Consider the following 288358-nt stretch of genomic DNA (forward strand, 5'->3'; position numbering starts at 1 on the left):
GGAGCGAGAGAGGTGAGGAGGAGGAGATGACGGGGGGGTGACAGAGTAGAGAAGGAGCGATCGAGGGTGATGAGGGAGAGAGAAGAGACAGGAGGGGAAGGAGAAGGAGAGCGGTCAGAGCAGAGAGAGGCAGAGTGGGTGAGGAGAGCCCAGGTGATAACAGTGTTATGCTGTCGTATGTATTTACATTGTGTTAGAGGGCCACAGCGAGCATCAGAAGAGTGGAGTTACAATAGCACATTGGCTTTGACATTACCTGGAATAGTTCGTCTAGCATTACCTTAAAAGGCCTAGTGTAGTCAACATTCTGTTTTTCAGCTGATGAAACTAATCATTTAAAAGTGTGATTTTTAAAAAAATCGGTGTTATTTCCTGATAGTTTCTTGTTGAAATTACAACCTACACTGGGCATTCTAATCAGCAGGTTTGCATGGGCGGGAGTTTCGGCTTTCCATGGTGACGTCACCAGGCAGTCAATTGGTTAGCAGACAAAAAACAAAGAGAGTTCCAAACCTCTCTGCCAATAACAACTCATTTTCAGTTTTCCCCTTCCGACTCAGTCCACTCCCAGCAAAAGTCTGGCTTTTTTTTGCTTATTTTAATGGAAATACATTACAGTAGCTAGGTTTCCATCCAATTTGCGACTGATTTTTATGCAATTATTCTAAAATCTACATAAAACAATATGCGTATTTTCCCACCAAAGACATGTTTCCACCAGACTGACTTTTTGCTGATAAACGGCTGTGTGTGATGACGTAGTGCACATCCAAATAACGTTAAATTCCCATGTGCCGAATGAAAAATACAAGTTAAAGGGGTTTCCAGCACATTTTCAACTCAACCGATGGTTTGGTCACAAAAACGATTGCGTTATATAGAAAATGAGCCCACTCTGGTCTTGACAGATGCTCTCTAGCCAACAGCTCACAGATACAGTGCGGTAGACTACCTACAGTATATTATGAGATTATGGATAAGAGCCATAGTATTTGTGTTTGTCAAATGGCAGCCAAGCATCGATCAATTCGCCAGAATAAGACCCTCGATATTTATTGGAAAGCAACATCAACCTTGCATATTCACCACCCTGTGAAGTTCATCATAATTGATTTAATCTGTAGCCTAATGAACTGCATGGTTTCCCCGAGTCGTAGTGGGAGGACCACACACCATGTCTTCACGTGACTCCAAGTTTACTTCCATATGATGCAATACTATGTCAATATTTACATTTTACCGACACAAAAAGATACCCACCGTGTCGAAAGAGCAAATTGTCTGTTGGCATTTATAAAATTGTACCGGTATTTCATGTTTCAATCAGCCCGGTGGTGACTTTTTTCATGCGTCAGGTGTATAAAAACGGCTGCGTTGGGCCTTTAATATCTCTTAGTGGAGAGGCCACACACACTGCCATTAGTCTGAATAGGATAAAGAGAGGCTGGTAAGAGCAGGACAAAATGTCATCTCTCTAGTTTCCCATCTCTCTCTCTCTCTCTCTCTCTCTCTCTCTTTCTTCCCCTCTCTCTCAATTTAAATTTAAATCTATTAAATTCAATTTAAGGGCTTTATTGGCATGGAAACATATGTTTACATTGCCAAAGCAAGTGAAATAGATAATAAACAAACAGTAAAGAAATCTCTCTATGTCTAGTTCCTCTCTAACACATTATGGGTTTAATACGTGTTTGATGTTTTTTTCAAGTGTAGACAACTGTTTTATTGTGACTTGATCAGAGCTGGCAGATTGATCAGTTTGTCTCTGTGTGTGTGTGTGTGTGTGTGTGTCTACGTGAGTCTCATTGCTTTCTCTGGTGTGTGTGTCCTCTCTTTTAAGAAGTCTGCCCCCAGGACGAAGTGTGCAGCGTGTAAGATCGTAGTCCACACCGCCTGCATCGAGCAGCTCGATAAGGTAACACACACACACACATTGCATTTCTCCCTTTCAACAAGTCAATCTGACAAAGCACACGTGATGCTACGTCCTTAGCATCACTCACCGCCCCCACCCTGTCCTTCTCTCTCAGATTAACTTCCGCTGTAAACCAACGTTTAGAGAAGGAGGCTCTCGCTGCCTCCGAGATGTGAGTCAGCATCTGATGATGGTGTTTCTCTGATATGTGTGTGTGTGTGTGTGTGTGTGTGTGTGTGTGTGTGTGTGTGTGTGTGTGTGTGAACTACTGTATATGTCAGTCTCTGACTGCTCTCTTTCTTTCCCTCTCCCTCCTCCCTGTCTTCGGCAGAATATGTTGAGGCATCACTGGGTGCACCGGCGCCGCCAAGAGGGGAAATGCAGACAGTGTGGGAAGGTAAGACACACACCTACTGTACACTTTGAGAATATGCATCCTGTATATTGTGTATATCTGGATGAATAACATGATTCATCCTGTGTGTCTGGTAGAGCTTCCAGCAGAAGTTCTTCCACAGTAAAGAGATTGTGGCCATCAGCTGCTCCTGGTGCAAACAAGCTGTGAGTAGTGTCTTGTGTGTGTGTGTGTGTGTGTGTGTGTGTGTGTGTGTGTGTGTGTGTGTGTGTGTGTGTGTATTGGGGCTATGTGTGTGTGTGTTCTTCTCTATTAGAGTGTCTGTATGAGTTAGTAGTGGTACCTATAGACCCCTAACCCCCTCTCCGCTCCTCTCCTCTATATCTCCTCTCCTCTCCCTCAGTTCCATAACAAAGTGACGTGTTTCCAGCTACATCAGATTGAGGAGCCCTGTTCTCTGGGCGCTCACGCCGGGGTCATCGTCCCCCCCTCCTGGATCATCAAAGTTAGGAAGCCACAGGTGAGAACACAACACACGAACACTGACACAAATTCTCACACACACACACAGTACAACCACAGCCCAACAACAGCTCAACCACAGCTCAACCCTAGAGCACACACACAGTTCAACAAGCAGCCTTCACATCACATCACAGCCAGACAGCCAGGATTGGAGGAGACATTGCTTGGGCACACACTCCTTTACACACTCTTTTACGCACTGCTTTACGCACTCCTTTACAGACTCCTTTACACACTCCTTTACACACTCCTTTACACACTCCTTTACATACTCTTTTACATACTCCTTAATACACACTTTTACGCACTCCTTTACACACTCCTTTACAGACTCCTTTACACACTCCTTTACATACTCCTTTACATGCTCCTTTACACACTCCTTTACATACTCCTTTACATACTCCTTAATACACACTTTTACGCACTCCTTTACACACTCCTTTACAGACTCCTTTACACACTCCTTTACATACTCCTTTACATGCTCCTTTACACACTCCTTTACAGACTCCTTTACACACTCCTTTACATACTCCTTAACACACACTTTTACTCACTCCTTTACACACTCCTTTACAGAGTCCTTTACGCACACCTTTACACACTCCTTTACGCACTCCTTTACACACTCCTTTATACACTCCTTTACAGACTGATTTACTGACTCCTTTACACACTCATTTACACACTCCTTTACAGACTCCTTTACACACTCCTTTACAGACTCCTTTACACAACCTTTACACACTCCTTTACGCACACTTTTACATACTCCTTTACAGAGTCCTTTACAGAGTCCTTTACACACTCCTTTACAGACTCCTTTACACACCCCTTTAAACACTTCTTTACACACTCCTTTACATACTCCTTTACACACTCCTTTACAGACTCCTTTACACACTCCTTTACACACTCCTTTACATACTCCTTTACACACTTTTACACACTCCTTTACAGAGTCCTTTGCACACTCCTTTACACGCTCCTTTACACACTCCTTTACACACTCCTTTAGAGACTCCTTTACAGACTCCTTTACAGACTCCTTTACACACTCCTTTACAAACTCATTTACACACTCCTTTACACAGTCCTTTACACACTCCTTTACATACTCCTTTACAGACTACTTTACACACTCCTTTACGCATTCCTTTACAGAGTCTTTTACACACTCCTTTACAGACTCCTTTACATCTTCCTTTACACACCCCTTTACGGACTCCTTTACACACTCCTTTACAGAGTCCTTTACACACTATTTTATGCACCCCTTTACACACTCCTTTACAGAGTCCTTTACTCACTCCTTTACACACTCCGTTATACACTCCTTTACAGACTCCTTTACAGACTCCTTTACACACTCCTTTACACACTCCTTTACATACTCCTTTACACACTCCTTTACATAGTCCTTTACACACTCCTTTACACACTCCTCTACATACTCCTTTACACACTCCTTTACACACTTCTTTACTGACTCCTTTACACACTCCTTTACAGACTCCTTTACACAACCTTTACACACTCCTTTACGCACACTTTTACACACTCCTTTACAGAGTCCTTTACAGACTCCTTTACACACTCCTTTACAGACTCCTTTTCACACCCCTTTACACACTCCTTTACACACTCCTTTACAGACTCCTTTACACACTCCTTTACACACTCCTTTACACGCTCCTTTACACACTCCTTTAGAGACTCCTTTACACACTCCTTTACACACTCCTTTACATACTCCTTTACAGACTACTTTACACACTCCTTTACACACTCCTTTACATGCTCTTTTACACAGTCCTTTACACACTCCTTTACATACTCCTTTACATACTCCTTAATACACACTTTTACGCACTCCTTTACACACTCCTTTACAGACTCCTTTACACACTCCTTTACAGACTCCTTTACACACCCCTTTACACACTCCTTTACACACTCCTTTACATACTCCTTTACACACTCCTTTACAGACTCCTTTACAGAGTCCTTTACACACTCCTTTAGAGACTCCTTTACACACTCCTTTACACACTCCTTTACATACTCCTTTACAGACTACTTTACACACTCCTTTACACACTCCTTTACACGCTCTTTTACACAGTCCTTTACACACTCCTTTACATACTCCTTTGCATACTCCTTAATACACACTTTTACGCACTCCTTTACACACTCCTTTACATACTCCTTTACACACTCCTTTATACACTCCTTTACAGACTCCTTTACATACTCCTTTACACACTTTTACACACTCCTTTACAGCCTCCTTTACAGAGTCCTTTACACACTCCTTTACACGCTCCTTTACACACTCCTTTAGAGACTCCTTTACACACTCCTTTACATACTCCTTTACAGACTACTTTACACACTCCTTTACACACTCCTTTACATGCTCTTTTACACAGTCCTTTACACACTCCTTTACATACTCCTTTACATACTCCTTAATACACACTTTTACGCACTCCTTTACACACTCCTTTACAGACTCCTTTACACACTCCTTTACACACTCCTTTACACAGTCCTTTACATAGTCCTTTACACACTCCTTTGCACACTCCTCTACATACTCCTTTACACACTCCTTTACACACTTCTTTACAGACTCCTTTACACACTCCTTTACAGACTCCTTTACACAACCTTTACACACTCCTTTACGCACACTTTTACACACTCCTTTACAGAGTCCTTTACACACTCCTTTACAGACTCCTTTACACACCCCTTTACACACTCCTTTACACACTCCTTTACATACTCCTTTACACACTCCTTTACACACTCCTTTACAGACTCCTTTACACACTCCTTTACACACTCATTTAGAGACTCCTTTACACACTCCTTTACACACTCCTTTACATACTCCTTTACAGACTACTTTACACACTCCTTTACAGAGTCCTTTACAGAGTCCTTTACACACTCCTTTACACACCCCTTTACACACTCCTTTACACACTCCTTTACACAACCTTTACACACTCCTTTACAGAGTCCTTTACAGAGTCCTTTACAGAGTCCTTTACACACTCCTTTACAGACTCCTTTACACACCCCTTTACACACCCCTTTACACACTCCTTTACACACTCCTTTACATACTCCTTTACACACTCCTTTACACACTCCTTTACAGACTCCTTTACACACTCCTTTACACACTCCTTTAGAGACTCCTTTACACACTCCTTTACACACTCCTTTACATACTCCTTTACAGACTACTTTACACACTCCTTTACACACTCCTTTACACGCTCTTTTACACAGTCCTTTACACACTCCTTTACATACTCCTTTGCATACTCCTTAATACACACTTTTACGCACTCCTTTACACACTCCTTTACATACTCCTTTACACACTCCTTTATACACTCCTTTACAGACTCCTTTACACACTCCTTTACATACTCCTTTACACACTTTTACACACTCCTTAACAGCCTCCTTTACAGAGTCCTTTACACACTCCTTTACACGCTCCTTTACACACTCCTTTAGAGACTCCTTTACACACTCCTTTACATACTCCTTTACAGACTACTTTACACACTCCTTTACACACTCCTTTACATGCTCTTTTACACAGTCCTTTACACACTCCTTTACATACTCCTTTACATACTCCTTAATACACACTTTTACGCACTCCTTTACACACTCCTTTACAGACTCCTTTACACACTCCTTTACATACTCCTTTACACACTCCTTTACATAGTCCTTTACACACTCCTTTGCACACTCCTCTACATACTCCTTTACACACTCCTTTACACACTTCTTTACAGACTCCTTTACACACTCCTTTACAGACTCCTTTACACAACCTTTACACACTCCTTTACGCACACTTTTACACACTCCTTTACAGAGTCCTTTACACACTCCTTTACAGACTCCTTTACACACCCCTTTACACACTCCTTTACATACTCCTTTACACACTCCTTTACAGACTACTTTACACACTCCTTTACACTCTCCTTTACATGCTCTTTTACACAGTCCTTTACACACTCCTTTACATACTCCTTTACATACTCCTTAATACACACTTTTACGCACTCCTTTACACACTCCTTTACAGACTCCTTTACACACTCCTTTACATACTCCTTTACACACTCCTTTACAGACTCCTTTACACACTCCTTTACATACTCCTTTACACACTCCTTTACATAGTCCTTTACACACTCCTTTGCACACTCCTCTACATACTCCTTTACACACTCCTTTACACACTTCTTTACAGACTCCTTTACACACTCCTTTACAGACTCCTTTACACAACCTTTACACACTCCTTTACGCACACTTTTACACACTCCTTTACAGAGTCCTTTACACACTCCTTTACAGACTCCTTTACACACCCCTTTACACACTCCTTTACACACTCCTTTACATACTCCTTTACACACTCCTTTACAGACTACTTTACACACTCCTTTACACTCTCCTTTACACGCTCTTTTACACGCTCTTTTACACACTCCTTTACACACTCCTTTACATACTCCTTTACACACTTTTACACACTCCTTTACAGACTCCTTTACAGAGTCCTTTACACACTCCTTTACACGCTCCTTTACACGCTCCTTTACACACTCCTTTACACACTCCTTTAGAGACTCCTTTACACACTTCTTTACATACTCCTTTACAGACTACTTTACACACTCCTTTACACGTTCTTTTACACAGTCCTTTACACACTCCTTTACATACTCCTTTACAGACTACTTTACACACTCCTTTATGCATTCCTTTACAGAGTCCTTTACACACTCCTTTACAGACTCCTTTACACCTTCCTTTACACGCCCCTTTACAGACTCCTTTACACACTCCTTTACAAAGTCCTTTACACACTCCTTTAGAGACTCCTTTACACACTCCTTTCCACACTCCTTTACATACTCCTTTACAGACTACTTTACACACTCCTTTACACACTCCTTTACACGCTCTTTTACACAGTCCTTTACACAGTCCTTTACATACTCCTTTGCATACTCCTTAATACACACTTTTACGCACTCCTTTACACACTCCTTTACATACTCCTTTACACACTCCTTTATACACTCCTTTACAGACTCCTTTACACACTCCTTTACATACTCCTTTACACACTTTTACACACTCCTTTACAGACTCCTTTACAGAGTCCTTTACACACTCCTTTACACGCTCCTTTACACGCTCCTTTACACACTCCTTTAGAGACTCCTTTACACACTCCTTTACATACTCCTTTACAGACTACTTTACACACTCCTTTACACACTCCTTTACACGCTCTTTTACACAGTCCTTTACACACTCCTTTACATACTCCTTTACAGACTACTTTACACACTCCTTTACGCATTCCTTTACACAGTCCTTTACATAGTCCTTTACACACTCCTTTGCACACTCCTCTACATACTCCTTTACACACTCCTTTACACACTTCTTTACAGACTCCTTTACACACTCCTTTACAGACTCCTTTACACAACCTTTACACACTCCTTTACGCACACTTTTACACACTCCTTTACAGAGTCCTTTACACACTCCTTTACAGACTCCTTTACACACCCCTTTACACACTCCTTTACACACTCCTTTACATACTCCTTTACACACTCCTTTACACACTCCTTTACAGACTCCTTTACACACTCCTTTACACACTCATTTAGAGACTCCTTTACACACTCCTTTACACACTCCTTTACATACTCCTTTACAGACTACTTTACACACTCCTTTACAGAGTCCTTTACAGAGTCCTTTACACACTCCTTTACACACCCCTTTACACACTCCTTTACACACTCCTTTACACAACCTTTACACACTCCTTTACAGAGTCCTTTACAGAGTCCTTTACAGAGTCCTTTACACACTCCTTTACAGACTCCTTTACACACCCCTTTACACACCCCTTTACACACTCCTTTACACACTCCTTTACATACTCCTTTACACACTCCTTTACACACTCCTTTACAGACTCCTTTACACACTCCTTTACACACTCCTTTAGAGACTCCTTTACACACTCCTTTACACACTCCTTTACATACTCCTTTACAGACTACTTTACACACTCCTTTACACACTCCTTTACACGCTCTTTTACACAGTCCTTTACACACTCCTTTACATACTCCTTTGCATACTCCTTAATACACACTTTTACGCACTCCTTTACACACTCCTTTACATACTCCTTTACACACTCCTTTATACACTCCTTTACAGACTCCTTTACACACTCCTTTACATACTCCTTTACACACTTTTACACACTCCTTAACAGCCTCCTTTACAGAGTCCTTTACACACTCCTTTACACGCTCCTTTACACACTCCTTTAGAGACTCCTTTACACACTCCTTTACATACTCCTTTACAGACTACTTTACACACTCCTTTACACACTCCTTTACATGCTCTTTTACACAGTCCTTTACACACTCCTTTACATACTCCTTTACATACTCCTTAATACACACTTTTACGCACTCCTTTACACACTCCTTTACAGACTCCTTTACACACTCCTTTACATACTCCTTTACACACTCCTTTACATAGTCCTTTACACACTCCTTTGCACACTCCTCTACATACTCCTTTACACACTCCTTTACACACTTCTTTACAGACTCCTTTACACACTCCTTTACAGACTCCTTTACACAACCTTTACACACTCCTTTACGCACACTTTTACACACTCCTTTACAGAGTCCTTTACACACTCCTTTACAGACTCCTTTACACACCCCTTTACACACTCCTTTACACACTCCTTTACATACTCCTTTACACACTCCTTTACAGACTCCTTTACACACTCCTTTACACACTCCTTTAGAGACTCCTTTACACACTCCTTTACACACTCCTTTACACACTCCTTTACAGACTACTTTACACACTCCTTTACACGCTCCTTTACATGCTCTTTTACACGCTCTTTTACACACTCCTTTACACACTCCTTTACATACTCCTTTACACACTTTTACACACTCCTTTACAGACTCCTTTACAGAGTCCTTTACACACTCCTTTACACTCTCCTTTACACGCTCCTTTACACACTCCTTTACACACTCCTTTAGAGACTCCTTTACACACTTCTTTACATACTCCTTTACAGACTACTTTACACACTCCTTTACACGTTCTTTTACACAGTCCTTTACACACTCCTTTACATACTCCTTTACAGACTACTTTACACACTCCTTTATGCATTCCTTTACAGAGTCCTTTACACACTCCTTTACAGACTCCTTTACACCTTCCTTTACACGCCCCTTTACAGACTCCTTTACACACTCCTTTACAAAGTCCTTTACACACTCCTTTACACACTCCTTTACACACTCCTTTACACACTCCTTTAGAGACTCCTTTACACACTCCTTTCCACACTCCTTTACATACTCCTTTACAGACTACTTTACACACTCCTTTACACACTCCTTTACACGCTCTTTTACACAGTCCTTTACACAGTCCTTTACATACTCCTTTGCATACTCCTTAATACACACTTTTACGCACTCCTTTACACACTCCTTTACATACTCCTTTACACACTCCTTTATACACTCCTTTACAGACTCCTTTACACACTCCTTTACATACTCCTTTACACACTTTTACACACTCCTTTACAGACTCCTTTACAGAGTCCTTTACACACTCCTTTACACGCTCCTTTACACACTCCTTTAGAGACTCCTTTACACACTCCTTTACATACTCCTTTACAGACTACTTTACACACTCCTTTACACACTCCTTTACACGCTCTTTTACACAGTCCTTTACACACTCCTTTACATACTCCTTTACAGACTACTTTACACACTCCTTTACGCATTCCTTTACAGAGTCCTTTACACACTCCTTTACAGACTCCTTTACACCTTCCTTTACACGCCCCTTTACAGACTCCTTTACACACTCCTTTACATAGTCCTTAACACACTCCTTTACACACTCCTGTAAACACTCCTTTACAGAGTCCTTTACACACTCATGTACATACTTCTTTACATACTGCTTTATAGACTCCTTTTAGAGTCTGCTGTCTCTTATTACTGTAAACTTCAACTGACTTGTTGTGTTGTGTGTGCTCCAGGGTTAATCTGTGGAACATGCCTTAATGCTTTTCTCTCTCTCTCCTCTCACAGAGCTCGTTCAAAAATTCTACAAGGAGGAAAAAACGCACATCGTTTAAAAGAAGGACCAGTAAGAAAGGAACTGACGTGAGTACTGTTCTCTGTCCTTCTGTGGGGTGAGTACTGTTCTCTGTCCCTCTGTGGGGTGAGTACTGTTCTCTGTCCTTCTGTGGGGTGAGTACTGTTCTCTGTCCCTCTGTGGGGTGAGTACTGTTCTCTGTCCCTCTGTGGGGTGAGTACTGTTTTCTGTCCCTCTGTGGGGTGAGTACTGTTTTCTGTCCCTCTGTGGGGTGAGTACTGTTTTCTGTCCCTCTGTGGGGTGAGTACTGTTTTCTGTCCCTCTGTGGGGTGAGTACTGTTCTCTGTCCATCTGTGGGGTGTGTGTACAAACGTGTTCTATTTGCTGACAAGGGGTAGACTCTTGCTAATATAGTTTGCTCCCATTAGGAGTCAAAGTGGCGTCCGTTCATGCTGAAGCCCCTTCCCTCCCCTCTGATGAAACCTGTTCTAGTCTTCGTCAACCCCAAGAGTGGAGGCAACCAGGTAAGTTAAACCTATGATTCCTGACCTATAACCCTAACTGCTGGCCCACAAACCCCTAGCTACCTTCATCCCTGACCCTAACCTCCTTCTCTCTCTGTGTCTCAGGGTACTAAGGTGTTACAGATGTTTATGTGGATTCTGAACCCTCGCCAGGTGTTTGATCTCTCCCAGGGAGGGCTCAGAGAGGCGTGAGTACTACACCCTACATGCTACACCCTACATACCACACTACACCTTATACACTATTTCCTACACCCTAACCTCTGTACATCCTGTCTCCCAGGTTGGAGCTATACAGGAAAGTGCCAAACCTGCGTATCCTGGCGTGTGGAGGAGACGGGACGGTGAGAGAATGAACATGTTTTTACTGTTTTACTGCATTACCACTGCTATTACTAATGTTAGTCTGAGTCTGCCTGCCTGCCTGACTGTCTGTAGCGATGGCTCTGTATGATTGCAGTGCTACTGTCAGGGGTATTCTACTCTTACCCTACCTGATCATTAATTGGACACACCTGGTTTCCGAGGTCTAAATCAGTCCCTGATTAGAGGGGAACAATTTTTTAAAAAAGCAATGGAACTGGCTTCGAGGTCCAGAGTTGAGTTTGAGGGTGCTAGATGATAGACAGTGCAATATGTGTTACTGAGTGTGAACACAGCTCCCCCTGGTGGTAACACACACAGACATAGTTAACATGTATGAACATGTCCCAGGACCCTGTACATTATTCACAGCATTAGTGAACTTCATTAACAGAGCCTCTCCCCATCTCACTCTCTCTCCTCTCTCTCTCTCTCTCGCCTTCTCTCGCCTTTCTCGCCTTAGGTGGGGTGGATCCTGTCTGCTCTGGATGAGTTAGGAATGACCCCCCATCCGCCTGTAGCTGTACTTCCTCTGGGGACAGGAAATGACCTCGCCAGGACCCTCAACTGGGGAGGGGTAAGCTGCCCTTTGTGTGTGGATGTGCGTGTGTGTTTGTTTGCGGCATGTGTGCGCTGGTGTGTGCCCGCACATGGGTGTCATCCAGCCATTATTTTAGAGTGGGCACGAAGTACGTGAGGATGGGGGGGGTTGTCTGGAGAGGGGCTGGTCCCCCTCTGGAAGTCGGAGAATTTTGTACTTTTCAAACACCTTAAACACCTTTTCCCCGAACCAAATATTTTCATTGTATTTATTCATCAAGAAGGAATCAATTGGCTACATAGCTTGAATTTACAAACATACTGTACCTCCTGGGAGTCCTGCCCATCACCGGCAGCTCAAATCTAATCAAACACTGTGTGTGTCACTCTACACTTTTCTCTCCTCTTCCAATGACGATACTGTCTGCACGCGCTGGTGTATCTAGCGTCACGCCTCGCATATCTTTGCTCCGTGGTGCACCTTGGAAGCAACCACTTACTAGGGAGAATGGTGGGGGTGGGGTACTCTTTACCTGGTCCAGTCGGTGTGCCCCCTCCGCAAAATAATGCTGACAGATCTTTTTTATAAATATTTCAGATCAAACGTGGGCTTAAAATGGAGTTAAAGAGTTAAAAATTGTAATGCAGAGGCGGCACGTGCCATTGTGTCCTCTTTGCATGCGTGTGTCTCATTATGTTTGTACTGTATACATTGCCCTCTGTCTGACTCTGAGCCGACATAGTCATCTTACTAACTATAGCACAGTAGTCTGTTCCCCGGGCGCCGAAGACGTGGAATGTCGATTAAGGCAGCCCCTGGCACCTCTCTGATTCAGACACATTTCAGTTGAAGGCATTCTGTTGTACAACTGACTAGGTATTCCCCCTTTCCCTTTCAACACAGTGGACTCTATCTTACTGAAGTAACTCATGTTGTATTGCAGCAGTAATTAGTGTGGTTTATTGCAGGTATTGTCCTGGTCTCTTTGAGTGTGTGTCCTTTTAGACTGTCCTTTCATCGCTGCTGCTCTGTCTGTCTGTTCTGTTTTATCAGCATACAGCCTGTTCTCTCTGTTCTCCTGCACCTGCCACAGCGCCACTGTGTGTGTCGGTGTGAATTTGTATGTGTGTGTGTCCTGTTGGTGAGAGTGCTGCTGTCATCAGCACGTTCGCTGACACAGAAGCTAAGTTTGTGTGTATGGGACGTGAAACAGCCTTTGGCACTCTGATTGCCTGAGTCAGTGCAGACGTCTCTCTCTCTCTCTCTCTTTGTGTGTGTGTTGTGTGTGTGTTTGTGTGAGTGGGTGTTTGTGTATGTGTGTATCCTGTTGGTGAGAGTGCTACTTTCTCTGACACAAATTGCCTGAGTCAGTGCAGAGATGTTTGTGCGTGTGTGTGTGGGTGTGTGGGTGTGTATGTGTGTGTGTGTGGGTGTGTGTGCACTAAGGCTGATTAGCAGTAGCTCTAATGAGGGTTGCCTAAATATAAATGAGTTCTCTCTGAACCCCACAGAGGGAGAAAGAGGGAGAAAGATGGAGAGTGAGAGCGAGAGAGAGCGAGAGAGAGAGAGAGAAAGAGAGAGGAAACACTTCCAGGCTCTTGGGGAGGAGAGGAGGGATGTGTATATCAAGGATTATTAGCAGTGATTATAATTCATTACAGACAACAACATCAAATCTGCATGGAAATAACATTCAGATGCTTAGAGGAGAAGAGAAGAAAAAAGAGACGCTGGAGAGAGAGAGACAGTATGAGGGAGAGATTGTTTGTCTGCCTCTGTTCAGAAGATGCATTGAGAACATCTAAAGTCTAGAGCTGCCGCTTTCAAGGAGAGGGGCTCTAATTTGGACAATTACAAGAAATCCCGCTACGACCTCCGACGAGCCATCAAACAGGTAAACCATCAATATAGGACTAAGATCGAATCCTACTACGTTGGCTTTGACGCTCAACAGATGTGGCAGGGCTTGCCAACTATCATGGATTACAAAGGGAAATCCAGCCACGAGCTGCCTAGGGACGCGAGGCTACCAAACAAGCGAAATGCCTTCTATGCTCACTTCGAGGCAAGCAACACTAAACCATGCATGAGAGCACCAGCTGTTCTGGACGACTGTGCGATTTCGCTCTCCGTAGCCGATATGAGTAAGACCTTTAAACAGGTTAACATTCACAAGTCCACAGGGCCAGACGGAATACCAGGACGCGTACTCAGAGCATGCGCTGAACAGCTGGCAAGTGTCTTCACTGACATTACCAATCTTTTCCTGACCTGGTCTGTAATACCAACTTGTGCTCAATAACGCCAATGTAACCTGCCTTAATGACTATCGCCCGGTAGCACTCACATCTATAGCTATGAAATGCTTTGAAAGGCTGGTCATGGCTCACATCAACACCATCCTCCCAGACACCCTGGACCCACTCCAATTTACATACCACCCCTTAAAGATCCACAGATGACACAGTCTCTATTGCACTCCACATTGCCCTCACCCACCTGGACAAAATAAATACCTATGTAAGAATGCTGTTCATTGACTACAGCTCAACATTCAACACCATAGTCCCCTCCAAGCTCAGTACCCTGAAACTGAACACCTCCCTCTGCAAATGTATCCTAGACTTCCTGACAGGCCACCCTTAGGCGGTGAGGGTAGGCAACAACACATCCGCCATGCTGACCATCAACACGGGGGCCCCTCAGGGGTGTGTGCTAAGTCCCCCCTTGTACTCCCTGTTCACCCACGACTGTGTGGCCATGCACTACCCCAACAATGTCATCAAATTTGCTGACGACGCAATGGTGCTAGGACTGAACACTGAAGACGATGAGGCAGCCTATAGGGAGGAGGTCAGAGACCTGGGAGTGTGGTGCAAGGACAATAACCTCTTCCTCAATGTCAGCATGACAAAGGAGCTGATCGTGGGCTACAGGAAATGGAGGGGCGAGCACACCACCATCCAAATCGATGGGGCTGTAGTGGAGCGGGTCGAGAGCTTCAAGTTCATCGGTGTCCACGACACTGAGGAATTAACATGGTCCACACACACCTGTAACGTTGTGAAGAGGGCACGACAATGCCTCTTCCCTCTCAGGAGGCTTAAAAGATTTGGTATGGGCACTCAGTTCCTCTAAAAGTTATACGGCTGCACCATTGAGAGCATCTTGATTGGCTGCATCACTGCTTGGTATGGCAACTGCAAGGCACCCGACCGCTAGGCGGTACAGAGGGTGGTGAGTACGGCCCAGTACATAACTGGGGCCGAGCTCACTGGGGCCTGGACGTCTATACCAGGTGGTGTCAGAGGAAGGCCCAAACAATTGTCAAAGACTCCAGCCATCCAAGCCATAGACTGTTCTCTCTGCTACTGCATGGCAAGCGGTACCAGTGCACCAAGTCTGGAACCAACAGGACCCTGAACAGCTTCTACCCTCAAACCATAAGACTGCTAAACAAGATTGCTAAATAGCTAATCAAATGGCTACCCGGACTACCTGTACCTTTTTTTAACTAACTCTCTTGCACAGACTCTATGCACACACACTGGACTCTAACCACACACTCATGCATACTTACACACACATATGCACTACATACACCCACACACACATAACATGCACACACATGCACACTGACGGCACACACTCACACACGCACGCGCACGCACACACACACACTTTCACACTCACCACATACAGTCTTGGCCAAAAGTTTTGAGAATGACACAATTTGCATATACTCCAGAATGTTATGAATGTTATGAAGAGTGATCACATGAATTGCAATTAATTGCAAAGTCCCTCTTTGCCATGCAAATTAATTTTGCCTAAGAACACAGCCATGAATAAAGAATGGTACCAACACATCCTCTGAGAGCAACTTCTCCCAACCATCCAGGAACAGTTTGGTGATGAACAATGCCTTTTCCAGCATGATGGAGCACCTTGCCATAAGGCAAAAGTGATAACTAAGTGGCTCGGGGAACAAAACATCAATATTTTGGGTCCATGGCCAGGAAACTCCCCAGACCTTAGTCCCATTGAGAACTTGTGGTCAATCTTCGAGAGGCGGGTGGACAAACAAAAACCCACAAATTCTGACAATCTCCAAGCATTGATTATGCAAGAATGGGCTGCCATCAGTCAGGATGTGGCCCAGAAGTTAATTGACAGCATGCCAGGAAAGATTTCAGAGGTCTTGAAAAAGAAGGGTCAACACTGCAAATATTGACTCTGCATCAACTTCATGTAATTGTCAATAAAAGCATTTGACACTTATGAAATGCTTGTAATTATACTTCAGTATTCCATAACAACATCTGCCAAAAATATCTAAAGATACTGAAGCAGCAAAGTTTGTAGAAATTAATATTTGTGTCATTCTCAAAACTTTTGGTCACGACTGTACACTGCTGCTACTGCTCCACATACGCTGCTGCCCCAGCTAAGTCTATTATCTATCCTGTTGCCTAGTCACTTCACCCCTACCTATATGTACATACTGTAGCTACCTCAGTTACCTCGTAGCCCTGCACATTGACTCAGTACTGGTACTCCCTGTATAAAGCCATGTTATTGTTACACATTGTATTTATTCCTTATATCGCTATTTCTATTATTTATTGCATTGTTGGAAAAGGACCTGTAAGTCTACACCTGATGTTTACCAAGCATGTGACAAATAACATTTGATTTGCTCAGAGAAGAATCCACTGCAGCACATTTGTTAGGATTTTATTGTGTTACAGTTTTTTACAATTACTTTGGCACTAATTTCAGAACCTTGATGTAATTTTTCGAAACTTGACACAAAACTCACAACCAATGATCAAAATGTACGTTTTCCAAAACTCTTAACTCTTTTTCCAATTGCTTGGATACAATACACATAAAGCTAAGATCATTTGTTCGTTTAACTAAAATCACCTGTTCAAAATGACACAACTTAACATCGAAGTATTACCATTTCAAAATGCAATTCACACATTACATCTGAGATGACTGTCTATTCATTTCATTACAATGATCTAACTATCAATTGATACAACTGCTCAAAATGATAAGTAACTGTTGCAGTACTCTTAATGCATAGTTTTATGGAAACTGACACACAATATTCCATGTTTAGATCATGAAAGTTTCAGGATAACGAGATACATTGACACCAATACCGTGGAACATGAACCAATTGGACTACATTATCTATGGATGTAATATTTCATCATCATTCTTTATCACTTTTCCAGACCATGTTTTCAGATTTTACATTACTGTACACTCACTTTATTAGGTACCCCTATCTAGTGCTGGGTATTACCCCCTTTTGCCTCCACAACAGCCTGAATTATTCATAGTGTTGTACATTAAGAGATGCCCTTCTGCACACCACTGTTTTAAACGGCTGTCATTTGAGCATTTGTGGCCTTTCTGTTAGCTTGAAGGAGTCTGGACATTCTCCTCTGACCTCTCTCATTAACAAGGTGTTTTTGCCCACAGATCTGCCTCTCACTGAATGTGTTTTGTTTATCGCACCATTCTCTGTACTCTAGAGACTGTAGTGTGTAAAAATCCCAGGAGGGCAGCTGTTTCTGAGATGCTGGAACCACCATGTGTGGCACCAACAATCATACCACGGTCAAAGTTACACATCTTGCCTGTTCTAATGTTTGGTCGAACAACAACTAAAGCTCTCTACTCTATATACGCTGTTCAAAGGAGCAGGCTATTTGCATTAACACGCAGGTGTACCTAATAAAGTTGTAATTGCTTTTCCAATACTGTCAACTCGTTACTAATGATTGATTTCACATTGTGGTACTAGTATATAGTGAAATGAGTGGTATCCACCTACAACAACATAGAGATAACATGGAGCCGGCAGGTGATCCAGGTCACAATAGAGTTCAAGCAGTGGGAGGAGGAAGACGAGGAAGACGTGGTGGTCAAAGGAATTGCAGGGGACAAGCACTCCTTCTGAGAGGTGGTCGTGGGCCTCATTTGAGAGGTGTGGGGGAACGCGGTAGAGGACAAGGTCACGGACCAAGACAGCGGCAGCATTAGCAAAGTGTCCAATGAAATCCGAGCAATAGTTGTAGACCATGTCGTAAATCATGGCATGACAATGACTGAGGCAGCTACAATGATTCAACCAAACCTCAGAAGATCAACCGTGGCCTCAATCAGAACTTTCCGCAGTGAGAACCGGTAAGTCTTCAGCATGCACTAAACATTAGGCTACTCTCAATTGTCAAATGACTGTATACTGCATGCCAATGTGTACCACCGAGTAGGTGATGTGACTAAATGTGTTCTTACTGTCATTTTCTCTGCAGAATTGAGACTAGGCCAAATAGAGGAGGCAGAGGCAAAATTCTGACTGACCAACAAAAGCGGGCCGTGGTCAATTTGGTTCGGGCCAGAAATGATATTCGCCTTACAGAAATTCGGCAGCACATCTTGGACAATGACGACATGTTCAACAATGTGGAAGCCATAAGTTTGCCGACTATTGCACGCATGCTGAAAAGGCACCAGGTGTCTCTAAAACAGCTATACCGTGTGCCTTTTGAAAGAAATGAAGACAGAGTGAAGCAACAGAGGACTGAGTATGTTCAGGTATGTTCAGTTTCAAGATGCCTGTTGTGAAATTCCCCCCAAATTCTACATCATTGTAAACAGCAATTCTCTTTACAAAATTTATTTTTAGAGGGTGATGCAGCTGGATGCTGACGAAAACCATGACAAATTCCTTGTTTTGGATGAGGCAGGCTTCAACCTGGCCAAGACAAGGAGGAGAGGTCGGAATTTCATTGGCCAGTGGGAAACATCACCATGTGTGCAGCTATATCAAAAGATGGTGTGGTGGGACACAGACCTCGTATTGGATCATATAATGCAGCTCTCCTTGTAACCTTCCTTGATGAGCTAAATCAGGTCTGTAGAGATGATGGCATGACCTATGTCATTGTGTGGGATAATGTCAGGTTCCACCATGCTCAAATGGTGCAAGCATGGTTTCAGGCCCATTCACAATTTACCACCCCGTACTTACCCCCCATACTCTCCTTTCCTTAACCAGATTGAGGATTTTTTTCTCTCCATGGAGATGGGAGGTATATGACAGGCGCCCTCACGAACAAGCCACCCTTCTCCAGGCCATGGATGACCCATGCAATGACATCACGGCAGACCAGTGTCAGGCCTGGATTCGCCCGAAGATTCTTCCCAAGATGTTTGGCTAATGAAAACACCCATTGTGATGTGGATGAGAACCTGTGGCCAAATCCACAAGACAGAGTTGATGGGACTATAGAAGTACAGTAATCAAGCCTTTGTTTTGCTTTTTACAGTAAGCCAGGTGAGGAACACTGCAGTTGACCTTTAACTGTTTTCTTTTTTGTAGCTAATTATTTTTGCTTTGATTCAAAGGAACCTATGTTGTGATTTTATTGTAGTTCATCAATAAATTTCATATTTTGTTCAATGATTCCACTGTGTCTGTAGTGTTCTCTCTACTAGTCCTTTTACAGTGATATATTTACGTGTAGTAGCATAATGAAACATGTATCACATATTTTGTCCTACAATATTTAATGATTGTACGAACAACTACACAGTGAAACTATCGGTATCTTGTGTGTGGGTGATCTAAATGAATGTTCCTTTGGTATTTCATGGTAAATGAGTTATTTGAACCAATGATTCTGCAAGTGCAAGATTTCTTTAAAGATATGAATGCACAATGCATGTTTTGAACACTGGACTGCCAGGTGATGACCGTTTTGTGTCTAGAGTTTTGAAAAATGACCACCAGGTTCTGAAATTAGTGACTGTAAAAAACTAATGTCCATGGCTATTGAATACTGTATGTGATACCTCAGCTGTGTTGGGACTATACTGGTTGTTGCTGTGTCAGGTTAGACATAGGGACTTATTTCCTCTTTCTATCACTTGAAATGCTGCTATTGTCATATTCCCTTTGTCTCAGGCTTCAGTTTGAAGGAAGTGAAATTAGCTCAGTTTACCTGAAGTAACATGTCTCTATGTAGGGCTATAACATGTCTCTTTATGTAGAATTATTACCTGTCTCTCTGTGTAGGGTTATAACCCATCTCTCTCACTCACTCTATATAGGACTATAACCTGTCTCTTTGTGTAGAATTATTACCTGTCTCTTTCTGTGTAGGATTATAACCCATCTCTCTCACTCACTCTATATAGGGCTATATCCTGTCTCTTTGTGTAGAATTATTACCTGTCTCTGTATAGAATTATTACCTGTGTCTGTGTAGGGTTATAACATTTTGCTCTCTGTGTAGGTTTATAACCTGTCGCTCTCTGTGTAGGGTTATAGCCTGTCTCTGTGTAGGGTTATAACCTGTCTCTCTCTGTGTAGGGTTATACAGACGAGCCGGTTTCCAAGGTACTGTGTCAGGTGGAGGACGGCTCTGTGGTGCAGCTAGACAGATGGAACCTTCAGGTGGAGAGAAGCCCCGCCCAGCCGGAGGAGGGCACACAGAAGGTCTGTCTGGGGTCAGAGGTTAGGGGTCAGGGGGGAGGGTGAATGGTCAAGAGAGGGGTCAGTGGTATGGCTGTCTCGTGGTCTGAGTGATATGGACAGTGAGTGAAAGCATAGTTCAACCTTTAAACTGATTTTGTACCTCTTTTGTGTGCTCCCCTCTTTTTCACTCTACATCTCTCTGTATGTCTCCAGCTCCCACTGAATGTGTTCAACAACTACTTCAGCCTGGGCTTCGATGCCCACGTCACACTGGAGTTCCACGAATCCAGAGGTGAGCAGTACTGTCTCTCAGGATTAGAAGCATTGTTCCTTTAGCTGTCTGACTACAGTAGGACACAGACTGTTGTATCTCCTCCTCCCTGCAGAAGCCAACCCTGAGAAATTCAACAGCCGCTTCCGCAACAAGATGTTCTATGCAGGGGTGAGTACCAGACCGACTTAACACCACATTACTAAATGGGGCGAGGACGGAAAGGGATGAGGAGAGGGATGTGGAGGGAGGGTAGAGAGGAGGGAGGGAATAGAGAGAGAGAGAGGGAGAAAGGCGTGTATAGAATGTAATGAGTTGTCTCTGCTTCCTGTCAGGCTGCATTCTCTGACTTCCTCCAGAGGAGCTCCAGGGATTTGTCTAAACACGTCAGGGTGGTGGTGAGTTTTCTCACACGCACACACATGCACACACACACACATGCGCGCGCACACACACACACACACACACACACACACACACACATGCGCGCACACACACACACACAGAAACACACGCACACGCACGCACACACACACACACAAACATACACACACACGCACACACACACACACACACACACACACAAACAAACATACGCACACACACACATGCGCACACACACACACACACACACACACACACACACACACACACACACACACACACACACACATGCACAGTGTCACAGGCTGACAGTTTGGGATAGAGGGCCCTGGCAGCCTGATAATAAACCTGCCGCTGGTCAGGTCCCTCTTTCAGGAACTGCAATCTACATTCATTTACTGGGTTCCACGAACCTCTTTTTCTCTGTACCAGTGTGACGGGACGGATCTCACTCCTAAGATCCAGGAGCAGAAGTTTCAGTGCATCGTCTTCTTAAACATTCCCAGGTAGCTATTCAACCCACCCAATCCCCCACCCCATAACCTACCCATAGTTTTATACGCTCACCATACTGTGGATTTTTTGTGATGGAGTGTTTGAGGATTATGTGTGTTTTAAAAAAGTGTGTGTGTGTGTGTGTGTGTGTGCGCGCGCGTGTGTGTAGGTACTGTGCAGGCACCATGCCGTGGGGGAACACAGGAGACCACCGGGACTTTGAACCTCAGCGCCATGATGACGGCTGTATTGAAGTCATCGGCTTCACCCTGTCCTCCCTTGTGAGTGTGTGTGTGTGAGAGAGAGAGCAAGCGAGCGAGCGAGAGAGAGAGACTCTAAACAAAAGGGTGTATTTCCTCTTCCTGTCCCCTAGGCGGCACTGCAGGTAGGAGGTCATGGTGAGAGGCTGCACCAGTGTAGAGAGGTGACTCTGACCACCTTTAAGACCATCGCTGTACAGGTGAGTTTTCACACAGGCCAACACTAACTGGATACAACACAGACTCATACTACAGATATATAACACAGGCCCACACTAGCGATACAACCAATGATGTATATAAACCCTGGATTGCTGATACTATTTGGTAAGTATTTTCTTAACTCTTCTTGAACTGCACTGTTGGTTAAGAGCTTGTAAGTAAGCATTTCATGGTAAGGTCTACACTTCGGGGCATGTGACAAATAAAGTTTTATTTGATTTATTTGCCAGTGAGAGGCTTTGAAACCACCGGTCGGCCATATTGTCACTCCCCAGATGGATAGAAATGAATGTAATTCATGTAATTAGACAATTAAGTACATGTAATTACAAAACTGTTGAATATCCTAACTCTGGCTGAATTCCAATAGGAATTACACATCACTTTGCAAGCCGGCATAATGTGACTTGCAGGTAGGGTTGCAAAACTCTGGAAAAATGTCCAGGTTTTCAAGAAATCCCAGTTGGAAGATTCCTGGAAATCCTTCAATCAGGGTTTACATTTTTGGGGGAATTTGGTGAAAGTTACTGGAACTTTGCAACCCTATTTGCAGACCTGATGTGTTCTGTAAACCATGAGGCCACTGTATTAGGATAAAGCTTGGCCTCAAAATAAGGCCTTATGTGATGTACAAAGGGTTTCATTATAATGGTAACATTCAAGTATGAACTCACTTGGTGAAGGCCACAGGACTGAAAATGAACCAATTCAACAGCCATGTCTCTGTCACTAACAAATACAGTCATGGGTGGTAACTCTACAACTCACTCAAAGGCGAGGCACACTGCAAAATTATACTGGAGGTGTGGCTTGGTAAGAGTGTTACATATTTTTGTCAAGTTCATACAACTCAAATCTGGACCCTCTGGGGTCGTAGTGACTCTATCGGTTTGAGGAATGACTACAACATCACTTTAAGTAACTTTACTCAGATATATTAACTGCAACGGGTTTCCTCAAAGGTTTTGAGTAATGACAACACATTGAGGTTTACAGTGCATGCTACACATGCCAGTTCATTATGTACACCCCCCATTCACCAAAATGGATCGCTCCTACAGACAGACTGTAAGTCAAGTGTCTGTGGCTTGCTTTATAAAGCAGGCAGACAGGCATCGAGGCATTCAGTTACTGTTCAGTTATTGAACGTTAGAATGGGCAAAACCAGTGAGCATAGCGACTTTGAGCATGACATGATCGTCGGTGTCAGGCTCGCCGGATCCAGTATCCCAGAATCGGCCGCCCTCCTGGGCTTTTCAAGCACGACAGTGTCTAGGTTTTACCAAGAATGGTGTGACAAACACAACCATCCCGTCAGCAGCAGTCCTGATGGCGAAAACAGCTCGTTGATGAGAGAGGTCGAATGGGGATGGGAAGAATCGTGCAAGCTAACAGGTAGCCTGCAAACAGACAAATAACAGCGCAGAACTTGTGTGCAGAACGGCATCTCGGAACGCACAACTCGTCAGTCCTTGTCCTGGATGGGCTGTTGCAGCAGACGACCACACCGGGTTCCACTCCTTTCAGCTAAAAACAAGAAGAAGTGGCTCCAGTGGGAAAGCGATCACCAACACTGGACAATTGAGGAGTGGAAAAACATCTCCTGGAACATGACAGCGAGTTCAGTTTTCTTGAGCAGCCTGGTCAGTCCCCAGACCTCAACCCTATAGAGCATAATGGGATGAGATGGAATGAGCTGTTCACAGCATGAATGTACCGCTGTCCAATCTGCAGCAACTGCGTGCTAAGATCCCTGTGGAACATTTCCGACACGTTGTAGAATGCCCCAAATAATTCAGGCTGTTCTGGAGGCAAAGGGGGTCCAACCCGGTACTAGATGGGTGTAACCTAATAAACTTGATGTGTGTGTGTGTGTGTGTGTGTGTGGGTACGCTTGCGCGTGCATGTGTGTAGGTGGATGGAGAGCCTTGTCGCTTGGCCCCCTCAACCCTCCGCATCTCCCTACGCAACCAGGCCAACATGGTACAGAAGAGCAAGAGACGCACCTCAGTACCCCTGCTCAATGAGTGAGTCTCACACACACACACACACACACACACACACACACACACACACACACACACACACACACACACACACACACACACACACACACACTCCAAGGATATAGGCCAATATAGCACTAGGGATCAAGACCCCACTGCCCTCACTCAGCGAGGGAATCACACACACACTCTCTATAGAGAATGGCTGGTGTGTGGCAGGCAGCCTAGCGGTTAAGACCAGTAACCGAGCGGTCGCTGGTTTGGAATCCCCGAGCTGACTCAGTGAGTCACACACACATCCTCTATCCTTCTTCCTGTAGAACTAGGCCAGCGGTGTACAGAAGGTTAAAGACCTCAGAGTCCTGGCCTGGTGAGTGAGTCACCTAGCTCCCCAGGCTACAGAATGGACACTACCAATGGGTCTAAGTGTACGTTTACACCGATTACGAGGAAGAAAGCCAGTGGTAGTTTTGATGCCGTGGCTGCATTCTGTTGGAAAGAAGCGTACACCAAGGAAAACAGGGCCAAACTAGGTGCTGCCTTAGTGTAAAATCTCTCAAGGTGTAAACCCACTGCTGCCTTACACACACACACACACACACACACACACAGTTCAGTTTGTTGGTCTTATTCAGGGCTTTGTCTCATTATATTCCCTTCACACTGTTAGTTTCTCCTCTAACCATCTGTTCCACTTACTACCACCTGTTAGATCGTCCCAACAGCACTAATGCCTGTGTGTGTATCTAGCTTCCGGTGTGTGTGTGTTGCTCTTTACTCAGTGTGGTTCTACTCCGCTACAGCTAAAGCTGTGCCTGGTTGTTGTCTTAGTGTTCTGCAATAATACTCTAGTCTGTCATGGGCTTCCTCCATGTCTTCATCCTCCACTGTCTTTTTCGTATTTTCTTTCTTCCCTCTCTCCTCACCGTCATGTCTACTCCTCTGTCCCTCTCTCCTCACCTTCATGTCTACTCCTCTGTCCCTCTCTCCTCACCGTCATGTCTACTCCTCTGTCCCTCTCTCTTTCCTTGATGTTTACCTGACTCCCCTCTGGGCCTGTGTTTTCCCCGCACTCGCCCCGTTGTGTGTCTGTACGACTGCAGCATTCAGAAGGTGTGTGCCGCAGACCTGCGCCGCCTTTCCGCTCCCCCCGACTCCTTCTCTGTGTAAGTACTTCAACCCGGCGTGCGAGCGTGTTTCAGAGAGCGTCCGAGAGAGAGAAAGACGGAGAGAAACTGAGTGAGGAAAAAGAGAGCCAAGTTATTTGTTTGTGCCTGTGTCGACTGCCGTGTACAGTAAGTGGGTCTAACGTCTAAAGTATATGGTTGCTGCTGCATGCTGAACCCTTTCTAACCTGTCTGCGTGCTGTCTCCCAGTGTCTGTCTCTGTGGGAGTCCACCCTGTCCTGCTCTCTGCTCTGTACTGTTGTGGCTACAATTCATGTAGCACAGTACTCTATCCTGGCGTTGCTAGATCGCAATCAATGAAAAAAGAAAAAGAAACATCCCATTTGCTTCCGGTACTGAACAGAAACAAATGGAATGAAGCCGTGCGTAATGTTATGATATTTCAACGTGCTTGTGTTCCTCCAGCCCCCATGCTGTCCCCGAGCGCCTGCGCCTCAGGGTCAACCGTATCAGTCTGCAGGACTACGACAGACTGCAGTTCGACAGGGAACGACTCCGAGACATCTGTGAGTGTGTGTGTGTGTGTGTGTGTGTCTTTGCTGAAGTGTCCATCGAATCAAATTGTACTGGTCACTTACACGTGTTTAGCAGATGTTATTGCGGGTGTAGCGAAATGCTTGTGTTTCTAGCTCCGACAGTGCAGTAATATCTAACAAATTACACAACATATACACACAATACACACAAATCTAAATAAAGGACTGGAATTAAGAATATATAAATATATGGATGTCAGAGCATCATAGACTTAGATACAGTAGAATAGAATACAGTATAGACATATGAGATGAGTAATGCAAAATATGTAAACATTATAAAAGTGACTAGTGTTCCATTATTAAAATGGCCATGTATGTATAGGCAGCAGCCTCTAGTCCCCATGTGTGTGTCCTGCAGCCAGAAAATACTTTAATAAAGTGTGTGTGTGTGTGTGTGTGTGTGTGTGTGTGTGTGTGTTGCAGCGATCGCTGTGGGTATTGTGGTGGTGAGAGGGGACTGTGACCTGGAGACCTGCAGACTTTACATAGACAGGCTACAGGAGGTGAGAACACACACAGCCACGTGACACACTTGCATACACACATGTGCACACACTTTCACACCAACATGATTGGCTATGTTGATTGTTCTATTTTCTGAAACACTGCTGGGGTTTCCTGTTTCTAACAGGATCTTCATCAGGCTCCATCTGCTGGCCACCGAGTGCATTACCAGGTTCCTGTCTGTCTTTCTTTCAGTCTATTATGTCTGACTATGTTATCGGTGAGTCGTTATTGAACTGCCCATCCCTTCCCTCCCCTTTCTGTAGGATGAGTGTCGAGGTCTACCGCGACCTGGCTCCGCCCACAGACTGTCCCCCAACTGGAGCTTCCTGGACTGTGAGTGACATCACTCACCTAGGGTCAAAACGTGGTCAAAACACAAATTCAGCATTTCTGTAAATGTGCCAGAGCTTTAGCCTACTTGTAAACTCAGCAAAGTAAAGGCTTCATTGTACACTGCTTGTTCAATGAACCTTAAACAATGAATGAACATGCACCTGTGGAACGGTCGTTAAGACACTAACAGCTTACAGACGGTTGGCAATTAAGGTCACAATTATGAAAACTTAGGACACTAAAGAGGCCTTTCTACTGACTCTGAAAAACACCAAAAGAAAGATGCCCAGGGTCCCTGCTCATCTGCGTGAACGTGCCTTAGGCATACTGCAAGGAGGCATGAGAACTGCAGATGTGGCCAGGGCAATAAATTGCAATGTCCGTACTGTGAGAGGCCTAAGACAGCTCTACAGGGAGACAGGACGGACAGCTGATTGTCCTCGCAGTGGCAGACCACGTGCAACAACACCTGCACAGGATCGGTACATCCGAACATCACACATGCGGGACAGGTACAGGATGGCAACAACAACTGCCCGAGTTACACCAGGAACGTACAATCCATCCATCAGTGCTCAGACTGTCCGGAATAGGCTGAGAGAGGCTGGACTGAGGGCTTGTAGGCCTGTTGTAAGGCAGGTCCCCACCAGGCATCACTGGCAACAACATCGCCTATGGGCACAAGCCCACCGTCGCTGGACCAGACAGGACGGGTAAAAAGTGCTCTTTGACGAGTCGCGGTTTTGTCTCACCAGGGGTGATGGTCTGATTCGCGTTTATTGTCGAAGGAATGAGCGTTACACCGAGGCCTGTACTCTGGAGCGGGATCGATTTGGAGGTGGAGGGTCCGTCATGGTCTGGGGCAGGGTGTCACAGCATCGTCGGACTGAGCTTGTTGTCATTGCAAGCAATCTCAACGCTGTGCGTTACAGGGAAGACATCCTCCTCCCTCATGTGGTACCCTTCCTGCAGGCTCATCCTGACATGACCCTCCAGCATGACAATGCCACCTGCCATACTGCTCGTTCTGTGTGTGATTTCCTGCAAGACAGGAATGTCAGTGTTTTGCCATGGCCAGCGAAGAGCCCGGATCTCAATCCCATTGAGCACATCTGGGACCTGTTGGATCGGAGGGTGAGGGCTAGGGCCATTCCCCCCAGAAATGTCCGGGAACGTGCAGGTGCCTTGGTGGAAGAGTGGGGTAACATCTCACAGCAAGAACTGGCAAATCTGGTGCAGTCCATGAGGAGGAGATGCACTGCAGTACTTAATGCAGCTGGTGGCCACACCAGATACTGACTGTTACTTTTGATTTTGACCCCCCCCCCTTTGTTCAGGGACACATTATTCCATTTCTGTTAGTCACATGTCTGTGGAACTTGTTCAGTTTATGTCTCAGTTGTTGAATCTTATGTTCATACACATATTTACACATGTTAAGTTTGCTGAAAATAAACGCAGTTGACAGTGAGAGGACGTTTCTTTTTTTGCTGAGTTGATATACGTATATCTCCATCCGTTGTTCCTCATGTAAAGTGGGACTCTGAAGTCTCTACATAAGGTTTGGTAACTGTGACTGTAAGACATCGAGTGTGTGACAGTAAACTGTTCTCTCCTTTCACATCATCTCTCTAAACCAAGTCTCCTTTCCCCAGCTACATCTGCAGACCGTTTCTACCGTATTGACAAGGCCCAGGAGCACCTGCACTATGTGACAGAAATCTGCCAGGAAGAGGTGTTTATCCTGGACCACGGTGGACTAGCGGGGGGACCGGCCACAGGCATGCCTGACCTGGTGGTGGAGCCCAACTCTGGGTGAGAGACAGAGGAAGAGGGAGCGAGAGAGACACAGACACTCACATACACAGATGTGTAAACACATGCATACACACACAGACCCGCAAACGCTCACACGCACAGCTCTAACGTTATTTCATGTTGAGAGTCGCAGTCCTTTCATCTATTTGTCTCTCTGGTACAGGAGCCCGCTGACGTCTGAGGAACAAGGTGGGATGTTTTGCGTCTTTTGAAGGAACATTTGTAAACCCATGTTGTTCTTCTATAAAAACCCTGCCTTACAGTGGGAATGATTCCTGTTAACGCACGTGTAACCCTATAACATTGTCTAACTGATAGTGGTGTGTGTGTGTGTGTGTGTGTGTGTGTGTTCTTCAGCAATGCTGATGGCTGCCTCATCTGGGGACCTGACTACGGTTAGATACCTCGACCTTCTCCCTAGCAAACATCTGACTGTCTTACTAGAACTAGCTCAAAGCCATTCCTGACGTAATGCACTACTGAAGACGATACATATGTTTCTCTCATAACGGTGTTCTTCCCGTCTCTCTTTCAGTTGTCGGGCAGCTTCTTTCGCGGGACCAGCCTCCTGGTGAGGGATTCTACTGGTTGTAGTGCACTACACCTGGCCTCTCAGCACGGACACACTGAAGTGGTCCGCTTCATACTGGAGCACGGTGAGTGTGTGTGTGTCTGTGTGTGTGTGTGTGTCTGTGTGTGTGTGGGTCTGTGTCTGTGTCTGTGTGTGTGTGTGTGTGTTGCTTCTTATTGCATCCTTCAAATGAACTTGTTTGCAAACCTCTGATGTTTGCTAAAATGTTTGCTCTGTTTAATTTCTTTTAGGGTCAAAGGTGCTCCTGGATTTAACCAACAGAGAAACGTAAGTCACCCACTGCCCAATGGTTTTGTTGTCTATCTGAGGGTCTAACATTGAAGAATGTCTTGTTTCTGTGACTGAAGTAACTTTTCTATACCTCAAACTGATCAGGCAGCCTGCAGCTTGCGTGAAGTGTGTGCTCGTGTGTGTGTGTTTTCAGAGGAGACACTGCCTTGCACAAAGCGGCCTCTCAGAAGCATCACGCTGTGTGTCATCTTCTCATGGACTCCGGAGCTTCCCTCATCAAGACCAACTTCAAGGTTAGAACCTCACACACACAGATACTCATACTGCACCACACACACACACACACACACGAAGTACACACAGGCACACGCACACTTGTACCGCACCGCGCAAACACACACAGACACACATTTGCACACACAAAGGCAAGCTCGCACATAAGAGAGAGTTTGTTTAATGGAGTGGAAGTAACCACACACGTGTGTGGCTGTGTGTGTGTTCACAGGGCAAGACACCAGTGGAGCAAGCTCGTAACGCGGGGGACCAAGAGCTGGCCTCCTACCTGACCAGCAAACAGCTCCCTACCACTGTCTCCCACGAAGATCTGGAGACTGCTGTATGAGAGAGACTACACGCGGAGAGAGGGGAAGACAGGGAGAAGAGGATGAGAGATGGAGGAGAGAGGTTAGCCCCCTTCACCTCCATAGATTGACTGAGGGGTGGACAGACAGATGGACAGACAGGAGCGGCCTGACGCGCTTTAGACTCCATAATCAGCATGACTCTGTCCTATCCTGCACAGGAAAATGTTTCATCGAAATCATTATTTATTATTGCTTTTATTTATTCATTAATTTATTGATTGATTGTAAACGTATGGGAGTGTTGGGGTATGGAGTTGCCTGTTGTTCACTGAATGCCAGGGTCTGGGCTGGGGTTCAGGGGGTTAGGGGTCAGGGATCAGAGGTGAGGGTTCACCGACACACAGACCCTCAGTGCGGCCCTGCAGCCTTACATACTGTACCAGCGCGGTTCAACCACGGTTAAACCGCGTATTCAATTTACGTATTTTCCCAGAAGGCCTTTGTGAATCATTCAGACGTGTGCCAAAGACACACAGCACTGTGAGGCAGGGACAGTACCCAGCACCCTCCATACTACTACCACTGCTACACAAGGATACCACTACTGCTATCCCAACCACACTGCTAGGCTTGTAGACACCCAATTCTAAGCCCCCACAACCCCCCCCTGGAGGCCAGTGTGGGACCTGAGATGACAGACAGCTTAGGCAGACAACGAAAAGAGAGACGGACAGATTCTCCATGCAGCCCTGGGTATCCATTACACACCCAACCTAGAGCTCTACCAGAGCAGCATGTACACACCTACAGACTGTGTGTGTGTGTGTCTGTGTGTGTGGTGTGCTTGAGAGAGAATAGTTAAAAACAAATCTGAGCCATATTCAATGCAATATGAATGACGTTTGTGCATTTCTCTATTCATGTTTACATTACATTAATGTTTTAACAGTCCCTTATGGCACCAAGGAGTGTTGAATGTGCAATTTCTTACCGTGCTGGTGTGTGTGTGTGTGTGTGTGTGTGTGTGTGTGTGTGGGGTTGTGTTATTGTGAAGTGGGGTGGGTGGGGTGGGTTTGGTTGACATTATATGGTTAAAACACTAAAACTACTGTTAGGTGTTGTAAAAACAGCCGTGTTTAAGATGACCGTTCTGAAAAGAAAGGCCGATGGACTTTAGTACTTGACCTTGTTTTATTTATTCAGCGTCTATCAGTGGTCGAACATGACCAGGGAAATTGAAATGTTTTTATGTTGTTCTGCCTCCCTCCATCCCCCACTACCCTGCCTGGTCGTGTTGAGAGAGATAAATCATAGAGATAGATAGAGGAATCGAAATGAATATAACCCGTTTTAGCATGGAAATTGATATTACGTTTTCAACCATTTTCTTTTTGTCAACTGGGTGGGGATTCCTATGAGTTGGAAGAGATCAGCCAATGATCAGAACATTGTCTTCTACTTCAAATTGGGTTGCCTATGGTTTGTAAATGCCTTTAAGATATATTACCGCCATCTAGTGGCCACAATAAGTGACACAAGCTTTTGTTCAGGATTCTAGAACTGCAGCTGGTGGTAAATCACCAATACAAGCTTTTTGCTTTTTTTCAAATCCAAAATTGAGAAGAAAATTGACTACTCTAACATGGAGATGCCCGTGCAGTCACGTATGCCATTATGGCACAGATACAAAGATGAGTCCTCTGTCTATCTCTATGAAACAAACATCCGTTATTTATGATTATTATGAATAGATTGGATATGATTTTGTATTATTTTGTGTTCTTTATTATTCAACATTGTTGTGCATGCCATTTTTCTTACCTCCTTGGAAGTTGCTACCCCATAATAATGGCATCCCAAACTGGCATTGTTATTATAATTATTAAGATTTGAATTGTTTTATACCTAAGTAATATGGGTAAGGTTTGAAATGTTTAAGGGTTCTACATTTGATTTTGTATTTTTCAGATCATGGGATTACTTGAACGTTGTTGTTTATTTTGTATTCTCTAAAAGTCGTATAGTGCTGCCTCTGACAACGTTTCCTGTGTTTTGATTGGTCATTGACGTGATGACACGGTGAGGTCACGGTGATGAGGGCCTGTGAGGAGAGTCTCTTTAAGCCTCCCAACCGTCATAGTGTCTGCGAAGATGAATTTGAACACTGGCGTGGTTGAATATCAAGACAGCCTGCCCCTAACCCTAGGGAATACCCTAGGGAAGTCCCTTAGAGAATACCCTTAGAGAATACCCTTAGAGAATACCCTTAGAGAATACCCTTAGAGAATAGAATAGGTGGAGAAGGTAGTGGGAATGCTGTATATTCAGTCTACTGAGAGACTTTATCAGTAGTCAGTCAGTCTCCGCAGTGTGCCTGTTAGACAACCTGTATTTATAATGACTCAGACTTGTGTCTATGTTAAATACTGGAGGTGTGCTTTGCTTGTCTGGTACAATGGAACCAATAGAATAGTAGCAAAAGTGTAAACTCCGCCCAACCTGCGTGCTAGTCAAGCTAAATAAAGTGCACCTCAAGTATTTGAGGTATTGGACCTAGGTCTGACATTTACCCTCTTATAACCCAGTAATACCCAGTGCTACAGGGCATTGATAAGGCCCGTACAGACATGGAGGACAGTAGCTGCTGGTCATACTGGTGACTACTACTTCTAGATTTCTTTAGCTTCTTTTGAGTTTACACTGATTTCTCTCAATCCCATTTTTCCCACAGGGATTGGTTAGTGCCATGTTGAGTCATTCGATGTTACAGTAACAAAGACGTTACAGATATTACAAGGACTCTCTGAAATAATCTGACCTCAAACCAAAAACACCCTCCCACAGATATCTTCCAACAGGTCTTAAAAGGTTTTAATCCAAATTCACTGTTAAATGTCCTGCAAATTGTTTTGGGAAATAAATTGACAATTGAGAGGCATAGAAAGCATGCCGGGTTGTACAATTGTAACATCTGAATAATCGTATCATTTTTAGAAGAAGATTAAAGTTTTAATTGAAACATCTTGCTGCAGTGTCATAGTTTTGTTCATTTTAATCAACTGTTTATAAGGTTTTCAAAAAGAAAAGAGGACGTATAATTCGTATAATGAATTAAAATGCCTTTATTTGTATGGCATGTTCAAAGGAAACAAAGTTTAAAAACTCTGACGCGTTTCGGCTGCGTGGCCGTTCGTCAGGGAGTACGAAGACATGATAATACAATGTCCTCTTTTGAACAGCTTTTTCCAATCAAGCCTGATTTGAAGAGGGAGGGCTTACAGAATTCATTGGACAACATCTATTAAGCAATACTACAGACATTAAAAAGTGAAGTGATGTAGATATGCTTTCAAAAATGCAAATCAAGGCTAGAAGCATGAAAAGCCCTAGGAAGGTAGTTCTAACCTTGAATATGACTGGGAAAAGAATAAGAACAGGAGAGCCATCTATTTTATAGTACACTAGAACACAGAAAACATGGACCACAATAGTCTAGACATACAGTGGGGGAAAAAAGTATTTGATCCCCTGCTGATTTTGTACGTTTGCCCACTGACAAAGAAAGGATCAATCTATAATTTGAATGCTAGGTTTATTTGAACAGTGAGAGACAGAATAACAACAAAAATATCCAGAAAAACGCATGTCAAAAATGTTATAAATTGATTTGCATTTTAATGAGGGAAATAAGTATTTGACCCCCTCTCAATCAGAAAGATTTCTGGCTCCCAGGTGTCTTTTATACAGGTAACGAGCTGAGATTAGGAGCACACTCTTAAAGAGAGTGCTCCTAACCGTAGCTTGTTACCTGTAAAAAAGACACCTGTTCACAGAAGCAATCAATCAATCAGATTCCAAACTCTCCACCATGGCCAAGACCAAAGAGCTCTCCAAGGATGTCAGGGACAAGATTGTAGACCTACACAAGGCTGGAATGGGCTACAAGACCATTGCCAAGCAGCATGGTGAGAAGGTGACAACATTTGATGTGATTTTTCACAAACGGAAGAAATACAATAGAACTGTCAATATCCCTCGACCTGGGGCTCCATGCAAGATCTCACCTCGTGGAGTTGCGATGATCATGAGAACGGTGAGGAATCAGCCCAGAACTACACGGGAGGATCTTGTCAATGATCTCAAGGCAGCTGGGACCATAGTCACCAAGAAAACAATTGGTAACACACTACGCCGTGAAGGACTGAAATCCTGCAGCGCCCGCAAGGTCCCCCTGCTCAAGAATACATATACAGGCCCGTCTGAAGTCTGCCAATGAACATCTGAATAACTCAGAGGACAACTGGTGAAAGTGTTGTGGTCAGATGAGACCAAAATGGAGCTCTTTGACATCAACTCAACTCGCCGTGTTTGGAGGAGGAGGAATGCTGCCTATGACCGCAAGTACACCATCTCCACCGTCAAACATGGAGGTGGAAACATTATGCTTTGGGGGTGTTTTTCTGCTAAGGGGACAGGACAACTTCACCGCATTAAAGGGACGATGGACGGGGCCATGTACCGTCAAATCTTGGGTGAAAACCTCCTTCCCTCAGCCAGGGCATTGAAAATGGGTCATGGATGGGTATTCCAGCATGACAATGACCCAAAACACACGGCCAAGGCAACAAAGGAGTGGCTCAAGAAGAAGCACATTAAGGTCCTGGAGTGGCTTAGCCAGTCTCCAGACCTTAATCCCATAGAAAATCTGTGGAGGGAGCTGAAGGTTCGAGTTGCCAAACGTCAGCCTCGAAACCTTAATGACTTGGAGAAGATCTGCAAAGAGGAGTGGGACAAAATCCCTCCTGAGATGTGTGCAAACCTGGTGGCCAACTACAAGAAACGTCTGACCTCTGTGATTGCCAACAAGGGTTTTGCCACCAAGTACTAAGTCATGTTTTGCAGAGGGGTCAAATACTTATTTCCCTCATTAAAATGCAAATCATTTTAACATTTGTGAGATGTGTTTTTCTGGATTTTTTTGTTGTTATTCTGTCTCTCACTGTTCAAATAAACCTACTATTAAAATTATAGACTGATCATTTGTGACGGAATTCCAATTTGAGCAGCAGCAGCTGAAAAATGAGCTCCTACAAATATTGAAATGTACATGGTTTTTAGAGTGAAGTACATCGGAAAAAATCAAAAGAAAACTGCAAGACTGAATAGGAGAAAAAACAAGCAACAAACAAAGAAGATAGTAACTTTTTTCAAAAGCCTATTTTTCATAAAATTGTAGTTATCTTAGCTAGCTGAATTGTTTACCAGTTGCTAAGCAGTTGCTAGGGACTCTTTTGGAAGAAGCTAGCTAGCTAACGAAGAATAACAAAGAATATCTAGTTAACAGAAGAAAAGAAAGAGGATATCAAAGTGAAACAGTTCTCTAAAGACACAAGAGACAATAATACAAGAAACAACACTTCTGTAGCTTGTCAACTATGTGTCTGTCTATCCCTGTTCTCTCCCCTCTGCACAGGCCATACAAACGCTTCACACCGCGTGGCCGCTGCCACTCTAACCTGGTGGTCCCAGCGCGCACGACCCACGTGGAGTTCCAGGTCTCCGGCAGCCTCTGGAACTGCCGGTCTGCGGCCAACAAGGCTGAGTTCATCTCAGCCTATGCTACCCTCCAGTCCCTAGACTTCCTGGCGCTGACGGAAACATGGATTACCACAGATAACACTGCTACTCCTACTGCTCTCTCCTCGTCTGCCGACGTATTCTCGCATACCCCTAGAGCATCGAGCCAGCGGGGTGGTGGCACTGGAATCCTCATCTCTCCCAAGTGGACATTCTCGCTTTCTCCCCTGACCCATCTGTCTATCTCCTCATTTGAATTCCATGCTGTCACAGTTACCAGCCCTTTCAAGCTTAACATCCTTATCATTTATCGCCCTCCAGGTTCCCTTGGAGAGTTCATCAATGAGCTTGACGCCTTGATAAGTTCCTTTCCTGAGGATGGCTCACCTCTCACAGTTCTGGGTGACTTTAACCTCCCCACGTCTACCTTTGACTCATTCCTCTCTGCCTCCTTCTTTCCACTCCTCTCCTCTTTTGACCTCACCCTCTCACCTTCCCCCCCTACTCACAAGGCAGGCAATACGCTTGACCTCATCTTTACTAGATGCTGTTCTTCCACTAATCTCATTGCAACTCCCCTCCAAATCTCCGACCACTACCTTGTATCCTTTTCCCTCTCGCTCTCATCCAACACTTCTCACTCTGCCCCTACTCGGATGGTATTGCGCCGTCCCAACCTTCACTCTCTCTCTCCCGCTACTCTCTCCTCTTCCATCCTATCATCTCTTCCCTCTGCTCAAACCTTCTCCAACCTATCTCCTGATTCTGCCTCCTCAACCCTCCTCTCCTCCCTTTCTGCATCCTTTGATTTTCTCTGTCCCCTATCCTCCAGGCCGGCTCGGTCCTCCCCTCCTGCTCCGTGGCTCAACGACTCACTGCGAGCTCACAGAACAGGGCTCCGGGCAGCCGAGCGGAAATGGAGGAAAACTCGCCTCCCTGCGGACCTGGCATCCTTTCACTCCCTCCTCTCTACATTCTCCTCTTCTGTCTCTGCTGCTAAAGCCACTTTCTACCACTCTAAATTCCAAGCATCTGCCTCTAACCCTAGGAAGCTCTTTGCTACCTTCTCCTCCCTCCTGAATCCTCCTCCCCCTCCCCCCCCCTCCTCCCTCTCTGCGGATGACTTCGTCAACCATTTTGAAAAGAAGGTTGACGATATCCGATCCTCGTTTGCTAAGTCAAACGACACCGCTGGTCCTGCTCACACTGCCCTACCCTGTGCTTTGACCTCTTTCTCCCCTACCTCACCTCGCTCATCAACTCATCCTTGACCGCTGGCTACGTCCCTTCCGTCTTCAAGAGAGCGAGAGTTGCACCCCTTCTGAAAAAACCTACACTCGATCCCTCCCATGTCAACAACTACAGACCAGTATCCCTTCTTTCTTTTCTCTCCAAAACTCTTGAACGTGCCGTCCTTGGCCAGCTCTCCTGCTATCTCTCTCAGAATGACCTTCTTGATCCTAATCAGTCAGGTTTCAAGACTGGGCATTCAACTGAGACTGCTCTTCTCTGTGTCACGGAGGCTCTCCGCACTGCTAAAGCTAACTCTCTCTCCTCTGCTCTCATCCTTCTAGACCTATCTGCTGCCTTTGATACTGTGAACCATCAGATCCTCCTCTCCACCCTCTCCGAGTTGGGCATCTCCGGCGCGGCCCACGCTTGGATTGCGTCCTACCTGACAGGTCGCTCCTACCAGGTGGCGTGGCGAGAATCTGTCTCCGCACCACGCGCTCTCACCACTGGTGTCCCCCAGGGCTCTGTTCTAGGCCCTCTCCTATTCTCGCTATACACCAAGTCACTTGGCTCTGTCATATCCTCACATGGTCTCTCCAATCATTGCTATGCAGACGACACACAATTAATCTTCTCCTTTCCCCCTTCTGATAACCAGGCGGCGAATCGCATCTCTGCATGTCTGGCAGACATATCAGTGTGGATGACGGATCACCACCTCAAGCTGAACCTCGGCAAGACGGAGCTGCTCTTCCTCCCGGGGAAGGACTGCCCGTTCCATGATCTCGCCATCACGGTTGACAACTCCCATGTGTCCTCCTCCCAGAGTGCTAAGAACCTTGGCGTGATCCTGGACAACACCCTGTCGTTCTCCACTAACATCAAGGCGGTGACCCGATGCTGTAGGTTCATGCTCTACAACATTCGCAGAGTACGACCCTGCCTCACACAGGAAGCGACGCAGGTCCTAATCCAGGCACTTGTCATCTCCCGTCTGGATTACTGCAACTCGCTGTTGGCTGGGCTCCCTGCCTGTGCCATTAAACCCCTACAACTCATCCAGAACGCCGCAGCCCGTCTGGTGTTCAACCTTCCCAAGTTCTCTCACGTCACCCCGCTCCTCCGCTCTCTCCACTGGCTTCCAGTTGAAGCTTGCATCCGCTACAAGACCATGGTGCTTGCCTACGGAGCTGTGAGGGGAACGGCACCTCCATACCTTCAGGCTCTGATCAGGCCCTACACCCAAACAAGGGCACTGCGTTCATCCACCTCTGGCCTGCTGGCCCCCCTACCTCTGAGGAAGCACGGTTCCCGCTCAGCCCAGTCCAAACTGTTCGCTGCTCTGGCACCCCAATGGTGGAACAAGCTCCCTCACGACGCCAGGACAGCGGAGTCAATCACCACCTTCCGGAGACACCTGAAACCCCACCTCTTTAAGGAATACCTGGGATAGGATAAAGTAATCCTTCTACCCCCCCCCCCCCCCTTAAAAGATTTAGATGCACTATTGTAAAGTGGTTGTTCCACTGGATATCATAAGGTGAATGCACCAATTTGTAAGTCGCTCTGGATAAGAGCGTCTGCTAAATGACTTAAATGTAAATGTAAATGTAATTTCTTTGTAAGTGGGCAAACGTACAAAATCAGCAGGGGATCAAATACTTTTTTCCCCCACTGTAGCTGAGGGCAATAGAGCAATATGTCCACTAGATGACAGCAAAGGTTTATTGGGTTTGTGCAATTGTGCCACCTACTGGATTGGAGTGGAATGGGAGTAAATACATGTTCCAGCAGTCATACTCAAATGTACCATTAGATGGCATGATAACTATAGATATCATGCCCATCCCACTTACAGTAATGCATATTCTATCTATGGGGATGTGGAGTCTATGAGTAACATGTATAAGTTATTTGAATGAATGATAGATTCTTCCAAACACTCAAAGGATGGCGAGGGTATGTACAGGTCTCGAGTGATTTGATTGTTACTGTCTCTTCAAGGGTTGTAGTATGATGGAGGTGAGGTAGGTCCCTTGTGTGCAGTACCTGACCTCCATACAGAGTTGTACTGTGCTTGTCAAAGGTGTCACTTTGTTGTTTTATTTGGACTGACATTCTTGCACTGGCTCTATGCACACTCACTGGGTTCTACCCACACACTCACACACACTACAATGACACTCCAACACACACACACATGCACACACACGCATACGTTCGTGCACACAAAACACACACACATAGACACCCTTTCACACTCTTCACACGCTGCTGCTACTCGTGTTTATGATCTATCCTGATTCCCCAGTCACGTTTACCCCTACCTACATGCACATATTACCTCAATTACCTCAACTACCTCGTAACCCTGCCCATTGACTCGGTACCAGTACTCCTTGTATATAGCCCCTCGTTATTGTTAATTTACTGTGTTAGTATTTCCTTTAGTTTTTTTATTTGCTAATCTTTTCTTACTTTTTAACCCTGCATTGTTGGTTAAGGGCTTGTAAGGGAGCATTTCACAGTAAAGTCTACACCTGTTGTATTCAGCGGATTTGTGACAATTAACCTTTGATTTGATTTGATCTAGACTACCGTTTAATTCTTACACGATTTAAAGAGGCTTTTAACACTAGGGGGAGCCTTGATCCAATATTCAAATCACACTCCAAGATGCACCTGCAATTGAAATTCCCAGGGATATGAATTTGATTAATAATTTATTGAAGCAGTAAACTGCGTAGAATATTGTGCTGTGTGCTGCGCTTTAGAGACATTTAATGGACTTGGGGCACGCAAAGCAAGCCGAAGAGCATTAAATACATGAACCAGGTCAGGTAGCATAGTGGTCAAGAGCGGTGGGCCAGTGACTGAAAGGTTGCTTGTTTGAATCTCCAAGATTATTAGGAGAAAAATCTGTCAATGAGCAAGGCACTTAACTCTAATCGCCCTGGATAAGGGCGTCTGCTGAATGACCAAAATAGAACTGCACAAATCAGGGGGGTCATGGAATTCATTTTCTTGACAGGTGTGTACAATTATGAACTTGTGAAGTCTGCTTCAGGGATGTTTTGACCATTTTACTGTAGAATGATTGATTATAATTTAAAAAATTCTGCTTTATTTCTTTGTTCCAACAGCTTTAGCCACATCGAAGTTGCACTTGATCGCTGCTACTCTCTCTTGCTCTCAATTCCTACATCCGCCTCTCCCCAGTCCCCGATGTCTGTCTTCTCTTACCTGACCAGCCCCTGTGTGTGATCACCTGCTGGTAAGGTAGTGTGGAGGGCCAGGACAGAACAGAGGTCTCAGTGTGCCAGTCAAGGTATCAGTGTGCCAGTCACGTCCTCCTGTCAACGGATGCCAGCCTCACCAACCTCCCACCTCCATGCCACATGAATACAGATGATGACAGTGGGTGGGACGGACAGCGAGAGAGTAAAAAGGTCTGTATATTCATTAAATGTGCAAACACTACTGTATTTAATAATTCATATCACAGGGCCTGGAGCGATATACTTGAATGTGGGGTTTGGGGGGTGGGGGGTATTTACTATCAGAATCATAGAAGAGGTGGATGTTTCAAAGCATCTGATCAGTTGTTGTCACACTTGTGTTGTACTGGACCGCTCCGTTCTGTTCTACACATACGCAATAACTCCGACTTTACGGTAAACAGAAGGGATGATATGGCCCCTAAATCATCTGCTTCACTTTCAGATAGGCTACATACGGCAGGCACGAGATATATCATGAAAGCTCTTTTAAGTAAGGATTAATTCAGTGTGTTCACCGTAACGCCATGATTTAAATGGGGGGCCAAAATGGATGAGACGATTGATTAGTAGTGGCATTTCGTAACAGTAGAGTAGACTAACAACCCATTCCTTACATTGCCTTTACAATGACCTATCCACACTCCATCGCTCTTCAATACATTGTCTACAGGCAGAGAGACTTCACTCTCGATTCATTAACCTTTTCGTGTGTGCTGCCGAGTGGAGAGAGAGAGAGGGAGGTGGAAGGGAGAGAGAAAGAGAGACAGAGAGAGAACAAAAGAGAGAGAAAGGGAGTGAGAGAGATTAAAGGAGGTGTCTCCTCTCATGCGTTGGTATTCACAGGCCCACGCATCCCTGCAGATGCCTAACAGGGATTTTAATTGATCAAAAGAAAGAGGGGGAGGGAAGAGGGAGAGAGACCTAGGCACCCAACTCTGCTCCACACTTTCATCTCCTCACTTTAAACTCCATCAGACTCACCTGGGGCCACAAAGTGCCTTCGGAGAGTATTCATACCCCTTGACTTATTTCACATTTTGTTGTGCTACAGCCTGAATTCAAAATTGATTAAACTGATTTTTTCCTGACCCATCTACACACATAAGGACAATGTGAAAACATGTTTTCTACATTTTTGCAAATGTATTGAAAATTAAATACAGATATATCTAATTTACGTAAGTATTCACACCCCTAAGTCAATGCATGTTAGAATAACATTTGGCAGCGATTACAGCTGTGAGTTTTTCTGGGTAAGTCTCTAAGAGCTTTCCAAACCTGGATTGTACAACATTTGCATATTATTATTTTTCTAATTCTTCAAGCACAAATTGGTGGCTGAACATTGCTAGACAGCCATTTTCAAGTCTTGCCATAGATTTTCAAGCCAATTTAAGTCAAAACTATAACTAGCTCACTTAGGAACATTCAACATCATCTTGGTGAGCAACTCCAGTGTAAATTTGGCCTTGTGTTTTAGGTTATTGTCCTGTTGAAAGGTGAATCTGTTTCCCGGTGTCTGTTGGAAAGCAGACTGAACCAGGTTTTCCTCTAGGATTTTGCCTGTGCTTAGCTCTATTCCATTTATTTTTATCCCCCCAAAAACTCCCTAGTCCTTGCCGATGACAAGCATACCCATAACATGATGCAGCCACCACCATGCTTGAAAATATGAAGAGTGGTTCTCGGTGATGTGTTGTGTTGGATTTGACCCAAACATAACGCTTTGAATTCAGGACATAAGGTTAATTTCTTTGCCACATTTTTTACAGTTTAACTTTTTGCAGTGCCTTATTGCAAACAGGATGTATGTTTTGGAATATTTGTATTCTGTACAGGCTTCCTTCTTTTCACTCTGTCATTTAGGTTAGTATTGTGGAGTAACTACAATGTTGTTGATCCATCCTCAGTTTTCTCCTATCACAGCCATTAGACTCTGTGACTGTTTTATGTCACCATTGGCCTCATGGTGAAATCCCTGAGTGGTTTCCTTCCTCTCTGGCAACTGAGTTAGGAAGGAGGCCTGTATCTTTGTAGTGACTAGGTGTATTGATACACCATCCAAAGTATAATTAAGAACTTCACCATGCTTAAAGGGATATTCAACGTCTGCTTTTATTTTTTTTTACCCATCTTCCAATAGGAGCCCTTCTTTGCGAGGAATTGGAAAACCTCCCTGATCTTTGTGGGTGAATCTGTGTTTGAAATTCACTGCTCGACTGAGGGACCTTACAGACAATTGTGTGTGGGGTACAGAGATGAGGTAGTCTTTCAAACATCATGTTATTCACTATTATTGCACACAGAGTGAGTCCATGCAACATATTATGTGACTTGATATGCAAGTGTTTACTCCTGAACTTATTTAGGCTTGCCATAACAAAGGGGTTGAATACTTAGTGACTCAAGACATTTCAGATTTTCATTTTTCATTCATTTGTAAAAATGTTTAAAAACATAATTCTACTTTGACATGATGTGGTATTGTGTATAGGCCAGTGACACAAAATCGGAATTGAATCCGTTTTGAATCCAGGCTGTAACACAACAAAATGTGGAAAAGGTCAAGGGGTGTGAATACTTTCTGAAAGCACTGTAGCTCTTCCGTTAACTATGCACTGAATGATTCTGTCAAGACATCGTCATATTAAACACTGGGAAAGGAATCTGTTTTCCATTATTTGACCCATCGATATACTGTACAAAGTATCAAATGCTATGGCATACTAGTCCTACAATTTTAAAGGTTTAATACAGTGTTTACATGTCAAATGAATGAGATCGGAGCCCGGAACTCTATCCATTGGATACAGTGATATTCCTGCACTTCCAAATCTGACACTCTTCTGAAACCGACTATGCGCAATTGGTTGAAATCCAGCTCTAGAGCTCCATGTGGACTCCATACGCTACAATGGTAATAGTGTAAAGTCATTGTCATCTGGCCATGCCATTTAGTAGATTAAAAGGACATTTAGCAGCTCATTAGGTGTCAGATGGGTGTAGGGTAATGGCACTACTCTCTCTCACCTGTTCTGCTGTGCATTCCTCCTTATTGATGGGCATCAGTGGGCTCCTGAGGCAGCTGCCATTTTCCTAACCTGCTGTTACGCTGTTCCTCTGACACTAAGATCCACTATCTATCTCCACTAGAGATGGACCTGGGCCAGGACTCACTACGTACGACATTATGTCCTATGAACTCAGTGAAGAATTAGACCTAGAGCTCAAGTAGCTCAATGTTTTTATGTACAGGTCACTTTTCGTTCAATTCAGGTGATCTGATTGAGATAAAACATTTTATTTGACAGTTCAAGAGACCTATCTGTCTAGTACATGAGAGACATGCGAAGCAATTATCTCCTATTAGCAGCCCTCTTTGACTTCCTGAAGGGTATTTGTTAAGATACTTTAGAGCCTGTCCTACATGTGGTTGATGAAAAACAGAAATGTGCTCTGTGTCTGGCAGAGTAACAGATTGGTTGAATATATGTGCCCATTTTCCAGGTTTCTTTCCTCAGACAACTATTTCCTGGGCATGGAATCAATGGAGGGCTGAACTGTGGACAGGCTCAATGAATTTCACTTCCTCAAACCTCCTCTTCCCCATTATTGGAATTGCCTCCATCTTCTTTTCACAGGGGGCTAAAGCGGAAAACGTTGGCACAAGTGTATTTTAAAAGAGTTCAGACTTGCTACTATCAATAGGTTCATTTAGAAGGCAGCCAAACTTCAAACATGAGAGAGTGTATGCCTGCTAAGTGCCCTGTGCAGCAAGCAATACTGACTGGAAAATATCCTAAAAACTCAACCTATAGTTCTGAAATGAAGGTATTTTGTACCCTAACTGTTTAACTATCTCAGTAAATAAAGAGTCATATACTTTGATTCCAATTAGAGACGATCGTATTTCTACACCAGACCCATCATTACAAACATTGATACTGAGTCAGGATTTGTCAGTAACACTAGTTCAGGTCAGGGACAACAGCAATAGCAATTCTACACGCAAACCAATTATTTACCAATAGCTAAAGCAGAAAGCAGATATTACAGTATATTATAGCATCAGTGCCCATAAAAACTGTCTCTGTGAATGGGCCGCTCTCTGTTAAATCCAATCTGAAGTAGACGTCTTGCCCCAGGGCCTTGATAACATGGCCAGGACGGATAGTATGAATTTTGCTCCGATGGGTTGCGTGACTGCTGACGTCTGACGGAAACCGCACAGGGTCCTCTCTCTAGCCCTTCTCTCTCATCACTCTCTATTATATCTCTACCGACCCCCGATTCCTTTTTCTCTACCTCTCACTTCCTCTCAGAATCCTTCCTAAGCTCATACGGGAGATTATTGATCCACAAGTTTTTATTAGTTCCCCCTCAGGGTTGAGAAACATGCACAGATCTCATGCACCATGCACGGGCTACACCTTAAACAGACTGGAGGGATGTGAAACAGGGATCAAGTGTGTTTCCAACCCAGTTTTTCTACATGAGAAATCTACACCCGAAAAAAATATATACTATCGTGACTCTTGCTTAAAATTGCTCCAACAGTTCTCTGTGGGTGTGCCACAGTCACGTAATCATTTGGACAACAGTTGGGTTATACCAGAGACGGTTCTTCATACACACGGTCACACATCATTCTCAACCCTGACAGGACTGCAATCTCTCACCAAAATCTCTGTTTATCTTGTCAAACCAGGAGAGACTTAAAAAAAAAGATCTATGTATGACATTTTCTTTAAACGTGACAAGTCAACAAAGAACAAATTCTTATTTACAATGGCGGCCTGGCGTGAGACAAAAAAGGCCTCTTTGGAGACGGGGGCTGGGATTAAAAAGAAACAATGTAAGACAAAACGAACAACACAGACAGAAGACACTGGAAACAGCAACAATAGAACAGCAAACAAACAGTGGATGTGTGTGCGATATGTGTGCGTGCAGGCAGGTGTGTGGTGTGTGTGCTTCTGAGATATGACATAAATCGATAAGGGCCCTCTGTCTCCAATCCACTCCATAGGGTTCATGTCTCATGCACCTGTAGTGAGATATCGAGCCGTGGCACTCTGTATCTATTTTTGTATTAATGTATTTCTAATGGAGACAGTGGGGGGTATTGTTCCACTTCCCAATCCAGTTTCACAGTAATGCCGAGGGGAAATCACTGCTGTAATCGCAGCATAATAGATGTCTGATAAGAACGGCACACAGAGAAAACACTGGGCCATTCAGACTCCATCACAGTTAACACAATGCATGGACGAAATAGGAACGTTGTAGTTTTCTACTCTCGGGTTAGGAGATAGTTTTCCATTAAAGGGATACTTTTTTGCGGGCTAGCAGATACCCATAGACTTCCAGTCATTGCGCTAATGCTAGTTGGCTCACGAAACTACCTCAAACTTCCTTCATACTGGACACAGAGACATACACATATAACCATGAGTTCATCTGACTCTGGGGAAGTAGATGAACGGCCTCATCTCCAAAATCCCCAAGTATCCCTTTAGGGATGTACACATGAAGCAGCTGTACTGTACACCCTCATACATGTATGGTAAGCTTTGTATGTCCATATTTAGTACAACAGAGGCTATTTAGTGTCTATCAAATTGATGTATGTGACTGTAGATGGTTGTAGATTCATCAGTCACTTGAAGCAGAGCTCTAGAGGGAGAGACCTAGATGAACGGCTGTAGATTTCTCTAAACGCACAGACCTCCATCATCGTCACCATACTACCTCCCTCCCTCCCTCCACCTCTCTATCCCTGCCTCCCTCCATCCATCCCTCTCTCTGTACTCCACAAACCTCCATCATTGCCACCAGCATCTCTCTATCACATTTTCCCTCCACCTCTCTGTCTCTCCCTCCATACATCCCTCCCTCTTCCCTCCAGAGAATCTCAGTCATCGCCCATGAACTAATTGTCAGCATGTCAGACGTGATTTCTCTCTGATAGCAGGTCCACTGTTTCCCTAATGTTCATATTCCCAAGGCTCCCTCTCCCTAAAGCCAGGATAAACAGCCTCAGTATCAGGTCCAATCTGATATCGATGATGGTTAATGTATCCTGTGGTGGTAGCAGCAGATGTCAGTAGACAGGACCGGAAATCTTTGGTAGACTCCCTTTCTGGCAGTCTTGGAAAGCATAGGTCATCAGAGGAGAAAAGGACTCAGCCGTTCCTAGCAAAGAAAAAAAATGTTTTTTTTTTTTGTTTGTGCTTCAAAGTTTCAGTTCTGACTCATAGTGGTCAGAAGTTATCGTTGGCCGGATGATATCACTTCTCTGTCATGTTCCCTCTGCCTTTTCTGGAAGAGAAGAACTTGCTGTTGGGGACTTCGGCCGTGCCACTCAGGAACCTAGTCAACTCCATGCTGTGACAGGTTTCTGTTCTTCATGCCACTACTTCCCATTTGTGTCACACACATGGTTAAATAAACACATTCAACTTTTCTCACTGAAGAGAGACTGGTAAAAGAGAAGGAGTAGGTGGTGTCAGGTGATTTAAGAGATTCTATCCAGACACCTGTAGTCTGATGTTGTTTTCTGGGCACAAAAGGTTACAGACAGTGGGTTGCCTGGTGCTGTGAGTTGCCTAGCAACCCCTTTAGCCACATAGAAAGACTGGTTCTGATGAGGTTTAATATTACCACAATGATTTGCGTAAGAGAGAAGGAAATCATACTAGTTCCTCTTTCATAATTCATAGTAATACAATGCTTTGAAGCACTCTTTCTTATTGGGAACGTGATTAGCGCATGTCTTTATCACTATTGACTACAATAGCTATTATCACTCAACAACATTGCTTATCATTGACATCCTGAATAATGTTTCTGTTGAGAAGTTAAAAGGTGGTCTGTCTCTATCCTAAGCTACAATCCCTTGACGCTTTGAGGCATCACTCTGCATTGTCTCTCGAGTGGCACAGCGGTCTAAGACACTGCATCTCAGTCCAAGAGGCGTCACTACAGACCCTGGTTTGATTCCAGGCTGTATCACAACCGGGGTAGGCCATCATTGTAAATAAGAATTTGTTCTTAACTGGCTTACCCTAGTTAAATAAAAAAAACATTTATCATGAACACTGTATGTATTTACATGATTTGACTGATTAATTTTCTATTTATCATCAGCACCATCTGTGTGGTGTGTGTGATTTGATACCATCATCACTCATGGAGAATGGCTCTGGTGAACCTGCAGAGAGGCTTATCCCTTCAGAGAGCTTACAAACAGCCTGGGACAAACACCAGTCTCCCAGCATCCCGTAAACCCTTAAACTCATTGGCAGGGATCATCAACTAGATTCAGGCGCTGCCCGATTTCTTTCTTGAGTGGATGGTCAGAGGGCCGAAACCGAAAATAAACAAGTAGTTTGCAGACAGCAAACATATATAGTATTTGACTAAAACATAATTTCAAACATTGCTTACATTTGTAGACAATCACATATATCTCTCTATTATACATGGGAATACTTTGGAACAGATTACACTATATATACAAAAGTATGTGGACACCCCTTCAAATTAGTGGATTCGGCTATTTCAGCCACACCCATTACTGACAGGTGTATAAAATCGAGCACACAGCCATGCAATCTCCATAGACAAACATTGGCAGTAGAATGGCCTTACCTAAGAGCTCAGTTACTTTCAACGTGGCACCGTCTTTCCAACAAGTCAGTTCGTCAAATTTCTGCCCTGCTAGAGCTGCCCCGGTCAACTTTAAGTGTTGTTATTGTGAAGTGGAAATGTCTAGGAGCAACAACGGCTCAGCTTCGAAGTGGTAGGCCACACAAGCTCACAGAACGGGACCGGCGAGTACTGAAAATAGTCTGTCCGCGAATGCAACACTCACTACCGAGTTCCAAACTACCTCTCGAAGCAACGTCAGCACAAGAACTGTTCGTCGGGAGCTTCATGAAATGGGTTTCCATGGTCGGCAGCTGCACACAAGCCTAAGATCACCATGCGCAATAACAAGTGTTGGCTGGAGTTGTGTAAAGCTCGACGCTATTAGACTCTGGAGCAGTGGAAACGCGTTCTCTGGATTGATAAATCACTTCACCATCTGGCAGTCCGACGGATGAATCTGGGTTTGGCGGATGCCAGGATAACACTACCTGGCCCAATGCATAGTGGCAACTGTAAAGTTTGGTGGAGGAGGAATAATGGTCTGGGGCTGTTTTTCATGGTTCGGGCTAGGCCCCTTAGTTCCAGTGAAGAAAAATCTTAACGCTACAGCATACCATGACATTCTAGACAATTCTGTGCTTCCAACTTTGTGGCAACTGTTTGGAGAAGGCCCTTTCCTGTTTCAGCGTGAAATGATTTATTTATTCATTTCTTGCAACAACTCAAAACATGGGGGAGAGCCCAATAAAATCACCCGCGGTCCAAATTCGGCCAGCAGGTTGTCAGTTGGAGTATGGAGTAGCAGCTATGTTTGTGATTACAGGAGAGGGAGAGAGATGGGGGAGTAGAAGAGGAGAGAGAGAACTATAAAGCTGGGGGGAGAGAGAGAAGTTGGGAGCAACAGAAAGAGAGAGAGGGAGAGGGAGAAGCCCTCCTGGCTCCTCCTCCGCAGAGCAGAGATGGCACCCAGGGAACCAAACCAGGCTTGTGCTCCAAACCCAGCTGCTGCCCGCTTCCCTGCTTCTCCTCACCATCTGTGTTCTCTCCTCTGCTCTCTGGGTGATTCACTCCTCATTCACTAAGCCCCCCAACACCCCTCCATCCACAGGCTACATATACAGCACTCTACAAAATATATTATTCACACACTTGATGGAGGAGGGGGTGGATTGTAAGGATGGGCATTCCGGCTCTTTTCAGTGAGCCGGCTCGTTCGGCTCCCAAACGGCTCTTTAAGTCAAACAGTTTGCGATAGTTTAACTATGATTGGTGTTAAAACAATTCTAATTCAATTATTAAATGAAATCATACTCTACCTTAACATTAATGTATTTAAAAATGCATTAGTTTGTTATGAAAATAATGATATTAAACATGTGCATTTAAAGTATAACTTTTTAATGTATATAAACAAAGTGCATATAAATGTAACCATTCAAAACGAATACAATCTGAACAGCATAATAGAATATTGCTCCATATCAAAGAAAAATAAATAACAATGTGCAAAACTGCAGCATCCCACTTAAAACATTAAACTGGTCCCTCTTTTCTCTCTATTCTTTATTGCCATGTTATAACCAGCAGCACACAGCAATGCTGACCATATTTAGCTTTTAGGAGAGATTTTCATTCAGAAATACAAGCTGCCTCACTTTCAAGGGGCTGATGCGGTTTCTTCTCTCAGTGATTATTTGTCCTGTTTTCGAGAAGACCCTCTCAGAGGGAACGGACGTGGCCACTATGCAGAGTCTCCCTGTCATGACTTTAGTAAGCTGTGGGTAGACAGAGGCCTTGTTCTTTCACCAGCTCAGAGGATCTGCAGATCTTTGGAGGAGGGGCTCCTCCAAATAGGATCGGACCTCCATTATGGCATCTGCTGAGGGATTCCTTCGTGCTGCATCCCAAGTTGCTCGCTCGTCAAACAGCATCCAAACAGCAGACGCTTGTGGCACTACTGCTGGTGCTTCTGCTCCATCTGCTCCCTCTTCTTCCTGTTGCCCTGGTGCCTGAGCCAGCTGACTGCTGGGGCTGTCCCTCCCTGCTGCTGAGGTTATTATTTGAAGAGCCTCATCAATCGCTCTGGCATCACTGAATGCTAACTTCTTAAACCTGGGGTCAAGTGCAGCGGTTTCTGATAGCACGTGATAATATTCCATTCTGTGGAACTTTCTGTCCATTGATGAACATAGGGTGTCCATCAACCCTGTCACATGTCCTGTGGTTACATTTGCTTCTCTCTGGCAGCTGGCTGTGATTTGCTGCAGACCCTTACACAGGAGTATTATTTTTGAGGCTGCCACATAGCTGAAAAGAGAGAACAGTAATTTATTAGTTCAGGTTCATGTTTTGTCTACTGATACAACATTCTCATCTACTGCTCATATACATATAATACTGGATTAAATAATGATGTAGTAATAACTGCTTACTGTACCGCTCTCCACGGATCGCCACAGCTCCAGGACTCTGCACACCTCCTCCACCACCTCCCATTCCTCTTGGGTCAGAGCATCAACAGGTGCATTGACAATGGCCAGGGTAGAGATGATGGCATCCTTTGACTCAAGAAGCCGCTTCAACATATAAAATGTTGAATTCCACCTTGTAGTGCTGTCTTGTTTAGGCCTCAGCTGAGGCATCCCCATCTGGCGTTGTGTAGACTTTAGTTTTTCAGCACCTGCTGTGCTCCTGTGGAAGTATTCCACAGCTGCTTTCACTTTGTCCACAGTGGGCTTCATCACCTTCAGAGCATCTCTTACAATCAGGTTGATTGTGTGGGCAAGACATGGATGATGGGTCCATTTTAACATTTTTATGGCTTTGGTTATGTTAGCTGCATTGTCGCCAACACAACAGACCACTTTTCCATCTACTTGCCATTGTCTGGCCACTCTCAACAGTTATTCTGCCAAGTTCTCTGAGGTGTGTCTGTCGCTGAACTCAAAGCAGTCCAGAAGACAGCTAGACATCGAAAAATCTTCAATGTAAGAAGTGGTTACCCTTGATGCCCAGCAGTCAGTGGTAAAGCAAACCGCAGTAGCTTTTTGGACTCTTTCCCGCACTGAAGCCTTGTGTCCTCTCGTACAGTTGTGGAATAAGTGATTTTGAAAGTGTTTTCCTGCTTGGTATTGTGTACATTGGATTTAGACTGTTGCTATAATTTCTAAAACCTCTGTCCTCCACGAAAACGCCGGGAAATTGGTGACAATCATTTTATTTATTTTTTATTTATTTTATTTCACCTTTATTTAACCAGGTAGGCAAGTTGAGAACAAGTTCTCATTTACAATTGCGACCTGGCCAAGATAAAGCAAAGCAGTTCGACAACATACAAAAACACAGAGTTACACATGGAGTAAAACAACATACAATCAATGATGCAGTAGAAAAAAATAAGACTATATACAATGTGAGCAAATGATGTGAGATAATGGAGGTAAAGGCAAAAAAATGCCATGGTGGCAAAGTAAATAAAGTATGGCAAGAAAAAACACTGGAATGGTAGATTTGTAGTTTGAAGAAAGTTAAAAGTTAAAATATAAATAATATGGTGCAAAGGAGCAAAATAAATAAAATAAATAAATACAGTAGGGGAAAAGGTAGTAGTTTGGGCTCAATTAAAGATGGGCTATGTACAGGTGCAGAGATCTGTGAGCTGCTCTGACAGCTGGTGCTTAAAGCTAGTGAGGGAGATAAGTGTTTCCAGTTTTAGAGATTTTTGTAGTTCGTTCCAATCATTGGCAGCTGAGAACTGGAAGGAGAGACGACCAAAGGAGGAGTTGGCTTTAGGGGTGACCAGAGAGATATACCTGCTGGAGCGCGTGCTACAGGTGGGTGCTGCTATGGTGACCAGTGAGCGGAGATAAGGGGGGACTTTACCTAGCAGGGTCTTGTAGATGACCTGGAGCCAATGTGTTTGGCGACGATGATGAAGTGAAGGCCAGCCAACGAGAGCATACAGGTCGCAGTGGTGGGTTGTATATGGGGCTTTGGTGACAAAACGGATGGCACTGTGATAGACTGCATCCAGCTTGTTGAGTAGGGTATTGGAGGCTATTTTGTAAATGACATCGCCGAAGTCGAGGATTGGTAGGATGGTCAGTTTTACGAGGGTATGTTTGGCAGCATGAGTGAAGGATGCTTTGTTGCGAAATAGGAAGCCAATTCTAGATTTCACTTTGGATTGGAGATGATTGATGTGAGTCTGGAAGGAGAGTTTACAGTCTAACCAGACACCTAGGTAGTATAGAAGTATACAGAATGGTGTCGTCTGCGTAGAGGTGGATCAGAGATTCACCAGCAGCAAGAGCGACATCATTTATGTATACAGAGAAAAGAGTTGGCCCAAGAATTGAACCCTGTGGTACCCCCATAGAGACTGCCAGAGGTCCAGACAGTAGGCCCTCCGATTTGACACACTGAACTCTGTCAGAGAAGTAGTTGGTGAACCAGGCGACGCAATCGTTTGAGAAACCAAGGCTACTAAGTCTGCCGATGAGGATGTGGTGATTAACAGAGTCAAAAGCTTTGGCCAGGTCAATGAATACGGCAGCACAGTAATGTTTCTTATCGATGGCGGTTACGATGTCGTTTAGGACCTTGAGCGTGGCTGAGGTGCACCCATGACCAGCTCTGAAACCAGATTGCATAGCGGAGAGGGTGCGGTGGGATTCAAAATAGTCGGTAATCTGTTTGTTGACTTGGCTTTCGAAGACCTTAGAAAGGCAGGGTAGGATGGATATAGGTCTGTAGCAACTTGGGTCAAGAGTGTCACCTCCTTTGAAGAGGGGGATGACAGCAGCTGCTTTCCAATCTATGGGAATCTCAGACGACACGAAAGAGAGGTTGAACAGGCTAGTAATAGGGGTTGCAATAATTTCGGCAGATAATTTTAGAAAGAAAGGGTCCAGATTGTCAAGCCCAGCTGATTTGTAGGGGTCCAGATTTTGCAGCTCTTTCAGAACATCAGCTGAATGGATTTGGGAGAAGGAGAAATGGGGGAGGCTTGGGCGAGTAGCTGTGGGGGGTGCAGTGCTGTTGAATGCAGTAGGGGTAGTTAGGTGGAAAGCATGGCCAGCCGTAGAAAAATGCTTATTGAAATTCTCAATTATAGTGGGCTTATCGGTGGTGACAGAGTTTCCTATCCTCAGTGCAGTGGGCAGTTGGGAGGAGGTGTTCTTATTCTCCATGGACTTTACAATGTCCCAGAACTTTTTAGAGTTGGAGTTGCACGAAGCAAATTTCTGTTTGAAAAAGCTAGCCTTGGCGTTTCTAACTGCCTGTGTGTATTGGTTTCTAACTTCCCTAAAAAGTTGCATATCGCGGGGGCAGTTCGATGCTAATGCAGAACGCCACAGGATATTTTTGTGTTGGTTAAGGGCAGTCAGGTCTGGGGAGAACCAAGGGCTATATCTGTTCCTGGTTCTAAATTTCTTGAAAGGGGCATGCTTATTTAAGATGGAGAGGAAGGCATTTTTAAAAAATAACCAGGCATCCTCTACTGACGGGATGAGGTCAATATCCTTCCAGGATACCAGGGCCAGGTCGATTAGAAAGGCTTGCTCGTTGAAATGTTTCAGGGAGCGTTTGACAGTGATGAGTGGAGGTCGTTTGACCGCTGACCCATAACGGGTGCAGGCAATGAGGCAGTGATCGCTGAGATCTTGGTTGAAAACAGCAGAGGTGTAATTAGAGGGCACATTGGTTAGGATGATATCTATGAGGGTGCCAGTGTTTGCGGCTTTGGGGTTGTACCTGGTGGGTTCATTAATAATTTGTGTGAGATTGAGGGCATCAAGCTTGGATTGTAGAATGGCTGGGGTGTTAAGCATGTCCCAGTTTAGGTCGCCTAGTAGCACGAGCTCTGAAGATAGATGGGGGGCAATCAGTTCACATATGGTGTCCAGAGCACAGCTAGGGGCCGAGGGGGGTCTATAGCAGGCGGCAACGGTGAGAGACTTGTTTTTGGAGAGGTGGATTTTTAAAAGTAGAAGTTCAAATTGTTTGGGTACAGACCTGGATAGCAGGACAGAACTCTGCAAGCTATCTCTGCAGTAGATTGCAACACCGCCCCCTTTGGTCGTTCTATCTTGTCTGAAAACGTTGTAGTTAGGGATGAAGATTTCACAGTTTTTGGTGGACTTCCTAAGCCAAGATTCAGACACAGCTAGGACATCCGGGTTGGCAGAGTGTGCTAAAGCAGTGAATAAAACAAACTTAGGGAGGAGGCTTCTAATGTTAACATGCATGAAACCAAGGCTATTACGGTTACAGAAGTCATCAAAAGAGAGCGCCTGGGGAGTAGGTGTGGAGCCAGGCACTGAAGGGCCTGGATTCACCTCTACATCCCCAGCGGAGCAGAGAAGGATAAGTATGAGGGTACGGCTAAAAGCTATAAGAATTGGTCGTCTGTGACGTCCAGAATAGAGAGAAAAAGGAGCAGGTATCTGGGGGCGATAAAATAGCTTCAAGGTATAATGTACAGACAAAGGTATGGTGGGATGTGAGTACAGAGGAGGTAAACCTAGGCATTTAGTGATTATGAGAGAGATATTGTCTCTAGAAATATCATTGAAACCAGAAGATGTCATAGCATGTGTGGGTGGAGGAACTGAGAGGTTGGATAAGGTATAATGAGCAGGGCTAGAGACTCTACAGTGAAATAAGCCAATAAACACTAACCAGAACAGCAATGGACAAGGCATATTGACATTAAGGAGAGGCATGCTTAGCCGAGTGATCAGAGGGTCCAGTGAGAATCAGACAGCTAGCCGGGCCATAGGTAGCAAGCTGGTGGAAGATGGGAGGGAGGTCTGTTTTTAGCCGCCTCGTGCGTTTCCGTCTGTGGGTTAGTGGGGTTCCGTGTGGAAGGGGGGACCTGTCCAAGTTGGCAAAATAGTTAGTTATAGTGGCCCAAGAAAAGTGTCCGACAGACCTATTCAGATCGCAGCCGAAAAGACAGCTAACGATTAGCTGGCCGCAGATGGGCGATCAGGTTACGTCGCGACGGAGGGGCCAGTTGGACAACTCCCTCGGGCAGATAACGTCGGTGATCCAGTCGTGAAGACCCAATGGGGCTCCGCATCGGCAGTAAAACGGGTCAGGATAGGTGAGTTGTAGCCCAGGAGACACTTCAGCTGGCTAGCTCAGGAGTAGCCCACGAGTGGCTGACGGAATTCTTCAGCTGGCTAGCTAGCTAGCTCCGTAATAGTGTGTGTTAATTCCGAGACCGACGTTGCCAATAGTCACTCAGGTAGCAGCTAGTTAGCTGCAAGATCCAGGTGTAAATGTCCAGAGCCTGCGGTAGAAATCGAGGAAAGGAGAGAGAATAGGTCCGATATGCTCTGGTCTGAGTCGCGCTGTACAAAAACTGGCGATAGCTTTTCGAGCTAATGGATAGCTGAGGACAGCTAACCGTAGCTAGCTGAACTTCAACGTTAGCCAGTGAAAATTTTAGCCAATGCAATATCAATTTGTCCTTGTTTTGCTACAGACATAGACTTTGGCATAAACTGGTCCATAGAAGACTGCGTTGCTGTGGGTCGCGGACTAGGTCTACTTGACTGAGTGGATATATCTCCACGTGTGGAGGTGCTGGCTCCACCACTATCACTAGCAGCCCGCTAGTTTCTCGAAGCTCCGCTACAGCTAGCTTCACAGTTGGGTGCACAGTTCGCATATGCCGGTGTAGGTTGTGCGTAGAACCGGCTTTATATGAGATTTTGTTTTGGCAAATTCTACACTGTGTTCTAACATTGTCCATATTATTAAAATGCATCCAAATGCTACTGTGCTTCCGACTCCTTTTCCAGCTGTTGTTTTCACAGCTGTCCTTCCTCTCACAGCTGTCCTTCCTCTCTCTCCTCGGCTGCTAAGTGTGTGACAGTGAGTGAGTTGGCTCGACCCTCCCTCACGCATCTTTGGTTCATTGGTTGACACTGCGTGTCTGATTGACAGGAACAACAGGTTAGTCTGAGCAGACAGTCAGAACGAATGTGTGTGCGCTTGAGCATTAAGGCCTATATTCTTTTTTTGCTTTTTCTCATTCTTTGAATTAGTTAATTCTATTCATTTGAATCTTTTGATTATTCATATCTTAATTGTTTTCTATTTTTATGAATAGATTCGGCTCTTCTGAGCCGTCTCCCAACGTTCACCTACAAGAGCCGGCTCTTAGAGCCGACTCGTTCGCGAACGACCCATCACTAGTGGATTGAGCCACAGATATGTAGACACTAGCCAGCAGTGATGAGTGACGTTCAGGGGAGACAACATGCTCCTGATAAAGGTGCCCTTCCTAGGCGGATGATCTGCTGAGAATCAGTGTATTTGTACAGTTAATCAATAGAAGTTCATTCATTCATTCACTAGCCTATGATGAAACCTGAAGGAGTGGAATGTGTTTCTCCATAGAGATGCAGAGAGGAACTCTCCACCTCTCCTCTTCACTATTCGCTCTCTGTATCACCAGAGGACACAAACAAAGACTAACAAATCTGTGCTGCGTCGTATACCCCAAACTCACCCCTCGCTCTGGGGAATGGGGGGAGAAGGGAGACAGAGCGGGAAGAGGAGGAGAGAGGGAATGAGAGAAGGAGAAGCAGCAGAGCTGGGGAATGAGAGATATGGTGAGAGGGAGAGAGAGAGAGGGAGAGAAAGATACAGAGAAAGAGTAGGATAGAGAGAGAGAGAGAGAGAGAGAGAGAGAGAGAGAGAGAGAGAGAGAGAGAGATGGAGAGAGAGAGCAATAGAAAGAAAGAAATAGCTGTGGGCAGTATTTAAATAAGTCTGGTAGTCAAACACACAGCTGAGTGTGAATTAATACCACTGTGTGCTCTCTCCCTGTGCTCTACTGTAGCTGTTTCCCCACAGATCTCTGTCATCTAAAAAATACCAACATCAAGAAAGGAAAGTAGAAAAGGTGAGGTTAAAAAACAGGACCTGGTGGATCGGAGGAGAGGACTTCCCCTTTCTTTCTCCCTCAGTCTGCCTGGTTTCCTGACCCAGAGAGAGAGGGGCCCCGGCCTGGGGACAGATGGGCAGATCAAGGGCACCGGTAGGGTAGAACCAGGGAGCTGGGCCTCTCCTCTGTTCTACTACTACCTACTCCCTCCCTACTCCTTCTGGTGCAGCAGGGTGGCGTGATCCACATACTGTACTGTAGCAGCTGGCAGACACCGCAGGTCGTCACCAAATGTTCTGGGTCAGCTCTAGTCTGGTTTTAGAAGGCTGATGTGTGTGTGTGTTTGTGTATTTTGGTGTGTGTGTCGTACCTGCATGCCCCACAAATCGGCTGCAGTCACTGATGTTTCTTTCCTCCTGTTTTATACATTTACATTTAACTAGGCAAGTCAGCTAACAGCAAATTCTTATTTACAATGACTGGCTACCCTGGCCAAACCTGGACGACACTGGGCCAAATGTGCACCGCCCTCTGAAACTATCAATCACGGACGGATGTGATACAGCCTGGATTCAAACGAGGGACTGTAGTGACACATCTTGCACCGAGATGTGGTGCCTTAGACCGCTGCGCCACTCGGGAGCCTCAATTCATGTGGATTACAATGTCCATTTCATGTCCATTATTCAAGGCAGGAGCAGATGGCTTAGAGCACAGAGCAGGACACAATAGGAATACTTTAAGCATTTAGCTTGTTGAAAATTTACAACGCAATTTCTCTCTCAACCCTACTACCAGTATGCATTTACTTACTCAAATGTTTTCTCTTTTTTGTCATGGTGGGATGAAGGTTTGGCTTACAGAATAATAGATACATTCTGGGCGGTTCCAGAATGATTGTTTTGTATCATGATCTGACTAAGATAGAACCAGCCTCAGCAGACATGTTAAGACTGCAGCATATACAGTAACACATACAAAAAAGTGTTATTGGCTGAGCACCTGTATGGTACTTGTTATGAGGTAACCTGTTGTTGACTGAGCACCTGTATGTTTCTTGTTATGAGGTAACTTGATGTTGGCTGTGCACCTGTATGGTTCTTATTATGAGGTAACCTGTTATTGGCTGAGCACCTGTATGGTACTTGTAATGAGGTAACCTGTTGTTGACTGAGCACCTGTATGGTTGTTGTTATGAGGTAACCTGTTGTTGGCTGAGCACCTGTATGTTTCTTGTTATGAGGTAAGCTATTGTTGGCTGAGCACCTGTATGGTACTTGTTATGAAGAAACCTGTTGTTGGCTGAGCACCTGTTTGGTACTTGTAATGAGGTAACTTGTTGTTGGCTCTGCACCTGTATGGTTCTTATTATGAAGTAACTTGATGTTGGCTGAGCACCTCTATGGTTGTTGTTATGAGGTAACCCATTGTTTTTTAAATTTTGTAATTACAAAAAACACAAGGAAGGGGTAACATTAAAGTATTCGAACATGAAGGACAAACAATACAGCATCAAGACACTATCAAACATGTATCAGTCTTTCCGCAACAGAGCCATCCTTGTATGTGAGGGTGCGTGTGCATGACAGTGATATAACATATATGTCATAGTTTCCTTTTTCATGATCACAATCTTGTGAAGCCTGAACCCTCCAAGATCCCCCCACAGTTCCCTAATAGCTGTCCCCAACCATTCGAGACCCCTCCCACAGTCACCCCCCTCCCCCAGAAATAAAAAATAATAAAAAGTGAATTAAATCCATTCCCCACCCCCAAGAACCCCCAATGCACTAACAACAAAGACAATGAACTAAAGAGAAAAAAGGAAAATACAGATGAAAACAGCAAATTCTTCGATTAGCACCTGTATGGTACTTGTTATGAGGTAACTTGTTGTTGGCTGAGCACCTGTATGGTACTTGTTATGAGGTAATCTGTTGTTGGCTGAGCACCTGTATGGTACTTGTTATGAGGTAACTTGTTGTTGGCTGAGCACCTGTATGGTACTTGTTATGAGGTAACTTGTTGTTGGCTGAGCACCTGTATGGTACTTGTTATGAGGTAATCTGTCGTTGACTGAGCACCTGTATGGTTGTTGTTAGGAGGTAATCTGTTGTTGGCTTAGCACCTGTTTGGTACTTGTTATGAGGTAATCTGTTGTTGACTGAGCACCTGTATGGTTGTTGTTAGGAGGTAATCTGTTGTTGGCTTAGCACCTGTATGGTACTTGTTATGAGGTAACCTGTTGTTGGCTGAGCACCTGTATGGTTGTTGTTATGAGGTAACCTGTTGTTGGCTGAGCACCTGTTTGGTTCTTGCTATGAGTTAATCTGTTGTTGGCAGAGCACCTGTTTGGTTGTTGTTATGAGGTAAGCTGTTGTTGGCTGAGCACCTGCTTGGTTCTTGTTATGAGGTAACTTGTTCTTGGCTGAGCACCTGTATGGTTGTTGTTAGGAGGTAACTTGTTGTTGGCTGAGCACCTGTATGGTACTTGTTATGAGGTAACTTGTTGTTGGCTGAGCACCTGTATGGTTCTTATTATGAGGTAACTTGTTGTTGGCTGAGCACCTACATGGTTGTTGTTATGATATAACTTGTTGTTGGCTGAGCACCTATGTGGTACTTTTATGAGGTAACCTGCTTTTGGCTGAGCAGCTGTTTGGTACTTGTTATGAGGTAACTTGTTGTGGCTGAACACCTGTTTGGTACTTGTTATGAGGTAAGCTGTTGTTGGCTGAGCACCTGTTCGGTACTTGTAATGAGGTAACCTGTTGTTGGCTGAGCACCTGTTCGGTACTTGTAATGAGGTAACCTGTTGTTGACTGAGCACCTGTATGGTTGTTGTTATGAGGTAACCTGTTGTTGGCTGAGAACCTGTATGTTTCTTGTTATGAGGTAAGCTGTTGTTGGCTGAGCACCTGTTTGGTACTTGTTATGAAGAAACCTGTTGTTGGCTGAGCACCTGTATGTTACTTGTAATGAGGTAACTTGTTGTTGGCTGAGCACCTGTATGTTACTTGTAATGAGGTAACTTGTTGTTGGCTCTGCACCTGTATGGTTCTTATTATGAAGTAACTTGATGTTGGCTGAGCACCTCTATGGTTGTTGTTATGAGGTAACCCATTGTTTTTTAAATTTTGTAATTACAAAAAACACAAGGAAGGGGTAACATTAAAGTATTCGAACATGAAGGACAAACAATACAGCATCAAGACACTATCAAACATGTATCAGTCTTTCCGCAACAGAGCCATCCTTGTATGTGAGGGTGCGTGTGCATGACAGTGATATAACATATATGTCATAGTTTCCTTTTTCATGATCACAATCTTGTGAAGCCTGAACCCTCCAAGATCCCCCCACAGTTCCCTAATAGCTGTCCCCAACCATTCGAGACCCCTCCCACAGTCACCCCCCTCCCCCAGAAATAAAAACAATCAAAAAGTGAATTAAATCCATTCCCCACCCCCAAGAACCCCCAATGCACTAACAACAAAGAGAATGAACTAAAGAGAAAAAAGGAAAATACAGATGAAAACAGCAAATTCTTCGATTAGCACCTGTATGGTACTTGTTATGAGGTAACTTGTTGTTGGCTGAGCACCTGTTTGGTACTTGTTATGAGGTAACTTGTTGTTGGCTGAGCACCTGTATGGTACTTGTTATGAGGTAACTTGTTGTTGGCTGAGCACCTGTATGGTACTTGTTATGAGGAAACTTGTTGTTGGCTGAGCACCTGTATGGTACTTGTTATGAGGTAACTTGTTGTTGGCTGAGCACCTGTATGGTACTTGTTATGAGGTAACTTGTTGTTGGCTGAGCACTTGTATGGTTCTTATTATGAGGTTAGCTGTTGTCAGCTGAGCACCTGTATGGTTTTTGTTATGAGGTAACTTGTTGTTAGCTGAGCACCTGTTTGGTACTTGTTATGAAGTAACCTGTTGTTGGCTGAGCACCTGTATGTTACCTGTTATGAGGTAACTTGTTGTTGGCTGAGCACCTGTATGTTACCTGTTATGAGGTGACTTGTTGTTGACTGAGCACCTGTTTGGTACTTGTTATGAGGTAACCTGTTGTTGGCTGAGCACCTGTATGTTACCTGTTATGAGGTAACTTGTTGTTGGCTGAGCACCTGTTTGGTTGTTGGTATGAGGTAACTTGTTGTTGGCTGAGCACATGTATGGTTGTTGGTATGAGGTAACTTGTTGTTGGCTGAGCACCTGTATGGTACTTGTTATGAGGCAACTTGTTGTTGGCTGAGCACCTGTATGGTACTTGTTATGAGGCAACTTGTTGTTGGCTGAGCACCTGTAATGTACTTGCTATGAGGTAATCTGTTGTTTGCTGAGCACCTGTTTGTTTCTTGTTATGAGTTAAGCTGCTGTTGGTTGAACACCTTTTGGTACTTGTTATGAGGTAACCTGTTGTTGGCTGAGCACCTGTATGGTACTTGTAATGAGGTAACCTGTTGTTGGCTGAGCACCTGCATGGTTGTTGTTATGAGGTAACTTGTTGTTGGCTGAGCACCTGTATGGTACTTGTTATGAGGTAACTTGTTGTTGGCTGAGCACCTGTATGTAACTTGTTATGAGGTAACCTTTAGTTGGCTGAGGAGCTGTTTGTAACTTATGAGGTAACCTGTTGTTGGCTGAGCACCTGTTTGATACTTGTTGTGAGGTAACCTGTTGTTGTTGTGTTGAGTGATAAAGCTTTCAGGCTGAGAGGGCTTTGTCTGCTTTCTACCTGGCTGGTTTGGTCTGGAGGACACACACTTCACAGGAAGTTTCTGAGAGGAGGACGGCTCATAATAATAGCTGGAATGGCGTGAATGGAATGGAATTAACCGCATGGAACCCTTGTTTGATACCATTCTATTCCGTTCCAGCCGTTACTATGAGCCTGTCTTCCCCAATTAAGGTGTAACCAGCCACCTGTGACCCACACCGGATGGCTTGCACAGTGTCCACAGTGCTTCCTTGGAAGCTTTTTGTCTTCCTGTTCTCATTGTTTCTGTAGTCGGCTCCTGACACTAACACAATGTTACAGGGAGTCCCTCTTCCTGCTACTGCAGCTGTGTGTGTGTATGTGTGTGTGTGTGTGTGTGTGTGTGTGTGTGTGTGTGTGTGTGTGTGTGTGTGTGTGTGTGTGTGTGTGTGTGTGTGTGTGTGTGTGTGTGTGTGTGTGTGTGTGTGTGTGTGTGTGTGTGTGTGTGTGTGTGTGTGTGTGTGTGTGTGCGTGCGTGCGTCTGGCATCACTACCAGTAGTCTCTGACTCAATTTACAATCATAAAACCAATGCAAAAACGGCAGCCCAATTACCCCTCTATGACCCTCTCGATGTTTATCACACATCAATAATGTAGCGACAGTAGAGGAGAGGAGTAAGGATTCAAGAGACTAGGCTTTTATTATCAAATGAAACACCAATTGGAAACATTATTGCTAATACAGGGTGATCGTTTGGCTGTGGTGGCGGCAGGTAGCCTAATGGTTAAGAGCTTTGGGCCAGCAACCAAAAAGTAGCTTGTTTGAATCCCTGAGCCGACTACATGAAAAATCTGTCGATGTGCCCTTGAACAAGGCACTTAACCTTTAATGCTCCTGTAAGTCGCTCTGGATAACAGTGTCTGCTAAATGACTAAACTGATAAATAAGGTTTACGGATGTTTTTATGGTAAAACTGGGATTCCACCAGTTTCTTCTTTCAATCAAACATTTCATCCCCCACCACTTCATCTATAATTGAGTGTTCACACTCTCTTTTGAGGATTCCAGATTACTTTATGATTTTAAGCCCTTCACCTTCCTACACCTCTCAGAGGTAAAACTCCCACGATGCACTTTCCTAATCTATGATGTGACCAACATCTAGATTTTAAAAAGTATAGAAAAGACTGGAGGCTAGAGGTATGATACAAAACAACGTTATACTGGCCAGGCATTGAAAGACCAGAGGCTGTGAGGAGATAACTTTTGAAGTTCACATTAAGGACCTCATAACAACCTTAACAAACAACATTATAGAGGCAACGTGAGGTGATGTCAGATGCGAAATCGTAAAGCAGCGCCAATATCTGCTGACTGACCTTGAAATGGTTATAACTTCTATCAATAAAATGTATAACATAAAAAAGCCCTCGAGGTGCTGCCAACTGCCTTAACTACCTTCATGCATGCATAATCTGGAAAATAAACTTATTCAAAACACTATTAAATCTTCTGCATGACATTTTCTTAGTGGAACAGTGGAATTACTGCACAGTACAGTGATAGGGAAGGCAGTGCCAAGGTAAAAATAGAGCTGTGATGTAAGACATTAAGCCCAAAGGGCTCATAAAAGGTTATGGCACTGGAATGACAGTTTGAGGAAAAAGATAAGTTGAGCTGTATCACTACCAGGCCCTCTATATGGTCTGGTCTATAGTAGAGGGTAGTATCCTATGAGAGAGAGAGAAAGGATGAGAGAGAGAGATGGAAAAGATTTGAGAAAGAGGTGTATCGGGTGTACCGTGGTTTCAGAAAGTGTTCACACCCTTTGACTTTTTCCACTTTGTTGTGTTACAAAGTAGGATTAAGATCGATTTTTTTGTGTAGATCGTTGACAAAAAATGACGTAAAATGTTGTACAAATAATACAGTAATATACAGTATATTGATTAGATACAGTTGAAGTCGGAAGTTTACATACACCTTAGCCAAATACATTTAAACTCAGTTTTTCACAATTCCTGACATTTAATCCTAGTAAAAATTCCCTGATTTAGGTCAGTTAGGATCACCACATTATTTTAAGAATTTGAAATATTAGAATAATAGAAGAGAGAATATATTTCAGCTATTATTTCTTTCATCACATTCCCAGTGGGTCAGAAGTCTACATACACTCAATTAGTATTTGGTAGCATTGCCTTTAAATTGTTTAACTTGGGTCAAACGTTTCAGGTAGCCTTCCACAAGCTTCCCACAATAAGTTGGGTGAATTTTGGCCCATTCCTCCTTGCTCACACACGCTTTTCAGTTCTGCCCACAAATTTTCTATGGGATTGAGGTCAGGGCTTTGTGATGGCCACTCCAATACCTTGACTTTGTTGTCCTTAAGCCGTTTTGCCACATCTTTGGAAGTATGCTTGGGGTCATTGTCCATTTGGAAGACCCATTTGTGGCCAAGCTTTAACTTCCTGACTGATGTCTTGAGATGTTGCTTCAATATATCCACATAATTGTCCTCCTGATGATGCCATCTATTTTGTGAAGTGCACCAGTCCCTCCTGCAACAAAGCACCTCCACAACATGATGCTGCCACCCCTGTGCTTCACAGTTGCAATGGTGTTCTTCGGCTTGCAAGCCTCCCCCTTTTTCCTCCAAACATAACGATGGTCATTACGGCCAAACAGTTCTATTTTTGTTTCATCAGACCAGAGGACATTTCTCCAAAAACTATGATCCTTGTCCCCATGTGCAGTTGCAAAACGTAGTCTGGCTTTTTTATAAAGGTTTTGGAGCAGTGGCTTCTTCCTTGCTAAGCGGCCTTTCAGGTTATGTCAATATAGGACTCGTTTTACTGTGGATATAGAAACTGTTGTACCTGTTTCCTCCAGCATCTTCACAAGGTCCTTTGCTGTTGTTCTGGGATTGATTTGCATTTTTCGCACCAAAGTACGTTCATCTCTAGGAGACAGAACACGTCTTCTTCCTGAGCGGTATGACGGCCGCGTTGTCCCATGGTGTTTATACTTGCGCACTATTGTTTGTACAGATGAACGTGGTACCTTCAGGTGTTTGGAAATTCCTCCCAAGGATGAACCGGACTTGTGGAGGTCTACAATTTTTTTTCTTTTGATTTTCCCATGATGTCAAGCAAAGAGGCAGTGAGTTTGAAGGTAGGCCTTGAAATACATCCACAGGTACACCTCCAATTGACTCAAATGATGTCAATAAGCCTATCAGAAGCTTCTAAAGCCATGACATCATTTTCTGGAATTTTCCAAGCTGTTTAAAGGTGTATGTAAACTTCTGACCCACTGGAATTGTGATACAGTGAATTATAAGTGAAATAATCTGTCTGTAAACAATTGTTGGAAAAATTGCTTGTGTCATGCACAAAGTAGATGTCCTAAGCAACTTGCCACAACTATAGTTTGTTAACAAGAAATTTGTGGAGTGGTTGAAAAACGAGTTTTAATGACTCCAACCTAAGTGTATGTAAACTTCCGACTTCAACTGTAAGTATTCAACCCCCTGAGTCATTACATGTTAGAATCACATTTGGCAGCGATTACAACTGTGATTCTTTCTGGGCAAGTCTAAGAGCTTTTCACACCTGGATTGTACAACATTTTAAAATTCTTCAAGCTCTGTAAAATTGGTTGTTGATCAATGCTAGACAGCCATTTAAGTCGTTTTATTTTTGAAAACTCTGTTTATTCAGTTTTACACACATAAAACACCACAGTAAACAATATACTCAACTAGAAAAAAATTGAATAAAGAATAGCTGTAAAGATACTGTACTTTAGACAAGTTAAACACACTGGGCAGAAGGGTACAAAGGTTAAAGGGCAATCTGTAGTTAATACAGGGACCGAGTGGTCACCTCGCCATTGTTTCTGTAAACAGACGAGGGACAGTGGTGGAGAAATCCAATCACTCACAGACAGTCATGGCCACAGATCGAACATCCACTGGAGCAAAATTAAAGTTGTAAGAGTGAACAAAATAAAAACAGGGAAAAACAAGCTCATTGTTAGTCTCTAACAGGACAAGAGGAATAAAGCATCCGCAGTCACATTCCATAAGAATCAATAGGCACAGCAACAATGTTCTCTCAAAAAACCCACAACGAAGTGCTCCTGACAGGGGTGTCAAATACAGACTTCTTTTTGTTTTAATAAGAAGGCCATCAGAGGGTGGACTGTTCAAAGTAAGACCGGAAGGGAGCACAAGCATTATAGAACAGCCTCTCTGGCACCCCAATGGTGGAATAAGCTCCCTCACGACGCCAGGACAGCGGGGTCAATCACCACCTTCCGGAGACACCTGAAACCCCACCTCTTTAAGGAATACCTGGGATAGGATAAAGTAATCCTTCTAACCCCCCCCCCTTAAAAGATTTAGATGCACTATTGTAAAGTGGTTGTTCCACTGGATATCATAAGGTGAATGCACCAATTTGTAAGTCGCTCTGGATAAGAGCGTCTGCTAAATGACTTAAATGTAAATGTAAGAACAGTTTGGAGTTCCCACATGTAATGAATAAAAAAATATATAATTTCAGACTCAATATTTCCCACTCAATATTTATAAGATGGGGGAGCTGCCATCTTCCAGTTCTGGAGTATTAGCCGTCCAGCTAAAAGAGTTGTTTAAGTAACAGAGTACGACTGAATTCTTGACAGGCGGGTACCTATGGGCAGTACTCCAAAAAGGAGTTGGCGGATGTCAAAATAGCTAGCCGTGATTGCCGAGCTATTGTCACGTCCTGGCCAGTATAAGGGTTAATTAGTATTGTAGTTTGGTCAGGACGTGGCAGAGGGTATTTGTTTTATGTGGTTCAGGGTGGTGTGTTTGTTTAAAGGGTGTTTGATTTAGTATTTCCGGGGTTTTGGTTTATGGTCTAGCTTTATGTATGTCTATGTGGAATCTAGTGAGTGTATGTCTATGGGTGATTAATTGGGGTTGGGACTCTCAATTGAAGGCAGGTGTTTTCTCTTTGCCTTTGATTGAGAGTCCCATATATTGGGGTGTGTTTGTGATTCGTGGGTGATTGTTCTGTGTTTAGCCTTAGGCCTTACCAGACTGTTTTTGTTGTTCGTGGTTTCGTTTTTTTGTTATTTTTGTATGTTCATTTTGAATATAAATAAACGTCAAGATGAGCCTGCACGTACCTGCTGCGTTCTGGTCCTCCTTCACCGACGACAACCGTGACAGCTATTTTAAAATCGGACATAGCGATTGCATAAAGGAGTTCTGTATCTATAATTCTTTAAATAATTGTTATGTATTTTGTCAACGTTTATCATGAGTAATTTAGTAAATTCACCGTAAGTTTTCGGTTTTGTTCTGAACGTCACATGCTAATGTAAAAAGCTGGTTTTTGATATAAATATGAACTTGATTGAACAAAACATGCATGTATTGTATAACATAATGTCCTAGGAGTGTCATCTGATGAAGATCGTTAAAGGTTAGTGCTGCATTTAGCTGTGGTTTGGGTTTATGTGACATATATGCTTGCTTGGAAAATGGCTGTGTGATTATTTGTGTCTATGTACTCTCCTAACAAAATCTAATGTTTTGCTTTCACTGTAAAGGCTCTTGGAAATCGGACAACGTGGTTCGATTCAGGAGAAGTGTATCTATAAAACGGTGTAAAATAGTCCTATGTTTGAGAACTTTGAATTATGACATTTTGTGGTTTTAAATTTGGCGCTCTGATTTTTCACTGGCTGTTGAATAATGTGGGACAATTTCGTCCCACCTCCCCTAGAGAGGTTAACTCTGCAGGAGGCATCTCAGGACTTGGCGGATGTGCAGGATGTGTTCCAGAAGGGTCTTGGAGAAGATCAGGATGACATCGAGGTAAACAAAGACAAACCGATTCAACATATCCCTAAGTGTGTCATTGACCAATGCTTGGAAGACTGCCAGTGTGTTCGATAATCCGAAGGGCATGACCAAATACTCAGTGGCCACTTGGGGTGTTAAAGGCAGTCTTCCATTCATCTCCCTCCCTGATTCTCACCAGATTTTAAGCTTTGCGGAGTTCCAGTTTGGTGGTGGCAGTGTGGTGGCAGCGCAGTGTGTAGACTTACACAGTGGGAGAGGCACGAGACTGCAGCCTGATAATCTGCAGACTGGGAGCACTGGCCTGGGAGTACTGGCTATCCCACAATGCCCCTGTATGCTACACACATACACACACATATGCACACTCCCACACTCCCACACAAACATTTGGAGAGATAAACACACACACACATGTTCGCCTGAATCCACACACACTGACACAAACACATGAAGAGGCAAACACACACACACACACACACACACACACACACACACACACACACACACACACACACACACACACACACACACACACACACACACACACACACACACACACACACACACAGCACCCCTACCACATCAAAAACACTCCTCAAATGTCAGACCTCCACATCAAACAGACTGTGCTACATTACCAAATGTCTAGCCTGTCAGATGACTAGATATAATATATACATTCCCTCTTCACTTGACAGTCTCATCTTGTCCACATAAACTTTTGTACAGTCCTACAAGGTCTTGTGATCTTTTTAGTGCATGTTTTATCTACAGTCTTGGTTCTTAGGCACAGCTTCTACAGATATTATTGATTGAAGTGGACGGCTGCTTCAGTGAAGGAGATATCAGCATGCGTATTTTATCACCGAAGGTATTCGGGCTGTCAGTGGCTGCTTTCATAACCAACAAAACCCCCACATACTGTACACACACACACACACACCTCCTTCAGTGATGGTTAGAAAATAGATTGAGCTCAACAAGCCCTGGCGGAGAATCGTTGTAGGCGAGTGAGCTCGGCTTAATTTGTTTCCCTCTCACTGCGTTGCTTAGTGTTTATATAAAAATGTTGCTCCATCTGCTCCTTGGAGTGGAAAATTGTGTCCCTTCTTCGACATAAACAGAGATGGTATAGTTTTATCGCCACCGATGGGCCTGGGAAGATTTCCACACATACAGTGTCTTCAGAAAAATAATCACACCCCTTGACATTTTTCACATTTTGTTGTGTTACAGCTTGAATTTAAAATTGATTACATTGAGATTTTGTGTCACTGCCTTACACACAATACTCTATAATGACAAAGTGGAATTATGTTTTTCGTAAGTTTTACAAATTAATTATAAAATAAAAGCTGACATTTCTTGAGTTAATAAGACAACCCTTTTGTTATGGCAATAATCTTTTTTCTTAACAAGTCATATAATAAGTTGCATAGACTCACTCTGTGCAACAATAGTGTTTAAATTATTTTTGAATGACTACCTCATCTCTGTATCCAACATATACAACTATTTGTAAGGTGTCATGGTTCCACCTGTCACCAGAGGGCGGCAGAGACCGTAATAGAGACATTAACGACACTCAGGTGTGTCCTATTTAGTCGTTATGATTTCCCTGTTAAAAGAGGTGTGTTTTCTGTTGCCCTTTGCAGAAGTTTGAATTGTTTACCATGTGCGTTTGTTTCCTGAATGAGTTTATGAGACGTAGTGTTTGTTGGTTTTCAAGTGTACTGTGATCCTGCGGCTACCGTTTCTCAGTAAAGAATTATGGTTATCCTTAATCCCTGATTCCTCATCTGATCTCTTCTCTGCACCTGGGTCCAACCTCACCATGTCACAGCAAGCTTCTGCCTCAACATGGACCCAGCAGAGATCACCCAGATCCAGAATGCTATAACCCATCAAGGAGCACTACTGGGCCAGCTGCAAGAACAACTCTCCCATATATCAGAGACCCTCCGGGCACTTACCGATTCCCTCCAAAAATGGCCCAACCCAGGAGAAGCCAATGCCCAAGTCTCATCGCCCAGTGTTACAGGCGTTGCCATAGTTCCTCCAGGGAACCTGCACCAGGAACCCAAGATCCCAGCCCCCGGGCAGTATAATGGCCACCCGGGAGGGTGCAAGGGGTTCCTCGCTCAGTGCTCTCTGGTGTTCGAGCTACAGTCCTCCTCGTCCCACACCGATTGGGCCATGATTGCCTTTATCGTCTCTCTACTCTCGGGCAAGACTCTGGCATGGGCAACAGCAGTGTGGGAACAGCAGCCACCATCCTGCAGCTCCATATTAGCCTTCACTGCCGAGCTGCGATGAGTCTTCAACCACCCAGTTTGAGGACGAGAAACGGCAAGCCAAATGTTCAAACTCCGCCAAGGGGCAAAACCAGTGGCTGACTTCGCCATTGAGTTCAGCACCTTAGCCGCCGAGAGTGGGTGGAATACTGAGGCACTGTCTAACTCCATCAAGGATGAACTGGCCACTTGGAAATTTGGAGAGGACCTCGAGTCCCTGATAATGCTGGCCATCAGGATGGACATCTGAGAATGTGTGAGACATGGCCTATTTGACACCATCCCGGTTTCCGGAGCACCCCAAGCCCCCCAAGCCCAGCATTGAGGAGCCCAGGCAGCTGGGACACACGTCTGAGCCCACAGGAACGTGAGAGGCGCATGTGCGATGGCTGCTGCCTCTAATGCGGAGGTCTCAGCCATCTCCGTTTTACATGCCCAGAGTTGACGGGAAACGCCAGGGCTCGCCAGGACAAGTGGAGACCCTGACAAGCTGTGCAGTTACACCCCAGCTCCGTTTTAAATGCCGTCTGACACTACCCACAACCCTCTATTGGGACAACCATCAGCACCACATTCAAGCCTTCGTTGACTCCGGGGCCGCGGACAATTTCATTGACCAATACTTCACCAGAGAATTACAAATCCCCTTGGTGAAATGTCCCATCCCTCTGCAGATTCAAGCCCTCGATGGACACCCCATCGACTCCGTCCAGGTGGAATATCAGACCAAGCCCATTCTACTGCAGGTTGGGGTGAACCACTCTGAGACTCTTAGTTTTCTTTTGATCCCTGCTCCCGAGAACCCCCTTATCTTAGGGTACCCCTGGCTTGTGCTACGTATCCCACTATTCTCCTAGTCCACGGGACACCTAGACTGTTGAAAGACATCTACCCCGCTCCACCTCTCCCTGGGGCCGTCTGTGCTCCCTCTCGACTCCTGAAATAGCAATCATGGACAATTACATCCGGGAGTCGCTGGAGGCAGGTTTCATTCACTCCTCTACATACCCAGCTCGTGCAGGCTTCTTTGTGGGAAAGAATGATGGAGGCCTGCATCCCTGTAACGATTACAGAGGGCTGAACAGTATTGTGATTAAGAATCATTACACCTTACCCCTGATGTCCACAGCCTTGGACTTATACATTTTTGCAAATGTATTAAAAGTAAAAAACTGAAATATCACATTTACATAAGTATTCAGACCCTTTACTCAGTACTATGTTGAAGCACCTTTGCCAGCAATTACAGCCTTGGGTCTTCTTGGGTATGATGCTACAAGCTTGGTACACCTGTATTTGGGGAGTTCCTCCCATTTTTCTCTCTAGATCCTCTCAAGCTCTGTCAGGTTGGATGGGGAGCATTGCTGCACAGCTTTTTGTAGGTCTCTCCAGAGATGTTTGATCGGGTTCAAGTCTGGGCTCTGGCTGGGCAACTCCAGGAAATTCAGACTTGTCCCGAAGCCACTCCTGCATGGTCTTGGCTGTGTGCTTACGGTTGTTGTCCTGTTGGAAGGTGAACCTTTGACCTAGTCTGAGGTCCTGAGCGCTCTGGAGCAGGTTTTCATCAATGATCTCTCTGTACTTTGCTCCGTTCAACTTTCCCGTCTCCCAGTTCCTGCCACTGAAAAACATCTCCACCACAAGATGCTTCCACCACCATGCTTCACCGGAGAGTGAAGAATGGCTTCCGTAGGTCGATCTAACATTAAGGTCTGATTGGTGGAGTGCTGTAGAGATTGTTGTCCTTCTGGAAAGTTCTTCCATTTCCACAGAGGAACACTGGAGCTCTCTGGAGCTCTCTCACCTCACCTCCCTGACCAAGACCCTTCTCCCCCGATTGCTAATTTTGGCCGGGTGGCCAGTTCTAGGAAGAGTCTTGGTGGTTGAAAACGTTTTTAATTTCAAAATGATGGAGGCCACTGTCTTCTTGGGGACCGTCAATGCTGCAAAAATGTTTTGGTACCCTTCCCCAGATTTGTGCCTCGACACGGAGCTCTACAAACAATTCCTTCGACCTCATGGCTTGGTTTTTGCTCTGACATGCATTGTCAACTGTAGACAAGTGTGTGCCTTTCCAAATCATGTCCAATCAATTGAATTTACCACAGGTGGACTCCAATCAAGTTGTAGAAACCTCTCAAGAATAATATATGGAAACAGGATGCACCTGAGCTCAATTTTGAATACTTATTTAAATAAGGTATTTCTGTTTGTTGTTTTTTATACATTTGCAAAAGTGTCTAACTGTTCTTGCTTTGTCATTATGGCGTTATTGCGTGTTGATTGAGGAAATGTTTTATTTAATCAATTATAAAATAAGGCTGTAACGTGACAAAATGTGGAAAAAGTTAAGGGCTCTGAATACTTTCTCGAGGCACTGTATGTTCAGTATGTACTGTATATTTTTTGTATGCACTGTATATGTACTGTGTCTATGGTACATTCAATTGTATGTGAGGGGTTCTGCTTTGATATTGCAGTCACATAAATACACAGTATCTCATCCCCCATGGTGATTTATAAATCTGTTGACGTGTTTCTCCCCATCGTCAGTCATCTCTTGCTGTTACAGCTTAAACACACTAAACCTATGAGCTGCGTCCTCTGATACCATACAGCACAGCACTGTGCAAACATAGACACCCCAACACACTAATATTAATTTTACTCAGTCTCATACAGGACATTGCATCATCCTGATATATGGTGTAAATATTGATGGAGTATGACATATAGAGAATGTAGGTTGTTTACTTGAATGTCACTGCAATGCAAGGCATTCATATTAATTTGTTTTGCATACATTTAATCTCCTAGCTATGTTATCGGCATGATGTACAGTGTCTTCAGAAAGTATTCACACCCATTGATTTTTTTCACATTTTGCTGTGTTACAGCCTGAATTTAAAATGTATTAAATTGAAAACATTTTGTCACTTGCCTACACACAATACCCAATAACGCCAAAATGGAATTCAGTTTTTTTATGTCTTGAGTCAATTATTCACACCCTTTGTTATGGCAAGCCTAAATAAGTTCAGGGGTAAAAATGTGCTAAACAAGCAGTGCCTCTGATCTGTCGGACTCACTAAAAACACATTCTTCATTTGTAAATTATGGAGTGTGCCCATGGCTATCCGTAAATAAATAAAAAACAAGAATGTGGTGCCATCCGGTTTGCTTAATATAAGGAATTTGAAATGATTTATACTTTTACTTTTGATACTTAAGTATATTTAAAACCAAATACTTTTAGACTTTTAATCAAGTAGTATTTTACTGGGTGACTTCTATTAAGGTATCTTTACTTTTACTCAAATCAAATCAAATGTTATTAGTCACATGTGCCGAATACAACAGGTGTAGAACTTAAGGTGAAATGTTTACTTACGAGCCCTTAACCAACAATGCAGTTTAAAGAAAAAAAAGAAGAAAAAACACACTTGAAAAAAAGAAAAAATAAGAAATAAAAGTAACAAGTATTTAAAGAGCAGCAGTAAAATAACAAAAGCAAGACTATATACAGGGGGGTATGGTACAAAGTCAATGTGATTGGGCACCGGTTAGTTGAGGTAATTGAGGTAATATGTACACGTAGGTAGAGTAATAAAAGTGACTATGCATAGATGATGACAACAGGGAGTAGCAGCGGTGTAAAAGAGGGGGGGGGGGCAATGCAAATAGTCTGGGTAGCCATTTGATTAGATGTTCAGGAGTCTTATGGCTTGGGGGTAGAAGCTGTTTAGAAGCCTCTTGGACCTAGACTTTATGCTCCGGTACTGCTTGCCTAGTTTATGACTAGGGTGGCTGGAGTCTTTGACAATTTTTAGGGTCTTCCTCTGACACAGCCTGGTACAGAGGTCCTGGATTGCAGGAAGCTTTGCCCCAGTAATGTACTGGGCTGTATGCACTACCCTCTGTAGTGCCTTGCAGTCGGAGGCCGAGCAGTTGCCATACCAGGCAGTGATGCAACCAGTTAGGATGCTCTCTGTAGAACCTTTTGAGGATCTGAGGACCCATGCCAAATCTTTTCAGTCTCCTGAAGGGGAATAGGTTTATTCGTGCCCTCTTCACAACTGTCTTGGTGTGTTTGGGCCATGTCAGTTTGTTGGTGACGTGGACATCAATGAACTTGAAGCTCTCAACCTGCTCCACTACAGCCTGTCGATGAGAATGGGTGTGTGCTTGGTCCTATTTTTTCCTGTAGTCTACAATCATCTCCTTTGTCTTGATCACGTTGAGGGAGAGGTTGTTGTCCTGGCACCACCCGGCAAGGTCTCTGACCTCCTGTCACGTCCTGACCAGCAGAGGGAGTAGTTGTTTAGTATTTTGGTCAGGACGTGGCAGAGGGATGTTTGTTTTGTATGGTGGGGTTTTTGTGTGTGTGTTAGAGGGGTGTTTGATTTATGTGTTCCTGGGTTTTGGGTGTATGTTATAGGTTTGTTGTTCTAGGTTGTATTTCTGCATGTTGTCTAGTTTAGGTTTTCTATGTTTAGGTTTGGGTGCTGGACTCTCAATTGGAGGCAGGTGTTTCTCGTTGCCTCTGATTGAGAGTCCTATATATGGGTAATTGTTTGGTTTAGTCTTGTGGGAGATTGTTTCTTGTTTTGCGTGTGTAAGCCTGACAAGACTGTTGTGTTGATCGTTAGTTCTTCGTTGTTTGTTATTTTGGTGTTCACTTTATTTTAAAATAAATCAAGATGAGCATCCACATTCCTGCTGCATTTTGGTCCTCCATTCCAGACGACAACCGTGACACCTCCTCCCTGTAGGCTGTCTCATTGTTGTCGGTGATCAGGCCTACCACTGTTGTGTCATCGGCATACTTAATGGTGGTGTTGGAGTCGTGCCTGGCCGTGCAGTCATGAGTGAACAGGGATTACAGGAGGGGACTGAGCACGCATCCTTGAGGGGCCTCTGTGCTGAGGATCAGCGTGGCGAATGTGTTGTTATCTACCCTCACCACCTGGGAGCAGCCCGTCAGGAAGTCCAGGATCCACTTGCAGAGGGAGGTGTTTAGTCCCAGGGTCCTTAGCTTATTGATGAGCTTTGAGGGCACTATATCAAGGCACAAGGCGAGACCCAGATGCAGACACAGGAGGCAGATGGTTGGAGTTTTACAATGTTTAATAATCCAAAAGGGGTAGGCAAGAGAATGGTCGTGGACAGGCAAGAAGGTCAAAACCAGATCAGAGTCCAGGAGGTACAGAGTGGCTCATGGTCAAGGTAGGCAGAATGGTCAGGCAGGCAAGGGTACAGAGTCCAAAAACAGGCAAGGGTCAAAATGGGGAGGATTAGAAAAGGAGAATAGCAAAAGGAGTATGGGAAAAACACGCTGGTTGACTTGACTAAACATACACGCTGGCACAGAGAGACAGGAAACACAGGGATAAATACACTGGGGAAAATAAGCGACACCTGGAGGGGGTGGAGACAAACACAGGAACAGGTGAAACAGATCAGGGCATGACAGTATCCCCCCCTAGGGACGCCACCTGGCGTCCTACCTGGGCGCATACCTGGCTGACCGGGGTGTCGGGCGGTGGAAATCTGATGTTAATGTGAGAGAATTGTATTTCTGTTCAAAGTCTTAACTAAGTCATCGGCACGCCCCCAGGGACACAGACAGGACCTGGCGTCATGTGACAGACTTTTCTACGTTCAGTATATAAACCCCCACCCAGGGTTTCTTTCTTTAGACCGGCTTACCTCGAGAAGAGAGGGCCAAGGTTTGACCATGCATTCCTCGTACTGAACTTTAACCATCCCACGTGGTTAAACTCTTAGACTATTGATACCAACAGAATAATAACAAGTCTTTGATATTAATTACTAGTCTGCAGCTAGGAATTCGGTATCATTGAACGCGACAACCGACGAAACATCCATTCTATAATGACATTAATGAATGTCGCTTTGAAAGATCCATTCTGAGAGAGAGAGAGAGAGAGAGAGAGAGAGAGAACGCAGGACGAAACTCTGCAACAGAACCGAACTCTCCAACAAGGATCCCGACGACACACTGAGCGTAAATATATATATTGATTGCAATTGTTCCCGAATGAGTGAGCGTTCATGTGTAAAGGATTAGCATATCAATTGTTAACAGTTATCAACTCTGTAGTGTCTTCTCAGCTGACCCCCAATACTCTTTTGTTTAACAAGCCGCCATGCCAGTTTAGCCCACTAGGGCACATTCCTCTACCATTGCTTTGTAACGATACCTACTGTTTTGTATGCTTTCTGTGAATTACTTAGTTTAGTAAATAAATTATTTTAAGACAATTGATGTATGGATGACTTAGTGAAGACTGGGTTCGTGCAGATAAACAACAATTTACGACGTTTGGAATGAGACTGACGCGAGGTAATAATACACCATTAATCAGAAGATAATCGATCAGATATTATAATATCTGACAGTTATATTAGGAAAATTATAACTGTGTAATCTGAATATTTTCCTTGGTGCCCCGACCTCCTAGTTAATTACAGTTACACGATTAATCAGTTAATCCCGTAATAATAATTACAGAGAGTTATTTGATAAACATGTCTTCAAGTTAATGATGCCAAAGACACGACAGCGGCCTTGGAGAACCGATCAACTACCGTCAGAATGACAGTGTTGCCATCAGACGAAGGGAGCCCAGTGACAAAGTCCAGAGATATGAGGGACCGGTAGTGACTGAAGGAGGCCAGAAGGAGCTTGCCGTGGAGTCTTATTCTGAGCACACTCTGTGCATGCGACGACAAAGGCAGAGACATCAGGAACCATTATGGGCCACCAGAAATGTTGTCGGAGGAAGGCTAGTGTATGATGGGACCCTGGATGACAGGTCAGCCAGGAGGAATGAGCCCATTCCAGGACCCGGGACGCGACTGGATTAGGGACAAACAGTCGGTTAGTCGGGCCCCCTTCAGGTCCAGGCTGGGAGCATTGTGCCTTGCGGACCAGGTTCTCAAGACACAAATCTACAGTGGCAGCAAGGCATGAGGTAGGGAGAATTGTTTCAGAGGTTGAGGGTGTGGTAGAGGGACTGTATATGCGGGAGAGGGCATCAGGCTTCACATTCTTAGACCCTGGGCAGTAGGAGATGGTGAAGTTAAATCTGGTGAACAGGAGGGCCCACCGGGCCTGCCTGGAGTTGAGGCGCTTGGCTGTGGAGATATTCCAGGTTTTTATGGTCGGTCCAGACCAAGAATGGCTGTTCTGCTCCTTCCAGCCAGTGCCTCCACTCTTCCAATGCCATCTTCACCGCCAGGAGTTCTGGTTGCCAACATTGTAGTTCCTTTCAGAAGGATTGAGACGATGGGACAGGAAAGCACAGGGATGAAACTTCTGGTCCTGGGCAGATTGCTGGGACAAGATGGCCCCCACTCCAACATCCAAAGCATCCACTTCCACCACAAATTGACACAAGGGGTCAGAATGGATGATGATGGGTGCGGTTGTGAACCAATGCTTCAGGTCCACAAAGGCTTTGTCGACAGCTGGAGACCATTTGAACGGTACCTTTGGATAAGTGAGTGCCGAGAGGGGGGTTGCCAGGGTGCTGTAGTCACGAATGAAACGGCGGTAGAAGTTTGCAAACCCAAGAAACCGTGGCAACTGCACCCTGGACGTTGGTTGAGGCCAATCCACCACTGCTTTCACCTTTCCAGGATCCATCTGAACATTGCCCTCAGCAATGACAGATCCCAGAAAGGTGATTGTAGAGTGGTGGAACTCACACTTCTCGGCTTTCAAGAACAGTTCGTTCTCCAGGAGACGCTGAAGGACCTGTCTGACATGAAGAACATGTTCTTGTGCAGATCGGGAAAAAAACAGGTTGTCGTCAAGGTTCACGAACACAAACCAGTTTAGCATGTCCTGAAACACATCATTGACCAAAGCCTGGAAAACAGTGGTCAGTGAGTCCAAATGGCATGACCTGGTACTCATAATGTCCACCGGCTGTGTTGAAGGTTGTCTTCCACTCACCCCCCTTGCGTATCCGAACCAGGTGGTAGGCATTTCGAAGGTCCAACTTGTAAAATATGGTGGCCCCCTGGAGAGGTTCAAACGCTGAGGAGAGGAGAGGTAGGGGGTAACAATTCTTGACAGTAATGTCATTAAGTCCCCGATAGTATGCATGGACGCAGGGTCATGTCCTTCTTCTCCACAAAGAAAAACCCTACGCCGGCAGGAGATGCAGACGGATGGACGGTCCCAGTGGCCAGAGACTCCTCTATGTACTCCTCCATAGCTTTGGTCTCTGGTCCAGACAGAGAATACAATTGACCCCGAGGTGGTGTAGTGCCTGGGAGAAGATCAATGGCAGAATCATATGGACGGTGCGGGCGAAGGGAAGTAGCATGTGCCTTACTGAACACTTCCAGGAGGTCATGGTATTCTGTGGGGATAGCAGAGACATTCACAGTCTTGCTAACATCCTGAGGAAGACAACTTGAGGAAGGCTGGGTTGCTTGAAGGCAGTGGGAATGGCAAAATGGGCTCCAACCCAGGATAAAGCTTGTGGTCCAATCAATCATTGGATTGTGCTTTTGAAGCCAGGAAAATTTCAAACAACCGGAACATAAGGAGATGCAATGAGGAGGAACTGTGTTGTCTCACTGTGGTTACCAGAAACCCGTACGGGCACAGTTCAGGTGGGTGATTTCCCCAATAGAGTGGCCATCCAGTGCCCTAGCATCCATATGGGCACAGAGAGAGGCTGAGTGGGAATACCAAGCTCCGAATCTATCATGGCATCCATAAAATATTCATCAGCCCCGGAGCCAATGAGCACTCGGAGAGACTTAGATTGGTCTCCCCACAGCACAAGGGCAAAAAGGGGTGTGCGGGTGATGGGAATTAGGGAACTCCCAGTCTGACTCACCATAGTACTGGTACCCACTAGAGACAAGGGTTTCCTAATAGGGCACCAGCTATAAAATGTCCTGCCCCTCCACAGTACAGAGAACAGTTATTATTCATCCTTCGTGAGCGTTCCCTGACTGATAACCTAGCTCTTCCCAATTGCATAGGCTCAGGAGTATCCAACTCACCTGTCGTAGATTCCCGAGAGGGCTCGGGTGGCTTCGGATCCTCTCGGAAGAGCTGCCTTCGGAAACTTCCGGATTCCCTTGGTGGTGAACGCTCCATAGCAGGTGCACAAGTGTGCCCGAGACCAGACCTCCTTTCGCTCTTAGACATCCATCAATTTTAATGGTAAGGATGATAAAGGAATTCGAGATCCATCGGAAATCCCCGAGGAGCTAGCTCATCCTTTTTGTCCTCAGATAATCCATGCAAAAAAGTATCAAAAAGAGACTCCGGATTCCAGGCACTCTCGGCGGCCAAAGTGCGAAAATCAACCGCGTAGTCTGCCACACTACGGGAGTTTTGACGTAAGTCTAGCAGTTTACTGGCCGCCTTTCTCCCGGAAACTGGAGACTCAAATACCTTTCTCACTTCTGCCATGAATTCCTCCAGATGACTACAAATGGCAGATTGTTGCTCCCAAACTGCCGTAGCCCAGGAGAGCTCTCTTCCCGACATTAGCGTAATAATATACGATATCTTCAATCTGTCTGAAGGAAAAGAAGATGGCTGTAGATCAAAAATAAGCGAGCACTGAGAAAGAAAACCCCGGCAGGTACCAGGATTCCCTGAATATCGCTCCGGAGGAGGCAAGCGGGGTTCTCGGGGAGCCGGGATAGGCAGTACGAATTCACCACAGATAGGGGAAATATTACTGGGTGATTGGAGTTTTTCAGAGGTGGCAGGAACTCCCAGGTAACTCCCTGATTTGCTCCACAATAGCCTTTAACCCATGGTCGTGGCATTCTGTCAAGGACCTGAGCTCTTCCAAAAGGCCCTGTACCAACTCCTCATGTCTCCTAATGGTGGCTCCCTGCAGAGAACAGGAACAGATGAAACAGATCAGGGAATGACACACTATGGTGTTGAACGCTGAGCTGTAGTCAATTAATAGCATTCTCACATAGGTGTTCCTTTTGTCCAGGTGTGAAAGAGGGGTGTGGAGTGCAATAGAGATTGCATCATTTGTGGATCTGTTAGGGCAGTATACAAATTGGAGTGCGTCTAGGGTTTCTGGGATAATGGCGTTGATGTGAGCCATGATCAGCCTTTCAAAGAACTTCATGGCTACATGGCTACATTTAGGCAGGTTACCTTAGTGTTCTTGGGCACAGGGACTATGGTGGTCTGCTTAAAACATGTTGGTATTACAGACTCGGACAGGGTGAGTTTGAAAATGTCAGTGAAGACACTTGCCAGTTGGTCAGTGCATGCTCGGAGTACACGTCCTGGTAATCCGTCTGGCCCTGCGGCCTTATGAATGTTGACCTGTTTTAAGGTCTTACTCACATCGGCTACGGAGAGAGTGATCACACACTCTTCTGTAACAGCTGGTGCTCTCATGCATGTTTCAGTGTCGTATTTGCCTCGAAGCGAACATAGAAGTACTTTAGCTCGTCTGTTAGGCTCGTGTCACTGGGCAGCTCTAGGCTGTGCTTCCCTTTGTGGTCTGTAATGGTTTGCAGGCTCTGCCACATCCGAGCGTCAGAGATGGTGTCGTACGATTCAATCTTAGTCCTGTATTGATGGTACTTCGGAGGGGATTAGGTGATTTCTTATATGTTTCTGGGTAAGAGTCCCGCTCCTTGAAAGCGGTAGCTCTAGCCTTTAGCTCATTGCGGATGTTGCCTGTAATCCATGGCTTCTGGTTGAGGTATGTACGTACGGTCACTGTGGGGATGATGTCATCGATGCCAATGACTGATGTGGTGTACTCCTCAATGCCATCGGAGGAATACCGGAACAAATTCCAGTCTGTGCTAGCAGAATAGTCCTGTAGCTTAGCATCTGCTTCATCTGACCCCTTTTTTATTGATTGAGTCACTGGTGCTTCCTGCTTTAACTTTTGCTTGTAAGCAGGAATCAGGAGGATAGAGTTATGGTCAGATTTGCCAAATGGAGGGCGAGGGAGAGCTTTGTACACGTCTCTGTGTGTGGAGTAAAGGTGGTCCAGAGTATTTTTCCCTCTGGTTTCACATTTAACATGCTGATAGAAATTTGGTAAGACCGATTTAAGTTTCCCTGCATTAAATCAAATCAAATCAAATTTATTTATATAGCCCTTCGTATATCAGCTGAAATCTCAAAGTGCTGTACAGAAACCCAGCCTAAAACCCCAAACAGCAAGCAATGCATGTGAAAGAAGCACGGTGGCTAGGAAAAACTCCCTAGAAAAAGCTCCCTAGAAAGGCCAAAAACCTATGAAGAAACCTAGAGAGGAACCAGGCTATGAGGGGTGGCCAGTCCTCTTCTGGCTGTGCCGGGTGGATATTATAACAGAACATGGTCAAGATGTTAAAATGTTCATAAATGACCAGCATGGTCAAATAATAATAATCAGAGTAGCTGTCGAGGGTGCAACAAGCACGTCCGGTGAACAGGTCAGGGTTCCGTAGCCGCAGGCAGAACAGTTGAAACTGGAGCAGCAGCATGGCCAGGTGGACTGGGGACAGCAAGGAGTCCTCATGCCAGGTAGTCCCGAGGCATGGTCCTAGGGCTCAGGTCCTCCGAGAGAAAGAAAGAAAGAAAGAGAGAAAGAGAGAATTAGAGAGAGCATATTTAAATTCACACAGGACACCGGATAAGACAAGAGAATACTCCAGATGTAACAGACTGACCCTAGCCCCCCGACACATAAACTACTGCAGCATAAATACTGGAGGCTGAGACAGGAGGGGTCAGAAGACACTGTGGCCCCATCCCCCGGACAGGGCCAAACAGGCAGGATATAGCCCCACCCACTTTGCCAAAGCACAGCCCCCACACCACTAGAGGGATGACTACAACCACCAACTTACCGTCCGAAGACAAGGCCGAGTATAGCCCACAAAGATCTCCGCCAATGCACAACCCAAGGGGGGGGCGCCAACCCAGACAGGAAGACCACGTCAGTGACTCAACCCACTCAAGTGACGCACCCCTCCCATGGACGGCATGGAAGAACACCAGTAAGTCAGTGACTCAGCCCCTGTAATAGGGTTAGAGGCAGAGAATCCCAGTGGAAAGAGGGGAACCGGCAAGGCAGAGACAGCAAGGGCGGTTCGTTGCTCCAGCCTTTCCGTTCACCTTCACACTCCTGGGCCAGACTATACTTAATCATAGGACCTACTGAAGAGATAAGTCTTCAGTAAAGACTTAAAGGTTGAGACTGAGTCTGCGTCTCTCACATGGGTAGGCAGACCATTCCATAAAAATGGAGCTCTATAGGAGAAAGCCCTACCTCCAGCCGTTTGCTTAGAAATTCTAGGGACAATTAGGAGGCCTGCGTCTTGTGACCGTAGAGTACGTTTAAGTATGTACGGCAGGACCAAATCGGAAAGATAGGTAGGAGCAAGCCCATGTAATGCTTTGTAGGTTAGCAGTAAAACCTTGAAATCAGCCATTAAAGTCCCGAGCCACTAGGAGCAACGCCTCTGGGTGATCGTTTTCCTGTTTACTTATGGAGGAATACAGCTCATTGAGTGCAGTCTTAGTGCCAGACTCAGTCTGTGGTGGTATGTAGACAGTTACGAAAAATACAGATGAAAATTCTCTAGGTAGATAGTGTGGTCTACAGCTTATCATGAGATACTCTACCTCAGGCGAGCAAAACCTTGAGACTTCCTTAGATATCGTGCACCCGCTGTTATTTACAAAAATACATAGTTCGCCGCCCCTTGTCTTACCAGACGGCGCTGTTCTATCCTGCAGATAGTGTATAACCAGCCAGCTGTATGTTGATAATGTCGTCGTTCAGCCACAACTCCGTGAATCATAAGACATTACAGTTTTTGAATGTCCCATTGGTAGTTTAATCTTCCACGTAGGTCATCGATTTTATTTTCCAAAGATTGCACGTTTGCTAGCAGAATGGAAGGTGTTTCTTGAATTCACAAAAGTCAGCCCACCCTCCGGCCCCTTTTTCTCCGCCTCCTCTTTACGCAAATGACGGGGATCTGGGCCTGAAGCAGTATGTCATTCACGTCGGGCTCTTAGGACTCTGCCAGTCCGTGATGAGTAATCGCAGTTCTGATGTCCAGAAGTTATTTTCGGTCATAAGAGACGGTAGCAGCAACATTATGTACAAAATAAGTTACAAAATAAGTTACAAACAACGCAAAGAAACAAACAAAAAAAACACAATTGGATAGGAACACGTAAAACTTCAGCCTTCTTCTCCGGCGCCATCTTGTAGTACTCAAGTATGACAATTGGGTACTTTTTCCACCACTGTCAACAAGTCACATAAGTTGCATGGGACTCACTCTGTGTGCAATAATAGTGTTTAACATGATTTCCCAATGACTATCTCATCTCTGTCCCCCACACATACAATTATCTTTAAGGTCCCTCAGTCGAGCAGTGAATTTCAAACACAGATTCAACCACAAAGACTAGGGAGATTTTCCAATGCCTCACAAAGAAGGACACCTATTGGTAGATGGGTAAAAAAAATAAAAGCAAACATTGAATATCCCTTTGAGCATGGTGAAGTTATTAATTATACTTTCGATGGTGTATCAATATACCCACTCACTAAATAGATATAGGTGTCCTTCTGGAGAGGAAGAAAACCGCTCAGGGATTTCACCATGAGGTCAATGGTGACTTTCAAACAGTTACAGAGTTTAATGGCTGTGATAGGAGAAAACTGAGGATGGATCAACAACATTGTAGTTACTCCACAATACTGACCTGATTGACAGATAAAAAAAGAAATGGAATGGAGCTAAGCACAGGCAGAATCCTAGAGGAAAACCTGCTTCAGTCTGCTTTCCACCAGACACTGGGAGATGAATTCACCTTTCAGCAAGACAATAACCTTAAACACAAATTCACACTAGAGTTGCTTACGAAGAAGACAGAGAAAACAAAAATATTTCTTCAATTTTGAATTCAGGATGGAACACAAGAAAATGTTAAATAAGTCAAGGGGTATGAATACCTTCTGAAGGCACTGTATATTGTTCGACAATATATTCAGATATTGAAAGAGAATGCAGAATGTGTTATTTGCCTCGGTTGTACATTTAGATCACAATGCAACATGTGTTGTTTCTCTGACCAGTGTACTGCCTTTTACTACCGGTATATTTCAATCTGATTATATCAGTGTGACTGTGATGCATCTCATTTCAAGTCATCAGGGCAAGGACAGTGCATGTATGTGCTATGATACGCTAGATATTACATGCTACAATTAAAGGTGTGAGCAGCATGTATTTACTGTAGGGCATTAGGCCATATATACACACTCTAATCACACACGTGCACACACACACACACACACACACACACACACACACACACACACACACACACACACACACACACACACACACACACACACACACACTAATTATACTGTGCATCTGTGCATCAAGGCTTATATCATAGAGACAGAAATTATGTGTTTGTTTGCCCTGTGGTACCAGCTACCAGTGTAATCACCACTATGTCTGTGTCTAGATAATGCTGGGTTAAAAACAACTTAGTGCTGGGTAAATAGTGGACAGAACCCACGTTGGGTTATTTATGACCCAGCCAGTTGGGTCACTTACTGTAATTGGGTTTATGAGCTATGATCCACCCGGTCAGATCAGAAGACAGGAGGCTTGGCTTTCAGATAGTTATTTTTGGCCACCGAGAGAGTAAATGTAATTCCGGTTCATCTGTTCTATTGTCTTGTCAACACACGTAAATATTGAGCACTGACACTTTTGTAGTTTAATTAGGCTTACACAAGTTGAGTTCCTCATGTGCCTATGCATATCCCCATGTTGGGATAGTTACCACATTGTTATAAAATGTTGTAATTGTATATTAAAATATGTAATGTGGAAAAATATTGAAGGGATATTTTAAGTGGATTTATTTTTTATTTTTACACTGACTCTATGCACACTCACAGGGCCATACACACTCATGCACACTGACACTCCAACACACACACAAACAATCACTCCATAATTTGCTCACACACACATAATCTGCACATACATTTATACTGACTACACATACACCCACTCACATACAATCATCATATACACTGCTGCTACTCTGTTTATTATATCCTGATGACTAGTCACCTTACCCCTATACCTATCTTCCTCGTATCACGGTCAGTATCCCTGCACATTTTAAATATGATACTGGAACTGACTGATCCTGTATATAGTATGCTTACTTAATTTATTGTATTCTTCTTATTTCTATTTCTCGTGAGTTTTTGTTCAACGTTGTGTTATTTTTGGTATTACATTGTTATTGCTTACTGCATTGTTAAGTTTAGAGCTTGCAAGAAAGGCATTTCACTTTACTTGTGCATATACTTCTCATTAAAATTTGAACCTCGAAAACATTTAAAAAAAATACCCATCTGCTGGGTCAACCTAGCATGAAAGTGAATAAAAGCCCAACTGATGGTTAAATGAACACATGTTTTGGTAATACAAAGGTGTGGTCTATTAGGGGCTTTCAGATAGTTATATTTAGCCACCCGTGAGAGTAAATGTCCTCCATGTTCATCATGTTAAGTTTGTACACTGCAAATGTATATTTTCCTTCAATATTTTAACACATTACATATTTTAATACAACATTTATAACACTATTATTTAAATATTATAACAAAGTAGTAACTATCCCAACGTTGGGATATGCAAAGGCATTTAAGGAACTCATACTCTTTTGTAAGCCTTATTAAAGTTACAGAAGTGTCAGTGCTCAACCGTAACACGTGTTGACAATACAACAGAACAGATTAAGCAGAATTGCATTTACTCTCACGTGTGGCCAAAAATAACTATCTGAAAGCCACACCCCTACTAAGCCACGCCTCCAGTCTTCTGCTTTGACCCAGTGGATCATAGCTCAATAACCCAGCATCAACAAACTAACTTAAATAAATGAATGGCTTGCTTGTGACCCAACTGGCTGGGTTAAAATAACCCAAGTTGTGTTCTGTCCAATAGTTACCCAAATTGGGTTGTTTTCAACCCAGCGTTTCTTTTTTTGTGTAGGTCTTGTGGGCAGAGCTTTAGTCAGTAGTACCGACTGTTTTTCACACCAACACCCACTAATCACCAGTCGGTGAGATACATGTCACCATCTCCCCCAAATTACGAAATAACATTATGAGTGTGCTATACATCACCAGCCTCAGACGCACAGATATGACTAAGTTCACTGTCTACGGAGAGCAATTACAGGAGTCTCGCTGGTGTGTGTGTTGGTTTCTGTGTGTGTCTGTGTGTGTGTGTGTGTGTGTGTGTGTGTGTGTGTGTGTGTGTGTGTGTGTGTGTGTGTGTGTGTGTGTGTGTGTGTGTGTGTGAGGCAACAGTAGTGACAGGCCAGGGCTGGTTGGGTGTGGAGGGGTCAGGTTGACTGGGCCTGGGAATACTTTCAAAAGACAGAACAGACAGAACCAGTAGTAATTGTTTTTACATCAGCCATCTGGCTCAGCAAGAGTGTGTGTGTGTGTGTGTGTGTGTGTGTGTGTGTGTGTGTGTGTGTGTGTGTGTGTGTGTGTGTGTGTGTGTGTGTGTGTGTGTGTGAAAGAGGACTGGAGACTGCAGGTGGGCATGGTGTTCCAGGTGGCTCTGCACCTACAAAGAACAATCCAAAATTGCACCCTATTCCCTATGTAGTGAACAGCGCCTATAGGGCTCTGGCGAAAAGTAGTGCACTACATAAGGAATAGGGTGCTATTTCGGATGCGCATTGATATTTCTCCCACTGAGCCTATGACAGCAGGGGAGATATGGAGGCTCGATATGACAGCAGCTCTTAGTCACTGACACACAGTCATAGGCACAGCCCGCCGAGCTAGGAACTCACACTGATAATGTCAATCTGGTATACCAGACAACTAATAATCCATTCTCAGAGAAAAACTTTAACATGCATTTTCATGTGATCTGCTTTGTGTGCGAACCTAGATGTTCATTCGTTTTCCGCACCAAATGCACCGTACCATATCAAAACGCCAGGGTGGCCAAACTACAAAAAGGTAGACAGGCCTGTGTAGGCTGCTCCTGTAGATTCTCGGAAGCCATTTAGTCAGACTGTTCAGTGCTCACACATGGACTATGAGCATCACGTAGGCTCAGAGACTCTACCCACTTGTGTGTGGGTAATGGGATGCAGTGGGAGTGAGTAGAGAGGGACAGTGAACACATTCCAGTGCTAATCTCTGTGTTATAGGCTGCCCAGGGAAGCTTCGTGGCAGTGAAATGAGAATTTGTCGCTGCAGACAGGATTACAAGCATACACAGGCACAGATGCACCAACACGCGTGTGCACACACACACACACACACACACACACACACACACACACACACACACACACACACACACACAGTGTAACACGCCTCAGCTCAGCCCTAAAGCCTAGCTCTGGTGAAAGAAGCGGCAGCTGGAAACGTGTTAGCGCACAGGGGGAAATAATTGGATCTGAATCCCTCCTCTCCCCGCCTCTGCTCACTCACAACTACAGGGTTTTGATGGTAAACGGTTCCAGCGAATCAGAGAAACGTGTGAACGAGATAAGACAAGAAACACCTGCATTTTCAGTCGTTTGATTCAGACAGGATGCCGGGAATTCATGTGACAAAATTAAATTCCACCAGCACCACCAGAAACCTAATCGTGTTTCCTTTTGAATCTTCTTTCTTTGTAAATATCAAGTCAATGAAAGAAAAGGGAAACATCCTTGGTGTATTCCATTTTAACATTTACCATCTCAAGGCGGGAGATGTGGAACCTGTATTTTTACCTACAGGAGATGTTCTGAAGTGTAGGCCGCATCTGAGGGGAGAAAAAAGACTGAGGCTGACATCTCTCCTACATCTGCTCAGATCTGTAGAGGCACACTCTCCTGTTGTCAATATCTTTGATTGCGTGCGTATAAATGTGATGGGCAGAAATGTTGACTGGCTGTAAGCTTATCTCATGCTTTTACACTACCTGATTCAATTACAAGCTGTGGTGTGGCCTAATCTCAGATATGCGTTGGCTTCTATGATCCAGTTAGTAAATGAAGCGGGGATACAGTAGCACTACATCTGATAGGGTTCAGGTTAAAACTAGTGCACTATTAAAGGGAATAGGGTGCCATTTCAAATGCAGCCTAGGTCTGGATAGCATTGTTATGTGTGCACCCATATGAAAAAATCCTATATGAAGACATACAGTGCCTTCAGAAAGTATTCATACTCCTTGACTGATTGCACATCTTGTTGTGTTACAGCCTGGGATTTCTTTGTCACACATCTACACACAATACCCCATAATGAGAAAGTGAAAAGTAGCAGTACAATGTAGGAGAATCTTTGGCAGCGATTACAGCTGTGAGTGTACAGCTCCATTCCATTTGGTTTTTATCCTGAAAAACTCCCCAGTCCTTAACGTTTACAAGCATACCCTTAACATGATGCAGCTACCACTATGGTTGCAAATATTGTCACACCCTGATCTGTTTCACCTGTCTTTGTGATTGTCTCCACCCACCTCCAGGTGTCGCCCATCTCCCCATTATCCCCTGTGTTATTTATACCTGTGTTCTCTGTTTGTCTGTTGCCAGTTCGTCTTGTTTGTCAAGTCAACCAGTGTTTTTGTGTCAGCCCATGCTTTTCCCCGGTCTCTCTTTTCTCGTCCTCCTGGTTTTTGACCCTTGCCTGTCCTGACCCTGTACCCATCCGCCTGACCACTCTGCCTGACCGTGGGCCTGCCTGCCATCCTGTACCTTTGCCCCACCTCTGGATTACTGATCTCTGCCTGACCTGACCCTGAGCCTGCCTGTTGTCCTGTTCCTTTGTCCCTGTTGCTGTAATAAACATTGTTACTTTGACACGGTCTGCATCTTACCTTGATTCCTGATAAATATGGAGAGTGGTACTCAGTAATGTGTTGTATTAGATTTGCCCCAAACATAACTCTTTGTATTCAGGATACATTCAGGACACATTTTTTGCAGTATTACTTTAGTGCCTTGTTGCAAACAGGATGCATGTTTTTGAATATTGTGTTCTGTACCAGCTTCCTTTTTTTCACTCTGTCAATTAGGTTAGTATTGTGGAGTAACTACAATGTTGTTGATACATCCTCAGTTTTCTCCTATCACAGCCATTAAACTCTGTAACTGTTTTAAAATCACCATTGGCCCCATGGTGAAATCCCTGAGCGGTTTCCTTCCTCTCTGACAACTGAGTTAGGAAGGATGCCTGCATCTTTGTAGTTACTGAGTTTATTGATACACCATCCAAAGTGTAATTAATAACTTCACTATACTCAAAGAGATATTCAATGTCTGCTTTTTTACCAATAGGTGCCCTTCTTTGCGAGGCATTCGTAAACCTCCCTGGAATTTGTGGTTGAATGTCTATTATCTCTAATCTCTACTGCTTGACTGAGGGACCTTACAGATAATTGTATGTGTGGGGTACAGAGATGAGGTAGTCATTAAAATATTTGTTCTTTCATACAGAGTGAGTCCATGCACCATATTATGTGACTTGTTGAGCACATTTATACTCCTAAACGTGTTCTGCCCTGCCATAACAAAGGGGTTGAATACTTATTGAATCAAGACATTTCAGCTTTTCATTTGTAAATATTTTGAAAAACATAATTCCACTTTGACATTGTGGAGTATTGTGTGTAGGCCAGCGACAAAATATCTCAATTTAATTCATTTAAAATTCAGGCTGTAACACAACAAAACGTGGAAAAAGTCAAGGGGTTTAAATACTTTCTGAAGGCACTGTATTAATGGGTATTTTCTGGAGGATTATGGTTTAAGCAGGCATTACTTCTACAGAACAGACTGGCTAATCCTTATAGGCTATATGTGATAATACTGTAATGCAATGTGCTGTCTAGGTACAGTAATACAGCCAGCCTTCTCAGTACAATTAAGGCCAAAACTAAGGCCATCATTTTCAGATGAAAGTCCTTCATAAATATCCTTCAGCACGAGAATAGGTATAGCCTCTATATAACCCTCTTACTGTGGAGCTGTTTTCATGTTGCTCAGAAAGGTCAGATACATTGAGAGCTTGGGACTATATTTGTCAAAATGGTGTTAATGACGTAGCCTTGTTCTGTGCAATGTTCTCTACCTATATAGTACTCAATTCATGTTGTTACAGTATATTAAAAAGAATACAAGACAGAAATTGCTGACACCATTCAAACCAGTGAGGGTTCGGAACGCTAAAGCCAATTATCTCAGAATCCTCTTTTTGCAGATAGAACCTTAAAGTCCCAAGATCTCGACATGCACAACATAAAATCATAAATGGGCTCTTTTTATGAGATATATTTAGACGTTTCTATCCTGTGGTCGGAAAAAGGAAATTGCCAACTGTTAGTTTGTTACAGTAGGGCATACGGTATGATATCCTTGGCAGACCAACACAGCATGATGTGAATAAAATGAAAGGCAGAACTGCTGTAATACAGATGCAGTACTAGTCTCTTGTGATTACCAGATGCACTATTACTTAACTCAACAAGCCAGCAACGACAAAGTCAATGAACACTGAGCAGCTTCATTTTGCTGAATTAACAAGCAAGGTGACTGTTATGACGCCTGAAGGAATTCTCTAGGAGAAAGGGAAGGACATGCGAAGGACACTCCTGGGGAGAGAAGGAGACTTGAAAGGTTTCGTTCCATTAAATATGTATCACTGGCCGTAGCCTGTCTCCACAAACTCACGGTAGAGTACACATTGTATGGTCTCTGTGGAAATAATGAATAGAAGTATGAACGTAGAAGTAGTATGAAAATTAGAGTAGAATAGAGAAGACTTCTAGAATAGTAGTAAAAACATTTATCTTCATCTCTTTCCTTTCCTCTCCTTTCTTTCCCTCTCCTCTCCTGTTCGTTCTTCTTCTCTCCTCTCAGACAGAGCAAATGGCTCTTCTTGTTTTATGAACTGTAGATGAAAAGCGATGGTGGGTGATTGGTGGAAACGAAGCGCTGAGTGATATTTCAGGGTTCTATCTGGGTTACTGGGTCTATCTAGTATGGTTCAGCCTCAGACATCCTCTCACTCTCTCTCTATCTCTCTCTCAGTCTCACCCTATGTGAAGTATTCAAACTATGTACAGTAACTGTGTCTTTCCAGGGACCATATGGCACCAAGCTGGGACTAGGACACTGTGAGCCTGCAGTGTCATCTCGGGTTATAATCCACACAACCGCGTGATCAGTGGAAAACACTGTGACCTGACTGACCTTTCTCTCTGTTGGTGTTCTCTTCATCCTCTTTACTCTTTCTGTCCATCCTCACTTCTCTGTTGATCCATATTTTTCTTTACCATTTGTATCCCTGTGGTGGTATTCTATCCATCTCTCACCTTTATCCCCCTGTGGTCTCTCCATCTCTCCTCTTCAAAGAGCATGGGCTTACTCAGTCACATGGGATACGCACAGTGGTAGAGGACACACTATGTCCTTGTGAGACTTGATGCTTTGATAAAACCAGAGATGCATTGTATATGCATATGCTGAAAAATACCAAAGGCATTATAGATCCATTATAAATCACCTGTTATAAATAAATAGTCAACAACTTCTAAATGTCTTCACTAATTTTTATTCATGGTATTACTTCTTCCTGGTTGACTCGAGAGGTGTGATAGAACTACGTACTGCAACCGACTAGATTTAAGTTTCCTACCCTTACAACCTCTCTGGGGTATGTGGGACACCGGCGGGACACACTATTCAACAGCCAGTGAAATAGCAGGGCAGCAAATTCAAAACAACAAAAATCTCATGATTCAAATTTCTCAAACATACAACTATTATATCCCATTTTAGAGATACAGTTCTCGTTAATCCAACCACATTGTCCGATTTCAAAAAGGCTTAACGGCGAAAGCATAACATTAGATTATGTTAGGACAGCGCCGAGACAAGAAAAACCACACAGCCATTTTCCAAGCAAGGAGAGGCATCACAAAAAAACAGAAATACAGCTAAAATTAATCACTAACTTTTGATGATCTTCATCAGATGGCACTCATAGGACTTCATGTTACACAATACATGTATGTTTTGCTCGATAAAGTTCATATTTATATCCAAAAACCCCATTGGCGTGTAATGTTCAGAAATGTTTTGCCTCCCTAAACTTCCGGTGAATGAGCACATCAATTTACAGAAATACTCATCATAAACGTTGATAAAATATTCAACAGTTATTCAAAGAATTATAGATACACTTCTCCTTAATGCAACCGATGTGTCAGATTTCAAAAAAGCTTTATGCCGAAAGCAAATTTTGCAATAATCTGAGTACAGCGCTCAGATATCAAAACAAGCCATACAGAAACCCGCCATTTTGGAGTCAACAGAAATGACAAAAATTACATTATAAAAATTCACTTACCTTTGATGATCTTCATCGAAATGCACTCCCAGGAATCCCAGTTCCAGAATAAATGTTTGTTTTGTTCGATAAAGTCCATCATTTATGTCCAAATACCTCCTTTTTGTTTGCGCGTTTAGTCCACTACTCCAAATGCAGAAAGCGGGCGCAAAATGTCACGACGAAAAGTAAAAAAAGTTGTATTTACGTTCGTAGAAACATGTCAAACAATGTATAGCATCAATCTTTAGGATGTTTTATCATAAATCTTGCATAATATTCCAACCGGACGATTTCTTTGTCTTCAAAAAAGAAAAGGAACACAGCTAACTCTCACGGGAATGCGCGCCACTGAGCTCATGTCATTTTCTCACTCATCTACTTCCAGGAGCTCTTGTTCTCTCCCTATTCACAGTAGAAGCATGCAACAACGTTCTAAAGACTGTTGACATCTAGTGGAAGCCTTGGGAAGTGCAAAATGAACCCTAAGTCACTTTATATTGTATAGGCAATCACTTGAAAAACTACAAACCTCAGATTTCCACACTTCCTGGTTGGATTTTTCTCAGGTTTTTGCCTGCCTTATGAGTTCTGTTATACACACAGACATCATTCAAACAGTTTTAGAAACGTCAGAGTGTTTTCTATCCAAATCTACTAATAATATGCATATCCTACCTTCTGAGCCTGAGTAGCAGGCAGTTTACTACAGGCACGCCTTTCATCCGGACGTCAAAATACTACCCCCTACCCTAGAGAAGTTAATGAAAGGGCACTACACGCTCAGATCTCTTTACTCCACAGGGAGGGAGGAAGGAATACATCTACAATTTTTTTTTTTACTTTGCCTCTACTCTAGTCTCCTCTTATGATTAATTCATCTCAGATGGAGTATTCCGTGAGACCATCTCTCCATGCACCATCGAGACATGGCAGAGACGACGATGGGGTGTAGGGTGAACGACTTGTAACATGGCGGAAACACTCTATAAACTGTAGTTTAAACCCAGCCAGCTAGCTCAACCACCCATATGTGTGCTAAACACAATTGTATTTACAGCAGTGGGGTGAAGGTGTGAGAAGCTAGGTCCATAAGGGGTAACCAACCAACCCACAGCTTCACAGTAAATTGTTTAATAAATAACATCTATGGTTTCAGTGGCAAAGATAAGCAAACTACACAGCTCAAAGCTGGAATTAATATTAGAGGCTATTTGAAAGGGGTGGCACTGCCTCTGAACTGAACTGAAACAGAGTTGGAGGGAAGGAGGATAACTGGGTGAGATTAGGAGCAGAGAGCTATAAAATCCTACAGATTGACTGTATGACAGAGTAGTTCATTCCAGGCATTACAAACCCAACGGTGCCTCGAACTCTTGGCTGAATAATGGAGTGCCTGCCTTGCAGTCTTCAACACACTCATGCATTATTTTTGTGTTCACCCCAGCAGCAAAATATATGTATGAGGACTCAACTGCATGCCCTACTACAGCTTTCCCTTCCATGCCTGGCATGTGAAATATGGGTTATGTCAGCCATCACGTACACCATCTGTAGTCAATGAGCAACCTCTGAATCTGAAACACCATGGTGCCACAACACTTGGGATCCCTTAGCAATATCACTGTCGTATTGTTAGACCCATAGAAATTCTATAATTTACTTATGTATTTATTTTTCATCTATATGTCATGGTATGGTTAGACCAACCTTAGACCAGGGGTTCTCAAACTTTTGGGACCCCTTTTGTGACAGCAAATTCCTCAGGGACCCCCTCATAATCAGAACACAACTCGAGTGGGATAAAAACAAATAGCATGCAAGGAGTTCTGGTATGACTATGGCAGTGCATGTCAGTACAAACAAAGTTTTGGTCCCTGGGAAATAACATTTTAAAGCACATTTCCTGCAATTCTAAATATTTTGCCGTGATGTTGAGAGAAAACTTTGCAGTTTTAAAGCTTACATTACAGTGCATTTATGCTAAAAATAATTGGGGAATACAAGAAGTATTGAGTTGAAAAATGTGATAATTGGTGGAGTACTGTGGATATCAATATCCCTGTGAGCCTTCCGGGTCCATGCTGCCCAGGTTTAACTGCAATCAAAGATATAAAAATGGTATCCACAAGTTCATCTGATAAAGGGCCTAAATTGTAGATTCATAATGTTACATTGTGTTGTATTACACCCTCTAAACTTATTCCACAGATCCCTTGGCCAAAATGTGTTTATTCTGTTCTTGTTTATTTTATCTTTATTTAACTAGGCAAGTCAGTTAAAAACAAATTCTTATTTACAATGACAGCCTACCCCGGGTAAACCCTAACCCGGTCAGCGCTGGGCCAATTGTGCGCCGCCCTATGGGACTCCCAATCACAGCCGGTTGTGTTACAGCCTGGAATTGAACCAGGGTCTGTAGTAACTCCTCGAGCACTGAGATGCAGTGCCTTAGACCGCTGCACCACTCTTGTTAGTAATATACATTGTTTTAAATCCACTATAGCGGGCTTCTAGACACAGAGGGTATTTCAATCAGTTGGTTTCAGTTGTTGGGATGAGAGGGTGGGCGGGAAGAGACACACATAATGTTAAGTTTGAGCCAATACATTTTTCTACAAGTGAAGTGCAAAGTGACACTGAGCCAAAGTGTATTTTCTGAAAAAAATAAAACTGGTTTTGAACATGAATGCAGCTGTCAATGATTACTCCCTACACCTACAACTATTGGATATCATTACATTTTACATTTTAGTCATTTAGCAGATACTCTTATCCAGAGCGACTTACAGTAGTGAATGCATACATTTCATAAAAAAATGTCTCAGTACTGGTCCCCCGTGGGAATCGAACCCACAACCCTGGCGTTGCAAACACCATGCTGTACCAACTGAGCTACACGGGACTATCAGCTTATGTTTCCTCTGCCTATAGGACTACATACCGTCTCCAATGACCATGAGACATGGTAGGCAACACTTTGATAACGCGTACAATTTCATATTGGCTTTATTGGCTATGTGTAAAAAGTATTCATCTCTCGATCGCAGTCAGTCAGTCAGTCAGTCAGTCAGTCAGTCAGTCAGTCTGTCTGTCTGTCTGTCTGTCTGTCTGTCAATGACAAGGCAGTAATCCATAACTCAAGAAGAGCAAAGCATTCATGTATGTATTCATAGAGAACCACACTGGAGGTGTCATAATACCCATAAAACCTAGCGGTCAAACAGGGAAATGGTTCCAATCGTTTTTCCACCATTCATTTTCCCCAAAGGGGATTTTAGAAACACTTAAAATAAGGTCTGTGATTCGTGTAGGCTTACCCTGGTGCGACGTTTTGATAACCATGTAAATCTCTCTCGGACAAGGTGACTTTTATCAATATATTTGGCTCTATTTACTCTCAGATTTGAAAATGCTAATAAGCATCACAGTAGACATCTATCAAAATTACAAATCCCTGCATGTCATCTCTAGCTAACACCTTTGATAACAAGTACTGTGTCAATTTAAAACTTGCACAAGACATTCCACAGAATTGTCCATTTAAAGATATTTAGCCAATTTATTAATTCATAGATTTAGCTAACATTAGTGTGCTCTGGGCTTTCGTAATTTCAGAGCGTTGTCAGATTGTCATTCGTATATATTCAAAGCGTTCTGACCTCACAACGGCAGTCAAGTACCCAAGCTAACTGGCTAAAGTTGGCTAGCTTGCTAGCTACTTCCAGACAGAAATGAGAGAACACCGCACTCTGACCATTTTACTCGCCCTAGCAGAGCTGGTTAGGCTGTTTTCATGTTATCCATTGGTGACTGTAACTGTGCTGCTACCAACAATTTAATGAAGCTTTTTTGCAAACGTTTACTGACACCGGCCATATTCAACGGGTGTTGAGCGTTCGTAAATTCATCAGTTATTCTGCGCTCTGGCACACAGACAAGAGTGCTCTGAAATCGGAGTAGATAGCCAGAGAGAATTTACTTACACACCCTAAAATCCCCTATGGAAAAAATGAATGGTGGAAAAAACGATTGGAACCATTTCCCTGTTTGACTGCTAGGTTTTATGGGTATTATGACTCATACTGTGGCCCTCTATTTCATCCATGTATTCAGTATGGCTTTGTGGGACTCTGAGTCCTTTTTTTCTCTCAGGTTGTTTACGTCATTCGTTTTTACTACATGCCCCACAATGCAAAGCTCCTTCTCCGTCTCAATCCACTATGAAGATACAGTAGCCACTCTCTCTCCTGCAATCTGAACAATGACTTCAGAGCGGAGGAAAGGAATTCAATAGCCTAGAATGCGTTATACAGCACGAAATATCTCCATTGAGCTGCTGTTCTCACAAATGACTTCAATGTACCAACCGTAAATATGTGGATACCTACAGAACACGAGAAATACGGTGTCGGTAAGTTTTGTGGTTCTGTGTTTTAAAACTGCGGTGGTCTCCTTTACTCCCAAAATTAAAATTAGTTTCAAACTAATAGGGAATATGCTGTTTCATTTTCTTACACAGCATCAGAATAACAACGATCACTGTCTTATCATGTAGCCTACAAACCGTTACTAACGGGTGCTTATTTCATAGGCCACTTCCACGCATTTCACGAGTCTTTGCGCTTTCCATGGATTTGTCGGCTATAGGCTATGAATACATTATGGTTTTACAGCTATAAAACTGAACGCATGACTTGAGGCTATAGGACCTCTCTTATCAGTGTATCTCTTTGCACTCTGCGCGTTCAATCGCTTTGTTGGTTGTTGTTACATTGTGTCTGTTAAATGAATGGAAGCAAACAAAATACGATACTCTTGTGCAAAGCATTTTATTTAGCGCTTTATATGTGTGTATTGTGTTTACTCCTCATTGGAAAGAAAAATAAAGTGTCAAGATAAAAACATGTTTTTGTTGTTGCGTTCTGGAACATTGTTTTTGGTATTCGGAAATTCCCACTGAACCTTCCACCTTGTTTATCTCGTCTCTCTCAGTGAAAATAGCGAGTGAAGCTGTCCTGGTGTGCATTGTTCCGAGCGGCATGGGTGTCGTAACCAGAGATAAAAGTGAAGCAAACACAATGCGAGTGAAAGACAGGCTATGGGCTTAAATAATAGTGCTGTAATTTCTAATCGAAGTGGGGGATATTCACTCTGCGCCCACATTCTGTGAAAAGATCCTATTGAAATGCGTTCCCCAATGGACCAAAATAGGGTAGCAAAGCCTATTTGTTGGTTGGAGTGCATGTTTGGGATGCTTTATCCAGCACCCGACAGTCACTGCTTGAAATCTCAACATTGCAGAAATATTGCCATATTGTGTTATGTAGGCCTATCAGTCACACCTCTAGGTGCCGAAGGTCTACCTTGTCTTGACCTGAAATCATTGGAACACAGTCATTCACTGAACCAGAAACTGGCTTCTGGCCTGTATCTGTTACAATTAGTTTTTGGTCACTAACTAACTGGCCCTGCTCTTTTTCTCCTGGTATGTGCATGTTTTTCTTCCCTCCCTGTCACAAGTTAGAACCCAAAGCTTCCAGTTTGATACATTGCTGTATTTCACAATTTCAACCTCTTTCCAGGTCCAGTCCGTGGAGCTAGGTGGGAGGAGAGTTGTATAACGTTCCATTTATTCTCAGTGCTTAAATGCCTTCATTGTCTTTAAAAAAAATTGCAAGTGAGGCTTTAAGTGGATTAAGCAGTCTTGATCCTATTTTCAATAAGAGCAATAAGACTCTTTTAATTAGCTCAGATTTAGAGCCTGTGGTTGGGCAGTAGGGGACTTCCTCCCTGTGACCGTGGTGATTCTGGGGAAGAACGACTTGTTTCCTTGTTGTGCAACTCTGGCCGTAAGCCCACGGTTATTTTTAAGTGGACAAAGGAACAACACAACGTCGAGCAAATGTCGTGATTTGTCAATATTGCGTGACTCAGGTTAGAGGTTACGGACACGCGGTGCAAAAACAATTACACCCAATTACATTTGGACGTATTTTACTGATGTAGAATGATGTTTGATGGATGAAGATATACCCCTAGATAGTACTGTATTTGGTTGTTTGTTTGGATGCTTTTGGACTGTTAAATAGGTTGAGTGGTGAAATCTGGAGACCATGTGTTTTCATCATCAAGACTCTGTCCCTTGTTTATAAATTCCTTTTGCTTATAGGTACACAGGCGGCTCATTTCACTGAAGGGCTGTGGCCTTTTACTGGAACAGATAGTTGAGGTAAACATACATGTAGGCTTTTGAGGGTTTTTTATTAGCATCTTTAAAGTCTTAGTCACCGTCGTTTTGGTTCAAATCAAATGGATTTTAATGGAAGAAAAAAAATAGGATGCACACACATGCTTGATTCCAAATAATAGAACATATTGACATTCTATAGCTGTATGACGTCGAACAGCTAATTACTCTTTGTGATCACCATTGATCGTGATCACTCACTGACATCAAAGTTCAACACAACGTTATTTGAGATTATTCATGTTTCAGTGAAACGTCTGTCTTCAAAACCCTGGTTTTAACCCTTTCACCCCAGGGTCTCAAGTCTCAAGTTGTATGGATGTCCATTATGTCTTGGATGCACCAGTAGTATTGATATAATAGCCTACAGTATTTGAATGTGATTCATATAGTATGCACTGTAAATGTGATTTCCTTGAGGTCCTTTCAGTGAACACCCCCCCCCCTTTAAACCAGGGCTGGCTTCCCAAAATGAGTTGAGATTCTTGGCTCCTTGGTGCGAACCATTTTATCTTTCACCACGGAGCGAAGTTTGAATTACAGCTTTTAATTGGGAGGTATTTGGCTTTGATGTTGATTTGCCTGATGCATGGGAGGAGAGCCAAGGAGGAGGACAGCCCTCTATCTACCATTGATGAAATATTAATGGAGTCCAGTATAGGAAGGCAGTACAGCATTAAGACTCCTATTAGTGCACCATTTGAGTGATTACAGGTTTGTAACCAAGATTGAGGCGCTTTACTGTAAAAATTGTATTCTGCCAAGAGGAGAGATTTTCATATCAAAGAGGGTTGGAATGTATTTCAGTTAAACATGAGGTAGGAATTTGAATAAAAATGTGTACATTGAGAAAGGATGGTAGACTAATGGAATAGTAGGACTGAATGTGCAGGAACACCCATGAGACGATCTGGAAATATTTTCACCAGAATTCCCACCTTTTGGAATATCCACTGCATGTGGTTCCTTTTGAACACTGGAATACTGGAATTCTCGGTGGATTACCCTCCATCAATTAAACTCACAACAGCTAACAATGTAGCGTCACAGCCTTGGAGAGAGAACATTGCCTCTGTTTTGGGAGATTGTATTTGCTGCAAATAGTCTTAAATGATGATTAACAGGAAGAGAAGGGGCCCTTCTCTCCTTGTTAAGACTGATATTGCAGCCAATCAAGCATGTCATTGCTCATCATAATTTAATGAGCTACGTTAGATCTCGTGTGTGTGTGTGTGTGTATTGAATATAATTTTCCAGTGAGCATTCAAACTAAATGCTTTGTATTTAGCGTATAAGCACAGCCTAGTATTAACTTTTTGAGATCTCAATGTTTACCCACAGCAGCCTATAGAAACGCATAAATAATACCTTCAAGCGAATGGTAGAAAAACAGAATGGAGTGCTTGGGTAGTGTGTAGCAAAGTACTGCCTGTGAATGGCCCTGGCCCTTGAGCAATGCACACAGCGGAGTGGAGGAGTTCGAGGCCTGCTATGTAGTGGGGGTCTGTGTCAGGCCTGGGGCTGTCCTTCTCCCCTGGCTGCTGTCGCCTGCCCCCCTGGGGGGGATGTCACTGGGCCGAGGGGTGGGTGGCGGGCCCTGCCTGGCGGCGTGTGTCAGGAGGGCTTATTGTTGGACGTGGCCACCGTAGCCAACATCCCCTACACCCGTGGGATTAGCAGGTTGTTTGGCAGGGGGAACGGGGGCCTGTGGTCCCATTCCTTCATTATATTACACCCCCCTGCCTCCTTAATGAACATAGTCCCGGGGCACAGGGAGGCGTGGCCCCACAATGCCGCCACAGTTTGTAATTTCTTCTTCTTCCACTAGGCTTCCTCTACTTGCGGCGGCCAGGCCGACACAGGCAATCATTTAGGGACGGAGATCGCTGGAGGGAGTTGCTCCAGTCAATATTGTGGAGCTCCCTGGTGAATTAGACAGGCACGGTGGGATCAGAGAGAGGGGGAGGGGAAAGAGGGAGAAGAACCTTTGACCTGTTAGCCTAGCTGATGTCATAGATCGACATGGGCAACTAAGTAGAGCCATGTGTTTTTTTTTTTTTTTATGCCTCCGCTCCAACAAAGATTTTTAGTGTTTATTTACAATGGCAATCATGCACAAAAACACCTTTCAATTTAACATGGATGGTGAATACTAGACTGGATTCTAAAATGCTTCATTTAGCCTGTTTGTGTTATCCCATTACTGCAGCTCTATTTACTTTTCAACTGAAAATATAACAAATATCATTCTATCCCATTTATTATGTAAAGACACAGAAAAAACACTGCTATTTTCTGGTCTTATTTCCTACTAAATCAGCATGTTTACCTTTTCTTCAGCCCCCCCCCCGTGGCGAGGTAGCATTTTGATATGAATACAATGTAATGTGTGTGTCCCGTTGGATTCGATGACACCACCACGGTCTAATTGGCGGCATATGTTTTTGTGGAAGGATGCAGCTGAGGCTAGGCGGCTGCAGCCAGCCAATGAGTGGACCGGATTGCAGCTCACATGAAACCTCCAGTATAAATCCCAGCCTGCTTTTCACCACAGCACAGTCAGCTGGAGGCAGGGCAGTCTGGAGGTAGCTAGGACTGCTGTTTCCTGGTAACAACTGGACTGGAGAGGGCATCACTAGGGTACATACGTGAATGTATGTCCTATTAATGCACATTGAAATTACACTACTGTGAAACAGATAAAGGAAAGTGCTGTGAAATAGATATTTAAAAGCCAATGTTTTAAAAATGGGATGATATTAGCCTAATCATTGTTCTGTAGAAACCTCTTCCTCTGAGTGATTCGACGTATTCCTTTCAGGCCTATAGGGCCTACTTATTGAAATGGACCCAATATTTAAACCATACTGATATAAAGCCTACTTTAGTTGCACTACCGTTCAGAGGTTTGGGGTCACTTAGAAATGTCCTTGTTTTCCATGAAAACATACATGACATGAGTTGCAAAATGAATAGGAAATAGTCAAGACATTGACAAGGTTATAAATAATGACTTTTAATTAAAATAGTAATAGTGCCCTTCAAACTTTGCTTTCGTCAAAGAATCCTCCATTTGCAGTAATTACAGCCTTGCAGATCTTTTGGCGTTCTAGTTGTCAATTTGTTGAGGTAATCTGAAGAGATTTCACCCCATTCTTCCTGAAGCACCTCCCACAAGTTGGATTGGCTTGATGGGCACTTCTTATGTACTGTTACGTACGCCTCTTGGAGGGAACGCAACACCCCGCTACATCTCAACTCCCTGTGTAGTGAAAAAGTATGTGATCGTAGGTGCGGGGGAAGGATGACAGAGGCAGAGAAAAATACAGTTTGAGGGAATTTATTATTCCTAAACATGGTAAGGTGGGGAAAAAGTGCTGGATGGAACCAAAGCAAAGAAAGTACAAATTTGTCCCCTCTCCTACCTTACCTGCCTTCCCACTACTTACCTAACCTTTAGCACCACCTGGCACTCTAACCAAAATACAGGGGGTGGTTCGCCCAGGTCTTACCTAGTGTGCATAGACAGATTCAATACTACGGGTTATGTATGCCTGCAGGCCTCTTGCCTAAACACTCCCAAGGTGCGTTTCCCCCCCCGGGAACAAATGAAACAGAATAATTACCAATACTTAAATGAAAAATGTAATTAACCAAAAACACTAAGTCCTATTGGCATACACATACCTCTGAAGGAGCGGCTACAAAATAATATCCACAAACCTTTTACTGACCGCCACAACAATCAACAGAGGACATAAAAAAAGCTCTCTTCCCTGACGAAGGAACACTGGCTTTTATCAAGCTGAAGAAGTTGGTAATTGAAGAGACAGCTGTATCCCCTGACGAGAGGGAGGGGTCAGAGCTCCAATCAGCAACGGGGCAGAACCAATCAGCTGCTTAATAATCCAGGAAGCCATTTCCTGAAATACAAACGCATACAAACCCACAACAACACAGAAACTGGGGAACGTAACACGTAAATACAGTCAAGCTGCTCCCACAACAGCTCAATAGGTTTGAGATCCGGTGAGTGTGCTGGCCACTTTATTATAGACAGAATACCAGCTGACTGCTTCTTCCCTAAATATTTTTTGCATAGTTTGGAGCTGTGCTTTGGGTCATTGTCCTGTTGTAGGAGGAAACTGGCTCCACAGGATATGGCATGGCGTTGTAAAATGGAGTGATAGCCTTCCTTCTTCAAGAACCCTTTTACCCTGTACAAATCTCCCACTTTACCACCACCAAGCACCCCCAGACCATCACATTGCCTCCAACATCCTTGACAGATGGCATCAAGCACTCCTCCAGCATCTTTTCATTTTTTCTGCGTCTCAAGAATGTTCCTCTTTGTGATCCGAACACTTCAAACTTAGATTCGTCTGTCCATAACACTTTTTTCCAATCTTCCTCTGTCCAGTGTCTGTATTCTTTTGCCCGTCTTTTCTTTTTATTGGCCAGTCTGAGATATGGCTTTTTCTTTGCAACTCTGCCTAGAAGGCTAGCATCCCGGAGTTGCCTGTTCACTGTTGATGTTGAGACTGGTGTTTTGCAGGTACTATTTAATGAAGCTGCCAGTTGAGGATGTGGGGTGTCTGTTTCTCAAACTAGACACTCTAATGTACTTGTCCTCTTGCTCAGTTGTGCACCGGGGCCTCCCACTCCTCTTTCTATTCTGGTTAGAGCCAGTTTGCGCTGTTCTGTGAAGGGAGTAGTACACAGCGTTGGACGAGATGTTCAGTTTCTTGGCAATTTCTCACATGGAATTGCCTTCATTTCTCAGAACAAGAATAGACGGACGAGTTTCAGAAGAAAGTTCTTTGTTTCTGGTTATTTTGAGCCTGTAATCGAAGCCACAAATGCTGATGCTCCAGATACTAAAGAAGGCCAGTTTTATTGCTTCTTTAATCAGAACAACAGTTTTCAGCTGTACTAACATAATTGCAAAAGGTTTTTCTAATGATCAGTCAGTCTTTTAAAGTTAAATAACTTGGATTAGCCATCAACGTGCCATTGCAACACAGGAGTAATGGTTGCTGATAATGGGCCGCTGTACGCCTATGTAGAAATTCCATAAAAAAATCTGTCGTTTCCAGCTACAATAGTCATTTACAACATTAATAATGTCTACACTGTATTTATGATCAATTTGAGGTTATTTTAATTGACCAAAAATGTGCGTTTCTTTCAAAAGCAAGGACATTCTAAGTGACCCCAACTTTCGAACGGTAGTGTACATTATAGAGGTCGACCGATTAATCGGAATGGCCGATTTAATTAGGGCCAATTTCAAGTTTTCATAACAATCGGTAATCGGTATTTGTGGACACCGATTTGCCGATGTTTTTTTTTTTTTTAATTTTTTTTTCTTCTTTTATTTATTTATTTATTTATTTATACACCATTATTTAACTAGGGAAGTCAGTTAAGAACACGTTGTTATTTTCAATGACGGCCTAGGAACGGTGGGTTAACTGCCTTGTTCAGGGGCAGAACGACAGATTTTTGCCTTGTCAGCTCGGGGATTCAATCTTGCAACCTTACGGTTAACTAGTCCAATGCTCTAACCACCTGCTTTACATTGCACTCCACGAGGAGCCTGCGTGGCAGGCTGACTACCTGTACGCGAGGGCAGCAAGAAGCCAAGGTAAGTTGCTTGCTAGCATTAACCTTATCTTATAAAAAACAATCAATCTTAACATAATCACTAGTTAACTACACATGGTTGATGATATTACTAGTTTATCTAGCGTGTCCTGCGTTGCATATAATCGATGCGGTGTCTGTTAATTTCTCATTGAGTCACAGCCAACTTCGCCAAACGGATGATGATTTAACAAGCGCATTTGCGAAAAAAGCACTGTCGTTGCACCAATGTACCTAACCATAAACATCAATGCCTTTCTTTAAAATCAATACACAAGTATATATATTTTTAAACCTGCATATTTAGTTAATATTGCCTGCTAACATGAATTTCATATAACGAGGGAAATTGTGTCACTTCTCTTGCGTTCCGTGCAAGCAGTCAGGGTATATGCAGCAGTTTGGGCCGCCTGGCTCATTGCGAACTGTGTGAAGTCCATTTATTCCTAACAAAGGCCGTTATTAATTATGACATAACATTGAAGGTTGTACAATGGAACAGCAATATTTAGACTTAGGAATGCTATCCATTAGATAAAATACGGAACGGTTCCATATTTCACTGAAAGAATAAACGTTTTGTTTTCGAAATGATCGTTTCCGGATTCGACCATTTTAATGACCAAAGGCTCGTATTTCTCTGTGTTATTATGTTATAATTAAGTCTATGATTTGATAGAGCAGTCTGACTGAGTGATGGTAGGCACCAGCAAGCTCGTAAGCATTCATTCAAACAGCACTTTCGTGCGTTTGCCAGCAGCTCTTCGCAATGCTTCAAGCATTGTGCTGTTTATGACTTCAAGCCTATCAACTCCCGAGATTAGGCTGGTGTAACCGATGTGAAATGGCTAGCTAGTTAGCGGGTGCACGCTAGTAGTGTTTCAAACGTCACTCGCTCTGAGACTTGGAGTAGTTGTTCCCCTTTCTCTGCATGGGTAATGCTGCTTCGAGGGTGGCTGTTGTCGTTGTGTTCCTGGTTCGAGCCCAGGTAGGAGCGAGGAGAGGGACGGAAGCTATACTGTTACACTGGCAATACTAAAGTGCCTATAAGAACATCCAATAGTCAAAGGTATATGAAATACAAATTGTATAGAGAGAAATAATCCTATAATTCCTATAATAACTACAACCTAAAACTTCTTACCTGGGAATATTGAAGACTCATGTTAAAAGGAACCACCAGCTTTCATATGTTCTCATGTTCTGATCAAGGAACTTAAACGTTAGCTTTTTTACATGGCACATATTGCACTTTTACTTTCTTCTCCAACACCTTGTTTTTGCATTATTTAAACCAAATTGAACATGTTTCATTATTTAATTGTGGCTAAATAGATTTTATTGATGTATTATATTAAGTTTAAATAAGTGTTCATTCAGTATTGTTGTAATTGTCATTATTACAAATAAATAAATAAAAATCGGCCGATTAATCGGTTTCGGCTTTTTTTTTGGTCCTCCAATAATCGGTATCAGCGTTGAAAATCATAATCGGTCGACCTCTAGTACATTGTAATGAAGTAGCCTTCCTATTCCATGGGTCTATATATCGAATGGTCACCGTGGTTTCCCTGATACCAAGCCGTAAACCCAGTAAGAGGTTAATGGGATGTGTTCCATTATGAATTCACAGTTTGTGCTCATCAACACTGTGACAGTGGAGGTGGGGGGTGGAAGAAATGACAGCCTGTCACCAGCGTTTTCAGAAACGAACGCTATATTCACGGATGACAATCATCGGGATTGATGTGTGAAGGGAACTATTGATGCCTTGAGTTTTTGTGCACATGCTCGTTTTTAAAGGGGCAAAAAATAACGATTCCCTAAAACATTGCATTTCCAGAGGTGTTGAGTTATATATAGTTTCCGCTGGCTGTTTAATCTAAGTCTTGCTGTGTTGATCATGGGCTCTGTACATTACCAGTGTCTCAAATTGCACCCTATTCCCTTTAAAGTGCACTACCTTTGACTAGAGCCCCATGTGCCCTATAAAGGGAATATGGTACCATTTTGGGACGCAGCAGCCATTGAAACTCTGTGACCCACACAGCCCACCAGTGACCCCCAGGCATCCATCTATTTCACCATAACCATCATGGCTTTTCTTTAATAAGCAACTTGCCTTCATCGTCTGACAACCTCTTGTCCTCAGTTATTAAAAGGAACAATGCTGTTCATGGCTTATTAATGCTTTATAATAAATTGTTGTGGTTGAACGAGGCCTTTCTGTGCAGTGATGCTTGTGTTAGAGGTGTTAGCGGTTTTGCTGTTAATACATTATGAATTCCTAATAAAACAGGTTGTTGTGGTTGGTTGAACCAGGCCTTTCTATGCAGTGACTGTCCTGGTTGGGTTAGTCATCGGGAAGGCTCTCTCCTCTTGGTAGACAGAATTCGTGTCAGTAGGAGACCGATACAGGAGTTCTGAGGCGCCCTGACTAAAGCTCTGTAGCTTCTACCACTGTTGCCTCCCTCTCTCTCTCTCTCTCTCGGCAGGGAGTGAGCTGTTTGCAGAGATTGGAGGTTACACTCTCCCCATCTCTTCTTATCTCGATATCCCTCTCTTTCATTCCCTCTGTCTCTCTTTCTCTCTCTGTCTGTTGATCTGTCTGTCTGGTGGCTCTCTCTCTTTGTTATTTTCTCTCTTTACCCACCGCTCTCCATATCCGTCTTTCCATCTGTCTTCCTCTCTTTTGTCTCTTTCTCTCCCTCTGTTTGTCCATTCTTCCTCCTCCCCAGACACTTCAGTAGTGTTGTTCTGGTGGCAGTGGTCTCTCTAGGGCAGAGAAACAGACAGAGCGAGTGAGGATGATAGTAGTAGTGAACACTCACTGGCTCTCTGTGTAGTGTCTACCTCTCCCACTATCTCTGTGTATTTACCTATGTCCCTGTCTCCCCATTCGGCTCCCCAAATGAATATGGATGATCGTATCTGGGCATGGGGCTGGTTGCTGCTGCTATCACAAGATACAAAGGCTTCCGTTGAGTACAGATCGCCACCACTGAGCTGGTGCCTGGCCACAATTCATTTAGGTGTCAAAGCTGTCTCTGTCTGTGTCCCAATTAAATGACACCCTATTCCCTATGTAGTGCACTACTTTTGACCAGAACCCTATGGGTTACCATTTGCGACCCACTAACTTCCTCTTTCTAGGTTGTGTTGTGTTGGGAAAGTACAATGTATCAGGCCAGATGGCTGTAATGTTTTCCTGGCTCTCCATGTCCTTGGCTCCTGTTTTATCCATGTTGTTGAAGGGTGATGTTTGAATGCTGTTCTGGCTCGGAAGAGCAGGAAGTATGATTTTACTGTAGGCTATTCTGCTTGCCCAGCTCTCATCACTGTCTTTCATGTGAGTGATAATGATGTGTGTCTCTCTCTCTCTCTCTCTCTCTCTCTCTCTCTCTCTCTCTCTCTCTCTCTCTCTCTCTCTCTCTCTCTCTCTCTTTTAGCATCACCGACTCTTACTTTACCCTGCTGATTAAAACTCTTCCCTCTCTCTGTCACACGTACAGTATGAATAAATATATTTGGCTGCCAGTGTTTGACTTGATACTACCTGAGCTGTTAGTGAGGTGTTACATTTCCATCTGTTAGACCAATTCACACTACACACACTATACTCTGTTAGTTTTCCATTCACGTCACTTGCATGCACACACGCTCACACACATAGGGACGCACGCAACCTCCACACGGAGGAACGCACACACACACTACATGAATCAGCTTGATGCGGCTGGTCAGATGATGGTTTGACCTTGGCTGCTGTAAGCCATCATCTTACTTGTCAGTGTGTGTGTGATCTCTGTTTCCTTGGCCTGCCTGGTTCAGGGTCTGGCTCAACGCACACAGACACACACACACACACCCTCAGGTAATTTATATCCTGTCTTCCACAGACAAGCCAGTTTAACTTAATGTTAGTTTGACATTCAAAGGGGATTTATTGTAATTCACTGTTGGTCCATGGCTGTTTTTCACCCAGTGAAAAGCTGAGTGGGTATTTAGACCAATTGCAATTCATTTTATCATGGTGCGCTGGTTGAAATGGCGTCGTTCTCCTTAAAGAGAGTATGCTACACACGGTACCCTAAACGATCTATATGGGTTGTTTGTTCAATGTTCCCAGTTCGCTTTGAAAGGACTGGAATAGAATAACAGTTGAACTGTTTTTAGTATGACTGAACACTAGAATAGAATAACAGTTGAACTGTTTTTAGTATGACTGAACACTAGAATAGAATAACAGTTGAACTGTTTTTAGTATGACTGAACACTAGAATAGAATAACAGTTGAACTGTTTTTAGTATGACTGAACACTAGAATAGAATAACAGTTGAACTGTTTTTAGTATGACTGAACACTAGAAATGCAAGTCTATTGACGATTTCCTTATGGAAGAAATAGCTTCATCTGAAATCTTACACAGCAAAGAATAGCTCTGTATCTGAACCAGTTGTTCCCCTAGGATTTTGTCAGCAGCGGTGAATGGTGCGGTTTTAGAGGGCATCCTCTTGGCCACAGAGAGAAAATGTTGCTGTTTTAAAACTTCTTAAGGCTAGGTGGGACGCTAGCGCCCCATCTCGACAATATCCGGTGAAATTGCAGAGCGCGAAATTCAAAATACAAAAATCGTAATATTAAACATTCATGAAAATACAAGTGTCATACATCATTTAAGATCTTAACTTCTTGTTAATCCAGCCGCTTTGTCAGATTTCAAAAAGGCTTTACGGCAAAAGCATACCATGCAATTATGGTTGTTTTGTTCGATAAAGTCCTTCTTTATATCCCAAAAAAGTCAGTTTAGTTGGCGCGATTGATTCAGTAATCCACCCGTTCCAGTCGTTCAATATGCAGACAAAGCAATCCCAAAAGTTACCAATAAACTTCATCCAAACAAGTCAAACAGCGTTTCTAATCAATCTTCAGGTACCCTAATATGGAAATAAACTATACCATTTTTAAGACGAAGAATAGTATGTTCAATACCGGAGATAAATAACAAAGTGCGCACCCTCATCCACGCATGCCACAAAACTACAGTCCAAATGAGAGCCACCTTGAAAAACTACAAATTCTAGCTCATTTTTCCAAAAACAAGCCTGAAACCCTTTCTAAAGACTGTTGACATCTAGTGGAAGCCACAGGAACTGCAATCTGGGAGGATTTCCTTTGAATATCCCATAGACAAGTGTTTTGAATGGGTGAAACCTCAAAAAAATGTAACATTTATTCTGGATGGATTCTCCTCGGGCTTTCACCTGCCATATCAGTTCTGTTATATTCACAGACATTATTTTAACAGTTTTAGAAACTTCAGAGTGTTTTCTATCCAATACTACCAATTAAATGCATATCCTGGCTTCTGGGCCTGAGTAACAGGCAGTTAACTTTGGGCAAGTCAGTCATCCGAACTTCCGAATACTGCCCCCTAGTCCTAAGAAGTTAAAGAAGATTTACTGCAATTCTATATATATATATATATATATATATATATATATTTATTTATTTATTTATTTATTTATTATTTTTTTTTTAGTTAATATTTTCCCATTTTCAAGCTAGCTTCCTACAATTTACACATTTGTCATGGGGCTGAGATCATTTTTTATTTTAAAGGTAATTTCCTGCAATTATACACATTTTGCAATGCCTTATTCCTTGTTCTTATGCTGTCTGAGTCACTCAAACATTATAACAAAATCAATGGGATTTCCATGCTGTGCCATTTTTGGAATTTCAGATTCTCTCCGACTGCCGAGTTTTTTTTATTTTGGGGATTGTTAGTTCTCCAAAGAGGATCTTATTAAAAAATATATAGGTCCATTATCTTTTCTAAATACTTTGTCTGGTTTTAGTAATTTAAGTTTAAACTGAAAACGTTTTACCATCCAGAAAATGATTGCCATTGTCACTGGGTGGCAGAGGTTTTACCTAAAAATAACCCGTGTTTAATTTATTGAGTTGACTATACCTCCGACTGTTACCCGCTCCACTTAGTCTCCAACTTAAACCTGTCTTTTGGAGCTTTTTTTCTGTCTGAATGCTTTATCCAGCTAAACAGACAGCCTTTAAACCATTTAAGGCGGAAACCAGAATTCTGTTAGGCTTTTCCTACATAATAATAACCCGGTTCTCTCTCAAGTTGTTTGTCTGGGGTCGTTGTGTCTTTTCTTCCTCCTCCTCGATTGAATTGGGGCTTTTTTTTTTTTTTTTTGCATTTCAGCATCAACACCAAAGGTTGGCATTGCAAAGCATTCTGGGATGCCCCTTTTTGATTCCTGGTCTTTTTACTGGCTCTGAGGATTCCTTCGATAGATACAAAAGCTGCCTAATGAATCAGTCATTTAACAGTCTTTGTGTTACACATCCATGACCTATTAATTACAAAGCAAGGGGGGATTGTTTGCTGTATTAAACATTTTTTTTTTATATAGAGTAAGAAGTAACTTATTCAGCAGTGGCTGACCCAGACAGACATTATCCCTGTCTGGCCTCAGTGATTTGATGTATTAGTAAATACTGTACTGAGTTGCCTCTGGTCTGGCATTTCAAGTTCATACAGTATGTGGAGCGAGGGTGTAGTCACTTCACATCTCGGTATCGTGCACATCTGATGAAGAATCTAACGTGACACTTTCTCTCTCATGGTAGCTACACCAATAAGAAGCTCCCACAGTCCAGCCTGTTATGATATTGCAGAATTGCATATCTCTCAGACATGTTACATTCCAGTTCAAACAAACCTCAGACTGGGGTCGATCCTAGTGCTGGTGTCTCTTACACCTCTCTCCCCGACCGATGGGTCACTGAAACCAACTGCAGTGGGACGGCTGCTAGTGAAGTGGCCCGCTTTGCTCACAAGCCCTTAACCCCACGACCCCTTTCCTCTCTCTCTTTCCTTTTCATCTCCACCTGGTCCCTTTATTTTACTCCTTCACTTCCCCTCAGGGGTGAACATTTAGTCATAAGCGTCTGCAGCGAAGTGCATTTCAGCAAAAAGTCTTTGTAATGTATACCCTTTGTGTGGGCGAGTGGGCTGGGAAGGACTGCGGCTGTCCCGCTGTGAGAGCCTTTGTGTGGGACGTTAATGCACACTTTTGCATGTGATGACAGATGGAGACCTGGGGCCATAGTCAATGCAGCAGGAGAGAGAAGAGATACTGTATGCACAACACTGGAGAAACACTTAGCCTCTATACAGCCGACTTTCTGTGGGTTTTAGTGGAACCTGTTTGGTCGCAACAAATATTTAACACATTTGGTAATAATTGATAATGACCTGGCGTCTGGCCCATAATGGGCCTGCGTTCCATACAGAACCAGGCATGCCCATTGATTTGGATAGATTTAGTGTAAAAGCAGATTTCAAAGTGCCAAGTGTTATTTTCTGCGAAATCCTTGAGGGCAGAATTTGAAGGGAAAAAAAATGATAGTTGATACCACGGCAACAACAAAAAAAAAGAATGTGGGAAGAAAGACTATTTTCCCCACCATTTTTTTCAGGTTTTCGCTTTCAAAATCACACCTTTTTATAGAAAAACAAGCAAATTAGATGCTCTGTCCACAAAAATACTTAAACCACATCAGGGGGCCATTTTTTAGGTCTGGGAAAAATCAGAGATTTTTTTTTTGTGTATTTACTTTATATTTCAGGTGAGCACCAGTCAGACAGTTGTTTGGCTTGCAGTGTTTCTGTAGCGCAGTTGTGAAGGGAGTAAAAAAACAAAAACACCTCTGGATTGATGCAAATAATCATGATTCTGCCAGGTAGGCATAGGCTACTTTGTAGTTACCTTTTTAATTTAGAAATGTTTGCAAATGTATAAAATAACAAAAGTATTCAGACCCTTTGCTATGAGACTTGAAATTAAGCTCAGGTGCATCCTGTTTCCATTGATCATCCTTGAGAGGTTTCTACAACTTGATTGGAGTCCGCCTGTGGTAAATTTAATTGATTGGACATGATTTGGAAAGGCACACACCTGTCTAGAATAAGGTCCCACAGATGACAGTGCGGGTCAGAGCAAATAACAAGCCATGAGGTTGAAAGAATTGTTTGTAGATCTCCGAGACAGGACTGTATCAAGGCACAAATCTGGGGAAGGGTACCAAAACATTTCTGCAGCATTGGTCCCCAAGAAGACAGTGGCCTCTATCATTCTTAAATGGAAGACGTTTGGAATCACCAAGACTCTTCCTAGAGCTGGCCGCCTGGCCAAACTGAGCAATCGGGGGAGAAGGGACTTGGTCAAGGAGGCGACCAAGAACCCGATGGCCACTCTGCCAGAGCTCCAGAGTTCCTCTGTGGAGATGGGAGAACTTTTTGAGAAGGACAACCATCTCTGCAGCACTCCACCAATCAGGCCTTTATGGTAGAGTGGCCAGACGGAAGCCACTCCTCAGGAAAAAGCCACATGACAGCCTGCTTGGATTTTGCCAAAAGGGAACTAAAGGACTCTGTCCATGGCCTGAATGCCAAGCGTCACGTCTAGAGGAAACCTTGCACCATCCCTACGGTGGTGGCAGCATCATGCTGTGAGGATGTTTTTCAGTGGCAGGAACTGGGAGACTAGTCAGGATCGAGGGAAAGATGAGAAAGTACAGAGATCCTTAATGAAAACCTGCTCCTGAGCGCTCAGGACCTCATACTGGGGGCGAAGGTTCACCTTCCAACAGGAAAACGACCCTAAGCACACAGCCAGGACAACGCAGGAGTGGCTTCGGGACAAGTTTCTGAATGTCCTTCAATGGCCCAGCCAGAGCTTGGACTTGAACCCGCTCGAACATCTCTGGAGAGACCTGAAAAAAGCTGTGCAGCGACGCTCCCCATCCAACCTGACAGAGTTTGAGAGGATCTGCGGAGAAGAATGGGAGAAACACCCCAAATACAGGTGTGCCAAGCTTATAGCGTCATACCCAAGAAGACTCAAGGCTGTAATTGCTGCCAAAGGTGCTTCAACAAAGTACTGAGTAAAGGGTCTGAAAACTTATGTAAAAGTGATATTTAAATTTTTATTTTCTTTGTCATTGTGGGGTAGATTGATGAGGGGGGAAAAATGATTTAATATGTTATAGAATAAGGCTGCAATGTAACAAAATGTGGAAAAAGGGGGTCTGAATACTTTCCGAATGCACTGTATATGCCCTATGCATACCGCACACACAGGGATCGACATTCAGGTAAATTTGCCAGTGGCACACCGGGCCAGTGCCAACTCAAATCTTCTGGCCCAAATTTTAAAAGAATACTGTCCTTGGCCAAGATCTGACAGAAATGCGAATAATACATGTATAATTTCAATAGCAGATGATTTTGTATTTCATTTACGGGCTGAGCAAGTAGCCTATACAGGGTTCATACAGACATTGGCAAGTCAAATTAAAGGACTTTCAAGGACTTTTTCAAGCACTTAACTGTAATTTTTAAGAACCTACATTTTATATTTAAAAAAATCTCCCACCAAAATGTATGCAAAAGAAGCATTAACACTTTAAGAATGCCTTTTTTTAATATATAGGCTTACCCAATCGCATTATGGATTGACATTCACATTTATTTTTACATTCTAAAATATGTCAGAATAATGTGGGCAGTGTCTGACTAAATACACAACACACTGAAGTCTGTCCATGTGGTAGACAGTGTAGTCATTCGAGATGTTCAGGGGTTACTGTATCATGTTTTACAATGAGAAAGATTTTATGTATATATTCAATTAAATAATTGCATTGGATAAAAATGACAAATGATCTACCATTCATCCGTCAATACCTTGCTGTTACTATAGAGTCAGCTACAAGCCTCATGGTAATTACGTTGGCCAGAGTTCTCAGCACCAACACAACGGGCGGAAAAAAAAAAGATTCATATTTCAAAGATGATCTAGGTCCTTAAACCATGTAACGGTTATTATAAGCAGGAGAACATCGAATGTTGGCTTCAACTTGGTTTTTCCATACCAAGCGTTCCTTTACAAAGGGAGCCTTGTTTTGGTCGCTTTCTCATTGTAAAACATGATACAGTAACCCCTGAACATCTCGAATGACTACACTGACTGTCTACCACATGGACAGACTTCAGTGTGTTGTGTATTTAGTCAGACACTGCCCACATTATTCTGACATATTTTAGAATGTAAAAATAATGTGAATGTCAATCCATGAATGTCTATATACATGTATATGGGGACAAAAACACTTGACTTTATTTTTGCATTATCTTACAACCCCTTAAGGATTATATTATTTATTTTTCTCCCCAATTTCATGGTATCCAATTTGGTATTTATAGTCTTGTCTCATCGCTGCAACTCCAGTACGGACTCGGGAGAGGTGAAGGTCAAGAGCTGTGTGTCCTCCGAAACACAACCCAACCAAGCCAAGCCGCTCTGCTCCTTGACACAATGCCCAGTTAACCCAGAAGCCAGCCGCACCAATGTGTCGGAGGAAACATTGTACACCTGGTGACCATGTCAGCCTGCACTGTGCCCGGCCTGCCACAGGAGTCGCTAGTGCGCGATGGGACAAGGACATCCCTATCGGCCAAACCTTTCCCTAACCCGGATGACACTGGGCCAATTGTGCGCCGCCCCATGGGTCTCCCGGTCGCGGCCGGCTGCGACAGAGCCTGGACTCAAACCCAGAATCTCTAGTGGCACAGCTAGTGCCTTAGACCACTGCACCACTCGGGAGGCCCAAGGACCTAGTATTTACATTTTTTACTTTTTTAATTTTTTACATCTCAACATGCACTTTCACTTTTTGTATTCTTTTGAGCATGGATTAAATTAATTATATTATTTTTGCATCTCGGCCTCATTGGGTTATTCATTTTTCATGTTTGAAATATATATAAAATCTAGGCAAGTAAGTTAAGAACAAATTCTTATTTAGAATGACGGCCTACCCCGGCCAAACCCTTACCCGGACGACGCTGGGTCAATTGTGCGCTGCCCTATGGGACTCCAAATCCCGTCCGGTTGTGATACAGCCTGGAATTTAACCAGGGTCTGTAGTGATGCCTCTAGCACTGAGATGCATTGCCTTAGACCGCTGCGCCACTCAGGAGCCCTCAGGGCGAGGGCGTGTATCTTTTGAAATCTACAGATATTTTCTCTCTTCGGCCGCGTCTCATTCTAGCCGGGCGCAAATCCTCATACTGGCTTTTTATTAACATGATATTACCTGGTAACAGTGTAATACTTCCCCCCTTATTTAATTCTCTCCAGAAGATACAGTATGAATCTTTCTGGTTAATACTGAAGTCAAAGGCCAGGATATTAACCTGATGATTGGATTGATAGGAATCTGAATCCAGGCCATTCATTTAGTAATTCATCAATTTACCTAAGGAATGTCCCCACTCCACTCCAGACATCCTCATCATCAGCACCTGCGGTGATGTTTTAAATCTCTCCTGGTTGGTTTTCATCTGGATTCGTGCCATAATCCTCTTTGATGTTGGCCCTAATGCAGTGTGAAGGCTACTGCCTCCCTCCACTCACACCACCAGTGCCACCAAGGAATTAAGACTACCCTATCAACAGGACAGCAGCAGAGAAGTGCAGAACCTTCCCCTGAATGGATTCCCCATCCCCAGCCCAGTCAGCGTAACACAGCTCTGACAATAGGCCACACCGAGGCCTGTCACCCTGCCAGGCTGGATCCTACCTGCAGGACTGAGAGGATTACAGAGAGGGGAGGGTTACACTGTCTGAGCTATCTGTAGTCCAGTGTTGGGTTTCATCCCCAGCTGGATCTGTGGATGAGTGGCTTGTGTTGTGGTGTTGCACATATTTCAGCGTGTTGAGATACAGAAAGTAAGTTAACCACTTCTGTCAATTGATCATCAATAAGGCCTTGTCCTATGTGGATACATTTTGCAGCTTAGTCCCGTATAATTCATATCAAGGGATCAACTGACAAATTAGCCAGGCACTACGTTGGCATGAGGATTGTGCCTGTTTGGCTTTGAGGAGCTCATTAGAGGTTTTATACTAACCCAACCATAGCCCCCAGGGAGCTGTAAAGATGGAATGACTCACATGCACAACTTAGGCTACTTTCCTTTTTTTGTTATACGCTCTTATACACCTAGTACTGAGGGACTGTGAGGGGGAGTAAAACAAAGATGAAATTAATCACACCAGCCATCCTCCCCTTTTCCTCCCATTCCATTTCCCCCAACACCTCCACACCCTCAGCCTTCTACAAGGCTTTTAACTAGTTTTGTTTAATTACAGGCAGTTTGAGGGTGTAAATGGCTGCCGCTGACCCAATTCAGGGTGGAAACTGGGGCACAGATTGTTTTTAAAAAAAATTTTCAACCTCACTTACTTTCCTCTATTGATTTTTGCCTGGCTGTGTGGACCTCGGTCGGCATGAATAAATTAGCAGAGCTTAGCCGCTTTGACTCACGACAGGAGCAGCAATAGCTGCCGTGTCTAAGTCATCCAGCTGACCAAGTGATGCCTGACTGGGTCCACTCGGGCATAACTGTGTTCCCTCCCAATTTAATCTGCCAGCAAAATAGAAGAATTTTGACCGGACGAGCTATTCTGGAACTAAATGAGGAGCCCAGTATTAGTTTGAAGCGTGATAGGCTCTGGCTGGACTGTAATTGACAAGATAAAGGTAATAGCAGAAGATGTGTGAGGTAGCTGTTTCACCGCAGCTCAACGCCGAGCCTTGAGAGATGAACTCCTATGACAGCTGAGTAACTGTTAATCACGACTATGTTGTGAGGTAGCTGGAGAATGCACTCTCTTGGCTGTGCTGTGTTCTTCTCCTGTCCTCTCCCCTCCCCACCCCTCTGTGGCTACTGGCTATGCCTCCTGTCTCTGTGGCTGGCTTTGATAAATAGAGCTCCATTCCTGAAGGAACTCTGGAACTCTCACACTGAGCCAATGGCGGTCTTCGCGGTTCCGTCGTGGCTCTCTCGCACAGTTCCTCCTCCTCTGGAATAATCCGGCATGATCCATCAACGGCATGCACCGGCAGCGCCGCACAGCAAAATAAGTCTGAAGCCCTTAGCCTCAGAGGATTGCTGAACCATGTGTATGAGCTCCCAACACAGAGGGCCATACTGTTGGGAATCAAGCTAAACCCTACTGTCCTTTACTTTAGCCCTTTCACTGTTTCTCTCTCATACTTCATTGAATATTATTTTATTCAACAATAGTCCATTGTAACCTGAGAACCTGTACTTGATGTGTCCATGATGTCCATGTGCCTCTATCCCATTCCCATGACTGCTCTACCGCAGGCTCATGACCACACCTCAGAGTGTCAGTGGGCTGTCAATTGGCCTAATGGCAGCCAGGGTGGCGATGATTGATGAGTCTAAATCCAAGCAGATGGATGGCTGACTCTGGCATGCCTAAGGCTTAAAGAGCCTCTCCACAACCTCGTGCCTGACCTATCGAGGAGGAACACATTTTCCACGGAGGAAAACATGAAACACCGCAGCAGCATGGATGGACTCGTTTGGTCGCTCTGTAACGTCTTCTGGCAGCCCGGGGAGGGAATGGGGTTTTTGGTTTGGATGACACAACTCATTTTCACTGTCACCATATTGTATAGGCTCTGCAGTGGACTAGTTCTGAAGACAACACTCTCTCACACACACACTCACACACTCACATATTGTTCATGTAAGACATCAACAGCATTCTCTCAGTCCATTAACATTGTTATCCTTCACTTCTCCTCCCGCTGCTCTGTTGTAAATGGATGATTAGCTATACCAGCGCCTGTGGTTCTGGAATGGGTCCTAAATAGTGCCCTATTCCCTTCACGGTGCCCTACTAAAAGTAGTGGACTATATAGGGAATAGGGTGTCATTTGGGATGCAAACCATTGCGGAATTGTGTTGTGTTAGTGCCACTGTGCTCACGGGCCATGGCTCGCGCTCCTTTCTGACGGGATGAATGGCTTAATGCTAAAACAAACAGTGTTGTCACCCCTACAACCAGAGGTATCAGATTATGATAGCTGGGAGTACTGGAATGTCTCTGATTCTGTTTACAATGCTGGCTGCCTGGCCTTCAGTTTGTGGTCAAAAGTAGGGCACTGTATAGGCAATAGGGTGTCATTGGGAACATGTTCTTTTCCTCCGACACCAAACCACCGATGGGTGAACTGAACAGCATGTTGGGTAATGTTACAGGCTGCTGTGGAACTGTACACCACACACTCTCAATCCTGCTTGACCCAAATACAGTACAGATTTAGGTGTACATACTAATACTCTGTTTACTGAGTAAACGTATTTTCAAAATGCCTTTTCAAATGATGCGTTTTGATGTCATTGAAATAGGCCTACATGGGGCTGTGACTGTAATTGAATAACCGTGTAACAGATGGTTATGGATGAAGACCGCCATGAAAATAAAATAACAGTCAACCATTTTTAAATAGGCGTACATGATCTTTTTTTATACATTTTATTTTCATGTAGATGAACTTTACCTAATCGCGGGAGTATTTACTAATGATTAGAAGCATTTGTTTTGCTAATTTAGTCTGTCTATTAAACCGTCTACACCTCCTGCTCTTTCCAACTGTGGTTTGATACTCCTGCAGCTAAACCGCTAGATGCACGGGGGTGTAGATGCGTTAGCCTGTGGCACTTGATGTGGGACTTTTCTTTTATACAATGCCCGTTTTTTCACTGCTTGCTAGTAAATAAATAAATCGCTCTTCTTTTAAAAAAAGGTTGGATGTGTCTGACTATTCATTAATTATTCAACAGCAGTCGACAAGGTCGTTCTGGCTCTGAGGCCTATAATGCACTAACGTTGTGTCAAATGGACAACGCGCCCAAAACTCTCAAACCTGGCGTGGTATAAGACTGAATATTCTCTTAATTTATACACAAGTCATCGCTGATAAATAGGATATGGACATGTTGCGTGTATTAGTTTCTATTTTGACGATTGTCAATTTCATACGGTCGCGTAGCTATCTCTCTTCCCTTTATACTTCCCTCGTCAATTCATCATCTTCTAGCCTGCTTTCGGAAAGCCTAAGGTAAGCCTAGGTTTTTTTTTAATACGTTTTAAGGAAAGGATAAATATTTGCTCTCGTGTCTGACATTCGCTGGAGGCTTTGATTGACGGGTCTTTTTTACTGGGGTGTGTGTGTGAGTTCGCTGATTCTCTCCATTGGCCTATATGCCCATTCAGTTTCCTAATTTAGCCAGTCTGGACAAGAATCAAACGGTCCTGTCATGATGTAATCTTGTTTTCAGTAGTTTAGGCTACTTTTTGAAGAACATATGCCACTGCCATCGAATTACCACAGCAGCAGGGTTTGTGGGAATATTTCCGGGACGTTTTGAGAGAAATATCGGGACTTAATGCGAATGGATTTGTGCGTCAAAATAGGATCCGTATTCAAAAAAATGTAATTGCAGAAAAGCCAACAGACAAGGGCAAGGGGGCATACATCTTTATTTTTGACTCCGTCATGCACTAATTTTGTGTCAATACGAAAATGGGATAGATCTTCTCCAACCTGGCATCTCTTAATTTGTAGATTAATATTTATAAATAATAACCTGACTAATGATAATGAAATGCCATGATAACAACGACGTGTAATGGCTTGTTTCAAATAGGTTTTTATTAAGAAGCTTATCCATGTAAACAAGTGTACGAACAGAATTGTGACCTTCCCTTTTTACATAGGGCCTAATAAGCCTAAAACGACAGTAACATGCATTTAAACAAAATGGACACATCAAAAACAATATGAAAAGGCGAAGAAAAGTAAAAACCAGTAAAGAAGTGTGATGCAATAGTGAAATTGCACATGTTTACTTTTAAGTCTGATAGGCTATGCAAAATAAAAAAAGATATAGGTGTACTATTGTAAAGTGGTTGTTCCACTGGATATCATAAGGTGAATGCACCAATTTGTAAGTCGCTCTTGTCTGCTAAATGACTTACATATAAATGTAAGTTGTCAATTTGAAAATCCTCTCCAATCTGACATTTCTTCATTTATAAACTGGACAAATATTTAGAGGTAACTTGAATAATAGTGAAATTCTACTGATAATAGGAAGTTGCAGAGACAAGCCACGTTTTCTTTTGTCAGATATGTGCCAATCCACCCCCCCCCCCCCCCCCCCCCAACGGTCATGTCAGTGAGTTTAACAAGCCTGGGCAGATAATTCATCCCCCACCCTACTGTTCAAATCCTTATTTTGCTGCCACAAAATACATTATTTACAGATATTGGTTAATCTGTGTTTTTTACCCACTGGCCAGATTTTGCTTTGGCTGAACAAAGACAATTCTCATCGCCCCACAATAGGAGTGAGTGCAAGAGATACACTCTCTAGGTAGAAGTTAGCCCTAACCATATACCCAATCATATTATAGGACAACTCCAACACTTTTCAATATCTCCAGCACAAAACCAGTGTCAACATACACTGAGTGTACAAAACATTAAGGACACCTTCCTAATATTGAGTTGCACCCCACCCTTTTGCCCTCAGAACAGCCTCAATTCGTCAGGGCATGGACTCTACAAGGTGTCAAGTGTTCCACAGGTATGATGGTCCATGTTGACTCCAATGCTTCCCACGATTGTGTTAAGTTGGCTCAATGTCCTTGGGGTGGTGGAGCGTTCTTGATACACACGGGAAACTGTTGAACATGAAAAACCCAGCAGCGTTACAGTTTTGACACAAACCGGTGCGCCTGGCACCTACTGCCATACCCCATTTGAAAGGTGCTTAAATATTTTGTCTTGTCCATTCACCCTCTGAATGGCACACATACACAATCCATGTCTGAATTGTCTCAAAGCTTAAAAATCCTTCTTTAACCTGTCTCACCTTCATCTACACTGATTTGAAGTGGATTTAACAAGTGCCATCAATAAGGGATCATAGCTTTCATCTGGATTCACCTGGTCAGTCTATGTCATGGAAAGAGCAGGTGTTCTTAATGTTTTGTTCACTCGTTGTGTGTGAAAACAGTGCATTTCTACATTTTGTAAAACAAAATATCAAGTTCTACCCGATGACATCATCAAAAACAGTCATTTTCAAACACTATGAGATCCGCGGTGTCGTGGGGAGCAAGAGAATACCCTCCATTGGGATAGGAATTTGTTGCAGGTTTTGATGACACAGAGAATTATTTATTGAGGTATTTTGTTTGTATCTTTTTAACCACGGATCATAGAAATGTGCTGTTTTCACATCTTTAGACACTGGTTTAGTGCTGTGGATAATGAATATGAGGTTGAAAAGTAGTGGAATTGCCCTTTAACCATTAGGGGGATGAAACTAATATCTGACCCTGTATCAGTGGTTATGCGAGTGATGCTGTGTAGCAGTGCAGAATAGCCCTTTTGTCCTTCCACTATACCAGCCACTCGGAGCCTCTCTCCAAGTCTCTGTCCTTGAATTCCTACCCCATCCAGCTCATCCAGACCACTGCAAGCTAACCAGTCTGTTGTACGACACACACCTGACACCCCTCTCACATTACTAATGTCTTCACCTGCCCCTTTCTTATATCTTCCACATAAAGGCTTCTTTCTACCCTTCCAACATCCTCTCTTTCTCCCCCTCCTCTCTTTCTCAACCTCCTCTTTCCCCCTCCTCTTTCTCAACCTCCTCTTTCTCAACCTCCTCTCTTTCTACCCTGCCTTTCATCCTCTTTCTCCCCCTCTTTCTCAACCTCGTCTCTTTCTACCCTGCCATTCATCCTCTTTCTCCCCCCTTCTCTCTTTCTCCACCTTCTCTCTTTCTACTCAGACAACCCTACTCTCTTTCATCTCCTCTGTTTCTCCCACTGCTCTCTTTCTGCCAAACATCCAACCATCGAGCTAGTCATTCAGCTACGACTGATTCCTACAATACTGTATCTCTCTCTTCAGTCTCCACCGCTGGTTCCTCTGCTTGTCTGTGTCTGGCCCCAGGCTTGATTTGTATGGATGAAATATCTCATGACCCCGGATGACTGAGTGTCTTTATATGGTTAGCATGGTGGTTTCTGGGGCTGTTCTCATATTGTGAGCTTGGGATGGTGGCTTCACTTGATTCTTGTGCTGAATCTAAATCACAGGTTGCTAGTATACTCTGGCTAGTGTCTCCTTTGTAGGGACTTCCTCTGCCCTGGCTGTGTTCTCAGCCGAGCACCGTCAGCACCGTGTGTGTGTGTGTGTGTGTGTGTGTGTGTGTGTGTGTGTGTGTGTGTGTGCGCACCTTGTGCACTGAACCCTAACACACATCTGAAGACCAAGCGTGTGTCCGGTTCTCCCACTGTGCCCTCTTCCTTCTGTAGCTCTGCAGTGACCAGAGACTCAGCATTTCATACACTCACTGCTCTCATAATGCTCAATACTCTACTCGTACACTCACTGCACCGTGATGCTTTGTTTGCACTAGTTCACTTTTATTGAGGCCGAATTGTCTAAATAAGCAATCGATAATGATTAAACCAATAGACATTGTGTGTCGGCTGATAATGGCTATAGTTTTAAAGGGAATCCAAACCTCCGGGCTCCAGCTCCATTTTGTCCTGAGAATTCAATCCATCTGCTCTGCCTCCCTCGCTCTGTGCTCTGATCTGCTCTGCCTCCCTCACTCTGTGCTCTGATCTGCTCTGCCTTCCTCGCTCTGTGCTCTGCTCTGCCTCCCTCGCTCTGTGCTCTGCTCTGCCTCCCTCGCTCTGTGCTCTGCTCTGCCTCCCTCCCTCGCTCTGTGCTCTGATCTGCTCTGCCTCCCTCACTCTGTGCTCTGATCTGCTCTGCCTTCCTCGCTCTGTGCTCTGCTCTGCCTCCCTCGCTCTGTGCTCTGCTCTGCCTCCCTCGCTCTGTGCTCTGATCTGCTCTGCCTCTCTTTATCCCTTCATCTCTCCCTCCCTCCCGCCCTCCATTTATTCATTCCTCTGTTCTATCTCCCTCTCTTCCGCTCCTCTGTCTCTTCCTCCCTTGTTCTGCCCTCTCCCTCGTCCAGTCTCCCTCCCTCCATGAACCATAGGGCTGAAGGTGCTAATCAAATGAGGCTGTGATGCGGTCCTGGGTGCCCAGGGGGGAGGACGCCAGCCAGCTTTGACTTGCTGTGATACCGCCAGCTAGTGTCGTGAACACACACACTCACACTCACACACAAAGCTGTGGTGTTTTTCTCATTCTGAAGTGGTGCTGGTTCCGTGCGGTTGTCAGAGCTTTTCAAAATGGCTAATCGTGTGCATCTGTTTATATGTAATGAACAACGTAACTGCCTGACAGTATTTCAGACGGTACTGTCATGCAACAATCCAGTAGATTCACAAAAGACATCCATATGGTCTTCATGGCTCAGTGCGGATTGAAATATGTTAGGGGATCGCCTAACACCACACTGTGTGTGGGACAAGTTGGGGTAGAAATCTTTTCATATTTTGAGCAGAAGTGATGGGCACAGCAGCTGTCGAGCATCATATTTGATCAAGTGGAGTGTTTTATAATAATCCATATTAACAAAGTGATATCATAACACTTCAGTTGAGAACATAGCCTCCACACAGATATTGTCTGTATCGTAGGGAATGAGATGGCTGTGGTGTAGACACTCTAAACTCAAGTGGGAGAAAAGATACAGCTCTTCAGAAGTGGAGTTTCATCTTCCCTAAGGACAGAAATGGTGAACGTGTACGGCCTTATTGTTAAATAGTCATTGAAAAATCACGCTATTCTCCCCAGACACGCAGTCTCCACACAATATTCACACACACACACACACACACACACACACACACACACACACACACACACACACACACACACACACACACTCCTCACAGCATATATCCCATCCTGACCGTTAACATCAGTCCTCTCGTGTGTTTAGCTCTCCCACCATTTCCTTCCCCCCTGGTTCAGTCCAGGGCTTTTGTGTTTGGAGGAGAGTCGAGTGCTAGTGAATCACTTCTATATTAGACTGACTCCAGACAGAAACAGAGAATGGGAGAGAGAGTAGAATGATATGCATGAGGTCTGATGGGCACTTATCTCTCCTCCTTTCCCTCTCTCTTCATCGTCTTCTCCCTCTCCCCTCTACACTCCCTTGTTAGTCGTAACCCCACTGGTGTCTGAGTGCACAGACAGGGGCTTGAGCTGGATGCTGTTTCTATGTCTGCTCTAAGATCCATGGACTACCTAGTAGCCTACTCTCTGTCTGCTTTAGGGCTGTCCCCGACTGAAAGAAATCTTGGTCGAACGAGAGCCATCTGGTCTTTTGACCAATCGATTGGTTGAAAAAGAAAGTAAAGTGTATTTCTCCATATATAGACACACCTTATGTGTTTTAATAAAATCAATCATATGCTCTGAGCTTGTCTGATGCTTTAAGTAGGCTTGGTCAGTATCCAGATTGTCATACCTTCATACTGACCTTGTGCCATACCGGGATATTCTGTAATACTGGCACTGAATCCAAGGGGCGCTGTTTTCAAACCCCACTGATACTTTGTCATCCGAAGGTTAGCAATGCTAACAAGTACTGTCGTAGAAATATCGGCCCAATAATATTTCTCAGATACCGGAACTTGTGAATTCAAAGTAGACTTTATTACAAAGTAACAAGCCGAGCTGGTCCATGGATCAACTGTCTTCCCAGCCTCGGCACACTCCTTTTATACAGTTTCATCCTTACATGACATGCATAGTTACTCCTCTTTATGTTAATGATTCATACCCTTTGGCATTCAGCCACTATTATCTCTTTGTCTTGCTTCTAACTAGTTTAGGCCCATCTTAACTTGGTTTCCCTCCTTTTATTGGCACAGACATTAGGGCATAGATTCTATTAGTGGCGTAACCATAGTAATAATACAAAACAATAATACAGACATACGCTCCTATTGCTGGTGCATGTCTAAAGGTGCCCATAGGGCTGATTAATGGCTTCAGAGTGCATGTCTAATGGCCCTCACGGGACTAGGTAATGTCTCCCCTTAACCTAATGACCCAGACACACTGTAACGAGTGCGCTGAGAGTCGGGAAGCGAGTTTAGGGAGTGAGTGTTTTTTTAATAAATAAAAAAGAATCAATGAACACGAAACACAAACAACGCACCGACATGAAAACAGAGTCTATAACACCTGAGGAAAGAACCAAGGGGAGTGACAGATATAGGGAAGATAATCAAGGAGGTGATGGAGTCAGGTGAGTGAGGGTCATGAGGCGCAGGTGCGCGAGACGATGGTGACAGGTGTGCGTGATAATCAGCAGCCTGATGACCTAGAAGGCGGAGAGAGGAAGTATACGTGACACACATAATTGTTAAGCCTATATTGATTCTGAACTGGACTTACTATCTTATTTGTGGACTTTACATTTTTTTTGTTTTGATCCTTTTTGTTCTCCTAATTCTAAGATACATAACACATGTACTGGAAAATCCCCAGTAGTACATGGGAAAATCCCGTAGCCATTTAGCGTCTTCTAAACGACTAAAATGTAAATGTGTAAAAAAAAAAATTTGTTTAAACGGTATTGAATGACGGTATACCGCCGAACTTTAAGCGCACTGTTTGATTAAATAATTTAGACACGTAACTGACTCGACTGAGCCAGGGATCAAGATTTCCAGAAGATTCTGCCCTTACGCTCCTGAAGTTGCCGGTAATAGGCTACACCAGTGGTTCCCAACCAGGGGTACTAGGACCCCCTGTGGTTACTTGGCCTATCCACGGGGGGTACTTGAGAAGACACATGAGACCCTAAGCCTACTGGTAAAATGCACATGAGGGAGGTAGTTCAAGGGAAGTCCGGGCATAACAAAATTCAGTTTGTGATACCGTAACCGAAAAAGGTTGTGAACCTCTGGGTTATGCAATAGGCCCTGTTGTAACTATATTTGAGAAGGCCAAGTAAAACGCAGGAGAAAGCGCTCACTTTCCAACACGGGAAAAAGCGCTCGCGGAAGATTCAGTTCAGCACCTTGGAGAGCGCCACTGCAGCGACTGCTGTCAAGCATATAAAACCCATCAATGTTTTAGCATGCAACTAGGAAAACAAAGTAGGCTAACTTACTGTTTTCAAGTGGTATGTAGTATTCGTTGTCGAACTATGAGCAAACTGCTGTTTGCAGACTTTGCATTCCACTTTTTTCCCGTCATCCTTTACTACAATGAAACGCAGACTTGTTCTTTCATTTGGTCTTAAGTAGGCCTAATTAAAGTATCTAGTAGTGTTGCACCATTGTTCTTACATAATATAACCATATACAATTTCAGTAGCACATAGGTCTAAGAGTGATGGACTGTGCCATCCCCGCAGCCTCTGCAATGAATTAGTGTGTCTCGTGTGCCATGAAAAAATATATTTGCAACGACTCTACAAAAAAATCTCTGTCGACCAAGAGCCTATCGACCAAACAAACCAGTCGACTAAACAGGGTCAGTCCTAGGCTGCTTGACCACATCCTGACTTCCCTCAAACATCAAGTAAAACATAGCGAAGACGAAAAGGCTTAAAGTAAGTGTGACATTTCTTAAAGTCGCAAAGGGAACATTTTACTTCAAAGGTCAACCTCACACTCTCTTACAAAGACTTTCATCATCCTCAAAAGGTAGCGCTCCACAAAGATTACTCACAAGCAGGATCTCTTTTTTTTGGGGGGGGGGGGGGGGTTATTACAAGCATGCTGGATATTTCTTTTCTCCTAGCCGTGATTTCTTGGCTGAGGCTGAAGCTGAGACCGAGACGTCCCCCTTCCTGGAAGCAGTTGTGGTGACAGCTAAACAAGGCAGCTGTCATCTCTGTTACTCTGTCACTCAGACAATGGGGCTTAGGGAAAGAGAGCGGGGGAGAGTGGGGGCAGTTTGTCACATGCCCAGTCAGTGGCCCCTTGCTCACTTGTGTCTGCTGTACGTGTGTGTGTGTCTATGTGTGTGTTGCGTGAACACACACGTGTGTTTTGTTTTCCTCTCTGACTGCTAGGTATGTACACTCAAAGGCTTCTTCATTTGATATCGTGTGTGTGTGTGTGTGTGTTTATACACGTGCAGTGGGAAGAGCAGGTAATGGGTGTAATTTGACGCAGAGAGATTGAAGTGTGGGTAGAGTAGGTGGTCTCTCACTCCTCCCCTCTTCCCAGATGGAGGGATGTGGTGAACAAAGACAGATGAATATAGAGGCCTCACAAGGACCTCACAGGGGTGGCTGTGTGTGTTTGTGTGTGGAGACAGACAGTAAAAGCTGATGCAGCACGCTTTATATCGGGGCCAGTAGGTAGCCTAGTGGTTAGAGTGTTGGGCCAGTAATCGAAAGGTTGCTAGATCGAATCCCCGAGCTGACAAGGTAAAAAAATCGGTCGTTCTGCCACTGAACAAGGCAGTTACCCCATTGTTCCTAGGCTGTCACTGTAAATAATATTTTTTTTTCTTAACTGACTTGCCTGGTTAATTAAATAAAATATAACCTCTACACTGCCTCTACCCTCCCACACAGACACTTTACCTGAGAATACAGGCCTGTTTTTCCTCTCTCTCTCTCTCTCTCTCTCTCTCTCTCTCATTATCCTCACCCATCCCTTTTTTCTCTCTTCATCTGACGCTCTGTATCCTCATCTCTCTCTCCTCCCGCTCTCCTCTCCCTCTGTCCTCTCCTCTCAGCTGGTGTGAGGAGGCGTAGGGATCGGTGTGTTCTCAGTTTGCCTTGCCGTTCACATGCAATATTTCGTAAAGCTACAGTATCTCAACATCCATTTTTCGTGTCAAAATACAAAGTGAATGAGAGAGAGAGAGAGAGAGAGAGAGAACACAGACATTACCCTCAGCTTGTCCCCACACACACACACACACACACACACTTTCACACCCCAGCCAGCCCACGGATAGAGGCAGTAGGCAGGCAGATTAGGCCTGAGACTGAGGTGAAGTGAGAGAGCTTTGCATTATATTCCCCTTTAATCTGAGTCATGTATGATTTCCTCTGCCTGGCCTAGTCATTAGTCATTAACCATTTCACTGTTTTGATGGCTTTATTTCAGCAATATGGGAGCTTTATCTGGTCAACAAAGATGAGATATTACACTGCCATTACTGTATATGTTTGTCATGACGATATGCAGATGTTAAAACCTCTTCGGGCTACGGGGCAGTATTTTGACATCTGGATGACAAGCGTGCTGAAAGTAAACTGCCTGTTACTCAGGCCCAGAAGCTAGGAGATGCATATAATTGGTAGATTTGGATAGAACACACTCTAAAGTTTCTACAACTGTTAAAATAATATATGTGAGTATAACAGAACTGATATGGCAGGCGAAAACCCGAGGACAAACCATCCAGAAAATAAATGATTCAGCCCACCATTGATTCCTATGGCTGTCATTTTTTAATATGAAGGGAATTACCTCCCAGATTGCAGTTCCTATGGCTTCCACTAGATGTCAACAGTCTTTAGAAAGAGTTTCAGGCTTGTTTTCGGAGAAATTAGCTAGAATTTGTAGTTTTTCTAAGTGGCTCCCTTTTTGGCTGTAGTGTTTGTTACGTGTTCTGGTGAATGCGCGTACTTTGTTGTTTATCTCCGGTAATGACAATAACGATTCTCCGTCTTAAATTTGATCGTTTATTTACGTATTAGGGTACCTGAGGTTTGATTTTAAACGTTGTTTGACTTGTTTGGAGAAGTTTATTGGTAACGTTTGGGATTCATTTTGTATGCATTTTGAAGGAGGGAAACCGACTTTATCGAACAAAACAACCATTTGTGATGTAGCTGGGACCTTTTCGAGTGCCAACAGAAGAAGATCTTCAAAGGTAAGTGATTTATTTTATCGCTATTTCTGACTTTCTTCGCATCTGCCTGGTTGGAAAATGTTTTTAACGCTTTTGTGGGCTGGGCGCTGTCCTCAGACAATCGCATGGTGTGATTTCGCCGTAAAGCCTTTTCTGACACCGGGGCAGGATTAACAAGAAGTTAAGCTTTTAACTGATGTATGACACCTGTATTTTCATGAATGTTAAATATGACTATTTCTGTAATTTGAATTTCGGCTCTGCAATTTCACCGGAAGTTGTCGATGGGACACTAGGGTCGCACTGATCCGCAAGAAGTTTTTAAATAATCAGTTTCGTTTTACATTTTTACTGTATTTTCATTGATGATCTGAATAAATTACTAGATAGCCTGATTGTAATCAGCAGAGTATGTGGTTTATTGCAGAGATTGAGTGCGTGTATGTGTCAACTTCCTTGTCAAGATGTGGCGTACCATACGTGGTAAACGCCCTGTTCGTGTTTTAGGCTGACAGTGCATTACGTAAAGTGCGATTTAGGCGATGTCGTTCAGGCCTAGACGCGTTTCTCAGAGCCATGGGAGCTCTTTCTTTACGAGAGGCTTTAGTTCATGCGGTTCACGCACTAGGAGAGATCTGCATGCTAAAGCAGCCACAGCAGAACACCCATTTCCTCTCAGACTTCCCTTTTTAATGAGCAGAAAGAGAAGGGGCTCTGAAGGGTCTCACAGGATGCTGCTGAAAGGTGGCGGACACACACGTTAGCATGCACATGTACACAAACACAGTTAGCGCCTCTGTAAGAGCACACTGCTCTCCGGGGCACCCTTCAAACATATAATCTTGCCTTTTATGAATAGATTCAGACCAGAGCGAACAAAGCACAAAACAGGCAGAATTTCTAGCTTACTCCTTGTGAGGTTTAGCATGATTTACTTGCATTGACATTTGTAGGATTAAGCCTATTGCGTGGCTTACATTTGTGTTCATCAAACGTTATGGATCCCGGTATGATGTTATTTGTAGTAATTACTTTGGTTTTAATTTATTTATATTCTGTGCGTGCCCTTGCCACCTCAGAGAAGCTATACACTTCTCTTTTACGAAAGCTCATTTTGAGGTGTTATGATTCGAGGGAAGGCTATTGTTGCCAGCGAGCGCTTGTTTCCCCGAGCATGCTTATCGCTGTTATCTCGACATGCAAAGGCATCGAAAGGACAACTGGAAATGGAAAAGGTGAAATGAAAGCCGTTCCTCGTGAGCGATTTCACCAGCCTAGCTTTTGTTGGCCTGTCTTTCCCCCGCTCTCATAGAGCGAGCCTATATATATCTCTGGCTGAGCAGACGCGGCGTGGCGCAATCTGGGTCTTCTCGCTTCACGGCCGTGCTGTGAGGCAGATGCAGGTGTGTGCGTATGCTGTGAGACCGACGTCTGCTGCCTCCTCACGCAGTCAGCTCCTGTTGATTCCCCCCTGCTTTAAAATGCATAGCGGCCTCTTCCAGGGTCGAAAGCTCATCCCCAGGAAATCACATTTTGTGAGAGAGATCAGAGCGCTGAAGCGCATCGGCACATCTTTAATCCGTGTCTCAGTGTTACAGCGCACTGTCAGATGACCAGGCTTGGCCCAAAGCTTCGTGCCCCATTTCTCATAGGACTGTTGTGCGCGTATACACACATATACATTTCTCTGCGCCAACGCTGCTAAGTGTGTTTGGAGGGGCTGAAGACTGTAGGCATGTGTGTACTTAACCACGGGGGCTGAGTCATTGCCTTGTGTCAGTAACACAGTGGAAAAAATATGTTAGGAGTGGGTATTTAAAGAAGCATGCCTGTTCTCCGCAGAATGTCCAACTGTAATGTTTCCCTAGAACTGGGACATAATGGGTTAGGACCCATTCAAACAACATTGTTAATTCTGGGTTACTCTGTCATGTTTATTCGCATAGCTAGAACAGAGAGCATTTTGGCCACGGTCGAGTCCAGAAAATGGCACAGCAAAGCAATAAAAAGACGGTCTTAGACAGATGCTGTCTTTGTTTCGATTGGGGCTCCGCTGTATGGCAGAAATACTGCTGTTTCTCTACCCGTGTCGAAGCCACAATGGCATGCCTGTACCGACTACCAGCCCTTTGCCAGAGAATAGTGATGCACCGATATGACATTTTTGTCCTATAGCTGATATTTTCCTTGCCAAAAAACCTTGCCCAATTTTTTTGGCGCTCTTTTAAGTATTCTAGTACAGTTAAATAGTTAGATCCATGTGTGTGTTAAGGCACTGCATCTCAGGGCAAGAGGCTCGGTTCGAATCGGTTGTAGCTAATGTCGGCCGATTCCGATATGTTCACCGATTATATCGTGCATCCCTACCAGAGAACATTAAGAATCTGTTCAGAACTTTGAAAAAGTCACTGATTCTATATGGAATTTGGATATTCTAACTCTGCTGTCAGAGTTCCCGTTATGAAACCCAACCGTTTCATGGTTGTGAAGTCAAACCCAAGCAGATGGCTGTGGCTTGAGATGTAAATTCTGCAGACGCCAGAGTATAAATAAAGCAGGACTTAACCATCCTCAACTCACAGCCTTGCACATAGCGAAGGGAGGGAGGGAACGAGAGGAGGGATGGATAAGAGCAGGGGAAAAGCGAGGGATGTCACCTTCCATTTTGAATATCACTTACTGCTGATTAATTGTTTTTTGCAACTTCCTGCAACTCGAGTGCGGTCCCGTTCTCGCCATTATTTATTAACCTGACTACATTACGTTCCAGTATGTGTGGATTGGAGTAGGAATCCAACAACTCATTTCCAACAGCTCATTTCTGGCAGCAGGGTCAGTGGACCACCCGTGTCTGTGGCGATGAATTAGCATATTAATGATGTGTTGAATAATTGATGACGGAGGAGTGGATTACGAGTGTGATTCGTTGTCGGAACACAAATCAGAGAGAAAGGGGGCGAGGCCGGGCTGTTAAAACCACTTTTATGGAGCCTTTTGAACTCAATTTGCTCATTGGTTGGAGTCGACTACAATTTGTTTTTCGAGTTCTTTTGGCAGATACTGTCTGTACTAAGAACCTGCTATGTATGTTTCGTTGTTTTCTCTGAATAATCTGTCTGGTTCATGCAAGACAACTGTTTTATCGGAACTAGAAGCACAAGCATTTCGCTACACTCGCATTAACATCCGCTAACCATGTGTATGTGACAAATACATTTTGATTTTAATATTCTTTTAAAGTATCCTGTCAAACGTTGTTGTTATGCCTGCCACACTCATTGGTAGCTACTTACCTTTTATATCTTGCGTGGTTTGAACACGTGACACCAAGGTCTGTGTAATACCTAGCTAGCTGTAAACCAGGTATTGCTTGATCAATTCAGTACAACCTGTGAAACCCAGTGCCTTTTGAACACAACAAACTACACCAAAGCCTGTCTGAACCAGTGGTCTGCATCATGTTCCTGTAAGGAGCTTAGAGGGAGACTGACAAAACCAACTGTAGGATCACTTGACAGGCCTAGACTCCAAATGGCAGCCTAAAGCACATGTAAGCCTAATTCACACAAACACTTTTGTACTGATCTGCCTGCCTTTCCCCATCCACCCTGGGCAGAACACTGAGCTCACAGTACACAGCCAGTCTTCTCTCTGGCTTTGGGGGGACCGCCTTAGGATTAGGGCAAGGTGAGAGTCGCGGTCGCACGCAGCCCATGGGTAGATTACTGGACGTCAGTGCGACTGAGTCTCCACTTTGGCTCAGGAATGGAGCATCACAGTAGTTACCTACTTCCCGTTTGGACATTCGTCTTTACATCTCAAGTCTGAAGGAGATATTGTCATATAAGTTCACGGATCTCAGTCACTGTTCAGTCCAGGACTTTTATTTAAGTTTGACTTTTATCCCAGTTCCTGAATTCGTGTGTGTGTGTCTTTTTTTTCTCTTCAGTTTCCTGCAGTCTTTACGTAATGTCTAAGTTAGTTCAGCACGAACAAGGCTGCCTGGTCAGAAATAGGAACAGCCGTTTGCCCACGAGGTAGATGTGTCGCAGCAGAGCAGAGCACAACTTGTGGTGACTGAACTCCTGGCTCAGACCAAGCCGACTGGAAACATGGGCCCTGCCCTGTGTGACAGGTTCACCACTATGAGGCTATGTGCGTGCCTGTGTTCATGTACACATGTCATATCTGTGGTTTTGCTATATTTGTGTGAGGCTTTTTTTTTATGGACTCCCGAGTGGCGCAGCGGTCTAAGGCACTGTATCTCAGTGCAAGAGGTGTCACTACAGTCCCCGGTTCAAATCCAGGCTGTATCACATCATGTCCTCTTCTTTCTTTCCTGTGTGTGTGTGTGTGCTGTCCTGCCTTTAAGGCGGCACTTCCTCCACTCCCCTGGAGAGAAAATAAAAAATATTTTCCCCGCTGAGTGAACACCTTTCAGGTGCCAACATCTCTGGAAAAGAGCCATGCCAGTTAGCAGACAGACAACAGCTGGGGAATGGATTACCAAGAAACGATTAAAAACTCTACTTAAAACTGCATAATTTAGTACACTGCAGCTGGAAAACTCTACTTGTGGTTCAAGAGTTAGCACGGTGCAAGTGAAGTGTGTTTGAAGTTATATTTCATGTAGCGGAACCTCCCAATTAAAGTTTCACTGACTTTGCAGCCAGGTCAGGTAAACAAGGTTGCCGTGTGCCCCATGAAATGAAACCCTCTCCAAAACCCTTGCCTGACTCCAGTCTTCCTCATTTCCATGTCGTAGTACTATCCCTATTAGATGTGTTTTCCCCAGTGTGGCAGCTTGGAAAATTCTCTGAGTGCTGTTATCATGTCCTGTTTCTCAGAACCACAGAGAATGGCATCTGTCGACACTCCTCGCTGCTAACCCAGCTATTAGACGCTGTTAGAGCAAAGTGCCCTCGACTGAGATGTTACTCTTTTTATTTTTCTCTCTTTTTTGCTCGCTTTTTCGCTCCCTCTCTTGCTTTTTTTCTCTTCTTTCTCTCTATCTCTGCCTCTCTTTCTCTCTCCTCCTCACCCTACCCCTGTTCTCCAGGCTCTCTCTCCCTCTAACTGACCGTGCTTCTCATCAAAGAGAGTTCTACTTTTAAGTCTCCGCAGGTGTTGCTTCCCTCCTAGAGCCCTTCAAGCAGAAAGACCCAGGATGACATTATATTCCCAGCTTATTTTCCCTGTAGTTCAGCCTGACACCCAGAGGCTTACTCAATCTACCAGCAGCCAGCAGGCCATTCTCTTCTCTGTTTCTGTCTGTCCAGGGAACACTAGAAACAAATCACAGCACAACCTCAGTCAAGACAGTTGAGCTCGGATTCAATTCTAGTGAAATGAAAAGAGTGATTTAAGACTTTTTTTTTCACTGTGTGTGTGTGTGTGTGTGTGTGTGTGTGTGTGTCGTTGGTGTGTGCTACCTAGTTACACGTAAAAATACACACAGGTATTAAAGTATATGGTCTATTGTGTTTCAGTGCTGGCCAGTTTCAGAGGGACGGTCCAGCATGGCTTGCCATTGGAGATTGGGGACACGGTGCAGCTCCTGGAGAAATGTGAAGGTAACTGATAACCTCTACTCATTTCACACCCACATAAACCATGAATCCCCCTTCGAGCTTCACAGACAGCCACTGTGACTCACAGATGGGTTGCTACTGGGGCTGTAGTCAACCTTTGAAGTTGGGCCACGTTTCCTTCCCCAGTCTGTCCCTCCAGGAGTATTGTGTTGCACATGAAATGTTAATAGACTTTTTTTTTTTTGTATTTGTATTTGATGAGATAAACGTTTGTGGAGGCTCTCAGTTTGCTACTGTTTCCTGTGCCGCGAGAGGGAGATGACTTCGGTTCCTGCTTCCCGCCCACACTGAGCTGTGTGTGTGTGTGTGTGTGTGTGTGTGTGTGTGTGTGTCCCTGCTTGGCTGTGTATTGCGAAGGAGTGTGTGAGCCTCAAGGCCGAGGTGCACACACTCACGGGTTCATTTTTGTCATAGTTTCAGACAGAGCAGAGCAGGTGCCCGTCACACTTTCCTGTTTCCACCCAGCTAACTTACACAGCATTGACGCAACCTTCCTCCCTTCTCAGGGCGTCACGATCTCACTTCCTGTTGTTGCTCAAGGACACAGACAGACAGATGACAGATCCGTCTGAGATGGCTGATGATGCATTCCAAACTCCCCAAAGGAAATGATCTGACATCTAATATACACTGTAAATGCAGAAGTATGTGGACACCCCCTCTCAAATGAGTGGTTTAGACTATTTCAGCCACATCTGTTGCTGACAAGTGTAAAATCGAGCACACAGCCATGCAATCTCTGTAGACAAACATGGGCAGTAAAATGGCCTTACAGAAGAGCTCAGTGACTTTCACTGTGGCACTGTCATAGGATGCCCCCTTTCCAACAGCTCAGTTCATCAAACGTCTGCCCTGCTAGAGCTGCCCCGGTAAATTGTAAGTGGTTTTTATTGTGAAGTGGAAACGTATTTCATGAAGCTCTCGACGAACAGCTCTTGTGCCGATGTTGCTTCCAGAGGCAATTTGGAAGTCAATATGAGTAACAGCGACTCAGCCGTGAAGTGGTAGGCCTCGAAAGCTCACAGAACGGGACCGCTGAGTGCTGTAGCGTGTAAAAAATCGTCTGTCCTCGGTTGCAACACTCACTACCATTGTTCCAAACTGCCTCTGGAAGCAGCGTCAGCACAAGAACTGTTTGTCGGGAGCTTCATGAAATGGGTTTCTATGGCCAAGCAGCCACACACAAGCCTAAGATCACCATGCGCAATGCCAAGCGTCGGCTGGAGTGGTGGGAAGCTCGCCGCCATTGGACTCTGGAGCAGTGGAAACGCATTCTCTGGAGTGAAGAATCACGCTTCGCCACCTGGCAGTCCGACGAATGAATCTGCGTTTGACGGATGCTAGGATAACGCTACCTGCCCCAATGCATAGTGCCAACTGTAAAGTTTGGTGGAGGAGAAATAATGGGCTGGGGCTGTTTTTCATGGTTCAGGCCCCTTAGTTCCAGTGAAGGGAAATCTTAACATTACAGCATACAGTGACATTCTAGATGATTCTGTGCTTCCAACTTTGTAGCAACAGTTTGGGGAAGGCCATTTCCTGTTTCAGCCTGACAATGCCCCGATGCACAAAGCGAGGTCCGTACAGAAATGGTTTGTCGACATCGGTGTGGAAGAACTTGACTGGCCTGTACAGAGCCCTGACCTCAACCCCATTGAACACCTTTGGGATGAATTGGAACGCCGACTGTGAGCCAGGCCTAATCGCCCAACATCAGTGCCCGACCTCACTAATGCTGTTGTGGCTGAATGGAAGCAAGTCCCCGCAGCAATGTTCCAACGTCTAGTGGAAAGCCTTCCCAGACGAGTGGAGGCTGTTATCGCAGCAAAAGGGGGGGAACAAACTCCATATTAATACCCATGATTTTGGAATGAGATGTTGGACGAGCAGGTGTCCACATACCTTTTGGTCATGTAGTGTTTGGTTTGGAAGAAGGGACAAAATACAATATGTCCCAGTCCCCACAACCTAAAGACAAGGGTGTTGACCAGAAGGTCTATCTATTCTGTACTAGAGAGGAGACAAGTTACTAAAAAAGGGCTTCTGCTGGTGCTGATACTGTGTCATCAAGTTACTACTGTAGTGTGATAGGTAACGTACGACCTCTTCTTCTCTGACACTCTGGCCAAGTGAAACCTAGAAAGAGTTCGTAAAGAAAATGCCTAGTGGACGTCCATCAGCAGGCTAGACCACAAGGAAGTGGCAGCAGTGAGGCTCACTCTCACCTCTTTAACACGAGTAGCACATTATGACCTTAGGTTACTAGTTCTACTTACACTTCCTGGTGCTACTTACAGCTCCCGGTGCTACTGACACCCCCCTGGCTCACCAGCTTGGCCGGTGGCCACAACAAATACTGGGTGCTCAATGCCATGTAACACCAGGCCTGGTGGGCTGCAGTAAACGGGGCAGCGACAAATCCTGCCTCCCTCGTGATAAAGTGTTCCAGCTGGCCGTTTTTTTTTTTTTTCTTCGTTTTACAGCTCGGCAGCTCGACGACTGGTGCGGTCGGCGCTGAAGTGGCGACGCGTCAGTAACCCGGGCTGTGTCCCAAACGGCAACCCTGTAACTCTGCTCTGGTCAAAAGTAGTGATAGAAAGAAAGTATGAAAGTCACGGTGACACGAGGAAACTGTTTTTTTTCTTTGTCTCCTCAGGCTGGTACAGGGGGTTCATCCATAAGAATCCAAATGCCAAGGTGGGTGAGAGTCTCTTGTGTGTTATTGAAGCTGTCAGCGCAGCTGCTATTTTCAGATTCAGAAATATCAGCTCTCTGCTTTGATCTGAGGGCTGTGCAGTGAGCAGGTCAGTAGGGAGAGGCTCATAGTTTAATAATGTCAAGTTGACACACACACACACACACACACACACACACACACACACACGCACGCACGCGTTATTAATTTGTATTGATTATATGCATCGTTTACGCTCGCTAACAGAATGTGTTAATGGTAGTGCAGTTTAATGATACAGTTAAAATGACATTCACCATTCATTAGCTTGTTTATTCTCTCCCCCCAGGGTATTTTCCCATGCACTTACATTCACTTGAAGAACGCCCATATCAAGAACAAAGGGTAAGTATTGTGTCTGTTTCCGTGTGTGTCTCCCTGTGTCTCTCTCTGAGAAGGCAAACAGCCTTATTAGATCAGCCAGTCTGGAAGGTGAGGTAGGTTTATGTCATTTCGGTGGAAAGGAAACGTTAGATAAACATTCAGATTCACGTCATAATAACAGAACGGAGGTTGAGTGCTTCTTCTACCAGCCTCTCATAATGACGCTGCGTTGTTATCTGAGTGTGTATTTTAACCCATGCTCGGTAGTTATACTGTAGTAACGTGATGCCCCTCTCTCCTCGGTCTCTGACCCACAGGCAGTTTGAGACCGTCATCCCCACAGAGGACTCTGTTATCACTGAGATGACATCGACCCTGAGAGACTGGGGGGCCATGTGGAAGCGGCTCTACGTGGTAAAGACTGTTCAACACGCACGTGCAGGAATTTGCACAGACATGCATGAATTTACACATACACACATGCATGCAAACACGTGCACGCACACACATGCACGTGCATGTTCCCATGTGTACCCCACACATCCTGCAGAGAGGAGAATAGACCTGAGTATTAACCCTCGCAGACAGGGAATGCCTTTCAACTAGTGGGCAATACATTTAGCCTCAGGTGTTTTTCCTGCAGCAACCTGTGGAAGCTTTTTTTTCCTGCATATTAATTAGTAACATTGCTTGTGTTTGTGTCTCTAATAAATGATCTGTGCTTGTTAGACAGAAAATCTGAATTTGTGATGCATTACTTGTTATTGCAGGCTGACTGTCTGGCCCCAATTGTTTTACTCTGAAATGTCTCTCTTGCTTTCTCGCTCTCTCGCTATCGCTCGCTGTCTCTCTCTCTCTCGCTATCGCTCGCTGTCTCTCTCTCTCTCGCTATCGCTCGCTGTCTCTCTCGCTATCGTTCGCTGTCTCTCTCGCTATCGTTCGCTGTCTCTCTCGCTATCGTTCGCTGTCTCTCTCGCTATCGCTCGCTGTCTCTCTCTCTCTCGCTATCGCTCGCTGTCTCTCTCTCTCTCGCTATCGCTCGCTGTCTCTCTCTCGCTCTCTCGCTGTCTGTCTCTCGTACTCTCGCTGTCGCTCGCTTTCTCGCTGTCTCTCTCGCTTTCTCGCTGTCTCTCTCGCTTTCTCGCTGTCTCTCTCGCTCTCTCGCTGTCTCTCTCTCTCTCTCGCTGTCTCTCTCTCGCTGTCTCTCTCTCTCGCTCTCTCGCTGTCTCTCTCGCTCTCTCGCTGTCTCTCTCGCTTTCTCGCTGTCTCTCTCGCTTTCTCGCTGTCTCTCTCGCTCTCTCGCTGTCTCTCTCTCGCTGTCTCTCTCTCTCGCTCTCTCGCTGTCTCTCTCGCTCTCTCGCTGTCTCTCGCTGTCTCTCGCTGTCTCTCTCTCTCTCGCTGTCTCTCTCTCTCTCGCTGTCTCTCTCTCTCTCGCTGTCTCTCTCTCTCTCGCTGTCTCTCTCTCTCTCGCTGTCTCTCGCTCTCTCGCTGTCTCTCTCTCTCTCTCTCTCGCTGTCTCTGTCTCTCTCTCTCGCTGTCTCTCTCTCTCGCTGTCTCTCTCTCTCGCTGTCTCTCTCTCTCGCTGTCTCTCTCTCTCTCGCTGTCTCTCTCTCTCTCTCGCTGTCTCTCTCTCTCTCGCTCTCTCTCTCTCTCTCGCTCTCGCTCTCTCGCTCTCTCTCTCTCTCTCTCGCTGTCTCTCTCTCTCTCGCTGTCTCTCTCTCTCTCTGTCTTTCTCTCTCTCTCTCTCTCTGTCTTTCTCTCTCTCTCTCTCTCTCTCTCTCTCTCTCTCTCTCTCGCTCTCTCTCTCTCTCTCTCTCGCTCTCTCTCTCTCTCGCTCTCTCGCTGTCTCTCTCTCTCTCTCGCTCTCTCGCTGTCTCTCTATCTCTCGCTCTCTCGCTGTCTCTCTCTCTCTCTCTCTCTCGCTGTCTGTCTCTCTCTCTCTCTCTCGCTGTCTGTCTCTCTCTCTCTCTCTCGCTGTCTGTCTCTCTCTCTCTCTCTCGCTGTCTCTCTCTCTCTCTCTCGCTCGCTGTCTCTCTCGCTCGCTGTCTCTCTCTCTCGCTCGCTGTCTCTCTCGCTCGCTGTCTCTCTCGCTCGCTGTCTCTCTCTCGCTGTCTCTCTCGCTCTCTCTCTCTCTCGCTGTCTTTCGCTCTCGCTGTCTCTCTCTCGCTCGCTGTCTCTCTCGCTCTCTCTCTCTCTCTCGCTGTCTCTCTCGCTCTCTCTCTCTCTCTCGCTGTCTCTCTCGCTCTCTCTCTCTCTCGCTGTCTCTCGCTCTCTCTCTCTCTCTCGCTGTCTCTCGCTCTCGCTCGCTCTCTCTCTCGCTCGCTGTCTCTCTCTCTTGCTCGCTCTCTCTCTCGCTGTCTGTCTGTCTCTCTCTCTCGCTCGCTGTCTGTCTCTCTCTCTCTCTCTCGCTTTCTCTCTCTCTCTCGCTCTCGCTATTTGTCTCTCTCTCGCTCTCTGTCTCTCTCGTTCTCGCTCTCTCTCTCTCTCGCTGTCTCTCTCTCTCGCTCTCGCTGTCTCTCGCTCTCGCTGTCTCTCGCTCTCGCTGTCTGTCTCTCTCTCTCTCTCGCTGTCTGTCGCTCTCTCTCTCTCTCTCTCTCGCTGTCTCTGTCGCTCTCTCTCTCTCTCTCGCTGTCTGTCTGTCGCTCTCTCTCTCTCTCGCTGTCTGTCTGTCGCTCTCTCTCTCTCGCTGTCTGTCGCTCTCTCTCGCTGTCTCTCTCTCTCTCTCTCTCTCTCTCTCGCTGTCTCTGTAGAAGAATGATGGGGATCTGTTCCATCGGTTGTGGCACGTAATGAATGAGATCCTGGACCTGAGGAGACAGGTTCTGGTTGGTCACCTCACCAACGACCGCATGAAAGACGTCAAACAGCACATCACTGCCAGGTTGGACTGGGGAAACGAGTGAGTAGTGGAGAGAGAGAAACATTCCTGCATCCCCGTCCCCAGTCCCTCTGTCTTTAATGTCACACTCTCCCCAGGCACACGCTGTGTTCAATCAGTTCCGTTCCCCTTCAAACAGACACACCACACGTTCATACAGACACACACACTTTTCATTTTGTATCAAACAGACACAAACACTTTCCACTGCGTCTCTATCTCCCGGGCAGAAGGGATAAAACCACACCTGTCAGTCCCTTGCTGTTGGGTGTGGACAGATGAGACGGCTCTCCCTGCAACACTAGTTTGAAGAGTTCGGTGACACTGCCTCTCCTTGTCTTATACCATCCCATGCTTTGAAAGACTTATCTATCCCTGGGATATTAGTGTGTGTGTGTGTGTGTGTGTGGGGGGGGGGTACCCCTCTATGCCTCTATGTCCCTGTGAGACTATAGCAGACTTGCAGTTCTGTCAAGTGTGTTCTGTCTGAATGGTTTGATGCACTGACAGTCCTGTTGTTTGTGTGTGTTCCAGACAGCTGAGTTTGGACCTGGTACCCCGCAGGGAGTTCAGCATGGTGGACCCAGACGAGATCAGCGTCACAGAACTCTTCAAACTGGTGAGTTCTATTCCCAAAACCAGGAACAATTGTCTGAACACTGTTCTCTTGTTACTGTGTATTCCCCACTCACTATCCTCATCAATCCACTGTCCGCTTTACCTTTCTCTAGCATTAGCCACATAGCTAGCCCTATGTTTGCCAGTATTCTCATTTGTAATTCAGGCGCGTATTTTACTCTTTAAGGCAGAATAAAGGTACATTAGAGTCTCCCTTCGTCTTTCCCTTCCTCACTCTCCTCCCCAGGCAGCGCTTTCCTCCACCCCTTCTGTCTCCCACCCCGAAACCATAGCGACCACATCCCCTGCCTGATGCTCCAATCCTGATGTGAGGCACTTAGTCCTTTTTTTTTTGCTGAACAAATAATGTACAGGGGATGAGAAAGAGGGGAGTGAGGGATGAGAGAAGTAAAAGCCTAACGCGGGTGGAAAATTACAGTGATTCCTTAGTAACTGAGACGGAAGACACAACAGGGGAAGAACAAAACAAATGACTGTTGTCGTCATGGATGCGAAACAACAATAACAACGGCAGCAGAGGACCCGTTTTTAATTTGTTTGGTGACAAAGGCATATCTTTATTTGTGTCCCTCATTGTGTGGTTTTACTGAGTTGGAGATGCGGCTGCTTTACTGCGACACCGGTAGTCGTGAGTCATGACTGCGGTCAAATTCTATGTGACCATTGAGTCACGGTAATCTCCTGTTATGCACTCTGGACATGTGTTGGTAGTACCCGACTCGCTAAGGATCATCAGGTCGCTAATGGCCTGGTACTCAGGGCTCTATTGTCCCTCTAACCACTCTGACATCAATGCAAATGGGTTTGAAAAACACATCGAAACAGTATGATGCTTTTAAAACTCACCTCACTGTGATGATCAATTTGAAGAAAGAAGTTCAACAGCAGGTTGAAACTGAGTGGAAAACATGGTCGTTGGGGATGTTGTTTCAAAGCCTAACACAGCAAAATGGACAGCGCTTTTTAATAAGGTGATGATTCATTTAAAACAGCCATATGCATATTAGAGAATTATGCATACTGATAGGCCTATAGGAGCCCAAGCCTGAAAACCCACTGAATTAAAATGACTGTTCTGTTATACAACATATATACCCTACCTGCATATTACAGAAGGCAGAAAAAAACTGATTTACAATATCTTTGGTACGTAATTGGTCTAGCCTAAATTAAACAAATTCAGAGTTAGCCTACATTATAATGAATTTGTATTCGATTTTGAATAGCCTAGTAATAGGGCATTTTTATATTTCATAATTACTAGGCTGACACATTACCTTTAGCTACAGAATATCTTACCACAGTGCGTTTCCATCTCCTCCCCTCTCTCCTCCTCAGTGCGCAGAGAGAGGGGCTGTCAACAGTTTAATGAATTACAAAAGTATGTGGACACGCCTTCAACTTAGTGGATTTGGTTATTTCAGCCACACCCGTTGCTGACAGGTGTATAAAATTGAACACACAGCCATGCAATCTCCATAGACAAGTATTAGCAGTAGAATGGCCTTACTGAAGAGCTCGGTGATGTTCAACGTAGCACCGTCATATGATGCCACCTTTCCAACAAGTCCAACAAAAATGTATGCATTGCTAGAGCTGCCTCAGTCAACTGTAAGTGCTGTTATTGTGACGTCGAAAAGTCTAGGAGCAACAACGGCTCAGCCGCAATGTGGTAGGCCACACAAGCTTACAGAACGGTACCGCTGAGTGCTGAAGCAAGTAGCGCATAAAAATCGTGTGTCCTTGGTTGCAACACGTTCTCTGGAGTGATGAATCACGCTTCACTATCTGGCAGTCCAACAGACAAATCTGTTTTTGGCGGATGCCAGGAGAACGCTACTTGCCAACTGTAAAGTTTGGTGGAGGAGGAATTATGGTGTGGGACTCTTTGTCATGGTTTGGGCTGGGCTCCTTAGTTCCAGTGAAGGGAAATCTTAACGCTACAGCATACAATGACATTCTAGGCGATTCGGCCCTCCATTCGCTATTCGAGTGCATACGGCTGATGTCTTTTCCTTATTACGTCTGTTCCTGCCCATTTTCATAATGGGCCATTCTAAATCGAAGCAAATTTTACATATTAGTAAAGACAAGATTCATTTGAGAATAGTCTGATGGGTGAAATAATGATCACTTGATGACAGAACGGCGTGTGCAGCCTGAGGCAAGGATACAGAGCGCAAGCTTTTTTTTGGCACTATCTCAAATCATCAATAGCCTTATGCAGCCCATATATCTTGTCAAGTACCTCTAAATCTAGCATATAGGACCTGTTTCAATTGATCACTTTTACGCTCAACATAGCTACTTCGTATGCGCACTCTAGCTCCGCAATGGGGAAAAATATCCTTTCTCTGTTATTCAGCTGAGTTCAATAATAATCTTCTTACTATAAAATCATATAATATAAAGTAATGGCATGAACAAATGAACAAGCCTACAGCCTATGGCATGGCACATAGCCAGATAACATACAGTAGGCCAACTCATATTCTGTTCTTCTGAAATAATTTTCTGTATATCATAATGTTTCTTTAGACCTGCCTAAAATAAACAATGAATGTATTGTGATGGTGTATATTCAATTGATTTATTATACTTTTTTACTTTATATGTTCCAAAGGCGTGTGCATCAGCATCTTGTGTGTGTGGAGGCCTGGAGATGCTAAACGTGTTTGTGTTAATTAACGGTCAATTACCGTGAGCCCGGCAGTCTTTAGCCTGACAATAACCGGCTGACATAATTACATGACCGCCACAGCCCTATTTGCGGATGGAGTGCTTTGGGGGATTGAACTTGTGTATGTACAAGCAGATGAGGAAATGTCTTCTCTCTGAGTCCATCGACCAAGCCCTACAGTTACTATAGGTGTGCACTGTAAAAAAATGACTATTTGGATCAACCTAAAAAAAATGTGTCACTATTTAAAAGTAAATGGGTTAGGTTTAAAAAACATTTTTAAAACATTTGTTGAAACCAAATATGATTCGATGCCAACTGTTATATTTGATTATTTTACAAACCTACATTTCAAGTTGCAACCTATTTCTTTCAACTTTGAACTTACTTTTATCCTTTTGTTAAACCTAATAAATAACAAATTCAAACTTTATGTATTTATATATACACACACAACCCATTTTGTACCACCGATCCACATTTCTTTAAATGGGTTACAAGCAATTAAATACATTTCCTTTTAATAAAAATATTAAGTTGGTTCCATAACATGAAATAATGACTCCAAACACTTTCTTTACATACGACTTTCACACTAACTGGTTACAATATTGTGACCAGCTCTTTAATATCACATTACTGATGCAGATATTATTAAAAAATCCTGTACAGTCATTCTGAAAAGTACTTTTTCCTCTCATGGTTAACTACCAGGAGGAGCTTATATTCATGAGCTCACCTTGAGTGACAGCTCTTTTGAAACATCTATGCCAAGCAACTTGGATGCAGTGTTGCAGCAAAAATCACCTCAAGCTACATTGGTGATGCACAAAGCAACTCAAACAACATTGAATTTGCATCAACGATAAAAAAAAAATATATATATAAATATCTCACACACACACACACACACACACACACACACAGCTGAAGTCGGAAGTTTAAATACACCTTAGCCAAATATATTTAAACTCAGTTTTTCACAATTCCTTACATTTAATCCTAGTAAAAATTCCCTGTCTTAGGTCAGTTAGGATCACCACTTTATTTTAAGAATGTGAAATGTCAGAATAATAGTAGAGAGAATGATTTTATTTCAGCTTTTATTTCTTTCATCACATTCCCAGTGGGTCAGAAGTTTACATACATTCAATTAGTATTTGGTAGCATTGCCTTTAAATTGTTTAACTTGGGTCAAACGTTTCGGGTAGCCTTCCACAAGCTTCCCACAATAAGTTGGGGGAATTTTGGCCCATTCCTCCTGACAGAGCTGGTGTAACTGAGTCAGGTTTGTAGGCCTCCTTGCTCGCACATGGTTTTTCAGTTCTGCCCACAAATTTTCTATAAGATTGAGGTCAGGGCTTTGTGATGGCCACTCCAATACCTTCACTTTGTTGTCCTTAAGCCAATTTGCCACAACTTTGGAAGTATGCTTGGGGTCATTGTACATTTGGAAGGCCAATTTGCGACCAAGCTTTAACTTCCTGACTGATGTCTTGAGATGTTGCTTCAATATATGGTGTTCTTCGGCTTGCAAGCCTCCCCCTTTTTCTTCCAAACATAATGATGGTCATTATGGCCAAACAGTTCTATTTTTGTTTCATCAGACCAGAGGACATTTCTCCAAAAAGTACCATCGTTGTCCCCATGGAGCAGTGGCTTCTTCCTTGCTGAGCGGCCTTTCAGGTTATGTCGATATAGGACTCGTTTTACTGTGGATATAGATACATTTGTACCTGTTTCCTCCAGCATCTTCACAAGGTCCTTTGCTGTTGTTCTGGGATTGATTTGCACTTTTCGCACCAAAGTACGTTCATCTCTAGGAGACAGAACGCGTCTTCTTCCTGAGCGGTATGACGGCTGCGTGGTCCCATGGTGTTTATACTTGCATACTATTGTTTGTACAGATTAACGTGGTACCTTCAGGCGTTTGGAAATTGCTCCCAGGGATGAACCAGACTTGTGGAGGTCTACAATTTTTTGGCTGATTTATTTTGATTTTCCCATGATGTCAAGCAAAAAGGCAGTGAGTTTGAAGGCGGGTCTTGAAATACATCCACAGGTACACCTCCAATTGACTCAAATGATGTCAATTAGCCTATCAGAACTTCTAAAGCCATGACATAATTTTCTGTTTTTTTCCAAGGTGTTTAAAGGCACAGTCAACTTAGTGTATGTACATTTCTGACCCACTGGAATTGTGATGCAGTGAATTATAAGTGAAATAATCTCTCTGTAAACAATTGTTGGAAAAATTACTTGTAATGCACAAAGTAGATGTCCTAAATGACTTGCCAAAACTATTGTTTGTTAACAAGACATTTGTGGAGTGGTTGAAAAATGAGTTTTAATGACTCCAACCTAAGTGTATGTAAACTTCAGACTTCAACTGTATATATTTTACCTCTCCCGATTGGCATGTCTTTTGTGACGCGTTTCACAGCAGCACTGATGGATGTGTTGACATGACAACTGCGTCAGAGTTTTGAACGACCCCCCCCCTTTTTTCCCATGCTGACTGAAGACCTAGCTAGCCAGTAACTAGCTAACACCAGACACAGATGAAGACCTAGCTAGCCAGTAACTAGCTAACACCAGACACAGATGAAGACCTAGCTAGCCAGTAACTAGCTAACACCAGACACAGATGAAGACCTAGCTAGACAGTAACTAGCTAACACCAGACACAGATGAAGACCTAGCTAGCCAGTAACTAGCTAACACCAGACACAGATGAAGACCTAGCTAGCCAGTAACTAGCTAACACCAGACACAGATGAAGACCTAGCTAGACAGTAACTAGCTAACACCAGACACAGATGAAGACCTAGCTAGCCAGTAACTAGCTAACACCAGACACAGATGAAGACCTAGCTAGCCAGTAACTAGCTAACACCAGACACAAATGAAAGGGGAAACATATAAGTATATTTGCCATAGATAAATAGGGTAAACTTTTCATTATATTTGCTGACACCTTACAGTAAACATTTTGGCACCAGTAGAGTAGCTATCTAGCAAATATAAACCATGCCTCTCTTCAAACATGCCTTCTTAGGCAAGAGAATATCATGTTACACGTTGGGGTATTAAAATGATACTTACGATTCCGCCTTGTCCCCTTAATAATGAATCAACGGGTGGGGACCAGTAACTTTAAGTTCAAACTTTATCAATGAAGAAGCAACAGTAATTTTTCATACTTTGATCAGATTTCCTTCAAATATCCTCCAATTTATTTAAGATTCAGTGCTGGCAGTGAACATATAACCATAAAAAAAGAACATATTACCTGGAATGACATTCCATCTCACGGGTGGCCAATAGCACAAACAAAATCACACCCCCAATAGGCCATTCCTCCAGCTCTTCAGATAGGCTGCTGCCGCTACATTGCTCCCACAGCTATGCAATGCGCTTGAGGTGTTGAAAGCAATTTAGCTTTCATCCAATTCAAAAACTGATATTGATCTGTCAAATTCGCTATTTGATTTCAGACACAAATTGAATAGAATATGGTGAACGAACCAAAGCGTAATCTTGGATCCTACCGATCAGAAAAAGCACTTCAGATGAGCAACAGGGCCGTTCCTATTTTTACAGTGAGTATTAGAGATAGATACCAGGGTGCACTTGGCCAACAAAGCACAAATGATTTGCATCAGAGCATGACTGTCGGCTAAATTATTTCTTCAAGAATGCTTGGTGCTGCATGGCGCTTGGTTCGATTCCCAGGACCACCCGTACGTTAAATGTATGCCCGCATGACTGAAAGACACTTTGGATAAAAGAGTCTGCTAAATGGTATATTAATATATATCATGACTTTATTGGGACCCAGTCTTGGTGATAAAAAGCACCATTTATTCTACTATTACTTCCGGTAATTCAGATGTGTGTTTAGGACCACTGAGCTGTAGGTCAGAGAGCCCAGAGCAGAGCAGGGACAGTAGGGCTCACTACACTGTCATACTGAACAGTGGTGATGGATAGTTCAGGTTTACCTCGGTCAACATACTGTCTCCAATTAGCACTAGCATGCATGGAGAGAGTAACCCGTTTCAAACTATTGTGCCGACCTGAACCGGATATTTTATTTTCAGATTGTCCTTTGCCGCACGTTTCATGTGATAATGGCATCATGGAAGGATCCATATATACTGTAGCCTTGATTATGTGATCTCTTAAGAATCTCAGTAGGCTGTATTTAACTCTCTCTAAAGCCCAGGCATTTTTAGACTGTTATAATACTTGTTTCTGTTTTTCACGCTTACTTACTGGAAAATGTCACATGGTGAACCTGGTCCTCTGTAGCAGCTGAATAGTGAGTTTGATTCCAAAAACCACTCGTACGTAAAAACTGTATGCATTCATGACTTTAAGTTGCTTTGGATAAAAGTGTCTGCTCAATGGCATAATTATTAAATATATTATGTGAACAATATTGGAACAGTTTAACTTACAATACTACACTGTACTAGTTCCCCTCCCGTATTAAGTGAGGCAGAAACAGTCACATGACATTTTCTCCCCTCGGTTGCTTAACGTACTGTATAGTTGGGACAGAATTTCATTAGCAGCTTTCTTCTCTATCAGTTGTCACACAAGCCTATTCATTCCAGATGAAACTAAACTGGGCGATTAACCCTGTTACGCGAGCCGCAGAAAACATAGCATCTCGATGCCTGCGGGTGCCCTCTCCTCTCCTCCTTCATCCCTCTTTCTTCCTCTTCTCCACCTCTATTAGTCCTCTCCCCTTGGCAGGGACTATAGCAGCCATCTGGTGGAATGAATGAGTGAGTGGGTGCATGCAAGAGTGCAAGAAAGACTTGGATTGGGACCTGGCTCCATGTTAAGTTGTTAGCCACCGGTTCTTCTTTTGTCCTTGTACTGGGCAACAACACAGACAGTGACTAAGGAAGATGAGAGCTCAGTCTTTTTCTCTCCTAAGTTTATGCAGACTTGTGCAGTGAGCTGTGAATAATCTGTATTATGGCGTCCGCATGCTTCAGTTCGGCTGGCGGGTGGACGAAGTCGTCGAGGCGAACCGAACGAGTGTGCTCGCGGACTACCTTAACAGACATTCGCTTGAAAAGTGGGAATTGTACTGCATGTCCATTTTGAGATGCCGTAGCTAGTATACACTTCCGCAAAATAGTCAGAATGTAACTCAAGAAACCTGTCATTCTTTTTTACATTTTTGCCGAGGAGATCTTAGTTGTGCAATTTTACATCTAACTAAGATGTTTGGTGCAGTATTTCTAAATTAAATTTAAAAAAATCATAAACTAGTAATCTCTCGTTGAATGACAAGAAAGACTTTGCTGAAGAATCCCTACTGTTGACCAATCACAGATGAAGAGGCGTGGACTTCACCTACCAACTTCAGCTTGCCTCAAGAAAACATTTTGTGTGTCCGAACAACCCTTACCAAAGTCCAAAACAAACCAAAACGTCACAAAATGTTGTCATAGTATATGCACAGTCTCTTCCAAACTGTTTCGGCTGGGAAGCATGCGGACGCCTTTAAAGTACTACTCCATCCACTGCTGTAGAGATATACTGTATATAATGTAGAGATATACTGTATACCTGGTTGAGTTAATACATTATTATACAGTGCTTAAGAGGGCATAAGGCTTGATGCTATGGGTACATTGTGTTACTGTTCATTCTATCCCAGTTTGACATGGCTGATTGTGCTGTGTGTGTGTGCAAATGGAATAAATATAATTGCTTTGAAGCACTCTGTGTTGTGACATTCTTCCTGTAAAGGTGTAAATTATATTTGTGTGTGTTTGTTCATTTCCTCGTGTGTGTGTGTGTTTGACCGATCATCAGTTTTTTTTCTACAAAGAGGGCAGCATATTAACTGAAACAAATTAGATTTGGGCGACTATTAAGGAAGCGTGCTGTGAACGTGCAACCTCTGGAATTAAATGGAATGCTTAACACATTTCTGGGAAAATAATATGCATAGTTTTTTCACAGCTTCACTTAAAGGGCCAATCAGCAGTTGAAACAATAAAAAAGCATTTTAACCCGCCACTGTTTTGATAAAAAGTTGAGGGATGGGTCAGGAGAAATGATCTTATGGATGGAGGTACTGACCATCCGTGATATCAAAATGTGTAGTTTTAACCATGTGTTGAGGCTATACAGGGTTTGTTTACAAGCATTGGGGTTAAACAAGTGTTCTGATGGGGGTGTGACAGTTGAACTAAGCTCATGAGGCATTTATACGTTATATTCTTCAAGAATCAATGGGTACATATCATTCATTTATATGTCCAAAAAAATGGATGCTGCAACTGCTGATTGCCCCTTTAATAAGTATTGGAACAAAAGCGTAAAAATGCAACATATATTTGACATATACACTACCGTTCAATAGTTTGGGGTCACTTAGAAATGTCCTTGTTTTCCATGAAAACATACATGAAATGAGTTGCAAAATGAATAGGAAATATAGTCAAGACATTGACAAGGTTATAAACAATGATTTTTAATTGAAATAATAATTGTGTCCTTCAAACTTTGCTTTCGTCAAAGAATCCTCCTTTTTCAGTAATTACAGCCTTGCAGACCTTTGGCATTCTAGTTGTCAATTTGTTGAGGTAATCTGAGGAGATTTCACCCCACGCTTCCTGAAGCACCTCCCACAAGTTGGATTGGCTTGATGAGCACTTCTTACGTACCATACGGTCAAGCTGCTCCCACAACAGCTCAACAGGGTTGAGATCCGGTGACTGTGCTGGCCACTCCATCATAGACAGAATAGCAGCTGAGTGCTTCTTCCCTAAATAGTTTTTGCATAGTTTGGAGCTGTGCTTTGGGTCATTGTCCTGTTGTAGGAGGAAATTGGCTCCAACTAAGCGCCATCCACAGGGTATGGCATGGTGTTGTAAAATGGAGTGATAGCCTTCCTTCTTCAAGATCCCTTTTACCCTGAACAAATCTCCCACTTTACCATCACCAAAGCACCCCCAGACCATCACATTGCCTCCACCATGCTTGACAGATGGCATCAAGCACTCCTCCAGCATCTTTTAATTTTTTCTGCGTCTCACGAATGTTCTTCTTTGTGATCCGAACACCTCAAACTTAGATTTGTCTGTCCATAATGCTTTTTTTCCAGTCTTCCTCTGTCCAGTGTCTGTGTTCTTTTGTCCATCTTAATCTTTTCTTTTTATTGGCCAGTCTGAGATATGGCTTTTTCTTTGCAACTCTGCCTAGCAGGCCAGCATCCCGGAGTTACCTCATCACTGTTCACGTTGAGACTGGTGTTTTGCGGGTACTATTTAATGAAGTTGCCAGTTGAGGACTTGTGAGGCATCTGTTTCTCAAACTAGACACTCTAATGTACTTGTCCTCTTGCTCAGTTGTGCACCGGGGCCTCCCACTCCTCTTTCTATTCTGGTTAGAGCCAGTTTGCACTGTTCTGTGAAGGGAGTAGTACACAACGTTGTACGAGATCTTCAGTTTCTTGGAAATTTCTCGCATGGAATAGTCATCATTTCTCAGAACAAGAATAGACTGACGAGTTTCAGAAGAAAGGTCTTTGTTTCTGGTCATTTTGAGCCTGTAATGGAACCCACAAATGCTGATGCTCCAGATACTCAACTAGTCTAAAGAAGGCCAGTTTTATTGCTTCTTTAATCAGAACAACAGTTTTCAGCTGTGCTAACATAATTGCAAAATGGTTTTCTAATGATCAATTAGCCTTTTAAAATGATAAACTTGGATTAGCTAACACAACGTGCCAATGGAACACAGGAGTGCTGATAATGGGCCTCTGTACGCCCATGAAGATATTCCAGAAAAAATCTGCATTTTACAGCTTCAATAGTCATTTACAACATTAACAATGTCTACACTGTATTTCTGATCAATTCGATGTTATTTTAATGGACAAAAAATGTGCTTTTCTTTCAAAAACAAGGACATTTCTAAGTGACCCCAAACGTTTCAACTGTAGTGTGTCTGAATCCCCTCTCCCCCTTTACCTGCTCTACTCAACCAGATATAAAGCGCTTTCCTCTCCTGAAATGAAAGGCCAACGCCAGAGTAGACAGAACAGCTTAAAAGCCAATGCTGCCTTTTATTTTCACAGAGCTAGGTCCCCTTTGAAGCGTTTAATTCAAGTCAAATTAGATCATTTAATATTTTATGAATGTCAAAGCTGAATAAATCCAGTTCATTGAAAAAGGGCAAGTGATTAAATTGTGTTCATGGGATTATCTCTGCACTCAGAGCCAATGTAAAGGCTGTGTCTAGATACTATAATAAAACACCTTCGGGTAATAAATCACCGGTGTGTTTGCGCCAGCCGATGACAGTCAGGGTTTTGACATGTCTAATCCTGCGTGCACACATTACAGAGCGTTAGCTTACTGTCTTTATGACTTCCCTAGTTCAGTTAATAAACAACCACTAGACCCGTGTTTGCGCCAGCTGATACCGTCAGGGTTTTGACATTTGGGATCCTTTGACGATAAAGCACCACTAGACTGGTGTTTGCACTAGCCAGATGATCTCTGACCCTGTTTGTCCACACTGCAGATGGAGCACCGTCACCGTAAGAAGGAGACTCCGGTGCCGGCCAGCACGCACCACCTCTTCGTCCACATGAAGAGTCTGATGAGCTCCAACCTGGGAGAGGAGCTGGAGGTGTTCTTCCACGTCTACGACGGCAAGGAGAACAGGCCACTCAGGTATTTAAAAAAATATATATATAATTAAAAAAAAGTTGCAACCGCTGAGACTGTATATTAAACACTGGTATACTACTTAGAATGAAACACTGTATTGGGCGTGCATTCTCAGTGATTTACATTTGACATTTTAGTCATTTAGCAGACGCTCTTATCCAGAGCGACTTACAGTAGTGAATGCATACATTTCATTTCATGCATTTCTTATATATATCTTTTTTGTACTGGCCCCCCCGTGTGAATCGAACCCACAACCCTGGCGTTGCACACACCATGCTGGCGTTGCAACACCATGCTCTACCAACTGAGCCACAGGGAAGCTATGTGATATGCTACTATCGATATGTTGTTGACTTTAAAGTGTGTGCTCAAAGTGAAGATTTATAGTATGTGTGTCTTACGTCCACTGGCGACTGCCCCAAATCAAATTGAAAGGGATGAACGCATTTGTGTTGTTTTATTGTATTGCATTTTATATTTAAGTAGGTGGGGTAAGTAGGGTCTCATGGTGTGGCTTTGAAGTGAACAGCATTGACTGACCGCTGACCTTGTGTTGGGTGTCTTTGCAACTAACAATGGAATTACATTTGAACCAATTCTGGCATCTACAGTAGCAACCAGTCTATCGGTTGTGTTTCCCCCTTGACCTCCATTGAGGCTAACACACTTGTAGCTAATCCTCCTGGACTGTAATGCTGCGTCACAATGAGCTGTTAACTGGTGGCATCGTTGAAGTGGGTAAGGCCATGTTCTTTTCATCTGGCTGTAAACACACGTCTGTCTCAAAGCCACGTCACTGGGTTGGTTCGGGGTCGGCCATGGCTGGTGGTAGTAGTTATGAGGGAGGCACACGGGTGGTTACGTGGGAAGGAACACCACACAGACGTACACACACACTCATAGCGTCGGTGAGAATGTTGTGTGAAAAAACGTCACTGTTTCTTCTAAAGAGTTGAGTGTTGGGAGTCAAAGTGCAGAAATTCCATTTCAACTCGCAAATGAATCAATTGTTCATAACAGGAAAGGAAATGTGAGACTAGAGGCTCAAGCGTCCTCTTTCTGTACGACAGTGTCTGACGTCTGTACCCTGTTGGCTAACGTGACAGGAACTAGGCCGACAGTGATGGGATGAATGTTTCAGCATGTACCACAGAGACGAGAAGCCAAGTGTATCTGGTCAACTATTATTAATGCACAGTTATTCGTAGGCATCGGTAGACTGAAGTCCTGGAATTCATTGTAGAGTCTGTTTGTCCAGAGAATTGCCAACGGATGTTGCTCTGTCGTGTTTTATCCCCCCGGAAGCTTTTCAACCTATAGTTAGTTAGTTAGTTAGTCACTACACTTCTTCCCTTTTGTATGTTGCTGTGACTAATATCACATGAGAGAACATCTATTTTTACCTTCCCTGCTCAAGGCTGTGTTGATGGCGTGTTTTTTTCTGTGCCTGAATGTCGAGAGTGTGCACAGGGGAATAAGAGCAGAGCACGTTCTGAATAAAATACCTACCTGCACAGAGTGCCAGTGAGACTCACTTTAAAAAGGGGCCTATTTTAAGTTTGTTCAGCAACTTTGTCGCAGAGTATATAATCTTCGCTCCAACCAGCTCTCTCTCTCTCTCTCTCGCGCTTTCTTTTAAAAAGCTTGCCACTAAGTACCTGTGCCAGATAATTGGTCCTTCATGGTAATGCTATGCCCTTTTGAAATGCATTTTAAGCACACTACCTGGAAGATAGTTCTCATGTTAAGAAGTAAGCGTGCTTAGAACTATTTCGTAGCTGTTGCACAGTTGCTTGACAAATATAAATGTAATCCCCCCCCACAAAACACAGTATTTCAAACGATTCTGACTATATCATTTATATTACTCTTGCCTTGATATAGACTTGACGGAATTGTGCATCTTCTAGCCCAGAGACATGAGAAACACGACGCGTCCAACTCATCCCAGCCAACTTGTCACATTAAATGAATGAGTTTCTCTATTTAAGCAGCATTTTATCTTCTCTCGTCTTAACTAATGACTTTCTCCCCCTCTCTCTTTTTTCTCTCTTTCTCTGGCTGGGGAGGGATGTCCAGCTGTCTGCCCTGTGTTCCTCCATTGTCTGGCAGCTCTGAGTGTCCGCTGAGTTTATCTTCCTTCCACCTATGTTGTCTTGAAGGGGAATCTGTCTGCATCCCAAATGGCACCTGCTACTTTTGACGTAGGGCTCTGGTCAAAAGTAGTGCCCTATACAGGGAATATGGTGCCATTTGGGATGCAGACTTTTTGGCGGTTTTCCAGGGCTGTTTTCTCTACCTGGCTGACAGCCAGTTAATTAGTCCTTATGGTGTTGTTGGTCCGGGGTTTGACTGGAGCCAGATGGGGGTCCGACCTGCTCTTTCTCAACCACAGCTAGAGGAAAGAGAAGCCATGCCAGCACCACCAGCACAGCAGAAGCCCTTATTCAGAGTCAGACATGGCATGCGTGTTACATCTAATGACCCTAGCAAGGATGCATTCGCACACACACACACACACACACACACACACACACACACACACACACACACACACACACACACACACACACACACAACTACAACCCCTCTGAAGAGTGGATGACACTGACAAGCCATCCAGACACTGCGCTCTCTTTCTCTACTTCGCAGGTCTATCAACATTCACTCAAGCCCCTGTCTCTCTGCTGTCATAGAAACGAATGGGTACCCTCTCCTCTTCCACGCTCCGGTCAGCTTTAACAAGACTAGGGATGGATGGATGAGTGGAGATGCGGCACTAGCTGCTGTCGACATAAACATCTATTGTTAGAGCAGGCAGTAAAACAACAGCAGTCTAATGAGAGCTGTCACAGATGGTGTAGTGGGGACACACTCACTGATGGCTTGGATGTTGATTGGTACGCTTGGAATTGGTGACACTTTTTTTTATGTATCTGGGTCTGTGTGACACACTCCTCTGAGACACACTCCCGCGGTGCCTCACTCTGTTTGTCTGTGAGTGTTTGAGTAGGCCATATTGTGTGGCTATACGATAGTCCCTCAGACTGATTCAGACAGTCCATTGTGGAGTCATATCCCATCTCCTCTTCCCCTGGAGACTGCCTGTATAGCATGGTTAATTTAGCCAGTCATTAACACCGCACCAGCCAGGTCATTCTGGCCCACGCTCATGTCTGGATCTCTTTCCTAATGCAATCATCGATACCAGGGGAGGAAATCACAAACGCTCGGAGCACCGCAGATGGACTATGTGATGAGAGGGAGAGGGCTGGAGGGAGAGAGAAGCCATTCATGATATTTAAATGAACCTGCTGATAGGCAGTGATATGGTCCCACTAGGGGCCTGCTAGTGGTCTGAAGCAACCGGATCAGCGGCCTTGCAGCTGTGTGTGTTAGGGGGCTCAGGGACCTGTATGCGCTGGGGCGGCTGGTAATTGGAGGATGAGGTTTCAACAATGTAGTGTTAATTAGAGATTGGAGTGTGTGAGTGATGTGACTCCCATGCTTAATGCATAGGAATCTGTAAGTCGCCTTGTTGGCTTGCTGAATTAACAGGCTAGCTAGCTAACGGTCCATGTAATGCTATAGCTGTAGCAGCGAAGTTGGAGTTGGCTTGCTGTTCCAGCATTACAAGACTCTCTCTCTGCTTATCTGAGGGCTGTGAAAGTCACCTAACGGGATTAGCTGGCCGTTGGCAGCAGGATGGGACAAACACGGCAGGGGATGGTGTGTGTGTCCTCTGTCTGACAGTCACTCTCCTCCCTATCCTTTCAGCATGGGAGCATCTGAGTTTAGTTCTGTTATGCTGCAGTTGGTTAAATGCACATTCTGTAGATTTTTCTGAATTTGTATATACGCAGTATGTATAATAAGCAGGCTATGTACATATTCAAATAATATGGCTTGTGGTCAGCTGTTCTGCAGCCGGATGATGATGCATATTAAAATACTAGCGGTTACTGTAAACAACAATTATTTCTAATAATTTTAACAGCATCTATAATTTTGTTTCTAGACAGCAACACAAGTACCAGAGAAAACAATACTAAAGCAGACATTTACTGCTCAAAAAAAAAGATGCAACCGAGTCATTAGTTCCAATTGTTCTATTTTTATTTATTTTTATTTATTTTAAATAAAGTTGTCAGCGAGCATGGCAACGGAACATACATATATTTCACCTTTATTTAACCGGGTAGGCTAGTTGAGAACAAGTTCTCATTTACAATTGCGACCTGGCCAAGATAAAGCAAAGCAGTTCGACAACATACAACAACACAGAGGTACACATGGAATAAACAAACATACATTCAATAATACAGTAGAAAAAAAGTCTATATACAGTGTGTGCAAATGAGGTAAGATAAGGGAGGTAAGGTAATAAATAGGCCATAGTGGGGAGGTAATTACGATATAGCAATTAAACACTGGAGTGATAGATGTGCAGAAGATGAAAGTGCAAGTAGAGATACTGGGGTGCCAAGGAGCAAAATATATAAATAAATACAGTATGGGGATGAGGTAGTTGGATGGGCTATTTACAGATGGGCTATGTACAGGTGCAGTGATCTGTGAGCTGCTCTGACAGCTGTTGCCTGAAGTTAGTGAGGGAGATATGAGTCACCAGCTTCAGTGATTTTTGCATTTCGTTCCAGTCATTGGCAGCAGAGAACTGGAAGGAAAGACGGCCAAAGGAGGAATTGGCTTTAGGGGTGACCAGTGAAATATACCTGCCGGAGCGCATGCTGCGGGTGGGTGCTGCTATGGTGACCAGTGAACTGAGATAAGGCGGGACTTGACCTAGCAAAGACTTATAGATGACCTGGAGCCAGTGGGTTTGGCGCCGAGTATGAAGCGAGGGCCAGCCAACGAGAGCATACAGGTCACAGTGGTGGGTAATATATGGGGCTTTGGTGACAAAATGGATGGCACTGTGATAGACTGCATCCAATTTGTTGAGTAGAGTTTTGGAGGCTATTTTGTAAAAGACATCGCCGAAGTCGAGGATTGGTAGGATAGTCAGTTTTACGAGGGTATGTTTGGCAGCATGAGTGAAGGATGCTTTGTTGCGAAATAGGAAGCCGATTTAATTTTGGATTGGAGATGCTTAATAATGTTAGTCTGGAAGGAGAGTTTACAGTCTAACCAGACACCTAGGTGTTTATAGTTGTCCACATATTCTAAGTCAGAACCGTCCAGAGTAGTGATGCTGGACGGGCGGGCAGGTGCAGGCAGCGATTGGTTGAAGAACATGCATTTAGTTTTACTTGCATTTAAGAGCAGTTGGAGGCCACGGAAGGAGAGTTGTATGGCATTGAAGCTCATCTGGAGAGGTTAGTTAGCACAGTGTCCAAAGAAAGGCCAGAAGTATACAGAATGGTGTCGTCTGCGTAGAGGTGGATCAGAGAATCACCAGCAGCAAGAGCGACATCATTGATGTTTACAGAGAAGAGAGTCGGCCCGAGAATTGAACCCTGTGGCACCCCCATAGAGACTGCCACAAGCAATCCCTTGCTTGCTATCTAGCCAACTCATTGCGGCTAACACAGTCACAACCTCTGCAGCCAGAATAACAGCAAATTAGCTGCATTTGTGTTTGTTTAAGCTGTTTTCTATTGACATTCATATGGTTACTTCCATAACAATGAGCTGATGATGCCCAATTTTGCTTGGCAAAGTGCTTTCTCGTCAGGACACTTAACACTGTTCATTACATTGCATATCACACACTAGGCTAGAAGCAAGCTAAATAGTTTGTTGCTAGCAAACCTGGCGATATGACAGCCAAATATTTAAAAAAATCAGTTGCTGAAAACAGCTGGTCAAACTAGACATTTCATGTGGGAGGATTTGACAGCATAACGCCACTTGCGTCATGAGATTCATGTTCATCACTCACCACGTTAGGTTATTTTCCCCGAAAATGTGGCTGCAAAAACAAATAAATTGCTAGCTAGCTAAGTTTTTCAACGTTGTACCTGCGTTTACAATGTATCCAGTTTCGGTTTCTGTGCGGTTTAGCTTTCTGTAACTTTGTAGCAAGTACAGTCTTCATATGTAGGTGTATTTTGCGATGTTTGCCATTTCACTGCTTTTCTTCCATGATCTAGAAAGTTTTTATGAATTTCCCCTTCATACTACACAATTACAATAACGTCCAACATTGCAGTGAATCCCCAATGTTATTGCAAAGCACTTTTCTTTGTTCATTCTAATCTACACTTACTCACTTTCCTTTCTGTTGGTTGACAGTCCGAGAACTGGGTTAGTATCTCTCCTGAAGAATTTGCAAAATTCTATGAATTTTTAATCGTTTAATCATTTTCTTGCGTTGTCCGATATAGAGTTGAAGCATATTTTGTCTGTGTTGCCAGATATGTTGGGTACAGTCTCGTCATGGCGCTATGGCATTAATTCTTCATCTTTTTTCCCCCCTTCTCTTTCTTACATTTTTTTTTCTTCTCGTCCTCCTCCTTCTCCTCTTCTTATTTTGCCCCAGGGCTCGCACTCTCTGTGAATATGGAGGAGCTTACCTCTGGGTTACCTCTTGTTGTACTCCTGTAGACTAGTACTCTACATCTGCTTGTACTGTAGGACACTACTAGCGCACTACATCTGCTTGTACTGTAGTGCACTACATCTGCTTGTACTGTAGCACACTACATCTGCATGTACACTACTCTCGTGTGGGAGACCAGATCAAGAAGCTAGCTTGTTGTTTTAGCCAACTTCCCTCCTCTGTTATGTTTACTGTCATCCCCAACATGTATTTTATTCATGGCGTGACAATGAATAACCTCTCTTCCCCTCTTTCCTCTTCTCTCCTCTTTTCTCCTCCTCCAGTGAAAGGTTCTTTGTCCGACTGAATAAGAACGGACTGCCCAAGTCGCCAGAGAAGACAGAGAGACAATGCACCCTCTTTGTGGTGAGTACTGAACTTCACTGTGTCTTCTATGCACTCTAGGGGGTTATAGAAGTAGTAGTAGTATGGCACATGACGCTTTGTCTGTTATTGTGTTGAGGATTCTACCATGACCCTTTGATTAAAAATGTATGTGTTTTTCTCTCTTCAGGATTTGGGGAGCAGCGATCTCAGAAAAGACGTCTACATTGTTGTTCACATAATGAGAATTGGTAAGATTCCAGTGCCCCCCCCCTTAGTTAGTCACACACTACATTTATAGTGCATACATAAAAAAATAAATGAACACAGCTCTAACACAGTAATAACATAGTATTATAGTATTGCAGTAATTATAGTATAGTGGTAACACTGTCTAATATAGTAACTACAGAGCGCTGATATACAGCCATTGACTGTGTTGTCGTTGTGTTGGTTGCAGGGCGGATGGGTGCTGGGGAGAAGAAGAATCTGTGTAGTGTCCAGTACAGACGGCCCTTCGGCTGTGCTGTGGTCAGTATCGCAGACCTCCTCACGGCAGACTCTAAAGACGACCACCTACTGAAGGTTTACGCGTGAGTCACCTCCCATCAAATCGAAAGTGCATTTTACACAGATGCCATAACTCACAATGCACTTCAGTACCCTCTCGCAGACAATGAAATAATGATGGAGACAATACTGGCTGAGGTAGTGCAAAATGCACAGAGTATGCAGATACACTGTCCAGCTTTCACAGTGGACGGATTGTGGTGAAACAGTGTTGACCAGTTTTCACACACTCTCACACACACACACACACACACACACTCACACACGGGTACTATTAAAGCACTCTGTTGCATGCCGAGGGGGATTGAAATAGCCATTATGGACACAGTAACGGTTTGACCTACATACAGTAGGGGCTGAAATGGGTGGACAATATGCCTATAGTATTTAGCCCAGAGAAGTGACCCTTCTCTACCCTTGTGTTTCATTGGATTTATATTAGAAAGTTCAAGAATGTTATTGGGCTAATGTTATCTTGTTGACCCAAATCATGCATGACACACCATGCTTGGCCTTTGTGTTCCAGATGTACCACGGAAAGCGAGTGGTATCAAATCCACGAGAACATCATCAGGAAGGTCAACTCCAGATACAACCTATCAGGTTCCAACACGGGTAAAAAAACAACCTCCCTTTGTATTTCTCACCTCTAGTGAAAACATTATACCTCAACATTTCTGCAAACTGAAAATACATGAGACGCGATGGATGGGAGTTTAATGGCAAGCCGATTAGCTCTCTGCTGTAGAGTTCCCCTGTAGCTGGGCTTGTACCTCGGTGCACCGCAGGAAGCCTGCACAGCTCAATATGCATTGAACTGATATAAATAGCAATCCCCTCCATATGAAACTGACTGTCTGCGGTTCTCTCTAGCAACAGGTTGATGGATATGAGGAGAGCATGAGGTTTTGGCTGTGAGAGGAAATGGTAAATCGGATGGAAAGAATGTGGATGGAAGAGTCTAGAGCATATGTATGAATCTCTTCTCAAATAGGCCTAAATTATATATTGTGTGTGTGTGTGTATATTTGTCTGTGCGTGCATGGGTACGTGCGTGTGCATCGACAACGGCTAATTTCAATAACTACCTTGCCCTGTTCTTATATAGCTTGTTTACAACAATAAGATTAGTCGCTAACTGGCCTGTGTTCTCTCAACATAGAAAACACTGGGAAGGTTTATAGGATTTGGATCACCACAAACAGAGTCTATCTCAGAGACAGATCTGCAAGTCTGCTCTTAATTCTGCCTCAGCGCCTCGAAAGACCAGCGGTAATTGCACAACTCAGGGGAATTTGAATAATCTGGCAGTGGCGGGAGCAGCAGCAACACTGTAATTACGATGACTGACACAAAGTCATTTAGCGTACTGCGCTATCCACAGCGAATTTACATGACATCTGCATCTGAGAGTTAATAACAATAACGATAGTTAGTCGACCAAGAGTCATCTGTCCTGACATTTTTAAATGTGTATTTTTCCATATATAGACGCATCGTGTGTTTTATTCAAGTCAACTATATGCATTGAGCTTGTCTGATGCTTTAAGCAAAATGTTTGATGAAATAATTAAGACACACAAATGACTAGGGGGAGTCTGACCGCAATTGATTTGATTGTGCCGTGCCCTGCTCAGACGTACTGCACTGTGTTAAAAAAAAAAAGACAGCGAGAGACTGTGTGTGACTAGCACCCGTTGTCTCTCTCTCTCTGCTGCAGCGACCACCACAGAACATCAACAGTGTGTATTGCGCTGTCCGTGTTGCTGAAGCTGCAACATAGCCATTTCTGACTGAAAGTTGTGTTACCGAAATCCCTAGATTTGTTTATGAAAAACATTCCCTTTTCCCTCAACCCTTGCATAATTTACATGACACATATATGCATCGCATGCACGTGACCAATAGGGCCTGACCTATAGCATATCATAATCACATCAATAAGTTGGTTATAACAAACTCTGAACACCGTAACACGTGACAGCAAAATGAATGCAGTGGTTGTGACAAACTCGAAACGAGGGAATGTTTGGAATAAACGTGACTAGTTGTGGAAAATACTGGAGATAAAGAAGCGAAGAAGCAAGCACTGCGTGCATAATGTATGTGCCAATGTAAACAACACTGGAACAATGTAAACAACACTAAATCAATTATAAGTGTACCAGAGAGTCTGTTGTAATGTTAAAAAAAAAATATATATATATATATATATATATATATATATATATATATATATATTGTAAAGCTTTTATTACAGCAAAGACTAAAACCTGTCCCATTTATTTGTGAATGCAATTTCTGAAATGCAACGTTTGGCCTATTTATTGTTTACGCTAATTATTCAATGGTCGCTTTATTTTATTTCAAAACTAAAATGCTTGATTAAATCATGAATGACTCGTATGCTGTGTGACGACATGAACGAACAAATGACTGGTTGATACAGTAAGTTACGGTATTAAGACTAAACAGGACGCGCTCTTCGGTCTACAGCTCAATGGGGGTTGTACCAGGCTGCTATGCTAAGCCTACTAATGATAATGACATGACTTATTATAATAATGATGATCTTAATAATAATAGTAATAATAACAATACGAAGGAGATCAAGGAAAAAGGAGGATTATTATTATAAATATAATGTTTCGGACAATTTTGCAACAGTGTAAACAACACTAAGTAAATGATAGGTAATACCAGAGAGGCTGTTCTAATGACAAAAAGTGTAAAGCCTCTATAACAGCATAGCAAAGAATTAAAAACAGCCGCATTTGTGAAATTGTTTATTCGACATCTGGTTGCGCGAGGCTTGGTGCTTACGGAATCAGTAGACTATTAAACAAACACTCAAACAGGCAACAGAAACGGTATGTCTTATTTCTGTAGATGTATATGGATGATTTATAAAGCCAGGTACATTTAACAGTTAGGCTATTGATTATAGAGCTAATTAAGTTGTCGTTTACTCGATCCTCACTTTTCTTAGACAATTAAGGCAAGGGTTGTTTTCTCGTCTCCTAACTCCGCTGCTGCCTCCTCCGCATTGTTCTCAACACCAATATGCTGGTCAACTTTACTATTATGCACATAGCAACATGATCTATGGAAATGCGCCAATTCAACAGCGCTCTGATGTGTTTCAGAACCCCGGACAGCGACCACTACCCAACGTGGGAAAAAGCACACTTACTGAAATTTCTATTTGTTTTGCGCCATTGTTCTTACATTATAATACCATATAGAATTTCAGTACCATGTCTTAGACTGATGGACTGTGTCATCCCAACGGCCTCCACAATCGATTAGTCCACTCACAGGTTCCAATCAGACAGGTGTCTTGTGCGCCATGATATTTATTTTTGCTACTGCTCTACTAATGAAATTTTGGTCGACCAACAGCCTATCTACCAAACAATCGACCAGTCGACTAAATGGGGTCAGCCCTAATCGCTAGCAATCGCAATATCCAGCACCGGCGCCAGCTAAAATCCCAAATGAAAGATTGGCTTTGGAATAAATGAAGATGTTATTTGCTCAGTTTAATTGATAAGCGAGAAATTGGAATGAATTCCCAGACAAGTGAACTAGGGATTGACGCTAAGTAGGACAACATTATCCTTACAGAATAACTTCTATAAGATGATGTTAGAACCCATATCAGTTGCATATTGTAGTAGTATCTAGTAGTCTGTTATGTTGTTGATATCAGATAAGACATGCATATTAGATGTTAACTAAGAGGATGGGGATTCAGAATGCTTTTAAGATAAGTGTCGCTGTTTCGATGTTGCAGAAGAGTTTAGGAGGTTTCGAACTTGAGGGTATTTGTGGCCGTTTCCATGCAGGATGATATAGTCCAATAGCACTTCAGTGTTCTGGTCTGCTGAATTTAGAAGAAGCCAGGCAGTTGATAGTGCTATATAGCAACTTATGACACTGCATGCTTCACTACATCACCAAAGGGGAAGGGGAAAGAGGATACCTAGTCAGTTGCACAACTGAAATGTGTCTTCCGCATTTAACCCCCCTGCATTGGAGGTGCAGGGGGGATGGGCTGCCTTAATCAACATCCACGTCATGGACGCCCGGGGAGCAGTTGTTGTTGGGGGCTGCCTTGCTCAAGGGCAGAACGGCAGATTTTCCCATCTTGCCGGCTCGGGAATCGACCCAGCAACCTTTTTGGTTACTGGCCCAACGCTCTTAACTGCTAGGCTACCTGCCGCCCCCGCTTCACATGCTGTTTCTACACTGAGTGCTGCTCTTTCCATGCCACAGACTGTCCAGGTGAATCCAGGTAAAAGTGTTCAATACATTATTTGTGGAGTGCCATTGGTACAGCGATGAAACAGAAAGCATATGGATTGGAACAGGGTAGAAGCTTCTTTTATATATATGGACAAAATAAAACAACAGTAACCCAACCACCAACACGCATGTTCAAAGGAGACGAGGTCAAATGATGAAAAAGTAGCCTAAGCATTATTATTAGCGCCAAGTGGCCTTGATAAATAGTGAAACTCGGCACAAAAGCAATAACGGCATTATAAGGAGTGGAAGTGTAGATATGACAGCAGTGGAAAAATAGTCAATTATTGTCAGCTCGTGTTTGTGTGCATCTTCACGCAGCGGCTTCGTTGGATTTCATCGAGCTGTTATTCCTTGTCCTAACAGTTGACACCAATATTTTGTTGGGAAACGTGTTCTTAATGTTTTGTGCGCTCAGTGGATACTGTTAGTTTAGCTCATCTAACCCACAGCTACATCTCTGTTAAACTGAATGAGCGAGTAAGAGCTACAGACATGGGACCTTTGCATATGGTCTTTTAGAGGTTGACCTGATGTTGAAGCCACTAAGAGAGATCGCTAGGTGTGGTGAACAGGGTCATCGTGTTCCATACACTGCGTGTCTGTGTAGATGCGTACCACGCCACACCATTGAACACGCTGTCCCTGTTCACCTCTGTAGTGGAACTATATTAAATTGCACATTATTTCTGACCCTGGCCTGTTAAGTCGTGTTTATCGGTGGCTCCGGCGCTTTCCGTCGTATACCTTCCAGATTGTATCATCGATCATACTGAGCGCTGGATCAGGCTTCCCGTTTCTGTTTCACAGCCGCTGAAAAATGAAACGGGACATTTCAAAATGCGTTACAGTAAAGCCGTGTGCGTTTCATCTGAATGATGAATGCAATACGGATTGATACAGCACTTGATGATGAATAATGTCAAACCAGTTCGCTTCATTGAGGAGAGGGGGCACATTCATTAATTATGACTCTGCATAAAACTTTGACATAATTACAGTGCATATGAAGTAGTTCCATGGAAACCCGGCATGTGAAAATATTTTCTAGTAACAGCATGTTATGCATAAAAGCAGATTAGGCGTTCTGAAGAGGTAGAAATGTTGACTTCTGCAGAACAAACTCCATTACATTTCACCTGGATTTTTCCCGTTTAATTCTGTGTATTTAAAGCCATCCACCATTCCTACTGTACAGTATGTATCCGCTTCATTTCAATATCGCCTCCAGCCCCTTACCCGTTCTGCTGCACCGCAGCAGACTACTATACTACCGCACGATAAGGCAGTCAGTTGAGCCACTCGGCCTTGCAGCCAGGTGACTCCGCTCATCTTCTCTCTTCTCCGCGCGTATAGATCATTGATGCAGGAGACGGTGGAATACCTTGCATAATTAAAGGCCTTAAATGCATTAGTCTGGTTGTCAGGGGAACAATTAAAATGTGTGGTGGTGTGCAGTGTAGTGCTGTGCTGCGTAGCGGGGCTCGCTGTGTAAAGCTTCCAACTACTAACCAAAACCAGCCATGGACCTGGCTCTCAGCCAGAGAGATATTAGCTAGCTGCTAGTCAATTAACAAGGGAGAGACAAATTTAAAAAATATGATAAAATCTGGAGCAGAGGAATGTGGGAAATTATATTGGTTTGAATAATCATAGAGGGAGAGAGAATATGGAGAGAGAGAATAAGCAGGAATAGAGAGATGGAGAGCGAGAGGGTACGGAGTCAGCAAAAGTGACAGAATGATGCTCCACAACGGACAGAAACAACACAAGGCTGTGTGTTGTTGCTGAACAGGAGAAATGTTCCATACTGTTGCTCCCTGTGCTCCTTGTGTTAAGTTGATGAAGAGCCAGTGAGGAGGACAGAGGGGAGAGTTTGTCAAAGCGATGACAGGCAGGCTGGCAGCACTGAGTACACTGTGAGTTACTGTGTAGAATAGTAATGAAGCAGGGGTTGCCTAATTGTGGCCCTGGAGTGACTGTGAGGCTGTGCTGTGCCATGGGCTTGATCCACATGAAAAGGAGGGCAAGGCGGACATGCCCCAAGCACTTTGGAATCTCCCCCCAAACTTAATGGGTTTCTCTTCTTTCGTTATTGATCAAGCCTGGACTGTGCCATGTAAAAACATAACGTTACTGTGGAAGGATTTCAGTGTTGTTACAAGACCGCTGTCTCTAGTTTTCCTGTGGTTTGAGCTATGACAGGCGAATCTGTTTGAGGTATGTGTGTGTGCGTGTGTGTGTGTGTGTGTGTGTGTGTGTGTGTGTGTGTGTGTGTGTGTGTGTGTGTGTGTGTGTGTGTGTGTGTGTGTGTGTGTGTGTGTGTGGATATTGTAGTTTGGGGGAATGAAACCCTTGCCATCTTGGGCCACAAAGTACTGTAGCTTCTCATTTGAGCAGGCCCGGCCAAATATGTCACCGTTTCCAAATTCGAGAACATAGTGACCTGAAACCTTCCAGAATGACAGGGATAATGGTCTGGTTGACCAAAAGCCTCTTTCACTTCCCTGAAAACCAGAGCAATATCTAGCATGGCATAAAGGAGATATGGAACAATATGAACATGAAAAATACTGGAAATAGAAGCACGGTTTTTATTCCAAGGCCACAGTCTGACATTTTCAATTATTTGCATGCTATCCAATATATTAGATGCAGACGACACCAATGCTTTCTCTTTTTATTTCTTCTTAAAGCATACCGCAGTCTGACTCACTGTGTGTGCGTGTGCACGTGAGTCATATCTTACTACATGTCAAGTTTTCAAGACGCATAACTTTAATTCTAAACACTTGCGTGGGCTTCTTCTGTTCCCAGGCCTGGCTGTATCTCTCCAGTTGCTGCACGGGGACATTGAACAGCTGAGGAGAGAGTACATGGTGTTGTTCACCAGAGGAGTGTCCATCACCAAGAAACTGGGCTTCTCTGACATCATCATGCCAGGTACGAAACCGCCCACACAGCCAGCCTCTTCTGTGGTCAAAACAGAACCACGTCTGTACTGCACTGGTTTTTCAGGTAAGTCTACACTCGTGTCCAGGTACACCACCGCGCTCACGAAAATGGTTCGCTCCTACAGACAGTCACGTGGCCGTAGCTTGCTATATAAAACAGGCATCGAGGCATTCAGTTACTGTTCGATTGAATGTTAGAATGGGCAAAACAAGTGACCGAAGCTACTTTGAGCGAGGTATGATCGTCGGTGCCAGGCGTGCCGGTTCCAGTATCTCAGAAACCGCCGGCCTACTGGGATTTCCACGCACGACAGTGTCTAGGGTTTACAGAGAATGGTGCTACAAGCAAAACCCATCCAGTCAGCGGCAGTCCTGTGGGTCAAAACTGCTCGTTGATGAGAGAGGTCGAAGGAGAATGGTAAGAATCGTGCAAGCTAACAGGAAGGCAACAGTGGTGTGCAGAACGACATCTCAGAACGCACAACTTTTCCTGGCACACGTTCGGTCCCTTGATAACAATTGAGCAACAATTGAACGCCAGGCAAAGTGTGGTTCGTTCTGAAGGAAAAGGGGGGGTTCAACCCGATACTAGATGACCTAATAAACTGTCCGGTGACTGTAAATTGGCATGAATGACTGTACACAGTAAAGTGTACAGTAAAATGTACTTGCGAAACAAACATAAAGCCATTGTTTGAATTAAGAAAAAAATCCATGTGTACATTCATTCATAGAAAGAGAACCACAAAAAGAGAAAGCGTTCGCTTTGTGTCCCTTAGTGTTTTGCCTTCTACAGTAACTCAACATGTATATATCTCTTTGTCAGAGAGTCTTCTCCCACTTTCAGTGTGCCCCTGGGCTAGTGATTTTAGTCTGTGTATGCTCCTGTAGGCAGAGGATTATAGTCGGGCTGCGCTGCTCTCTCTGTCAGCCTCCAGGCTGTGTGTATGTGAGTCAATCTCTCTGGGTTACCATGGTGATGCCTATTAGCCAGTTGAGTTGGACCCTGAACACCATTAGATAGAGGAGAGCTATTTGCACACACACACACACACACACACACACACACACACACACACACACACACACACACACACGGGCTGAATGAAGATGACTTTCTCTCGTTTCTATTCTGCGGCTAACCATTCTCTGAAGCGGATACGGACCCGTCTTCTCTCGTGCAGATGTTGCCTTGCTACGTTGTGCTACTTCTCCAAAAACCCTATTTTTAAAATGTCTACCACTACCACTCGGCTATTTCCTGCCCAAGACTGCCCTTCTAATTTCTGCACCAGTCAAAGGCTGCCTTGAGTGTATACATGTGTCCTTTCCTGTAATTATTCTCTAGGCGGTGAAGTTACAGACAGACCTCCTCAGGAGACTGTTTTCATATGAGGCAGCTACTAGCTACACTTGTGTGTATGTATGTATGTATGTATGTATGTATGTATGTATGTATGTATGTATGTGTGTATGTGTGTATGTGTGTATGTATGTATGTATGTATGTATGTATATTTGTAAGTCGCTCTGGATAAGAGCGTCTGCTAAATGACTTAAATGTAAATGTAAATGTTAAATGTAATGTAAATGTATGTATGTATGTATGTATGTATGTATGTATGTATGTGTGTATGTGTGTATGTATGTATGTGTGTGTACACTTATCTCAGTACAGCTCTAACACTTCTCACTGGCTCAGATAGTTCAGTTATCTATGTACAGCAACAACATACTAATACTTCTCACTGGCTCAGAATGTAAGTGAGAATGGAATTAAGAGCTTCTGGTGAGGTGATGGAATAGCACATTGTGTTATCACTAGACGACTGTGTGTGTTTGTGTAGCCACATGGCATCGATGTCACCCGTCTTCAGTCATACTGCAGGAAGCACCTGCCATCTTTAATGGTATAGTTGCTTAGCCGTAATGTCGTACTGTGACTGTACGTCCGTTCTACTTCCTAAGCCCCACATACGCCGGAAAGTGCAACAGAAACGTTTCTGAAAGTGCAGGCGCAAGTGAAAACCATGCCTTTGTAAAAACACATAGATTCATTTTTCATATTTTACATGTTATTGTAAGCTTATGAAGTATGCAGGGAGGGTGCCACTGTACAGTCCAGTGTGACTCAGCTATACGCCTTTTGCCAGCCTTTGGGAAGTTGTTTTTGTGGAATGTTCAGATTCAGAATCCTCAGACCCGTCTGCCCTGAAAACAACAGATATGTGCCAACCCTGTGTCAGTCCCTGTCACTTCCTTGTCTGTCAATGGGGTGAGGAGGTCACCCTATCCTTGCTGACAGTGTGATGTGTCAATGCATTGTTCTCCTCTTTGCTGATAGATATGAACAGACTTTTCTCCCTAACTTATTTAACTCTGTACTGACATTTAACTCTAACATTTATGTGTATTACATAAAATGTAAATGACCACTGAACAGCAAGAAACATTGCAGGTTGGCTTTACGTGTATTTATACTAGCATACATGACAGGGAACTTCTTTCACATTTACATTTTTACATTTGTCATTTATCAGACGCTCTTATCCAGAGCGACTTACAGTTTGTGAATTCGTCTTAAGATGGCTAGGTGGGACAGGCACAGGAAGTACATTTTTCCTCAATAAGTGCAAGTGCTGATTTAAGGTTATATTTTGGGGGGTCGTGGCGACGAGGAGGATTATTTAAAATACTGTTTGAAGAGGTATGGTTTCAGATGTTTTCGGGAAGATGGGCAGGGACTCTGCTGTCCTAGCTTCAGGGGGAAGCTGGTTCCACTATTGGGGTGCCAGGACAGAGAAGAGCTTGGACTGGGCTGAGAGGGAGCTGCCCTCCCGTAGGGGTGGGAGGTCCAAGAGACCTGAGGTGGCAGAACGGAGTGCTCGGGTTGGGGTGTAGGGTTTGAGCATAGCCTGAAGGTAGGGAGGGGCAGTTCCTCTTGCTGTTCCGTAGGTAAGCACCATGGTCTTGTAGTGGATACAAGCTTCAACTGAAGAGGAGCGGGGTGACATGAGAGAACTTGGGAAGGTTGAAAACCAGGTGGGCTGCAGCATTCTGGATAAGTTGCAGGGGTTTGATGGCACACGCGGGGAGCCAAGCCAACAACGAGTTGCAGTAGTCCAGACGGGAAAGGACAAGTGCCTGGATTAGGACCTGCGCCGCTTCCTGTGTGAGGTAGGGTCATACTCTACAGATGTTGCAGAGCATGAACCTGCAGGAGCAGGTCACTGCTTTGATGTTTGCAGAGAATGACAGGGTGTTGTCCAGTTTCATGCGAAGGTTCTTTGCACTATGGAAGGGCAACACTGTCAACTCTGATGGAGAGGTCTTTGAGCGGGCAGGCCTTCCCTTCTTGCGGAGCCGAGTGACTTGGTGTATAGAGAGAAGAGGAGAGGGCTTGGAACCGAACCCTGGGGGACACCAGTAGTGAGAGTATGGAATGCAGATGCAGATCCTCTCCACGTCGCCAAGTAGGATGCAATCCAAGAGTGTACGAGAGGAGGATCTGATGGTTCACAGTGTCAAAGGCAGCGGGTAGATCTAGGAGAGAGAGTCAGCTTTGGCAGTGAGGAGAGCCTCCGTGACACAGAGAAGAGCAGTCTCGGTTGAGTGACCCGTATTGAAGCCTGACTAGTTGGGATCAAGAAGATCGTTTTGAGAGAAATAACAAGAAAGTTGATCAGACAGCACGCTCAAGTGTTTTGGAAATCAAATAAAAAAGGGATACAGGTCTAAAGTTTTCGACGTCAGATGAGTCGAATGTTGGTTTCTTAAAGAGGGGAGCAACTCGGGCCATTTTGAAATCAGAGGGGACACAGCCAGTGGTCAGGGATGAGGGAAGTGAGGAATGGGAGGAGGTCTCCAGAGATGGTCTGGAGAAGAGAGGAGTGGATGGAGTCGAGCGGGCAGGTTGTCGGGCAGTCACATGATATCATCTGGAGAGAGAGGGGAGAAAGAGTTCAGGGCATAGGGATAGTTCTGTGTGATTGAGACCAGTGGACTCAATAGGCTGAGTGAATGAGTAGTGGATGTTGTCAACCTTTTTTTCAAAGTGGTTGACAAAGTAGTCCACGGGGATTGAGGATTAAGGAGGGAGGACAAGGTGGAAAAGAGTTTCCTAGGGTTAGATTTCAGGCAGAAGCTTGAAATTGAAAGTGGCTTTAGCCACTTACAGAGAAATACATAGGAAAAGAAGGTAGAGATGAGGGAGTGAAAGGATGATAGGTCCTCCGGAAGTTTAGTTTTGCGCCATTTTTGCTCAGCTGCCCTCATCCCTGTTCTGTACGCTCGCAATGAGTCACTCAGCCACGGAGAAGGAGGGAAGGGCCGACCTGGCCGGGAGGAGAAGGGACAGTGCGAGTCATAGGATGTGGAAAGGGAGGAGAGTAGGGTTGAAGATGCAGAATCAGGAGACCAGAGGGAGAAAGATGATAGGATAGAAGAGGTGAGAGAGTGAAGATTGTAACAGTGCATGAGCATCTGGGTACGGGCTGAGCGGTTAGGGTTGAGCGGTTAGGGTTGAGCGGTTAGGGAGGAAAGGGAGACAGAAAAGGAAGCAAAGTGGGGATCAGAGACCTGGATAGGGGTTGCAGTGAGATTAGTAGGCGAACAGCCTCTAGTAAAGATGAAGTCAAGCATATTGCCTGCCTTGTGAGTTGAAAGGGATTGCGAAAGGATGAGGTGAAAAGAGGCACGGAGGGAAAGAGAGAGTTGGAAAGTAATGAATCGAAAGCCGACGTTGGGAGGTTGAAGTTGCCAAGTACGAAGAGCCGGTGAGCCATTGTCAGGAAATGAGCTTATCAAGATGTCAAGCTCATTGAGGAATTCTCCAAGGGCACCTGGTGGGCGATAGATGACAATAATGTTACGCTTGAGTGGACAAGTGACAGTGACAGCATGTAATTCAAATGAGGAGATGGACAGGTGAGAGAGGGAGAAAAGAGAAAATCTCCACTTATGAGAGGAAACATAGTCAGATGAAGGAGAGGATCAGGATTAGCGGTGTTCTCTGGGGTGATTCATGTCTCCGTCAAGGCCAAAAAGTCAAGGTACTGAAGGGCAGCATAAGCTGAGATGAATACACTAAATTAGAACGGTTGTAGCCAAGGGGTGGGAAGCGTCTGTAAAGCCTACAGGGAGAGGTGAGAGAGTGGTGTGGAGCCTTCCTCGAACAACTTTGTTTTGGCGACGGTCTTAGTTTTGTGACAAAACCGCCAATGACACGACCACCGCTTACAGCTGCCTCTGAAAAAACAATAATTGCTACTTGTCTAGCAGGGGGTGTACTAATTGCTGATTGCCTAGGAGAGGTGAAAACACTCCCCTTCCAATACTGCCACTGATTACCGAAACAAATCACAAATCGCCCTGCCCCTTGATCCTGGTTGATGCGTCAACATTCATCTGCAAGTTATGAGCAGTCAGCAGTTCACACACCAAGTAGGTCACTGGGTAGATAGGCAGCACTTAAAGTAGATGGCCCTAGCTAGCAAAAAGACAGTACTGGACCACAACAGACAAAGACAAAGTGTACTTCTCACTCCTGGTGAGTAGAATGAAGCAAATGACAAATACTTTTCTACGTTAAATTATAGACAATCAAACACTAGATGAGTATGTCTGTTATTTCAACCACTAAAAAGAACATGCCGAAACGTTGCTTAGGTTTACCCATATACAGAGTGTGCGACGTTCTTTCTTTCTTGTTATTTGAACCACTCTGTTCACTCTCCTGCAGGAGAGATGAGGAATGACCTGTACATGACGCTGGAGAAAGGAGAGTTTGAGAAAGGAGGGAAGAGCGTTGCCAGGAACGTGGAGATCATGGTCTATGTGCTGGACATTGAAGGCCAGGTCATGAAGGTAAGATGATAGATTTCTTAATTACTACATTCATTACTTTTAGCAAATGTAGTTTTTCATATTACAGCCAAGATCGTGCTTTCAATTCTCGTAGTTGTAGTAACCTGGTTCAATCGGACTGAACGAGGCTAAGGTTGTCTAATGCTGGACGCCTATATGGGTACGTCTGGTTGTGTGATTTATGTATCTGCCTCAGCCAGATGTGAGATGAGTATGAGGGTTGGTCATTGGTAGGGTACTAGTTTTCTCTGTAAAACACTGTGGTTTCCTGATCAGACAGGATGCTGCTGCCATACACAGAACATTTAGATTTGATTCTGCTGCTGGTAGAGCTCTCCTCTGCATGCAACCCTGTCACTCACTCAGCCAGAGCGAGAGACAGAGAGTGCTGTGCGTCACGGGTCCAGTAAACCGTGTGTGTGTCCTGCAATCTCCCTCCTCTCGCTGTCTCTTGCTTTCATCTCCACTGCCTATTTACACCCCTCTCTCCTCTACCCTCTGCCCTCTCTTATCTACCCCTCCTCTCTTTCCTCTCCCCTCTCTCCCCATCTCTCCTCTCTCTCCTCCCTCCCTCTTTTCTCTCCCCTCTCTTTTTCCGCCCCAACTTTCTCTCCCCCCTCTCTACTGTCCTTCCTCTCTACCTCTCCTGTTCTCTCTCTCCTCCAGAGTTATGTAGCGGCTGGTTCAGGGGAGCCTGGTGGGGATGTGTACCACTCCTTTGTGCTCTACCACAACAACAGTCCCCGCTGGGCTGAGCAGATCAAACTACCCATCCCTGTGGACATGTTCAGGGGCTCGCATGTCCGCTTTGAGTTCAGACACTGCTCCAGTAAGACACTACTCTGGGATAATGTATTGTGTGGGGGAAGAGGGATGTGTGTGTGTGTGCACGTTTTTCTGGTTCTTTGTCTGTTTCTCTGTGCTTGTTTCTGTGTGTGTGTGCGTGTGTGTGTACTCCAATATTACTATATACACTACTGTTCAATAGATTTGGGTCACTTAGAAATGTCCTTGTTTTCCATGAAAACTTACATGAAATGAGTTGCAAAATGAATAGGAAATATAGTCAAGATGTTGACAAGGTTATAAATTATGATTTTTAATTGAAATAATAATTATGTCTTTCAAACTTTGCTTTTGTCAAAGAATCCTCCATTTGCAGTAATTACGGCCTTGCAGACCTTTGGCATTGTAGTTGTCAATTTGTTGAGGTAATCTGAAGAGATTTCACCCCATGCTTCCTGAAGCACCTCCCACAAGTTGGATTGGCTCGATGGGCATTTCTTACGTACCATACGGTCAAGCTGCTCCCACAACAGCTCAATAGGGTTGAGATCCGGTGACTGTGCTGGCCACTCCATTATAGATAGTTATTGCATAGTTTGGAGCTGTGCTTTGGGTCATTGTCCTGTTGTCGGAGGAAATTGGCTCCAATTAAGCTCCGTCCTCAGGGTATGGCCTTCCTTCTTCAAGATCCCTTTTACCCTGTACAAATCTCCCACTTTACCACCACCAAAGCACCCCCAGACCATCACATTGCCTCCACCATGCTTGACAGATGGCGTCAAGCACGCCTCCAGCATATTTTCATTTTTTCTGCGTCTCACACATGTTTTTTTTTTTGTGATCCGAACACCTCAAACTTAGATTCCTCTGTCCAGTGTCCTTGTTCTTTTTCCTATCTTAATCTTTTCGTATTATTGGCCAGTCTGAGATATAACTTTTTCTTTGCAACTCTGCCTAGAAGGCCAGCATCCCGGAGTTGCCTCTTCACTGTTGACGTTGAGACTGGTGTTTTGCGGGTACTATTTAATGAAGCTGCCAGTTTATGACTTGTGAGGCATCTGTTTCTCAAACTAGACACTCTAATGTACTTGTCTTCTCGCTCAGTTGTGCACCGGGGCCTCCCACTCCTCTTTCTATTCTGGTTAGAGCCAGTTTGTGCTGTTCTGTGAAGGGAATAGTACACAGTGTTGGATGAGATCTTCAGTTTTTTGGCAATTTCGCGCATGGAATAGTCTTCATTTCTCAGAACAAGAATAGACTAGCGATTTTCAGAAGAAAGTCTTTGTTTCTGGACATTTTGAGCCTGTGATTAAACCCACAAATGTTGATGCTCCAGATACTCAACTAGTCTAAAGAAGGGCAGTTTTTTATTGTTTCTTTAATCAGGAAAACATTTTTCAGCTGTGCTAACATAATTGCAAAAGGGTTTTCTAATGATCAATTCTTTTTTTTTTAAATGATAAACTTGGATTAGCTAACACAACGTGCCATTGGAACACAGGAGTGATGGTTGCTGATAATGGGCCTCTGTATGCCGATGTAGATATTCCATTAAAAAAATCTGCCGTTTCCAGCTGCAATAGTAGCTACAAGGACATTTTCTAAGTGACCCCAAACTTTTGAACGGTGGTGTACATGTTTTGTATTATGAGACTAATATCAAGCCAGTCACGACTCCTCTTATGTGTGATTTGGGGATAACAGACTCTCTCACACTAAGTGTTGATGTGGCCCTGTAGAGCTTGGAGGCCTGTACAGTTGATATTGGGTTATTACTGCTGACATTGGGAAAGTAGGCACAGGGGACTCTATATCTGTAAAGGAACTTTAGCTTGTGATGATCCTGATGCACAGCCAGTGATATAATGGTTGTGGAGTGTTTACTGTTTGTTAGGTGCTCTTTTAGCCCACTGTCGAGGCTAACCCGCCAAGAGAACAGATGACATACACAACTGAAACTCAAGTCAAGAACATTACAACACACAACAACTTTACCCACACCACCACCACCTACCCTGTCTCACACACATCTAACGCCAGTATCTCACATTTGGTGGTGGCTCCAGTGATTGCTGTTTGAGGTTTTACTTTGTTTCTATGGTAACAGCTCTCTGTTGAGACTGTGGGGCCAGTGTTGACAACTAGTGAGACCAGTGGGAGCCGCTATTTGCTCCTTGATTTGTCGCTAGATGATGTTTTGCCGTTGCCACGACTATGTCACAGCACCAATTTCTTGCTGCGGCACAGCTGCGGTATCTGATGTAGTGTTTTCACCCCCTCTCCCACCGCACCCCCCCTCCCCTTGTGCTTCTCTGCCTGTCTGAAAACTCGCAAAAAATATAGCGACCAAGTCGCTAAATTGGCAACACTGTGTGGGGCAGAAGCCGTAAGGTCAGAGGTCACAGTTGGGTCAGCGGTCAGGGCAGACATTTACAAAGATCTGTGGGCTTATTTAGATTCACGAGAGTTGTAGCAGAGGCATCACGATGTGATAACATGTACGTAAACTTTTCAATTGACATTCGCAACGGACGGTCATGTTATTGTAAGCTTATGAGGTATGCAGGGAGGGTGCAACGGTACAGTACAGTGTGACTCAGCTATACGCCTTTTGCCAGCCTTTGGGGCGTTGTTGCAGAGAGAGAGTTTGGGGGCTTGGCAACAGACATTCTTGCACTGCAGCTTCAAATTGACCGTAAATATCCGAGTCACGTTAGCCTATAGCGTAGCCGCTAGCCAGTAAGCATGTTAACAACAAACTATTAAACGACCCTTACAAAACAACGTTGCAGTTTTGAAACAGCAGTGAAAGTGCAGCAACTTCAGCCGACTGTGGTATTTTGGACGCAGTAATTGCAGAATGACTGCAGTTATACTGCACTCTGACTGCAATCTTGTTTTGTAAGGGTTTACAAGAAATATGTGCTCATCGTAACAATATTACACTTTTGAATAATGAAACAATTCACAAGCATGTGTAGACAATAAAAAAATAACTAAAATGATTGTCCGCACACTAATTACATTTTAGCTTCAAGACAGAAGCAGTTAGTGCTAGCTAGCTAGCCATAACATGTCTTCATAATGTTAGCATATCAAAGATGAAGGGTTACTCCTCTCATGCGAATATACTATCTTACAACATTAAAACAAGCCAGGCTTCAATTTGATCAATATCATGTAATATCATCAAATTCCAACTGAAAATGTGAGTAATTCACTGGGGAGTGGACATCGGCTGTTTAACATGACTCAGTGCAGCCAGCAGAGTTGACCTTTTTTTTTTGCTTAAAGCCATGACAACAGTTTCTAAATGTAACAGGCTGTTACTGCAATTTAAGTTAACTCAATAAAACAAATCGCAAATATAAGGAATGTCTATGTCTATACAGTCCAGCTGTTTCAAAAGCATTGCTCTGCTGTTCCGATTTCTTTCTGTAGGATTGTTGGGCTCAACGAGACAATTGTATTTACACTGCCCTGCTTGGAGGGGGGGGGGGGCAACTGTTGGACGAATGTCGCGCTCTACCTTCATAGGTAGACGTCGAGACGTGAGCATTTCACAGCTTTACATGACAGTAATTAGTCTATTCTCTGGAGAATCTCCTTCAACTTTCGTCAGTGTAAAAAGGGCCTGTGTCTCAGAATCTCCTCGTAATCCTCTTCCAGGCCTGTAGTTGAGCGAGTCTCGGTATGTCACCCTCTCCCACGACACTGAGGAACACTTCTCATGCGATGTCCACCTCCTGCTCTGCCACAAGGCTGCCCTCATGGGCATACTGCAGCCTCTACAGAGCTATGACTCATAGGTGTTGTTTTTCAACCTGCTACCTTAAAGGTGTAATTTTCCCTCACTTCCTCCAAGGCTCTTAAAATAGCGATTGGAGCTTTCAGGTTGAATGGATGCATAACACAGGAGTCTGGTGAGGGGAGGATGGCTCATAATAATGGCTGGAGTGGAGTAAATGGAATTCATTCCATTCCAGCCATTGCAGTAATACCGTCCTCCCCAATTAAGGTGCCACCAGCCACCTGTAATGCATAACTGCACAGTCTAGTGCTCTATAGTATAGCTGTCTGATTGTAGAGTAGCAGAGAGTAGCAGTGACGGTGTGTTTCCCGGGATAGTGACGTAGGATGTGTGCGGTGTTCCACAGCGAAAGACAAAGGGGAGAAGAAGCTGTTTGGCTACTCCTTCGTTCATCTGATGCAGGAGGACGGACGGACACTGCCGGACGGCACCCACGAGCTCATCATTCATAAGGTACTGGGGTCCTACTGTGCACGCACACACGCAATCATTTCTCACCTGTCCACCATGATAGTCGTCACTTAGGTAGGCGTTCCACATTAGTGGCGGATGAGTCAATCCATACTGTTTAATGCGAAGCTCTTTGAGACCATTGAGGAAAAACGCTGTAATAATACGGTCTCGGTATTATTATTGATTGTGGCTACTTGGCTCCACAGTGAAGGCTAGGTGGGTCAGATGCTTCAGCAATGAGCAGGCTAGCAGGATGAGGAGTAATACCTGTTTATGTGATGTCCACTAACCGTGAGACATGGCTGGAGTGTGTGTGTGTGCTGGGTGGGTGGGTATTTTCTGTGAGCACTCACTCAAACATGCACAAACACACACACACACACACACACACATCACATGCTCACACTGCTATTTCCCATTGAGACTTTTCCAGCTTATACTCTGTCATAAACAAGTGCTTGCCATCCCAGCTGGTTTTCATTGCTACCCCAGTAAGCTCTCCACTTAACACATGGCCTGTCCAAAGCAAACAGCAGCTAAACCAACCCTCAGGCATAGCCAATTAAACACAGCTCTGCACTACGGGGCCTGTTTGGGGTGTAGCTCTGTGTAATTGCAGGTTGAGATGGACACGGCTAGGGTGCATAAGCTGCAGAGACGGCGGTTACAGAGCACACAATAGTTCGCTGCAGGCTAGCAAGGAACTGTTCTGGGAGACGGGCAGGGCTAGTTGGCACCTAAGGCAGGGTAAGAGAGCATGCACAGGTTGTGGATTGTCTGGACTATTCGAAGACAGAGAAAGATACACAGGCAGGGGTAAAGAGGTTTTGTCCTGAAAGAGAGACAATACAATCCAAGGTACTGTAGAGAGACAGACAGGTTCTAGGTTGTCTAGACCCATTTCTAGTTAGACAGTCATACAGGGAAAGAACAGAGGAGTTGAGACAGTGGGAAGAACCATTATGCAGCCACTCCCTCTCTGTGGTTCTGGGCTTGGCTCTCTGCAGGTTGACCCCGCTGCCCTTTCCTAGTCCTGCTCACCACCTCATTAAGAAGACTCCCACTGCTGACAGGTCATTTCCCCTAACACAGGAGAAACGGAGAGATTAAAAACACCTTGGCCTGGCTTCAGATGCGTAAAGTGCTATAATTCATAACAAATACAGCTGCTTTTGGAGCCTTGCGCTTTGAAGCGCTTACATGTGTCTCCCCTTTCGTGGATCTTTGATGTGCTATTACCTGAGACAGCCGGTTCTCTGTAGGATTTTAGGGGAATTGGATTTGATGCCTCTGAAGAGAGAATCTTCTCGTGTTGTTTTCCATTGGCGTAAAAAATCCACTTACTGTCAGATGGAAGGCAGGACAAAAAGCTGAAAGAAATTGACGTGTCCTAGTTCCTCATCGCCAAAATAGGGAAGAGGGATTCAGCAGTAACCAGGTGTAAGCATCAGAGTGGGAATAGCCTGCCTGAACTGTTAGTCAGAACACATTTAAACACTAGCTTCAAAATACTTTCCAATCTGTGCCAATACATTGGAAAGCATGGCTAAAATATTTAAAGTTAGAGAATTGAAAATGCACAGTGCTCACTTTATACTGTCCCCAGCCCTTTGCAATGTTTCATTGAAAGAAATATACTGTAGTAGCTTGAATGATGATGATGATGATGATGATGATAATAATACATTAAATCCCACCAAGAGCACTTTCCGAGCTGTATGGAAGCAGCATATTGTAGTGGAACAAACTCCTTAATGTTTGAGAATGAACCAAATACAGTAATACTTTAGCATTTTCCTCCAGTCTCCTGTAGTGGCTCTAACCCACAACTGTATCTCTGCACCTTTCAGTGTGAGGAGAATGCTAACCTTCAGGACTCTAGCTGCTACCTCAAGCTGCCCTTCTCCAAAGCCAATCTGCCCGGCAACAACCAGGCTGTGAAAGGCACCAAGGAATCCTTTTGGATCACGTCCTTCCTCTGCTCCACTAAACTCACACAGAATGGTAAGAGTGGAAGTCAAAGTACTAGAGCATGCATCCTCACGGTAGACCTACACCCGAACCAGAAGACTGACACCTTTCCCACACCACAGTAGGCCTGCTCCAACTTTCTATGGATCTGTTATCCAGCGACAGATCACTTACTAGTGTAAAGTGTATCCTTCAGTCTGGATAGTGGATAATCGGTCTGTTTCTGACTCGTCCGGAGTCGTTGTCTTGCCTTGAATATTACTGTAGCATTGCTGAATTCTCAAACAGTCTACCACTCAGTGTAAATATTCTGAAATGTGAGCTGCACAAAGTGAGTAGAGACATTGCAAGGAATATATCTAGTTTATTGTCTGGGGAAATGCAGGTAGTTCCTCACATCCAGAAATCCAGGTACTTCCTCACATCTAGACTGACAGCATGTTGCAGACACCTTCAGAAGTGCAGGTGGAGAGTCCTTTATTCTTCAACCCGGATATTTTATCCATATCGTCTGGGGAATTTAACACTGGGAGAATTGCTTTATGGCTTTAAAGCTCGCCACATTATGAGATGTCATCATTATTTTGAATTTGTGGATTGTTTGAATGTAAATGTGTTGTCTTATTATATCTTTTAAATAGAATAGAATTACATGAGTTTTTTTTCCAGAAGGAACTTCAGTAATTAAATCATAGCGCTTAAACCATACGCCCTCATATTGCTTTGACAGAAATGTTCTGGATTTCCCAAATAGTGATGCAAAGTTGTTTCTCTGTACGGATACTCAGAGTAGTGTGTTCAATAACGCTTCTTCATTGCCTTGTAGGTGACATGTTAGACCTGCTGAAGTGGAGAGCCCACCCAGAGAGGATCAATGACAGCCTGTTAAAGCTGAAAGAGATCGATGGCTCTGAGATAGTCAAGGTACCGCCCCTCCACGGGGCCTCTATCTTCACCCTGATTGGTTCAGGATCACGTCACTCAAACGATGTCCTGTTTTAGATTGGCCTTTTTGTGTTTTACTTGAAAAAGTCTGCCCATCTTCAAAACAGAAATGTGTTCTAGATGTGTTTTATAGATGTATCATATGATTGTCACCACATGATCTCATAGAGCGATAGATATACATGAGTAAATATCTATCTCTCCCTCGCCAGTTTTTACAGGACACACTTGATACACTCTTTGGGATCTTAGACGAGAGTTCTCAGAAGTACGGGCTGAAGGTGTTTGACTGCCTGGTGAGTGGCTACTGCTTCTGTGGTCTTCCATTTCCTAGCATATTGTTTTCTCCCACCCTGACAGCTAAATCGTTAGTTGATTCTACACGCTGCTATTTGAATGCTGGTTGGAGCCAGGATTGGGATGTGATGACGGCAGAACTAATTGTGTGTGTGCGTGCACACGAGCTGGGAAGTAGACCAAGCCTCATTAGAGAAGGAGGCATGTGTCCAATAGTGGCTTACTGTGGTCAGAGAGAAAAAGTGCAATGATGCATGGTAAACACAGACACACACACACACACACACACACACACACACACTGGAAGCTTGAGCCAATGGATGTGCTTAATACTGTAACGCTTCACAGCCTTCGTTGATCAATCCCTGTCCAGTCATGCTGCATCACTCTAATATAGAGCTGAGGGATTGATCTGCTTGCAGTCAATCACTCACACACTCACTCATCTCTGCTCTGTTCTTCTTCATCGTGGGTGAAAGTGAGGCAATCAAACTGCCTTTGTGACTGCAAGATGAGTCTGGACAACTAGGCCATTTTGTGTCACATAGGAGGTTAGGTTGAATAAATATATATATTTTTTTAATTGAACCTTTATTTAACTAGGCAAGTCGGTTAAAAACAAATTCTTATTTACAATGGCGTTCGTTGTTGGCTAAATAAAGAGTGTTGCATTTTGTGGAAAGCATAAGCGGTATGTGACTGAGTTATTTCCCTTACTCTTTCAGGTCCACATCATTAACCTGCTACAAGACAGCAAGTTCCATCATTTCAAACCTGTCATGGATACCTACATTGAGAGTCATTTTGCTGGAGCCTTGTCTTACAGGTGTGTTTCTCTCTTTCTCCTCCTAGGGTGTATTATGGTTGTTTTATGGTAATAATGGTAGGCGGTAAAGTTGTTTCAGTGGTGTGAACGAGTCACCTGCGACGCGACCGGTTTGAAAATTTATAATTAGGATCATGTGTCCTCAATATCTCACATTGATTTGGCACCGCAAGCACACACTTATACACTCACTGTTCCCCAGACGCTGTGCTGTCACCTCATACTCACAATGTGATACACTCACACTGTTCTGCCCATACTACCTGCTAAGCTCTCAGACGGCTCATTTCTCACTAACAACCCTCTCCTGTCAGGCTCACAGCGAAAGCTCTCACCTCTCCCTTACCTAAAATAAACTCCAAAAACTCACCCTCATTTAGAGAGAGAGTGTTGCCTGCCTCTAGACTCATAGTCTACGGTGGTTTAGTTGAGTTGTCCAGTGACTTCAGTAGAATATAATACTGTATGTACACTATACACTACCGTCCAAAATTTTTGGGTCACTTAGAAATGTCCTTGTTTTCCATGAAAGCGTACAAGAAATTAGTTGCAAAATGAATAGGAAATATAGTCAAGGCGTTGACAAGGTTATAAATAATGATTTTTAATTGAAATCATAATTGTGTCCTTCAAACGTTGCTTTTGTCAAAGAATCCTCCATTTGCAGCAATCACAGCCTCGCAGTCCTTTTCGCATTCTAGTTGTCAATTTGTTGAGGTATTCTAAAGAGATTTCAGTTTGGTGAAGGCCCTTTCCTGTTTCAGCATGACAATGCCCCCGTGCACAAAACGAGGTCCATATAGAAATGGTTTGTCGAGATTGTTGTAGAAGAACTTGACTGGCCTGCACGGAGCCTTGACCTCACTAATGCTGTTGTGGCTGAATGGGAGCAAATCTCTGCAGCAATGTTCCAACATCTAGTGGAAAGCCTTCCCAGAAGAGTGGAGGCTGTTATCGCAGCAAAGGGGGGGGGGGACAAACTCCGTATTAATGCTCATGATTTTGAAATGAGATGTACGTCGAGCAGGTGTCCACATACTTTTGGCCATGTAGTGTATCAATTCAGTACTAGAAATAACATTGTACATACTTTATTAGCTGATTATGTCCAACAAAATGTTGGCTGTCTCTTCAGTACGTACTTGTACCTTGTACCCAAGGGAAAACCAATCAACATGCGATCACAGTCCAATCACAGAAAAGCAGGCCAAACATCTCCCACACAAATGTTCATTCTGTGGAAATGACTGTGCTCTCTCCACCATTTTCCCTTTGCTTGTACTCGTACTGTCTCTTATGATTTTGTTCAATTATCTGTAAGTGTGTGCTCTCAAACCTGGCCATTAGTGTTAATACACTACACACTGTGAATTTGAAATATTGTTATCACACCGTTGCACAGCCACACACAGACATTTTATAAACCAACCCTTGTGCTCTGTTTCTTTTGTTGTATAAACAAACAGAACACAATCGAAGGTTGTTCAGCCCTAGACATTGTTTATGAACACCATTGCCATACATTTTTATTCAATATGGGTGTATCACACGCAAAGATATTACATGCACTATAAAGCATTTCCTCATGCTACACCAAGGCATTCTTTGTGTGTTGTGTCTCCGGAATATGTAGGTGGATGCTTGGGATTGTTGGTGGAAATGCATTGTGATTTGCAGAGAAAGGTCGAGTTCAGTAGTTGATGCCAGACGTGTGTTTTTCGCAGGGACCTGATCAAAGTACTGAAGTGGTACGTGGATCGCATCATAGACGCTGAGCACCAAGATCACATTCAGCAGGTCCTCAAGGTGACTGTGTGCTCCTGAACGCACGCGCGCACACACACACACACACCCTCTTCAGCATGTGTTGAGGATATTTACGTATCATTTATTAGTCTCTTTTCACCACTTCTCTCATATTGTTGCTGCATGCAGTTTCAAAAAGTGGAAATGCTACACCTTGGGTGTTCAACATTTCCATAACATGTTACTTTTAATGGCCTAGTAGCACACATAATTGCAGGGACCCACAGCAACGACGCAAATATGTTTTCCCATTATGTTTAATACTAGCGTTATGGTGGATGAGTGATGTTATCAGTGAGTGTGTTACTTTATGTCCACCCCCCAGGCCACTGAGTACATCTTTAAGTACATCATCCAGTCCCGCCGTCTCTTCGCCCTCGCCACGGGGGGTCAGAGCGAGGAGGAGTTCCGCTGCTGCGTCCACGAGCTCTTCATGTCCATCCGCTTCTTCCTGTCCCAGGAGAACAAGATCACCAGCCCCGTCACGCAGACACAGGTGTGTCCGTCTGTGTGTGTTTTTGTGACGGTGTGTGCGCGTGTGCACGTGACACTGACACATTGGCTTGACGCAGTGCAGACATGAAACATGCCCCACATGATTGATAGAGGGCACAGAGGTTATCAACATTGCATCCTGGTCTGCCTTGCTTTATATGCCATGGGCAATAACAGCAGGAGGCAGGCTTCTCTGTGTGCGTGCGTGTGTGTGTGTGTGTGTGTGTGTGTGTGTGTGTGTGTGTGTGTGTGTGCGCGCGTGTTATGTTTCAAGCAATAAGCAATCCCACTTAATTTAGTTTGATTTTGTAAGAAAATGTTTTTAATTGAATTTCACGCAGATAATAAGCCCTGGAGATACTTTATAATTCATATTTCATACTTTGTCTTGGGGGGCTGCACAGCACAAAACCAGGCTGAACTGCTCTCCAGGAAGACTAAAACAAAGCTGCTAAACACACCCACAAATAATCTGAATTACACACAGTGTAGTGTGTGTGTCTTCACGTGTCTGCGTGTCTCTGTCTTCAGCTGATGTCTTTGTTTGTACAGACACACACGGTTGTATGAGGCTGTGTGTGTGCTTATGTGTTTATTATACCCCAGAGACCCTCTTGTCCTCCTTCCCCCAAATCCTTGAGATCCTAATCTACAGTAATACATTATATATGTGTGTGTGTGTGTGTGTGTGTGTCCCTGCTCTCTCTAATAATCATCTCTCTCCAGTGGGTCTCAGTTGGCCTGTCTCACCCTTGGGCCCTCCACAGATAATGTGTGGGTCTAATTCAAGGTTTCATGCTAAGATATAAGGCACTGGGTTGTGTGTGTGTTCTGTGTGTGTGTTTACTGCACACTTAGCTGTGTAAACTCCCACAGCAGCCCACCCTAATGAACCCAGCTGATAATGACCTGGCCCGTCAGTCTGTCTGTTCACCCTGTTGCGTGAGTGACCATTCACTCTGGCTCTCACTCTCTGCTGGAGATCCTTACCACACACTGCGCTGTTATTTTCACCTTGTGTGGGTTGTTATTATGCCCTGGTGTCATCATGCTGCTCCACCTGTCCTCCCTTCCAGTGCCGCCGGGAAATCATTTTAACTAGACACAGAGGCTCTCTGTCAGAACAGTAACAGTGTGCACCTCTTAGCACAATCCAGTAAATCAAATGATCTATTGTAATCTTGATCTACAACAGAACAATGGCTATAGGAGAATGCAGGTCAGGCCACTCCTAATCCATGTTAATCTGGCGCCTTCCCCCTCATCCTGTATTACACTGTGCTGCTGTTGATGGCACCTCTGGATTAGGTGTGTTGGAGGCATTAATGAATGGTGCCTACATGGCAAACTATGAAGGCCAGTGGTTTGGGATTGGAGATCAACATAAATGTCAATTCTAGCCCAGTACATTAGTTAGTTAGCAGCTCTCTTTGTGTCAAGGGTGAAATTGTGGTGTAGATAGATGGGGGTCTTTGTGACATAATCTATATATATGCACATTTTGACATGACCTTGTCCTGCCTCTCTGCAGGGGTGTTTTGAAAACACAGTGTGAGTGGAAGGATAAGTGGAAGCCCCCCCCCCAAAAAAAGACATTTTTGGGTGGTAGGGATAATTATTTTTGGGAAAAGAGCTAACTTCCTGCATTTCAACACATTTGGGCAGAGAGAAAAATATGCAGTTTTAAAATGCTATTCTATACATTTTGTCTTGGGTCTGAGAGAATATTTTGCAGTTTTAAAGATAATTTCCTTCAATTCTACACATTTCGCCATGGGAAGAGAGAAAAAGTTGCTATTTTATAGCTCATCTCATACATTTTGCCATGAGGATGAGATTTATTTAGCAGTTTTACATCTAATTACCTTCAATTATACACATTTGCCAAGCTTTTTTTTAAAGCTCTTCTCATGCTACTCCACACATTTTTCTATGAGGCTGAGAGAATATGTTGCAGTTTTAAAATAATTGTCCAGTGAAAATCTCACTTTTAAAAGTTTATTTTCTGTTAACTCATACCTAAATAATGTTGTTGACTCATCATATACTTGTATTTGTAGCCAACCACTTCAAAACCCCCACCTCAAACTTGTATCTGAAACAGACCATTTAAAAAAGGCTTGCTTTTTCCTTGTAGAGGATGAGCTGGCCAATCAGCAGTCTACTCGCTTTAATATTTTTAATGACTGGTATATGCCCACACCATTCCAACATAGAAAAGCTGCTTTTTTAAACATACTTAACTATCATTTTCTGGAAGGAAAACTATTTCACTCATATTGTAATTAATTGTAGGTCATATTTCATAGAAACCTGGAAACACTGGACAGTTAATTTTAAAGGTAGACTTTGGGCAAAAATGCAAAAATAATGGCTTTAAACTGTATAACTGCTCAATGCACCATCATACCAGGTCATTGTAATTCTTAAAAACAAATTATGAATAAGATATTTGGCTACAGAAGTGCCATTTCTTATCGATCTCTACAGCTTCCGTTCCAAAAACAAAACCTGCTGGAGGAGTTACTAGCTAGCTAAAGTGTCTAGCTTAGCTAACTAACTAGCTATGTCGGTTGCAGCGCTCATGACCAGAATGACACATCGATGGACCACCGAAGGCACACCGCGTTTCTGTTTGAAAAATGAGAAAGAGGAGGAGTTGGACTGTTTTTCGTGCTCAACGTCGGCCGTTAAAGCTAATTTCCTGCAATTCTACACATTTTGCCATTGCTTATGACACATTCATATGCTATCTGGTGGGTTATAACACAACACAATGTGGATTAAGTCAAGGGGTAGGAATGCTTTCTGAAGGTACTGTAGGTTAGAGATAAGGGATATCAAGATATAACTTATATTATACTGTAGTGGAATTGTGTTTCTGTACAGGCATAGAATAGACATTCTGCTGTGTGTGTTGGGGTCCTAGATTGTATCGGTTGAAGCATTGGTTATGATTGGTTTGATTTCTCATGGGCCACATTTTCTGAATATACAGTAGCCTATTTGTTGATCACTTTAGGTAAAAGCCTCCTCTAGATAAGTGTGTTGGGGTCCTACACCTAGACTGTATATGGTTTGAGTAACATTTTCACATACAGTATACTGACTATACAGTAGCTTATGTGTTAACCGTAAGTCACTTTAGGTAGAAACCTATACTACATTCTGCTAGATAGCTACTGTGCCTTGCAAAAGTATTCATCCCCCTTGGCATTTTTTGTATTTTGTTGCATTACAACCTGTAATTTAAATAGATTTTTATTTGGATTTCATGTAATGGACATACACAAAATAGTCGAAATTGGTGAAGTGAAATGAAAAAAATTACTTGTTTAAGAAAAAATGCAAACATTTTTTTTTACGCAAAAGTGTTGTGCGTATGTATTCACCCCCTTTGCTATGAAGCCCCTAAATAAGATCTGCAACCAATTACCATCAGAAGTCACATAATTAGTTAGATTGCACACAGGTGGACTTTATCTAAGTGTCACATGATCTCAGTATATACCTGTTCTGAAAGGCCCCAGAGTCTGCAACACCACTAAGCAAGGGGCACCACCAAGCAAGCGGCACCATGAAGATCAAGGAGCTCTCCAAACAGGTTAAGGACAAAGTTGTGGAGAAGTACAGATCAGGGTTGGGTTATAAAAAAAGATCAGAAACTTTGAACATCCCACGGAGCACCATTTAAATCCATTATCAAAAAATGTTAAGAATATGGCACCACGAGAAACCTGCCAAGAGAGGGCCGCCCACCAAAACTCACAGACCAGGCAAGGAGGGCATTAATCAGAGAGGCAACAAAGAGACCAAAGATAACCCTGAAGGAGCTGCAAAGCTCCACAGCGGAGATTGGAGTATCTGTCCATAGGACCACTTTAAGCGGTACACTCCACAGAGCTGGGCTTTACGGAAGAGTGGCCAGAAAAAAATTGTTTGTTGTTCGACAAAAAGGCATGTGGGAGACTCCCCAAACATATGGAAGAAGGTACTCTGGTTAGATGAGACTAAAATTGAGCTTTTTGGCCATCAAGAAAAACGCTGTGTCTGGCGCAAATCCAACACCTCTCATCACCCCAAGCATGGTGGCAGCATCATGCTGTGGGGATGTTTTTCATCGGCAGGGACTGGGAAACTGGTCAGAATTGAAGGAATGATCGATGGCGCTAAATACAGGGACATTTTTAGGGAAACCTGTTTCAGTCTTCCAGAAATTTGACACTGGGACAGAGGTTCACCTTCCAGCAGGATAATGACCCAAAGCATACTGCTAAAGCAACTCTTGAGTGCTTTAAGGGGAAACATTTAATTGTCTTGGAATGGCCTAGTCAAAGCCCAGACCTCAGTCCAATTGAGAATCTGTGGTATGACTTAAAGATTGCTATACACCAGTGGAGCTCATCCAACTTGAAGGATCTGGAGCAGTTTTGCCTTGAAGAATGGGCAAACATCCCAGTGGCTAGATGTGCCAAGCTTATAGAGACATACCCCAAGAGACTTGCAGCTGTAATTGCTGCAAAAGGTGGCTCTACAAAGTATTGACTTTGGTGGGTGAATAGTTAATAGTTAGTGTTTTTGTCTTATTTCTTGTTTGTTTCACAATAAAAACTATTTTGCATCTTCAAAGTGGTAGTCATGTTGTGTAAATCAAATGATACAAACCTCCCCAAAATCCATTTTTAATTCCATGTTATAAGGCAACAAAATAGGATAAATGTCAAAGGGGGTGAATACTTTCGCAAGACACTGTATATTTATACAGTGTCTGTGTATTCCCAGGCGGTGTTCCTGCGGACGTTCCCTGCGGTGTACGGGGAGCTGCTGAAGATCTTCACGGTGAGGGAGGTGGCAGGCTTCGTCAGGGAGACGCTGGGCAGCCTGCCCGCCACCGCTCACGCTGAGTGCCCCCTGGAAGCCGTCAAGCTACATTGCATCGCCAAGACTGTGGAGAGCCAGCTGTACACCAACACAGGTAGGAATGCACGCGCGCACACACACACACACACACACACACACACACACACACACACACACACACACACACAATATTTAATAACTTACACAACGCTCACAAGCAAACATTTGGGGGTTATGTACGCACACGCACAAACACACATATCGCACACACATGATTATGCACAATTGCTAGTAATTACATACCTACACAGGCGCACTTGCCAGTTAATTGTAGTTAATGATAATGATATACTCACACAAATAGCCGTGGTAACATTTTATTAGCTGCTTGCTCAGAGGCAAGGCTAGGGGTTAAAATCACACGCGAGAGAGGGATAAAAATAGAAAAACGGGTGTTTGAGCAGAACATAACATGCGAGTATTTTTGTGTCCGTGTGTCTGTGAGTGTGTCTGTGAGTGTTTGTGTGTGTGTAATTTCATGTTCAAGTGTGTGTACTTGTGTGTATTCCAGAGTCGAGGTGTATCCTTCTCCCGGTGGTGTTGCGTCTGTTGCAGGCCCACATGCAGGAGCAGAGAGACCTGGTGATGTGTGCCCGTATCCTCAGCAGCATGCTCTCTCTCGTCAGAAAGTACGACTCTGTCGCCACCGTGAGTACAGCTACAGCAGAGCACCGTGGGTAGTGTAGTCTTTTAGGCTGCCACCTCACGGTTAATCATGGACGGACTACAAATTGTGCAAGATTTGAGGTTCTGGGTTAATTGAGATTACCTACCTCGCTGTTAATAGCTCAAAAATTGTATTGTTCCCTTGGATATTTGACTATGTATTGTGATCTGAACACAGCTTTGTTTGTTTGCGTGGCGTATTAAAACAAACTAGCAAAACCTGCCAGACTGACAATAGACTCCAATAAATCTGGTTCATTGATCAAGTAATGAAGTAAACAGATAGCTAGGTGCAATAACAAATAAACAATCCAATCCAATTGGAATCCATCAATGAAACATGAAAGTGTGGATGTGGCAGTTTGTCCCTGTGAGTGTGTCAATCTCGTCCTGACCTTGACATGGTGCTGGCCTGTTTGGCTGAGAAGCAGCTAGTCACACACACACACACTCTCACTCTCTCACTCACTCACTCACACTCACACACGCTGGGCTGTGAACATGGCTAAGATGAAGTGACAGCAGGAGCAGCCAGTCTGACACACACACTAATGTGTGTCCAATTAGTTTAAGTATTGGCTAGTGGTCTATCTTTTTGTGTCCTATGTTTTCATACTGTCTGTATGGGTAATGTGTGTGTATACATGCAAACTTCATCCATGATTATGTACCTGTGTGAAACTTAATGTGAACTTGTGTGTGTCCCGAGGAGCCGGTGGTTTCTGAGGAGGTGGATCTGATAGTGGACAGTCTGCTGGTTGTCCTGATGAGGACCATCCTTGAGATCACTAACAGGCCACAACCAGCCGGGACCAATATGAGACTGCAGTTCCAGGACATCACGGTCTGTGTGTGTGTGTGTGTGTGTGTGTCTAACTGCTAGTCATTCTAAATATAGCATGAGGTTTTAAGGTCAATGATTGAAACTGCATTTGTGGTCAAAAAGAGCTGTACTTCTGTCCTGCTCTTAACCACAGCCGAGTTCAGAGAGAACTGTTCTCTTACATTTCCATTTGACATTTTGCCAAATGTCAAACCACCTAAAAAAAAGAAAGAAAATAACCACTTTATTTCTCTCCCAGCCTGTTCTGACTGTAGTATTTACAGGTCTTACATGGATATACATGGTCTTCCATCTCTCTCACTGTTAGATATAGTATATGTGGCCAATGTCCCAGATGTTAAAAGCTGTTTCTCTCTCTCTCTTTTTCTCTTCTCTCTCTTTCTTTTTCTCTTCTCTTTCTCTCTCTCTTTTTCTTTTTCTCTTCTTTCTCTCTTCTCTTTTTCTCCTCTCTCTCTCTCTGTTTGTCTCTCTGTGTCCCTGTCTGTCTGTCTCTCTCTCTCTCAGGGGGAGTTTGTAGCGTGCCTGCTGGCTCTCCTCAGACATATGAGTGATAAACATTACCAGCAGCTCCTGCAGGCCTTCACCAGCAAAGATGACCTGAGGGTAAGGCTACACACTCACACACACACACACACACACACACACCAATCAGCAGAATCTGGCTGTTGACTCAGCTTGTGTGTCATAGTCAGTAGCAGGTGTGTGTGTGTGTGTGTGTGTGTGTGTGTGTGTGTGTGTGTGTGTGTGTGTGTGTGTGTGTGTGTGTGTGTGTGTGTGTGTGTGTGTGTGTGTGTGTGTGTGTGTGTGTCCGTAATGAGGAACGGTCATGCCAGGGGTTGAGGAAGAGGTGCGATGGAGAGATAGGAATGCGGAAAGGAAGAAATGGGGTCTACTAAGTTCACAGTAATAGGAAGGAATACCATGAACACTATGGATATCATGAATGCACTCCCACTCTGAATACATTACTATAGATTCATAGTTTGGTGATGTGCTGAATGGCAATTGCTGTTAAACAAAGTAAATGTAGTGTGCTCCTTTTTCGGTTTTTCAGGACTTCCTCTTGCAGATTTTCACCGTTTTCCGCATTCTGATTCGGCCAGAGATGTTCCCGAAAGATTGGACTGTCATGCGGTTGGTCACCAACAAGTAAGACCAGTTGGTGTCACTATGGTGTCCCTCCATAGTTACTCATTATTAGCTGACACCTGTTTTATAGTTTGGTTTATCAACGTAATCTTGTTGTCCACTCTGTCTTTCTTTCTCTCTACCCCCCCGTCCCCCGTCTCAGTGTAATCATAACAACAGTCCTGTACCTCTCTGATGCTCTGAGGAAGAACTTCCTCAATGACAAGTTTGACTACAAGGTAAGAGCTGCTAACATCCACTTTGTTTCTTTGTTAAAAAAAACAATGTGAAAAAAGCATGTAGTGACCTGTTATTGACATGCTATAATGTGGTTTTAAATGCGTCTTCCCTAGGTGTGGGACTCGTACTTCTATCTGTCCGTCATCTTCATCAACCAGCCCTGTCTTCAACTGGAGTCCTTCTCTCCGTCCAAGAGGAAGAGGGTACTGGAGAAGTAAGTCTTGTCTCTATGTGCGCGCCACAAACATTCTACATGCACGTTCACTAACTTTCTTCACTTTTCACATGCTGGCTTCGGCGCGGTTCTGACCTCGCGCTGTGTGTTATCTCGTTGTGCAGGTATGGGGACATGAGGGTGATGATGGGTTGTGAGATCTTCAGCATGTGGCAGAACTTAGGTACAATACAGTCACATTCTCCTTCTCTTTCTGTGTCGCGTCATTGGATTCGTGCTCGTCTCGCAAAGGAACGTAGTTGATCTCTCTCCCTCCTGCTCTCTCCATCTCTCCCTCCCTCACTCTCTCCTGCTCTCTCCTTCTCTCCCTCCCTCTCTCTCCAGGTGAGCACAAGTTGAACTTCATCCCGGCGATGATTGGTCCGTTCCTGGAGGTGACCCTGGTTCCCCAGCCTGACCTGAGGAACGTCATGATCCCCATCTTCCATGACATGATGGACTGGGAGCAGAGGAGGAGCGGAAACTTCAAACAGGTAATGGACCGAGCCGTCCGTATTTATGCAGTTCATAAAGCTCTGGTACTGGGCTGGCTGGGACCAGCACTAGCACGTCCTGCCGGCACTTTATGGATATTGCAGTCCCACCAGACCGTTACCGACGGTACCCGACGGTGGCATCCGTGTATTGATCTAGATTGATTACGTAATCAATCTGTTCTCTCGTCAGGTGGAGGCCAAGCTGATCGACAAACTGGACGGTCTGATGTCAGAAGGCAAAGGGGACGAGACGTACAGAGAGCTCTTCAACAGCATGTGAGTCAGAGGGAAGGCGCATACGGTCGTGCCGTACTGTACCCGGATCAGTTTGTCTGTGTGTTGTATTGAGTGAGGTAAGAGGACTCGTGACGGGATGGAGGGATGTATATGGGGTGGGGAAAGGGAAGTGTTTTGGAGTTCTCCAGACAAGCACCTCCTCTCATAACCATAGTCCTTCACGCCTCCTCTCTGAGATCTCCTTGTCCGTGTGCTCAGGTTGGTCCTTTCACCTTGCATGCTTTGTGCTGTAGTGCTTGTGTGTGTGTGTGTATGAGTGTTTTGTTTATTGTTGGTCTGTGCAGTGTTCATGCAATTCACTCTCTATCGCACTGCAAGCCCATACGTCGCTGTCCCACTTTTTGTCAGACGTCAATTGGGCCGTTTATGAATGTTCCACCAGCTTTCATTGAGACGTATGCGCTTCATGAGCTTTATATGGGCGTTATAAGTCGTTTATGTAGCCACTTTATAAACACGCTTCTACATCAGGCTAGAGCTCAGCATAAGGCAACATTCATTTACAGTACGTACAGTCCAACATCCATATGATGTGTCACTGCCTATGTCCACCGTCGGTGCACGTGAGGAACACTGTAAAGCTTAGCGCCACCGCTCTTTCACACATGTGGTCTGGATACAGCTTATTTCCATGTGTTGGTAAAGTTTTCCCTAACATGGGATGCAGACACTTTATGGCTGTACATAGTCTTTTTGTTTCACTCCGTTTCCTTATCGACCTGACTAACATCACTAACCCTGAAACTAACTTGTGTGAGTGTGTGCTGATATTATTAATCTATTAATTTGTTTTGCCATTGCTTTCCCGGAGTAGAATCCCTCTGTTTGGTCCGTACCCTAGGTAAGACACTCCGATACTCTACACACAGTGTGTTGTCCTTCTGTTAGGGATGTCCTTTACTGCTGGGAGACGGGACAACGTGATTGACAGCAGGCTGAAGAGTTTATTTCTCTCCTCTCTTTCTCTCTCACTCTCTCTCCCCTCTCTCTCTTTCTCGCTCTCTTCTTTCTTCTATGTCTATTTCTCTCTCATCTCTCTCCTCTGTCTCGCGCTCCCCTTTCTCTCGCTATTCCAGTCTGTTGAAGAAGATTGAGAGGGAGACATGGAGGGAGAGTGGCATCTCTCTCATCGCCACCGTCACGCGTCTGATGGAGAGACTGCTGGACTACAGGGACTGCATGAAGCTGGGGGAGGTGGATGGGAAGAAGATCGGCTGCACCGTCAGTCTGCTGGTCAGTGACAGTCTCTCTCCGACCTGTGGCCCTTGAACAGATTCAGTCACCGCTCTCCCTTTCACCATAGAAACCCCATTTTATTTGTTGCTAGCCTTTTGTCCCCTTGAACTATTGTGTTAAGAGAGCAGGACCGGAGCTGTTCCTTTCCCAGCGACGATGAAGTTGCTATGATGATCATGCTTTTTAGATCAGGCCTCGACTAGTTCCCAGCCCCCCTCATACAATACAATTCTGTGTTGTCTTTGTTACCATGCCAACCTGGGGGATTTATTTTGTGCGTGGTGTCTTTCAGTCCTGCAGGTTTATCTTATATAACGGACCGAAGCACTAGAGCCTGAAAGCATCAGTTTATGTGGGCAGATAACACTGAGTTCATTACTGCTCAGTGGCTGATAAACATTAGTGCACTTTGCTCTCTCTCAATCTCTCTCTGTCTCTCCATGGTCGCCTGTCTCTAGAATTTCTACAAAACTGAGTTGAACAAGGAGGAGATGTACATCCGCTACATTCACAAGCTGTACGAACTGCACCTGAAAGCACAGAATTACACAGGTACAGTGTAAAACATGGCCAGGAAATGAAGCCGTGTATGAAGTGTGTGTGTGTGTGTGTGTGTGAACTTAGTGTGTTTCAAGTGTGTGGCTGTTCGTGGGCTCAAGGGTTTGGCATAACCATGACTATGTGGTGCTGTGTGTGTGTGTTGTGCAGAGGCCTCCTACACTCTTCTGTTGTATGACGAGCTGTTGGAGTGGTCCGAGAGGCCCCTCAGAGAGTTCCTCAACTACCCCATGCAGAGCGAGTGGCAGAGGAAGGACTGCCTCCATCTTACCATTGTACAGAACTTTGACAAGGGGAAGGTGGGATCTCTCTCTCTTTCTCTTTCTCTCTCTCTCTCTCTCTCTCTATCTCTCTATCTATCTCTCTATCTATCTATCTATCTATCTATCTATCTATCTATTAACAATTACCCTGGGACAGTGTCCTAAGAAAAAGCCAATATTATTTGAGTGCTCTGCTCAGCATCTCCCGACACATTATTACTCTGCTGAATCATTCAATATGTCCTTCCCCATTATTCTTTGCCCAATTTCCCTGTGAATTCATGACCAAAGCCATCTGCTAGCTGTCGCTGCCTTGGGATTAAAACGCAGCAGGAAAGGAAAGCTTTCATTTCATTAGCATGTTGGCTGGGTGCTGCACCTACATTGTGATGGCAGGTCTGCCCTGGCAGTTGGCGTGTTTATTGTTAGTACACTACCGCCACCCAGTGGTCAACACTCATTCAGCAGCCAGTCTCCTCTGCAGGCCGTTTGACATGTTTTGTCAGCGTCTCAATATTCTAAAGAGGCTTCCTTTCCTTTAATCCTTATCCTGCTAATGTGAAAGAGATGAAAAGGTGAAAACATTCCTAATTGAGATGTGACCATTGTTAATGTGATAATGTGTTTGGTTCCTCAGTGTTGGGAAAACGGGATCATTCTGTGCAGAGAGCTGGCGGACCAGTACGAGTCTTACTACGACTACAGGAACCTCAGCAAGATGAGGGTGAGTTACTTTAGACCTTCTCAGTATCTCTCCGCGCTGACTGATCCCTGACCAGTTCTCAGTGACATAACCTAATAGTGTTTTGTAATCCGACGTTTTCTGTTGACAGATGATGGAGGCATCGCTGTATGATAAGATCATGGACCAGCAGAGACTGGAGCCAGAGTTCTTCAGGGTCGGCTTCTATGGCAAGAAGTTCCCCTTCTTCCTAAGGGTATCTCTCTTTTCTACCACTGGTCGTTTTGTTAAAGAAAGGACATTTAAGAGGCCATAGAACTGCTCATACAGGGGTTTGCCCTCTAATTTCCATCTGCACTCTTAAGCAAGTTGCTAATGAAGTATATTGTCAATCTGTTAGTTTCCTCAAAAGGACTTTGAACTATGCATTCATAACCAACGTAACGCAAAAGAAACCTCATGTAAATTGTTAGCGTGTGTTTATTATAGTTACAAATAAATCACAAGTCCTATTTTGAAGTTACAGAATTAGGGTTGACCTCCAGACACTGTAACTGTTGCAGATACTCTAACTGTCCACTAGATGTCATGCTAACCCCTGTGCTGTCTCGCTCCTGCCTCTGATGCTGTCTATGCCTCGTCTGCAGAATAAGGAGTTTGTGTGCCGTGGCCATGACTATGAGAGGCTGGAGGCCTTCCAGCAGCGCATGCTGAATGAGTTCCCCCACGCCATCGCCATGCAGCACGTCAACCAGCCGGACCAAACCATCTACCAGGCCGAGGCTCAGTGTATCCTTTATTGAGCTGTTGGCATAGACAACGTGCATTATACACTGCACAAACGCGCACACACACACACTAGTTTGTTTTACCATCCTTGTGAGGACCAAACAAGTGATTCCCATTAAAAATCAAATTTTTCCTAACCTTAAACCTAACCCTTTTACACTCGTGGGAATTGGCCTATATGGATAGGGCTAAATTTAAACCTTTCTTATGGAAAGAATAAGGAAAACATATATGTATAACCATGGTAGAAATGAAACAGGAACAGTTTAGGGGATTATGGGAAAATTATTAGACTAAAGGTGAGGACACAACAGTTCACCTGACACGACTTAATCCAAACATTACCGTAATTTCCGGACTATTAAGCGCACCTGAATATAAGCCGCACCCACTGAATTTAATTTTTACTTTTTTTTTTAACATAAATAAGCCGCACATGTCTATAAGCCGCAGGTGCCTACCGGTATATTGAAACAAATTAACTTTACACAGGCTTTAACGAAACACGGCTTGTAACAAAAATAAATAGGCTTTAACGAAACACAGCTTGTAACAAAAAATAAAAAATGAGCAGTAAGCTTTAGTTGTCTTTTTGCACTGAGTCAATTCCTCACGCTGCTGTTTCCAACGTCTTATCATCGACTCATTAAGACCAAGCTCCCGTGCAGCAGCTCTATTTCCTTTTCCATCAGCCAGATCAATCGCCTTCAACTTGAAAGCTGCATCATATGCATTTCTCCGTGTCTTTGCCATGATGAGGGTGACAAAATGACTACCGTAATCAGAATGATGGGAAGTTTGAGAGCGCTCGATTTAATCTAAACAGTAAACAAAAAAGTTGTTTGACCTTAACCCGTTCGGCAATTTCATTGGTCTAATGAAAGCTTCATGCCGCCAAAAAACTGAGCACGTCACAGAATGTGTTTTTTTGGGAAAAAAAAATTGAAAGCGGGAAAAATCCATATATTAGCCGCGTCATTGTTTAAGCCGCGAGGTTCAAAGCCTGGGAAAAAAGTTGCGGCTTATAGTCCGGAATTTACGCTACCCTGTTGTTTTTATGTGCATTTTATATTTACTGTACTTTTCGTCGCATTTGTTACGAAATCTGAAAATACTCTGGATACATTCAGTAACATGGTAAGAATATTCTAGGAAAATGTGGGTAGGTGCAGACATACAAATGACAAGGGTTTGAGTGAGAGGTCAAACTGGTGTCTCCAAGTGGGGGGACACCTCCAGTGGGCACAGTCATGTCAATGCTCATTTATGACTCATAGAAGAGTCTTCAACTACAAGGTGCTTTTTTTAAGCTCTCCTAGCTGTGCCGTTGAGGAACCAGAGCAAGCACACTTGTAGTTGTTTTGATTGGAACACAGGCCTGCATCCCCGCCATGCATCCCCGGGCGTCATTTGAAAGCTTGTTCTATTGCCAACATGATTGGCGTCCACAAGGTAATTCAGAGAAGCAGATAGTCATTTTGGTGGCGTAGAATGGAGTCATTTTCTTCATATTAAAACAAAGAACCCACACACGCAGTGGTGCACTGCATCCCACATGTCTAGTAGGCCTAAATAATATAAATGACATATTATACCAGACTGATAATTCCTTATGAATAAGGATATCAATACGAGTCATATTAGGAGTGTTTCCTAGCCTAACCAGGAAACCCTTTGTACTCTAGTTTTCTTACGCTGCGTACAGCCTTCCATTACAGCATGTCGTTTATAGAGGAGCAAACCAAAGGTATGACTCCCTCCATCTTGGTCCTGAGCCAGATCTCTGGCCCATGCTGTAAATACATACACGAGTACTTAGTGAAGATCGGGATCGATCCCTTGATGAAAATGCACAAGGTGTCTGTAGGATGCAGCAGCCATCTTAATGATCCTCCGCTAGTGATTGATGGAACAGCTGTTCGGAAGGAGCAGCTCTCTCTCTCTCTGTGTGTGTGTGTGTGTGTGTGTGTGTGTGTGTGTGTGTGTGTGTGTGTGTGTGTGTGTGTGTGTGTGTGTGTGTGTGTGTGTGTGTGTGTGCGGGCGTCTGTTCTGTGTGTGACTTTTCTCCGAGTGCAATTAGAGCAGACAAGGCCCCTCAAATAACATTAGCATACAGCTTTGTTATCCTCATGTGTTGTTAATCATTGAAGCTCCTGGACCCATGCCCGTCCCTATTTATATCCATGGGCTGATGAGCTCTCCCTGCACTCCACTGACATAGGCCAGTCCTGCTGCCAATGGGTATGTATTGTGATATAGTGTGGGGTAGAGATTCAGATAAATGGCTACAGGATGTGGTTAGTGGAAAGGATGTATTAAACAGGAATTGGATGGATAGACCTGTGGAACCAAGGAAGGGGGGGGAGGAAAGGGTGTGCGTGTGCTTGCGTTCATGTGTGTATGTGTGTTTGTCCAACCTATTGTATGCATCCTTGACGTGCTGGCCCAGACCTACAGATCTATGCGGTGAGCCCCATCCCAGAGAGCCAGGACGTGCTGCAGAGAGACGGAGTGCCTGACAACATCAAGAGCTTCTATAAGGTCAACCACATCTGGAGGTTCAGATACGACAGGCCGTTTCACAAGGGCACCAAGGACAAGGAGAACGAGTTCAAGGTGGGGGACACACGCAGTGTTTGTGCACACAAAAACTCCCCTCAGTGCCTTTCTGTTTCTCTCTCTCGTTTTGCCTTTTTGTTTTGCTCATCTCGTCATCTTATCTCACCTTTCTGGACTTGTTAGTGTCTTCCTTTGATGTCTACCACACATCTGTCTCCTTGCTCACTTTCCCTCCCTCCCTCCCTTCCTCTCTCCAATCTCTTGTTTATTGAGTGGTTGTGTGGGTGGCTCATGGTCTTCCTCTCTGTATACTGGTGTGTTCAGGTGTTGTTTAATTCATAGTCCTAATTCGACTCCGGAGCTAGGAGAGGCTGAGACTATGGTTACGGTTCAATCACTTAAAAGACACACCCTCATCCACTTACCCTCGCCTTGTGCCCTTGGGGGAATCCCCGTCGCCGTCTTGGAGGGCGGTCCAAATGATTAGCCGAGCACGGGAAGTTTGCAACGTAAGCCCCTCAGCCCCCGTCTTCAGTCGGCTTTGCGTGTATACAATTATGTTCACTCCGGGGCCTGAAACTCCCCATAATTCAATTCGCGACGATTGTACATCCGCTAAGAAAAGTCTGCCAAAACTTAAAAACAACATAAATGGAGAAGTCAACATACAAGTGTAAGTAAAAACGAATGCAAATAAATTACAAATTTTGCTACTATAGTAAAAGATCAAATTGTTTTTGGAAATTGTAGAAATAAAACATTTCCCTTCTTCAGTTCCAGCTAGGCAGGCTAATGTTATTTAGCTAATTAATTTGCTAGCTATCATACAGTAGGCGTATATTAATAATTATATATGTCATATAAGTAGACATGCACTCATAATTGAATGTAGCGCATATAAAGCACCCATATAAAGCTACCGGTGGCTGAAAACACAATCATCGTGGGATGAACGAGCGAAGAATTTCCTGCCAAGGGCGCTCCATATAAAAATCATTCCTTCCTCCCTCGCCCTGCAAGTGTACACACGTCAGACGTCACGATACGTCATCAGAAGTGTCCACTTCATTTGAGGGCTGCGGGGATAGGGTGTGTCTTCTAATTTTAAGGGTTTGGACCGCAGCCATGGAGCTCAGTCTAAATATCGTCTCTCCAGGCTCCACCCACCCACGCTCACTCAATCTCCATTCGTTAACCTAATATCGTCAGGTTTATGAATTGGAAATCATCGTATCGTATCGTCCTGAGGTTTAGGTTACCCAGCTGTCTCTTTTGGGTCTAGTTAGTGCTTGAGAGACACTGTTCAGGCCAGGTAAATTTGACATTTAATATGGGACTATGAAGTAGCACGAATCAGTTCTGTGTTGATGTGATCTCGTAAAATGATGTTTTAATTCATTTAATGAAGTGACACTGCATCATTTGTCGATCGGTGTAGACTGTTGCTATGAGAACTCTGTATCCATGAGGATGTGTAGTACTTGGCCATTCTATGAACCAGTGTCTACACATCATATATTGACAGGAGAGAAAAGCAGTGTTCTGTGCTGCTCAGATGTGTGGGTGAATGTGTTTTCCGAGCAGTATATTGCCAGCGTTAACATGAAGTGTGTGTGTGCCTGCCTGCACATGTCCGTGTGTGTGTGTGTGTGTGTGTATTTTCAGAGCTTGTGGGTGGAGAGGACTACACTAACCCTGGTCCAGAGCCTGCCAGGAATCTCCAGATGGTTCGAGGTGGAGAAGAGAGAACTGGTGAGTCTCTTACACTCCTTCAATAACCTCCTCATATTAACCCCATATTAACCCCATTCACAACCCTGCTATGTTCTAACTTTGCAGAGAGCCCCACTGAGCTCCCTGAGCGTAGACCTATATTAAAGGGGCATTTCATCTCCAGCACCACCCCGACATCTTTGAAAATTGTGCTTTTCTATGTTTTGTAGTAAAAAAATATATGGGTAGATAAGTGTTCCCAATGATTGTGAAATGTCCCTTTAAGAGAAGGGTGAACGTTATTCATAATATTCATGGGATTCATAATTATAATGTTACTCTGTAACTTATGAAGGATCAAGCTGCGTACGGAAGGCTCTGTATTAGAGGGATGGTGTTTGTTTTTGTGTGTGTGTGTGTGAGAGAAAAATGCATTATGTCTGTGGCCTGCCTTATTTTGTGTTTCATGTCTCTACTTATACATATTTTGTGTGTGTGTGTGTTTTGTGTGTGTCGTATCTCTACATCAGGGGTGTCAAACGTCCGGCCCGCGGGCCGGATCAGGCCCGCAAAGGGGTTTAATCCGGCCCGCGAGATGGTTTTGTAAAGTATAAAAATGAGCTGCAATTTTTCAATAAAAGAAACTGCTGTTCCAATTGCGTCCACTGGATGGCGCAATAGCAATTGTGTTAAGCAAGCAAACCGTTTATAACGGAGCAGAGCAAGTAGGTCAAGCAAGTGCAGCCAGTCCAGATGAGCTACTTTGTTTTGCCCGCGATATTTATTACGGCTTCTACTTTTAACATTTTGTGCTTTGGCACCATCATTGCCCCAATATGTCTCTGTCAAAAAAGAGAAAAGTGGACGCAGAGTGCAGAGTGTTCCAAGAAAAATGGTCATCCTCCTATTTATTCACGGAATTGAATGGGAAAGCTGTATGTTTGGTGTGTTCACAGCATGTTGCAGTGCTGAAAGAGTATAACCTTCGTCGCCACTATGTGAGTCTTCATGCCGACAAATATGACAACTTTCAAGGACAGCAGAGAAGAGAGAAGGTGAATGAACTGTTGGCGGGTCTGAAGAAACAGCAGTCTGTGTTTACTCACAGCCGAGACATCAGTGACGCTGCAGTGAAAGCTAGCTACCTCATTGCTAATGAAATCGCAGTGGCTTCAAAACCATTTAGTGAGGGTGAATTTGTAAAAACATGCATGATGAAGGCAGCGGAGATTGTGTGCCCTGAAAAGCGCCAGGCTTTTGCAAATATCAGCCTGACAAGAAACACAGTTGCAGACAGGATTTCCGATCTTTCAGTGGATTTGGACAGCCAGTTGAAGCAAAAAGTAAAGTCATTTATTGGGTTTTCAGTTGCAATTGATGAAAGTACGGACATTACAGATGTTGCACAACTGGCCATTTTCATCCGCGGAGTTGATGACACATTGACCATCACCGAGGAGTTCGTGGAGTTGGTGCCGATGACAGATACAACGACAGCAGCTGATATTTTCACCGCACTCGTCGGCGCGCTGGACAGGGTCGGAGTGGACTGGTCCCGCGCTGTCAGCCTGGCTACAGATGGTGCGCCCTCAATGATCGGGAAAAAAGCAGGCGTTGTGACAAAGTTCAGAGAGAATGTGCAATCTGCAAATGGAGGACGTGATTTTTGGACTTTTCACTGTATTTTGCACCAGGAGGCTTTGTGTTGCAAGTCATTAAAGATGGATAACGTCATGAAGGTGGTCATCCAAACTGTTAATTTCATCCGATCCAGAAGCCTGAATCACCGTCAGTTTGACAGCATTCTCAGAGAGAAAGACCACATCCATGGCCTGCCATACCACACTGAGGTAAGATGGTTAAGCCGAGGTGCTGTGCTTAGGCGTTTCTTTGATTTACGAGAAGAAATTGAACAGTTCATGGAAGAAAAGGGCAAACCAGTGTTAGAATTTCATTCCGCAGAATGGATGCAGGACCTTGCATTTATGGTGGATGTTACAGAGCACCTGAATAACTTGAACAAACAGCTGCAAGGGCGCAACAAAGTCGTCACGCAGTATTATGACAGCATACGTTCTTTCAAGTTGAAGCTGTCATTGTGGGAGACGCAACTCGCCGGTGGTGATGCAGCTCACTTCCCCTGTCTGAAAAATGTGTGCGCGACCCAACATGTGGCAGACATGAAGCGGTTCAAAGATAAAATAACGGCACTGTTACGGGAGTTTGAGCAACGCTTTCAGATTTTTGGTGAACTGGAGAAAGACTTCAACGTTTTTTGCTCGCCATTCACCGTGAATCCCTCTGATCTGCCCGTCAGCATCCAACTTGAAATAATAGACTTGCAGTGTGACTCGGATATGAAAGGCAAATTTGCCGCAGCTGGCTTGGACACATTTTATCAGAATCTCTTGCCAGGTTACCCCAACTTGACAGCCCTCGCTGCAAAACTGTTGTGCATGTTTGGAACCACATATCTTTGTGAGCAAGTTTTCTCTGTAATGAGCATAAATAAAACAAAGCTGCGCTCAAGGCTCACACACAAGCACTTGAATCACATCCTGAAGTTGGCTGCCACTCAGGATGTGACGCCTGATATTGATGCGCTGGTGAAAGCTAAAAGATGCCAGGTATCAGGAGTCAAATAAACTATGCAACCCCACTTAAAGTGCTGCATGAGACACCCTGATATAGTTCTGTGATCTGTGATATACTTTTGTGAATCACTGAGGCATTGTGTGTTTGTGTGTTCTTTTTCTTTAGAATTTTCAAATAAACTTGAGGTGTTTTATGATTAATAGTGATGTTGTGCTTGTACTATTGTGGACACGCTGTCCTCAGGCTCCAGCTTTATGTTTTATGTTGATCGTATTAAAACAAAGAAAACAATCTGAAGTTGTTGTTTTTAAGTTATATATACCATGATTTTACCGGTCCGGCCCACTTGGGAATAGATTTTCCTTCATGTGGCCCCTGAGCTAAAATGAGTTTGACACCCCTGCTCTACATAGAGGTATGCATATGTCTGTATATATACTCATACCTTATCACCCTGTGTTCTCCTCCTCTAGGTGGAAGTGAGCCCGTTGGAGAATGCCATCGAGGTGATTGAGAACAAGAACCTGCAGTTGCGGACGCTGATCGCCCAGTGCCAGAGCAGGCAGATGCAGAACATCAACCCCCTTACCATGTGCCTCAACGGGGTCATTGACGCCGCCGTCAACGGGGGGCTCGCACGCTACCAAGAGGTCAGAGGGCAATGATGATGTCACTGGCTTACATTGGTCACTCAATATTGTGTGGAGACATTGTCTGGGCTTGCTAGATCTGCAGTCTGCAGTATGCCTTATGCGTATGTTTAAAGAGAGCACAGACGGCGACACAGACAGCGACACAGACGGAGACAGACAAAAAGACAGGGAGAGACAGACAGACGGACGGAGGCAGAGACGGACGGAGGCAAAGACGGACGAGGACATGGACACGGTCTGACGGAGACGAACGGTCTGACGGAGACGGACAGACATACGGACACACGGGGACGGACGGACGGACACACGGAGACGGATACACGGACACACGGAGACGGACACACGGACACACAGAGACGGACAGACAGACGGACACACGGAGACGGACAGACGGACACGAGGAGACAGACAGACAGACGGGCACGCGGAGACAGACAGACGGACACACGGAGACGGACACGCGGAGACGGACAGACAGACAGGGAGACGGACGGACGGACAGACAGGGAGACGGACGGACAGACAGACAGACACGCGGAGACGGACAGACAGACACGCGGAGACGGACAGACAGACACGCGGAGACGGACAGACAGACCCGCGGACACGGACAGACAGACACGCGGAGACGGACAGACAGACACACGGAGACGGACGGAGATGGACACACAGACAGGGAGACGGACGGACGGACACCGGAAGACGGACACGCAGGGACGGACACGCGGGACGGACGGACACACAGAGACGGACGGACACACAGAGACGGACGGACGGACGGACACACAGAGACGGACGGACGGACGGACACACAGAGACGGACGGACGGACGGACACACGGAGACGGACGGACACACGGAGACGGACGGACACACGGAGACGGACGGACACACAGAGACGGACGGACGGACGGACACACGGAGACGGACGGACACACGGAGACGGACGGACACACGGAGACGGACGGACACACGGAGACGGACGGACACACGGAGACGGACGGACACACAGAGACGGACGGACACACGGAGACGGACGGACGGACGGACGGAGACGGACGGACGGGGACGGACGGACGGACACACGGAGACGGACACACGGAGACGGACGGACAGACGGACACACGGGGACGGACAGACGGACACACGGAGACGGACGGACGGACGGACACACGGAGACGGACGGACAGACAGGGAGACGGACACGCGGAAGGCAGCGACAGACAGACAGACAGAGACAGACAGACAGACAGACAGACAGACAGACAGACAGACAGACAGAGAATAAGGAGTTCCTTCAGACAGGGCATATCAATCACACATTACATTGAATTATATACTAATATATACAAAATACATACAGTAGTTAATGTCCTGAATCTCTGTACTGTAAATTAAGTGTTGAATGAACCCTTTCTTTTCTTTCCAAATCCATCACGGAGTGCTATAGCGTCCGAGCTATAATCACTCCTTTTCAAGGAGACCTCCGGCGTCAGCCAGCGAACTGTGTGTACTGTACAGTGGCTCTCGGTTGCTTAGCAACTTCACATTATCACTACAGCTAGCCATATTGAGTTTGCAGCGAGGCTTAAGAGGGCCAAGTTAGCAGGGGTCTGCTCTCCTCATGACCGCCACTACCTCTCAACCCTATTAAAACTGGTGGTGGAGATGATGAGATGAAGCCAGAGATGAGGATGTTGTAGGAAATGAGTTTGACCTGGGAGAGAATAGCTAAGCTAGCCACGGCTGTGTTGCGCAACGCCCACCTGTTGCTGCTTGAAGTACATTATCTGCCAAAGCTTTGATCCAATAGGCTCATTGTATGAAGGATATGATGATATAGGATTCTGCAGAATCTATAGACTACATGACGTGACTGTTTAGACCCAGTAGGTTTCATGTATATATTCAATGATATACAATGCATACATTTTATAAATGTATTACTAATTTAAAGTGTGTACGATAGAGAGATATAATGATGATCTATATACTGTCCATGAAGGCAATGAGAACGTCATACATACTCATTTTTGTATGCCTAATGCTCCTTGATATTGAGGTATGGAGTTCTCTTGAGGAATATTGCCCACAATACAGCATAAATCAGTTCCTTTATTAGGATAACGCAATTGACTTTTATGCCAATTTGTTCAGCCATAAATGAAGCCGATATCAGCATTCATATTTCAATTTATTGCTCGTGGTTATAGTTCCAGCCCTGAAGGAGAATCCAGCCTGATTTAATATCTATTTATTGCCGCCGTTTCATCTTTAATTGAGGTATTATAATGATTCAAAATGTCACTTGACACTTGGAGTTTCTCCTCCAATCTCAAGTCCAACCAGCACCAGAGAAAAGTATAATTTGATGCAGATATTGATTATTTTTCCACCTTTGGCTATGTGTTTCAGACCGTATTATTCATACAGCCGCGCTACGGTTCACTGAGACGGAATAAGTCCCTTTTTCTTTTTGAATGTATATTTCTATGGCTTTGGACTATCTTTCACACCAGTTCTTTCGGTCAAATCGACCCTGGCGTTCACAGCGTCACAGCAGGGGTCGTAAAGCTGTGTTTTGTATCGGGGATAACAATCGGGAGATGAGCGTGCTACTGTAGCCTAGCTAGGTTGCCTCTCACACTCAGTGGTAGACACAGATCGGACCATGCCTGTTTGGGAGTGGACTTTGAAGTAAGCAGTGAGTTCCTCTCCCCTTTGAGTCGTTTGAGTACCCTCCCCTCCCGCTCACCCATATCTCTCTCTGTCTCTTTACAGATAGCCCGCCACAAAGACCTTGTAAGGGAGACCAAACCCTGCTTTCTCCTATGTGGCGACCCTTCCCCCTTTGCTCTCTCTCCACTGAAGATTTTTAAAGAGATTTTGAATTGATGTTATTCATTTTCTAATGTGTTTTTATTTATATTTTATTGTGATGCAGATTAAAAAGCCTTGGCTCTAATATGCACTCAGCTCAAGAGTTGCAATATCAACATCAGGGAATATGCACTTAATGTATGATCAAAATTATGCAAAACATGTTTACATTATGAATATTATTTCGACCGACAGTCCGACCGACAGACAGTCCGACCGACAGTCCGACCGACAGACAGACAGTCCGACCGGCCGTCAGTCCGCGCGGCAGTCCGCGCGGCAGTCCAGCCGACCGACAGTCCGACCGACAGTCCGTCCGTCCGACCGCCCGGGGGGGAAACATGGTGACACAATGAAGTAAATTAATGAAATCAAACAAATTCAAAACATACAATGAATTGTGTTCATGCAGGCATTCTTTGTGAAAGACTACGTCGTGAATCACCCGGAGGACGGGGAGAAGATCGGACGACTAAGGGAACTCATGTTCGAGCAGGTCAGTTTCCAATGTTGTAAACTTTTGTGATGATATTTAATCTGGAAGAGATTAACGTTAACAAAGGAAATGCACCGTCTCCAACTCTCCCCTCTAGGCTCACATCCTGGAGTATGGCCTGGCCGTCCACGAGAAGTTTGTTCCTCAGGACATGAGACCTCTACACAAGAAGCTGGTGGACCAGTTCCATGTGATGAAGTCTAGTCTAGGGATCCAGGTTAGTGAAGGCCACTCAACAGGAGCACAATCTGTAAAATTGACCTTCATCAAACCTGCGTCAGCACAACCATAACTCATGCTAGCATAAACAATATGCTAATCACATGTTTACTCCTCCCTCTTCTCCTTCTTCCTCCGTTTGCCCTTCTCTCTAATCCCCACCCCAGGAGTTTCCGGCGTACGTGCGTGCCAGCCCCGTGCACTTCACCAATGGCAGCCCGCGTAGTTCATGCAGGAACTCGGTCCCCAACATCATCAGCCCAGATGGCGCTCGCGTGGTGGCAAGACGCAGGTGAGAAACACTGTCCTCGTGTGTCTCTCTCTCTCTCTCTCTCTCTCTCTCTCTCTCTCTCTCTCTCTCTGTGTGTTCTTTCCACTCCTTTCGGCCTTCTCCCTTTTCTTCTTCTGTCTCTTCCTCTTTTCACTCCCTTCCTCATACTCTTTTCTTTCCTCTCCCTTTCTGTCTGCACATCCTATACTCTCTAGCTCACTCTCTCTCTATCTCTCGCTCCTCTCTCTCTCTCCTCTCTTTCTCACTCCCTGGTATGGCACCATATGGGCGTAGGTGGGCAGCTCTCTGTGTGTGTGTGTGTGTGTGTGTGTGTGCTGCCAGGCTGGTGGACACATTGTGTGTGTGTGTGCTCAGTGACCCTGCCATTCTCTACCTGTGACATCCTACCTCCATCAAGCGTAAAGAGGCACAAACCTACACTGCCCAGAGGGACACACGCACACCCAGCCTCAATCTGTCACTGACATTTCTCTCACTGAGTTTTTGCTGTCCTCTTAAGTCGACATCTTGCAAATGTAAAACTCACGAGCAGTTACAACGTGATTTAGGAAGAGATATTGGGCCTTTTTATCAGAACCATACGGTATTATGTCAGATGAATGCTCAACCAAATTCTGAAAGTAACTGGTCTTATTTTCTCTCTCTCTCTATACATATATTTCTCTTTATCTCTCTATTTCTCTCTCTATTTCTCTCTCTCTCTCTTTCTCTCAATGTGTGTGTTATGTTTGTGATCAGTCCCCTCACCTACCCGGCTGTCAACCGCTACTCGTCATCATCGCTGTCCTCTCAGGCCTCCAATGAAGTGAGCAACATCACAGGGCAGTCGGAGAGCTCTGACGAAGTCTTCAACATGCAGGTACGATTCCAATTGAATTTACCCTCAACCACCCCTTTTTCAGTGAATTCCTTTTTTGTTGTTGGCGTTTGCAAAAGCTCACTTGAGAAAGGCACTGATCTAAACTAGATTTGGATCATTTCACTCCCCCACACGATCCTGGCTGTCTATAATTCTTAACTTGTCAGTGATGTTGTTGATGTAGTTGTTTGTCCCTGCAGCCCAGCCCGTCTACCTCAAGCCTCAGCTCCAATCATTCTGCCTCTCCCAACGTGACCAGCTCTGCTCCGTCCAGCGCCAGAGGTAAGACTAGCAGAGAGAGAAAGAGAGCGTGAGAGAGAGGGGGGGGGGTTGAACCCAATGAAGAACAAAAATAAAAGTATATCACCCAAAACACAGTTGAATGCTTTTTGGCCTCAAACACTCGGTGGCATGGTGACCACCGTGACTGATAGATCAGTGTTTTTCTCCGTTTTCTATGTACAGACTCAATGAACACAGCCTGGCCATAGAGACCGGCCATCACAGGCAGATCTGGCTACCCAGAGAGGACAGGCTGTGCACACTCTGCCCTCAAAGAGAGGTGGAGACAGAGCTGCATTTCCTTTTACACTGCGAGGACTTTGCAGACATACAGGCAATTTTCTTCCCCAAAACTGAAAACAAATATGACTTTGAAAGAAAAACATTGGGAGAAAATATCCTCTCTAGAAAGAAAGAGAGAGTGAGAGAGAGAGTGAGAAGGGGAAAACAGCTTATATCATATCTGAAATATTATCAGTACTTGCACTGGTAACAATCTGTATTCAGACCAAAATACTTCACTGAAACGAAAACGTTGTACTACTCGAGAACATCAAGAAATCACTAGATAAGGGAAATGTGGTCGGAGCAGTCTTCCATGACATGAAAAAGTTATTTGACACAGTTAATCACAGTGTTCTGATCTCCAAACTCCACGAGTTCAATTTCTCAGACAAAGCCATAAGCTGGTTTGGTTCATATCTGGAAAACATGAACAGTGTGTGGTCAGAGACCAGTGTAAGTGCCGATAGTGTTGATTTATAGTGTTGTCTAAGTGTCTGGTAAAACCTTTGCTGCTGTCTCTGAACAACTGACAGAACACCTGGACTCAGTTGGACACTTGGTTGAAAACGGTCTCATTTTGTTTCTCAACAAGGAAGCTGCCAGTGACACCGTCACTCTCTGTCAGCATCAAAGGAGAGCCAATTGAACAAGTCAAAGTGGTGAAATATTTGTCGATCAGCCTGGACCCACTAAAAGATCGGTAGAAGTATCAAAGCAGACCTCCACTGTTTCACATGAATAAGAAGTGTCTGCCTCTTGAGCGTGTCTTCTTATTCTTACATGCAGGGGTGTTCTCTCACATGTTCTACTGTATAACATCCTGGTTCCAGGCCAGCCAGCCAGTGCTGAGACCCCATGAGTCTCTGTACAACCTTGCACTAAAAATCCTGGACCAAAAGCACATACGGTACCATCATTGTCACATCTTGAAAAGTGTTGAACTCTTCATCAAAATGTGCAAATGGGAATCTTGTGTTTAAGTGTCTCAATGATTTTGCGCCTAAATCCCAGACCAAACGCATGTAGAAGCTGCAACGGCTTGGAATGTCCACCAGGGGGGCCTCCAGTTGAAACTAGGGTCCCTCTAAATGTCCCTATAAAACTTCTATTGGCCAGTCCTCCTTCTCTTACAATGGAGCACATGCAGGGAACACTTCATCAGAAGATCATAAACACCAGGAACGTTCAATACATTCAAAAGAAACACCAAATAATTGGTTGCTATAGCGCCAACAGTGCAACCATGTATGAGCTGCTGTATGTTATCAACAGACGCGTTAAGGCCCTCGTACCGCCTTCAAGTTGTAAATATGGGTAAATACGTAGGACATTTGCGTAGTGCTTCTAATTGTTGTGGAACATTTGATCCGAAGATTAAGCCAGAGACTATTTAATAGTATATTAGAAAAATCTTTAAGCAAGCAGCTGCAGGTGAGATCTATCTCTGATTTCACAGGGAAGAACTCCAAGAGTAAATTGTTACATGCCCCTTATATAGTGGGAGGTGATAATACAATCATATAGTTTACGCAACAGTTATTTTATACAAGCAACAGTTCCAGAACACAATGGCCTTGTGTCAGGGTGCAGACATACCAGGAGTCTATGAAAGGCATAACATCACAGTCCAACACAGAGCATATCCCTTGAGATGTTACAACAGCTCACCCCAAATTCTGCCACCACATTATGACATTTGCTTTGTGCATATAATTGTGATAATGTACTGATATGTGATTTTAATTGATTACGCATGACTTTCCTTTTGTTTCCATAAAAGCCATTCTCGGGACGGTTGTTGAAAATTAGCATAAGATGGAAACGCCCATGGGACGATTGTTTGTTCAATATGTCAATGTGTTTGTACTTGTCCCTATCCAAATCAACCAAACGAAAAAAAAGGGATGAAAGTAGACAGAAAGAAAGAGTGAGAAGGAGAAAAATGTGATGTAGTTAGATTGGTAAAAACAAAGGATTGTTTGATTGAGAAATGTATGCATTAACGCATACATGGGAGAAGGAAAGAGAGATGAAATGGAGATACAAAGAAAAATCTTGAGCGGGTGCGTTGTTGATTACACCTGTGAATCATAGAGAATGTCTCCCAAGTCCTATACGAAGCTTTTAACCACAGCCAGGTGAGGAGGTTCTTTAGAGGATTGTGACTATCTTATCTCCCCATCGCTCAGACACTCTCATGTGTTTCTGCCTGATGCAGATCATAAACATAAGAATATATGGAGACATTTATGGATGCCTGTACACTCCTCTTGGCAGCTCCTGTGCAACCAGAAGGACCCCTATAAAGCCACTGCCAGGACCATAAAGTGTTTAGAGAAGTACAGCAAACTGAACTGCCTGTAAGATGGTCATCTCATTCCCATATGATGTCCATTCTAAAGCTAATTACCATATAATATGTAATGGAAAAGGATATATGGGCAGCCAGTGAATAGCTGTAATCATTACTGCCCGTAATGTGTGTGTGTGTGTGTGTGTGTGTTAGTCAGTTTATCACTGGAATGAGTGTCTGGTGCCACCACAGTGTGACAGCCAATCCAGCAGGGCAGGTATTTTATGTGCTGAGGTTAGTGAGTTGGAAAAAGCCAGGTTGGAGGATGTGAAACAGGGAGCTGTTGGTTGGTCGATAGTTGTTGACTACCAGCTTCTATTCTCGTTTATTTGTGTGTCTCGCTCGTCTAACAAGACCACCTTTTGAACTTGTGTTTTTTTGTGTCATCATTGATTTAACACCTATTCTCACACTCCCTCCCTCTTCCTTTCTGTCTCTCGCTCTCTCCAATAAAACAAATAACACCACGCCTCTCCCCTATTTGATCTAGGTAACCTAGTTAAAGCATATTTATAATGTAACTTCCTCCTACTGCTACGATTGGCTAGAGCGAGGCTGTAACTCCACTCCTTCTCACATCTCCTTGCGTCTCTCTCCATCACTCATATCACTTGGAGCCGTTTACTGCTACTATGAGAACTAGCTCAATGGCGACGTCATTTGCTACCAAGCCATAAATGTGCATAATATCTAACAAGGAGAGTGAGGGTAGGAAGAAAGAGGCAACGACAATGCATGTTCTGTCTGAATGTCTCAAGTCTGCCCATTAGGCATTTTAAAACACTTCCTTCTTTCCTTATTACGACAAGCGTCTACTTCCTACTCTTAACTGTCAGTTTACGGATACGATTGCCGCTGGTCAGATTAGCCAACCAGTTAATACCTAACGTTACACCGCAAGTCAGATGGCTCGTTGCTGAAAATGCTGCATGTTCAAAATGATAACCAGCTAACACTAGCTAGCTACATTGGCTCTTAGCAAATATTATGGATATGCTGACAAGATACAGTATATGTCCACAAAGTGGCACGGTGGGCTGTAACTCCCACCTCTCCTTTCTTTGGATAGGTGGATACATCTCATAATTGTAATCGTTTTTAGAATCTTCGATGAGGGTTGGTTGCACAACCGCCTGTATTCAATGGAGAGAGATGCTATGCTACTAGCCTCATGCCATGAATATGCGTAGCTATCTCAAGATAACTCTGATATAAAGTGTTTTTTCTCAAAGTTGCCAGGATTTCACGTGTCGTACTTGTATCAGTACACTCGTAACAACTTAAGCATTACGAAACATCCATTAGATCAAATAAACCTTACGTAGCAAAAAAGCCATAAATGTTTTTGTTGACCAAATTCGACACTCATTGACCTCAATGCAAAAACGTCCTTGCTTGGTGGGCAAAACAACAAATAAAACGCCACCTGCTGAAGGGAGACAGATTTTCGGCCGAGTTGAGCTTCTCTCTTCCTCTTCCTCTCTGCTATTAGCGCCTATCTGATATCTTGTTTATCTAGCCAGCTAACTAGCATAGTAGCTAATATAGCTAGCTAGCTAACACCACAGACGAAAGGGTTAGATATTGTAATTGTTGCTAATAGGTCACATAGCTATCTGCTTAGCTAGCTTGCTTATTACATGCTTCTCCGGGCATGTCGACACGAGCCTTTTTTTATTATTAGTGAATTAATTTAACTAATATTTGCAACAAAGTTATATTTTGGTCACTGTGTCAATTCACCCATTTCTCAATGCTGCACCTTTCTGTTGTAGAATGAGCTAGCTTGCTGCTTCTGATTTTCTTTTGTATTGTGCAGTGCTCGTGGCTCAGGCAGTGAGTGTCGAGTGACATAGCAGCAGCTTTGCTATGTAGAGGGACTATTATCAAAGCCAATAGAGATAGACGATAGACTAGAAAAGGCCAACATCGTCCCGATATATCGGTTCAGACGATTATTTGTCGTCCTCTAATATGTATTATGAACTGGGTGGTTCGAGCCCTGAATGCTGATTGGCTGACAGCCGTGGTATATCAGACCGTAGACCATGGGTATGACAAAACATTTATTTTTACTGCTGTAATTACATTGGTAACCAGTTTATTTAAGTGATAATGCCTGATAAGACGGTGTTTGGAGAATATATTGGCACGGGTGTTGTTAGGCCCGAGACGAAGTCAAGGTCTGACAAACCGTGCCAATATATCCTCCAAACACTGACTTCTTAGGCATTATCATTTTTATACCAAGGGTTATCACCATATTCAAATAATGATTGACATATTTTCATTATTTTATTTTGATGAATTTATTCATACCATTTCGTCCTTCCACAAGATATAGTCCCGACACAAATCTAAGGTTGCTACCCAAGCTGGCTGGTCGTTCGGTTACCAGAGACGCGATCCAGTCGTTCAGTCTTTTTGTTCTGTATATATGGACGAGAACCAGTCGTTCAGTCTTTTTGTTCTGTATCTATGGACGAGAACCAGTCGTTCAGTCTTTTTGTTCTGTATCTATGGACGAGAACCAGTCGTTCAGTCTTTTTGTTCTGTATCTATGGACGAGACCCAGTCATTCAGTCTTTTTGTTCTGTATCTATGGACGAGACCCAGTCGTTCAGTCTTTTTGTTCTGTATCTATGGATGCGACCCAGTCGTTCGTTCTAAATGTTCCATTCCATACTGGCTGGCAATGTTCTTATCCCTTGCTTGCTTGCTTGCTAGCTAGTCAACTACGGATAACGTACAGTCACGTCAAACAGTGCAGACAGAATAACAACAGTAGCTTGCATTTGTTTAAGCTGTTTTTCTAGTGACATTTATTTGGATACATCCATAACAATGAGCTAATGAGGCACGATTTGGCCTGGCATAGAAAATGTGCTCTCTCGTTAGGACACTGTTGTTCAGAGGAGCTAGACAACAACACAGCTAACACAACAACTTCCAACTGACGCTGGAAAGACTGCAAACTAGCTGCACTTCATTTCGTTTTACTTTTCTAATTGACATTTCTTTGTATATATCCATAAAAATGATGCCAGCTGATTCATGATTTCGACTGGCTGAGAAACGCTGCCTGCCTCTCTCTCTCTCGTCCCGACTCCCGACCCCTACACGTTCATTACGATGGGACAGCTGGAGATCTAATTTGAATATTGAAACAATGTTGCAAATGTCGGAGAGACAGACTGCAAGGTTTATACAAATCTCCTCTGTTAAAAACGACATTTAATCTAAAAGAAATGTGAGATAATGTCTAGATGCTTTTTATAGTGGAGATCAAGTTTATAACTTGCCTGGCTGGGCTGATGAGACAGTGGATTGCGCAGTCAGATGGAACAGAGTAAATAGGCATTTTAACGTCATATTTATCTGGTGGTAACTTGTGGAATATGGCCAATATACCACACCCCCTCGTGCCTTATTGCTTAAGTAATATTTGTATCCGTGTAAAGACTGTAATGTCTTTGTTCATGTTTTTAAATGAATGTGCATGTTAAAGTATTTTTCTTTATGAGTTGGGCCCCCAGGAAGACGGTAGCTGTTGCCAATAAAATTGACATCTAAATCTCTCCTCTCTCTTCCTCTCCCTCCAGGTTCTCCCCAGCTGCAGGACAAACACAAGCATTCCAGAGAGAACTCCTGCCTCTCTTCCAGGGAGAGACCTGTCAGTGCCATCTACCCCAATCCCCTAGACCCTGCACAGGTGAACACAGACAAACAAATCAATAGACAAAGTATAGCTATAATACCTTTTATTAAGATCTCTGCCGTTTGAACCCAAAGAGCTGTTCAGCAAGCATGAAATGTCACTCACAGTATGGATTTCTCAAAGTTAAGACAAAACCTGAACTCCACAAAGTCAAAATATCTTACTTTCCTTTGTGGATTTTGTAGCTTCAGTATTGTGCTGTCTTGTTTGCTTTTTGTAGAGGGCGACCCCTCATCAAATAGGTGACGCCACACTACCCCGAAGTGATCCTAACCTTTCTGCACCAGACAAAGGTAAAACATGTCTCATTGTCTTGTATGTCATCTCAGTCATTGTCTCCATCTCTCTTTACAGTACATAAGCCCAAAATCATTATAACACCAAAGTATCCTTGCCTATGTGTCGTACCAAGATACTAGCGTGCTGCTAAACAGTCGCTTCTCATCCTCCAGTCAGTCAAAGAGATCATAGCTACGGTCATCTGTCCGGACATGAGTGTAGTTGACAGACTGACCGGTGAGAGTGTGACATACTTTGTCTGGAGCGTAGACATCTGCTTCAATGACAGCCTCTCCCCACGAGGTCTGTTCCCTCCCAGCTCCATCAGCATTCACAGGCAACAGTAGACACGTGAGGAATCCCAAATGGCACCCTATTCCTTATATAGTGCACTTCTTTTGACCAAGGGCCATGGGGCTCTGTGCCAATAGGGATCCAGCCACATTTGGGATACAGCCACATTAAATCGATGCTTCTTATTTATTAATATCAGAATGCGTGGAAACATGTTTATTCCCTAAGGGTTGATGGGATATGCCTTTTCAGAAGGCTATGCATATGTATAAATGCATATGTGTCTCAGTTTTTTATTCACAGATGTCCGTTTTGTATATTTTGTATGTTATATAAGCGCTTTATATTTTTACATATTCCAGTGGGGCGGCATTTCAATTCTAGTTTGGAAGGGCCCTTGTGTAATTAAAAAAAGCTCAGCTGTTTGATTGCTTTCTGTGAACTTCACTGAAGGTTAGAGGTTCAGGGAAAATTAACTCATGAAATTAGTATTGTATAGAAAATGTGAAAAAAATAATGTCAAACCACAAGCACAGCGGTGTGCCACTTGAAGGTGTATTCACTCAGCTCAAGTGGAAATGCGCAAACCAGGCGAACCTGCTCTTTTACACCAGTTTGTGGAAGAAATAACTAAACACAGGAAGAGCCCCTTCGTATTAACAGGAGAGAACGGGGAAGTGTTATTTACAGTGGGATTTCTCTCACTGCATTCTAAACAGCACAGCAAGCGTTTAAGACTAAAACCTGTCAGTTGCATGATATTCACTACATAAGAAGATTGAGGTGTGGGTGATTGTTAATAATAATAATAATTCATCATTTGGTGGGTGCTTGTATTTGTCCTATTTCACACACATTTTAGTGTGTATTAATTGGAAATGTTTTTTTTGCATATCCCACTCTCTCTGAGACACCCTCGTAGAGCGGGGTCACACCCAAGGTCTGCCATTCAACGGGGATCATGGAGCAATTAGGATTAAGTGTCTTGCTCAAGGGCATATTGACCGATTTTTCACTTTGTCTGGGATTCTAACAAGCAACCTTTCGGTTACTGGCCCAACGCTCTAACCGCTAGGCTATCTGCCACCCCAACAAATTTAAAGGTCTGTCAAATCTCCATCTGACAATGCTTTATATTTAGGCTAAGAAAATCTTGAAATGTAGTAACTCTGTTTTATAAATCGTCAGTTACAACAACCGATACGAATCCCTACCTCTGTTATTACATTTCCTGTAATCCACTATGATTACATTCTAATATAGATCTAGATTCTAGTCTACATCATCTGTTGTGTTGTGATGTGTTGTAACCCAATGAGCAGTGATTGATGCATGTCTGTCTATATGTTTGTACACCAACATAGTGAGACCCACCTTCAGTAGCTGGAGTCTAGACAGTGTAAAAGAGGTCAACAACACACAATTCTCTGACACTGTGGGAAAGTTGCTCTGTCCCCCTGTCCCTCCTAGGCCACCATACTCAGGTAAACCAATCAGAACACTCGATCAATGAGGAATGGCACTAATACTTTCCCCCATCTTTTGACACCTGGTGCTTCCACCTGCTCTCTTACAGGGCTCGTTGTTACGCTGTCAACTCTCTGCTATAAACTCAGCTGCTTTCTTTTATTCCTGCTGGTTTGCTTCTATAAATAACTTCTCCTTCACATGATGTATACATACTGTATAATAATGGTCTGTATTCTAGCCTGGGTGCCTGTCTCTTTCTGCTCTAGCCAACTTGTTATTATCCTGCCAAAGGCCACCACTGTTGACTACACAAATAGTCCAGTACCCAAGCTATTTATTCCTTCTTCTTATTGTGAATAATATATTTTTTTCTTAACTGACTTGCCTAGTTAAATAAAGGTGTAATAATTGACTATCTGACAAGCTTTGGTCCAGGAGAAAAATCATAAAACAATCTATGTGACTGACTTTGATGATTGCAGTAGAATCCCTATGTACAAATAAATTGGTCAAGCTCACGTCATAAAGCTGTGAATACTTTACTTTATGAATATCTTTTATCTGAGGGGAAAACCGACAACAGCCTAGAGGATATATTTGTCCTCTGCTATGCCGCCTGCTACTCTATAATCGTAACTATATATAATAACTAGAACCAGTTAGACTCAACTATAGTGTAAGATTGTATAGATTAGCCTTCTCATTCAGGGGTTCATTAAATCCCACAACAGCAAGCCTACACACACGCAAACAGACACATGCAGCGCACAAACAAACACACATACACACACACACACACATGCAGCATACACAAACATATACACAGCGCACACAAACATACACACACGCAGTGCACACAACCCCCAAACTCCCACTTCTCAAGCCCTGAGCTTGACACTTCCAGTAAACTTAGACTTGTTATTATATTTTTGGAGCTATATATTTATTTTGTGATTCACTAGAGCTGACTTGTCCCCCTGTTGTAGCGTTGAATTGAGTGTTTTGCCCTCCATTGAGCAGCTGTTGGATGTATAAATAGCTTAGTGCTGACTAAGGACCCGCGGCTGTGGGATTATTTGATTCATAGATGCCCAAACCTACTGAAGTCCTCAGCTGTGGAGGACTCACTCCAGTGTCATCAAGTCGACTGGTCCAAAATGGTGGCAGGATTTAAACGTACCCTCTCTTCTCTGTTTCTCTCTGGTTGACTGTCAACAGGCTCTTCAGCCAAGACTATGAGGTCGCAGTCCCCAGTCCCAACGTCCAGATCTCCACAAAAGGTTGGTGTTGTGTGTGTGTGTGGTTGCATTTACAGTTGAAATAGGAAGTTTACATACACTTAGGTTGGAGTCATTAACACTCGTTTTTCAACCACTCCGTACATTTCTTGTTTACAAACTATAGTTTGTGCAAGACACAAGTAATTTTTCCAACAATTGTTTACAGGCACATTATTTCACTTATAATTCACTGTATCACAATTCCAGTGGGTCAGAAGTTTACATACCCTAAGTTGACTGTGCCTTTAAACAGCTTGGAAAATTCCAGAAGATGCCATGACTTTAGAAGCTTCTGATAGGCTAATTGACATAATTTGAGTCAATTGGAGGTGTACCTGTGGATGTATGACAAGGCCTACCTTCAATCTCACTGCCTCTTTGCTTGACATCATGGGAAAATCAAAAGAAATCAGCCAAGACCTCAGAAAACAAATTGTAGACCTCCACAAGTCTGGTTCATTCTTGGGAGCAATTTCCAAACGCCTGAAGGTACCACGTTCATCTGTACAAACAATAGTACGCAAGTATAAACACCATGGGACCATGCAGCCGTCATACCGCTCAGGAAGGAGCCGCATTCTGTCTCCTAGAGATGAACGTACTTTGGTGCGAAAAGTGCAAATCAATCCCAGAACAACAGCAAAGGGCCTTGTGAAGATGCTGGAGGAAACCGGTACAAAAGTATCTATATCCACAGTAAAACGAGTCCTATATTGACATAACCTGAAAGGCCGCTCAGCAAGGAAGAAGCCACTGCTCCAAAACCACCATAAAAAAAGCCAGACTACGGTTTGCATCTGCACATGGGAACAAAATTGTACTTTTTGTAGGAATGTCCTCTGGTCTGATGAAACAAAAATAGAACTGTTTGGCCATAATGACCATCGTTATGTTTGGAGGAAAAAGGGGGAGGCTTGCAAGCTGAAGAACACAATCCCAACCGTGAAGCAAGTGGGTGGCAGCATCATGTTGTGGGGGTGCTTTACTGCAGGATGGACTGGTGCACTTCACAAAATAGGTGGCATCATCAGGAGGAACATTATGTGGATTTATTGAAGGAACATCTCAAGACATCAGTCAAGAAGTTAAAGCTTCTTCGCAAATGGGTGTTCCAAATGGACAATGACCCCAAGCATACATCCAAAGTTGTGGCAAAATGGCTTAAGGACAACAAAGTCAATGTATTGGAGTGGCCATCACAAAGCCCTGACCTCAAACCTCTAGAAAATTTGTGGGCAGAAATGAAAAAGCGTGTGCGAGCAAGGAGGCCTACAAACCTGACTCAGTTACACCAGCTCTGTCAGGAGGAATGGGCCAAAATTCACCCAACTTATTGTGGAAAGCTTGTGGAAGGCTACCTGAAATGTTTGACCCAAGTTAAACAATTTTAAGGCAATGCTACCAAATGCTAATTGAGTGTATGTAAACTTCTGACCCACTGGGAATGTGATGAAAGAAATAAAAGCTGAAATAAATCATTCTCTCTACTATTATTCTGACATTTCACATTCTTAAAATAAAGTGGTGATCCTAACTGACCTAAAACAGGGAATTCTTACTAGGATTAAATGTCCGGAATTGTGAAAAACTGAGTTTAAATGTATTTGGCTAAGGTGTATGTAAACTTCCGACTTCAACTGTATGTGCCCTCTGGTGTATCTCTGATGATGTTAATCTGAGTGGACTGTGCACTACAAATAGGGTCAAGAGGACAGCATGGGATCAGAACCCAGAGTCCTTCATTTCAGCAGTAGATGATGACTCGTTTGATCCTGTTTGCGTGCATACTTGTCTGAATGTGTGTGGTTTGCGTACATACATGCGTGCTTGTATGTGGTACGTGGTGTATGTATTTTTGCATGCATCCGTCCATCTTTGAGTGTGTGGTTACTGGGCTTTGACAGATGACACTGATCCAGTTGGCAGTACAGTGGCCAGCCAGCCCAGCTAAACAGCATCCTGCTCACCACTAAACCACACACACACACAATTTCACGAGTTTAAGTACCAGGCATTAAAATGGGTTTAGAATATTTATTGAGGAAATGGAATGGATGTTAGAATGAGGATTCAGGAGGGGAATGAGAATGGACCGGATGAAGTCGAGGGCTGCAGATGAAGGATCCAAGGTGTGGACTCCGTAGGGTTTGGCTTTGAGTCTCAGGTAGACATCATCGCCAGGCCGTGGTAGATAGGCTGCTGTGGTGATGGCAATCACTCCTAGGAGATCCTTGGAAGAACCTAAAAGATACTAGATAGAAGGTAGAGAAGGAGCAATGCAAGACTTCAAAAGGCTAGCAACACCACGCAACATGCACTGAGTAGCAGCTGATGCTTGTTGAGTTGCTAGGGAGCTGCGTTCAAGGCAACAGGTTAAAGTGTTGCATTCAAGTCTGGTCCTCTCGCCTGAATCTTTGTTAATTCTTAAGACCATAAAAATCCTCCAGCTCCCTCTCTATGTACCCAGAGGAAGAGCCTCTTCATTATATATCCCTGAACGTGGTACAACTACATGTATTTATAGTTCTCTCCATATTTTATGAAACAGCTGCCCTGTACCTTTGCTAGAATCCTTTATGGGTTGTGGGCTGGCTGCTGGTGAAGATATGGTGTTGAGGGTTGAGGCCAAGTGAGCTTTGTATGTACACTACATGATCAAAAGTATGTGGACACCTGCTTGTCGAACATCTCATTCCAAGATCATGGGCATTAATATGGAGTTGGTCCCCCCCTTTGCTCCTATAACAGCCTCCACTCTTCTGGGAAGGCTTTCCACTGCGAGGACTTGCTTCCATTCAGCCACAAGAGCATTAGTGAGGTTGGGCATTGATGTTGGGAGATTAGGCCTGGCTCGCAATCGGCGTTCCAATTCATCCCAAAGTTGTTCGATGGGGTTGATGTCAGGGCTCTGTGAAGGCCAGTCAAGTTCTTCCACACCGATCACAACAAACCATATCTGTATGGACCTTGATTTATGCACAGGGGCATTGTCATGCTGAACCGGGAAAGGGCCTTCCCCGAACTGTTGCCAGTAAGTTGGAAGCACAGAATCGTCTAGAATGTCATTGTATGCTGTAGCGTTAAAATGTTTCTTCCAATGACATTCCTCCTATCACAAACTTTACAGTTGGCACTATGCACTGGGGCAGGTAGCGTTCTCCTGGTATCTGCCAAACTCAGATTGGTCTGTCGGACTGCCAGATGGTGAAGCGGGATTCATCACTCCAGTCCAATGGCGACAAGCTTTACACCACTCCAGCTGACGCTTGGCATTGTGCGTGGTGATTTTAGGCTTGTGTGCGGCAGCTCGGCCATGGAAACCCATTTCATGAATCTCCTGACGAAAAGTTATTGTGCTGACGTTGCTTCCAGAGGCAGTTTGGAACTCGGTATTGAGTGTTGCAAACGAGGACAGACAATTTTTTTTCACCACTTGGTAGTCCCGTTCTGTGAGCTTGTGTGGCCTACCACTTCAAGGCTGAGCCGTTGTTGCTCCTAGACATTTCCACTTTACAATAACAGCACTTACATTTGACCAGGGCAGCTCTAGCAAGGCAACATTTTTACAAACTTGTTGGAAAGGTGACATCCTATGACGGTGCCACATTGAAAGTTACTGAGCTCTTCAGTAAGGCCAATCTACTGCCAATGTTTAGCTATGGAGATTGCATGGCTGTGTGCAAAATTTTACACACCTGTCAGCAACGGGCGTGGCTGAAATAGCCGAATCCATTGTACACATACTTTTGTGTATGTAGTGTCTGTTAGGGCTGTCCCCCCCCCCAAAAAAATCTTGGTATATTGAGTCGTCTTCTTCTTTCAACCAATTGATTGGTCGAAATGTTTAAATGTCTTTTTCCATATATAGATAGACACACCCTATGTGTTTGAATAACATTAACTAGAAATCCACCGAGCTTGTCTGATGCTTCAAGCACCATGTTTGATTAAATAATTAAGACACGCAAATGACTCAAGAAAGAGCCCGATGGTCATATTGTGTTAAGAAAATGACAGCAAGTGCCTTTGTGACTGGTGCATGTTGTCTCTCTCTCCTCCCCCTACTGCAGTGAAGTTCTGTTACCGAAATCCCTAATTTGTTTAAACATTACATATTCCTTCATCCCGTGGCTCTTTTTACGTGAAACATGTTAGCATCGCATGCATGAGACCAACAGGGCCTGACCTATAGCCTATCATAATCACATCAATAAATTGGCTATAACAAACTCAGAACGCAGTACGTGACAGCAAAATGGATACGGAAGACATTCCAAATGAAATTCCAAATGGGCAAATGTTTACTGGTTGCTCAGGAGGGAAAGGGGAAGTCAGATCTGTGGAAGACATTTGACTTGGTTGTGGAAACTACGGGAGATCAAGAAAAAGGAGGGTATAGGAGCAAGCATTGCGTGAGTATGTGTGCCAAACTGTTACTATATGATTTTTTTCTGACCATTTGGAACAGTGTAAACAACACCAGAGAGTCTGTTCCAATGGGGGAAAAAAGATATATAAAGCCTTTATTACGGCAGACTAAAAACAGTTGCATGCATTCGTGAATTGTGGTTTATTTTTTGTTTTGGCTGATTATTCAAAGCTCCATTTTTGTTATTTAATTTGAAAACTAAAATGCTTGATTGCATTTCAAAGCCTGAATATCTCGTATGCTGTGTGATGGAAGGAACGAACGAATGAATGATTGATTGATAGACACAGTATCTTAGATATTGAAATATAGGCCTAAATAAGTTACGGTATAAAGACTAAACAGGACGGTTATACAAGGATACTATACAAAGCCTACTAATGATAATAACATTACTTATTATGATGATCATAATAATAATTGGAATAATGACAATAAGGAGATCAAGAAAAAGGGTGTAGGAGCGAGAGCTGCGTGCATATTACATGTGACAAACAGGTGCTGTTAGATTACAATAAATTTTTTCTACCTCTTTGGAACAGTGAAAACAACACTAAATATTTTCTAAGTAATACCAGTCTGTTCTAATATTGGGAAAAAAAGCCTTTATTACACCATAGCAAAGATTACAAACAGCCAAATCTGTGAAATTGCTTTATCCGACATTTTGCCGTTGCATGAGGCTTGGTGCTCACGGAATTAGTAGGCTATTAAATAAACACTCAAACAGGCAACAGAAGCAAGATCTGTCTTATTTCTGTACATATAAACTCAGCAAAAAAAGAAACGTCCCTATTTCAGGATTCTGTCTTTCAAAGATGATTAGTAAAAATCCAAATAACTTCACAGATCTTCATTGTAAAGGGTTTAACATAGTTTCCCATGCTTGTTCAATGAACCATAAACAATTAATGAACATGCACCTATGGAACGGTTGTTCCACAGATACTAACAGCTTACAGACGGTAGGCAATTAAGGTCACAGTTATGAAAACTTAGGACACTAAAGAGGCCTTTCTACTGACTCTGAAAAACACCAAAAGAAAGATGCCCAGGGTCCCTGCTCATCTGCGTGAATGTGCCTTAGGCATGCTGCAAGGAGGCATGTGGACTGCAAATGTGGCCAGGGTAATAAATTGCAATGACCGTACTGTGAGACGCCTAAGACGGCGCTACAGGGAGACAGGACAGACAGCTGATCGTCTTCGCAGTGGCAGACCACGTGTAACAGCACATGCACGGGTTCGGTACATCCGAACATCACACCTGCGGGACAGGTACAGGATGGCAGCAACAACTGCCCGAGTTACACCAGGAACGCACAATCCATCCATCAGTGCTCAGACTGTCCACAATAGGCTGCGAGAGGCTGTACTGAGGGCTTGTAGGCATGTTGAAAGGCAGGTCCTCACCAGACATCACCGGCAACAACGTCGCCTATGGTTACAAACCCACTGTCCCTGGACCAGACAGGACTGGCAAAAAGTGTTCTTCACTGATGAGTCGCGGTTTTGTCTCACATGGGGTGATGGTCGGATTTGCGTTGATCGTCGAAAGAATGAGCGTTACACCGAGGCCTGTACTCTGGAGTGGGATCAATTTGGAGGTGGAGGGTCCGTCATGGTCTGGGGCGGTGTGTCACAGCATCCTCGGACTGAGCTTGTTGTCATTGCAGGCAATCTCAAAGCTGTGCGTTACAGGGAAGACATCCTCCTCCCTCATGTTGTACCCTTCCTGCAGGCTCATCCTGACATGACCCTCCAGCATGACAATGCCACCAGCCATACTGTTCGTTCTGTGCGTGATTTCCTGCAAGACAGGAATGTCAGCGTTCTGCCATGGCCATGGAAGAGCCTGGATCTCAATCCCATTGAGCACGTCTGAGACCTGTTGGATCGGAGGGCTCGGAGGGCTAGGGCCAATTCCCCCAGAAATGTCCGGGAACCTGCAAGTGCTTTGGTGGACTAGTGGGGTAACATCTCACAGCAAGAACTGGCAAATCTGGTGCAGTCCATGAGGAGGAGATGCACTGCAGTACTTAATGCAGCTGGTGGCCACACCAGATACTGACTTTTTACTTTTGATTTTGATCCCCCCCCTTTATTCAGGGACACATTATTCCATTTCTGTTAGTCACATGTCTGTGGAACTTGTTCAGTTTATGTCTCAGTTGTTGAATCTTGTTATGTTCATACAAATTCTTACACATGTTAAGTTTGCTGAAAATAAACGCAGTTGACAGTGCGAGGACGTTTCTTTTTTTGCTGCGTTTATATGGATGATTTATAAAGCCAGGCACATTTAACAGTTAGGCTATAGACCTAATTAAGTCGGGGGTTCCTCTCCTCACTTCTTACACAGTTAGGCTAAGGAAAGGGCTGTTTCCTCGTCTCTGCTGCTGCGTCCTCCACTGCATTGTTCTCAACTCCGATATGCTGGTTCATTTTGCTGTTATGCACATAGCAACGTAGGGAATCATCTTGCACCATGAGAATATAAAAAAAAAAATTGCGACTACTTGACTAAAGAAAACTCGGTCGACGAACATCCTATCGTCCAAACAATTGACCAGACGACTAAATGGGGTCAGAGCTAGTGTGTGTGTGTGTGTGTCAATGGTGTGTGCATGTGCATCTCTTTCTGTTCTCCTACTAATGCTGATGAGTGTTCTGGCAGTGCTTTGAATGTCTGTGTGCTATATGGTTTCTCTGTTGGTTGTCAGGCAGTATTGAACCACAGTTGAATTATCTTCCCCCTGTATGTTGTCTCATGTTCTCATCCACATTGGCTTTCGCCTGTCAGATAACTCTGCTAATGAGCCATTCATTATCTAGCACCAGTCTGCATGTGTCTAGGCAGTTTAGAAGGAGTGACATTTTAACAGGCTTTTACAAACCTGCATTGAGAAAGTCTTGTTTTTTTGTTAGAAAATAAAATACAGTTCTTTGCACTGGCAGTTTTTTGTAAGTGAGGCACAAACAGCAAACGGCAACAAATACAACACAGATCGTGCGTGTATGTGCGCGCGTGTGTGTGAGATAATGGGGCCTGTTGGTCTGCGGTGGGGTCTTTGATTGATTGTACTGTGAGGGGCAGCTCCGCGCTCTAGGCCTTTGAGATATGTGGGGAATATTAACATATCAACGAGCATTTAGCTTCAGTCTTGTTGAGAGAAGTTATATTCATGTAACTTCTCCCAACAAGACTGAAGCGAAATGCTCGTCATACTGACATACTGTAGCATACATAACAGATCAATTGTCCTCTCCACTGAATCCAATTAAGTGTAACAAGATAACGGTTTGTCCATGTCTTTTCTCAGAAAACATTTTGACACCGTATTGGATTCCTCACGATGGAACTGCCGCATCTTGTGTTTCTCCGTCTCAGTGCGCACTGACATATGATGAGGTGGAAAAAGCAGTGTGGCACTGTCAAATCTGTCTGGTGTCTTTATGATTACGCTTCATAGGCTTTATTGTTCCTTTATGCTATACCTCATTAGGCTGTGAAGGACACATGTGCAGTCTTAAGGAGATTGGTACCCTCTCTGTTTGAGCTATGGTGGTTCTGATTGGTTCTCTATTTCTGTTTGGTCCTCTGATTTGTTCTCTGTTTCTGTTGTCTCTGATTGTCTCTCTGTTTCTGTATCTCCGTAGAGTTCATTGCCGCCCTTCACGCCCTCACCCACTGAGTGCCAGTCGGCTGGACTGGTGTCCAACTCGCCCGTCCTCTCTGGTAGCTATAGCAGCGGCATCTCCTCCATGAGTCGCTGCAGTGTGTCCGAGGCGTCGGGCACCGAGGCAACCACTGGAGACCACCCCGCCCACCAGGGGCCCACCATGCCCAACTCGGTCTCCTCGGGCTCGGACGAGCTCATCCGCCGCGAGAACAAGACGCCGCCGCCCTACAGCGTGTACGAGCGCACCAACCCTCGTCGGCCGGTTCCCCTGCCTCACAGTCTCTCCATCCCTCCCAGTGTGGATCCCCCGGCCCTGCCACCCAAGCCCCACCAGCAACGCACTAGCAGCATGAAGCTGGACCCAGCATCGGACCCTCGCAGGGCCGACGGTGTGCCCCAGGTCCCTAGACCCAGACCTCTCCCCAGGAAGGTCTCCCAGCTATAGGCTGGGTCAGGACCTACAGCCCTAGTGGGTTGATGGGTGACACCACTGGCGCGTTTTGCACTTTTTACACTGTCTTCTCTTCAATTTGGCAATCCCAAGACTCTTGAGTCTGTCTCGTTGTGAAGATCTTTTTTCGAAAGGGCTTTGCATTGACTGACTTTGTCAATCCGCACTTTTAGCTCCAGTACAGTAGGTTCCACGCGGTAAATTGCTACGTTTGTCAGAAGAGAAATGAACACAACAAACTTAGGCGTTGATTTTTAGATTTTTGATAGATGTAATAGTCCCAATATGTGTATATATTGGTTATATATAAGAAGTGTTTTGCCTTAAGTATTGGAAAGAGTCTTCTATCCATGAGTCTTGCACGTTTTTGAAGTACACTGTACTTTTCTATATGGCTGAAAGGTGCTAGAGGTCTCATGCATATACATTATGGTAGTAGCTGAGGGTGTGTTCACATACATCCACGTTGTACCGGAACAGGAAGCAAAGACTGACCTATTTGGCAATTATTTTCATTGTTATGACCATTTGAAAAGTACTGTACAGCTAAAATCAGTGCCCCGTTTTTATTCTTGGTCAGTAATAATAGAACATCCCTTTCTCATAGGAATGGAGAATTTGGAGTCGTAACAAGTCACTCAGAAATACACCCCCTTCACGATATTGAATCACTCAAATCTCTTGACCTTTCTTCAAACTCTACTCTAAGATATAAAGAGCTCCTTCCGTCTTTGAAATCCCCTTAGACCAATGCACATAGTTCTTGCATTTGACATGTGCCACTAAATTGTATGTAGTGCTAAGTAAATAAATTGGAGGCCATTGCTGTCAGAGGGGCCAGAGATGTGGACACACCCTAACCCTCCTGCATGAAGTGTAGTATGTATGTGGTGGTGGATCTTTGGGGTTTACCAAGTATTGTGCCAAAGGAAGATGTACTGTATGTATGCTGTAACGACAAAGTAGGAATCCTGAACCTGGAACCTGGAAACACTCCATTGACTAGACAAGCTGATCTTGTACTAGCCCACAATGAAAACAACAGACTTTGAGACAAATCCAGTTATTTAGATGAAAAGTCATTGTGGGGGTATAAGAATGGCAACTGGTAAAGTTAGGAATGGTGATATGATATTAGCACAAATGAGATTGAATCTGCGTTAGCAGTGGTTACATTTACCAAGGACTCACTCCAACTCTGAAAATGTTAACCCCGACCACAATGGGCATTTGAAGTGCAGTATGTATTGTAGAAAAGATGTCCTCTGTTTGCCACTCAGTGAATGCCAGCAACTCGTACACACACCAGGGCTGCCGTTCTATTCTTTTCTTAGAATCTTTTTCGAAAACCTTTTCAACTAATCATTGTATAGTCGCGCTTGTACAATACAGCCGAGTTAGTTCGAGGTGTTCTCTCTGTGTTTGACATACAGTACGTGGTGGACAAGAGTGTACTGGTATCGAGTCCTCTTCTCCTGTCCGACGGTATCTAGGCAGTCGTCACGTCAGGTGGTTTCCTGTCAGTGTTTTATGAAGAGAAGACAACACTGTTTTTGTAATAAAAATCAATAAAAATCGCACGTAATATTGATCACTTAATTCAGTACAACGGTTTTCACAATTAACTTGGGTATGGTTTGTATGTTTCACTTTTGTATGGTTAATTTACTTTTTAATTTGTTGTGAATTTTTTTCATGAAATATTCACATTAATCAGTACTTGAGAAATTGTAAATTATATAATGATGAGATTGTTGTAAGTATGCCAAATATAGTACCTTTGTCTATTACTATTATTGTAAATATTGTGTTTTTAACAAAATGTAGCTATAACACATTTACAGCTTTGAATGTTGGAACAGCAAATTATTGTTATAAATGTCAAAAGAAATGCTGTTTTAGTGAGTGTAGAAGTCTATAGTAATGTGTATCTACACCTACAGTAACACATTTACATGCTCAATCTGCCCTATGTAATAAAAACATTTTGCTCGAGTATACCTTTAAATCATTTCCAGCTCGGACCTGTTAAAAACAATTCATTGATAGTTACTTCTATAATAGTTGCATTGTACAGTATATGTGTACAGCCATGTTTGTTCAATTGCTACAATGGTCTTCCGTGTACTCCAACGTTCCGCGATTCAGGATCAGCTTTGTGTCATCAAAGTAATTCCCACACAATTCAACGATAATCACCTACTGTGGGCGCTCAAGGTGATGTAATTGTTTATGAGGAACTGGTGCGTGATCAGATAAGACGACGCGCGCACACGGGGGAAATATTCCTTTAAACCGAACACATCTAATGAATGTCTCCTCTTTAGTCTGCCAGGTGGGTGGGTTAGGGCCGGGATGATGGCACTCTTCCTAACCTCACGTCACTGCCAAGAGGAGCACCCTTCACCCGATCAGATAGACGCGGTAATACAGTAATTGTGTCTGAGGCTGGTAATTTGACAGTGTATATTCGTGTCAGAAATGAATTTCCTTCTCATCCTGAAGACTTCTCGGAAGAGAGAACACGTATCGGGGTACCGGAGGAGCGATTTAACGTGCCTCCGTTCTGGAACCCAGGAGAATGGGTTGTCAGTCCAACCCTCAATGGGCTTGTCAATCATCCTCACATTCAGCTTTCACGAGCAGGAAGGAAGCTGCGTTTCATTCATGGACTGAAAAACGGTCTCAGCAGGGTCGGGGAAGGGTTTAATCATTATGTACAAAACTTTTTGCGGATGCAAAAACTAGACATTCTGTGTTTAAGTGAAAATAGCTTCATTCTAACTGAGCTAATAGCTCGAAGGCACGACTGCAAATTATATTTAAATGTTGTGAACTTGTGTGGCTTCCAATAATCACTATAACATAACACCCATACATTTTCACAATACATCATTCAAACTGTGGTCCAACTCAGCAGAACAATTTATCCTCCGTTATTTGGATGCTAAACATCCGACATTGAAAAGTGTTCCATAGGTGCTAAAAATGAATTAGCGAGGGAAGGCAGGTTTTAATTTAACCTTGCCTAGGGCACATTTTGAATAACACACAACCCGAGAGAAGCCCTTGGTGTTTTTCTCTCTGTGCTAAATCTCCCTGGGATAAGAAAGCTGGAGCAACTCGACGGTGCACTGAGATCCGGCTTTTCAGAGAGGAGGGAATTTTCAAAAGAACCTCTGAATAATTGATCTGCTTTTTATCCGTCTTATTTCCTATATCAACTTTGTTGTGCTTCTGGCTTATGGGGATTTACCTGACAGCTTCAAGTGCTCTTTTTTTTTCATGCCAGAATGAGTGAAGTTACAATTTTAGTGTGTGTTGTTCTCAGTGGAAGAGTATTGTCTCCACTATGTAGGGATTTACCTGGCAGTTTCAAAGGGTTCGGCTGTTAAGGAGAGAGAGGGGACCATCCGTTTGTGACTTACTCGTCCAGATAAATGAATGTTTGTGCATAGAGTGGCTTCGCTGAAATGGCCAATGCAATTATAAAGGTATTACTTGTTGATAATGAGTACACAATACCAACATGCCGCTAAAGAATCCACACCTTAGTCCTGGAGAACACGTCAAGGTCTTAGATTAGATCATACAGAATCGGCAATCATGGGAATCCGATGGGAGCCCCGTGCAGTGCTTAGTACAGCACAAGCACTACGTTAAATGGACTTTGATGACCAGTAAATGACCAGTAAAAACAGCACAAAGGAATGGTCGTCTTGGGATAAGGACACGTGTTGAAGGGCACTGTTAACTACCTCGGTCTGCCCTGGTTGGGACTAGTTTCTTAGCATGCCTTTTGAGTTTCCTTCCTGTAAGGTTGATTATTTGAGCGTTTGTGCAAGTTCAATAGCAAGGTGTGGGTCGAGGAGTGTTTTACGTCTTCAGTTCACTACAGATAGGGTCATGCCATCGCTCTCTTGTGTTATTTGTTATCAGAGGACCGACACAGACAGAGAAGTGGCTTGAGGTAGATTATAGTACAGAGGTAATTTCACTGAACTCAAAGAGAGGAAATGAACAGCCCTGGATGCTCATCACTACTGCACGGCGAGAGGTGTAGCACTCTCCAACGGGCACTTGAACTTGTACTTTTATTATCTCACTCCCCATCCTCATCACTTACTCATTGTCCAAGGTCACCAGACTAGAGGCCCTGTTTACCCTGCTCCAATACCCACAGAGGACCATCCTCTCTGGCCCTCTTGACACCAGCTCCACCCCCTGTGCTGCTGAGAAGCTCCAGAGGGACCCCTTTATCTGGAGCTCAACACTGCCAAAACACATCTCTCTCTCTCTCCTTCTCTCGCTCTTTCTCTGATGATCACCTTAGTTCTGCCTGAGTGACCTTGCCACAGCGATGCGCAGATGAATAAACATGAGCCCGATGAAGCCGGTTGGGGATTACAAAGGTACGCATACGGCACCGCCACCTAAACACTAATAAAGTCTCGAGCACAGTCACTTGCTGTAACGTCACACACTCATTAACTTAACCAATCAGGATTAGACCCACCCGTTGTATAATAAAGTGTAGAGCACAGAGTCACTGCTGTAATGTCAAACACTTATTAACTTAACCAATCATTTACAGGAGACGCTGTCAGACATTGTAAGGTGTCCTGACTTTAAAAGCCATACTATAAAATATATTAAGTGAAACGGCTCAACGATTGAATACAAGTTCATGGTTTAGACTAAAGTAGAGTTATAGTGGGGACTAAATGGTTTAGTGAAGTGACCGAAAGCTTGAAAAACAATATTTCAAAGGCAGGATAAACTCAAACTGTGTGTCATCAAAACAGGATGCAGAAGAAAAAACCTTTCTCAGTTTTCCCAACTCCATCTCACTTCTGATATTGCATTTTGATTGAAGATGTACCAGCAGTGGCAGAGGCATGTGTTGTTTGAGTAGGGAGGGATGGTTGCTGTGGACCAGGATATTTGAAAGGCTCTGGTGGGAGTGATATACTGCTTGGGTACACATGGTTTGATTTTAGTGTGAGAAAGACTTGACTGTGCTGAGGGCTTCAGTGAGCTTTCCATGAGTGATTATTTTGTCCTTCACAAGGCTCAGGGGGCCTTCACAAAGCATTCTTATGGATTTTTCTGCTCATGTCATAAGATTGTATGTGGTGGGAATCATGACTACTGTTTCTCATTCTTCTCCCATACGGTTCTCCTCTATTAACTTTTTATCCTGTTTTGATGGGTCTAAACGAAACAAGAAAGAGAGAGAAAGCAAGGGGGGGTGGAGAGAAAGCACTGCGTATAAGGCAGTAATACGATTTGAAATCACCACAGTAACATCGTAGCACTCTAGTACAATGTATTATATGGACACTACTGGTAGCCACCCACCCTACCGGTAATTTACCAAAGTTACCAGAATCTTCTGTAATTCTGTGTTAATGAAGCTCTCATCAGGCTAAATCAAGTGCTCCAGGTCCCCACCCAGACTAGCTGATCAATAAGGTATCCCCCCCCAAGCCTCAGCTCCCCCTCGTTTGTCCAACACAGGGTAGCATGCTGATGGGGTTGGATTTTTCACTCTGTGTGTGGGGTGGATTTCGATGTGTGGTATAGTGGAGTGAATGTATAATGTATTGGAGATTAAACCCAGGGTCTTTCTGCTTGGATAGCATATGGCAAGGCTTTAGAGGAGATACTTCATGTGATTTCAGAGTTGTCTCAGTCGATTACAGCTCCACATTTGGTGGTTTATGAGCTGATTAGAATACCACGCGGTGCACATTAGCCATGGTGGCAGCCTGGCAGGCTTGGCATAACCCATTGGCCTTCTAGACTGAATGAATTTCATTGGACTTCTTTTGAACAACCTTTGGGTGATTCCTCATGGGACTAAAACAACAACAAAAAACATGATTTGGGGGATTTTCAATGAATGTAGTCCATCGAAGGGTCCTTTTGGAGGAAGGACATTTGACATTTCTATCTTTCTATCGTTGAGAAATGATTTATTGATGTTGGAATATCGTGACATGGCCTTACCCAGGCCTCCGTTAAGACCTCAAAGGGTTTCATCTTTTTATTTGTAAAATTGGACAGTATATTATTGAACATAGTATACTGTACGGTCATATGAAAGTTTGAGAGTGGGATCTCTGCTAGTTTTAAACGTATGGCCCGATTTATACAGATAAATTGGCATAGTAGGCATAGCAAACAATCCCAGCCCTTATTTTAATTGTAATTGCACATCCTGCAAATTACCAGCAGAGGGCGACCACTTTGAATCCATTTTCACATTCACTATGTTGGTAATGCTTACAAATTGGATCATAACTCTTAAAAGTAGCAGAGATCCCACTCTGAAACTTTGATATGCCCGTAGAGTATATTGTGTTTAATAATATATAAAAACATTTGTCTAATCATTAATATTAATAGTTTTCAATATTCATACATTTATGTAAGAAATTTGTTATTGAAATCAAAAAACTATTCATATTACAGAGCAGGCGGTAAAGTTTCATATGACACCAGTTTTTGCTTTGTGAAATATATATGAAACATTGAGTCTTCTAGAAGGCCTGGGTGAGGCCAAAATATCAAACGTATTCCAACTTCAAGTAATTATTTCTAAATTATACTACACAAATGTAAAAAATGTCAACAATCCTTCTTTCAAAGGACCCTTCTATTGATTACATTTTGTGAAAATCCCCCAAATCATAGTATTTTTTTGTTCTAGTTTCGTGTGGAAACAGTGTTAATTCAACCAGTGTGTACCCAGTGGGGTGTGTGTGATTGTGTGTGTGTGTGTTAGAGGCTGCCCGGCCAGACCAGCAGGGAGGGTCCTGCTAAGCACCAGCTGCTAGCTGCCTTTCACACTGATTCCCACCAACTGTGGGCCCTGAAATATTTACAGTGGAGGCAGCTACCGTGTTTTGATGGAAAACTAATTTTCATCTCAGATCAATTGGGCATCCCTCTCTCTTCCTCCCTCCTCCTTCTCTACTCTCTCTCTCACTCCCTCATTCTCTTCGTCTCCTCCTTCCCTCGCTCTGGCCTCCTAATCGTGTTATGAGGAGTCAAAAGGTAAATAAAGAACAACCCTGGTTAGTTGTTGCACTCAAGTTTGTTTACTTTCCTGCCTTTGGTGGAAATGAATTTTCGGCTTCATTTGTATGAGGTGATTGGGACATGGCATAACGCATAGACATATAATGAATAGATTATATTTCCATGGCATAGCCACCATGGCCAAGTCTTTAATGGGATCTATAGACTGATATGAAGTGATGTGAGTCTAGCCTGAATTGCTCAGGACCTGTCGTCATTCTACCTATTATCATGGTTGCCATAGCTTCAGCATGCGATGTCAGAGAAAGGTATATGTAACCTCTCTCTCGCTCTTGCCTCTCTCTCTCTTGCCTCTCTCTCTTGTTTGTATCAAATCAAACTTTATTTGCCACATACGCCGAATACAAGTGTAGACTTTACTGTGAAATGCTTACTTACAAGCCCTTAACCAACAGTGCAGTTCAAGAAGAAGAAAATATTTACCAAGTAGGCTAAAATAAAAAGTAACACATTAAGAATAACAATAACAAGGCTATATACAGGGGGTACCAGTACTGAGTCAATGTACAGAGGTACAGGTTAGTTGAGGTCATTTGTGTATATATAGGTAGGGGTGAAGTGACTATGCATAGATAATAAACAGCGAGTAGCAGCAGTGTACAAAACAAATGGGGGGGTGTCAATGTAAATAGTCTGGTGGCCAGTTCATTAATTGCTCAGCAGTCTTCTGGCTTAGCGGTAGTGAGCCGTATGCATTACCCTCTGTAGCGCCTTACGGTCAGATGCCGAGCAGTTGCCATACCAGGCGGTGATGCAACTGGTCAGGATGCTCTTGATGGTGCAGCTGTAGGTGAGGGAAAAGTGACTATGCATAGGTAACAAACAAACAGCGAGTAGCAGCAGTGTACAAGAGGGTGTCAATGTAAATTGTCCTGTGGCAATTTTTATGAATTGTTCAGCCATCTAATGGCTTGGGGGTAGAAGTTGTTGAGGAGCCTTTTGGTCCTAGACTTGGCGCTCCTTTGTCTTGCTCACAATGAGGGCAAGGTTGTTGTCCTGGCACCACACTGCCAGTTCTCTGACCTCCACCCTATAGGCAATCTCATCATTGTCGGTGATCAGGCCTACCACTGTTGTGTTGTCAGCAAACGTAATGATGGTGTTGGCGTCGTGTTTGGCCATGCAGTTGTGGGTCAACAGGGAATACAGGAGGGGACTAAGTACACACCCCTGAGGGGCCCCAGTGTTAAGGATCAGTGTGGCAGACGTGTTGTTGCCTACGCTTACCACCTGGGGGCAGCCCGTTAGGAAGTCCAGGATCCAGTTGCAGAGGGAGGTGTTTAGGCCCAGAGTCCTTAGCTTTGTGATGAGCTTCGTGGGCACTGTGTTGAATGCTGAGCTGTAGTCGATGAACAGCATTCTCACATAGGTGTTTCTTTTGTCCAGGTGAGAATAAGCGGTGTGGAGTGCGATTGAGATTGCGTAATCTGTTGGGGCGGTATACGAATTGGAGTGGGTCTAGGGTGTCCGGGAGGATGCTGTTGATGTGAGCCATGACCAGCCTTTCAAAGCACTACATGGCTACCGACGTGAGTGCCACAGGGTGGTTCCTTGGGCACAGGGACTATGGTGGTCTGCTTGAAACATGTATGTATTACAGGCTCGGTCAGGGAGAGGTTGAAAATTGAAGTAAAGACACTTGACAGTTGGTCCGCGCATGCTTTGAGTACACGTCCTGGTAATCCCTCTGGCCCAGCGGCTTTGAGAATGTTGACCTGTTTAACTTGTTATGGATAGGGGGCAGTATTTTCACGGCCGGATAAAAAACGTACCCATTTAATCTGGTTATTCCTCCTGCCCAGAAACTAGAATATGCATATAATTAGTAGCTTTGGATAGAAAACACTCCAAAGTTTCTAAAACTGTTTGAATGCTGTCTGTGAGTATAACAGAACTCAAATGGCAGGCCAAAACCTGAGAAGATTCTGTACAGGAAGTACCCTGTCTGACCATTTCTTGGCCTTCTTTGTCATCTCTATCCAAAACAAAGGATCTCTGCTGTAACGTGACACTTCCTAAGACTCCCATAGGCTCTCAGAAGGCACCAGAACATTGAATGATGACTTTGCAGCCCATGGCTGAAAAACAGTAGCGTATTTGGATAGTGGTCAATCTGAGAACAATGAGACGGGCGCGCTGGTGCACGTGAAGAGTCCATTTTAGATTATCAGTCTTTGAACGAAAATGACTCCCGGTCGGAATATGATTGCTATTTTACGAGAAAAATCGCATAAAAATTGATTTTAAACAGCGTTTGACATGCTTCGAAGTACGGTAATGGAATCTTTTGAATTTTTTTGTCACGATACGCGTCCGCGCGTCACCCTTCGTTACCCTTCGGATAGTGTCTTGAACGCACAAACAAAACGCCGCTATTTGGATATAACTATGGATCATTTGGAACCAAACCAACATTTGTTGTTGAAGTAGAAGTCCTGGGAGTGCATTCTGACGAAGAACAGCAAAGGTAATCCAATTTTTCTTATAGTAAATCTGAGTTTGGTGAGTACGAAACTTGGTGGGTGTCAAAATAGCTAGCCCGTGATGGCGAGCTATCTACTCAGAATATTGCAAAATGTGCTTTCACCGAAAAGCTATTTTAAAATCGGACACCGCGATTGCATAAAGGAGTTCTGTATCTATAATTCTTAAAATAATGGTTATGCTTTTTGTGAACGTTTATCGTGAGTCATTTAGTAAATTCACCGGAAGTGTTCGGTGGGAATGCTAGTTCTGAACATCACATGCTAATGTAAAAAGCTGTTTTTTGATATAAATATGAACTTGATTGAACAAAACATGCATGTATTGTATAACATAATGTCCTAGGAGTGTCATCTGATGAAGATCATCAAAGGTTAGTGCTGCATTTAGCTGTGGTTTTGTTTTTTGTGACATTATATGCTAGGTTGAAAAATGGGTGTCTGATTATTTCTGGCTGGGTACTCTCCTGACATAATCTAATGTTTTGCTTTCATTGTAAAGCCTTTTTGAAATCGGACAGTGTGGTTAGATAAAGGAGAGTCTTGTCTTTAAAATGCTGTAAAATATTCATATGTTTGAAAAATGGAAGTTTTCGGATTTTCGAGGAGTTTGTATTTTGCACCACGCCCAATCATTGGATATTGGAGTGGTGTTCCGCTAGCGGAACGTCTAGATGTAAGAGGTTAAAGGTTTTGTTCCAATCGGCTACTGAGAGTGTTATCACACAGTCATCCAGAACAGCTGGTGCTCTTGTGCATGCTTCAGTGTTGATAGCCTTGAAGAGAGCATAAAAGGCATTTAGCTCGTCTGGTAGGCTCGCGTCACTGGGCAGCTCGCTTCTGGGTTTCCCTTTGTACTCAGTAATAGTTTTCAAGCCCTGCCACATCCGACGAGCATCAGAGCTGGTGTAGTAGGATTCAATCTTAATCCTGTATTGATGCTTTGCTTGTTTGATGGTTCATCTGAGGGCATAGCGGGATTTCTTATAAGCATCCGGATTAGTCTCCCGCAGCTTGAAAGCGGCAGTTCTAGCCTTTAGCTTGATGCGGATGTTGCCTGTAATCCATGGCTTCTGGTTGGGATATGTACGTACAGTCACTGTAGGGACGAAGTCATCGATGCACTTATTGATGAAGCCAATGACTGAGGTGTTATATTCCTCAATGCCATTGGATGAATCCAGGAACATATTCCACTCTGTGCTAGCAAAACAGTCCTGTAGTGTAGCATCCACGTCATCTGACCCCTTCCGAATTGAGCGAGTCACTGGTACTTCCTGCTTTAGTTTTAGCTTGATACAGGAATCAGGAGTATAGTATTGTGGTCAGATTTGCCAAATGGAGGGCGGGGGAGAGCTTTGTATGCATCTCTGTGTGTGGAGAAAAGGTGGTCTAGGATTTTTTTCCCTCTGGTTGCACATGTGACATGCTGGTAAAAATCTGGTAAAACTGATTTAAATTTGCCTGGATTAAAGTCCCTGGCAACTAGGAGCGCTGCTTCTGGGTGAGCATTTTCTTCTTTGCTTATGGCCTTATAGAGTTGGTTGAGAGCAGTCTTAGTGCCAGCTTCGTTTTGTGATGGTAAATAGACGGCTCCGAATAATACAGATGAGAACTCTCTTGGTAGATAGTGTGGTCGACAACTTATAATAAGGTACTCTACCTCAGGCGAGCAATACCTCAAGACTTCTTTAATATTAGACATCACACACCAGCTGTTATTGACAAAAAGACACACACCCCCACCCCTCGTCTTACCAGAGGTAGCATCTCTGTTCTGCCGGTGCATGGAAAATCCCGCCAGCTCTATATTGTCTGTTTCTTCGTTCAGCCACGTCTCGGTGAAACATAAGATGTTACAGTTTTTAATGTCCCGTTGGTAGGAGGATCTCTATAGTAGGTCATCAATTTTATTTTCTAACCATTGCACATTAGCAAGGAGGATGGAAGGCATTGGGAGTTTACTCGCTCACCTCCGGCTTCTCAGAGGATCCCCAATCTGCCCTTTTCCAGCGTCTTTTCTTCACGTAAAAGACGTGGATCTGTGCCTGTTCCAGTGAAAGCAGGATATCCTTCTTGTTGGACTCGTTAAAGGAAAAAGTCCCTTCCAGTCCACGGTGAGTAATCGCCGTTCTGATGTCCATAAGTTATTTTTGGCCATAAGAGACTGTAGAAGCAACATTATGTACACAATAAGTAATAAAATAAGTTACACAAAACGCAAAAAAAAACAAATTGGTTAGGATTGGTTGGGAGAATGTACAACGTCAGCCATGTTCTTCGGCGCCATTTCCATTTGGTTCTCTCTCCCTCTTGCATTTCTCCCTCCTCTCCCTCACTCCCTCCCTCCCTCCTTCCATGGTTTCATCAGGGTCTGGCTGGCTTAGAGGACAGCTTCTTAAATGTCATGGAGGAAAGACGGCGCCAGAGTATGTTCTAAAATCAAAACTTCCCCCTGCTTCGCGTCACTAAAATGAATCTCGCTATCTTGCTCCAGTCCAAATGTTGCAACGATAAGCTGCTAGCCTGCTACAGTTGAAGTCGGAAGTTTACATACACCTTAGCCAATTACATTTAAACTCAGTTTTTCACAATTCCGGACATTTAATCCTAGTAAAAATTCCCTGTCTTCAGTCAGTTAGGATCACCACTTTATTTTAAGAATGTGAAATGTCAGAATAATAGTAGAGAGAATGATTTATTTCAGCTTTTATTCCTTTCATCACATTCCCAGTGGGTCAGAAGTTTACATACACTCAATTAGTATTTGGTAGCATTGCGTTTAAATTGTTTAACTTGGGTCAAAGGTTTCGGGTAGCTTTCCACAAGCTTCCCACAATACATTGGGTGAATTTTGGCCCACTCCTCCTAACAGAGCTGGTGTAACTGAGTCAGGTTTGTAGGCCTCCTTGCTCAAACATGCTTTTTCAGTTCTGCCCACAAATTTTCTATAGGATTGAGGTCAGGGCTTTGTGATGGCCACTCCAATACCTTGACTTTGTTGCCCTTAAGCCATTTTGCCACAACTTTGGATGTATGCTTGGGGTCATTGTCCATTTGGAAGACACATTTGCAACCAAGCTTTAACATCCTGACTGATGTCTTGAGATGTTGCTTCAATATATCAACATACTTTTCCATCCTCATGATGCCATCTATTTTGTGAAGAGCACCAGTCCCTTCTGCAGCAAAGCACCCCCACAACATGATGCTGTCACCAGCGTGCTTCACGTTTGGGATGGTGTTCTTCAGCTTGCAAGCATCCCCTTTTCCCTCCAAACATAATGATGGTCTTTATGGCCAAACAGTTCTATTTTTGTTTCATCAGACCAGAGGACATTTCTCCAAAAAGTACGATCTTTGTTCCCATGTGCAGTTGCAAACCGTAGTCTGGCTTTTTTATGGCGGTTTTGGAGCAGTGGCTTCTTCCTTGCTGAGCGGCCTTTCAGATTATGTCGATATAGGACTCGTTTTACTGTGGATATAGATACTTTAGTACCTGTTTCCTCCAGCATCTTCACAAGGTGCTTTGCTGTTGTTCTGGGATTGATTTGCACTTTTCGCACCAAAGTACGTTTATCTCTAGGAGACAGAACGCATCTTCTTCCTGAGCGGTATGACGGCTGCGTGGTCCCATGGTGTTTACACTTGCGTACTATTGTTTGTACAGATGAGCTTGGCACCTTCAGGCGTTTGTAAATTGCTCCCAAGGATGAACCAGACTTGTGGAGGTCTACAATTTATTTTCTGAGGTCTTGGCTGATTTCAGTTGATTTCCCCATGATGTCTAGCAAAGAGGAACTGAGTTGAAAGGTAGGCCTTGAAATACATCCACAGGTACACCGCCAATTGCATCAAATTATGTCAATTAGCCTATCAGAAGCTTCTAAAGCCATGACATACTTTTCTGGAATTTTCCAAGCTATTTAAAAGCACAGTCAACTTAGTGTATGTAAACTTCTGACCCACTGGAATTGTGATACAGTGAATTATAAGTGAAATAATCTGTCTGTAAACAATTGTTGGAAAAAAGACTTGTGTCATGCACAAAGTAGATGTCCTAACCGACTTGCCAAAACTATAGTTTGTAAACAAGGGATTTGTGGAGTGGTTGAAAAACGAGTTTTAATGACTCCAACCTAAGTGTATGTAAACTTCCGACTTCAACTGTACATGTACAAACCAAAACACACAAGCACACTGTTAACAGTAAATAGATCTAGATGAAAAAGCGATGACAGTGACGGACTTTGCGTCACCCTGTGGAGTATAGGGCACAGTGACACATTGATTCGAGAAAGCCTGGTTTCTCAGCATGGCTGGAACATCGAGCTAATTAAGTTACATAATATAGTGGGCCTCGCCTTTCAGTTCTATTGAGTGAGGTCACGTGGCCTGTTAAACGATTGGACGCTTCGGGTGCCAGGGCACTGGGGTTTCCATGGAAATCAAAAATGCTAAAGGGAATAGTGGATCATTGATTGAACCTTTTGATTTCCTCCCTGTACTGTACATGAGCAGGAACGCACCCACATGATCACACACACACACACACACGTGCACACACCGAAACCCTCAGGGGAACCGTAGAATGTCAGAATGTAGCGTAGATTCTATTTCTCGTTCGATCGGAGCGGAGCAAATATGATTATCATAATTACACTAACACCATTAACAATCAAAATGTTTTGCCACACAAAGAAAGTATGGAGTATGGTATGTACAATAACAGCATCATTCTACCTGCAGTGGTAGTTTAGAGCTGCTACAGCGTGGGTTGTTTTATATGCACTACACAGCTAATTCAAATAATCAAAGCTTGATGACGAGTTTGGGAAACTCTGTCCTATATGATTATGGTGTGTCGCCAACCAGGCCTACATTCCAGGAAAGGATGTATTCTTTCGTATGCGGGACCGTTTCTATTTCCCATCAGAGAGGAAGTTACAGTAATGCACTAAAGTGGAGTTGTCACGCCACAATAAACAGCGTCATGCGAGGACGATCGGTAGTACAATTGATAGTGATGATACAATTACATGTGCTGGCAGGCCAATAAAAGAAGATGTCTGGGCCCAGTGGCAAACTGCTTTTCATCCCACAATGCATAGCATGATCCCCGCGGGTGGGGTTGAGTCAGAGCCAATGGAGGTGTATGTGTGCGTGTGCAGGCGTGTAGAGGAATCCATTCTCAAGAGAGAGCCTTTGGGACCAGTCTCACTCTCAGAAGCTCATCTGTTCAAGCACCTGTGATGCCTCCGGTCTGGGTATCCACATGTAACCGCTGCAGGAGGAAAGAGGAAGAAGGGAGGAAAAAGACAGAGAGGGAAGGATGAATGAGAGATAAATACTGTAATGCAGTATGATACTACAGTGAATAAAGTTAGAACACACACACACACCAGCCTGGGGCATCTCTCTCATAGTGTTCTTAAAGCAGTATGGGCCCAGGGGCAGACTACACTGAATCATGGGCTCAGTATCTAACAGAGCAGGTTTAGGTCAGGGTACAGGAGTGGAACCCGGAAGCCAGCTGCACCTATTGTGCGCCGCCCTATGGGACTCCCGGTCAAGGCCGGTTGTGGCACGACTGGGATCGAACCCGGGTCTGTAGTGACGCCTCAAGCAATGCGATGTAGTGCTTTCGACTGGTGCGCCACTCAGGAGGCCTGTTCTCCAACTCTAATAGAAGAGGCATGGAACAATGCGGATGCTACTTTTCTCCGCCGTCTTTTTCTTATTTTCTCTTCTCTTTCTCCGAGGCTTTATGACGACGGCTTCTGTGACAAAGGCTAATTGTGTTAGATTTGGACAGTCGCTGCATGTGTTGGAGCCCCAGCTTTGTTTATGATATCGCCTGAATTGATCTGTTGGAAAATGAAAAGGCAATAATAGGCAATCAGATCTGGGTGAGGCTTGAGGCGTTGCAAAGCTTTTTCATGATTCGGACCCCTTCCAGCGATTTCTCTGCCTTACACTAACGCCGGCTCCTCGCCTAGACTGTAACGTTCAAAGACACATTATTTCGTTTTAAATCTTAGTTTTTTTTTTCATAATTTTCTCTTCATCTCGCTCTACAGCTTGATGGAATTATCCCCAGAACCTTATACTATGTCTCCTCTTATCCTGACTATAGAGTACCACAGTATGATTCATAATACCCATAAAACCTAGCAGTCAAACAGGGAAATGGGTCCAATCGTTTTTTCAACATTCAGTTTTCCCATAGGGGATTTTAGAAACACTTCAAATACGGGTTGTGTTTTGTGTAGGCTTACCCTGGCATGACAGTTTGATAACTGTGTAAATCTCTCTAGGATAAGGTGACTTTTATCAATTCGCCTGTATTTATCCCCCCCCCCAAAATGAACCGCTAATTAGCTGCTACAAATGCCATGATGATCTGGACGAGACTGCAAGGTAAGAAACTCTGGGTGAACTATCTAATGATAGCTAAATATAGTGATGAATAAATTGGCTACATTTCTTTAGATTGAGAATTCTGTGAACGGTCTTGTGCAAGTTTTAAATTGACACACTACCTGTTAGCAAAGGTGTCAGCTAGAGATTATGTGCAGGAGCTTGCAGGGATTTGTAGTCCTGCATGATGTCTACTGTGATGCTAATTAGCATTTTTTTTTACTGAGAATTAACAGAGCCAAATATATTGATAAGTCACTTTTGTTAACCTTTATTTAACTAGGCAAGTCAGTTAAGAACACATTCTTATTTACAATGACAGCCTACCGGGGAACAGTGGGTTAACTGTCTTGTTCAGGGGCAGAATGACAGATTTTTACCTTGTCAGCTCAGGGAATCAATCCAGCAAACTTTTGGTTACTGGCCCGACACACTAACCACTAGGCTACCTGCTGCCCCACCTTGTCCGAGAAAGATTTACATGGTTATCAAAACGTCACACCAGGGTAAACCTACACGAAACACAAACCTTATTTAAGTGTTTCTAAAATCCCCTTTGGGAAAAACGAATGGTGGAAAAACGATTGGAACCATTTCCCTGTTTGACCGCTAGGTTTTATGGGTATTATGACACCTCCACTGTGGGGCTCAATAGCAGTGTAAATGATATCACGTTGCTTGCTTATCAAGTACCACTTCCACCTGATTCGGCTCACACCGAGGCTGAAACCCAGGATCTCTGCCTTGCTAGCATACAGTGGGGGAAAATACTTATACTTATTTCCCTCATTACAATTACATTTACATTTACGTCATTTAGCAGACGCTCTTATCCAGAGCGACTTACAAATTGGTGCATTCACCTTATGATATCCAGTGGAACAACCACTTTACAATAGTACATCTATATCTTTTTTTTGGGGGGGGGGGGGGTTAGAAGGATTACTATATCCTATCCCAGGTATTCCTTAAAGAGGTGGGGTTTCAGGTGTCTACAGAAGGTGGTGATTGACTCCACTGTCCTGGCGTTGTGAGGGAGCTTGTTCCACCATTGGGGTGCCATTACATTTTTACATTTACATTTTAGTCATTTAGCAGACGCTCTTATCCAGAGCGACTTACAGTAAGTAGTGAATGCATACATTTCAATTCATTTCATACATTTATTTTATTTTTTATTTTTATTTTTTCCCTTACTGGTCCCCCGTGGGAATCGAACCCACAACCCTGGCGTTGCAAACACCATTGCAAACACCATGCTCTACCAACTGAGCCACAGGGAGGCCATTAAAAAGCAAATCAATTTATAACATTTTTGACATGCATTTTTCTGGATTTTTTTTTGTTATTCTGTCTCTCACTGTTCAAATAAACCTACCATAAAAATTATAGACTGATCCTTTCTTTGTCAGTAGGCAAACGTACAAAATCAGCAGGGGATCAAATACTTTTTTCCCCTCACTGTATGTGACCACCCTACCGAAGTGTCTTACCAGTCAACGCCACCGAAAAATTACCAATTTGAAGCGCAAGTGGTGACAGTCTAGGCTGAGGAGTACGTTTCACACATCCCTTCAGGCTGAGGAGTACGTTTCACACATCCCTTCAGGCTGAGGAGTACGTTTCACACATCCCTTCAGGCTGAGGAGTACGTTTCACACATCCCTTCAGGTTGAGGAATACGTTTCACACATCCCTTCAGGCTGAGGAATACGTTTCACACATCCCTTCAGGTTGAGGAGTACGTTTCACACATCCCTTCAGGCTGAGGAGTACGTTTCACACATCCCTTCAGGTTGAGGAGTACGTTTCACACATCCCTTCAGGCTGAGGAGTACGTTTCACACATCCCTTCAGGCTGAGGAGTACGTTTCACACATCCCTTCAGGCTGAGGAGTACGTTTCACACATCCCTTCAGGCTGAGGAGTACGTTTCACACATCCCTTCAGGTTGAGGAGTACGTTTCACACATCCCTTCAGGCTGAGGAGTACGTTTCACACATCCCTTCAGGTTGAGGAATACGTTTCACACATCCCTTCAGGTTGAGGAGTACGTTTCACACATCCCTTCAGGCTGAGGAGTACGTTTCACACATCCCTTCAGGCTGAGGAGTACGTTTCACACATCCCTTCAGGTTGAGGAATACGTTTCACACATCCCTTCAGGCTGAGGAGTACGTTTCACACATCCCTTCAGGCTGAGGAATACGTTTCACACATCCCTTCAGGCTGAGGAGTACGTTTCACACATCCCTTCAGGCTGAGGAGTACGTTTCACACATCCCTTCAGGCTGAGGAGTACGTTTCACACATCCCTTCAGGCTGAGGAGTACGTTTCACACATCCCTTCAGGCTGAGGAGTACGTTTCACACATCCCTTCAGGTTGAGGAATACGTTTCACACATCCCTTCAGGTTGAGGAGTACGTTTCACACATCCCTTCAGGCTGAGGAGTACGTTTCACACATCCCTTCAGGCTGAGGAGTACGTTTCACACATCCCTTCAGGTTGAGGAATACGTTTCACACATCCCTTCAGGTTGAGGAATACGTTTCACACATCCCTTCAGGCTGAGGAATACGTTTCACACATCCCTTCAGGTTGAGGAGTACGTTTCACACATCCCTTCAGGCTGAGGAATACGTTTTACACATCCCTTCAGGCTGAGGAATACGTTTTACACATCCCTTCAGGTTGAGGAATACGTTTCACACATCCCTTCAGGCTGAGGAGTACGTTTCACACATCCCTTCAGGCTGAGGAGTACGTTTCACACATCCCTTCAGGCTGAGGAATACGTTTCACACATCCCTTCAGGTTGAGGAGTACGTTTCACACATCCCTTCAGGCTGAGGAGTACGTTTCACACATCCCTTCAGGCTGAGGAATACGTTTCACACATCCCTTCAGGCTGAGGAGTACGTTTCACACATCCCTTCAGGCTGAGGAATACGTTTCACACATCCCTTCAGGTTGAGGTATACGTTTCACACATCCCTTCAGGCTGAGGAGTACGTTTCACACATCCCTTCAGGTTGAGGAGTACGTTTCACACATCCCTTCAGGCTGAGGAGTACGTTTCACACATCCCTTCAGGCTGAGGAGTACGTTTCACACATCCCTTCAGGTTGAGGAGTACGTTTCACACATCCCTTCAGGCTGAGGAGTACGTTTCACTCATCCCTTCAGGCTGAGGAGTACGTTTCACACATCCCTTCAGGCTGAGGAGTACGTTTCACACATCCCTTCAGGCTGAGGAGTACGTTTCACACATCCCTTCAGGCTGAGGAGTACGTTTCACACATTCCTTCAGGTTGAGGAATACGTTTCACACATCCCTTCAGGTTGAGGAGTACGTTTCACACATCCCTTCAGGCTGAGGAGTACGTTTCACACATCCCTTCAGGCTGAGGAGTACGTTTCACACATCCCTTCAGGCTGAGGAATACGTTTCACACATCCCTTCAGGCTGAGGAGTACGTTTCACACATCCCTTCAGGCTGAGGAGTACGTTTCACACATCCCTTCAGGCTGAGGAGTACGTTTCACACATCCCTTCAGGCTGAGGAGTACGTTTCACACATCCCTTCAGGCTGAGGAGTACGTTTCACACATCCCTTCAGGTTGAGGAATACGTTTCACACATCCCTTCAGGTTGAGGAGTACGTTTCACACATCCCTTCAGGTTGAGGAATACGTTTCACACATCCCTTCAGGTTGAGGAATACGTTTCACACATCCCCATGTGCTACACAAAAACAGGACTTGAATTGTGAAGCCCCTGAAAGACAAACTAACATATGGCCTGCTTATGGTATCTATCTCCATGGACACTATAACCTTTAAAATGTTAATTATCACTCTGCATTCATCACGGGAATGGCTCAGACTGGATACTGTAGCTCTTCAACCGACAATAGTGCCCCTTAAAATGTGACAACTGTGATGTATATTGCATAGGAGTCAAGTCAAGAAAAGTGCATGCGATATGAAAGAGAGAAGGGGATGGAGAAAACCAGTTGAAATTTCTCTTTCTCTCGCGCTCTCATGCTCTCTCTCCCTTCATCTCTATCTCCCCCTCTCTACTCTCTCGCTATCTGTCTCTTCATATCCTATTTCTCTCTCTATTATATTCTCTCTCTTCCTCACTTACTCTCTCTCTCTTACTTTCTTTCTCTCTCTCCATCTCCCCTCTCTGTAGCTTTAAAAAAACAGATACAATATGTTTTTTTATCACAGCATCTCTCCTCTTTCTAAATGTCTAATTGAACTGTACTGTATATGCGAATATGTATACACTGTATGAATAGTGTGTAAATAGTATTGTTGTTGTCTCTTGGTGTCTTTCCTATATAAGTGTAATGTATTTGTACGTTTTATGTGGACCCCAGGAAGAGTAGCTAATGTATGTGCAGTAGCTAATGGGGATCCTAGGGAAGTAAATTAAACTCTACTCTCGCTCAATTCAAAGGGCTTTATTGGCATGGGAAACATTTGTTTACATTGCCAAAGCAAGTGAAATAGATGAACTAAATAATCAAAAATGAACAGTAAACATCACACTCACAAGTTTCAAAGGAATAGACACATTTCAAATGTCATATTATGGCTATGTACAGTGTTATACATACAGTCTCTTCCTCTCTATCTCTATCCCTCTCTTCATCTGCTCCTCTCTCTCGCTCACCCTCTCTCCTCTTCCAACCCCTCTCTCTCTCTCTCCCCCACCCCTTTATATCTCTCTCCCTCCCCTTTCCCCCTCTCCTCTCCTCTAGTTTAGGGATTTAATATGCCTGTTTCTGGAGAAAGGCATCACAATGCTACTTAAAGCAGCATGCAGTCCGCTTAGAACCAGTGCTCTGTGTGTGTGTGTGTGTGTGTGTGTGTGTGTGTGTGTGTGTGTGTGTGTGTGTGTGTGTGTGTGTGTGTGTGTGTGTGTGTGTGTGTGTGTGTGTGTGTGTGTGTGTCTGGAAGGCATGTGGCTGCCAGCGGGTCCTCAAGTGCTCCACTCATTTTTCTCTCAAATTTGATTCTCAAAGCACTGCAGAGAATACATTTTATATTATGTCGCCATATCCTGCTGGGGGAGACGTTTCACTTTTTTAGTGTTGCTTCTTTCATTCTGTTCAGTTCCCTTTTCAATGAAAAATAGATTTTAGAGGCCATCTTGAGCTAATATCAGAGAGTATTTCCTCGTCCTGTTTTGATTGGTCTGTCTATCCTTGTTTTCCTGTCTGTTGGTATTGGGTGCGATCAGAATAAACCAATGACTTGTCAGTCTAGAATGTTTATTGGAAGTATGTCTGTGTGCATCCGTATGTGTTTGTGTGTGCAACCTCTACCAGCTCCTCACAGCCCTCGAGAACGAGAATTGATTGTGATGTCACAGACCTTCCAACCATTAGACGTACCGTTGACTTCCAAGACAATGGACAAACTAGAGTACATGAGGGTACGAAGTGTATTGAAAGCAGGTGGTTCCACACAGGTGTGGCTCCTGTGTTAATTAAGCAACTAACATCCCATCATGCTTAGGGTCGTGTATTACAATGTTGGGCAGGCCATTATTTTGGCTACCATGGCTATGCCCCCATAGGATGACAATGGCCCCATCCATAGGGCATGAGTGAGTGGTCACTGAATGGTTTGATGAGCGTGAAAACAATGTAAATCATATGCCATGTCCGTCTCAGTCACCAGATCTCAACCCAATTGAGATTCTGGAGCGGTACCTGAGATAGGGTTTTCCACCACCATCAACAAAACACCAAATGATGGAATTTCCCATGGAAGAATGGTGTCACATCCCTCCAATAGAGGTCCAGACAGCTTTAGAATCTATGCCAAGGTGCAATGAAGCTGTTCTGGCTCGTGGCGGCCCAACACCCTATTAAGACACTTTACAGTGCCCTCTGTAATTACTGGGATGTTAATATTATTGCATTTTTTGTCCCAATAAGTTGTCTCCTAACATGGGGACAAACGGTTCACCCAATATAGATGAAAATACCTTCAAATTAAAGCTAATAGTCTGTACTTTAACCTCATAGTCACTGTGTAATTGCAAATCCAAAGTGCTGGAGCACAGAGCCAAAACAACAAAGAATGTGTCACTGTCCTAATAATTACAGAGTGCAGTGTATGTTTGTGTTTCCTTGCGGCAGGTAGCCTGGCGGGTAGGAGCATTGAGCCAGTAATTAAAAGATTGCTGGATCGAATCCCAGAGGCAACAAGGTAAACATCTGTCATTCTGCCCCCAACAACTGCTCCCCGGCCACCGATGATGTCGATTAAGGCAGCCCCCTGCACCTCTCTGACTCAGAGGGGTTGGGTTAAATGTGGAAGACACATTTCAGTTGTACAACTGACTAGGTATCACCCTTTCCTTTATTTTGGCAGTTACCTGTATATGTCATATTGATCTTTGTTGAGCACATTTGTTTCATGCATCTGACTTTTGTATTGATCTACAACAGGGCTGTCCAACCCTTTTCCTGGAGAGCCAACTCTGTTCTTTTCAATCCCAGTTGTAACTAATCTGATTCCGCTTATCCACAAGCTAATTATTAGAATCAGGTGTACTAGATTAGGGCTGGAGTGAAAACCTACAGGACGGTAGCTCTCCAGGAACAGGGTTGGAGTGAAAACCTACAGGACGGTAGCTCTCCAGGAACAGGGTTGGAGTGAAAACCTACAGGACGGTAGCTCTCCAGGAACAGGGCTGGAGTGAAAACCTACAGGACGGTAGCTCTCCAGGAACAGGGCTGGAGTGAAAACCTACAGGACGGTAGCTCTCCAGGAACAGGGCTGGAGTGAAAACCTACAGGACGGTAGCTCTCCAGGAACAGGGCTGGAGTGAAAACCTACAGGACGGTAGCTCTCCAGGAACATGGCTGGAGTGAAAACCTACAGGACGGTAGCTCTCCAGGAACAGGGTTGGTGAGAGAACCTACAGGACGGTAGTTCTCCAGGAACAGGGCTGGAGTGAAAACCTACAGGACGGTAGCTCTCCAGGAACAGGGCTGGAGTGAAAACCTACAGGACGGTAGCTCTCCAGGAACAGGGTTGGAGAGAACCTACAGGACGGTAGCTCTCCAGGAACAGGGTTGGAGAGCCCTACTCTACAGTAAGGGTCTCTGTACCGGTGTTGAAACGTGTGAACTAATGCCACCATCCTCTTACTTGTATGTAAAATGTACTGCAGAAGCGTTAAGATTCAGATCACTGTCTCATTACATAAATGGGTCTGCCCAGAGGAGCAGCCAGTGATTAAAGAGAATATGCTCTTTTTAATAACATTCACACCAAAATCGGGAGGCATCTTGTTTTCTGCTCACACTTCAGACCAACTGGAGAATACCGTGACCCCATCTCAAAGGCTGGCTGTTTTGTTCTAATTGGTTTAGACAAGGGTATTTCCCAAATCGCACTCTATTCCCTATATAGTAGAAACTTTTGACGAGGGGCCGCAGGGCTCTGGTCAAAATTAGTGCACTATATATGGAATAGGATCCTTTTTGGAAAGCAAACAAGGGAAAAAGAGGAACCCCTTGGGTACAATTTAAGGTTGGATGGAGATGCTTGAATTCATATCAAGGTAGTTTTAACTCATATGTAATATGTCATTCGAGGAAGAATGAACTTCTTTATCTCTCTTCTGGTTGAATTTGGTGGCTGGAAGAGAAAGGAATTTCCTCACTGACTATCAATTGGTTTCAATGGCTGGACCCTAATCAACATATTTTGTGAGTTAAAGACAATAACCTGTCATGGGAATGGCCCTGTTTTGGGGCTTGGTAACCGTGTTGTAATAGGATGAATCTACATGCATTGAATCAGTGTACATAATAATTAGTTATCGCCTTACTTTGGTGCACAGACATGAAACAATTGGACTATGTGACAATGATCTGAAAACAATAAAATGCTTTAACAGGTTTTTTATTTTTTTGTTTTGTTTATTTAACCTTTATTTAACTAGGCAAGTTAGTTAAGAACAAATTCTTATTTAAAATGACGGCCTACCAACAGGCAAAAGGCCTCCTGCGGGGACGGGGGCTGGGATTAAAAATAAAATATAAATATAGGACAAAACACACATCACAACAAGAGAGACAACACAACACTACATAAAGAGAGACCTAAAGACAACAACATAGCAAGGCAGAAACACATGACAACACAGCAGGGTAGCAACACAACATGACAACAACATGGTAGCAACACAAGGTAGAAGCACAAAACATGGTACAAACATTATTGGGCACAGACCACAGCACAAAGGGCAAGAAGGTAGAGGCAACAATACATCACGCAAAGCAGCCACAACTGTCAGTAAGAGTGTCCATGATTGAGTCTTTGAATGAAGAGATGGAGATAAAACTGTCCAGTCTGAGTGTTTGTTGCAGCTCGTTCCAGTCGCTAGCTGCAGCCAACTGAAAAGAGTTTAAACAAATGAAAAAAGGTTTAAGAAAAATAATAATATAATTCAGTTTTGCTCTCGGTTGACAGTTGGAGAATGTTTAAACAAATACACTGTGCTGTAAAGAAAACAGTCAGTCAGTGTTAAATGGGGCTATCTTCTACTGCTGCTCTTTGTAGAATTCTAAAAGGTTTCAGAAGTCACAAGATAAGAGTGTGCGATTGTGTGTCTCTGCGCAGAGAGAGAGAGAGAGAGGTTTGAAACCTACTTGCCTTTCAATAGTCTGAGTAAAATCTGCTCTGTTTCTGAGGTCCTGGGACTTTCTGGATTGAGGATGAAAGGAAGGGTGAGACAGAGAGAGAGAGAGCCATGAGCATGAGAGGGAGGGAGAAAGATTGAGAAGAGGAAGAAAGAGCAACAGAAAGAGAGACAGGTCAGCATGAAAGAGAGAGAGACAGAGAGTGAGAGAGGCAGAGAAGGAGAAAGAGTGAGTGAACAGTTTGCCCTCCAGACTATAGTAGAGAGAGAGAGACACACAGAGAGAGAGAGCGAGAAAGAAGAGATAATCAATTTTCTGTCCTATGTGTTCATTTTCCTATTTCCTATTCTATTTTCTATCATGCGTTAGTTGTCCTATTATCTATCCTATTTTCTCTCCTATGTGCTAGTGTCAATAGTTGAATGTCACTAATGCTTGGATCTGTCCTTCCTGATGGCCATTAGATGTTGTTGTTTAGTCTCTCCCTGTGTGTTTGTGTGTGTCCTCTACGCTGGCTGCCTGTCTGTGTGTGTGAGGTTCTAGCAGTCCTCTCCTCTCCTTCAGGATGACTCCATCGCTCACTCTCCTCAGACAGACAGACAGAGTAAAGCCCCAGGTGAGCCTGATGGCAGCCCCAAAAATAGTCCTGTCTAGGTCTCACACTGATCCTCAGACCAGCATGAGAAGATGAGAAGGAGAGGAAGGGATGGAGCGAGGGTGGGATGGAGAGAGAAAGAGAGCGATGGATGGAACTGTGGAAGGGAGTGAAAGTGTGCGTACAGTATGAGAGAGAGAGAGAGAGAGAGAGAGAGAGAGAGAGAGAGAGAGAGAGAGAGAGAGAGAGAGAGAGAGAGAGAGAGAGAGAGAGAGAGAGAGAGAGAGAGAGAGAGAGAGAGAGAGAGAGAGAGAGAGAGAGAGAGAGAGAGAGAGAGAGAGAGAGAGAGAGAGAGAGAGAGAGAGAGAGAGAGAGATGAAGACAGAGGAATGGATGGAGAGAGAAGAGAAAAGTAGAGATGTCATCTATGGGGAAGGAGAAGAGAAAATATTGTTGTCACCAGCATGATGTGATTGACTGGTAGATGTTACTTCAACTCCTGTTGTGATATTGTTTTGGAAAATCACAGCCCTGCATTGTTTCACAGCAAATACATTGCTCTTGTTGGAAATACCCAAAAGAGTAAATTACCCCCCATGGTTTCCTTTGTTCTACATCCTTTTACCCAAAACAAAGAAGGCTGGAGTTGACCACTTTGTCAGAAGAGAAACTTGTTTGAGCTGTGTTCAATCAAGGCTGCTGTATTTTTTATTTTTTTTTATGTAAGAAAGGCCCTCCAAATTCTATCAAGCTTGACCGCACAGTCGATAAAATTACAGATTCAGTGAGTGTGTCTGCAATGGCCAAACTACTTCAGCCAAAGGATGGCGAAAGAGAAGGGAGAGAGAACGAGAGAGAGAACGAGAGAGGGAACTAAAGGAAAGGAGAGAGAGAACGAGAGAAAAAGTAGAGAGTCAGACCGGGAGATTTGATTAGCATGTTCTAGTGGCCCATCCGTGCCAGCCGTTCCGTGTACAAGGATTACCCATCCTGAGAGAGCCTGTGTGTCGGCCTGTGGCCCTGTCGAGCCTCAGGGTGTGTGACCACTCTAGCTGTCTCCTCACGTCTGTCTCCTCAAATTAATTCTTCCTCCAGTCCCCCGTAGAGGATGGACACAAACACACACACAAAGCCGCTGGGCTGACATGTATCGAGCTATGGGTAGTTCAGTTGGGGATGAGCGCTGGGTCAGTGAACAGACTGACACACGCGCAGACACGCGCTCAAGCGGACTCGCACACACTGTATGTAAACAGACCCATGCTACAAGCAAACTCACAATCACTCATGCAAAACACACACACACACACCCCCACACAATCATTGCACACGACTGAATGAATTGTACCTGCACATATACTAACGCTTCCATAGACGATGTTCACCGTTCTCAGAAATCAAGTAAGAAAGATCCAAGAAGACAGTAGACAGTGAATCTTATTTCTCTCTGTGCTTTACACGTGACATGAAAGAGAATGGAGTGCACTAGATCCCAACTTTGTACTCCCTGTCAACATGCTGATTGTCTTCTTCTTCATGCGAGCCCGACGTCTTCCAAGTTTCATTTGTTTAGTCGTGCCGCTCAGATCAGAGGCCCCGGAGAACAGAAGCTCTCGCTGCCTTTCCTCTTACACTACAATGCGTTCAACACAATAGGATCTGCTTTGTTACTCTGCCGTGCCATGAAACACACACTCTCGTGAATCAAACTGAAGTGGAAAACCCTCTGTAAAAGGTAAAGTGGATGTGTATTCTGAAAAATGATAGTGTGTGTGTGTGTGTGTCTGTGGGGTTGTGAGTGTTGACCTGGAATCCTTCTTTCTTTAGAGCTACCTATTGAATCGTGTTGCAGTGACAGTCAGTCCTGGCTGTTTGACACAGTGGCACAATGCAGTGTGTGGCTTTGATCTCCTACCAGGTTCCTTATTAGCATAACTTTCACACTGCGGCTGACTCTGTCTCACTGCGGCTGACTCTGTCTCACTGCGGCTGACTCTGTCTCACTGCGGCTGACTCTGTCTCACTGCGGCTGCCTCTTTGTTTAGAAGCCCTGTGTTGAACCAAATGTTTCTGCTGTGTCTGAAATGGGCTCTGTAGTCCCATGTAGAACCCCCACCCAGCACTACCCAGCACTACCCAGCACTACCCAGCACTACCCAGCACTCACACATCTGGTTAGTCTCTTTTTAAATAGATAAACACTAATGAACTGACAGTTCCCAAGCTCTCGTTGCTTTCAGAATGATAAAATGGGGTATATTGTGTTTCTCTTTGGTGTGCTGAACCATGGCAGCAGAAGATTAACAGACTGGGTGGCACTATTATGTTTTGGCATCTTTCTATTTTCCAAACTGTTTTGGGCCAAGTGGTCTATCCACATTCAGCATTACAATTTTAAAGTACATGTTGTTCATAATGATAATGACAGCCTATGACAGACGTTATAATCTCTCATATACCTGTTATGAAGAATGTATTAATACATTGTCTATACAAGTGACGTATAGTAAATTGTCAGTGAACTATGAGCTATACTCCTCACCTCGTCCATTATAGCCCAAAGATGGCAGTGTCTCCCTGCAGGGTGATGTGTAGGCTAGGCACTAGGCAGCGATGTGCAGGTCAGAGAACCAGGACATTTATCCCCCATTAGAGAGCTCTGCCTGACAAAGTGTGCTGGGCACTGCAGGAGAATACTAATCTATCCGATTTGTATGTGTTTCTCGCCGGCTCACTATTCAACACAATTGCATTCATTTGGCAGAGGCGAAAACAACCCAAACCAACAACAGCCAATATGGACTGTGGATAGTATTTATCTCCCTCTTGTTTGCTGCTTGAGAAGTGGATTCATGGCTAGAGAGACACAATGATCACACGTTCAAACGTACACAGGGATGCACAAAGACGCACACACACACACACAAGCAGGCACATGTACACATTTTGTTATGTACACACTTTGCTCACTTGCTCATTTGAAAAGCACTTGAATGGGATTTGAGATTCAAGTTGAAAGGCTTTAGAGATGTTTTGCTGTTTAATTTGACAAGAAAATCCTCCTACAACAACGCTGTCGATGCCATTTCATACTGATAGTTGTCTGTCCGTGACCCAGTAACATCTATGCACGTTGCCAGCCTACCCGTGTGGAGAAACATGTATCAGAAAACCCATTTAAATATTAAATATTCAACACACCCACTTGCCATGAGGATAAAATCTAAATGTGGGTGTCTTTGCCAATAATTAATACACCAACAACATGAATAGGATCTGTATTGACAGTTATAAACACCAGGGATTTCCTCCAAAAATGAAAAGCTTGTTTCTTCCCTGGGTTTTCTGTGAGAACGAGTCTTATCTGGTATTTCAATTTCAAATGTGATGTTTGTATTCTTCTGGAGACGCCTAATTCCCACACATAATTGATATTCATTTTTGAAAGCAAATAGTTCAAGGGAGCTATGTGTCCTCAGAGTAATATTTTATTTATAGAAAACCCTTCTTAATTTGTTCATGTTTTCCCCGGCCCATGTTTGATAGAGAAAAGCAGAAAAGCGTACTGTCATTGGTCTCTTCCGTTGGTCTCCATATGAGATTCGGTCAACGCTCATTTTTTTTGTGTTTTTGTCATGCTTTCAGTGGAAGCCATTATAAACTTGATTTATTGTACATGCTGCTGTGAGCATCCTCATCTGCTTGCTGCCTGAAAACTGATTCCTGCAAAGCATTATTTCCAACCTGATGGATATACCGTATATCATATAGACTATATTCCACCGGATAAGAATAAATGCCGGCAGAAATAGGAAGTGATGTGTCATTTTCCACATTGCTCTACTGTTTGCTGCATGTTTTTAACAAATTAATGAACACCGTGATGCCACATTAGCCTCTCACTTAGCCTAGCTCTTTCCCGTTTCCCGTAGCTTTTACCACATACATTATACCGTTTTATATTCTGATATGGAATGACAGGTGTATTTTGTAGTATGAAATGACAGCAAAAAGAGCAATATTATGATTATTTTTTTATTTTTTTATTTTGGTGATGTTTGTCAAATTTTTTGAAAACGGTAAACAACCATGCTTTTGCACATCCTAAAAGCTACTAAAAAAAACATTGGGCATCAAGTAAAAGTTATTCCTTGAATTCCCTTCCTTCCTATAGAAATGTAACGAGTGTCAAACAAGCCTGTCTCAGTCTGAGACTCATTAGCTGATGTGTAATGCACATGCTTTAACTCCAAGTTTTTCCGCTGCTTCCTCCCTCCTCCTTCTAATGCCACTGCTGAGTTACAACGTCACGCCGAGCGATACTAAAACTGAGGCGTTTTGGCTTCTTCTCGGCCTCGGAAACATGACAGAAAAGGTTTTAGGCGGCTTTGGGAGGCTTCTGAGCATTCCAGGACGCAAGCAGAGAGCTGTATGGTGTGGCAGCAGGAGAGGAGGGAAGGCTTTATATGAGTCGTGGCTGGATCCAGAGTATTGTTCCCTCAGCTACTGGTAATAAACAGGTTCCTGACTGGGCAGATTGGGAAAATTGGTCCCGGGCGGGAGACATTTTCCCTGGTGGTGGTGTGGCATGGTGGTGGCCCCTCTAATGAACAATGATTCCCTGCTAGTGTCTGTGTTTGGGGGGGTTGTCCAACAAGGAATCTTTGGCCCCTAATTGTAGTGCCTTTATTCTGGACACGAGTGTTAAGAAAATGATGATGAATGGCGATAAGATTTGATATTATAGGTCATTATAAAGTAGCCAAACTAAACCCACCGTCTAGGATGCTCCTGGTTCATACTTTCCTATTCATTACTGTACTGTACAGTCTTACGTCAGCTATGCACATGGAGTAGGGCCTTCCCATATGCTAAATATTTGATAGATCTTAATTCATATTTATTCCCTCTCATATATGAATAATTATGAGGTAATTTTAAATATGAGTGGACAAAATTAATTTATGAGTAACTCATGTTCTGTTAAATCTCTCTACCATTTTATCTATTTGTTTGCGCCGGAGCAGAAAATTAAATATTTATGACTTTTTTTGGTGCTAAAATATGTATGTGCAAATCATAATATTCAGTATACTACTCATCTTCATGATCAGTTATCTGTTAAAAGAAAGCATTGACATCTACCTTGAGTAATTACAGATCATATGATGGGCTTGTAGTCAGAGTCCTGTCAAACACAGGAGCAGGTTGACGGGATACGTTAGGTGTTAGCTAAAGCTGACAGACGTTTTGAATTCCTTAGAGGGTCATTCTCGCCGTAGATGCTAGCTTATAAATACCTTGTGACTGTGTGTATACGCTAGGGATACCTGTACAGGTTCCCGCAATGCCAGTTCAATACAAGGTTAAATGCAAGTTTGGCCTATTATTGAACAAGAAAATGAATTCCACTCTGCGACAGTCTACCACTTACTGACCATTGCTAAACAAGACGTACAACAGTATACATACTACACATATATACACATCTATATACAGTATACATCTACATACTACAGTATTATTTATATATATATATATATATATATACACACACACTACAGCCTTTGGGTCTCCCGAACCCTCTCATTTAGATTGCAATACCCATGAAGATTCTCCATCATTTCTATGGCTGAATAAATAACAATATATTTTGCTGTTATAGATCTAATGTACAGTACAATACACTTCCCTTGAAATGTACAGTTGAAGTCGAAGTTTACATACACTTAGGTTGGAGTCATTAAAACTCGTTTTTCAACCACTTCACACATTTCTTGTTAACAAACTATAGTTTTGGCAAGTTGGTTGGGACATCTACTTTGTGCATGACGGTCACGTCCTGACCAGTAAAGAGGTTATTTGCTATTGTAGTTTGGTCAGGACGTGGCAGGGGGTGTTTGTTTAATGTGTTTTGGAGTTTTTTGGGCAATGTTCTATGTTAGTCTATTTCTATGTCTGTGTCTAGTTTATCTATTTCTATGCTTAGTCTATTGGTTTGACCTTCAATTGGAGGCAGCTGTTTTTCGTTGCCTCAAATTGAAGGTCCTATTTAGTAGGGGTGTTTTTTCATGGGTTTTTGTGGGTAGTTGTTCCATGTGTAGCTGTATGTCTCACTGGACTGTTTTTTCATCGTTGTTGTTTTGATTAAGTGTTTTGTTTCATTTTCTTCTCAATAAACAAGAAGATGAGCATACACATTCCCACTGCGCCTTGGTCCCATCTGCACGACGAACGTGACAATGACACAAGTAATTTTCCAACAATTGTTTACAGACAGATTATTACACTTATAATTCACTGTATCACAAATCCGGTGGGTCAGAAGTTTACATACACTAAATTGACTGTGCCTTTAAACAGCTTAGAAAATTCCAGAAAAGGATGTCATGGCTTTAGAAGCTTCTGATAGGCTAATGTACATAATTTGAGACAATTGGAGGTGTACCTGTGGATGTATTTCAAGGCCTACCTTCAAACTCAGTGCCTCTTTGCTTGACATCATGGGAAAATCAAAATAAATCAGCCAAGACCTCAGATTAAAAATTGTAGACCTCCACAAGTGTCAAGTGTCAGTGTGCAGCGGTTAGGACGGAGTCAGGCGCAGGACACATAACTGAGTAAAAGACGTACTTTACTCGAAAAAGAAACAACAATGATTTCCACGCGGGGAAAAACACACCAGCGCAGAGACGTCTAGAACACTAAACCAAGAACAAACATGCACAAAACCATGTGAGAACCAGAGGGTTAAATAGGGAATAAATTATAACGTAATGGGAACCAGGTGTGTACAATCAAGACAGAACAACATAGAAAAAGAAACGTAGATTGGTGGCAGCTATAAAGCCGGTGACGTTGACCGCCGAACGCTGCCCGAACAAGGAGAGGCACCAACTTCGGCGGAAGTCATGACAACAAGTCTGGTTCATCCTTGGGAGCAATTTCCAAACACCTGAAGGTACCAGGTTCATCTGTACAAACAATAGTACGCAAGTATAAACACCATGGGACCACGCAGCCGTCATACCGCTCAGGAAGGAGACACGTTCTGTCTCCTAGAGATGAATGTACTTTGGTACGAAAAGTGCAAATCAATCCCAGAACAACAGCAAAGGACCTTATGAAGATGCTGGAGGAAACAGGTACAAAGTATCTATATCCACGGTAAAACAAGTCTTATATCGACATAACCTGAAAGGCCGCTCAGCAAGGAAGAAGCCACTGCTCCAAAACCGCCATAAAAAAAGCCAGACTACGGTTTGCAACTGCACATGGGGACAAAGATCGTACTTTTTGGAGAAATGTCCTCTGGTCTAATGAAACAAAAATAGAACTGTTTGGCTATAATGATCATCATTAAGTTTGGAGGAAAAAGGATTATAAAATGTTGAACAATAATCAAGACACATCTTGCAAGAACTCCATCCCAACCGTGAAGCACGGGAATGGCAGCATCATGTTGTGGGGGTGCTTTGCTGCAGAAGGGACTGGTGCACTTCACAAAATAGATGGCGTCATGAGGTAGGAAAATTGTGTGTGGATATATTGAAGCAACATCTCAAGACATCAGTCAGGAAGTTAAAGCTTGGTTGCAAATGGGTCTTCCAAATGAACAATGACCCCAAGCATACTTCCAAAGTTGTGACAAAATGGCTTAAGGACAACAAAGTCAAGGTATTGGAGTGGCCATCACAAAGCCCTGACCTCAATCCTATAGAACATTTGTGGGCAGAACTGAAAAGCGTGTGCGAGCAAGGAGGCCTACAAACCTGACTCAGTTATACCAGCTCTGTTAGGAGGAATGGGCCAAAATTCACCAAACTTATTGTGGGAAGCTTGTGGAAGGCTACCAGAAACTTTTGATCCAAGTTAAACAATTTAAAGGCAATGCTACCAAATACTAATTGAGTGTATGTAAACTTCTGACCAACTGGGAATGTGATGAAAGAAATAAAAGCTGAAATAAATCATTCTCTCTACTATTATTCTGACATTTCACGTTCTTAAAATAAAGTGGTGATCCTAACTGACCAAGACAGGGGATTTTTACTAGGATTAAATGTCAGGAATTGTGAAAAACTGAGTTTAAATGTATTTGGCTAATGTGTATGTAAACTTCCGACTTGAACTGTATTGCCATAGTACATTGCTCTATGGTTACCACAGTCTATCCAGGCTAGTGAGCATTTACGTTGCTGTTTCTGCCCTAAATACTTTACTCAGACAGAGGGAGAGAAGTTATTGGTTTGAACCTTGACCTTTTAGAATTCCCATAACACACCTCCAGTGCTCCACCAATTACCACTCAGTGTGAAACATTACACCCAGTTACTTTCTCCCGTTCAGGAAACCTGCCGGCTTCCAAAGGGCACATCATAAATATTGATTGCTCGGTGTTGCTGTGGGGTCGCCATCATTGTATTCCCTGGTCGTTTTATGGCAAATTGCGCTTATTCTTCAGAAGTGTTCATTTAGAGCGTGAATTGCCGAGCGCACAATGGGGAGGGCCAAGTCGTGGATGAATGTAAATGCGTTATTAATATGTTGTCGGCCAGGCTATATTGCTCGTGTTGCTGTATATTTTATTCATAAGAGAAAGGATGAGGGGCAAAGGGCCCAGCTAGCAGCTTCTGAAAATACCAACGGAATGACTGGAAGGGAGAACCTAAGGTTGTTTTGGGCGAATGGTAAAGCCCGGATCCCCGCCCCGCCTTGGGCAGAACAAACCATGCTTATTAAAGGGGATCATGGCATGGTGGAAGTGGGTCCTTCAGTTCTTTAGATCCTACAGTGCCGCTACTTCCCATACATGGTGGATACGGAGCTCCGGAACTCATTTCCAGTAAATCTTTAACTCCTTGATTGTGCTAATTAAATCGCCCCATGAGAGGTTTGCCCTTCTTCTCTTCTTGCGTTCACGATCCAACCGCCTCCTCTTTTAAACACTGTGGGGTTATGAGTCAGTCAATGGGCTGAGCCGAGACAAGACCAGCATTAATGTGTGAAATTAAGCAAATGTCCTCACTTTAAGCAAGATTTTACCTTGCATCCCTCTGATTCTTGAGGGAATTGGGAATTGGGATGCCCCCCCCCCCCGTCTCCATGACATGCACATCAATCAACACAGTGGTTATTGTTGATGAAACATTACAGATCAGCTCTCTCACCCTGAAACAAAAGGTGAACATGGTGTCTTTTGATTGATTTACTGTGCGGAGACATGCAGTGGGGTTTGAAATTATTGACACCCTTGAAGATTAGCAGTAATGACAGTATAAAATAAATAATTCAAGTACTGTGCTATATTGTATGCTCAAAATAATGGGGAAATTATACACTTTTATAATAATACAATTGCTCAGAGAAAGAGATTTTGTTTAAAAATATTGTTTAATTTTTTTTAAAGGTAGGGGTCAAAATGAATTGACACCCCTAAAGATTCTTATAAATAAAGTAGTCAACAGTTTAGTATTTGGTCCCACATTCCTAGCATGCAATGATTACATCACACTTGTTCATTTGCAGTCCATTTTGGTTGTGTTTCAGAGTAATTTGTGCCCAATAGAACTGAATGATAAATCATGTATTGTATCATTTTGGAGTCACTTTTATTGTAAATAAGAATAGAACATGTTTCTAAACACTTCTACAATAATGGGGATGCTACCATGATTACGGATAAACCTGAATGAATTGTGAATAATGATGAGTGAGAAACCTACAGAGGGTCAAAGATCATACGTCCAAGACATGATAACCTCACCTGTTATTTGACCCTCTGTAACTTTCTCACTCATCGTTATTCCCCATGGTTTTGAGCAGTCAATATAGCTCAGTATTTGAGTTTTTTATTTTATACAGTCATTATTGCCCATCTTTGTCAAGGGTGTCAATAATTTCAGACCCCACTGTATGTCTGTGGTTTACATGTAAGTTAGTTCAATGATCTTTGGGTAATATTTCTAGTTTACAGCAGTGTTATCGGTGAAATGCCATGTCTGTCAACATGCCAAACACTCCTAGGGGTGGTTTAAACACGGTAGGGGAGGATAGGCCGGTGTAGCATTTAATTATAGGAATACAAATCTAAGGAATGAAACATCAAACAGAAATTTGGCATCTCTGTCAGAGCAAATACTGTGAGAAGGGAACTACTGTAACAGAATCTATCCTCACTGCTTGGTATAACAGGCATTGATACGCAGACATAGCAGTCAGGCTAGCTACACATTTGACACATTGAGGCCACGCTGAAAGTAAATATTCAGAAACCTTCAGATAAAAAAAGTCAAATCTATGTTTTAGTGTAGTTGTTTCCAGAATACCTTAAAGTCGATGCATTATCCAGAATTGTGGTTTTCAGGATAGAAAAGGGTCCAGATTCAATGGAATGTATCATACATTAACACATAACAGTGCTTTCCTTGTATACTGTATACAGTACACCACAAAGGTTGGATAATTGCATCAGGACCTTGGACAGCTACCTACACATCAGGACCTTGAACAGCTGTGCATACACATCAGTGGCATCTTCCAACAACTATACTCAGCTTTAACTCAGGACATTTATTCATGTTTGAAATGGAATTTAATCTAAATGGAATCAGGACCTTGGACAGCAACCCACACATCAGTGGCATGCTAACAATTATACTCAGCTCAAACTTCTTACAGCTATTTGTGTTTGAAATAACCAACAGAGCTATTGACATAGCGCTCGACTTATCTCACTGCTGTAAAACTCCACTGGTCAGTATTTCTCCTCTGTCAGAGTTTGTTCTGCGACCGTCCTGCCACACGTCAGAAGTGATTATGCTTATCTCCATGCAGAGGTGCACCATGTTGAGCCCCATATCCTATCCTCAGTGGCACACAGCAACGCTGTCCCTCCAGCCACAGACATGTAGATTTAGCCTGCGTGTGTGTGCGCGTGTGTGTGCATGTGCACGTGCCTGTGATGGTTGGCCAGAGGACCCTGGTTGTTTGATTTGAAGGGGACACACATTAAGATGCATGAGTGCACAGTCAACACTGTAATCCCTTAATAAAGAGAAGGGCTTTGCTAAGATTAGACACCTCCTGAAGCACACTTCCTGAAGCTATGTCCTTTTCTCCAACCACTATCCTTGGAATTTGATATCATGTTTGACTGAGAAGTGTGGTAAAATGCTTACAGCTATTTAGTCTGTCCAATAGCATTGGCGTTTATCATGTTTAGTTGAGAAATGTAAATTTTGCTACTTTAAGAAAGTTAGGCCCAACTAGCTAATAGCTTCGCTCTCGGCTAGCGGGCGCTAATATATTAGCCAACTAGCTAGCTGGATACTCATTAGAAGCTTGTCTGTTGTCTGCATTTTTTACTAAACTAGCGAGCTTGTGTGTTTTTTATCTTTCACTCTATCAGAGTTTTTCTGGAAAACTGTGGATACAAGGTTGCTTTTTCTTTCGGCTAACTGGCACCTACTGTATACAGTTGGCTAGCTAGCTATCGATCTAGCTGTGCACAGTGTGGCTTGCCTAATTAAGAGAAAAATGACGATATTTCGACTCAATTTTCGTCTTTTTCCATCATATCTCATCTGGTGTGGTAATACTAATGCCTAACTTAAATGGGCTAAAGGGACAGTAAGTAACAGGTAAATTATGGCCTTCTCTTGTGGAAAGAACAAGTAAGGAGAGTCAGAGAATTAGCCTCATAAATTATAGAATTCCCAATGTGGATTCATAATGACCAAGGGTGTGATTTATAAAGCGTTTGTTCCTGTTGTTCTCAGACAGGTATACTGTAAAAGACCAAAAGCTTGACATGCGAAATGTATTCACTTGAATGTCATTCATTCTCTTAATTCCCCTCCTAATAATACGTTTTCTCTCATTCATTATCCTAATGTAAAATAACTGGTGCAAACATTGGACTAGTGTGAAAGAATTCAGTTTTGCATGTGGCTGAGAGACTTTTAGAGTGATCTCCATAGAGATGACTCAAAGACAAACATTTGTGTTCAATGACTTGATCAGTCAATTTTCAGTGTTTGAAATGTTCGCCCTGAAAAAATGTATCTCAAAGTTTTTCTGTTTGTGTTTGTCTGTTCCCTCTCTGTCTGTGGTTACACACTCTGTAGGTGGTTAGGCAGCAGTGGCTGGAGGCTCACCTCCAGTCAGATTTTAGGTATTTATAAACCGGCAGTGAAGAAGACCGATCACCAGCCCTCAAGCTGCATGTGTCCCATCGTTCTCCAGTCTAGGCCTGCCTTCAAACAGCATTACACCATTCTCAGTCACTACCAAACAACATTCATGTTGCTTTCTACTGTATTTCAATTTCTGGTTGAGTTCCGAGTCTTCATGGAGGGCTATACATCCAGAGCGTTATTCTCTGGCAATTTGTAGCTAGTCAAGTCCCATTGTATTTCAAATAAAGCTTTACCTTGTGTCACTTTTAAATACCTTCCCCCTTGCATTTACTGTAGCCGGCTGTCTGCCACTGCATATTGGGTTCCATATCAATGTGTGTGCTGGTTGAACTACACGGTAGGGACAAATATAGGCTCAAGGTGAGCTGTGCTTGAGCTAGCAAAAACAAGTGACAGGTATAAGCATGTGTTACAACAGAGAGGTGCCTCGTCAGGTGACTGGCATAATGTATAGCACTTCAACCATACATTTCATCTGGGAGCTACAGTGAGGGAAAAAAGTATTTGATCCCCTGCTGATTTTGTACGTTTGCCCACTAACAAAGAAATGATCAGTCTATAATTTTAATGGTAGGTTTATTTGAACAGTGAGAGACAGAATAACAACAACAAAAATCCAGAAAAATGCATGTCAAAAATGTTATAAATTGATTTGCATTTTAATGAGGGAAATAAGTATTTGACCCCCTCTCAATCAGAAAGATTTCAGGCTCCCAGGTGTCTTTTATACAGGTAACGAGCTGAGATTAGGAGCACACTCTTAAAGGGAGTGCTCCTAATCTCAGGTTGTTACCTGTATAAAAGACACCTGTCCACAGAAGCAATCAATCAGATTCCAAATTCTCCATCATGGCCAAGACCAAAGAGCTCTCCAAGGATGTCAGGGACAAGATTGTAGACCTACACAAGGCTGGAATGGGTTACAAGACCATCGCCAAGCAGCTTGGTGAGAAGGTGACAACAGTTGGTGAGATTCTTCGCAAATGGAAGAAACACAAAATAACTGTCTATCTCCCTCGGCTTGGGGCTCCATGCAAGATCTCACCTCGTGGAGTTGCAATGATCATGAGAACGGTGAGGAATCAGCCCAGAACTACACGGGAGGATCTTGTCAATGATCTCAAGGCAGCTGGGACCATAGTCACCAAGAAAACAATTGGTAACACACTACGCCGTGAAGGACTGAAATCCTGCAGCGCCCGCAAGGTCCCCCCGCTCAAGAAAGCACATATACATGCCTGTCTGAAGTTTGCCAATGAACATCTGAATGATTCAGAGGACAACTGGGTGAATGTGTTGTGGTCAGATGAGACCAAAAGGGAGCTCTTTGGCATCAACTCAACTTGCCGTGTTTGGAGAAGGAGGAATGCTGCCTATGACCCCAAGAACACCATCCCCACCGTCAAACATGGAGGTGGAAACATTATGCTTTGGAGGTGTTTTTCTGCTAAGGGGACAGGACAACTTCACCGCATCAAAGGGACGATGGACGGGGCCATGTACCGTCAAATTTTGGGTGAGAACCTCCTTCCCTCAGCCAAGGCATTGAAAATGGGTCATGGATTGGTATTCCAGCATGACAATGACCCAAAACACACGGCCAAGGCAACAAAGGAGGGTCTCAAGAAGAAGCACATTAAGGTCCTGGAGTGGCCTAGCCAGTCTCCAGACCTTAATCCCATAGAAAATCTGTGGAGGGAGCTAAAGGTTTGAGTTGCCAAACGTCAGCCTCGAAACCTTAATGACTTGGAGATGATTTGCAAAGAGGAGTGGGACAAAATCCCTCCTGAGATGTGTTCAAACCTGGTGGCCAACTACAAGAAACGTCTGACCTCTGTAATTGCCAACAAGGGTTTTGCCACCAAGTACTAAGTCCTATTTTGCAAAGGGGTCAAATACTTATTTCCCTCATTAAAATGCAAATCATTTTATAACATTTTTGACATGCGTTTTTCTGGATTTTGTTGTTGTTATTCTGTCTCTCACTGTTCAAATAAACCTACCATTAAAATTATAGACTGATCATTTCTTTGTCAGTGGGCAAACGTACAAAATCAGCAAGGGATCAAATACTTTTTTCCCTCACTGTAGTGACAATTCTGTGCTGTGCAAGATTTCTGTCACAGAGCGTGAGATATACAGTAGTATATTTTGAGCAGTAGATTTACCAAAATATTTTAAGCAAGCAAAGGTAATCAGAGTCTTACTCTTTCACGGGTTGGCCAGGTTCTTTGAAAATCCAATTCAAGTTTTGTAGTCAGGCCATGTTTTAAGAAATGAGAACATGTGGTTGAACCGCATTTGGTTAATCCACGAAGCAACACAAGCACACACTCCACATACTGGCAATGACCCTTGTGGGTTCAGAGGAATGTTCTCCCTATATGATGGATAGTCTCCCGTATCCTCTCCACTTTAAGACCCTTACATTGTGGATGCTCTACAAAAGAGAAGCACACCAGGGAAAACACTGCCTTTTCACATCCATAGAGTACTAAATCTCCACTATGATTCAAGTCCAGAAGAACAAAAACCCGCAGGGAAGGAGGGAAAATGAAGGCGGAATTGGGTATAGGGAATATACAGCTATTGAAGCAAAGCCGTTTGAATATAACAATGGAGTGTTGCTCGGGCTATGATGTAGCCTCAGTTGGCTGTACCAAGGCCCACAGGTATTTTTTCATATTTCATATCATTTCAAGTGCTTGTAGTCAGTTGCTGGGTCACGCACATACTGTGCATCATTCAGTGAACAGCATAGAGGCTTATGCTCACTTAATGGAGTGGTTTGACTATGTTGGACGGGGTGTGCTGTGCCTTCTAAAGAATTCTGACTGGGTTGTGTAAGTGTGTTACCTGGGCACTTCCCATTTCTCTCCCCTCCTCATCCTCACAGATACCTGTACTTTGCTCCCCTGCTGCTGTTAGAGAATCGAGAGGGAACGTTTGGAGCCTAAGTCAGGAGAGAAATTACTAAACTGTACTATGTAGAAATAAATGAGCCATCTAGTCCCAAAACGATGCATTAGTCCCTGCAATGGATTATTATTTTACGAGGACCCATGTTTGAATATATGCATGATACTCCAAAGGATAATATGGAGTAACTAGTTTAAATCGGTGGTGATTTGCTCTGTTATGTCTGAATGAGTAATAGCGAGAGCTTTGCTGTTGTCGAGTTTTACTGTAAATTTGAGCAGTTTTTAAATGAGATCTCGAGGAGTATAACTATACACCTTATCTCCTCATTTAAAATTCAACCAAACCTTCACCACTGAACGGTAATAGGTCGTGGTAGGGATCAGAAAGGAGTGAAATGGTTGCTATGTTATTATTCTACCTTTATTACAACAAGGAACACAGACTGAGACCAAGGTCTCTTTTACAGCTGGTCCCTGCGTAGACATGTTTACACATACTGTGTACAATGATTAAGAAACTACACAAGACAAACAAAACGATCACAGATAACACAACAACAAAAAATACAGCAGCAGATTATTACATTTACACATAGGTTATTCCCACAACAGCGCAAGAACTTGCATTACCCGAAACAGTTACAAGCAATACAAAAATACAAATCCTCCAATAAATGTTTTAAATGGGCAAGGGGGACAAGAGTCTCAAGTTTAAGTTTAGTCTGCAGGCTATTCCATAGGCAAGGAGCGTAACAGGAAAAGGCAGCCATACCCAACTCTGTGGAAATCGCATGGGCCTCAAGTGTAATCCATGCTTGAGACCTGGTTTTAGGAATTATAATTCTAATATTGATGAGTGATGATAAATAAGAAGGTCGTTTATTCAGAAGAGCTTTATAGACAAACACGAGAGCATGTTCTCGTCTCATGGACAGCGAAGTCCAACCCACATGTTGATATAAAACACAGTGGTGAGTTCTGTAGCTAGCACCCGTAATAAACCTAAGTGCGCAATGATAAGTAGCATCCAGCGATTTAAGTGTTGACGCCGTAGCATGCATGTAAATATTATCCCGCAATCTATAACAGACATAAAAGTAGCTTGCACAATTTGTCTTCTATTTGTAGAGGACTAACATGTCCTGTTTCTATAGAGGAAGCCTAGCTTGATTTTTAGCCGTTTACAAAGTTCGTCAATATGTATTTTAAAAGACAGTTTATCATCCAACCATATCCCTAAGTATTTATATGCAGAGACCTGATTAATTCGAGAACCATCGAAGCTCGTAAGTGCAAGTGTATTTTCAACCAACTTTTTTAACCTATTAAAAATCATAAAATGTGTTTTCTTTGCATTTAAAACAAGTTTCAGCTGTATAAAAAACCCTTGTAATATCTTAAAATCTGTCTCCAATAGTGATAATGCTTGGTCAGCCATTGAGGCGATAGAGTACATGACAGTGTCATCAGAATATAAATTAATTTTACACTTTATCTCATCACCAATATTGTTTATGTAGAGAGTGAACAGTACTGGACCAAGTATAGAACATTGTGGGACCCCTTTAACCAACTCCAATGGCCCCGACTGGATGCCGTCGACTCTAACAGCCTGACTTCTATCCTTTAGATAGTCATGAAACCAACGACAGGCATCCAATCCCAGTCCTATTGACGACAGCTAACCCACATTTTTTGCATGGTCTACAGTGTCAAAAGCTTTAGACAAATCTATGAACAAGGCAGCACAGTACTTTCTATTATCTAGGGCATTTATAATATAATTTACAACACGTACAGTGGGTGTAATAGTACTGTGTTTAGGTCTGAAGCCAGATTGATTACTAGAAAGAGTATTGTTAACAGTTAAAAAAGATTGTAGTTGCCTATTCACCAATGACTGTAGAATTTTAGCCAAACAGGAGAGCTTAGAGATGGGCCGATAATTATCCAATTCACTACCATCACCTCCCTTGAGGAGTGGCAAAACAAAAGTTGTTTTCCAAGCTTTAGGAATCTTTCCTTCGACAAATGTTTGATTAAAGATATGCGTCACTGCACTAGCAATAATACGTGCTGCACACTTGAGTAAATATGGATCCAGATTGTCAGAGCCTAGTGATTTCTTAGAATCTATATCAGATAGTGCAGATAAGACCTCCTCTTCTGTGACTTTTTGAAAATGAAAAACCGGCTTACTGTTTTCCACATCAGCTGAAGGCCGAGGGACTGAAACAATAGACCGGTCAGGATCATGTTGGCCATTTTTTCTTTCAAAAAGAAAACCAGCAGAAATAAAATGCTTATTAAAAAAATCTCAAATTTCAGTTCGGTCACTGATGATCCCAGATTCCAATGTAATTTGCTTCGGCAGGGAAGTCAAGGAGTTTCCCCGTTTAAGTGAGTTAACAGTTTTCCAGAATTTAGCGGGATCACCAGCAGACTCTGTCACCTAGATTTGGTCTTTTTTATTCCTCTGGTCCATTTATTTCTCAATTGCCTAAAAAGCAGCCAATCAGCTGTTTCATCAGATTTCCTCGCCAAGACCCATGCTTGATTCTTTTGCAGGAAAAGGATTTTCAAATAACAGGAGAACCAAAGAATAGTTCGTTTTTTTTACCCTAAGTCGCTTTACCGGGGCGTGTTTATCAGCCATGAAGGTACACATTTATGAAAAGAAAGAGAATGCTAAAACTGGGTCCATTATTCTCATGGGAGTATTTTATTATTCCAAATGCTTCTATCCAACAGCTACATTTGTCTCGTGTATAATTGTGGCAGCTGTGTACATAACCTATGGTAATTTAGTCGCGTAGCTGTTCTCTGAAAACACCTGGGCTCCTATTTTGGGCCTGATCGTCTGCAGCAGAGTGGACGCTTGAATACTGTGTGTATGTGTGTGATTACTGATGAGATGTGTTACTACCATTATGCTGCTGGTCATTGATTATTGATTGCCATTACCATTAGTATTTATCTTTTTATCCTGCTACTGGTCACTATTACTCCTGTTTACATCTATATATCCCATATGAATCTTCTCTTTGTGCCAGATTGGGTTCAAGTGAATTATGTTTCTTTTTTTCTGTATTTATTTATCTGTATATGTTATGTATGTGTAAGATTATTCGACGATAAATACACAATGCAGAGGACTAAAGGTCAAGAGGGAATTAATGATCAATGGAAATAGTTGTTTTTCTATAATGTGGAACTGAATATTAATCGGTCATGGACACGAGAGGAAAGCTACATGTGGCAAGTTCTCATTGGTTCGGATTGTCTATACTTCGAGCCTGAAACGGGTTACTTGTTATTTGGCCATTGGCTCTATTTTACGGCAAGGAATTCTAATTGGTCAACCACAGGCAAGGTTTAGGTTATAAACTACATCCTGTCTCTTTGTTCAGGGGAGAAGATATTGAGGACAGGTGAAGAATGACCATCTACCTTCCAGCATAACAACTATGATTTGTTCTCCTTGAATAAAAATATGTTTCTCCCCCTGATTTGCTTTGGGGTCTGTGATATTGAAGAATAACATCAACTGTATGTATGTGTATATATACAGTGTGTGTGTGTGTGTGTGTGTGTATATTGTTTTACTGCTTTAAGGATGTAATTATTGTTTGCATCACCTTATTTACTATTATGTATAGATTTTTACCTTACATTGTTTTCATTCTTCATGTGATGCCCAGTGCAGAGAACACCGGAAGAAGAATTATCATTTAATTACCATAGTGAATTATTGTAATGTTTGGTTATGTGTCAGTTAATCCCGTAAAGGGATGGGTTGCCAATTGGCGATTTGACACAAAACATTGTTTTCATTCATTCAGTCAGTATATTACCAAACGTATTTATATATTCCTGCTACCAGTCACTTTTTTTTGACAAGCTTACACACACACACACACACACACACACACACACACACACACACACACACACACACACACACACACACACACACACACACACACTGCCTGCATGTACATATCTACTGCAAATATCCCTGCACATTGTACATTTGGTACTGGCACTGACCCTGTACATTCTTCTGTTTTTTGTGTTTTTTGCACTCTTTTTTCTTATTTCTCATGTTATTGTTTGTTTTTTATTAGTTATAAGATTTTGATATTGAATACTTCACTGTTGGTTAGGGCTTCCAAGTTAAGCGTTTCACTGTACTGCATGTGACAAAGATAACATGAAACTTGAAACTTGTGTGAGCGAAATAGAGCCTGAGAGTGTGTGTGTGTGTGTGTGTGTGTGTGTGTGTGTATGTGTGTGTGTGTTTGTGTAAGCATCTGCCTGTCAGTATGTGTGTAAGCTCAGTGGTTTTGTCTTCAATGCTAATGTTGGCGCCAGGCGCCTGGCTTTTGAAAGTGAAAAGTGGAGAATCTTTACTTAAGCATGGCCCGTTTGGCCTTGACATCTGAAACTCATTTCACCATAATGACTCTATTCCACAGCGAGCTCCCCAGGGAGATGGTCAGCTCGCTTTGTGCTCTCGTTCCTCCTCTCCTTCTCCAGGGAAGTGAGGGAGGAAGGAGGGGAGAGGGTGCATTGTACAGTACTACAATGAGTGAACACTGATGTAGGACAATTATTATGCAGACATGATTATATATCTCTCCTCGAGAGCAGGGACATGTCAGCAGTGGGTCCGTTCATTAAAGCCATTAAATATGACCTGCCGCATAGGGGCCAGCCCAGCAGGGCCACACCACACACACACACCTCAAACTCCTTATTTCTCTCTCTCGACGTACAGGTATATACACTCTTGATCTGGCTCTCTTTCTTTCTTTTTGTCTCTCTAGAACACTTTCACTTTCAAGCTCTTGCTCTCTCAAACACACACACTTCCCCCTCATTCCTCTACGTTGTTTCTGTTTCTCTTCCCCTTCCCTCCTCCTCTCTCTCTCTCTTTCTCTCTCTCTCTCTCTCTCTCTCTCTCTCTTTCTCTCTCTCTCTCTCTCTCTCTCTCTCTCTCTCTCTCTCTCTCTCTCGCTCTCTCTCTCTCTCTCTCTCTCATTCACTCACACATCCTCTCTTTTTCTCCATCTCTGGTGCTAAGAGCGTTCCCAGACCCAGAGCCCCCCAAGCCAGAGCACCTGCCCAGGCTTAACTGTGATTAATGCTGAAGGGAGGACAAGGTCTCTCCTGGTGTCCCTTCACTGAGACCTCTGTGTGACACATACCGGGACTCAGCATATCAGACGCCATTTCAATCTTTGGCACTACAGGCTCCTGGTATTTTACATATCATTCCTGTCTTTAAAACGTTCCCAACCCTGTCTGTTGCTGACTTTCTTCTAGGTGTTTAAGAACCTTTAGAATGACAGTCCCATTGAGATACACATATTTAATGTGATGTTATAGTGTTTTATTTAATTCGATGGATTGAATAGAAACCATTGAACCATTAACGCGTATGTAGACTGCATGCAGGTTATGAAGAAGCATGTAAATAAAGATGACAGTACATGCATCACATAACAGTATTCTATCCACCTAAGCTCTAATTTGGTTCCCACTGAAGGGTGATGATACTGGAAGTGGGAATTCGTTCAGCAGTGTGTAATGTCCCAGGTACGGTAACACCTCGTTGTTTGTGCGTAATCGACGGTGAGAAACGGATGATGGAGACAGCGGCAGCAGGTGACACAGCCTCAGCACCAGATGCTAGGTGTTAAAGTACATCGTGTGTCTATGAGCTCAACCTAAAATTATTTTTCACAGAAGCAAAAAAAACATATCCCATTAAGTTTAAAAAATGTACCTTTACCATTATTTCTAGGATAGAGAACATTTTATGGCTGCATTTATCCTGTTTTACAGTTCCATTAAAAAAGAAGATGGCATTTCAGGTTTATGGATGTGGCCAGACCTAAGTAGACGATTTGTCATTGCGGTCTCTCTGTCATAACAGATCTCTCATCAGTCTTGGTATTGCAGCACTCAGCTATCAAGGCATTGGTGGCCATTTTTCATTCAGTTGCTACGGCAACAAGTTGAGTGTGTGTGTGTGTGTGTGTGTGTGTGTGTGTGTGTGTGTGTGCTTGCATGTGCGTTTCATCCAAACATCCCTGAAACCACAGGGTTTCAGGCATTTTCAAATGTATACTGCTGTTTGTATGTTTAAAGCACACTACCGGTCAAAAGTTTTTCTTTATTTGTATTATTTCCTACATTTGTAGAATAATAGTGAAGACATCAAAACTATGAAATAACACTTATGGAATCATGTAGTAACCAAAAACGATATTTTATATTTGAGATTCTTCAAATAGCCACCCTTTGCCTTGATAACAGCTTTGCACACTCTTGGTATTCTCTCAACCAGCTTCATAAGGTAGTCACCTGGAATGCATTTCAATTAACAGGTGCGACTTCTTAAAAGTTAATTTGTGGAATTTATTTTCTGAAACTGGCTCTCACAGGAATGGAAGACCCAGAGTTACCTCTGCTGCAGAGGATAAGTTTGTTAGAGTTACCAGCCTCAGAAATTGCAGCCCAAATAAATGCTTCACAGAGTTCAAGTAACAGACACATCTTAACATCAACTGCTCAGAGGAGACTGTGTGAATCATGCCTTCATGGTCGAATTGCTGCAAAGAAACCACTACTAAAGGACACCAATAAGAAGAAGAGACTTGCTTGGGCCAAGAAACACGAGCAATGGACATTAGACTGGTGGAAATTTGTCCTTTGGTCTGGAGTCCAAATTGGAGATTTTTGGTTCCAACCGACGTGTCTTTGTGAGACATGGTGTTGGTGAAAGGATGATCTCTGCACGTGTATTTCCCACAGTAAAGCATGGAGGATGTCACGTCCTGACCAGTAAAGGGGTTATTTGTTATTGTAGTTTGGTCAGGACGTGGCAGGGGGTGTTTGTTTTATGTGGTTCGGGGTTTGTTGGGATATGTATTTATGTAAGAGGGGTGTTTGTTTTATGTGTTCCGGGGTTTTTGGGTATTGTTCTATGTTTTGTATTTCTATGGTTTTTCTATGTTGTTTATTTCTTTGTTGGCCTGGTATGGCTCTCAATCAGGAACAGCTTGTTGCTGATTGGGAGTCATACTTAGGTAGCCCTTTTTTCACCTGTCTTTTGTTGGGAAGTTGTTTTTCCATAGCTGTGTTTAGCCTGCAAGATTGTTTGTCATTCGTTCGTTTCTTGTTTTTTGTTACGTGTCTCAATAAAAGTAAATATGAGCACTCAACCCGCTGCGCCTTGGTCTACTCCATACGACGGCCGTTACAGAGGAGGAGGTGTTATGGTGTGGGGGTGCTTTACTGGTGACAGCGTCTGTGATTTATTTAGAATTCAAGGCACACTTAACCAGCATGGCTACCACAGCATTCTGCAGCAATATGCCATCCCATCTGTTTTGGGCTTAGTGGGACTATCATTTGTGTTTCAACAGGACAATGACCCAACACACCTCCAGGCTGTGTAAGGGCTATTTGACCAAGAAGGAGAGTGGTGGAGTACTGCATCAGATGACCAGGCCTCCACTATCCCCCACCTCAACCAAATTGAGATGGTTTGAGATGAGTCAGACCACAGGAAATACAGTGCTCAGCATATGTGGGAACTCCTTCAAGACTGTTGGAAAAGCATTCCAGGTGAAGCTGGTTGAGAAAATGCCAAGAGTGTGCAAAGCTGTCATCAAGGCAAAGGGGGGTTATTTGAAGAATCTCAAATATAAAATATATTTTGATTTGTTTAATACTTATTTGGTTACTACATGATTCCATATGTGTTATTTCATAGTTTTGATGTCTTCACTATTATTCTACAATGTATAAAAAAAAAAACAAATAAAGAAAACCCTTGAATGAGTAGGTGTTCTAAAACTTTTGACTGGTAGTGTAGACTATAATGACAAGTTAAATGTCTGCATACAGAAGATGATACACATCTCATGTAAATCAACCACTGGTAGTATCGCACCTAGTCTACTGAATCACGTTAATGCGCTCCGTGTCACAACATAGGATGTCAAGTGCCAATGGAGTTAAAAGCTTCGAGGAGATCTAATAACCATGCTATTACTGATTATAATCATAATGATCCATAACAATTTCCTTGGTTATTAAATAATAACTGAAGTTGAGCAAAAGTTCCTTTTCCACTCTAGAAACACATGGGACTTGTCACCATTTGAATGCAGTGAACACAACATGTTAAGCTGTGATCCAGCTCCGCAGTATGCTTTAATTGGTGAACCAGTGACTTCCTGTAGCTTTGCTATTGATTTGTATTTGCATAGTTATTTGTTGATGGATACAAAGCCGGTGGTACTCTATTGACCATGCTTCCATAACGTGCACTGAGTACACGAGGGCAGCAAGGTGGCGAGAGCCAATCGTTAATGCAGAAATGGAGAGAGGGTCGTGCTATGAAACCCCAACAAGATCTCATGCTTTTACACAGTTTCACTTCAGGATTTGACATTTATCCAAGGGGGAGATAAACATCACATTTCAGTGGTTAAGTTGAAGCGTTAATGTCGAATCGTTAAGGTAAGGGCTAAGGTTAGGAATAGGGTTTAAACCCATACTTTCAAACGAGTGCCTAGTACTGGGACTGAACACACAACCCTCAGAGCCAGAGCTCGCGGCGTAAGCCTATCCACCATCCCCATTCACAACACCATAGCAAGCCTACTTGATGGTAACAATGCTCACCGTTGCCCCTAGTGGCCGGTTTTGAAAACATGTCCCGACGTCCTTGTGTTTGGGTTAGATTTGTTGGACTGAATCCACAGTGACACAGGCACATGATTTGATTTGAAGGGTAAATTTGATTCCGTAGGGTCACAGTGGCGGTTTGACCCATACCAACCGCTCTCTCACTTCATCTACCTTTCCTTTTGTAGTGATATACAGTACCTTTGATCAATCCCTCTCTAGATTATCATGTTTCAGATGCTGACACGAACACATTTTTCTGCTCCGGTAAGAATCAAGCACGTTTGAAACCTCAGCTTGATTCAGCTCAATCCTTTTCCACAATAGAGCCAAACAACAAAAGCACTAAATGGATTAGTCTAGGTAATTATTGACATTGTCACCAGTCAATGGCGTGCGTTTGTCTCGTGTGGCCTTTGTCTGTCATGGTTTGAGTGTGTGTGTGTGTGTGTGCGCGCCTGTATGTGTGCACGCGCGTGCATGTGTGTGTGTGCCTTTAGATTACGTGCGTTTGCATGGCGTGCCTTGGGGGGACATCCTTGTACGCGATTTGTGGGTGAGATCCTCACTTGACAGGGTGATCGAGATGAAGGGATGAAATAGAAAGATAGGATGACATGAGGAGGAAGAGGAAGGGGGATTCTGCCACAAATGGCATTAGTGACCCTCACTGTGGGGATTGAGGAAATTGTCCAGAATGAAGATGGACTGTCTGCTGGGGCTCTGTGTGGTGTGTGCTGTGTCTGCCGGGCTCCTTGGCCACCAGCCTGGTCTCATAAACTAGACGTAACATTGTAAAAGTAAATCCGTGATACTTAAATGAGTATGATATGTTATGTTTGGAATGGTTACATAAGGCAGATAGTTACTCAAGGCAAAAACGAATGTAGGGTGGATGGGTGGTCGTATAATGTGAAAGTCTAGCAACTCAAAGGTTGTGAGTTCTAATCTTATCACGGGCAACGTTAGCATTTTAGCAACTTTTCAACTCCTTACTACTTTTTAGCTACTTTGCAACTCCTTTGCATGTTAGCTAACCATTCCCCTAACCCTAACCATTTTAGCCAACCATTCCCCTAACCCTAACCTTAACCCTAACCTTAACCCTTTAACTTAACTCCTAAACTTAACCCTAACCTTAACCCTAACCCATAGCCTAGCTAACGTTAGCCACCTAGCTAGAATTCGTAACATATAGTGCAGTTAGCAATGGTTGATGGACATACACAAATTAATACATACCATGCAAAATGTAACATGTCATACTAAATGGAGTATATCGGAATTACATACTGTAGATAATCATACGAAATTCTCTGAGATCAGGTTGTGGCCACAGATAAGTCACACACAGGAGTGTTGGCAGGAGGAGAGGTGTGGGGGAGGCCCCCACGGCCAGACCCCAGGCCCCACTAGCAGGGAGGAGAGAAAGAGGGAGAGAGAGGTGGGAGGTGGAGGAAGAGAAAGGAAGAGAGTGAGATGGAGAAAGAGAGAAAGAGAGATTGAGAGAAAAAGAGAGACATACAGAGAGAGAGAGAGAACGATAGAGAGAGGGGTCCAGGTGAGAGAGGCGTCTATAAATAAGTGGAGACCCTGAGGTGCAGATTCTCTCTGGGGTTTAGTACAGATCATTATGTGCAAAACAGTGGGTGGAGTGGGTGGCTGGGAGGGGGGGATAGACTGCATATATATACAGTATGTACACTACCGTTCAAAAGTTTGGGGTCACTTAGAAATATCCTTGTTTTTGAAAGAAAAGCCAATTTTTTGTCCATTAAAGTAACATCAAATTGATCAGAAATACAGTGTTGACATAGTTAATGTTGTACATGACTATTGTAGCTGGAAATGGCAGATTTTTAATGGTATATCTACATAGGCGTACAGAGGCCCATTATCAGCAACCATCACTCCTGTGTTCCAATGGCACGTTGTGTTAGCTAATCCAAGTTGATCATTTTAAAAGGTTAATTGATCATTAGAAAACCCTTTTGCAATTATGTTAGCACAGCTGAAAACGGTTGTCTGATTAAAGAAGCAATAAAACTGGCCTTCTTTAGACTAGTTGAGTATCTGGAGAATCAGCATTTGTGGGTTCGATTACAGGCTCAAAATGGCCAGAAACAAATAACTTTCTTCTGAAACTCGTCAGTCTATTCTTGTTCTGAGAACTGAAGGCTATTCCATGTGAGAAATTGCCAAGAAACTGAACATCTGTACTACTCCCTTCACAGAACAGCGCAAACTGGCTCTAACCAGAATAGAAAGAGGAGTGTGAGGACCCGGTGCATAACTGAGCAAGAGGACATGTACAGTACATTAGAGTGTCTAGTTTGAGAAACAGACACCTCACAAGTCCTCAACTGGCAGCTTCATTAAATAGTACCTGCAAAACACCAGTCTCAATGTCAACAGTGAAGAGGCGACTCCGGGATGCTGGCCTACTAGGCAGAGTTGCAAAGAAAAAGCCATATCTCAGACTGACCAATAAAATATTAAGATGGGCAAAAGAACACAGACACTGGACAGAGGAAAATTGGAAAAAAGTGTTATGGACAGACAAATCTAACTTTGAGGTGTTCGGATCACAAAGAAGAACATTCGTGAGACGCAGAAGAAATGAAAATATGCTGGAGGAGTGCTTGACGCCATCTGTCAAGCATGGTGGAGGCAATGTGATGGTCTGGGGGTGCTTTGGTGGTGGTAAAGTGGGAGATTTGTTCAGGGTAAAAGGGATCTTGAAGGCTATCACTCCATTTTACAACACCATGCCATACCCTCTGGACAGCAATTAATTGGAGCCAGTTTCCTCCTACAACAGGAAAATGACCCAAAGCACAGCTCCAAACTATGTAATAACTATTTAGGGAAAAAGCAGTCAGCTGGTATTCTGTCTATGAAATTATTCACAGCTAAGATGTCTGCCAAATGTGCTTCCGCCAAGTATTAACTATTGGGTGTTTAGACATACAGCAGACAATCAGTACATCTTCATTTTGTATTTTTTAGTCATTCATTTTGGAACATTTAGAAAAATGGTTCTTTCACTTTCAAAATGTGGAGTAGGTTGTGTATATCGGTAGGAAAAAAATCTATTTGAATCCCTTAGATGTAATTTTAAGGCAGCAAAATGTGAACCGTGCTTGGGATGAGCAGACTTTAACTAGGCACTGTGTTGTATACTATACTGCTGCTTGTCACTTTAGAACTCACCTGCGACTCTGCTATATTGCATACAAATAGAGAGGAGGGAAGGGGCCTCTGTGGCTGTCTCTGCAGCCACAGAGTTTTTGTCTTTATGGAGTGGCAAATCATATGGCTGTGGGGGTGGATGAGATGGTCTTGTTTTAAAGAGCCTGATGATCGAAGAAGATATGGTTGACATGCAGCACGTTCACTTGATTCTATGCTCCTGTCACGTTTGCCGCTGTTGCTCACCTTATGAGCCCTTCCTACTCCTTATCTCACTCTTTCTCTCTCTCCCGCCGCCCTCTCTCTTTCTCTTTGAGCTTGTCACAAAAATCAAGCAGAGTTAGAGAAATAAAGTCATGCTGACTTTAGTTTTCTTTCTTTCCATTTAGGCAAATGGTCAAATTAGACCAAATTTCATTACACAGAGTAGACAGCTGGAAATGAAACGTTTGAGAGTCAACTTGGATAAACAGCGTGGGGTTGTTGAACTCTCACTTAGTGTTTTTCGAGCGCTCCGCTCTCTTGTGTTATTATTTGAGAAGACAGAGAAAACACTCGGCCTGATTAGTGCTGAGAATAAATGATGAGTAATTATGCTAAGTGCCTCAGAGGGAATATTTTACAGGAGTAGAAAACAACCAAAAAAAAGCCACATTTCCAAGAACAATTACAGTCTTTAGAGGGCAAGAGGAGAGAGACTTCAAGAAAATGTATGTAGGTGCAATCATTTAAAAAGGCACATTAGAGCAAAAGGTGTCCCACTGAAGTCTTTGAGGGGCTACCGTACCCTCCGTAATCTCTCTCCACTTAATTGATCAGTTAATGTAATTGATTGGCTATAGAGTTCCCACTTCTGAATACCCATGCAGAAATTTGCCCGAATAGAAGACCAGGAAGAACTTCAGCCATTGAGGTCCTCAGCGGTTCCCCGTTACTGTCTAAAAAGTAAAAAGGTAAAGGGAGACGTAAACATCTAGAAACCACCTGTCTACTCCATCGCCCACTCTTACACATAGGGACGATTTCTATCAAACATCAAAGAAGAAGAGGACATCTTTATCTCGTAAACACATGTTGCATCACTAATTCTATTGCATCATTCATCTCGTCAAAGAACAACACTTCCGTCCCAGTCCAAAAACTGTATGATATAATACGGGGGAGATTAATTTATTTTATTCGCAGCAGGATTAAAAGCTGGTTATCATTCAATTCCTTTAATGCCGCTCCCTCTCGCTGTCATTTCCAGCTAATTAGATTCCAGCCGGGGTGCCAGTGCCTGGCGCAGGTTGACGTTTATTGTCACAAGTCTCGTCCTGGAGGCAGAACTGAGCAATTTCCCCTTAGATAGGACAGCTGCAAAGTCAAAATTGGCTATATTGTAAAAAAACAACAACATTTAACGCTTTTTGGTCTTAATTTTAAGTTTAGGGTTTGGCATTAGGGTTAGCAGTGTGGTTAAGGTTCCAGCTCGTAACCACCGCAGAGCTGCCTCCAGAACAACATTCATGATGAAAAACGCTGACCTGTATGGCGTGCTGCAGTGTTTTGGCAGACTGACGGATAACATTATAGAGCATGACCTTCCTCCCTTTGTTGTCCCTGCGACAGCCAACAGCTTCTGCTGCTGCTACTACTGCAGCTATCCTGTCACACAAAGTGCCGTTTTAGCAGGAAAGGTTCTTCGTCAGATTACTGTACAAATAATCAGTGGGGTTTTACTGTAGGCTATGTGGCAAAAATGACTTTGCAAAAAAAAATGTATTGTACATTCCCATGCTCCACAAAAACATATTATGGACTGTTAATTTTCGTTCTGTCCACCTCACCCTCTCTCTGTGTGTGTGAGTGTGTGTGCAGGTGTGCTTTCCCGCGTGTGTGTGGCCGAGCTGTAGCTATACTCAGTTGTATGATAACTAAACTCAGCGGGGCACTAGGGCCTGCGGTCAGACTGCTCAACAGTTTAACCGGCTGTCAAGCCTCATTGCAGATCCCCACTGTCAGTCCTGCCTCAGCGCTCCTGTCACTGACCTCCCTTCTCTCTTCCCTGTCTCTTAGGTGGGCTCTTCAACGCCGTGTGAAAACACATCTCTTGTTCTTTCTTTGTCTTTGGGTGAGGAGGAGAAGCTAGGTCAAACAAAAAGGCAAACCGAGTAAACCGCTCATCTTGTCTTGTGCGAGAGGACAGCTACTTTGGACTTGTAGCTTTCACATAGCGGTTAGGAGGGGATTTGCACAATACTGTTTGGATTGATATAATCTACAACAGTGTAGGCTACTGAGGGGAGGACGGCTCATATTAAATGGAGTGCAGTGGAAGGAATAGAGTGAATGGAATGGTATTAAACCATGTTTTTTAAACCATTCCATTTGTCCCCCCGTCCCCCCAGGGTGACAAACACCTGCCTGGAAGTGACAGCATTCCCTCCCCCATATGCCCCCGTAGGGACAACTATGACAACATAACCAACAAAAACGGGTCACAACTCCTGCAGCTCTTTCGCACGCTGGGTATATACAGTTGAAGTCTGAAGTTTACATACACCTTAGCCAAATACATTTAAACTCAGTTATTCACAATTCCTGACATTTAATCCTAGTAAAAATTCCCTGTCTTCGGTCAGTTAGGATAACGGAGACCCTGGTGTGTGTGTGACTTCTGTGTACATGTGTCTATGTAGTCTGTCTGTGTGTGTGTGTGTGTGTGTGTATATATATATATATATATGTATATATATATATATATATATATGTATATATATATATATATATATATATATATATATATATATATATATATATATATATATATATATATATACGTGTGTGCAGTTGAAGTTTACTTACACCTTAGCCAAATACATTTAAACTCAGTTTTTCCACAATTCCTGACATTTAACCCTAGTAAAAATTCCCTGTCTTAGGTCAGTTAGGATCACCACTTTATTTTAAGAATGTGAAATGTCCGAATAATAGTAGGGAGAATGATTTAGTTCAGCTTTCATTTCTTTCATCACATTCCCAGTGGGTCAGAAGTTTACATACACTCAAATAGTATTTGGTAGCAGTACCATTCAATTGTTTAACTTGGGTCAAACGTTTCAGGTAGCCTTCCACAAGCTTCCCACAATAAGTTTGGTAAATTTTGGCCCATTCCTCCTGACAGAGCTGGTGTAACTGAATCAGGTTTGTAGGCCTCCTTGCTCGCACATGCTTTTTCTGGTCTGTCCACACATTTTCTATGGGATTGAGGTCAGGGCTTTGTGATGGCCACTCTAATACCTTGACTTTGTTGTCCTTAAGCCATTTTGCCACAACTTTGGAAGTATGCTTGGGGTCATTGTCCAATTGGAAGACCCATTTGCGACCAAGCTTTAATTTCCTGACTGATGTCTTGAGATGTTGCTTCAATTTATCCATATAATTTTCCTACCTCATGATGCCATCTATTTTGTGAAGTGCACCAGTCCCTCCTGCAGCAAGCACCCCCACAACATGATGCTGCCACCCCTGTGCTTCATGGTTGGGATGGTGTTCTTCGGCTTGCAAGCCTCCCACTTTTTCCTCCAAGCATAACAATGGTCATTATAGCCAAACAGTTCTATTTTTTGTTCCATCAGACCAGAGGACATTTCTCCAAAAAGTACGATCTTTGTCCTCATGTGCAGTTGCAAACCATAGTCTGACTTTTTATGGTGGTTTTGAAATAGTGTCTTCTTCCTTGCTGAGCGGCCCTTCAGTTTATGTCGATATAAGACTTGTTTTACTGTGAATACAGATACTTTTGTACCTGTTTCCTCCAGCATCTTCACAAGGTCCTTTGCTGTTCTTCTGGGATTGAGTTGCACTTTTCGCACCAAAGTACATTCATGTCTAGGAGACATAATGTGTTTCCTTCCTGAGCCTTATGAAGGCTGCGTGGTCCCATGGTGTTTATACTTGCTTACTATTGTTTGTACAGATGAACGTGGTACCTTCAGGCATTTGGAAATTGCTCCCAAGGATGAACCAGACTTGTGGAGGTCTAAAAAAAAAATCTGAGGTCTTGGCTGATTTCTTTTGATATTCTCATGATGTCAAGCAAAGAGGCACTGAGTTTGAAGGTAGGCCTTGAAATACAATTTCCCAATTACATTCCCCCCGTGGGAATTGACTCAAATGATCAGAAGCTTCTAAAGCCATGACATAATTTTCTGGAATTTTCCAAGCTGTTTAAAGGCACAGTCAACTTAGTGTATGTAAACTTCTGACCCACTAGAATTATAAGTGAAATAATCTGTCTGTAAACAATTGTTGGAAAAATTACTTGTGTCATGCACAAAGTAGATGTCCTAACCGACTTTGCAAAACTATAGTTTGTTAACAAGAATTGTGTGGAGTGGTTGAAAAACAAGTTTTAATGACTCCTACCTAAGTGTATGTAAACTTCCGTCTTCAACTGTACATAGTCAATGGTAGGCTTTGAGGGGACTCCTATGGTAGGTACACCACTTCTTGGCAGTAGTACTGTAGATTACTTTATCACTGACTTCAGCCCAGTCTCTCAGAGCATTCACAGTCAGCCCACTGACACCCCTATCAGATCACAGGAAAATCACATACACATTTCTTCCCACAGGGCCGTGGGGTTAGACAGGGGTGTAGCTTAAGCCCCACCCTTTTCAACATACACTACTGTTCAAAAGTTTGGGGTCACTTAGAAATGTCCTTGTTTTTGAAAGAAAAGCAAATTTTTTCCATTAAAATAGCATCAAATTGATCAGAAATACAGTGTAGACATTGTTGTAAATTACTATTGTAGCTGGAAACGGCAGATTTTTTATGGAATATCTACACAGGCGTACAGAGGCCCATTATCAGCAACCATCACTCCTGTGTTCCAATGGCACATTGTGTTAGCTCATCCAAGTTTATCATTTTAAAAGGCTAATTGATCATTAGAAAACCCTTTTGCAATTATGTTAGCACAGCTGAAAACTGTTGTCCTGATTAAAGAAGCAATAAAACTGGCCTTCTTTAGAATAGTTGCGTATCTGGAGCATCAGCATTTGTGGGTTCGATTACAGGCTCAAAATGGCCAGAAACAAATAACCTTCTCCTGAAAATCATGAGTCTATTCTTGTTCTGAGAACTGAAGGCTATTCCATGTGAGAAATTTCCAAGAAACTGAACATCTCGTACAATGCTGTGTACTACTCCCTTCACAGAACAGCGCAAACTGGCTCTAACCAGAATAGAAAGAGGAGTGGGAGGCCCCGGTGCATAACTGAGCAAGAGGACAAGTACATTAGAGTGTCTGGACCAAAAAAGGTCCAGTAACCAGAACCACAAATACAAACTCCATCTAGACACCATTGCCCTAGAGCACACAGAAAACCATACATACCTTGGCCTAAACATCAGCACCACAGGTAACTTCCACAAAGCTGTGAACGATATGAGAGACAAGGCAAGAAGGGCATTCAATGCCATCGAAAGGAACATAGCAATTAGGATCTGGCTAAAAATACTTGAATCAGTTATAGAACCCATTGCCCTTTATGGTTGTGAGGTCTGGAGTCCGCTCACCCACGAAGAATTCACAAAATGGGACAAATACCAAATTGAGACTCTGCATGCAGAATTCTGCAAAAATATTCTCTGTGTACAACGTAAAACAAACACCAAATAATGCATGCAGAACAGAATTAGGCCAATACCCACTAATTATCAAAATCCAGAAAAGAGTCGTTAAATTCTACAACCACCTAAAAGGAAGTGATTCCCAAACCTTCCATAACAAAGCTACAGAGAGATGAACCTGGAGAAGACCCCTAAGCAAGCTGGTCCTGGGGCTCTGTTCACAAACAGACCCCACAGAGCCTCAGGACAGCAATACAATTAGACCCAACCAAATCATGAGAAAACAAAAAGATAATTACTTGACACATTGGAAAGAATTAACAAAAAAACTGAGCAAACTAGAATGCTATTTGGCCCTAAACAGAGAGTACACAGTGGCAGAATACCTGACCACTGTGACTGACCCAAACTTAAGGAAAGCTTTGACTATGTACAGACTCAGTGAGCAAGGCCTTGCTATTGAGAAAGGCAGACCTGGAAGACAGGCTATGTGCACACTGTCCACAAAATGAGGTGGAAACTGAGCTGCACTTCCTAACCTCCTGCCAAATGTATGACCATATTAGAGACACGTATTTCCCTCAGATTACACAGATCCACAAAGAATTCGAAAACGAACCCGATTTTGATAAACTCCCGTATTTACTGGGTGAAATACCGCAGTGTGCCATCACAGCAGCAAGATTTGTGACCTGTTGCCACAAGAAAAGGGCAACCAGTGAAGAACAAACACCATTGTAAATACAACCCATATTTATTTTGATGTATTTTCCCTTTTGTACTTTAACCATTTGCACATCGTTGCAACACTGTATATTCTGTGAGTGTAATGTTTACTGTTCATTTTATTGTTTATTTCACTTTTGTATATTATCTACTTCACTTGCTTTGGCAATGTTGACATATGTTTCCCATGCCAATAAAGCCCCTTGAATTGAATTGAGAGAGAGAGAAAGGACAGAAGAAGAGAGAGGGAGCGATAGAGACTGTCTAGTTCCGTCCCACTCTCTCCGAGTACCTGAGAACACCACACATTAGGAGCGTAGTGGATTTGCTAAATGGGTGGCATAGCTAAACGAAGAGATTCTGAGAGTACAGGACCCAGTGTGTTCATTCATTTCTCCCGTTGATCCGTTCAGACTGGCTATCAATGTGCTTTCCAACCCTATGAGCAGACGGGGCACTCAACCATGTGATAGGGGTCAATCTCTGTGGCCTCAAGTCATGGCGAGTTGAGTCTGAGAGCCTGGAGATCTGACCTCTTGTCTGAGCAGGTCAAATTTAGTCGATCTTGTCCTTAATATACTGTAGTACATGTATTCACACTTTCCATTCTCAAAGGCATAGATGGAATTTACCAGAATAAATGTGTCTAACGCTGTGAATGAATAATACATGACGAAGAGGCTGTGTTTTGCCTTTGCTAGTATTGGTAGGCAACTATGGAGAGACACATACAGTACAGGAACACTGTGTCCTTTCATTCCCCAGCCTTCTATGGTGGAGTAGCTCTGAGAATACCTTAAACTTTATCTGATGATTAAAAAGGCCCATCGGACACCATCAATATGCTAACACTGTACACATGTATACACACACGCGCACGCGCACGCGCACGCGCACACGCACACGCACACACACACACACACACACACACACACACACACACACACTAACCTCCAACAGTCCTCTCCCACACAACACCTACTGTCGATAATCACATGCAGTACAGTCTGTCTCTCTCTGTCTCTCTGTTTCCATCTCTCTCTCTCTCTTTCTCTCTGTCTCTGTCTCATCAGAGAGGTCTTTGAAACCTTGAATAAGGGTTTCAAATTTGGGAAAATGACACTCTCTAATTGTTTTATATTTTTGACATTTTGTTAGGAAATGCAGCTCCGTCTCAGGTTCTGCTGTTGTGCAGTGGTTGCACAGCCTTTCCTCTACAGGGAGCCATGTTTTCCTGTGTCTACCCTTCTCAATGGCAAGGCTGTGCTCACTGAGCCTGTACTTTGTCAAGTTTTTTCTAAGGTTTTGATCAGTAACCATGGTCAAATATTTAGCCACGGTGTACTGTCGATTTAGGGCCAGATAGCACTGCATTTTGCTTTGTGTTTGTGCTTGTGTTTCCCAATAAGCAATGTAGTTTTGTTTTGACTGTGTTGTAATTTGGTTTAGTCTGATTGATTGGATGTTCTGGTCCTGAGGCTTCAGTGTGTTAGTAAAACAGGTTTGTGAACTCAGCCTCAGGACCAGCTGGGTGAGGGGACTCTTATTTGCTCAGCTCTTGGCATTGCAGGGCTTGGTAATGATATGAGAGGGGGTCACTGTATTTTAGATGTTTCCAAAACTTAATTGCTCTTTTTTGAGTTTTTATTATTTGTGTATAGTCGCCTAATTCTGCCCTGCATGCATTGTTTGTAGTTTTCCTCTGGACATGTAGGAGAATCTTACAGAACTCTGCTATCTGTCTCTCTGTTTCTATATATTTCTCTTCTGTCTCTCTGTTTCTATATATTTCTCTTCTGTCTCTCTGTTTCTATATATTTCTCTTCTGTCTCTCTGTTTCTATATATTTCTCTCTGTCTCTGTTTCTATGTCTCTCTGTTTCTATATATTTATATTCTGTCTCTCTGTTTCAATCTGTCTCTGTTTCTATATATTTCTCTTCTGTCTCTCTGTCTCTCTGTTTCTATATATGTCTCTCTGTCTCTCTGTTTCAATCTGTCTCTCTGTTTCT

The 288358-nt window shown here is 43.6% G+C and overlaps 2 protein-coding genes across 7 annotated transcripts in view; both read left to right on the plus strand.

Annotated features, from left to right (window-relative positions):
• Nucleotides 1-31198, plus strand: part of LOC115180333 (diacylglycerol kinase iota) — a 51577-nt gene extending 20379 nt beyond the window's left edge. The window contains exons 4-33 of one of the 3 annotated variants that reach the window (XM_029742343.1): nucleotides 1841-1915; nucleotides 2031-2087; nucleotides 2247-2312; nucleotides 2408-2476; nucleotides 2674-2790; nucleotides 11060-11134; nucleotides 11495-11590; nucleotides 11696-11778; nucleotides 11874-11934; nucleotides 12417-12530; nucleotides 20893-21018; nucleotides 21211-21289; nucleotides 21384-21439; nucleotides 21604-21666; nucleotides 22085-22158; nucleotides 22317-22428; nucleotides 22521-22607; nucleotides 24544-24656; nucleotides 25739-25801; nucleotides 26228-26328; nucleotides 26785-26864; nucleotides 26993-27037; nucleotides 27132-27201; nucleotides 28857-29016; nucleotides 29183-29208; nucleotides 29377-29414; nucleotides 29555-29675; nucleotides 29842-29878; nucleotides 30036-30135; nucleotides 30348-31198. In XM_029742343.1, coding sequence (XP_029598203.1) covers nucleotides 1841-1915; nucleotides 2031-2087; nucleotides 2247-2312; nucleotides 2408-2476; nucleotides 2674-2790; nucleotides 11060-11134; nucleotides 11495-11590; nucleotides 11696-11778; nucleotides 11874-11934; nucleotides 12417-12530; nucleotides 20893-21018; nucleotides 21211-21289; nucleotides 21384-21439; nucleotides 21604-21666; nucleotides 22085-22158; nucleotides 22317-22428; nucleotides 22521-22607; nucleotides 24544-24656; nucleotides 25739-25801; nucleotides 26228-26328; nucleotides 26785-26864; nucleotides 26993-27037; nucleotides 27132-27201; nucleotides 28857-29016; nucleotides 29183-29208; nucleotides 29377-29414; nucleotides 29555-29675; nucleotides 29842-29878; nucleotides 30036-30135; nucleotides 30348-30464 — 2481 coding nt within the window. In that variant the 3' untranslated portion in view covers nucleotides 30465-31198. The remainder of the gene's footprint in view (nucleotides 1-1840; nucleotides 1916-2030; nucleotides 2088-2246; nucleotides 2313-2407; nucleotides 2477-2673; nucleotides 2791-11059; nucleotides 11135-11494; nucleotides 11591-11695; nucleotides 11779-11873; nucleotides 11935-12416; nucleotides 12531-20892; nucleotides 21019-21210; nucleotides 21290-21383; nucleotides 21440-21603; nucleotides 21667-22084; nucleotides 22159-22316; nucleotides 22429-22520; nucleotides 22608-24543; nucleotides 24657-25738; nucleotides 25802-26227; nucleotides 26329-26784; nucleotides 26865-26992; nucleotides 27038-27131; nucleotides 27202-28856; nucleotides 29017-29182; nucleotides 29209-29376; nucleotides 29415-29554; nucleotides 29676-29841; nucleotides 29879-30035; nucleotides 30136-30347) is intronic. The other 2 variants (XM_029742344.1, XM_029742345.1) reach the window with 2 other exon arrangements.
• A 65420-nt stretch (nucleotides 31199-96618) lies between these two features.
• On the plus strand, nucleotides 96619-229691 carry LOC115180590 (dedicator of cytokinesis protein 4). Of its 4 annotated transcripts, none has more exons than XM_029742783.1 (52): nucleotides 96619-96794; nucleotides 134529-134612; nucleotides 137287-137327; nucleotides 137654-137709; nucleotides 138006-138102; nucleotides 140439-140587; nucleotides 141101-141185; nucleotides 152448-152599; nucleotides 159446-159527; nucleotides 159676-159736; nucleotides 159946-160078; nucleotides 160582-160670; nucleotides 167181-167306; nucleotides 173057-173181; nucleotides 173848-174010; nucleotides 178125-178231; nucleotides 180082-180235; nucleotides 181029-181126; nucleotides 181360-181443; nucleotides 182170-182270; nucleotides 183995-184076; nucleotides 184402-184572; nucleotides 189354-189546; nucleotides 190003-190139; nucleotides 190867-191001; nucleotides 191506-191604; nucleotides 192056-192150; nucleotides 192293-192368; nucleotides 192483-192583; nucleotides 192709-192767; nucleotides 192929-193077; nucleotides 193271-193356; nucleotides 194192-194218; nucleotides 194454-194610; nucleotides 195072-195165; nucleotides 195322-195470; nucleotides 196072-196158; nucleotides 196268-196372; nucleotides 196764-196905; nucleotides 199355-199521; nucleotides 201130-201216; nucleotides 204246-204422; nucleotides 207717-207800; nucleotides 207898-208017; nucleotides 208187-208311; nucleotides 209050-209170; nucleotides 209371-209452; nucleotides 215693-215802; nucleotides 216029-216101; nucleotides 217746-217865; nucleotides 219070-219131; nucleotides 227220-229691. In XM_029742783.1, the coding sequence occupies exons 1-52, from the start codon at nucleotides 96758-96760 to the stop codon at nucleotides 227685-227687; spliced, it is 5964 nt and encodes a 1987-aa protein (XP_029598643.1). In that variant the 5' UTR covers nucleotides 96619-96757; the 3' UTR covers nucleotides 227688-229691. The 4 variants fall into 4 exon arrangements, with proteins under 4 accessions (XP_029598643.1, XP_029598644.1, XP_029598647.1 ...); XM_029742784.1 differs by having other exon boundaries at nucleotides 190870-191001; XM_029742787.1 differs by lacking the exon at nucleotides 217746-217865.
• The last annotated feature ends 58667 nt before the right edge of the window (nucleotides 229692-288358 follow it).

Source organism: Salmo trutta, chromosome 40 (genome assembly GCF_901001165.1).
Source record: "Salmo trutta chromosome 40, fSalTru1.1, whole genome shotgun sequence".
NCBI classification, from domain to species: domain Eukaryota; kingdom Metazoa; phylum Chordata; class Actinopteri; order Salmoniformes; family Salmonidae; genus Salmo; species Salmo trutta.

What these genes read in the sequence shown, in the direction of transcription:
- LOC115180590 (XM_029742783.1), top strand. Translation starts at nt 96,758, where the DNA reads ATGTGGATACCTACAGAACACGAGAAATACGGTGTCG. An exon ending in AGGTTGGACTGGGGAAACGA is followed by an intron (nt 140,588 to 141,100) that starts GTGAGTAGTGGA and finishes TGTGTGTTCCAG; the next exon opens with ACAGCTGAGTTTGGACCTGG. An exon ending in AGTCTAGTCTAGGGATCCAG is followed by an intron (nt 208,018 to 208,186) that starts GTTAGTGAAGGC and finishes TCCCCACCCCAG; the next exon opens with GAGTTTCCGGCGTACGTGCG.